This window comes from Panthera leo, chromosome D3 (genome assembly GCF_018350215.1).
Source record: "Panthera leo isolate Ple1 chromosome D3, P.leo_Ple1_pat1.1, whole genome shotgun sequence".
Classification (NCBI taxonomy): domain Eukaryota; kingdom Metazoa; phylum Chordata; class Mammalia; order Carnivora; family Felidae; genus Panthera; species Panthera leo.
Window position 1 is genome coordinate 43,289,933 of NC_056690.1, and position 288,358 is coordinate 43,578,290.

At 39.4% G+C, this 288,358-nt stretch overlaps 6 protein-coding genes, 1 non-coding gene and 1 pseudogene across 12 annotated transcripts; 3 read left to right on the forward strand and 5 right to left on the reverse strand.

The window, feature by feature from the left end:
- Positions 1-58,482: 58,482 nt before the first annotated feature.
- Positions 58,483-144,523, forward strand: YES1 (YES proto-oncogene 1, Src family tyrosine kinase). Of its 2 annotated transcripts, none has more exons than XM_042910575.1 (12): positions 58,483-58,581; positions 122,578-122,850; positions 125,349-125,448; positions 128,482-128,580; positions 129,846-129,949; positions 130,036-130,185; positions 131,508-131,663; positions 131,841-132,020; positions 136,891-136,967; positions 138,252-138,405; positions 140,054-140,185; positions 141,256-144,523. In XM_042910575.1, the coding sequence occupies exons 2-12, from the start codon at positions 122,586-122,588 to the stop codon at positions 141,462-141,464; spliced, it is 1,626 nt and encodes a 541-aa protein (XP_042766509.1). In that variant the 5' UTR covers positions 58,483-58,581; positions 122,578-122,585; the 3' UTR covers positions 141,465-144,523. The 2 variants fall into 2 exon arrangements, with proteins under 2 accessions (XP_042766509.1, XP_042766508.1); XM_042910574.1 differs by lacking the exon at positions 58,483-58,581 and adding an exon at positions 77,290-77,345.
- On the reverse strand, positions 63,024-77,324 carry LOC122203111 (proline-rich protein 2-like). The gene is made up of 2 exons (XM_042909681.1): positions 76,725-77,324; positions 63,024-63,164 (listed from the first exon to the last, which is right to left on the reverse strand). The coding sequence occupies exons 1-2, from the start codon at positions 77,322-77,324 to the stop codon at positions 63,024-63,026; spliced, it is 741 nt and encodes a 246-aa protein (XP_042765615.1).
- Positions 90,146-90,249, reverse strand: LOC122204355. Its single transcript, XR_006195637.1, has one exon. It is a non-coding gene; the product is annotated as a U6 spliceosomal RNA (small nuclear RNA).
- A 9,690-nt stretch (positions 144,524-154,213) lies between the features above and the next one.
- Positions 154,214-184,415, forward strand: ENOSF1 (enolase superfamily member 1). Of its 4 annotated transcripts, XM_042910543.1 has the most exons (16): positions 154,214-154,343; positions 159,787-159,895; positions 164,965-165,080; positions 167,057-167,143; positions 167,507-167,533; positions 169,638-169,710; positions 169,837-169,875; positions 170,238-170,320; positions 171,101-171,135; positions 173,228-173,315; positions 174,994-175,128; positions 178,634-178,675; positions 179,964-180,093; positions 180,338-180,437; positions 182,909-182,990; positions 183,570-184,415. In XM_042910543.1, exons 1-16 carry the CDS (start codon positions 154,260-154,262, stop codon positions 183,669-183,671), a joined length of 1,332 nt encoding a protein of 443 aa, XP_042766477.1. In that variant the 5' UTR covers positions 154,214-154,259; the 3' UTR covers positions 183,672-184,415. The 4 variants fall into 4 exon arrangements, with proteins under 4 accessions (XP_042766477.1, XP_042766478.1, XP_042766480.1 ...); XM_042910544.1 differs by lacking the exon at positions 164,965-165,080 and having other exon boundaries at positions 154,254-154,343; XM_042910546.1 differs by lacking the exons at positions 154,214-154,343; positions 159,787-159,895; positions 164,965-165,080; positions 167,057-167,143; positions 167,507-167,533 and adding an exon at positions 168,011-168,031.
- An 84-nt stretch (positions 184,416-184,499) lies between these two features.
- Positions 184,500-194,677, reverse strand: TYMS (thymidylate synthetase). The gene is made up of 7 exons (XM_042910547.1): positions 194,357-194,677; positions 192,518-192,591; positions 189,816-189,990; positions 187,829-187,930; positions 186,854-187,029; positions 186,391-186,462; positions 184,500-185,099 (listed from the first exon to the last, which is right to left on the reverse strand). Exons 1-7 carry the CDS (start codon positions 194,586-194,588, stop codon positions 184,962-184,964), a joined length of 969 nt encoding a protein of 322 aa, XP_042766481.1. The 5' UTR covers positions 194,589-194,677; the 3' UTR covers positions 184,500-184,961.
- A 6,051-nt stretch (positions 194,678-200,728) lies between these two features.
- On the forward strand, positions 200,729-201,034 carry LOC122203112 (annotated as a pseudogene).
- Positions 201,035-202,392: 1,358 nt separating this feature from the next.
- On the reverse strand, positions 202,393-239,296 carry CLUL1 (clusterin like 1). Of its 2 annotated transcripts, none has more exons than XM_042910530.1 (9): positions 238,912-239,296; positions 231,825-231,943; positions 230,050-230,198; positions 224,070-224,237; positions 221,412-221,844; positions 215,649-215,786; positions 207,909-208,123; positions 203,864-204,048; positions 202,393-202,507 (listed from the first exon to the last, which is right to left on the reverse strand). In XM_042910530.1, the coding sequence occupies exons 1-8, from the start codon at positions 239,025-239,027 to the stop codon at positions 203,869-203,871; spliced, it is 1,518 nt and encodes a 505-aa protein (XP_042766464.1). In that variant the 5' UTR covers positions 239,028-239,296; the 3' UTR covers positions 202,393-202,507; positions 203,864-203,868. The 2 variants fall into 2 exon arrangements, 1 of the variants encoding a protein (XP_042766464.1); XR_006195252.1 differs by lacking the exon at positions 202,393-202,507 and adding an exon at positions 204,993-205,210 and having other exon boundaries at positions 203,963-204,048.
- Positions 239,297-258,794: 19,498 nt separating this feature from the next.
- CETN1 (centrin 1) lies at positions 258,795-259,535 on the reverse strand. Its single transcript, XM_042910614.1, has one exon. It carries the CDS (start codon positions 259,481-259,483, stop codon positions 258,965-258,967), a length of 519 nt encoding a protein of 172 aa, XP_042766548.1. The 5' UTR covers positions 259,484-259,535; the 3' UTR covers positions 258,795-258,964.
- Positions 259,536-288,358: the final 28,823 nt, after the last annotated feature.

Below are 288,358 nucleotides of genomic sequence, written 5' to 3' on the forward strand. Positions count from 1 at the left end.
TGAGCACTGAGTGTTGTATGGAAACCAATTTGACAATATATTTCATATATTAAAAATAAATAAATAAAGATTGTTTTAGCCCTTGAAAAGTTGAGTTTTTATATTTAAACAGGAAGAATATGTCTTGTATATTTCCTGAGAATTTGAATTTGCAGATAGCTTCACAACATTAGCAAATACCTGGCATAGACAAGACTCAGTTCCCTAGGGTAAGGATATTTCTATTACTTTCCTTCTGGCCTAACTACCCATCCTACACATCCCGTGTGTTCACTTTTTCTTCCATGGTTATGTAGACTTCCCCATTGCCCTGTACCTCCACCATCCCCATCCCCTACCCTCACTGACTTTTTTTAACCACATAAAAGGACATGTTTGCATAAAGTATCTTCATAAATTCCTACTATAAATAATAGTAAATCAGATTGAAAAAGTCTTATATTCTCATTGTATTCATTTCTAGCCACTACTTAGCATAAGAACCAGACTACAGTAGGCTTTTTCAGTGAACAAGCTTGATGCAAACATCCTTCCCCCATATTAGTGACAAAAGTAAATTACAAACTATTCAATTTCACTCAAACTTTTTCTCTTCTGACTCTTCCAGAAAATGTGATGACTAATGACTCACTTCATAACGATTACACCTGTAGGGAAACCCAAATGTTCTGTAGCAGGGCATCATGAATACCACTTACTGGACTGCCTGCATCATGCCCTTCTGAACTCACTATGAAGTAAGACGCTGATGAGCTTACCCACAATGTGTCACAACTTCTCTGACCTTCAGAATTTAGTGCTTCACACACTCTGAAAGGAACCATGAAGCCTTTCCAAGCTGTATGAACAAAAGCATCTCTCTCTAATTCAGGAACAGAATTGCATGTTCACAGGGCCAAAAAATTTTGTCAGTTGTTTTAAGACAAAGCAGACCCTCTAGAAACAAAAACTAGGATCTAACCTTTGCTGCAGGTTTGGATGATTTCAACTATCTGACATCTATGGTTCTTCTAAGACCCTTATTCACTGAATGTTTGTTTCTTGGGTGCCAAAAATACATACCCCAGACTTCACTGTGTAGCATCTGCCAGATTCTCCCAAGATTTCCAGAACATGTCCTCTTAAAAGCCAAAAGGAAGAAAGTCTTCTCTCTACTTCAGTCTAAATCCTCAGATCATATAAGGCTTAATTGCAGGAAGAAAAGCATGGAGAGGATCCAGGAAACCCAATATCCTAAATAAGTTTTTGTGACCGCTTTTGCAAATGTTGTAAGGAAGATCTGTGTGCAAAATAAAACAAGGTTTTTATGTGTAAATCAAAAAAGGATATTGCTCTCTGAGTTCATAGCATCCCAAACTTCTGTCCTCTTGGTTTAGACTCAGCCTTATCTATCTGTGAATATATCTGTTTGTAATAATTTTGGAGCCTTTGTTTTTCATTATCCTCATTACTAGCACTTTGTGGTAATGATTATAACACTGAAAAGACTTTTTAACTAATCTTTCTCTCCACCCAAGAATACACAGGCATGATTTTTTTTTAAGTTATCATCTGCTTGGAATACAACTATATTTGCTGCACATTTACTATTTTAAAACTTCAAATATTATTTCTTTATGTTCTTTTCAATTCTTCCTTCCAGTGGAGCTGCATGATTTTTGCTACTCACCAGTTAATAGCAGCAATAATAACTATTTAGTGAACATGTACTGGGCTAAAATGTTGATTACAGTTATTTTGTTTACCTTTAAACAATCTTTTTTTCTAGACATACAATTATTCCAATTTACAGATGAGAAGCTGAGGGTCAAGTGGCTAGGTAACTTACCCAAAGTCACACAGGTTGAATCTCTATAATCAGAAATTCAAATTCACTTCTCAATAATTCCAAACAGTTTTAATGACCTTAGTTATTATACTGGTTTATGTATTTATTTTCTCTAGAGTTGTTATGAATACCAATACTCATTTAATAGGAGCTTTAATCTCTGACTTGACTCAACTAAGGAGAAAATGGATTTCTTATTAATTTTCAAATTAAAAATTATGTTTCATGTAATAGGAACAAAATGCTATTAACACAATAAAACTGGTTAAGTTAGACAACAAACTTTGCTTTATAGAATAGATATGCTTCTAAAAATATGTGCATCAATAGTGCATGTATTCTTATTTATATATATCAAATTGTAGAAAAGATAAAAAATCTTGCCATCCTAAGTCATTATTTAAAATGATTTCATACCTAAGACGGTAGCAAAAGTTTCAGTGATGTGTTTAAGTTAAAAAAAGAACTTATTATTTTGTAAGATCACCATTTAGTAGCCATTATATCATCATATCTTATTAAATCATCGTGTAATTCAATACCACAGAAACCTTATGATTGCCAGTGAGTCAAGTGTTTTGTGAGTCAAATGAGATGATATATATAAAAATGTTTTACAAACAATAGATCCTCCTTCTTTAACAGCAGGACAAGCCTTGTGTTAGCAATGCTCCATTTAATCCTTTTATTGCTCTTGTCAATAGATAAGACACTATTATTCCTATCTTTACTAATGGATAAATTGAGACTCTTAAAAGTGAATTAACTTGCCAACAAAGGACAAAGTCCTGGGTTTCCAGCCCAGGGCTAGCTGTTTGCAAAGTTACTGTGCTGTCTACTACCATTGGCCTGCCTGTTATTACTGTATAATTACCATTATTATTAAAGGGGAAAGAAGTGTCAGCTTTCATAAAAAACATAAGTTTTAAGGCAGTAGTTTGAACAATTTTTCTGGCTTTTTCTTGACATTTTCAAATAAATGAAGAGGTTATGTGTAAGTATCATTTTTAAGAATACTTTAGGGGCACCTGAGCAACTCCGTTGGGTAAGCATATGACTTGGGCTCAGGTTATGATCTCAGGGTTCATGAGTCCGAGCCCACATTGGACTTTCTGCTGTCAGCACAGAGCCGGCCTCAGATCTTCTACTCCTCTATCTCTCTCTGCACCTCCCCTGTTAGTGCTCTCCCTCTCTCGCTCTCTCTCTCTCTCTCAAAAAGTTTAAAAAAACATTTTAAAGAAATAAGTAATGAATAAGGTTGCATCCCAGGTATTAAAAATGTGATAGAGTTGTAGCAATTACAACAGTGTAGTACAGGTGAATTAATAGATCAAAGGAATAAATCAATAAAAACAAATAGGTCAAAGTATAAACGTGTAAAGAAATAAACACTATTGTGTAATTCCCAATGGAAAGAATAGAATACTGGGACAACTGACTACCCACTTGGACAAAAAAGAAAAATTAGATCACTATTTCCTATCCTACAACAATATGAAACATATTGATATGGACTAAATTTTTTAATGTAAATCATAAAAATACTAAGAAAATATATAAATAATTTTAAGATTAGAAAGGAGAGACTGACAATTTGAAAGAAATCCAAAAAGGAAGAGATTGATAAATTGACTTAAATATTGTTTAATTTTCCCTGTTGAAAGAAATACAAATAAAGTTAAATGGCACATGACAACTTGGAGAAAATGTTGCCATTGTTTGTGAAAAATAAGGAATTCAGGAGCGCCTGCATGGCTCAGTCAGTTAAGCATCCGGCTTCAGCTCAGGTCATGATCTTGCCATTTGTGGGTTCAAGCCCCACATAGGGCGCTGTGCTGATGGCTCAGAGCCTGGAGCCTGTTTCGGATTTTGTGTCTCCCTCTCTGCCCCTCCCCAACTCACACTCTATCTTTCTCTCTGTCTCAAAAATAAACATTTAGAAAATTTTTTGAAAAAAAAAAAGAGAAAAAGAAGGAATTCAAATTTTCAAAATATAAGGAACTTACCTTACATCACCAGGTGCTCATCCCAACAAGTGCACTCCTTAATCCCCATCACCTATTTAACCCATCCCCGCAAACCCCCTCTCCTCTGGTGACCATCAGTTTGTTGTCTATAGTTAAGAATCTGTCTCTTGGTTTGTCTCTCTCTCTTTCTCTTTGCTCATTTGTTTTGTTTCTTAAATTCTACATGAGTGAAATCATATGATATTTGTCTTTCTCTGATTTATTTCACTTAGCATTATACTCTCTAGCTCCATCCACGTCATTGCAAATGACAAGATTTCATACTTTTTTATGGCTGAATAATATTTCATTATATATATACATACCACTTCTTCTCTATCCATTCAGCTATTGATGGACATTTGGGCTGCTTCCCTATCTTGGCTATTGTAAATAATGCTGCTGTAAACATTGGGGTACATGTATCCCTTTGAATTAGTGTTTTTGTATTCTTTGAGTAAATACCCAGTAGTATGATTGCTGAATCATAGGGTAGTTCTATTTTTAACTTCTTGAGAGACCTCTATACTGTTTTCCACAGTGACTGCACCAGTTTGCATTCCTGCATGAGGAATGCAGTGCAGGGGGGTTCTTTTTTCTACCCATCCTCCTCAACACCTGTTTCTTGTGTTGTTGATTTTAGCCATTCTGAAAGGTGTGAGGTGATATCTCATTGTGGTTTTGATTTTTGATTTGCATTTCCCTAACGGTAAGTGATGATGAACATCTTTTCATGTTTGTTGGAGACACATCTTTGGAGAAATGTCTGTTCATGTCTTCTGCCCATTTTTTAAATTGCATTATTTGTTTTTTTGGGTGTTGAGTTTATACACCTGAAACTAATATTACACTGCTAAAAAATAATAAATAAAGTTACATTTACACACACAAAAAAATCCCAACTTAAAAAAAAGAAGTAAACCATTAAGTACAGCACAGGCCTTTTGAAAGTAGGAGTATCAAAGTATTTATAGACACATTTTAAAACACCAAAACAATGTCATAATTTTTACTTTAGTTTTGTTTATTTTTTTAATGGTGATTTATTTATTTTGAGAGGGAGAAAGGACAGCATGACCAGGGGAGGGACAGAGAAAGACGTAGAGAGAGAGAATCCCAAACAGGATCCATGCTCAGCGTGGAGCCGGATGCAGGGCTCAATCTCACGACTGTGAGATCATGACCTGAACTGAAATCAAGAGTCAGACAGATGTTTAACTGACTGAACCATCCAGGCACCCCTATAATGTTTACTTTAAAGTTATATATCTTTTTTTTTTAAAGAAATTAAGAGAAGGAAAGGAAATATGTATAGTCATTTATTTCTATACATAGTTATTATCTCTGGCTTCTTTATTCCTTCCAATAATTCATGGATCAGCAAATTAGAATCCCTGTGCCAAATCAAACCCACTCTCTGTTTTTGTATGCCCTATATGCTAAAATGATTTTTACATTTTTAAATGGTTGAGGAAAAAAATAATCAATGGAAGAATACTTTTGTGGCGTGAAAATTATATGAAAATAAATTTCACTGTCTATAATAAAGTTTTGTTTGAACATTAAAAATATATCTAGGGGGTGCCTGAGTGGCATAAAATGTTTTTTTTTATGTCTATTTATTTAAGTTGAGAGAGTATGCACGTGTATGAGAATGGGGGAGGGTCAGGGAGAGAAAGAGTCACCCAGGCACCCCTGCACTAGAAAGTTAAAGGCAAATCTGGACAAAAGGAAGAATAGAACCAAAGCAGCACATTAAGGAAGCAAGTGAAACAAAGGCAGGTAGGAAAAGAAACGTAGCTGAGGAGAGAGTCAAGCAATGCAATCATTAACAGCGGCCATGTCCTGTGTATATATAATGAACTGCCATAAACTTAATCACCAAGAATTGAGGATCCAGTCTTGTCTGCATCTGCAGGCAAAAACTTCTGCCTGTTCTCTGCATATACCCTCACCTTCAACTTCCATTTTGCAATCATTTTTCATCTTTAATAAATTGGGATAAAATTCTGGTCTCCCTCACAGGATTACTGCAACAGAATTCATGTATTAAAGCATATTGGGAAGCACTTTGAAAAGAAAGGGAGTACATCAATATGACAGAAACAGGTAAAGTGACAACCATAATAAATGTGCTGAACAGAAGTGGCTACAGAGCCTAATAGATTAAGGCAATCGTTAACTCCATCTAGTGCTTTTTAAATCTTGCAATTTTATGATACTTCCTAATGTGTTAAAACAGCAAGCTACTGTGCCAGCTTAATGCATTGTGTGCAGATAGGATAATCTGTGTAGAGCTGTCTGTGTGGTTTACATACACTAGGGCAATAGGGTGTGATGGTCATTCCCTAACAGTCCACACAACAGACACTTCATAAATAAGACTGTGCCAAGAAGGCAAATGTTTTGCTACATAAATGCAATCTCTTTAGGAAAACTGCATGACTCAGAGCAATAGGCAGAGGACAAAAGAAGGAGACCCCTGGGGGCTCCTGGGTGGCTCAGACGGTTGAGCTTCCGACTTCGGCTCAGGTCATGATCTCGTGGGTTGTGAGTTCGGGCCCTGCATCGGGGTCTGTGCTGACAGCTCGGAGTCTGCAGCCTGCTTCGAATTCTGTGTCCCCCTCTCTCTCTGCCCCTCCCCTGTTTATACTCTGCCTCTCTCTGTCTCTCAAAAATAAATAAATGTTTAAAAAAAATTTTTTTTTAAAGAAGAAGGATGCCCCAGCACCTTTCAGATGGACCACCAGAGAACTCTGAGATACATAGGTTCTCAATTTAGTGAAAGACACTCCTCTATAAAGTCAACCTCATTCTGAAGGCAAGACCCTTCATCTTTCCTATCCAAATGCCTCTGTTATAGGGATATACACATATTTTAGAGTGGGAATGATTTTGGCCTGTTCTCTTTTACTGTTGCCTAATGTGGTGCTTTTATATGTAGAAGCAAGCCCTCCCAAAATGTGATGCAAATGTCCCAACTCCTGAGCTGAAGGAACTCAGAATTATATAGAACTCTAAACATATAGTACTATAGAGAGCTGCACGTAAAGCAACAGGAGCTTTCAGGTCCATAGTTTAGCACTGTATGTGCAACCACAGTCAGGATACCTCTATAATATCTACTGAAGCCAAATCAAAATAAAAATATCAATAAGTATTTGTCAATTAATGTCATGTATGGAAGGGGCTAGAGAACCATAAGACACGTGAACTCTCTGCCATTGAGAACTTTACAATCAAAATGCTTTTTTGTAAGTTGTCTACGGAGTTCCTGGTATGGACCAAATGCGTCCCCTCAAAATTCTTATGCTGAAGTCCAAATCCCCAATTTGGAGGTGAAGCCTTTAAAGAGGTCACTAGGTCATGAAAATGGAGCCCTCATGAATGGAATTCATGCCATTATAAGAAGAGGCACAAGAGAGATAATCTCTCACTCTGCCATGTGAGGACACAGCAAGAAGGCAGCCATCTGCAAAACCCCAAGAAGAAAGCCCTCACCAGACACTGAATCTGCCAGTGCCTTGATCTTGAACTCCCCAGTCTTCAGAATTGTGAGAAATAAACATCTATTGTTTAAGCCACACAGTTTACAGTGTTCTGTTATAGCAGCCTGAACTACTGCTCCCAGTCAGAAAATATCTGCAGATGCCATGACTGCCACAAATACAATTTGTTTGAAATTTCCAGCAAATACCTCAGTTAAAGAAGATGGTTCATCAGGTAAGACACTGCCACTCACAAGAATAACTGCTGTACTGCTACCTGAGATAGCAGGAATGAATGTGAGGTACAGCAACTTTGCAAATCGTTTTTGAAAATCACTATGTGAGTGTTATGCTAAGTGAAATAAGTCATACAGAGAAAGACAGATACCATATGTTTTCACTCTTATGTGGATCCTGAGAAACTTAACAGAAGACCATGGGGGAGGGGAAAGAGAAAAGAAAAAGTTAGAGAGGGAGGGAGCCAAATCATAAGAGACTCTTAAAAACTGAGAACAAACTGAGGGTTGATGGGGGGTGGGAGGGAGGGGAAGGTGGGTGATGGGTATTGAGGAGGGCACCTGTTGGGATGAGCACTGGGTGTTGTATGGAAACCAATTTGACAATAAATTTCATATATTGAAAAAATAAAATAAAATAAAATAAAATAAAATAAAACTGAGAACAGTCTGAGGGTTGATGGGGGGTGGGAGGGAGGGGAGGATGGGTGATGGGTATTGAGGAGGGCACCTGTTGGGATGAGCACTGGGTGTTGTATGGAAACCAATTTGACAATAAATTTCATATTTAAAAAAAAATCACTGTGCTTACCTGTTCTGAAAAAAAATTTTTTTAATTAAAAATAAAAAAGTGGGAAGAGAATAAGTATAGTGGTCTAGTATTTTGGTTTCATTTTGGTTAGACCTGATAAAGTGTTGAGAAGTGTGTAAGGAGAGTTTAAACTCCATTTATTTTAAGTCATAACATGTGTAACCTCCATTCCAAACTCAGTTGAATGAGTTGTTTTTAGCTGATGGTTTTTAAGTTCTAGAAAATGAGCATGTCTGAATGGATGTGAAGTGGGTATAGGTGTTTAGTCCACAACACCCTGAGCCTGAAGATCTTAGCCTGTGGGACTCTAATTCAGGTCATGTTCACCACAGCCAACCAAAGGGAGTGTCCCCATGTGGTCTGAACTAATGCAGTTTTAGAGTATTCATATGTTCTTTTAAAATTTTAAAGTTATCTGTTACTGTTCAAGAATGATTTTTGCACTTTCAAGCTTCCACTATTCTAATTAAATGGCATTTGTGTTTGAAAAAAAAATCAGTATGTTTACAAAGACTACTTAACCTACAAAATTTGCACTCTCCTAAGACAGATTTTACCTAGACTATTCTCTCTTCCTATCCCACAACAGAGACAACAAAACAAATATATCTGTTACAAATACCATACAACACACATACAGATACATGCATACACACATACTCCTCATTTACTTTGCTCTCAGAGCACATAGCAGATTCTCCCGGTAGATGGACAATTAAATTAGAATACATAGAAGACGGGTGCCTGGGTGGCTCAGTCCATTAAGTGTCCAACTCTTGGTTTCACCTCAGGTCATGATCTCACGGTTCGGTCCGTGAGATCAAGCCCCAAGTTGGGTTCTGCACTGATAGCGTGGAGCCTGCTTGGGATTCTGTCTATCTGTCCCTTCCCACTTGCATTCTCTCTCTCTCAAAATAAATAAATAAATAAAATACGTAGAAGAGGCAGAAATAAATGTCATCATACTTACAACTTGATTTCTTTTAGATTTGCCCCAAGGTCTTGTAGGGCATCAGCACATATATTAAAGAAAAATTTTATGACAGTTACTCCTTTGCTTTCAATGGCTTTTATCAAAGCCACATCACTCTGACATAAAAACATGCAAGTGGCTAGATACAGAGAAATCTATGTACCTTAAAGTCACTAAAATCGTGCCTGCTGGTGACCTATCATTACAGAGATGTAGTAGTTACCTTTAGAAGAAGATATTGACCAGGTGGGAGCACGAAGGAGTCTTCTGGAAATGTCCTGTACCTTAATCTGGGTGATAGTTACCTTGATCTATACTTAGGTAAAAATTATCAAACTGTGAACTTAAGACTTGTGTACTTTACAAGTTACATCACAATAACCTGTTTTATTTCTACCTGGTAGGTAAAGTAATATCCTGTTCAAAATTAGGTAAAGCAATAATGTAATAAATAATAATTTATGGATTAATAAAAACCAATAAAATTATTGCATTTTTAAAGTCATGAAATCCCCCGATACATGTATATAATTATTAAATATACACAACATGGCTATGAATATGAATTATCCATAAAACCAAGGCTAATTATTTGTTGGCAGCAGTTGAATCTGAAAGACCAAGAGGGTGAAAAAAAAAAAAAAAGTCTCCTAAAAGCTAACTTTTTTCAGTTACATAAATACAATGAACACAGGTAGACCAAAGCCACCCCTTGAACACTAGAGTTCTTTCACCTCTAAAGTCACCTGTAACTGGCCTCAGGTCCCTGAGACCCACAGATGTTATGCTGCAGCTGCTGAAAACTGATTGCAGCTTCTCAGTCCTGTTCAAGGTCCTGATGGGGTTCAGGGCAGACTACCCCAAGTTAAGCCACTTTGGCATATTGATTATTTTGAATTAAACTTACTTTAAGGAAAAAAAAAAAAAACAAACAGCTGGTGCCAAAAGGACACACTGACCATCCTTTGTCCCCCTGAAAATAGTGAGAAAATCTCCCATGTGGAAGGTACCCTCCCTATACCAGGAGAAAGAGAGAACTCCTTGTCGCCAGAGATAGGGAATTTAGGGTTGAGAAGGCTGTGAAAACATACCTTGTTACTTCTTCACTAATTTACTACCCCAAGCCCAAACTTCTTTATCTTGTCAATTCTTCAAAATTTTATTGGTTCTTTGTCTAAAAGCTGTAAAAACTGTTTGCTTTGGTCACTTCTCTGAGTCTAATATTTCTATGAGCTCTTATTTGCATGAAATTAAATTTGTTTTTCTGTTAATCTATCTTATGTCAACTGAATTATTAGATGAGCCAAAGAACCTAGAAATTAATAAGGAAAAATTTCTCTACAGCCTGAATAATTAGGCCACCTGCATGATACTCTAAGCTTGGTTTTTGGAAATCTCAGCTCCGAAACTATAGAAGGTAAGGATTCCTTTCAGGGAAGACACAGAAATTTTCAGGGCATTTATTTGGGAACTTGAAACCCTGAACTCATCTTTTTCTTCACTTTCTCCAGTGAAATTAGCCAATCTCATTATATTTGTTAGTTTGACAACAATGTTCTAAGATTTCAAGTTTATGGTCACCTAGAACCTTGCCTCATAACTATTTGATTAAGTGTATCTGGTGGTAATAGTTTGCATATCTTTATTGCTGCATCATACCGTGGAATATCTATCAGTGGCCTCTTTGCCACTGGAAATGGAGTTATTCATGCCTTTAAATCCAATCATATTACAGAACTAATTCCAGAAGACCCAAAACCAATTCAGAAAACTCATCCTTAAGATTCTGTTCCTCTAGAACTACTCTGGGTACTATATCTGTATCAGTCTAGGAAAACAGATATAATTTTATGCACATATAATAGAGATCTAGAGATCAAGAGACAGAGATTTCAAGGAATGGGCTTACAGGATTTTGCAGGATTGTGGGGATTGGCAAATCTGAAATCCGTAGGGCAGTCTGGTAGGCTGAAAACTCTGGCAAGAGCTGATGCTTCAGTCTTAAGGCAGAATTTCTTCTTCCTCAGGGAAACTTTCGTTTTGTTCTTAAAGTCTTTAACTGATTGAATAAGGCCCACTCACATCACCAAAGATAAGCTCCTTTACTTAAAGTGAACTAATTGTAGTCGTTAACCATATTTACAAAATATCTTTATAGCAAAGTCTTAGTGTTGATTGAATAACTGGATACCATAGCCTAGTCAAGTCGACACATAAAACTAACCATCACAATCTGTAAGGGTGACTTCTGTTTCCATTATAAGTAGCAAATTACACAATCTCTTTGGCCATCCAATAACAATTACTACATAGCAAATTTTGTCTAAACTATATTTTTTGCCTCCAGTTCTTCCAAAATCATGAAGAAATTATCACTTAAATTTAATTTACATTAATAGTATTTATTCATGGTTAAACACTACTTACAGAGTCAACAATTTCATATATAACAGCTCTACCACCGGGGAAAACCCTTAGTGGTTTGTGGATAATGTTTTGAAGACATTTATTTATAACCAAGAATTGCCAGAAATAACAGCCAAATTAATAATTAAATACAAAGCTTTTATTGCAAAAGGAACAAACCTAAAAGAAACAGAAACTATCTGAAATTTTTCAACACGCAAATTCATGGAGCTCTTATTTAACTGAATAGTTATTACAATAATAACTAACAACCTGACATCTTCCAAGTTCCCTGGAGCTCCTGGCCTCTAAATCCGAGAAAGCTGACAGGGATAGCCTAGCAACTTAGACTATGTGGGAGGAAATAACAGAGAAATCAATGAGAAACTGTGGAAAAACATAGAGGTAGGTGGGAAATACTCTGATTTGTTTTGCATTATTACATAGAAAGGAATGGAGTTTTAGTCATAAACTCAAATATGCAAAATTGTATTTTATTTTCCTATAATTGAAGTAAATTTCTGCCTGAGCTTCCATACTGCCTAATAGCAGAAAGTTAAATAGAATTATTTCTAGGTAAACTCAATCAAATGAATGATCATGCACTCATTCCATGTTTTTAGCCAATCAATTCAGGAATTTTTTTCCAGTAAAATCCAGTGACCCCCTGTTCCACTTTTACCCAAGGGCATAAGTGCCAGAGAACTTCTGGAAGTACTTGTTCTTTAGAACATGAGGTATTTGGTTCTTAATGGTTCTCCATCTTCCTCAGGTATCCACAGAGATATAACTTATCTTGCTGGGTCTTCAGTGGTGAACATCTATTCCAGCTGTGGTTTCTCATTCAAATGGTCTATGCTACATCTGCTGACTGCTTCCTTTCATCATGACTTTCCCTCATTCATGTCTAGAGACCACTTCTGATCCACCAGCCTTTTCTCAGCCAATCCTAACCCTCTCTTGAGAGCATGGGAAACTTTCTAATGCTCTTCTACACTCCTCTGGTCCACAGGTGACTCTGGGGGCAGCCTCAGGCACTCTCTGCCCAGACCTTCCTCATGGGCATTTGCCACTGCCACACCACACTTTGGGAGGCACTTCTCTATGGAGCTTGGATTTCTCTCCAGGCCTTATTTGGGAAGGGATGGACTCACTCACTCCTAGCCTACCTGGAGTATAATGTCATTACATGCACATGCTCATGCACACACACACACACACACACCACACACACATACATGCAGCCCAGGGAGGGGAGGCAGGACACTGGGACCTTTTTTTTTTTTTTTTTTTTTTTTTTTTTAACCAGTAATTAACTCTATGCTTGGCTATCACTGGAAAATTTATTTTTCCCACTAGCTCATCCACTTGAATGTGGGAATAATATATGCACAGTATTCAGAGACTTTTCTTGCTAATCTACAGTCTCTATAAAGGCAACTCTATATTTTTATATACAGATTATTTTTATTTTGTCGTTATCACTCTTTTCCAAAAGTAACAAAATTTCACCAATATAATGTTGAGAGTTTGGGCAAAAAAGTGAAGGTAGAGGAACCTTGGTTCTGGCATTCATGCCACTATAGTTAGAATATTCTAACAGAGAACGCTTTATTGTTCCATGTTGACCATGGTACATACAGTAGTAAGGCTTGCTTGGGTTTTATGTTATCTGACAGATTTATATTTGAATTCTAGGCCCATTATGTTCTCTGTAATTGGTCTTATACAAGTTACTTAACCTTTTTGAAACTCGTTTGTCTCATTCCCCATACCTATCTCATGGGATTATTGTGAGAGTTAATGAGATAACAAGGGATAATGTAAGTTCCCTAATCAAATTAGGCAAAATTTGAAAGTCTCAGTTGACATAATCTTAACAGATTAAATAATGTAAGATAGTTATGATAAAATAATCACCTATCCAAGATTATTTTGAAGATATTTTAACATCTAAGTATTCAGCAGTGGTTGACCTCTTATATCAGTCACTGACCACTCACTGCTTCTTCCCACACAAACACATATCCATTATATCTGGTCTATAATTCTACTTAAAGTCCAGTGGAACAAAATCTATCCAGAGTGATGAGTTTTTACACAGCAGCAGCCTTTAAACATCATCTTGGCCATGCCATGAAAAGCCAAAACTCTGGGTCCTGTTGCACCTGGGATTATGTTTTCTGTGGTTTAGAGGTACCTTGATCTATGGATATTGTTTTTGCTTCTGCACTTCTGACTCAATGCTTGTTCCTAAATTGTTACTTGCTGTTTACTTTTTTTTTAATGTTTATTTTTTGAGAGAGAGAGAGAGAGAGAGAGACAAAGTGTGAGCAGAGGAGGGGCAGACAGAGAGAGGGAGACACAGAATCCAAAGCAGGCTCCAGGCTCTGAACTATCAGCACAGAGCCCCACAAGGGGCTTGAATCACGAGATCATAACCTTGGCTGAAGCCTGATGCTTAACTGACTGAGCCACCCAGGAGCGCCGGTACTTGCTGCTTACTTCTAAGGCAAGATTATCACATGATCTAGTCTCAAGATCAACGCCAAACTCATCTCTACTATTTAAGTCTTGCTTCCGACCTTATTGCCAGGATCCCCTGCTGCCTACAATCTCCCTACCTACGACCAAAGTCCCACGGAAGCTATACTCCTGAATTTAAAACCAAAAATAACAAGTGGAATTTGAAAGGTTTAAGAAAAAAGTCATCATCCAAGTAGAAGATGATATGCACTAAGTATGGTGGCCCTTGGAGAGGATGGTGACTAACAACAGAAGGCAGAGATAAGGGATTTTTTAAGAAATGAGGGATTACAACCTATTGTTGTATTAGTCTTTCTTCTTACAAAGAAGATGTGAATCACATTCAATATATTCAAGATTATCAGAAAGTGGGTGTCTGGATGAGAATGTGAGCCAGATTATGCCTCAGAAATCAGTCATCCTGTCTGACTCTCATATGTCACCCTGGAAGATACTTACTCAGGAAGGTTAATGACTGAACCAAGTTCATATGGCTGCCCCATTACAAATGTGAGACTAGAACCAGTCTGTACTTTTCCCCTTGTGTTTCATTGCCTCCTGAATCACACACTGACTTGATCCACTTTTCCATTTCTAAGTCTCTGACCAAGATCCCCTTCCTCAAGGTGGATGAAGCAGTCACAAAGTTGTGTGTATATTTTTCTCCAGATCTCCTTTAATAGCTATGTCTAAACTGTAAAATTAAAGTTTTATAAATTAATTCCACCCTACAAGGCAGCCTTCTGCATCTTCTTCCAGAGCTCTTCTAAGACCCTATGGTTAAACTTTCTTATAAGCCCCCCAAAACCCCAACCTCCAGCCTTTACCCCTCACTCTATATCCACCTCTTCTACTAGCTGACTTTGGCTGGTAGCATTTTAAACTATATTTTAAGAGAGTTCTATCAAAGATCAAAAAACTTCAAAACCCTAAGAACTAGGTTAATGGTGGGATTGAGGAAATACATCAGGTAAAGAAAAAGGAAAATTTTCCTGCCACAGTTCAACTCACACTATATGAGACTGAGGGAGGAACAATGTTTTACACTTATCAGTAACTGCTAAGGCAGAGTAAGTTTATCAGAACTTCATAATGTGATAACTGGGAGCTATTCTTGATGGGGAAAGGGAGGAGACTTGTTCTGGAGTTGAGAATAAAGGCTGAGTAGGAGGTTCTGGTCTGCCTGGCATAATAGCATTGGGAAACCAAAGAGGGGGGAAGATACTTTCAGAGACGACAGGATCCTGAAATGGAACATAAGACCAACTTCACTTACTTCATATATTTGTGTAGACCTGGTTTAGCACTCATGGCAATCTCTAGAGATTCTGTGTTTTCCATGGTTCTTGCAGTTCTTTAGTGCTTTGTATTTATCCATTACTTAAGCATACTAAACAAATATTTCATGTTGCAATTTTTGTGAGGATTTGTAGCCCAACATTAGGGTTTTAGGACTTGGAAAATATTTGTGGTAATTTCCTTATTACCCAACAATGAATACAGATTAATACAATTAATACAGATGCTCTTTGGTTCTTTATTTTGGGTCCAAAATAACTGTGTGATTGTTTTCTTATTTGAATGTCCAAATACTCAAATCATGAGATTTCTTTAAATTTTTTGTTAGAAGGTCTATATGTTTGAAGGACATTTTCCATTATAAGAACTACTGGCAAATATCAGGGAAATTTATATGTAAATAGCAGCTCTGAGACAACTTTGTCATGTTTAAGATCACAAACCAGATTTCTACTCTACCACATGGTGTTTTTTAATAAGTGCTTTATCAACCTTTATGATCCTTTCAAAATTATTGGAGAGACCTCTTTCTATTATAGAGATATTCAAATGTTTATTCAACATAATTTCATAAATGTATTACCAATCTTAGATACTGAATCTTTATTAAAATCGTTATTTAACAGCGAAAAAATGGTAAAAATTTTAACTGTGCTAGCCCCCCCCTCCAAAAAAAGCTGGCTGTAAGATATCAGAACCACACAGCTGGGTAAAAATTCATGATAAACTATAATTAGCCCATATCTCTTAGATCTAGCCAAGACAACACTTCAAACAAGACAGATGTTTGCCTATTCAGTGGGTAGCCAATTCCAGTGTCTAATTACCTTACCAAGCAAGGACACTCTTCTTACATCCACCTGAACTGCTTCTGCAATGCAATTTTGATACTAACTATCCAACAGCCTAGAGTTAACACAGACTTCACAGGTAGAGATCACAGTCCTTCTCAAGAGTCTCTTCACCTCAGAGGGGCGCCTGGGTGGTTCAGTGGGTTAAGCGTCCGACTTCAGCTCGGGTCATGATCTTGCAGTTAGTGAGTTTGAGCCCTGCGTTGGGCTCTGTGCTAACAGCTCAGAGCCTGGAGCCTGCTTCAGATTCTGTGTCTCCCTCTCCCTCTGCCCCTCCCCTGCTCACGCTCTGACTCTCCAATAATAGATAAATGTAAAAAAAAAAAAAAAAAAAAAAAGAGTCTCTTCACTTCAGACACCAGCTACAAACTCTGGAGTTCCCAGGCCATTCAAACTCCTGTCCATCTGACTAAAAATTCAGAGGTTCCCACTACTCCCTCACATTTAATAATTTGATAGAAAGACTCACAGGACTCAAGAAAGCACTGTATTTATGATTATTGTTTTATTAAAAGGATGAAAATCAAGACCAGATGAAGGAAGATACCTGTAGGGTGAGGCCTGGGAAGGTTCCAAACATAGAACTTCCATGATTCTCCCTGCAGAATGAGGACACATCACCTTCTATTTTCACACTGATGTGCTCACCAACTGAGAAGTTTATTTAACCTTGGTGTCTAGAGTTTTTATTGGGGTTTCATTATTTAGACATGATTTATAGAGTCATTGGACATGTAATTGAATTCAATCTCCAGCCCTTCTTCCCTCCCCAGTGGTTGAGCTAATATCACCTGATTCAAAGCTCCAACCCTCTTAACAAAAAAAAAAAAAAAAAAAAAAAAGCTGCAACCCTCTAATCCTCTAGTCACATGGTTAGTCTTTCCATTATGACCAGCCCCCACCCAGAAACCATCTATGGGCCTACCATGAGTCATCTCATTGGTATAAACTCAGGCATGGTCTGAGAGTCTGAGGGGGCCACCATGAATAACAGACACTTTTGTCCCTGGGAAAATTCCAAGGATTTAAGATCTCCATCCAGGAAGCTGGGCAGAGACCAGACAAATTATTATACAACACCTTTTCCTACAACTTAAGATAAATAAGCAGATAAATGAAGGCTCCTGAAATGTGTCTTATGAAACCCTTATAGACAGCTTTGTTTTATTCCCTGTAGATATCATTTTACCAGTGAAATTACTTGTAATTCATGGTCCCTGGGCAGATGTTAGCCAGCAATAAGTTATCAAATTACCTCTTGTTAAAATTTTAAGAAAAATGTCAAGCAAGCTTTCATTTTATCATTATGTGATTTTTATTTCTCCTTTGAACTATTCAGAAAACTTCTCAATAACTTCAAGATAAAAATCTTTTTTGGTAATCTTATTTCCTCACTTCCACTCAGAACAGAAAAGAATAAGATTTTCTGATGTCATCCACACTCTTAGAAACAAGAGTAAAAAATGAGTCCTTAACGTTAAAAAAAATTTTTTTTAAAGGTGGGGCACCTGGGTGGTTCAGTTGTTTAGGCGACCAACTTCCGCTCAGGTCATGATCTCGCAGTTTGTGAATTCGAGCCCCGTGTCGGGCTCTGTGCTGACAGGTCAGAGCCTGGAGCCTACTTCAGATTCTGTGTGTCCCCCTCTCTCTACCCCTACCTTGCTCACACTCTGTGTTTCTCTGTCTCTCAATAATAAATAAACGTTAAAAAAAATTTTTTTTAATGAGTCCTTAACTTCATTTGGATGTAAAGAAAAATTGTAAGTTTATGGAACTAGAGTGTATTATACTAAGTGGAATAAGTCAGTCAGAGAAAGACAAATATCATATGATATCACTCATATGTGGAATTTAAGAAACAAAACAGATGAACATAGGGTAAGGGAAGCAAAAATAAGATAAAAACAGAGAGGGAGACAAACCATAAGAGCTTCTTGAATACAGAGAACAAAGTGAGGGCTGCTGGAGGGGTGTTGGGTGGGGGGAATGGGCTAAATGGATGATGGGCATTAAGGAGGGCACTTGTTGGGATGAGCACTGGATGTTGTATGTAAGTGATAAATCACTAAATTCTATTCCTGACATCATTATTACAATATATGTTAACTAACCGGATTTTAAAAATATATATGTGAAAAATATGATATATGAAATATATGAATAGATATACAAATATATATGTGTGATAATATGAAAATATAAAATATACATGAAATATATATATATGAAAAACATAAGTTTTAACAATAAATACTAGAAAACTGCCCTGACATTTATTATAAAAGCACTACTTCTATCATTCTAAGTTGACCTGACTTTACACTACATGATAGATAAGAACGCAACCAGTAGAGTTGGTTAAAGAAAAAGTAGTTCTCTCAGTGAACATGTGGTAGTATTAAAGATGCATAATTGGACCAGATGTGCTGTGGCCAATTTAAGGAGAACACATAGTATTCATTTCTTTTACTATGACTTCTGTCTTTAATATTGGGAGATACTTCACTCAATGTTCCCTGTCTGCCATACCTAGTTCATATTATAAGGTACTCATCTATTGTGACAGCTCCTTTCCTGGAGCAGGACTTCCAGGACTTCTATCTAGATACTTTCATGCAGCTAAGTGGAAGGTCAAAGGTTCTCCCTGGGTCTTTTGTTTCTTAAAAATAACCAGCCTAAAATAATCTATATGCCAATGAAACATATTTTGCAGTAGCATATTTTGCTCCCCTATATAAGGGAGCCCTTTTCTGGAAACAAACCAGCCCTCAAACCATTCCCTAACCTCTAAAACTTAAAATGTCTACTACATAACCCAAGGGCTTGCCATTAGTGTTTTCAACTCCTCCAGCCTCTTTAAAGTATTTATCTTCTAAAAGTTGACTTGAGCCTCCATCCAACATGATGTCTACAGCCCTCCTCAGTGTTTCTGAGAATTCTTGGGGGGATTGCTCATGTTTCTCCTGGTCACCTCTCATTCTGATTTTCTACTCTATTCACCTCCTATAGCAACATCTTCAACATAGAAAATAGCTCTTGTTTCATTGATTCCTCAAAGTACCATTATCATAAGATAGAACTTTACTGAAGGCTTTGAAAAACTGAGAAGGACCATGTATTAACCATGTTTCTAGGTTCTATAAACTTGATGCTTAATTTTTTTAAACATTTATTTATTATTCAGAGACAGAGAGAGACAGTGTGAGCAGGGGAGGGGCAGACAGAGAGGGAGAGACAGAATCCCAAGCAGGCTCCAGGGTCTGAGCTGTCAGCACAGAGCCCAATGCAGGGCTTGAACTCACAAACCGCGAGATCATGACCTGAGCCTAAGTTGGACACTTAATGGACTGAGCCACCCAGGCGCCCCATAAATTTGATGCCTTTAGTATCTGTCCTCCATGCATATGTTGGACATGCCTTGTTCTGAACAACCTACTAATATGTTTGAGTCACCTTGACTTAGCCTCCACTGCTTCACCACCCCTGTCTCCTTGAGAGGAGTCCTTCTCTTGGGGGCTCCTTTTCAAATACTAACCAAACAATCCAGAGTCCACACCCCCAATCACCTCCTTACTCTGGCCACTATCCACCTGCCCTAATCACCCCAGACAACATGAACAGCCCTTATGCCCTGGAGCCTGGTGAAATTACTCCAACTAGCCAATCCAAAACCTGCTTATTCTGCCTTGATAGTTCCTTTCTGAAGAAACCACAATAAACTTTGGCCCACATTTCTTCCCCCTCCCTCTGCCTCATGACAACCCTTGTGCTTCCTCGTGTGGCACACCCCATGGTATGGCATGTCCACTCCTCTTGAGAATTGTGAGTAAAGTATCTTTCAATGGCAATCATTTTGTGATCCTTTGGCTTTCCCATAAATTTTTTATTACTACACTAAATTCTTAACAAATCACAATAAGGCACAGAACAGGAGCCAACCTACAATTCATTACTAGACATCACTGTTCCTCAGCCATCTCTACGGAGAATTTCTTAGCAGCGATATTGTCATGGGACCCCTCTCCCCACTGAGGCTATTATTACTCCCTGTGGTTTCTTCTCTTTTCATCCTTCAGTTCCCCACTCCCTTCTATTCAAATGGCAGAAGAATCCATGAATGTTCCTGTTATTTTATTGGGCAGAACAGTTTTTTTTAATTTTTTTTTAATGTTTATTTATTTTTGAGACAGAGAGAGACAGAGCATGAACAGGGAAGGGGCAGAGAGAGAGAGAGGGAGACACAGAATCTGAAACAGGCTCCAGGCTCTGAGCTGTCAGCACAGAGCCCGACGGACCGACCGTGAGATCATGACCTGAGCCGAAGTCGGACGCTTAACCGACTGAGCCACCCAGGCGCCCCTGGGCAGAACAGTTTTTAATCCTTCACTTATCTAGGATTTCCATGACCAAAAGATCTACTAAGAGTTTTCCTAAAGAAAAGAGCTGTCTGCCTTTAAGATAAAGGCCACTGTTCCCTATAATATGGATACACAGCAACAATTCAATCTTTGAAAACAAATTTTTTTCCTGTTAAATATGTATCTGGTAAACATAAAAACAGTCCATGCAGAGAGGAAGCCAAGCACACTATCAATTTAAACCATTAACTAACAGTTTAACGTTTATAATATACATGTTATTCAAGTATGCACCTGGTAACAAAAGTTAATGTAGAAGAATTTCTGTGTACCAGCAATAAGCAGTAGAAAATAAAATGCAAACTATTCCATAAAAATAACTACAGAAACTGTAAAATACCTAAGAATAGTCTTAACAAAAAATGCAGAAGAGCTATCCTAGTATGTTCAAAACTCTACCGGGGGCATCATTATTTAAGAGAGGCAAGCCATAATATTTGATTGAGAACTCTAAATATCACAATATCGACTTTGTCAAAATTAATGTATAAATTCAATATGATCCAAAATAAAATTCCAAAAGCACTTGAGATTAGAGGTTTAAAAGCAAATCAAATTATCTTCACATTTAGCAGCAAAAGTAAACATGCAGGATATCTAAGGAAAAATTTTAAGGAGAAGAATAATGAATGGAAATACACACTGTAATATATTAAAGGGAATTATAAAACTACATTATAGATACTTTTATAACAGTGTTCATCACAGCATTATTCACAATAGCCTAAGGGAGAAACAACCCAAATATCAGCAGATGAATGGATTAAAAACATGTAGTATATACATATAACAGAATATTATTCAATTGTAAAAGGAACGAAATTTTTTTTTAATTTTTTAAAATGTTTTATTTATTTTTGAGAGAGAAACAGAGTATGAGCAGGGGAGGGGCAGAGAGAGAGGAAGACAGAATCCAAAGCTCCAGGTTCTGAGCTGTCAGCAGAGCCTGACACGGAGCTCAAACCCCCTAAACAGGGGGATCATGATCCCAAGTGGGACACTCAACCGACTGAGCCACCCAGGCACCCCAGGAATGAGATTTTGATACATGCTACATATAGATGAACCTTGAAAACATTCTGCTAAGTGAAAGAAGCCAGACACAGAAGGACTAACGTTGTACGATTCCAGTTTTAGGTACCTAGAACAGGCAAATTCATAGAGACAGAAAGTAGAATAGAGGTTACCAGGGGCTAAAGGGAGGGGAACAAGAAATTATTGTTTAATGAGTACAGACCTTCTATTTGAGATGGTGGAGAAGTTGTGGAAATGGATAATGATATAGTTGCACAACATTGTTAATGTAGCTGACACCATTTAGTTGCACATTTAAAATGGTTAAAATGATAAATTTTATGTTATGCACATTTTGCATAGTGTAACAATTAAAAAATAGTAAAAACATACTAATCTAAACAATGTAATATTGGTGCCTTCCCCTGCAGACAGATCAATGACCAATATTAAAAGCCCAAGAAATGGATCTAAGTATTTATTTTAATTACTTTAGAACAAAGATCATATTTCTAATACACACCATATTCCAAAATAGTTTCCAAGCAGATATAAATCTTTTAAAATAAAGCACTAGAACAAAAATGTGGAATAATTATATGAACTTGGGGCATAACAACAACTACAAAGGAAGAAGTAAATAAAGTTGATTATACCAAAGTGTTATAATTTTGTAATCAAAAGACATCATTATCATAGTTAAAATATAAATGATAAACTGGGAAAATGTCCTTTCTATGCAAAGGGACTTTAAAAAAAAATAAGATAGAGGGGCACCTGGGTGGCTCAGTCAGTTGAGCGTCTGACTTCAGCTCAGGTCATGATCTCACGGTTCATGGGTTCGAGCCCCGCATCGGGCTCTGTGCTGACAGCTCAGAGCCTGGAGCCTGCTTCAGATTCTGTGTCTCCCTTTCTCTCTCTGCTCCTCCCCCACTCATGCTCTGTCTCTCTCTCAATAATAAATAAACATTAAAACAAATTTTTTTTAATTTTAAAAAATTAAAAAAAAAAAAAGACAGACACTTCAGTTGAATATCAGCCAAAGTATACAGACAGGCAATTGACAAAACAAGAAAAGCATCCAGTCAATAATGGAAAAGTTTTCAATGGTAAAAAATGTTCACTGGCATTGCTTAGTGACTTATGACAGAAAATCACTAGAGAGACAGATATCCTCACGCTCTACTGATGGGAGGATAAATTGGTTCAACTTTTGAAAAAGAACTGTTTGGCCAACTATATCAAAAGCCTTTCATATAGCAAATTCCACTTCTAGAAATCTATTGTAAGGAAATTAATGACCAGGTGCACAAAGTAACCATGCAAGAATGTTCATTGCATCAAAGTTTCTAAGAATGGAGAAATTCTAAAGTATACCCAAAAAAAGGAGATTAATTGAATTAATTAAATGGAGTAAATTATGGCACGTTCTTACAATGGGATACTGTGCAGCCATTAAAACTATTATGAAGAGCTTTATTAACTTAAAATGCTTATTTTATATTTCTAAAAGCAAAAAGGGCCACAAAAATGTTTACAGAGTATGATTTCATTTTCATAAAAATGAGTAAGTATATGTATGCACATATTTGCAAGAAAATATATCTGGCAAGATCAAAAGAGAAAAAACAAAAGTGTGTTATACAAACTTTATAATGACAACAGTGGATATCAAAAAGACAACATTCATTTAAGGTTCTATTCTGTCAAAACAAAAGCATTTCCTTTTCCGTATTTCCTTTTGGTTCTGTCTTATAAGAAAGCAAAATTTTACAAAGTCATCATAACCACTGACAAAACCTTCCTTAGAATTCTGCATCAGAAACAAGGAAAAACCACTAAAGAGAAATAGATAGAAGAGGGGATGGATGGATGGATGGATGGATGGATGGACGGATGGATTATTCACTCATAAATAAGCAAGGTGACTTATTTCTTTAAGATCACAGTTCATAGTAAGGAAAAGTCACCACCAATGTCACAGTCAATTTCCATGGCGTTTTACCAAGATTCAAAAAGTGTGGTTGGGAGAAAGCAATGCAAGCTGTACCTTCTAAGCACAACTTCACAAAGCAAATCTTTTTTACAGTTGAAAAAAAATTGACACAGCTATTGCTAAAACTATGACAGAAAAATCACTAGAGGAAGCCACATGAAAGCAAGACCATGAGGTCCCAGAGAAGTTAATCAAAGGGTAGCACCTAGGCCATGTGTTGTCATCCTACAAACTAATCCAGCTTCTTCCCCAACCTGGCTGTCTAAGAGGTTGGCACTTGGTTAGCCAAGCCGCTGCCAGGACCACATTCATGGGAAAAGGCTCTGCTCTGCTTTTGTATCACATTTTTTTCCAATGTTTATTTATTTTTGAGAGAGAGACCACAAGTGGGGAAAGGGCAGAGAGGGAGGGATACAAAGAATCTGAAGCAGGCTCCAGGCTCTGAGCTGTCTGCACAGAGCCCGATGCAGGGCTCAAACTCACAAACAGCGAGATCATGACCTAAGCTGAAGCTGGACTCTTAACCAACTGAGCCACCCAGGCGCCCCTGCTTTTGTATCACAATATGGAGCAAAAGACTTGTCCTATCCTTCAGAGCCTTCATGGGTAATTTTACATCTTTTTGTATGATTATTTAGATGATATCTATCTCTGCAGCTAAACCATAAACAAATTGAGCCTGGAATCCACCTATGTTTGCACACCTCCGTATCCCTAGCACAGTGTGTGACACAGATGGCCTCTCAACAGATATGAGTGAGTAAGCGAGTGAGTGAAAAGCCAGCAAACTCAGACCTAGACTGCTATTCTTTACTTTTCTAGCCCTAATCTCTTCATCTAAAAATAAAGATTTGCCCATGACAAAGGGTTACTTGGGGACTAAAATCAAATAAGGTGTGTTCCATGGCCATCCCAGTAAATTCGTCATAAAAACAAGTTCTCTCATACCTTCTCTTCTCTGAGTTTTAGTTGGAGCTCCATGACCTATCAGATGTGACCAAATTTCTCAAGATTGAATCTTCCATCTGTAAAATAAGGGATTAGGTGGTCTTTAAAGCCATGTCCACCCCTAACATTCTCTGATTCAATATACACACCCCAAAAACTGCCCCTGGGAGAAAGGCTCACAAGACATTCCGGTAGCTAAAATTGGATGTGGCACTTAGAAGTAGCCCAAGGTGTGGGAATAATACAGAAAACATTAATAAAGGATAATAGAAAGCTTCAAACATTCTATTTGGGGGTGGAAAGTTGTCAGAATATATGTATCTCAAACAAAGGACCATCATCAAAATCAGATTACTCATCAACAATGAGTAGGGTTTTTTAAATGTAATATTTCAATTGCATCAAAACTGGCCTTGTAAAAAAAAAAAACTCTTTTTCTTCCTCCATTCAGCTACGAGTATGGCTTATGTCATCCCATGCACTATGACATTTGTTCATTGAACCATTGTACTTCTCAAGAGATGGTTTTTCACCCCAACAAAAATAACTATGAATCACTGGTTCTAGGAATATTTTCTCCCTTGTTTTGTTCACAGTATGAATGACAGATTTCAGTATATTTATTTCTTGCATACAAGCAAAAATTGCCATTAACCTGAAATGGTCTTTATTGCAAATGCAAACTGTTGCTTCTTATTTTCAAATTTTGGGTAACTATTAAGTGCTAATTAGGAGTTCATAATTTTCCTAAAGGAAGGATATAAGTAATGGTGGGGGAGGGGGCACAGAAAGTTTCACAATGAATGGAAAGCCTACTGATAAAGTTTTTGTCCATGGGGTGCCTGAGTGGCTCAGTCAAAGCCTGGAGCCTGCTTTGGATTCGTGTCTCCCCCTCTCTCTGCCCCTCCCCTGCTTACACTCTGTGTGTGTGTGTGTGTGTGTGTGTGTGTGTGTGTGTGTGTGTCTGTCTGTCTGTCTGTCTCTCTCTCACTCAAAAATAAACATTAAAAAAAAATTTTTTTAGGGGCACCTGGGTGGCTCAGTCTGATGAGCGAGCCTGCTTCAGATTCTGTGTCTCCCTCTCTCTCTGCCCCTCCCATGTTCATGCTCTGTCTCTCTCTCTCTCAAAAATAAATAAAAACATTAAAAATAAATTTGAAAAAAAATTTTAAGTTTTTTTCCAGATACAACTGTTGATGTGACTTGAAAACTAAAAGAAAAATATTCCCTTAGTATTTATTTCTGTAGCTTTTCTATAACATCTATAATCAAAAGGTTGATAGAATTTTGCATATGTTTCCAGGTTTCATAAAGGAAAGAGGCATTTAACACAGACACACTATGGTTTTTTTTCCTCTGTTAAAGGATTGTTTTTTGTGTAAACATCCCTGTAAAATCAAATCTAACTTGTAGTTTTTCCATGTGAAGTTGTTGCAGAGAGAAATTTTCATCTCTATTACTATGTTCTCTTAGAAAATCTTGTATTTCTCCACTTAGATCACATACCCACACATTCTTGTAATTGCTTGTCCAATTAATTGTCTCACTAGAAAAATGCAATCTCTTTGAAGGCAGAGCACATTACTGGTTCCCTCAATATATGAATACATCACTTAAAAGAAAATTAATGAATAAGTTAATTCAAAGGGAATATATACACAACTGTGTAAAATATATCATGTCCTTACAAGAAGATTACATAATTCTTTATTGTCAGACTTATGATCCAAAAGTTCTAATGTGAATTTAATTCTTTCAGCTTTATTGAGATTTTATCGATATATAATACATGTAAGTTTAAGGTGAACAATGTGATGATTTGAGACGTGTATACATTCCAAAATGATTACCACAATGAAGTTAGTTAACACCTCCATTCCCTCATTTAATTACCTCTGTGTGTATGTGTGTGTGTGTGTGTGTGTGTGTGCTGATAACTTTTAAGATCTACTCCCTTAACACCTTTCCAGCGTATAATACAATATTTTAAATTGTAATCAGCATGCTGTACATTAGATCCCCAGAACTTACTCATCTTATAAGGGAAATTTGTACCCTTTGACCATCTCCCCATTTTCTCCACCCCCCAACCCTGACAACCACCATTCTACTCTATTTCTTTTAGTTTAACGTTTTTAGATCCCACATATAAGTGAGAACGTATGTACAGTATTTGTCTCTCTGTCTGACTTTCTGACGTGATTTTAAATGTAGCAAAGAGATGGCCAGTGGTTTCTAAAACATTTACAGCAAAGATGAAGCCTAAGATGATATTGTAATAAACAGTTTCATTATCTCTTTAACTAAAACTCCAAAGTTTCATTCCATACCTTGGAATTCCAGGAATGAACACCATTTCTGACATTAAACAAGAGCATTATTCACATATATACTACACTACAAACATCCATATGCCTTCACAGTAAATTGGAGTAAAATTAAATGGCTTTCAGGGGCTTCTGCACTTGGCAACTGCTTAAGATCAGACAACCATAGACTGTTAGAAGGAACCTTATCAGGGTCCAGTCCAAATCTCTCATAATGTAGCTGAGAAAAGGCCCAGCAACCTTCCAGCTCCTTATTCAGGATGTAGGGCAGAGCTCCTGCCACCTGATGCTACCCTGGCCAACAGTTCTTTACTTTTCCATTCAGGTATCAAAGTCCTCAGTCTCTGGGAAATTTTAATCATCCAATGGAAAGCATGAATTACTGTAAAAAAATGTTACATATAATCTCAACAAATTTTGCACTTTGCCCTTTCAGGTCCTTTCCAATTAAAAAAACAAAAAACAAAAAACATCATGACCTTTAGACAGACAAACAATAGTTTGTTGAGTCAACAAATCACAGCCTCAATAAAAGCTTAACAGAATATTCAGTTCCCAGATATATGACATATAAAGACCACCTTTGCTTGGGCCAACCTTCCTGCTCCTGGGCACAGACTTCAGTGATCTGAGTTCTCTCCTCAGGAATACTCCCAGCCCTGAAATGTAGAGGGCGGGCAGCATTTAGCACTGACAGTGCAGCACCACCATCTAGTGGCCCATTTGAAGGACTTTCTCCCTGCCAAAACTGCAGCCCTCTGCCTTTGTAGATTGGCAATCTTTTCAAAAGAACATCTGGACCAAGATATGGTCCTGAATGAAACTACTTCTGCCTTATTACAGGAAATCCTCTGATTCACAGAGTAAAATCTATCCAGAAAATAGGAACCATGGATTATAAAGCCAGTTGAGACCAGAAACAATTTATACCGGTGAGCAAGAACTACAGCCTTGCTATCTTTCACTTTAAATAACTCTATTATTTAAATGCACTGTTTTTCCCCCAGCCTCTCCTTAGCTGGACGGAGGCAAACTGGAACTGACAGAAGCAATTCGAAGTGCACCATTTCACAGAAACCCTCAATATGACAGAAAAAAAAGAGCACAAAAATGAAATAGAAACATATTATATTTATGTATTTACCAATATTGGCATCTTGAGCCAAGGAGGCATGTGATTATCTTTGGATATAGTCAGGAAGGAGAAAAAAATTCGATTTTTTTTTCTAGGTTTATTTGACTATTAATGGCATGCTGACTTTGAACTTGAGAGCATGTGTTCTTGGGCTGCGTGTTTACTTGGGCTCATGTTCTTTTGACGGAAGACAAAATGGTGGATCCCATGTCGACAGCCAAACTTCTGTGCTTTAATGCTTTATCTGCATTGCATGCTGGGTAGTGCATGCATTCTAGTCCACATGAAAGAAGTCTGCCATTCCCTTAAGGGGTGATTTCCCCCCAAAGAAGACCATAAGGTAACTTGTAACAAGCTTTTACTTAATTTATGTAAGAGTGAATGTGATCATTTCAGACCATAAAATAATAGAACTTCTTGAGTGAGTATCTTAAGGGGGACTCATTAATAAGAAAGAAACCCACCAAGTCCTGTCTGGGTTTAAAAAACAGAAACCATGGGTGCAAGCAACCCTACAGCAACAGGAGGCTCTCCCCCTTTCCCTGTGTGTGTGACCCCTTCACACAACTGCCCACAATTATTTGATTATGTCCAGATGACTCATGTCAAAAGTGACCTTGGGTTTTTAGAAACTGGACAACTATAAAACCAGATCTGAATTCTACAAGTGGAGAAAGTCTGAAATGTTCCCTTGCACACCCTGAGCTAATTCTTTATTCCTACATCTCATGAGGGAACATTGTTCCCTCTGAGCTCAAATAGCCTTGTTCAGACTGAGACTCTCCAAGCTGCTCGTCCTTATTTCGCATAGAAACTGGCAGGTCAGAAACACAAAGGATTGCCTGAATTGTAAATGTCACTTAATAGTCCGTCAGCCACACACAAAAAGGTGAAAAAAAATCTGTAAGTTGTCAGTGCAGAGATTTCTAAGTGTGAACAACCAATTCTAGGAAACATTTCTGCAGTTAAACAGAAGTGAAGAGAATCAAGTTAGAAGCAGGAAATGACTACCCAAAACATGAGAGCCAAAAAAGGAAGGGCTTGATTTTTATCGTTGATGTCCCCGTCCCATTTTTCTTATTCACATTAGCAGATAGCTCTGACCACCTGTACTCAGGAAGCCCATTCTTCTTTCATGGTTTTGAATTGAGACATTCACTGCAATTTCCTGCAGAAGAAAAGGAAAAGGGCATTTAGTATCTCCAAAAAAATTTGAAAATGAAAGCTTCTTTCTGAAAATCTCCCCAACCTAGTTTATGAAAAGAAGGACCATTTTAGAAGCAGAGGAACTCCCTTTAATTGAAGAATTCACCAATTTCAGGGTAAAAATGAGAAAACAACCTCATGTTATTATTTCTCAAGTACAGTAAAACTTTGGATTGCAAGTAACTTATTCTGCAAGTATTCCCCAAGACAAGCAAACATTTCTAATAAATTTTAAGTTGATAAATGAGCAATGTCTCAACATATGAGTACTATGTGACACCGAATGTCACATGACCACAACTGAGCCAATGGGTGTTTTTTTGTTTTGTTTTGGGGTGTTTTTTTGTTTGTTTGTTTTTATTTTTGTTTTTTTGAGAGAGCATGAGCAAGGGATGGGCAGTGAGAGACAGAGATACAGAATCCCAAGCGGGCTCCAGGCTCTAAGCTGTCAGCAACAGAGCCCAATATAGGACTCAAACTCATGAACTGCAAACCATGAGATCATTGACCTGAGCCGAAGTTGGATGCTCAATCAACTGAGCCATCCAGGTGCCCAGAGCCGATGGTTCTTGAAATTGCTTTGATATATGAGTACTTTGGATCACAAGCATGTTTCAGCAACATATTATGCTTGCAAACCAAGGTTTTACTGTATGCCCTAATATGACCATCTTAGGGACTAATCATTCTTTTCTTGTTATCATTCTTTTTTCAATAAGGACAATTTGTAAGAATATACATTTCACTTCCAAGTGGAACTTCAGATGACTCTCTTTCATTCTTCATTTTAAAAATGCTCCAGGAGGATTTTTATATTCTCTTAGTTTTCCCAAGTGCCATAATGAAATGCCGGATTTCTTTTTGTAGGGCAGCCTTGCTCAGAGAGACTCGATGAAAGATAAAAAGAGTGCTGAGAAGGGAAATCACCGTGTGTGTGGCCTAGAGCACATCCACTTTTTATTCAAGTGCTCTGGCCCACGTGCTTTGCTGTCACGTCTAGCCATCTGTGTGCTTGTTATTGTGGGGAAATTGAATCTTTAGATGTTAGAAGAATGGTCTGGGGTCTCTTTTATATGAAAAGCCAACCATCTTGGTTGCTAAGGATACCTTTTCACAACAATTATGTAGAGAGACCTTGACAAATGGTTAGGGATGGTGAATAGGATTTTACAATGAGGTTGCCTGTTTCTTATTGTTTTTCTTATACATGAGTGTTGTTTTTAAAAATGGTACAACACTTTGAGATAGCATAACAAGCCCAGATTGTTAAAAAATAATTCCAGGAATCTAGGAAACCAATCTTAATAAAAACCCAATTCTGCAGCCTAGCCTACAAAACTGGAATTACTACATCTAGTCCTAGAATTTTTAGAATTTCTACACTGTTAAAAGTGAAGTAGAAACTGGAACTGGATAAACTAGACTGACTGCCTGAAAAGCTAAGATTCACTAAATACTTCTACCTTTTATTTCATTTTCTGCTTCCTATCATGGCCCCAAAAGTAATGCCACACAAAATGAAAAGAAGAGAGAAAATAATTATGATGCCAATTCCCTTTGTATATAGTAGACGGACTTTATTTCTTGGGCTATAAATTAAGAAGTTAATCTCTAAAAAGCCTATAATGTCAAAACAAAAGAGTAACAAGTTACTGCTGACCTGGAGCATGCTACTTCTCTGAGAATATCTATGGGAACCTAATGAGTATATGAAAAATAAATGAGAAATCAAGTAATGTATGAATTTCATGTTGTAATGGACGATTCTTCAAAGAAACACAGTATGTTGCTGGTATAGAATAGAAAAAGTATGTTAAGAGTTTCAGAGGAGGGATCTTTAGAGAACATATCATCTGATCCCCTACATTCCCCCCAGTTTTATTGAGATATAATTGGCATATAGCACTATATAAGTTTAAGGCTTATAGCATAATGACTTGTATAAACTGTGAAATGATTACCATAAGAAATTTAGTTAACATTCACCATGTCATATAGATACAAAAAAAGAAGAAGAGAAATAGTTTTGATCTTGGGATGAAGTCTTTAGATCTACTCTCTTAACAACTTTCAAATATACCATACAGTAGTGTTAACTACACGCATCATGTTGTACATTACATCCCTAGTACTTATTTATCTTTAAAAAAATTTTTTTAATTAATTTATTTATTTTGAGGGAGAGCAAGACAGTGAGTAGGGGAGGGGCAGAGAGAGAGAGGGAGAGAGAGAATCCCAAGCAGGCTCCACAATGTCAGCACAGAGCCTGATGTGGGGCTCAAACTCACGAACCAGGAGATCATGACCTGAGTGGAAACCAAGAGTCAGATGCTTAACCAACTGAGCCACCCAGGTGCCCCTCTAATACTTATCTAGCTTACACCTGGAAGTCTGTACCTTTTGACCACTTTGACCCTCCCCCACCCCCACTACATGCCTGTCCCAGAACCAGGAATGTGCCAATCCTCTCTTGCATAAATGGAAGCTAAGGTCCAGAAGATGGAGAGGTTTCCCTAAAAGGCCAGGCAAGTGACGAGCACAATGGTCCTGAACCTGTCCTCTTTCTGTTTCACATCAATATCAATGCCCCACACAGATCTCTCTCTCCTATGGGCCACACACAGGTTTCCTCCTTTCGGCCAAAAGGCACCTTCACAAAAATTGAGCCAACATTTAAAAATTAGAAGATCTCATACAAAACAGAGCTCAATTCCTGCTTCTTTTAAAAATGAGATCTGAGGGTGCCTGAGTGGCTCAGTTAAGTGTCCGACTTCAGCTCAAATCATGATCTTCAAATTCATGAGTTTGAGCCCCGCATCAGGCTCTGTGCTGACAGCTCAGAGCCTGGAACCTGCTTTGGATTCTGTGTCTCCCTTTCTCTTTTTTTCTCTCTTTTTAAAAGGCTATTCATTTTTAAGAGAGAGAGAGATCTGAGAAGACATCCAAGTGGCCCACAGGTACATGAAAATGTTAATTTTCTCTAATCATCTGAGAAATGCAAATCAAAACCACAATGAGAAAACACCTCACATCTGTTGAGTGGCTATTATCAAAAACACAAGAAACAAATATTGGCAAAGATGTGGAGAAAAAGGAACACTTGTGCACTATTGGTGGGAATGTAAGTTAGTGCAGCCACTGTGGAAAAAAAAATATGGAGGTTCCCCCAAAAATTAAAAATAGAACTACCATATGATCCAGCAATTACACATCTGGGTATATATCCAAAGGAACAAAATCACTAGCTTGAAAAGATATCTGCACCCCCATGTTCATTGTAGCATTATTTTTAATAGACAAGACATGGAAGAAACCTAAGTGTCCATCAACAGATGAATGAACAAAGAAAATGGAATATTATTTAGGCATAAAAAGAAGGAATTCCTGCTACTTGCAACAATATTGACGGCACTGCGCTAAGTGAAATAGATCAGAAAAAGACAAATACCATATGATCTCACTTATATATGGAATTTAAAAAAAAAAAAACAGAAAGATTCAAAGAACAGATTGATGGTTGCCAAAGGCAGGGTGTGAGGGACGAATGAAATGGGGGAAGGTAGTCAAAAGGTACAACCTTTAAGTTATAAGATAAATAAGTTCTGGGGAAGTAACATACAGCATGGTGAATATAGTTAACAATCCTGTATTGCATATTTGAAAGTTGTTAAGAGAGTAAATATTAAAAGTTTCATCACTGGAAAAAAAATTTTTTACTATGTGAAGTGATTGATATTAACCAAAGTTATCATTTCTCAGCATATACACATATCAAAACATCTTTAAAAATGAGAAGCTCTGGCGGCAGTTGCCCTTATTTTTTAATCTCTATGCCCAACATGGGGCTCAAACACACAGCCCCAAGAGTAAGAGTTGCATGCTCTACCAAATGAGCCAGCCAGGTGCCAAGATCTGGTAGCAGTGAAGAGCAACCTGATAGAGGTAGGACTACCCAGAACTAGAACAAACCAACTTTGTTTTCCAAAATTTCCGAAAAATTCATTCCACCTGGAAATATCCACGTATGATTGATACACTGAAGGGAAATCTACTTAAATTATGTTTAACCCACCCCCCAGAAATGAATTCTGTATGATTTTTACAATGGAACTGTACTAAATAACTGCATTTCCAACATGTATGTAGAGTATCTTATTATATGATAGCATCCAATGTTGATTATGTTTTCTTTCTTTTAAAGCTTATTGATGAATTTTATTTTGCATAAATGCCAGTGATCACAGATTCACTATGAGCTAGGTGTGCTCCATACTCATTGCTGCTCAGTTAGCTTTATACTCATAGATACTGAAATGAAAGATAGAACATAGTTTTATTACCTAATATACACCATATGTATCATCAAAACTGGCTTCTAAGTTCTTGATGACACTAGTTCATATTGTTTTATATTAAGTAATAATCTTTATAACCATTTCTTTTCATTGTCACAGTTAGTTCATTTATAAATTCTTAGAATCATGAAAACAATTCAGTCCGTAAAGTTTCCTGAGATTTTTTTCCAAATGGTTACTTTCAGCCAAACACAAAATGTTTCCTCTTTTTTTTTTAAATTTTTTTTTTTAATGTTTATTTATTTTTGAGACAGAGAGAGACAGAGCATGAATGGGGGAGGGTCAGAGAGAGGGAGACACAGAATCTGAAACAGGCTCCAGGCTCTGAGCTGTCGGCACAGAGCCCGACGCGGGGCTCGAACTCACGGACCGCGAGATCATGACCTGAGCCGAAGTCGGCCGCTTAACCGACTGAGCCACCCAGGCGCCCCCAAAATGTTTCCTCTTAAACAAACCATCCTCATACAGGCAAATGCAGCAGGCATGGCATTTGGTTCAACCTCTCTATATAAGGGATAATGCTGTAAGTTATGAAAATGAAGGTATTCTCACTTAACCCAGGAGGATAGGCCTGTATTACTCACAATATTAAACCTCACTCTGAAAAATTGTATTCATTAAATTAATAAGTGAGAAAATGAATCACCAAAAATGTTAATCTAATGCATAATTTATTGTATTACAAATAAATTGAACACTCCTTGTGCCTTGGGCACATGAATCTCAAACACAAAAGTCAGCAAATTTTTCTTTTCACTCAGGTTCATATTTGAAGTAATAATAATCATGGGGACCGTATGGGTAACTTTCACCCAAAAATGCTCCCCCTAAAGAATACTGAAGTTATTATTTTTCCCACTAAAAATTCTATGAATGACGATTTCTCTTCCTTCTTCCAGTCATCATTAAAAATAACAGAGTTAAATTTTTATAAAATAACTCAGAAATCTCATTTGCTAAAGACCCTAAAGAGAATGAAGGCATATTCAACTTTGAGGAAACCTAACAAAAAGTTATTCATCTGTGCAATTAATAGGGCAACCAAATGTCGGACACAAGCATGTCATTGGCTCTAGCTATTGGTTCTAACCTGAAAAGAAAACACAGAGCTTCTTGGCTTTGTCCTGATCCTCTGTGACTTCAGGCAGGGGGCCTTTCCAAATACTTTTACTCCTGCCCTCCATTCTGTTCAAGACTGCCTTTTCTCAAAGGGCTCAGGGGGTTACAGATAAGAGAGTCTAATAAAAGGGACTACTGGCTGGCACGCAACCCTTGACCTGGGGGTCATGAGTTCAAGTGCCATGTTGGATGTAGAGCTTACTTTTAAAAAACTCCAATATGAAATTCCTCAAGTTCTATAATACAAATATTTATGGAATTGACCAAAAATCTGTTGCAGGTTGAACAGTGAGTAGGAATGTTATGCTAGGTGGAATTCTAAGATGACCCCAAGGTTCCTGCCCCCTGTTGTACACACTCTACAATCTCTTCCCCACTGAGTATGAGTGTGACTTGTAACTGGTGATTATATTACATCACATGGCAGAAGGGATTTTGCAGATGTAATAAAAGCCCCTCATCAGTGTACTTTGAGTTAATCAAAAGGGAAATCATCCTGGGTGGGTCTAGCCTAATCCTATGAGGTCTTAAAAGTCACTGGTTCCTGGGGTGCCTTGGTGGCTCAGTTGGTTGAGTGAGTGTCTGACTTCAGCTCAGGTCATGATCTCATGATTTGTGGGTTCGACCCCATTTCAGGCTGACAGTGAGGAGCCTGCTTTGGATTCTTTCTCTGCCCCTTCCCTGCTCTCTCTCTCTTTCTCTCTCTCTCTCTCTCCCTCCCTCCCTCCCTCAAGAATAAACATTTAGGGGCGCCTGGGTGGCGCAGTCGGTTAAGCGTCCGACTTCAGCCAGGTCACGATCTCGCGGTCCGTGAGTTCGAGCCCCGCGTCGGGCTCTGGGCTGATGGCTCGGAGCCTGGAGCCTGTTTCCGATTCTGTGTCTCCCTCTCTCTCTGCCCCTCCCCCATTCATGCTCTGTCTCTCTCTCTGTCCCAAAAATAAATAAAAAACGTTGAAAAAAAACCCAAAAAAACAAAGAATAAACATTAAAAAAAAAAAATTTTAAGTCACTGGGCCCTTCCTGAAGGAAGAAATTTGGAAGATGAGAGCCTCACAGAGGGGCAAACTGCCATGCTGGGGAGAGGACTATGGCAGGGAAGGCAGGCAGCTTCTAGGATATGAGAAGGCTGCCCAGTGGTCAACAGCAAGAAAGTGTCCTACAACCTTAAGAAACTGAATTCTGCCAACAACCAATGAGCTCAGAAGACCCCAAATCCAGGGGAGATCAAAACGCTGGCAAAAATCCTGATTTCAGCTTTATGAGAGCATAGGACCCAGCAAAAACGTGCTTGGAACCCTGTGAGATAATAGAAAATGTATATATTGATGTCTGTCTCTGGTTCCTCACACAGAGCTCCTAAATCCTTTGTGACTTTCTAAGTGATGACAGCACTAGGAACATCTTGTGTTCTAATATTTGGTCTTTGACCTCAGGAACAGAGTTCCTAAATCCCTTGTAATAGAAGTATCTAGGTAATAGAAGTGTCTTCTGTTCTAATGACGTGACTGTTTTGGGGATCCTGGCTGAGGGCTGGTCATGAGAAGGACCAAACCATGATTAGCAGCTTAGAATTTTCAGCCCCACACCCACTCTAGAGGGGAGTGGGGCTAGAAACGAAGGTAATGATTTATGCCTACATGATGGAACCTCCATAAAAATCCCAAAATACAGGGTTCTGCGAGCTTTTAGGTTGGTGAATATATAAAGAATGGGGGTGGTGCCCTCAGAAAGTACGGAAATTCTGTGCCCTTCCTACATACCCTACTCTATGCATCTTTTCCATCTGATTTTCATCTGTATCCTTTATCATATCCTTTTATAATAAGCTGGTCAACATTAAGTAAACTGTTTTCCTGAGTTCTGTGCACCACTCTATTACATTAATCAGATTCAAAGAGGGAGGGTCATGGGAACCTTAAATTTGTAGCTTATGGGTCAGAAGCACAGGTGACAACATAGACTTTTGCAATTGGCATCTGAAGTGAGGTTGGGGCAGTCTTGTAGGACTGAGCCCTTAACCTGTGGGATCTGATGTTGTCTCCAGGTACATGGTGTCAGATTTGAGTTAAATTGTAGGACACAGAGCTAGTGTCACAGAAAATTGCTTGGTGGGGGAAAAGCCCCATATATCTGGTGTCAGAGGTGCTTTGAGTGTGGTGGTCGTGTGAGAGTAAAACAGACTCAGTTCCTCACCCACAGAAACCATAAGATAATAAGTTTGTGTTGTTTTGAGCTGCTAAATTTATGATAATTTATGCAGAAATAGAAAAAATACACTCGTTCAATCTTTACAACAACCCTATGAGACATGTGCTATTAATATGCCCACTTTACAAATAAGAAAAATGAGACACAGAAAGAGTAATGACTTGCCCAAAGGATTTAAATACATAAGAGTCGAACCACATTCATGTACATCATTCAGCATCCTGCTAAAAATCTCCAGATCTTTACTACCCAGACACCTCTAGTGGATGCCCCAAGGCTCAAACACTACAAAACAAATGCCCAAAAGGATAGCATAAATAAAATCAAATGACACACCATAGACAGGCAGAAGTCTGCAATCCATATAAATTACCAATGGTTAGTATCTAGAATGTATTCAGAAACCTTGTTATCAAAAACAAAAGCAAAGACAAATAACCCAACAGAAAAATGAACAGAAGATGTGAACAGGCAGTTAGCAGACAGGGAAAGTCAAATAGCCAGTAAACATATGAAAGAGTGCTCAGTGTCACTAGTACTCTTACAAATTTCAACAACAATAAAGTCTTAAGTATTGGCAAGAATGTGAAGCAATAAGGACTTTCATGTCCTGCTGGTGGAAGGATAATTTGTACAACCCCTTTGAAAAATGATTTAGAAACATCTCATTAAATTGAAAACAAGAACATCTTTCAAGGGGTGGCTGGGTGGCTCAGTTGGTTAAGTGTCTGACTTCCGCTCAGGTCATGATCTCACAACTTGTGAGTTCAAGCCCCACGTCAGGCTCTGCGCTGACAACTCGGAGCCTAGAGCCTGCTTTGGACTCTGTGTCTCCCTCTCTCTCTCTCTGTCTTTCCCCCGCTTGCACTGTCTCTCTCTGTCTCTCAAAAAGTGAATAAATGTTTAAAAATTTTTTTAATATAAAGACCATCTTTCTAATCAGGAGTTCCACTTTAGAGTACATATAATAGAGAAACTCTAGCCTTTGTGCCTAGGAAGAAGAATACAAGAATATTCATCTTGATCTTATTCGTGATAGGAAAATGAATTCAGTGGCCATCATCAGAAGAGTCAATAAGTAAGTGGGATAAATACACAGGCTTTCCTCTCTCAATGTTATCTATTTCTCCATTAATTTAGGTCTTTCTCAATGTTTCCAATAAAGTTTGCATTTGGTTTTGTAGTCTAAGTTTAAGTGGTTTTAATGTTTATTACCAGTCCTTTATGGCATGATCTCTCAATTCTTTTTTTTAACGTTTATTATTTTTGAGAGAGAGAAAGAAAGAGAGAGAGAGAGCATGCACGTGGGGGAGGGACAGAGAGAGGGAGAGAATCCTAAGCAGGCTCCACACTCAGCACTGACCCTGACATGAGGCTTGATCCCACAAACGGTGAGATCATGACATGAGCCAAAATCAAGGGTTGGATGCTTAACTGACTGAGCCACCCAGGCCCCCCCATGATCTCTCAAATTCTTAAATTTTAAATATTGGTTAACTGTTGATGACCTTGGTTATATGTCCAAACAATTTTCGTTTCCATACAAGTATTTTGTCAGGGCTTTAGCACACATGATAACACCTTCCTTTAATTTTCCCAAAAAACCAAAAATCTGGCCAGCCTAAATTCCCCAACTGTACACTTTTCTCAAGTATTGTTGATATCGATCTATTTTCTTCTGGGATTCAAAAAAGTCTAAGCCCATGCTTTGTTCCTTTTAAAACATCTGTTTTTCTCTGCCTGGGCCTTTGCAGTATTTCCTCTCTATCCACATTGAAAGGATAAAATCACTTTGAACTGGCCAAGATGTGGTATTAGGTCTCTGTTAGGTAAAGCACACAGGTCTTGAAAACAAAAAGTGGAAGCAGTTCCTGTCCCTGCAATTTTAGGCTCTCTTTGACCAAGGTCCACTTCACCAAGAGGTTAAGCAATGGTTCTACTGAAGCAAAAGCTCTGACCGCCATTTTTGGTTTCTCATGCTGTAGATTGGAAAGCAGGGCAGAGCTACTACACTGGTGGAGGTTAGTGACCCAGATATTGTGAGCAAATAAGATTGCTGCTGCATAATTGAGGCAGGGAAGAAAATGTCTGGAACTTAGGAATCCACCAGGCCACCACTTGTCATTTCCATACACAGCAACTGCACTTGGCAAGGACACAAGAATTAAAGGCTCAGACCTCCCCAAGGAAGGATTTGGGTTTCCCACTGGGCAAGCAACCTAGACCAGTAGAAAGATGAGCCAAGGATAGGGGGAGTCTAGACTGATGGCAGATGAGGGAGATAGTGAATATTAGTTGCAGTTTGGGGACCAACTAGAGCAGAGAAAGCATGAATTTCCAACAATCTTGTTACAAGAGTATTTTTTTAAAAATGTGACTGGCCAACGCAGAATTGGTGACAGGTTGCCATGAACCTAATGCAGGGCATAAATGGATCAGAGTGGTGTTAAGTGTGAACAATGGTATTGCCCTCAAGGCAAAACCCACATCTCCCTCTTAATACTCATACTCCAGTGCTCGTGCTCGCCAGTCCCATTTCTAACTGCTGGCACCCATTCTGCTCCCTATAGGCCAGAAGTGCCCCAGAAATAATGCCCCCAGGAACATGTGTCAACCAGTGCCCGACAGGAGATAGTGTACACAACTACACTCCAGTCTCCTTGCCCTTCAAGTGAGCAAGGAGAGTCGGAACAAGTGACCTTTTTCCTAGTTCTCTGGGTAGGAGTGAGCACATTCATTGACTTATTTTTCTTCTCTCTCTCACATTCCCATCCATTACCGGTATTGCCTGGATATTCCCATATCCACCATTAACATTCAAATCCTCATCCCGGTTCTTCTGGGGAAATCCAAAGAACTCTGGGGCAGATTTACATTACAAGCTGATGAAGCATCAGGACCATAACCCCTCACTGGAAAGCTTCCAGAAGTGTAGTCACACAGTCATATCTTTGTAAAATTTCCCACAAAAGATCCTTTCTTTTTTTTATTTTGGTGATGCATGTTCCAAGTGTGTATAACCTCACAAAACCTGGATCCACTCCTGATTAACTGAATATTCCATATATACCATCCAATTGTTTGTTAATTATTATTTGTCTTCCTTCGCTAGAATGTAAGCTCTGATTAGGCAGGAATTTTAGCCAATTTGTTCACTACTGAATGAATCCCCAGTACCCTTATCAGTGCCAAGTACACTGCTAGTAATTTTTGTTGAATAAATGAGTAAGCCCCAACTGAACCATGCCCTGTCCTGTTTCTATCTCTCTGCATCTGCTTTTTCCTCTGATTAGAATCCCTTGTGCTCCCCACTCAGTGGCTACTCACTCGGGACGTATCTCAAATTCCAAGAATTACATGGGTGGAAGTGCAGACATCAACTGAGGGAGACACCTATAACCACCCAAAATGCCTATTTTCTTATTTGGGTGTGCTTTCTCCTATGTGCCAATTTTAACTTTTTGTTTAAAATTTTTCAAACACATAGTAGAAATAGCACAATGAATCATCATATAGCCACCATGTAAATACAATTGTTAATACTTTGCCATATTGCTCGACCCATATATTTTTATTTAATTGTATCTCTATATGTTACTACCATAAAACTATTATGTCTTATGATTCACGGATCAGCTGGGTTTTTCCTCTGCTGGTCCCCCTGACACTCACTCCTATGGCTGCAGTCACCTAGAAGTCGGCTGGGCTGAAAAATTCAAGGTGGCCTCATTCCCAGGTACAGTGGCTGGTGCTGGCTGTTGGCTGGGCACCTCAGTTCTCTTCCGTGACAGTCTCAGGGAAAGTTTCAGTAGGGGAAAGTGAAATCTGCAAGGTCTCTGGGGGTCTAGGACCACACAACATCACTTCAGCCATATCCTTTTTAAAATCAGTTTTATTGAGGTGTAATTTCTATACTTAAATTTTCATTTTAAGTGTACAATACAATGATTTTTAGTAAATGTACGGAGTTGGGCACCCATCACCACAATCCAGTTTTAGAACACTTTTTTTTACGCCAAAAAGATCCCTGATGACCATTATAATGTGTGTTTCTACCCTCGGCTCCTGACAACCACTAACCTACTTACTATCTTTATGTATTTGCTTTTTCTAAACATTTCATATCGATGGAATCGTACAATGTGCAGTCTTTTGCATCTGGCTTCTTTTATTTAGCATAATGTTTTTGATGTTCATCTGTGTTATAACATATAGCAATAGTTTCTTCCTTTTTTATGGCTGAGGAATATTCCATTGTATGTATACATCACATCTTGTTTATCCTTTGCCAGTTGATGGACATCTGGATTGTTTCCAGTTTGGGACATTCACAAATAATGCTGCAACAAACATTCATATACAAGTCCTTGTGTGAATATATATTTTCTCTTGGGTGAATATCTAGGTGAAGAACTGCGGGGGATCACATAGTAAATGTACATTTAGCTTGTAAACTGTTTTCCAAAGTGGCTGTACTATTTTACAAGCCCATCCATAATGACTGTTGATCTAGTTTCTGTGCCTATTCCCATCTCCTTTAATCTAGAACACACTCTACCTCCTATTTTCATGAAACTTAGTTTTTTAAGAGACCTGGCCAATTGTATTGTACAATCTCCCACATCCTACATCTGACTTTGTTTCTTAACCTATTTCTCTATTCCTTCTATTTTCAGGAACTGGAAGACGTAAAGACTTGATTACATTCAAGCTAACGTTTTTGATAAGTGGTGATATGCACATCATATTGCATATATCAGGAAGCACATAATGTCTGATTGTCCTACTATTAGTAATTGTAAAATCGATCACTATATTGGGGTGGTAAAAGCCAGATACCACCAACTTTAAGGTGTTTCTGACCCTGGACAGTTACCAAGTAATCTGTGGAGAAATTTTATGCCCATTGCCAAAAAAATTAAGTGGGAGGAGGTGTTTTAGGGAGTTTACAAAATATTAAAACACAAGGTGATGATTAAAATTAAAAGTGTAATATTTTAAGGACAATATGTATACTTATCATCTGGAAAGAATTAAGTGGTATAGTTGAGTCTGCATTTGGCCTTGAGTTTTCTGGTAACCAAAACAATAAAGCAAAGACATATAGTATGAGGTCTCACTTCCAAATAGAATAAGGCACATAAATTCTTCCATAAAGTGAATTGGACTCTAGCATCTCACAGTGATGCTTATATAGACACATTGAATAATGTAGTGGATAATTATTTTAATAAGTATGAAAGCCTGGACATTTGTATACTTTGACTGAAGTATCAGCCTTCTGCATCTGAAAATAAAGTTTTCCTCCATCAAACATCAATTTTATAGACAGACACTGAACGGTGAGAAAAGGGACACCTGCCAGATCAATTAAAGCAGCCCTAGAAATCAGTAAAACACAGATTAGCCTAACACTAGTTATTCTTACAAAGATATTTCTAAGGGATCTATGATTATACACACACACACACACACACACACACGCAGTCAAGAATGTTTTCTTTTCTTTCTTTTTTTTTTTTTTTAATGTTTGTTTATATTTGGAGGTGGGGAGGCAGAGTGGCAGAGAGAAACAGAATCTGAAGCAGGCTCCAGGCTCTGAGCTGTCAGCACAAAGCCCAATGCGGGGCTCAAACTCACAAACCATGAGATCATGACCGGAGCCAAAGTCGGATGCTTAACCAACTGAGCCACCCAGGTGCCCCAAGAACATTATTTTCTGATTGTCTCCTATAATACAATAAAATAACTTAAAGACCCTGGAAAAACAGGTAAACACAATTTCAACAAATCTTTTTTCACGTTCTTCCTTTCTCTGTCTCTCATTCTCTCTGTCTCATCAGATGTCACAAGCAAACTGCTGGCAAGTGCTAAACTGCAATAAAATTGTGACAAATGACTAGAATGCCAGTCTTCTGTGTTGCAAAGTGGAGGAAAATACATATGTTTTTGATCCTAGACATGCAGATGGCATGGCTAAAAGTGTTGGGGAAATTTAGAAACCTGATTTATATTCTTGCCAGAGACAGAGCAACCTGCTTCCTCAGAGAAGCTACCAGGACCACAATATTTTTTCTCAAAAAACAGCTTCAGATCTACTTACAAACTCAAAAAAAAAAAAAGTGCTTTGTTGGTAAATCTGTATCATAAAACATGGGAGAAATTTCTTTGTCTTTTTAAATACTCCTAGTCTTTAAAGTCCAGAAAATATTTTAATTACAACTCTACTACCTGCTAATTAAGTAGCCCTGGGCAAATTACTAATGTCTCAAAGTTTCTGCTTCCATGTCAGGGATAATACCTATTTCTCAGAGTTGTTTTGAGTGAAGAAAATACTGTAAATCAAATGCTCAGCACTGTGTAAGTGCTTCCTAGATGGCAGCGACTACTGCTGCTGAATATGTTCAAGGTTCAACTCCCCCACTCCAGCCACCCCACTCTCCAGCTCCCCCTCTCCAGCCCCCGTCCCTCCAGACCCCCTCCGGCTCACCCCCTCCCTCCAATTCCCCTCTCTCCAGCTCTCTTCCCTCCAGACACCCCCCATCTCCTCCCTCCAGCCCCCCTGTCCCCAGACCTCCCTAGGCCCCCTTCCCACATGCCCCCTCCAGCTCCTTCCTTCAGGCTTACTGACTGAGCCTGCGCAGTGGGAAGGAACACAGAAGAAAAGACAGTGACTCTTTGTTAATAGCTGAGGAAGCCCTCCACAGGAATTCTGCTAAGGAACTGGAGAAAGGGTCAGGCCTGAGGGTAAAGAGGAGCTTCAGACTACTTCCCTTCCTTATCCACTTGTTTCACCTGCAAATCCAAGGGCAGGTGGAGAATGGCCAGACCAAAGAGCATTCCCAGTACTACAGCAAAGGGCAAAATAGAGAATAAGAGCCCATGACTTTCAGCTGGCATAGGCCCACTCCTTGACCTTTAGCCTGTGGCTTTGCTAGGAACCCCTTCAGCAGGAAGTGACTAAGGAAGGGTGAATTTAACCACAGTAACCCCACACACTAGTAAAACCTGCCTCACAATCTAATTAGCCATGCCTCTTCCCAAGAAACACTGGCCAGGGAGGTCAGGAGACAGAAGTTTCCCCATTTGTGAGCTGCAGGGGAATTCTAGGTATGGAGAGAAGGGCTTTGTCCCTTCGACCTTTAAGGATCTCTCATTGCTTCAAAGCCCCTGGGTTTTCAGTACAGCTATATGCTAGTGGGTTTATCACAATGAGTTAGTAGCTGAATGTGTTAACTCTTTGAGGTGGGAATAATTAGTATGGTTCTCCTCAAAGGTGAAATTTGTTTTATAAATACAAACATTGTGACAAATTTCTCCATTCCTCAAGGAGAGTGCCAGTAGCATGTGGAGACAGACAATGTTTGGTTGGGCTGGGATCCCATGCTTTGCAGAACATTTAGCATCCCTGGTCCCAAGACATTAAATACCAATTGTACCTCCCACTCACTGTGACAACCAAAAGGGTCCCTATGTGGCTCCAAATGTCCCTTGGAAGGTGCCCCACACCTGACTGAGAATCACTGACTATCAGATGGTCTTGCTGACAATAGTTAATAAACGGTTTTCATCCCTTCTTTTAAGCCATTAATTCTTGATAAACAAGCCAAATGCTTTCATATTTGTCTTTCTATTTATTATGGTCAGAGAGAATAAATTCCATTTACATAATAATTTTGCATATTTATTTATTTAACGTTTATTTAAAAAATAAAAAATAAAGGTCATTTGCTTATTTTGAGAGAGAGAGAGAGAGAAAGAGAGAGAGAAAGCATGACCAGGGGAGGGGCAGAGAGAGAAAGGGAGACAGAGAATCCCAAGCAGGCTCTGCACGGTCAGCGCAGAGCCGATACTAGGCTCAAACCACAAACCATAAGATCATGACCTGAGTCGAAATCAAGAGTCAGACGCTTAACTGACTGAGCCACCCAGGCCCCCCCAAAATTTTACATATTTAAAATAATGCACTTCGGGGCGCCTGGGTGGCTCAGTCGGTTAAGCGGCCGACTTCGGCTCAGGTCACGATCTCGCGGTCTGTGAGTTCGAGCCCTGCGTCGGGCTCTGTGCTGACGGCTCAGAGCCTGGAGCCTGTTTCAGATTCTGTGTCTCCCTCTCTCTGCTCCTCCCCTGTTCATGCTCTGTCTCTCTCTGTCTCAAAAATAAATAAAAACGTTAAAAAAATAAATAAATAAAATAATGCACTTAGTATAGTACTCAACAAATAGCTACAATTTTATTAGTACCATTATCATCTTTATTGGATTATTAAATATTTGTTAAAAGGAAAGTCAAAAGCAATAATACTTTATACCATTTTAAACTTAAATTTCACCTGAGAGGAATTATTTTTGTTTTCCAATCCCAACATTAGCACTCTGATCTCTCCAAAACTCAATTTCCTTACCTCTAAAGTGGGGGTGATGGTATTGACAGTGTGAGGTTTGTATGAGGCTTAAATGAGACTGTGTCTGTGAAGTGTTGGTAAACGATAGCAACTAGGCAGCTTTCTCCCCACCCCCCATGTTATATTAACAGGTTGGGGGCAGAAAACAGGCAAGAGGCAGTAAAAGAAACCTCAGCTTCTGAAATCTCTGTGTTATCCAGTTCCAAACATCAAAGTGCATTCTAATCACCTGGGAATCTTGTGAAAATGCAGATTCTGATTTAGCAGGTGAGGGTAGGAAGAGGGGCACTCTGAGAGTCTGCATCTAACAAACTTCCAAGGAGAAGCTTTAGAGCCAGACAGATCTGATTTGCATCTGACTCAACCCATAATTCTGTGATAAGTTATCTTTGAGACTCAGTTTCCATATCTGTAAAATGGATACACATACTGTATAATAATAATATAATGTAATATAATCATATAATAAAATAATAATATACACCTTATATAATCAGCATGCTATTTATATAATACAGCATATATAACGCAATTGCCACATCATAGGCACTTAGTATAAATTCTACTTTCCTACCCAGAAGAAAACTTGTAGAGAGTTTTGAAAAGGGTTTTCTAACTAACAAATTTCATTTCAGTGATACAGCTTTACCTTTCTGTAAAGGAGATTTTGGTACACTGTGAGGTCTGTTCAAAATATTTGCTGCCCTCGCTGGGGAAGGATTGTATACCCTAATTTCAGTGATGTCAGACTCAGAGCCACATGACTTCTATAAGCCAAAGTGACAGAAATAGAAGTAAATTATTCCATCTGCAAGCTGAAGTTTCAAGAGCTAACACAAGGTTCTACTGTCACTGTCACTGTCACTGTCCCAGAAAGGAGCTGCTCTGGGGTGCCTGGGTGGCTCAGCCGGTTAAGCATCTGACTTCAGCTCAGGTCATGATTTCACAGTTTGTGAGTTTGAGTTTCACATTGGGCTCTGTGAGGACAGGTTAGAGCCTGGAGCCTGCTTCAGATTCTGTGTCTCTCCCTCTGCCCTTCCCCTGCTCATGCTCTGTCTCAAAAATAAATAAGCATTAAAAAAAAATTTTTTTTTTGTCTTTAAGAAAGGAGCTGCTCCTTCAGCCTCAATCCTAGAGTAAAGATGTGGCAATAATAAAGAATTTGTGTGGTTTTTTCCCCAGGGTTCCTGGCACAGAGCTTCTTAAAACACTTGGAATTTCCTGAATGACAGGAGTGTCTTTGTTATCTAATGATGTAACTATGGTGGGCACCTAGATAGCTTTCAGGATACCAGAAAGATCAACCATGTTGACTACAGGGTTGGAATTTTGGGTCATCCTGACTCTGGGAAGCAGAGTGGATCTGGAGATTGAGTTGAATCATGTGAAACTCTGGACACCGAAGCCCAGTGGGGCTTCCTGGTTGGTGAACACAGTAAACAGCTCAGAGTATGATGCATACTGACACCACCCTGCCGACCCCTGCCCAGGAGAGGGCACAGCAGCTCTGTATTCCCTCCCAGACTTTGCCCTATGAGGATCCTTTATAATACAACTGCAGTCATAAGTATCGCACTTTCTTGAGTTCTGTGGATCATTCTAGCAAATTATCAAACCCAAGAGAGTTGTAGAAAACCCTGATTTTTATAGCCAGTCAGAATTATAGGTGGCCTGGGGACGTGTCCAGTGTCTGAAATAAGGACAGTCTTGTGGAGAACTGGCCCTTAACTTGTGAGGCGTGACCCTATCTCCAAGTGGTGCATATCAGAAATGTATGGAAGGGCACCCAGTTGGGAGCAAACCAGAAGAGGAGACACCCAGCTGAACTTCACCAACATACACCATGAGGGAGAAACAAACCTCCAATTTGGTGAGCCAACTGAGATCTTGGAGTTGTTTATTTTGGAACTCGGTATAATCTAATCTGACTGGTATAAAGGTAGACAGTACTTAGATTCCATTCTGAAGGAATTATGTCTCATCAACTAAACTGGTTAGTCTGGTGAGGAATGTGGTATACTGCACAGGGCATACAATGCGCTGTGGTGGCTCTCTCTGTTGACTGCCCGGCACATTTTACCCCATTCCCCCTTGTCAGGTAACTGTGGCCCCATCCCTAGATCCAGGGGTGGGCGTGTTCCACAAGCCTTGCCAATCTTACTGATGAGGGAGCATAAGGCAAAATGAGGCTGCAAACCAGCACCCCCGCCCTACAGGTGGGATATGTGTGATATTCCTCAGGCACTCCTGGCTGCCCATGAACAAAGGAAAAGGGAAGACACATGGTTAACTGATAGATCACAGAACCTGAGTCTCCATCAGTTTACAAATATCTTAGTAAATTACAAGAAAAAGACAATCTTATCAATAACCTAATCTCCAGAAACTCCCTATTGTCTTAATGATAATGCTTTTTGAGAGGGAAAAACCACCTTAGCTTGTCAATAGCAAGGCCTCCAGTAATCTGTGAGTCTTCTTTAGCATATGGAAATCCCTTTAAGAAACTTCCTCTTGGAGCCTCTGGGTGGCTCAGTTGGTTAAGCGTCCCACTTTGGCCCAGGTCATGATCTCACAGTTCATGAGTTCAAGCCCCACATCAGGCTCTGTGCTGACAGCTGGGAGCCTGGAGCCTGCTTCGGATTCTGTCTGTCTCTCTCTCTCTCTCTCTCTCTCTCTCTCCCTCCCCGGCTCATGCTCGCACTCTCTGTCAAAAATAAATAAATTTACAAAAAAAAAAAAAAAAAAAGAAACTTCCTCTTGACTTTATCCCTACCCCCAACTCTGCAATGTATAAGCAGTCACTTTTCACAACCCCAGTTCAGCTCTTTCTGCCCACGGGTCCTGTCCCTGTGCTTTAATAAAATCACATTTTTTTTGCACCAAAGATGCCTCTAGAAATCTTGCCTGGCCTTGCTTTGCCCAGCTCCAGACCTTCACTCCAAAGCCCCATCATTACTACCTGCACACAGTGATGGGGAAGCATCCCACAAAGCAGGTCAGCCTCTTTCCCTGGGGTCACTAAGATGAGAGTGTGGCTGAGGCTAGCCCCTTTCTCATCCTGTGGAGACAGCGTGTCTGCAGGGGGAAGTCTAGAAGGGACAGCAGAGATGGAAGACAGACAGCCATTAGGAGAGACGTCATGCCAGAGCTCTAAGCCCTGGTTCCTATAGCTCTACCTTTCTCTCTGGGAGCCAGCCCAGAATCCCTCTCAGCTGCATGAGCCTTGAAATTACTGTTTTTCCTTAAGCTGATTTGAGTTGGGTATCTGTCATGATAAGCCAGATGAATATAAACTAACTGAAACAATTCTGGCTATAAGAGAACTCTGTTGGTGGATTTTGTATTTTATTTTAATTAGTGGTATTTTTAAGTTGATGGGTTCTGAATTCTAGCTGAAAGGAATCCTAAAATCCACCAAAGACAGAGAGATAGCCAAAGAAATAGAAGGACTACAACGTGAACAGAAAGACTTCTATTTCTTTTTTTTTTTTTTTTTAAACGTTTATTTATTTTTGAGACAGAGAGAGACAGAGCATGAACGGGGGAGGGTCAGAGAGAGAGGGAGACACAGAACCCGAAACAGGCCCCAGGCTCTGAGCTGTCAGCACAGAGCCCGACGCGGGGCTCGAACCCATGGACCACGAGATCATGACCTGAGCCGAAGTCGGCCGCTTAACCGACGGAGCCACCCAGGCGCCCCAAGACTTCTATTTCTATAACTCCTCCTGGGTAGGCCTGGCATGAGTAACAGTCATCTAAATATATAAATAGTATTAGCCCTGACAAATAAGCCCTAATCATCTCACTATGAGCCAACTTTTCCAGAATTATAAGTTGTTTTTAAAAGGACTAGAACTTAACAAATTTGTTCCTTTTTTTTTTTTAATGTTTATTCATTTTTGAAAGAGAGAGAGTGCGAGCAGGGGAGGGACAGAGAGAGAGGGAGACGAAGGATCTGAAGTAAGCTCCAGGCTCCAAACTGTCAGCACAGAGCCCAACGCAGGGCTCAAACCCATGAAACATGAGATCACAACTTGAGCCGAAATCAGATGCTCAACCAACTGAGCCACTCAGGTGCCCCTAATAAATGTTTTTAACCTTAAGTTCCATTTGAGGAATGATTTCACAAGTTTAGGATTTATTTTAACACTGTGACAGTTTTAAGTCAAGAAAAAGTGAGCCCAGTCTCTCCACTGTCTATACGTAGCATGCAGAATATGTGTTTGGCATCAGACAGACCCTAGTTCATATCCCACTTGGCTGCCTACCACCTGTCATGCCTGGGGCAAAGTTACTTAGCTCCTCTGAGCTGTATTTTCTTTATCTGTACGTACAGATTGGTAAGTACACTGCATTTACGATGTAGAGATTAAACGAGATATAGCTCGGGGAAACTTGGTGGCTCAGTCCATTGATTTTGGCTCAGTTCATGATCTCAGAGTTAGTGAGTTCGAGCCCCTGAGTCATCAGGCTCTGTGCTGACAGCATGGAGCCTGCTTGGGATTCCCTGTCTCCCTCTCTCCCTCTCCCTCCCCTGCTCCCTATCTCTCTCCCTCAAAATAAATAAATAAACATTAAAAAATGAAATATAGTTCATGTAAAATACTTAGCACATATATTTAGCAGGGCATGTATTCTATGCTGATAGCTATTATTATTATCACATCAAGTAATCTAGGCTGCTTCCAGATTATCTAAACTGTGCTATTATATACAATGGAATCCTCTGTCAAAAACACTCTTGGTGGAAAGTTTCTCATGGGATTGGAAAAATGCCTACTTTTTCTTCACATTTGTATCATTATCTTATCATTTAAGGATTGTACTTTGGAAAAGCAACAATATGGATGGGGAGAATATATTTTAAAATGAAAATAATCGCTTTCAATTTGATCATTAAATTTATTTTTTTGTAAGATTTTATTTTTAAGTAATCTCTATACCTGACGTAGAGCTTGAACTCACAACTTCCAGATCAAGAGTCTCATGGTCCACCGACGGAGCCAGCCAGGTGTCCCTGATCACTAATTAAATTTTAATTTTAATTTTAAAATATATACCCTAGGGGTGCCAGTGGCTCAGTCGGTTAAGCATCCAACTTCAGTTCAGGTCATGATCTCATGGTTCTTAGGTTCGAGCCCCACATCAGGCTTTGCACTGGTGGTGTGGAGGCTGCTTGGGATTCTCTCTCTCTGTCTCTCTCTGCCCCTCCTCTACTCTCTCTCTGTTTCCAAATAAATACATAAACTTAAAAAAAAAAAGTTTAAAAAATTGTACCTCAAACTGAAATAAGAATGGCTGACTACTAAAGTGCCAATTTTTTTCCCCAAAACCTAGCCCTTTAAAAAGATATGAAAAAAAAAAAAAAAGAGGTTAGAGTGGGAGAGAGCCAAAGCATAAGAGACTGTTAAAAACTGAGAACAAACTGAGGGTTGATGGGGGGTGGGAGGGAGGGGAGGGTGGGTGATGGGTATTGAGGAGGGCACCTTTTGGGATGAGCACTGGGTGTTGTACGGAAACCAATTTGACAATAAATTTCATATATTAAAAAAAAAAAAAGATATGAAAATACAGTGTTACTAGCTCATGAAAATAAATTCACTCAGCCAGATGGTTTCCATTTGGTTCAGGCAAGTATTCCCAGAGAAATGGCCCCTGGAAAGCAATCTCTCCACACCAGGCTTCCTGTGGTTGGATCTTGGAGCATTCCAGTGCCTAAATTTCCTAAATCTATTAAGCAGCAAATAAGGGCTTAGAAGCTGTCACATTTGTTCCAAAGATCTGAGAGTTCTAAACGCATAGCAATAAGAGGCATGTATATGTTAAAGTAGGACTCAGCAGAAATAGGTACTAAGAAAAATCACATGTGCTTGATGTAATTAAGGTTATCCTGGCCATCCCCACCACCACCACCACCACTTTGCCCCATGAGTAAATAAGGAAAAATCTAAAACTATGGCCCTGGGACTTTGTCTGGCTTGGTTAGGTGTCCTAAAATTGTTCCTCTGTGGGTCACCTGGGTGGCTCAGTTGGTTGAGCGGCCCACTTCATCTCAGGTCATGATCTCACATTCCATGAGTTCGAGCTGTGCTGACAGCTCAGAGCCCGGAGCCTGCTTTGGATTCTGTGACTCCCTTTTTCTTTGTGGCTCCCCACTCATGCTCTGTCTATCTCTGTCTCTCAAAAATAAATAAATGTTAAAAAAATTTTTTTAATTGTTCCTTTGTAAACACATCTTACAAAAGCCTAAAAGGGAGTTTAGAGGTTGGGGTCTTTGCCTTTCTTCCTTTCCTGTCACATTACGAAAAAAGGAAGTTAGTCATTAGGAAATGAATTTCCAGTCCCTTCAGGACTAGCAACAAAACGAAACAAAACAAAACAAAACACCACAACTCATCATTTGCTGGGGTAACTTGAAGGGAATGATTCCACAACTGCTCTATTACTATCACCATCAGGATAGGAGGTCTCCCCTAATTGGTTGTGCAAAGCTTGCAAAAGGGAGAGGAAAAAGGACACAATAAAAAGCCAGCCTGAAGCAGATGGTTATATGGTGGGTGTAATGGAATTAGATGAAGATGAGAATCTAGTCAAACAGCAGTAATCAAAGGAGGAATTACTTTAAGGAACCAAGTGATTAGAGATAGCTATTAAAGACAGTGTCAAAGAACTTCCAGAATTGATACAGAATTCCCACTTACTTGGGGTTTTAAGTAAAACTTAATAAGGAAACATTCACGGGTAAATTTGTGTGGGCTCTCAAGACCTGAGGGAACTGAAGTTACCAGGCAGTTTTTTGGTGAAGATTCTCATCAAAAATGTTCCTATGATAGGGAGAAAATACAAGCATTCAAGACATCGTCAGCTACGCCCTGGAATACAAACCATCCCTTCATGCAAGTTGAAACTTAGCAAGAGGGGCGCCTGGGTGGCTCAGTCGGTTAAGCGTCCGACTTCGGCTCAGGTCACGATCTTACGGTCTGTGAGTTCGAGCCCCGCATCAGGCTCTGGGCTGATGGCCCAGAGCCTGGAGCCTGCTTCCGATTCTGTGTTTCCCTCTCTCTCTGCCCCTCCCCCGTTCATGCTGTGTCTCTCTCTGTCTCAAAAATAAATAAAAACGTTAAAAAAAAAAAATAAAAAAAAAAAAAAAAAAAAAAAAAAAAAAAAAAAAAGAAACTTAGCAAGAAACAGCATTTCCTATGTTTGGTGGGCTCTGGACTTGTAGTCAGAGTTTGATTTTAGCAAAAGATATGGCGGGGGGGGGGGGGGGTGTCTTTTGTGAAGCAGGTCAGAATGATAGCCATTTATCAAACAACTCATGGGGAGGGCGTATGAAATGAGGCTGCAAACACAGGCTGGAGACAGGGCAAGCCCAACCCCGTGGGCCATGTAAAGGATTCTTATCTTACTCTATGTATAATGGAACCTGTCAGAAGATTTTAAATGTTAAGGAATGGTTCTTTTCTGGTATAAACCTGTCCTGCAGCTACATTACTCCCTTCCGTTCACTCAATAAGTAATTTATGAAAGTCCAATATGTATCTGTCACTGTTCTAGGCTCGAGAAACTGAACAAGACAGACAAAAACCATGTCTACCACCAGCCTGGATGGTATCTTTGAACAATTTTTTTTTTTAAAGACAGCTCTTCCCGCACATAAGTAGAGGCACCTTCATACAGTGTACAACATGTGCAGATGTTCATGGTGGCCCTCGACAAGTCAAAGGACTTCTGTGATAGTGGAAGCAGACAGACGATGACTAAGTAAACACAAGATAACCATAGAGGATGATGTGACCAAGAAAAACTGAAGAAAGATTTCTATAGATAGGATGGTCAGGAGAGTTTCTCTGACAATATAGTAATTAAGCTGAGCCATCAAGTATAAGAAAGACCTAACTATGAAATAAGCTGCAGTAAGAACACAACAGTAAAAGAGAACAACATGGACAATGGCCTCGAGGCGGAACTGAGTAGGACTTCAGCAAGTAGGCGGGTGTGGCTGAAGCACCACGAGAGGGAGGAGCAGAACAGGAAGAAATGAGGTTGCAAGTGGCAAGGTCCCCATCTATAGGACTCGGAGCTTTGATTAGATTTGACGACAGTCAACAATAACATATCGTACATTGAAAATGTTAAGAGGCTAAATCTCATGTTAAGTGTTCTTTTCACAATTAAAAAACAAAGACTTTGAAAAGATTGAGAGGCTTGTGGGACATGGAGTTGCATTTACAGGGAGTGACAGTGCATGCAGTGACTTCTCATGTATCAGCAGGGAAATGGTCATCAAACCTCAGGGTGGGAATGATACTCCCTGAGGGAGGCAAGGGAATTGTGGGCATAGCCTTCAGGCAGGTCAGACTTTAAGAGGCCCAATGAAGAAGAGGCACTATAACATCAGAGGGTAAGAGCTTAGCCTCAGAAGGCAGATGACACTGGGCTTCAGTCTGTTACTCAAGGAATTATTAAACTTTTTCTGAGTCTTCAGGTCCCCATATAAAATGGGGATTTAAAACACCTACCTCAGGGCACCTGGGTGGCTCCGTCGGTTAAGCATCCGACTTCAGCTCAGGTCATGATCTCACAGCTTGTGAGTTGGAGCCCCACATCGGGCTTTGTGCTGACAGCTCGGAGCCTGGGGCCTGCTTCGGATTCTGTGTCTCCCTCTCTCTCTCTGCCCCTCCCTTACTCATGCTCTGTCTCTCTCTCCTTCAAAAATAAATAAACATTAAAAAAAAAATTTAAAAAAAACACCTAACTCAGGGGCGCCTGGGTGGCTCAGTTGCTTGAGCGACCAACTCTTAATTTCGGCTCCGGTCAAGATCACAGCATTATGAGATCAAGCCCTGCCTCAGGTTTCACGTTGAGCATGGAGCCTGCTTGAGATTCTCGCGCGCGCCTGCTCTCGCTCTCACTCTTGCTCTCGTTCTCCCCCTCCCTCCCTCTCTCTCTCCTACTCTCTCCCTTTACCTCCCTCCCTATAAAATTAAAAACAACAACAACGACAACACCACCTCATAAGGTTATTCTGAGAGTTCAATGAAATAATGTATGCGAGCTATTACAGGACCTGGCACTTAGGAGGGGCTCAGTAAATGACAAGCACCTCTCTCTCTCTCTCTCTCTCTCCCTCTCTCTACACACACACACACACACACACACACACACACACACACAGCATAAGCCTAAAAAAGGAAACTGAGAAGGAATTTCTGAAGAGGAAGGAGAGCCTGGGAGAGGGAGAGGGGTTCACCAAAGCCAATTGAGGAGACTGTTAAAAAATGAAGGTGGTCAGAGGTGTTAAATGCCCCCCGAGAGATCAAGAGGGGCCAGAAAAGCACGCACTGAATCTGGCTGTGGTAACTCTGGCAGAGTAGTTTCAATAGCATGGTTGAGTTGGAAGCCTTATTACTATCATTTGAGGAAGGATTATGAACTAGGGGAGGGACTGGAGATAGAGAACATACCCTGCTCTGTCAAGAGGGTTGGTTTAGACCAGAAGAGGAGACCCAAGATAGTAACCAAAGTGGAAAACAAGATCAAGTTTGATTCTTTGTCTAAAGATGTGAATCACTTATGCACAATGATATGTTCAGGAGGAGAAGATGGACATACAGAAGACAATGACAGTTGACGTATAGGTAGGAGGTGAGAGGTCCTAGGATCCAGAACACGAGTGGAGGGTGCTCACCTTTTGCTGTGAAATGGGAAGGAAGTATAAATGTCGTAGACTTTTGGGGATGGGAGTCAAGAGTTTCAATTTTTCACAGTGTACTAGAAGTTAGATCTGAGACTAAGGGGGAAGGAGTTGAAGGGTAGGATTACAGGATTGACGTGCAGAATTATAAAAGTGGGTGATTGCTTTGATCTTGGCCTATAATAAATTTTGGATACTATGATTTTTAATCCACAAAATTCTTCATAGAGGAAATAAAATTACCCTAAATATAAAGGAACAGGAGCTTTTCCAACACATTTTTGAAACCAGCTCTTTGGAGAGTAAAACTTTAGCTTTGCTATTTAAAAAAAAAAAAAAAGTGAGGTTAAACCCAGACTATGTGCAATCCAAAACCAGAGGCGTGGATCTCATTTCTTGAGGGTTCAAGGATGAGCACAATGACAGAAAAATTCCTTCCGACTTCTGCTCTATTATCATTTTTATTGTGTTTGTTTCCTGACAACCTTCATGACAGACACCCTTTCTGCCCGTGGGTAGGAAATTCATAATCCAAGTCTACTCCCAGAAGCTTTTGTCCCAACAATCCTTCTGAATCAATACCTGGCTCTCCAATATTACCCCTCAGTCATTTTAAAAATCCTTTAGAGACAAAAGAGGCTGTTATGGCTCATGGCAGAGTGACCCTGACTTCATCTGAGCTCAACAAATGCAGTGACATAAACAGCAAATACGCACAGCAGTTTCACAATTCAACCAGGAAACCCGTGAGATGGGCCTGAATATGATGATGGAGTTATTTTCAAGGTCACTGTTCCAATAAAGAAACATTTAATCAAAGTAAGCAAATTCCAAGTAAGTTTTGGCTAACGTTATTGGCCTTCTCTTTCCAATGTGATGAGCATGCCATAAATTATTCACATGTGTTGATGAGTTATTCTGGTCGCCGTGATGAGTTTCTGGCCACTGTGCCATGTCCCGCTAATCCTCAATTTATTCTAACAAAAGATCACTCTTACCCTGGATAGGGCATCCTGTCCCTGGAGAGATACTTCTCCCGTGGAGAAAGTGGCATGGGTCCCTGGGTCTTGAGTCTGGTCCCAGCCTGTGGACAGCACTATCCGTTTCTACCACCAGGTGGCGCCCGCAACCTCCACAGGCGCGGTGCGGCTGAGGGGCTGAATCCCAGCTTTCATCAGCCAGAATGAGGGTATGTGAGAGCAGAAAGGGTCACCTAGCGCAGCCCATTCATTGTATAAATAACAAAACTGAGATCCAAGCAAGGTCATTGACCCAATCCAAACCACACGCCTGCTTTTGCGAGGGCACGATCAAGGCCTATGTCTCTACACTGTCGATCCCAAATTCATTCCACCAAAGGACCATGGTTTTCAAACCAAAACAAACAAGCAAACAACAACAAAAACACCTTTTTTTCTAACGAAATTTTATAAAGAATATTATTGCTTCTAGCCCTCCACACCCTTCCCCCTTACTTATCTAGACAGAAGAAAATGGAGTCACTCCGACTGAAAGAGTTGTTCCCTTAGGCATCTGAAGAACTACCAACCCAAGAGTGATGTAGGCTGGCCAGGTGGGAGGACCCAGAGGGGGCCTGCAGGACCAGCCAAGAGGGTTTTGCAGGCTGGAAATCAAATGCAAGCAGAGAGGAAGTGAGAGCAGAGTTTACTGAAGATGGAGAGAGAGCACAAATACAAACAGAATCTAGGAAACTCAGGTAAAAGAGAGTCTCATCTTTGCTGGGGTCTGGGGTTTTTATGGGCGATTGTGGTCTGGCGTGCGGGTCCTCTCAGGCATCTAGAAACTGGTCGGAACAAGGACAAGTGCTCAGGTGTCCTTCATAATTCACTCATGCCAGGGATCCAGGGGTTTTGGCGTCAAGGTGTCTGGAGTCAGTGGTCTTGGAAAACATACATAACAACCCCACCTGGTGGGCTTAGATGTTATCTATCGTGCTGGAAGACTCCAAAGAAATCCTTAACTCCTTTTCTCTTACAAGGAGGACATACATTATTTGTGTATGCGGCCTGTGTAAAGCAGGGGTATAGGTCCTAGCAAGAATAGAACCAGGAAAAGGATCAAAAAAGAAAAAAAAAAAAAGCAATCCTTTACAGGATCCCTTCAGTTTCCCTATCTCCAGAGGAGTTTGAAAAGTACTGATGGTGTGGGATGCTGAATCAGGAGTCCTAAAACATGTTTCCCGTGGGGAATTTCTCTCTCAAACCCTAACTCTCCCCACTTCTGCATCTCCACTTACTTCCCAAGCCAGAAGCTTCCTCTGGGACCTCCGCCGCGTGCAGGCACCGGAAGTCCTCGTGACCCAAGCCGCAGTCCTGCCTGGGCTGGGGGCGAACCCCCCGCGACACTCCGACACTCAGCAGCGGTGGCGCCGACGACTGTTGGCCCTGCCTACTGCCCCCTCCCCTGTTAATGCCCCGCCTTCGCTGCTTCCTGCTGCTGAATTCCGCCAAGGAAATCAAACAAAAAGCTGATCTACTCCGCTACAAGCAATAGTTTGCAGCTTCGGCTGAACCACCAACACTATCCCACAACCCCCTTTGCAACTCAAGTTGGTTCCTTTTCGAGTCCCTTCAGAGGCAGCGGCCATCGAGCCCAACCTTCACCTCCATGTCTGTTAATGAACCTGTGTCCTCACTGTATGCCAGGAGTTCTATTGGGCAGGAAATAATATTTTCCCCATTTTGGGGGCGTCTGGGTGATGGAGCATGGAGTCTGCTTAAGTTCTCTCTCTCTCTCTCTCTCTCTCTGTCTCTCTCTCTCTCTCTCTCCCTCCCCCCCTCTGCGCCCCCCCCATTCTGTCTGTCAAATATATATATATATATATATCCCCATTTTACAGATTATATATATATATCCCCATTTTACAGATTATATATATATATATCTCCCCATTTTACAGATGAGAAATCTGAAGCACAGAGATCACAGATGAGAGAAATGGCAGAGCCAGAATTTGAGTCTGTGTTCTTATCACTTATGGTGTGGCCTCTGCTTAGAAAACAGAAGCTATCATGCATGAGTCCCTCCATGTATGCACCCCTGTCTCATCACTTACCTGAATCTCCACCTGTCCTTGAATCTTTCCCTTTCTACCCATAATTTTGATTCGAATTTCTCTCAGTGTCCCAGAAGACTTGCTCTGACAATTGTTTTTCCCCTTATCCCACTACTGAAACTGCTCCATGCAAGCTGCAGATAAAACCTTGTTTGCCAAACACCCTGGCTGCTCCAGAGTCCTCTCCCTTCTCAACCTCCAGGAGGTACTTTTTCACTGTCACCACTTGCCCTCACCTGCAGCCTTGCCTCCTTTAGTTTACATGAGAATATCCTCCCTTGGTCTTCTACCTCTACAGCAGATGTTCTCACTTTTTTTTTTTTCAATGCAGATGTCGGACTCCTACCTCAGACCACATGACTACGAATCCCTGGCTCTGGGGTTCAGGCATTTGTGGTTTTTCAAAGCTCTTCAGATAGTTTGGCTAAACAGCTGGGGTAAACACCACTGCTCCCAATGGCCAGACACAACAGGTAAATATGCAATGATTCCACTTGTAAAAGGTACCCAGATAATCAAATCCATGGAAATGAAAAGTAGAACAGGAGTTAGCAGGGACCATGCAGGCTCACATCCCTTCCTGGCTTCCTGCCTGGCTAATTCCTACTCATGCCTCAGGCTCAGCTCAGGGCTGGTGCTGGGCTAAGTGGAAACTGCATTCTCTCCCTCCCTTGGAAATGTCTTTTGTTCTGCAGCTGTAGGTCTTACCTACATATTATTCATTCCCAAATCTACCTCCAGCCCTGGCAGTGCTCCTGAGTTCTGATGCACATTCACATTTCCCACTAACTTGTCTGCTTCCCTCAGGCACCTCAAACCCTACCTGTCCAAGATTCAAGTTATCATTTTCCTCCTTTCTACCCTGCTTTTTCTCCTGTGTTTTCTTTTTTGAAAACTAGCAGCAGTATGTACTGTGCTATCAAATACTTGGAACTGAGCTCAGTGGCTATTATTATTATGTGAGGATTGGGTTGGGGCACCTGGGTGGCTCAGTTGGCTAAGCATCCGACTCTTGATTCCGCCTCAGGGCATGATCTCATGGTTTGTGAGTTCGAGCCCCACATTGGGCTCTGTGCTGACAGCTCGGAACCTGCTTAGGTTTCTCTCCCCTTCTCTCTGCCTCTCTCTCCCTCTCCCTCTGTCTATGTCTCTCAAAATAAAAAAGAAAATTTTTAGGGGCGCCTGGGTGGCTCAGTCGGTTGAGCGTCCGACTTCAGCCCGGGTCACGATCTCGCGGTCCATGAGTTCGAGCCCCGCGTCGGGCTCTGGGCTGATGGCTCAGAGCCTGGAGCCTGCTTCCAATTCTGTCTCCCTCTCTCTCTGCCCCTCTCCCGTTCATGCTCTGTCTCTCTCTGTCTCAAAAATAAATAAACGTTAAAAAAAAAAAGAAAAAAATTAAAAAAAAAGAAAATTTTTAAAAATGAGAGTTAACACTATCATTAGCAATAGAATTATGACAAAGACTTTAAAAACATGGTGAAGCTGATGGTGAAGTGCCTACCACTCTATAGAATCTCTCTATATAAGATAACTTTAAAAAATCAGTCTCTGAAATATCAAGGCAGAAAAGGAAAAGTTTAACGATGTAACATGCTTGTACTGGAGGCCAAGTACTACGGTTGATTATCCCCAGAGCACCGTTAGTTACAGTGTAGAAAACCTCCTTCGAAAAGTGGAAATTTGCCAGAAGACCTAATGAAAGGTGGAAATGGCAAGATATATAAGATGTATAGAGTAATAGGGCAACCAAAGATTGAGCAATTTTATGTCTCTCTAAGCAAGATGTGCTATAGATTATCAAAGACTATTAAAATATGTATTGAGGATTTACTAACTAAACAAAATTAATGTGACACTGTCATAGATGAGCCCTTATGATGAATGGATAAACAAAATGTGGTACAAACATGCAATAGAATATTATTCAGCCTAAAAAAATGAAATTCTGACACATGCTACAACATGGATGAAGCTTGAAAACACTATGCTAAATAAGTCAGACACAGAAGGACACATATTGCCTAATTACACTTACATGAAGTACTAAGTAGTGAAATTCATAGAGACAAGAAGTAGAATGGTGGTTTCCAGAGATAGGAGAGCGCAGGAAATGAGGGTTAGTGTTTAAAGGGTGCAGAATCAGGGGCACCTGGGTGGCTCAGTCGGTTAAGCATCCGACTTCAGCTCAGGTCACCATCTCGAGGTCCGTGGGTTGGAGCCCCGCGTCAGGCTCTGGGCTGATGGCTCAGAGCCTGGAGCCTGCTTCTGATTCCGTGTCTCCCTCTCTCTCTGCCCCTCCCCCGTTCATGCTCTGTCTCTGTCTCAAAAATAAATAAACGTTTAAAAAAATTTAAAAAATTAAAAAAAATAAAAGGTGCAGAATCTGGGGCACCTGGGTGGCTCAGTCGGTTAAGCCTCTGACCTTTGGTTTTGGCTCAGTTCATGATCTCAGGCTTCCTGAGTTTGAGCCCTGCATCGGGCTCTGCTCTAACAGCGTGGAGCCTACTTGGGATTCTCTCTCTCCCTATCTCTCTCTGCCCTCCCCTACTCACTTTCTCTCTCAAAAAAAATAAACTTTAAAAAAAATTTTTAAAAATAAATAAAAGGTACAGAGTTTTAGTTCAGGAAGATGAAAACATTCCAGAGATGGATGGTGATAATAGTTGCACAACATTGTGACTGTACTTTATGTCTCCAAACTGTACATTTTTAAATAGTTAAAATGGTAAATTTTATATTATGTATATTTTACAACAATAAAGAAAATTTTAAAAGAGCCATTAAGCTCAATGTTTAATAGATAATTATAGTTTCCTTAAATACATTTTCCCCAATAATAGGCAAAACTTCCAAAATGTCATTAATAAATGTAATTTAAGATGGAATATCAGTAAAAAGAACAGGTTAGAGAACAGCTTTCAAATATACCCAATTAAAGTTGGAAAGAAATAATTAAAAACAAAATTGTAACTTATGTTGAAGGAATAGATGCAGGAGGAAGATGATAGTTCTTTCAAAGAATAAGGAAATAGGGACATTTTATTTTATACAATAGTCAATTAGAACAGAAATTATAATATAAAAATCAGTCCCCTACATTTTGGCCATTATACAAATGAAATATTTAATTTTGAGTGTCATATTGAAAATGAAGAATTATAAATATTAAAATATTGTTTTCTCTTTTTGATTGAATTCTCTCCTACTGGAAAACTTCAAATCAAAAATATGTCCCAAAATAATGAAGCTAGAATGTCTAACGTGTTCATCCGCAGCTGCTCTTATAGAAACTTTAGTAGAGACAGAGGTCCCAGAACATCCGTGTCCTCCAGGCCCCCTTGCCTGTGGGCTGGGGTAGGTTGCTACTTCTGGCCAGTAGAAAGTAGCCGGGTAACATGTGTCGCTTCCAGGCTGGACCAGTTAAAAGCCAGTGTGCCATCTGCATATCTCTATTTTCCTGCTCTGGTGACTTTAGCAGGTAAGATAACAGAATTACAAAATGAAGGAATTTTGCATCTCCACGGTGAGGCATGCAGACAGGCCTGGCCAGCTTGCACTGGACCTTCTGTGAGAAATAAACTTTTGTTTTTTGAGTCACTGAGATTTGGGAGTTTGTTACATAACATGGCTACCTTATACTGGCTAATACAGGGGGTAGCCTACAGCTGATAAAGTGGGAACCATTATCAGCTTCCCTACTCATTGCAAGATTAGTTTTACCTGTGGCCACTTTAAAAATTTCCAAAGTAGGGGCATCTGGGTGGCTCCGTTGGTTAAGCGGCTGATTCTTGGTTTCAGCTCAGGTCATGATCTCACATTTCTGTTGTGTTCATGCCCCGTATGGGGCTCTGTGCTGATAGTGCGGAGACTGCTTGGGTTGGGGTTCTCTCTCCCACCCACCTCCCCCCCCCCCCACCTCTCCCCTTTCCCACTCACTCAGTCTGTCTCTCAAAAAAAAAAAAAAAAAAAAAAATCCAAAGTAGTCTGCATTAAATACTAAGAAACACTAGAGGGCACAATTGAGTTGTGGAAATTTTGGGCCCTGATTGTAAAGGAAGCAAGGTATGGAATCTTAGGAAAATTAAACAACACAACAGAAAAATGGGCAGTGAAAATCATTAGCTTTGGAAACAATTGTTTTCTTTGTAAATCTTTTAACTACATTTCACCATTTGAGATCATTGAATTAAAAGTGAATTTGCAATCCTTTAATATTAATACAAAACCAATAAATTCCCAAAACACATAAAGCATATACATTTACAAATAAGAACACTTACCTTGGAAAACTAGTGGGAGTGTTCTCAGGGTAAGAGAAGAATTTATTTCCCATCTTCAGATACGCCTGTTTACTGGCGATGACCCTTAGGCCATGGAATTCGTACGTTTTCTAACCTAGTCGGCTTAAGAAAGCTAAAGCTTTCTAAGGCCCAGTTTTCATAAGAGGTGACCAGATGTTCCAAACATCAAGCTGTGACAGGAAGCTCCCCACCCACTCTGAATGTCATGCTGAGTTCTGAGCAGACTTCCCTTTCCCGTTTCCTTTTTCCCCTCTCTCTAATTTTTTTTCTTCAAAGTCTATTCAAAAGCTGCTGCCAAAACTGTCTTCCTCTATTGTTGTTCTGATGACATCATCCCCTTCCCAAACACCCCCTTGTCTTTAGTCTCATGGTCAAAGCTTGCCTTCATTCCTTTGGACTGCCTCTGTTGTACCTGCCTTTACTTCATTTCCCTGCTATTTCCTGCTTCTCTTCATCAATTGCTACATCGGATTATCATTTTTGATGTCCCACTGTTGAGGGGTATCTATTCATCTTTACCTCTAACAAAGAAAGCCTTCCCATTCCTCTATCCCAGACTTCCCCAGGTCTCTTCCAAACCAATTTCATTTATATCCGCATTGCTCAAGAATACATCAAGCACCTTCTGCCTGCCGGCCACTGTTCTGGGCACTGTCACTGTAAGAGGGGGTATAAAACATTAAACTCAAAACTATCAGGAAGCTGTTCAAGTTGGGGCTTTGTGAATCCAACTGGAATTCACTCTCCATTAGAGACTGAAGGCATAGAATTGCAGGAGAAAAATGTGCAAGAATGCCAAATAACTACTATCAGAATGGCAGATTTGGGGTAATTCTAATTTTTTTTATCATCTTGTCAAGACTATAACTTCAGGGGCACCTGGCTGGCTCAGTTGGTAGAATATGTGACTCCTGATCTTGGGGTTGTGAGTTCAAGCTCCACGTTGAGCACAGAAATTACTTAAACACACACACACACACACACACAATGACTATAACTTCAATAAAAAATTTTTGAGTCCTTTCTTTTTTTTTAATAAAGATTTGAGAGAGAGAGAGAGCGTGAGCAGAGGAGGGTCAGAGAGAGAGGGAGAGAGAGGATCTGAAGTGGGCTCTGCACTTAAGCAGTGAGCCTGATGGGGGGGCTCAAACTTAGAAACTGTGAGATCATGACCTGAGCCCAAGTCCAGAAGCTCAACTGACTGAGCCATCCCACTACCCCCCAAAATTGAGTCTTAAATTGGTGTTAAAGATATAAATCCTTTACCAAATTACAAAAACTATCCTTATTTCCACTGCATACCAAACTCCTATTTAAAAAAATTGTTTTTAATTGGGGCACCTGGGTGGCTCAGTCTGTTAAAGCATCCGAGTCTAGATTTCCTTTTCTGTTCCAGGCACTCAGTGTGGTCTTAGGTGCTAAAGATATCAGGATAGATAAGATAAAGGCTCCACCCTTAAAAAGTTCAGTACAGTAAGAACTGGAGGCATTTGATAGAAAAATTCATGTCCAAAGACAAGAGCTGTAAACATCAAATCATCAGACATTTTTATTTCCTACTCTACCCCCTGTATAGACCCCCAACTTCTGGCATCGTTTGCACTCTATCTCCACACACATTTTGGACTCTGAAACTCTGCCCAAGTCATCTTCTTTCCTTTGAGGAATGTCTTTATAGAATTGATTTCTTCATTATGTCCCACTGCCTTTTCAAAGCTCTTTTCAACTGCCTGTAAGATCTCCCTCTACTCTAAATTCCCAAAGATTTTATTTTCTATGCTCTTCATTAGCATGTATCAGATATGAGCTATTATTCATCTTTGTGTATAATATTCTAGGTGCTAAGCTTCTAAAAGCAGGATATATTCTTATATTTCTTTGTTTCATTCAGTACAGTGAGCATTTCTTGAGTAACAATGATTTCTACTATTGAATAATGAAGGGAAACTGGGGAATCATCTCCTTTCAATGTCCTGATTTTTCATAATCTACACAATGAGGAAAATTCTTGATAATGGGAATTTTATGTAAGCTATATTTTGTTACCAAGAGGAGAAAAATATAAGTAGGTTACAAATGTAATAATTTGTTTGTAATGTCATTATGAAAATAAGGAAATTAATCAATATCTATTACTGAGATTAGATACTTTCTGTCCATGACAAATATCCAAAAGTATTCCCTTATGTAAGGATTCTAATCTATAATCAATCGTTAAATTCTAGCTTTTGAAAAATGCCTAAGCCATATGCAATTTGTAGTTCACATTTATTGATATGTGGTTGAGGAACTGAGCTCTCTAAGAAAACAGGCAGGGCTGGGAGCACCTGTGAATTGTGGAGGCAGTGGCCAAAAGTGATTATGAATCAGACTTGATTAAAATAGTGATGCCACCTGTTATAACTGCACAAACTTGGACACACTAGCCTTACTAAGTCTCATGAAAATTAAGAAATTAGAATTTTATTCTCTATCTTTTGTTATAAATTAAAAAGGATATTCATCACTAAAGAATATTTCTCTCAGGACATATGAACCTCATTAATGCCCAAATTTAGGATTTATAGGATTGTTGTGAGGGATGAAAAGAGCTGTGATGATGTGAAGTACTAGTAACTTGCCTAGAACCTTGTGATTGTGAAATAAATAGTACCTGCTGTTAAGAAGGGACAATAGAGGGGCACCTGGGTGGCTCAGTCGGTTAAGCGGCCGACTTCGGCTCAGGTCATGATCTCGCGGTCCGTGAGTTCGAGCCCCGCGTCGGGCTCTGTGCTGACAGCTCAGAGCCTGGAGCCTGTTTCGGATTCTGTGTCTCCCTCTCTCTGACCTTCCCCCGTTCATGCTCTGTCTCTCTCTGTCTCAAAAATAAATAAACGTTAAAAAAAAAAAATTTAAAAAGAAGGGACAATAGGTCCAAAATGGAGTGACTTGTGCTAAGCCTACCTCAGCAAGCCTAGACTTAGCACCCAACTTAATTGCAATTTCAACCTCTCCTGGGAATGTAATCTTAAACTAGTCAATCTGGAATTTCCTGGTCAGCAGTACAGTGCAGAGCCTGCTTGGGATTATGTCTCTACCTCTCTCTGTCCCTCCGCCACTTGTGTTCACACTCTCTCTCAAAATAAATAAATAAACATTAAAAAAAATTTACCCAGGGGCCCCTGGGTGGTTCAGTCAGTTAAGCATCCAACTTCAGCTCAGGTCATGATCTCACAGTTCATGGGTTCAAGCCCCACATCGAGCTCTCTGCTGTCAGTGCAGAGCCCACTTCAGATCCTCTGTCTCCCTCTCTCTCTGCCCCTCCACTGCTCTCACATGTGCATTCTCTCTCTCTCAAAAATAAATAAACATTAAAAAAATTTTTTACCCAGTTGAATATTTTTAACACTGCCTTAGAAAATAAATGTCCAGAAAGCTTGTAAGGCTGTATGTGGTTGCTCACACTAAGTTCTTCATGGTAGTTCTGCACTATTCCTATGTGGTTAAAATCTCTGCTAAATGTGTTCTTCCTCTGCCTTGTGGAATTTCATATCTGAATTTTCCAAAACAGGTTTTATAGGCTGGAAGTTTATCTCTCTGTTATGCTTTATAAATTGCTTTTCCTTTACATTATTTAATGTTCCTTGTGGGGAATCATTATTTCAAGCACTGCTCCAAGAGTATGATTATAGAGGTTTTTGTTTTGTTTTGTTTTTTAAAGAAACTCAACCAGGGATCTCCCTCTCTCTTTAAATTCCATGATGAATTTGAAAAATTCTATCTAAACAGCTACATTGTTCCTGGCCCATTAGACATTAATAATTCACAATGAAGCATTAAAAAGGAAATGTGAATGGGGCACCTGGGTGGCTCTGTTGGTAGGGCATCCAACTTCAGCTCAGGTCATGATCTCACGGTTGGTGGGATCGAGCCCCACGTCAGGCTCTGTGCTGACAGCTCAGAGCCTGGAGCCTGCTTCGGATTCTGTGTCTCCCTCTCACTTGGCCCCTACCCCAACTCATGCTCCGTTTCTCTCCATATCAAAAATAAATGAACATAAAAAAATTTTTTTTGAAAGGAAATGTGAAAAATGTACATGTGATTGTAACATAAAGGAAATATTCACGATTTGAGCTGAACCAGAAATAATAATAATAGTCTCTAAATCTTCTAAATGCTCCATAATAGTAAAATACAAATCCCATAGCAGATGGAAGCGAAAGAATGAAAGTATTACATTTGTTTCAAATAACTGCAATAACAGAAAACATACTAAATACATGTATACTGTGTATGGGGGAAACAGCAACATTTCAGAGCTAGGGGAGAAACTATAACATGGCTCAGAGAATCTGCGGTTTAACTCAAGCAGGATCTTTTAATACCAAATTATTTTAACTGAGTTTCAGTTTAAAAGGAGGGGGGAATAACCTCACAGATTGTGGAGAAGATGAATTTAAATGACTTAGCATATAAATCATGGCAAGTGCTAGGTAAAGAACACAAGAGACGATAGTTTCCAATTTTTATTACCAACAAATTGGAATGTACTTGAGCAGCAGAGACCATGTCAAAATAATTTTTGTGGTTGTTGAATTAGTAGAATAGTGAGTATGTATGTGTGCCACAGAATATAGCTATCATCAAAAGGAAAAAAAAATAGGAAGACAGAGAATCTAGCGTTTGTTGCTGTTGTTTTAATTGCATTGACTTCAGCCATTCATTTAAATTCTGTTTTTCATTTCTCATGCATCTTAGTATCATTTGCCTTTTTTAGAAGCTAATTAGAAAAATTCTGAGAGGAGGAAAGACACTAGACATATTTGTGACCAAATTCAACTGAACTAAAGTTGAATAAATCTTTATATTAATAGGATGAAACAAAGGAATTTACAAGCGTTCTGTTTTTTTCTTAAGGGAAGACTATCACAGAGAAATATTTCTCTCTCTCTCTCTCTCTCTCTCTTTTTAAGTCAAAAATTTCTGTTACTCAGCCCCAACCTCGAGATCTACAGAGGGAACTGGGAAGAGAGTTGATGGTCTTAAATGATGTGTTGACTATCCCTCCCCCACCTCTTTTAATGCTTTCTCAAATGTGGTTTGTTTATTCACCACCCAAAATACATAATTTTATAATATTAAGTAGAGAAGGACTACAAGATCTTAATCAGTTTAAAATGTTTTAAAGGTTTTTTGTTTTTGTTTTTTTTTTTTGCTAGAATTCTTAATTGAATGACATCGTGGTTAAAGTGTTGGTTCTAAAATTAACTATTAATTTCCAGTTTCACCACTTCTAGCTAAATATTTTTATCTTAGCTGTGGCCTTCTTTTTCCCTCATTTTCTTTGCCTATAAGATGGGAAGGATTATAATAATTGTACTGCTTCATAGTTTGCAGTGAGGACTGGGTTAATACCCAAAGAGTTCAGAATAGCTTCTGACACACAGTAAGTGTTCAAAGAATGTTACCTGCAAGTTTTACAAGATCAAATAGAGACTTTGCTACTACCAAATAGAATAAACTGACAGAATTTTATAGAAGGAAGGACATTACAAATCAGCTAATACAGTGGATTGCAAACTTTTAATTGTTACCCACAATGAAAACAATATATTTTACATCACGACTCAGTATGTACACATCTATAAGGGAAACAAGAGTTTGGCAAAATAATACTTATTATATGTAGTAACACTCATATTTCTTTATTTCGTTTTCTAAAAAAGGTTGGTTGCCATCTACTAAATTGCTTTGCTACTTACTAAGGAACTGCAACCCATAGTGTGAAAAAAATCTGATCTAATAAAATCCCTTCACTTTACAGTGGAGAAAACCAGAGTCTTAAGAACTTGGGAAACGTACTTAAGATCACATAGCTAGAAAACATGATTCACCACATGGAATAAAGGATAAAAATTATATAATCTTCTCAATAGATGCAGAAAGAGCATTTCACAAAATCCAACATCCTTTCATGATAATAGTTCTGAACAAATCAAGTATAGAAGGAACATACTTCAACATAATAAAGGCTCTATGTGACAAACCCACAGCTAACATCATACTCGATGATGAAAAGCTGAAAGCTTTTCCTCTAAAATCAGGAATAAACAAAAGAGCCCACGCTCACAACTCCTATTCAATATAGTACTGGAAGTCCTAGTCAGAGCAATTAAGCAAGAAAAAGAAATAAATTTAATTTCCAGGAAATACGGGTACAACTGACAATCTTATTGGAAAAAGAGAAAAATTAGATCACTACTTCCTATTCTACAATATAAAACACATTCAAATGCACTAAATTTGTTCAATGCAAAGGGAAATCACAAAAATAGTAGAAAAATATATAAATAATTTTAGGATCAGAAAGGAAAATTTAAGAATGCCAACTTAAAAGAAAACAAAAAGAAAGAGATCGATAAATCAATTAAAATATTTTTCAGTTTCAGGGAACCTGGGTGGCTCAGTCTGTTGAGCATCCATGGTGTCAGCTCAGGTCATGATCTCACAGTTCATGAGTTCAAGCCCCACATTGGGCTCTGTGCTGATGGTGTGGAGCCTGCTTAGGATTCTCTCTCTCTCTCTCTCTCTCTCTCTCTCTCTCTCAAAATAAATAAACTTAAAATTTTTTTAATAAATTTTTTTTTCAATTTCTCTGTACTAAAAGAAAATCCACAAATAAAGATAAATGGCACATGAAAACTTGGGGGAAATGTTGCCATTGTCTATGAAAAATAAAGAATTCAAATATTCAAAATATTCAATAAGAATACTTTAAAATCCATAAAGAAAAGAACAATCACACCTAAATGCAGAGTTGATTCAGGACAATTCACAAAATTAGAAATATGAATGGCCAATAAACGTGCATAAAATTTTCTAGGCAAATTTTTCTTTCTTCAGATGGACAATCAGTTGTCCTTGTACCCTATCCTTTCCATTGGAAGTTAGTTACATAGTGTTTATTTCCTTATATTTATGTACTTTATCCTTTGATCAATTCTTTTTTTTGAAAAAATTTTTTAACGTTTATTCATTTTTGAGTGACAGAGAGAACAGAGCGTGAGCAGGGAGGGGCAGAGAGGGAGGTGACAGAATCCAGAGCAGGCTCCAGACTCTGAGCTGTCAGCACAGAGCCGGATGTGGGGCTCAAACTCACTGACCTAGGCCAAAGTCAGACACCAAAGTGACTGAGCCAACCAGGTGCCCCAATCCTTTGATCAATTCTGTGTAGCATAAGTGGTGATAGATATGCTAACTAACATTATTATGGTAATCATTTCACAATAGATAAACGTGTATCAAATCATGTTGTATACTTTAAACTTATATAATGTTATATATCAATTATATCCCAATAAAGTTGAGGGAAAAAGATTACATAGCTACATAAGGGCATAAAATTCTGGAACCAGAATTTCTTTTAATTGAGAAATAATTTACATACCATAAAATTCATCCTTCAAAATGCACAATTCAGTGGTTTTCAGTATATTCAGAGAGATGTGAAACCATTACCACTATCCAATTCCAGAATATTTTCAGAACCCCAGAAGAAATCTCACACCCACTAGCAGTGAGACCAGAATTAATATTTACTCCCAGACCAAAGATCTTTCCACTGTCAAAGCTTTATATGGATTTCCATATCTTACAGTAAATAAAGTTTAATAAGTGTTTATATGTCTAAACGACCAAATTTATCAAATACTTGCTTAGACTTTGTATGATTCTGTGCCATTAACCATCTCAAAATTTTATATAAATATCTATCTATCTATCTATCTATCTATCTATTTTTTGATGTCTACCAGATTGTTGAGGACACATGACAGACACTTAGGAACAGATCCTATGTATTCTAAACAGACTCAGGAAATGTTTTGTTTTTTGGACGTATAGCTCATCATCTCAAAGGAAATGAGACTAGTGACTTTTAGAGATAGTATGTAAGACTTGGAGCCTTTTACAAAAGGAGGAATTTTTTTTTTTTTTCTATTTCAAGGTTTCAAATAAATTCACAACTAGACAATAGGTCCTTAAGAGGTCTAAGGAGAATCTACATATTTTCTTGAACATATTTTTTGAAATAAATTTTAAAGTACCTCATCATAATATAAACCAAAATTTCCAGTCTGGTTTTTAAAATATCCATTCCTTGGTCTCTGGCTTTGCTTCTATTTTAACTTGTTGGAATTAATTTCACATAAAATGAACATGAGTGCCAATTTTCTATTTTATGTCAAAAATTACCAGGTCTCTAAAAGAAAAATCTCTACTTTAGTCACTTTTGGATTATTTAAATAGTGTTCTCTAAAGTGTGAGTCATTGTATATTTTTTGGTTCTTGAGTGCATGGTTGTTGAGTCTTTAGTAAACACACTTGCAAGTATTCATAAGGACATAGGCCAATGCAAATTAATGACTAGAACTCAGGGCTCAAAAAAGGTGAAATGGTTGTAGATTAGTCTACTACAAAGAAATGAAAATGATGATAATGACAATAAAACCAAGAAATAATTTTAAAAATACAGTAACTAGTTATTTTAAGCAAAATTTACAAAAAATTTAAATCAACTTAGGTATAAACAGTAAAAACTGATTTTTACTCACTAATGAAAATTTCCAAAAGAAAACTATGTATTTTAAATTAAATTTGATAGGATATTAATTCCTCCTTCTCCAAAAAAAAAAATAAATTCTAATAAAAGCTTTGAAAATCTATTAATATTTACATTCCTTGTATTTAGACACAAAGAAAATACCCTACCATTAATTTTTAGTTCTCCAAGTTAATAAAGTCCTGAGATCTTTTTAAATACAATATAAAATAAAATATACAGAATTTATCTGTAGATATTGTACAGATGCTTTATGAATGAATGAATGATTTTAAAAACATGAAATAACCTTTCCTAGCATTGGGTTATTAACTGTTTACTGACTCTAATCACTGAGTTGTGGTTACCATGGAAGGTTTAACTATAATTACCTAGCTTTGGCAGATTTTAATGTAAACCTTAACATTGACTTAACCTAGATATTTTGTATTTGGCAAGGTAATTATGCTGTACATGTAGTCATTTCTCAGACATTTGGTTCTCTGTCTGAAGACCATGGTTTGGGGGAGGTGCCATTGGAAAACTGACAATAAATGCCAAAGGCTAATCTCCAGAAAGGTATACTGAATGTATGTTGTTTTTTTCTAAATTGAATTCATTCTTTTTAGTTTGGTCTCATGAATCTTTTTCAGTTTTCCCCCAACCCTTTCTTTGGGATATAATATAATAAAATAAAGAATTTCCTACAAATCCATATAATCCACATTTCTTTTTTTATAGATTCCTATTGGGGTACCTGGGTGGCTCAGTCAGTTAAGCTCCAGACTTCAGCTCAAGTCATGATCTCACAGTTCATAGGTTTGAGCCTCGCATCAGGTTCTGTGCTGACAGCTCAGGGCCTGGAGCCTGCTTCAGATTCTGTGTCTCCCTCTCTTTGCCCCTCCCCCACTTGTGCTCTGTCTCTATCAAAAATAAACAAATGTAAAAAAAAAACAAATTAAAAAAAAAAAAGAAACAGGCTCCAGCCTCTGAGCTGTCAGCACAGAGCCTGACGCCAGGCTGGAACTCACAAACTGCGAGATCATGACCTGAGCCAAAGTTGGACACTTAACAGACTGAGCCACACAGGCACCCCTGGTCAGATTTTAATTTGCTCAGATATAATTTACTTTTCACAAATGTGAAAAATAATTATCTATAGCACTGAAAATATAAAAAGATTTTGTTTTAAAAAGGATATTAAAGGTTTTTAAAAGCATAGATTTATTCTCAACATATTTTTAAAAAAATGCCAACCACAATGTTAGCTTGTAAAATATTGAACAATAACAAGTCCCCAAATAACCAGCCCTTTATGTTTTATAATCTGATGTCAGTTAACTTACAAGATAAGAGCATGCCTGATTTATAGTTTCTTTTCCAAACCTTTGATGTAGGTAAACATTCTAACTTTAACTTCTTGCCTTCAAGCAAAGTTATGTTCTACTTTTCATAACCCATTTGTAAAGATTTCCAGGATGTAGCAATCTGGTAGCAATTTTAGTAGTGCTTAAACTCAATGTCAGAGACACTGACATATTATGACCACACACCAGCTTAATGTATCAGAAAAGTAAAGGCCAAACACTTGGTAATGGCTAGGAATTGCAAATATAGATCTTGGGAGGAAATTACAAGCCTGTAGGACAGAGATATCAAATGAGTTTCAGCATCTGACACCAATATCAGGTGTTTGCTGCCTGAATTGTTGTGTCGAGGATTTAGAGGATGGGAGTTAGGGCTCTGGGAAGAAGAGTCTACTATGTTGTGATCTGAGAACAATGACTGCCCTGGGCCTGCAGGAGAGAGACTCATTTGCCAGGTCTATTCTAGGTTTGGGGTCTTACATGTGGCTTAAGGCAACTCGAGTCTGCATTGGGGTCCTCTAATATCTTTTGCCTGCTTTTCACCATGCATCTATCTACTTCATTCTCTCTCTGAAAACAGTACCTGCATCCCTTGACCACCCCCATTATGTGCATGAGACAGGAGATGTTTCCCTTACAGTGCTTGAGTTTCCTGCCAGTAGCACAAAGAAGTAGCAGGAACTAAGTAGTGGTTTTCATTTGCAAAGAACAGAAGTCTGTACTTAATTTAAGCAGAAAGAGATTTTAATTTTGGAAGTTCAGAGAAGGGACAGGAAGACTGGTGGAGCACACTCAGGCAGGAGCTAAGGAAGGTGGGGGAGTCCAGGTCCTGACTTAGGGATGGTCTGCTTAGGAAGCATTAGACTCTTGCCTACTGCTACTGGACTCTCCTTCCCCTAGACATCTATCCTCTGCCACTGGAGTCTCAGCACCACAGCCACCATGAATAATTGCTGAGTCACCTTTGTGTCACTCAAAATTTCAAATTAGAAGCTGAAGCCTGTGAATAGTAGTACTTGGATCACAGGGCTACACTCCAGCTATTGGTAGAGGATTGGTTCTCAGAGAAAAAGAACTTGAGTTAAACAATAACATCAAGAGGCGCCTGGATGGCTCAGTCAGTTAAGCATCCTCCTCTTTTTTTTTAAATGTTTATTCATTTTTGAGAGACTGAAAGAGACACAGTGTGAGTGGGGGAGGGGCAGAGAGAGAGACATACAGAATCCAAACCGGCTCCAGGCTCTGAGCCGTCAGCACAGAGTCCAACGCAGGGCTCTAACCCACAAACCTAGAGATCATGACCTGAGCCAAAGTTGGACACAACTGACGGAGCCACCCAAACGCCCCTAAGCATCCTACTCTTGATTTCAGCTCAGGTCATGATCTCATGGTTCCTGGGTTTGAGTCCCATTTAGGGCTCTGTGCTGACAGTGCAGAGCCTGCTTGGGATTCTCTCACTCCCTCTCTCTCTGCTCTTCAAAATAAGTAAACTTAAAAAAACAAAATACCCTTAAAAGGTTTCCACCTCATGCTACATTCTGCTAGGCAGAGGGCATGTGAGAAGATGTCATGCACCATCCAATTTAGAAAGTGTTGTCACAGAACCAAGTTGAGAGTGTGAAAGTTTAAAGTATAGGTAAAGGTACCCAGGAGTAGGTAGAGTGGGTACCAGGAGGAGCTAGAGCAGAAATTAGGGGTTTTTTTGCTAGATGCAACAGGCCTGGGACCAACCTGCAGGAGCACTAGAAAGAATGTAAATTTGAGAAACAAACCCCAAAGTAAATTCCAATCCAAAGACTAAACTTCCAAAAAATAGTCCTGGAGCTGGGGAGGCACACCAGGCACAAGGTGTAATTCTAATATTTTAGACCAGGTAGCCAAAAAGTTTAGAAGCTGGAAAGAACAAAACAGAGCAACAAGATGAGCTAGATTTGCTGAAGCTTATAGAAGATTGGCATTTGTTACATCTATTCATTGTAGGATGTATCTGTACACATCCAATGAATTAGTTCTCTTAGACCTTGCCCAATTAAGGGGAAGTAAAAAGTATAATACACAAGCACCAGTCCTTGAGGCAATGAAGGCATCAGGAGAAATTGATGGGTTACTGCACTTCTCCCCAAGCTTGGCACAACGAGCCTAGCATTCAATGATGAATACTTTCCATCTGCCTGATTTCCAGATCTTTGTTTAGAGGGATCCTCATATTCTTCCTTATTGGGCTTAGCGCCAGTTTTTGCCAGGCTAAACTGGTGTAGATAACTTCAGACATCGAGTGGACATGAGGAGATCCAGGCTTTGAGTGGTTAGCACAAGTCTAGTAGAAGGCATTTTGAGGGGGCGTTGTAGTGGGATGGTTAGAGAACACAGAGGAGTGCATGCACCCTGTGTAGGGCTGCAGGCTTTCTCGTTATCAGGAAAAGAAAATCATCACAGCCTGTGACAGGAGCAGCCGCAGGTAGATTTATCCTAAACACAAACATTTTCTGGCAAAATCACATGTCCCAGGGTGAGATCGAATGTGCCCCAGCTAAACCTTGAATCTTTTAAACTTTCAGTCAGAACATTCAGTAAGCATTAATTAACTTGAATAAATGATACATTTCACTTCTGTAGGGACTCAACATATGTCATTTCTTTTGTTTCAAGCATTCCCCTAACCTCCTCAACCAGCAGACTCTCCCAGGGATTCCAAAACCCTTATCACTCCTTAACACATACATACCAGACCTCTGTGCTGTGTGGGAGCGACAAAGGGTGCATGTCATTTGTGTGTATCTTGAATGAACAGATTTGCACTTAAAAGCAATTTCTATTGTACCAAACTCATCAAGACTTTAGAGATTCTCTTTCTTACTTCTGTTGGTGGTAGTTGTGGTGGTTTTTGGTTGGCATTTTGTTGTTGGTTTTGGTTTGTTGTTTTTTTAAATATTCTTGGAAATAAGTGAGTCATTGAGTCTAAGTAAGATTGAAGTCTCCAGGTTATTTACAGACTAAAACTGGATAATGTAGATTAACATTCCAAAAGAGAAAACAGGGAATGAGGTAACAAAAAGAATCAAAATGAGGGTGAATAGAAGGAGACTCATTGATAAGTTAATATAACACCTAGGGGATTTTGACATCCTTTCCCACCTTTAAAACTCTTTACAGAGCATCTTCAAAGCCACCTCATCCCTTATACTGGGGAAAACTAGGATTTCAGAGTTCAGTTTTTGAGGCTGAACGTTTAGGACAACAAAAATATTATCTGTATTTAATCTAGAAGTTTAGAAAAGTAACAGCTCAAAAATTTATTTTCTAGTTAAAAAAAAGCTGAATATAAATCTACATGAAAACGTTTAAACTCAAATACAGTGAAGAACAAATGAAGTGTTAGTAGCTAAATCAAATAAAGTACCATCCCATATTATGTGTACCTTTTTGTTAATGTGAATGCCTATCCCTACCTTTGGCTCACTTAGCAAGCTGAAGAAAAAAGATTTTCAAACCTTTATGTGCATTTCCTAAGTTACTAGAATACCAGAATACTGACACATATGATTGTACCATTTCGCATTTGTCAAAGATGATTCTGAATTTTGCTGAAAACCACAAAGGAAACCAACAGACCCACATTACTGTTCTGATATCCCCACCAAAGAGGAAACACAGAGAGGAAGTTAATCTACAAGTCTGATAGGGCATATGTGATTTTAGCAGAAGAGCCTCAAGATTCAGCCTATTCCAACACTGACTAACTCTTATCTTTATTCCCAACTCCTTCTGGATCCTTTCCCTTCTTCAGCGACTGACTACAAGGCATACAAGAAAGGTGCTTGTATTTGAAGAATTCTAGTTCCACTATGCTCCACTTTCAGGGTCGCAGCCTCAGTTTCCACAGTTGTCAAACAGGATACTAATACCTATACCTCACTGGGAAGTTGCCGGGATCATATAAAAATACGTTGTCCCTAGATAAGCCAAGGTCACCATTCCTGGGAGAATCGCCAAAAGAACTCGGCTTCGGTTCCCCCTCCCGGCAAGGCTGGTTCGACCAACAGTCAACAGGAAGCTCCAGGGGTTGGGACAGGATCCCTGGCTCGGAAGGAGGCCAGACGCGAGCGTTTTTGGACGGCGATCAAGAGGAGGGTGATGAGAGCGTTAGAAACGCGCCCCCCCCCCCCCTCCGGCTCACGCGGATGGGCTGAGATTTTACTATCAGTGACAAAAGAGTGCGGAAGCACGGTACTAAAAAGCAAACAGTCAACCACAATAACTCAACCCTGCCCTCCCCACAAAAACAAACAAAGCCCCAAAGCCCTCGGCAGGACTAGAACGGGGCGAAGGGAACCGAGAAGGGCTGAGGAGGCGGAAGCTGTGCCCCTCACTCCAGCTCCCGGGGCAGGGGAGTGCGCGGCCGAAGGGTCCGCGGAAGGGGAGGGGGCGCTGTGGGTCCGCTCTTCGCGTGCAAGAAGCGCCTCCTCCTCACGCCCCCTCAGCTGTGCCTCCTCGGGAATCCGCCCCGGACCCCGCCGCCATGTTGGGTCCGGAGGAGTGACTTGGACTAGCAGCCGACGGGGACTGCGGAGGGACGGCCCCGCATCTCGCGGAGCGCGCCGCGGCGCCGGAAGGCGGGGGGGCGCTCCAACTCGGGCGGGCGCGGCGCGAGATCCGGTGAGCAGGACGGCCGCGCGCGCAGGTAGCCGCAGCCCCCCCCGCCCTCGCCCCCGGCTCCGCCCCCGCCGAGGAGGGGCGGAGCCAGGGGCGAGGGCGGGCGCCGAGCTGAGTGGAGGTGGAGAGTGAGGCCGAGGGGTGGGGGAGCCCGGGAATTCCCTCCTCCTGAAGTAACGAGTGCGGGGCGGCTGTGCCGTCGTCGCTGCAGCGGGGCTCCTGGGACGCGGAGGTGGAGGAGGGAGAGGGCCCCGCGGGCCTCGCCTCCGCCCGCCGCCCCCTCCCCGCCACCCCGAGCTGCGGCAGCAGCGACTCATGCGAGCGCGGCTGGACGGCAGGTAAGGACCCGGCGGGGCCCCGCGGGCGGAGGCGGCCGACCCCGGCCCGGGCAGCGCTAGGCCCCGGCGCCCGCCAGCGCCCCAAGGCGCCCGCGCTCCCCGCCCCCGCAGGCTCCGAGTTGGGAAGTTGAGGAGAAACTTCTCCCCTCCCCCGGCTCACCCGGCGGGCGTGTCTCCTTCCCGGCGCTACCTGCCTGCCCCCTGACTCGGTCTCCGCCCCGTCCAGTCCTTCCCGGTCCCGCCCAAGTCCGACTTAAGGTCCTTGGGGCAGTAGGGAACCTCCCACTCCTGCCTGGGGGCTAGGTTAATTTTGGCTCTCCCTGCCGGAGTGAGGGAAGAGGGCAGCGGCCCCTTTCGGTCCCAGAGCTTGAGGGTCTACATGTGGCTGACGCCGGGTGGCAACTGTGCCGGGAGAGCGGACGTGGGGGGGGGGGGGGGGCGAGTGGGTGAGCCTCTCGCTTTACTTGGTTTGATTGAAAACCGCAACATGTTAAAGTTTTCCTTTGTTTTGGGTTGGGGGTTGGGAAGTATGCCATTCAGCATCCACTTTTACAGTATTGTGGCCCTCCGTCTCCCATTTGGTTCGGTTCTCTGTCCACATGTTACAGAAAATTTTGTTTTAAAGTGTGTTTTTCTTGGTAATTGCTTCCAGCTTTTGCTTCATTGGGCATGGGGCAGCGTTGTTTTAAGAAGCTCTTCGAAAACCAACTCCGATGTAGGGACTTCTTTAATTTTGTTTTGCAGTGAGTGGAAAATCAAGTCCGATGTAGGGATTGCTTTAATTTGTGGTTTGTGGGGAGTAGAAAATCGAGTCCTGTGGAGGGACTGCTTTGATTTTTGTGTTGTAGTGAGTGGGACACGACGTAGTTCCGATTTGGTTCATTTATTTTCTGCGTAATTAATACGCATGGCATAACATACGGTCTAACAATTTGTAAATTATTAAAATAAAGATGAGAAGTCTAATGCAATCACAACTTTATGTTCATGCATTGGTGTGTTTCATGGTGTGCTTTCACATACATGGCTTCACATGTACATGCATATGATTGTAGTATATGTGTGTCCTTGTAACTGTAGGATTACAGTGCTAAAAATATCTCGATAATTCTGTATATATCTAAACCATCCTGTAAAAATTCTAAAGTTAAATTACACGTAAGGAAAATATTACTAAATGTGTACATGTGACTGTAGGCACTTACTGGCATAGCACCTGGTAAATCTGTCTTAACTAGGGCAGTGGCACACAGTGGACAAAAAACATTTTGAATGGGCAGTTAATGAAGGAGCATCTTGTAATAGAATGAGGACCTTTTGTGTATCCATATAGGATTTTCATATATTCTGTAAGAAAGTCGTATTTCACTAAGCCATACATATGTTTTGTTTTACTAATATGTGAGACCCCTGTGGTAGTTGACTTAAGGAAGTTTAGTTATTTTAAATTTTGGACATTACCTAAACCTCTGTGGAGATTTTGAATGCTGGTTGACAATTCATAGGGTCCTGAATTTGAAAAACAAAACAATTACCTTTGATCTGGATCTGAATACAAGACAGTTCAGATCCATGTTTTCAGAATAAAAGATAAAAGGACTCTTAAAATGTGTACTCTGCTGTAACTACCATCATGTTAAGCTACTATAATAGCTTTAATTTTGCAGTATGTTTTTGCTGACTTCATAAACCACAAAACTGACTCCTTTCTATTCAACCGAAAGTGAAATTACGGCTTTGACCTGTCTTCCTGGGATAGGTGGAATTTGTCTTACGGCTGAAGTATAATATTAATACATGGCTTCAGGTTTGTTTTTTTTTTTTAAATTCAGGAAATTCGCAAGCTGAAAATCAACATCCACGCAAATAAATCTCCTTCATGATATGTAATGCTAAAAGAACAAATATTCTAAAAGGATAGCGGTGGTCCAGTATAACTGAAATATTACCGACCCATGGTGTACGATTTGTTTATACAAAGTCCACATTTGCATCCTTTTAGGCAGTAAATAATTTGTTAATGTGAGTAATTTTACTTTATAAGCACATTTAACTCTCAATTTAATGTTCACTGTAGGCATCATTTATTAGTTCCTATTAGCATTATATTTAAAAGAGATACAAACTTCCAGTTACAAAATAAGTCATGGGAATGTAAGGTACAGCATAGAGAATATTGTCAGTAATATTGTAATAATTTTGTGTGATGACAAATGGTAACAACTTATGGAGGGGGGATTGTTTCATAATGTATAAAAATATCAAATCACTATTATGTACAATTGAAACTAGTAAGGATACTGTATTATCAGTTATACTTCAATTTAAAAAAAGCCTACTGCCAAAAAATTTGAAAGCAGTTATACTAAGCTTTGCTGCCTGGGAATGCAAACTTGGGAAATAAAACTATATTTAAAAAAAAAAAAAAACCCTGAAAGGAAATGATTTCTATAAACGTAAAGAGAAGAGGGAGAATGTTGTGATTGGGACCCAGCTTCTGAAGTGGTGACAAAGTTTTAACCTTGCGGTGGTTGCAAGGGTGTTGGCCTTAGTCATTCACTTAGTTATTCACTAAGCCATACATTTCTTCTGTGCTTTTCTGTATCTGTTTTAGTTTACATAATTTTTTTTTTTTTTTTTTTTTTTTTTTTTTTAAGAAGCCTGTGTGTTATGTACTATACAAGGTGCTTGGGTAAAGAACTTAACATTTAGTGGCTGACTTTAGAACATCTCCTGGGCTGCCCTTTGCAAACAAGATTAGCTTATTAAATCATAATTGTCATATTCCACCTAGTGTATGTAACTACTTGACATATAAATAACTATTAATTATGTTAATATTTTGAGGGAAGAAACCAGATTTTACTAATTTTAAATCCTCTTTAGCTTATATACGTGGTAAACAGTAGGTACTCAAATGTTTATTAAACTAATGGATACTATTGTTATCAAATATATAATGTAACTTATTTGTCATAAAGTTTTGTAAATGACAAAACTGTCACATCAAAGTAATGTCTTGACTTTTAATCATTTTCTGTTTTCTGTAATAGTAATTCCTTAGATCAGCAATTTATCCCTTAGTTTTGATATTCTTAAGGATGTCATGAAATTCTCAGCATAAACTAAGTTTTCGTTTACTTAAGCTTTATGAAGACGTGCCATATGGCACCTAACAGAAGAGTATGGTTTTTTTCCTTTTTTTTTCAGAATAGTATGTTTTGCAAGAAAGCAAGTGACAGTATGGTGTTTGAGTTTCAGAAATGCTCAGAATGATTATATTATGCTACTTGCTTTATGTAATGGCTTGCTGTTTTAGTTGTTGATTTTGTTGCTTTGTGGTTTGCATTGTTATAATGTAGAATTAAAGAAGAGATCACATCTGCATCAGTTTCATATATCACAGGAACTTTCAATCATGCTGTAAAGGTGATGTTTGTGGCGCTGGCTTTGTTATATGAATATTTACAGGAAGTTTTAGTTAAGATCTTCCATTGTTCAGAGCTCTACATGGCTTAGGTCACCTTCAGTTCACACACATTTAAACAGATCTCTAATACAAATCCAGAGTTCTTCAGGGAAGTACAACAGCTTTTCTTTAAAGGAAATAACCTGCTCCTATTAAAGTATCTTGGTAGCTTATTGGTAGTGTGTACAGCAGTTTGTGTGTGGCTATGGTAGGGTATGTATTACCGCTTTTCTTCCTCTCAGCTGCTCCAGCGCCACAATTAGGCTGAGTATTGCTCAGCTGCAGCTGCTGGGTGATTATGAACCATCCAGCTCCTGTCTAAACTCAGAGGCAGATTTAGCAAAAGGAGCTATAGTAACAGCAGAGGGTGAAAAAGAAGAGCCGGTGCTGCTGCCAGTATCATTTTAACATGTCTCTTTGCCAAGGAATCGTTGGCTGCGGCAGCACTACTGTTGTCTTGGAACTAGCAGACTTGATGGCAACATATCCTGGTCTGGATTGAGTTCACCTGATGTTACTCTTTAAAATCTTGAAGCTCGCTCCAGGAAAGAGAGAATCCTGTAATTTCGAAGTACAGGATAATACTGATGGACTGAATTACAAGCCTTAGTGCCCAGGATAGCAGTGCTCCTCAGTTTCCCTTGTTTGAGTGTATATATGTGACTGCAGGTTCCCTGGAGTTTGTAACATATACTCCATGCTACTTTAAACCGTGTCAGTTAGAAGTGCTGCTGCTATTACTGTTTGGGTGTTGGCAGGAGAGTTTCTATGCACGTTCTTTGGACATCCTGCTTTCTCCCAGGAAGTGGAAGACCTTCAAGAGGGATTATTTCTACAACTAGTTGCACATGGTATATCCCCTGTGTCTGGCTGAATTTTGCAAGACCCTAGCTACTTTATTCTGTTGTTCTTTCCTTATTCCTGGGGTATAAAAAGATGGACCTCAACAAACGCAGGTATGTTATCAGCTATATATGGCAAACCCCAGACTGGAAGATGCCATAGGCAAATTTTGCTTCTTCTGAAATGTTGCTCATTTTATAAACATGCTAAGCAGAGAGCAGCAGCATCTTGTCCTCTCTTTTACCATGACTGTCAGAAAAATTACAGAGACAGTTTCTTTTGCTAATTCTAATTCTGGCTTTGGAACTTGGTGGTTGGGGGTTAGCTAATTTGGGATGGGTAATAGGGAGCATTGGGAGAATCAGCACTCAAAATTGTATCACCAGAAGGAAGGAAGAGTTAACCGAAGACTGTACTCTTGAAAGTGAACAAGTACACATTGTCGTTGTGGCATGTACTTAGCAAAACACTAGTGTATTGGCTCCTGTCTTTGTGCTCCCACAAAACTCCAATATGAAAGCACATTCTCCTTACATTATAATTACTTCTTTCCATGACTATGATATATTTGACCTCATGCTAACAATGGCAAGGAACTGGTTTATATGAATCTTTGAAAACAGTTTCTAGTAGGATAAATGCTTAATAAATTTTGAATTGTATGCAGAGATGTGGTTCTGTGTATATTTATGACTTTACACACGTTTTTAAGATCTACCTCTACTAAAATTTTATAAAACTTAGTGTTTTTTCATATGCTAATATTAAAACAAATGCTTTACATTTTTTCACTCAAAGTTTTGTTTTAGAAAATGATTTTATAACACAGTTTATAAATACTTTGACATGTGAATTTAAAGGTCAATTTGATATTTCTGATAAACTGGAGACTCTCTGTAGTTGAAGTTAAGCGAGTCTTTAATATGGTTTATTCTAAAGAAATGTTTTTTACTGTATTAATGAGTATAAAAAGCCCAAGCTATCCACCAAAAAGAAAAGAAAAACCTAGATTTTTCTAAAATGCATTTGACGTTGTATCATGTTACTAGAGACAGTATTATAATCATTCACGTACATATCTTCCAAGGACAAAAAGAAAAAATCTCCTGATTTTCTTGATGTAATGCATGTAAAAGAATGCAGTTTATAGGATTTGTCTGCTGCTATTGGGGGTGTGGGTGAAGACAGGAAGTACTGAGAGGAAAGGACTGACCACTAACACTGAAAGATTGTTGTGGTTTCAGTCTATGTTCCTACCAGTATTAAACTCTAGATTTTCTTTAATTATAGAGGCTAGTCACTTCTCTGATTTTTTAATATAGTTTACCGTTTCTTAGCATTAAGTAGAAATGGGAGTGGAGAAAGTTGGTGTCTTTTGCTACATAATTTAATACTTACAGTTGTCCTGTGCCAAGTTTATTTATTTCTTGCATTTGTTCTCAGGCAATTAGTATTTTACAGATAAGGGCATTTTAAAAATAAAAACTGTCACGGGGCTCCTGTGTGGTTCAGTTGGATAAGTGTCCAACTCTTGATTTCGGCTCAGGCCATGATCTCACAGTTCGTGAGCTTGAGCCCCACATCGGGCCCTGTGCTGACCATGTATAGCCTGCTTGAGATTCTCTCTCCTTCTCTGCCTCTCCCCTGCTTGCGCATGCATGTTCTCTGTTTCTCTCAATAAATAAATAAACATGAAAATAAATAATAACTGTCAGGTATATGAAAAGGAGCAAAGAAGGCAACATGGTGTAGTAAGGAAAGGACTAAAAGGTAGAAGGCCATTTGGATTTTAATGCCACTTTTGATAATAAAGAGCTATTTGACCTTGGTCAGTTCAGTAAATTCCTTGCACCTCAGCTTCACCATCTGAAATAAGAGACAGTGGCCAGATGGTTTCTAATATTCTTTCAGCCTTATATAAATGTGTGGCTCTGTTACAGTTGAAGTTTTCCTATTGATAACATTTTAAGGAAATGTTTCAGAATCTAGAATTTGAAATAAAATTAGATAGCAGGTAAATAAAGGTTATAGTAAAAAACTGACCCATAGACTTGGCACTGGACTTTTCTCTAGGAAATGTTGTATTGTCTCATCAAGTGGCCATTTATTAAACCTGTGGTATAACAAATACTGTGCTGGTTTTGGTGGTATAGAAATGATTGCAGTGTGACTACTGCCTTTTAGGAATTCACAGTTGGATGGGACTGGCTATGATTATGAGACTGTTGTAAATTTTGTAGATTGGTAGTTCTTTTTAATGTGATAATCCAGTTTAACACTTCTCTGGTTTTTGATAATATTAGTGTGTGATACATCTGAAACTTTAATGGATCCGTATGCAATGGATACTTTTAGCTTCAAGTAAACTGATTTAATTCTCTAGGCCAGAAGACTTGATTTGATTTTGTAGACAGTTTATTACAGATATGTGTGACAGATGCAGGTTCCACAACATTTATATAGAAGTTTTACTGTAAGAAGTCAGGTTTGAAAATAAGTCCTTTAAGCAACACTTCCGACTTATTTTGCAGTAAAATTAGAAAGATAAGAACTTTTATTCATTGAAGCACATAGATGTGATATCAGTTAACAGATAATCATGACTATGATCACTATGATCATGACCACTAACATTAAAACATTTATTTTTTTTTAATTGACAAAAACATAGAGTAATTGTTCTGGATGTTTCCCTTTAACACGTTTAGTTACTAGTTAGAATAAAATAGATAAGCATGGGTGTTAGGAAATGGTTAGCTTTTTAAGGTTTGCAACAAAGATCTTATAAAAAGGGGGAGGGAAGCCACCACAATTATAAGTAGATTGTTCCCAAAGTTTGTCAGTTAGGTCTTTGAAAATCAAAATCTTTTCTCAGGAAACATTCTTTCTTGGAAGGTTAGCCTTTTTGGTTAGATTTCTAGGCAGACCATTAAGAGTGTATAAACATTTAACAGATATAATAGTGTTTCATTGGTAAATGTATTCTGATTGATTTTCAGGTTTTGTTTGTTTTCTTAAATCTGAGCTCTTTGAACATATGAAATACTTGGCTTACTGAATGTTCTGATTATACAGGGAATGAACTCATTGTCTTGTGAGTTACCCTCCCTCCACACCTTCCCAGCCCTTCACCATTTAAAAATCACTGTTACGAGTTTCGAATTGGGATGCCAAGACCCTTTCAGTGAAGCCTTGCTCTTAAGCTGAATTTAAGTACAGGAATGTCTGTGCTTTCTCTCACCTGCTTGCTCTAGGCACTCTAAGCCTGCCTAGTCTATCCCTATAGGACAGTGTGAAGAATGGGAAGGTTTCAAAAGATTGGAAATGAGAAACAAAAATGTGGAAACTAGAAAAGGGCTTGGGAAGACGAGGAGTGGATATAATGTGGAAGTTTATAATTTCCTCTTTTTTGCCCTTTTTTCTGTTTCCCGCCCATTTACTCCTCATAGGCAATGTGTAAGGAAGGAAGAAAGCCTGTATTATGGCAGATGCTATTCTACATATGTAGTTCATATGCATTGTCACAGTTAAATATTTGAAATGCCTTTTCAAAATACACAAACATTGTGGATTAGATGGGTATTTATTACATGTGAAGAAACTGAGGATCAGAAAGTATATGTGATTGGCTGAGGTCACAGGACTAGTGGTTACTAGAACTGAATTTATCTGACAATAAGCCTGTTTCCAATAAGACAGCTTCCTTAGGTATAAAGAGCCATTATGGAAGAAAGGGGAATTTATCTTTTTCCTTCTCCCTTAAACTGTGCATTTGTATTGGGGCTGAGAATTTTCAATCATGTATACTTTTCAATTGAAGTAGCTTTGTGGTACATATTTCATAATAGGAATCAAGGTCAGATATTATATGAGCTGGAAAAAAAGGGCTAATACACTAAACGATAGCAAGTGCTTTCCTTTTGTAGGTTTGGCTTTGTAATGGAAAACTGATACACTAATCCCAAAGCATTCTTTATCTTTTTATAACAAGATGTTCAACCCAGATTAACAAAGAGACAGTGTTTGGATGTTTTTCCAGTGAAGCTTTTTTTTTTTTTTTAATCTAAATTTAATTCGTCAAAAGAACAAAGCCAGCAAAAGATGGGTATTACACTAAAGTGTAGCAAATGCTTTCCTTTTGTAAGTTTGGGTTTATAAGGGGTATATGGAGTACATGTGTATATAGTCAGTTTCTCTTTCCTTGTCTCTCCTCCTCCCCTAAGTTTATGCTCAAATATGAGTTCTGACTCAAAACTGGCTCAAACTTCTATTGTGCGACATTGCTTTTATTTCTACTAATTAAATCATTTATTCTTAGATGAGTTGGTAGAAATAGATGGAAGGTCTGCATTGTCTGAATGGTTCTCCATCACATTTCAGATATTCTGCAGAAAGAGAGTACACTGTCTAATTTTCCCTGTCAATAAGATGGCAGTTTTTACACCTTGGTACAGACTCAACAACCATTCAAAGCTTCACTTCCTTCTGAAGGAAACAGTGGGATTCTTCCATGCTGGCTTGTTCCTAGAAATGTTATTGTTATATGAATTCTTTACCTCTGGATCAAAAGTCTCATCTAACACTCCAAATGGAAATTCTGTTTGCTACTCATTTACCACAGTGTCTGATTCTATTGACAGATTTCCTTAACCACCTTAGAAGCCTTTTTTCTTTGGCTTCCTTTTATTTCTTCAGTTGTATGTAAGAATGTACCCTTTGTCCTCTTTAATAAGCTGGAGCATTGTTTTCTAATAGGAATGCTGGCTTGATTTTGTAGCATTATTATCCCACATAGAATATCTACAGTACAACTCCTTCACACATTACTGCAACAGTTCTATCATTGCCCGTGTTTATTAAGTCTACATAAGTGTGTTGGCAGATAGGTTTTAAACTGTAGTGCCAAGACTAAGTGATGGGAGTGAGTGGCTGCCGCTAGAATATAAGCTCCATGGAGGTAGGGAGGAATCTTTGTTTTGGTACAGAGGTTACCCCAAGCATCTGGAACCTTAGTAGGCACTTATTAAATGTTTTAAAATGTATGACAGTGTAACAGTCTGCCAACAATGTTTGTTTACCATGGGCATGGGAAAAAGAAATGTCAACAAATAGCTTCTCACTGGAAACTCATACAGTAACCGCAGATGCTTCTTACTCCGGACTCCTTGGAGTGGCAGGCCTAAAGCTAGACTAGTGGCATCAGTGCTCTGGACGAATTCAGATAAACATTGTACTGGAGTCCGATGGAGAAGCAAGTATGATTTGGCAGTGAGTGGTAAATGTTAAAGACCAGTAAGAAAAATACATACAATAAAGGGATTCTTTTTTTTAATATTTTATATCTCTAACAACCATTCTTCTTAAAAACTCTGCACACATCAGTTCCTCCTACATTATGTTGATGTAAATGAGTCATATGCATGTATCTGGTTGTAAGTAGAGCTAAGAAAAATAGTCCTTGGCAGGGCTACCTTCTATTGACAACCTTAGAAGGGGAAAAGGAATTTTTGGTGGAAGGTAGTTGTCTCTGCCACAGCAGGGGAGAGAAAGTACCTATTAGTTAAAAAGATTACATATCTGTATGGAAATACACTATTTGGTTATAGAAACATGGTTAGAATATTTGAAAGGTGTGGACAAAGATGATCTTTTTTTGTTTTTAAGTTAGCTCTATGCCTAGCTAATACCCTCATGACCCCAAGATCAAGAGTTGCATGTCTACTGGCTGAGCCAGCCAGCTAGGTGCCCCAAGATGGTATCTTCTTAATTTAAGGCAACAATATTAGTACAGATACAGACTGGTAATGATGGAAAAAGTCAAATATCCCAGCACCTCTGGAAGCTTGTTTTTTGTAAGCAGAGCATCTGGAAAAATGTAATTTCATGTTTTAGGTGGTAAAGGAAGATATAAAGATATTTGAACTTAATTAGGACCAATAGAAAAAAGTGATATGCAAATTACAGAAAAAATTTTTTAGAGGTATAGGGACCATGTTGTCTTGGGTTTATATTAAAAAGTAACAGGGAAAGTAATTCTGGACTTTAAGATGTATGCCCTAGACTTTAGGAAACATATTTGACAACCAGTAAGAGTCTATGATTTCAGATTCTGATGGACAGTATACCACCTAAAGGAATGAAAAGTCTAAAAATGCCCTAAGCTTTTTATATGAAAAGCTTGGGAAGCACTCTGATTTGGGGTGCGGGTGGGGGTCACAGGAGAATTGTGGATTGTGTCTGCATTTATGGAGTCCTTTTAGTGATTGAGAAAAGATAGTAATTAGCCATATCAGAGAATTTGGTGGGGATAGTGGCAGATGGGAATGATGATGGAGCTAAAGCCCCTCCCATCTCACCTTGTTACTCCCCATCCCCATAGCCATGGGTCTTAATTGTTTGTTTGTTTTTAATGACTAGAACTTGAGCACCTGGGTGGCTCAGTCAGTTAACTATCTGACTTTGATTCTGGTCATGAACTGAGTTTGAGTCCTGCATCAGGCTCCTCACTGGAGCTACCTTGCGGAGCTTTCTTGAGACTCTTTCTCCCCCTCTCCGTGCCCCTCCCCCTCAGATCAGAAGGAGGAACTCATAATAGAACTCAAGTAGAAGAGGGGGTCAAGAACCTTTTAGGATATTGTTAGAGGATGAATAGGATTTTTAGAATGATTGATGCCTAGTAGAAAGAAAACTAATGACAACATAGATGATTCTTAGAAATAAATTCAAAGCTGCAAGTTAAAAGGGAAGCCACAGATCCAGAAAAGTTGAAATAATAGATAACAGGAAACATCTAGCATGTCTTCTTTTTATCTCCTGACTTCTGTAACAAGAAGATACTCCTTAAGTTAGCAAAGCTAGAAAAGAGAGTAAGAAAGTAAGTAGATAATAGATGGTAAGAGGGCATCTAGCTTCAGTTGATTTCAAGTTTCTAGGTCCAGGAGAATTCTGTCTGAAGGTTCTGAAAGACATTTCTGATATTATCGGGGCCCCAGTTAATAGAGAAATCACAGAGACAGGGAGACATCTTGAAAAAGAAAAAAAAGAAAATTGACTAAATGATGCCTTAAATAAGGTGAATTTTCATAAATGCAGACACTGAAAGTTGCTTTTGATGCCTGTTTAAAATTCTGTGACAGTTTATTAACGTTACCATTTATAAATAATTGTAAGCTTATAAAGAAGAAGTGCTTTATTGAATTATTGAGCCATCTTTGAGTTTGAGTAAATAAATGTATCTAGGTCATCTGTTAGTGGTACTTTACTGTGGGTGAGTGGGTGGACCTGATGAGCTTACTTTCTAGCAGTAAAGGTCAGTGATTCCTTTTCTACTGCCTTTTTTTGGGTCTGTTTTATGTTCCCTTTTCTGTAATTAAGTCTCTTTTTCTTTTCTCTCTCTCTCTCTCTCTCTCTCTCTCTCTTTCTTTCTTTCTTTTTTTTTTTTTTTTTTAGTAATTAAGTCTTCTAATGGCATAATTGGCATTGCTGTTTATCTTTTTGATGATATTCAGAGCCAGGGATAGTAACGGGTTCAAAGCTCCTGTTATGTATTTCCATATTTGTTGTTGCTGTTGTTAAGGCAGATTGAACTGGAATATATAAGTATGTTTGTTTATCTCACAGTATCTGCAAACCTTGTTTTATTTTTGTTAGTTATGTGTGTGAATGAAGATACCTTAAAATTATTGTAATTTGCTTTTTCAATTGAAAGTGACTGTGCATTTTTCCATGTGGTAAAGTGCTTGTTTATAACCTTTGACAATTTTGCTATTGGGTTCTTTTTCTTATAGATTTTTAGGTATTTTTATATTGTATGGATATTCTTTGTATCTATGTTGCAAACACTTTCTCCATATCTTTGCTTGTCTTTTCATCTAATATTTTTTCATTTTACCTTTAAAAAAGTATTAAAAATAACTTCCTTTTTATAACTTCTGGATTTTGTGTTTTAAGGATGCTTTCCACAGCTGATGATCATTTAAAAAATTCTGTCTGTAGGTTTTTGTCTTGTCCTAGATTGCAAGTAATTTAACTCTTTACTCTGGAACTCTGCAATTTATATATGTTGTGAGATAAGAATCCAATTCTCTCCCTCTTTTTTTTTCCCCCCTCAGGATGTAGCTCACCAGTGTTTTTTATTAAATCTATCCTTTTGCCATGGATTCAGAATGCTACCTTTAGAGCATTCACAAATTCATTTATTCAAAGGCCTGTTTCTGAGCTTTCCTTCTTTTCCAGATATTTGCTTGTTTATTCCTATGCTAGTACCACATAGCTTGATGATGAGGACCATGATAACAACAGCAAGAACAGCAGCTAGTTCAGTATTCGTTCAGTTGAGTATTGTCTGTGTTCCAGTCAAAATGATAAATATTTTATCATATTTTAACTAATTCATTTCTCACAAAACTCTATTTTTCTTTTAAAAATCTGGCTTAAATATTCTGACATGTAGCCATTTTATTTAATGAAATAATTTTCTTTCTTTTTGTTAAATATGGAATACTTCACAAATTTGTATTTCATCCTTATCTGGGGGCTTTGCTAATCTTTGTATCTTTCCAATTTTAGTATATGTGCTGCCAAAGTGAACACTGAGTTAGTATTCTTAATATCCGTATTTTTACAGATGAAGATGTAGGCTGTGAGAAATTACATTTATTCACATACAAGCTAGGACTGTAATCAGCTCTCTAACTCCATAGCCTGTGCTGTTAACAATGAGGTTGGAATTTACTAGTAATTCTAAAAGTTTCTCAGCTAGTTTTATGCATATACTTGTCCTTATGAGCTTCATTGTGATTTTGATTTAGATAATGTTAATGATTTAGGTTTATTTAGGAAGAATGGACATCTTTTAATTATGACTCTTACCATCTAAAAAGTTATATGATTCTGGGGTGTCTGGGTGACTTAAGTGTCTCACTCTTGATTTCATCTTAGGTCTTAATCTCAGGGTGGTGGATTCAAGCCCTGTATTGAGCCCCATACTTAAAAAAAAAAAAAAAAAAAAAAAAAAAAAGTTATAGGTTTCCACTTAATGAGGTTCTTTATAGTCCAGGAGTTTTATTTTTGTAATATAGACTCAAAATGCTTTTCGATAAACTTACTTGTAGATGTTATTTTGTGTGTGGTTTGAAATAAAACCTTGTTGGGGCATCTGGGTGGCTCAGTTGGTTCAGCATCTGACTTCGTCTCAGGTCATGATCTCCCAGTCCATGAGTTCGAGCCCTGCATCAGCCTCTGTGCTGACAGCTCAGAGCCTGGAGCCTGCTTCAGATTCTGTTTCCCTCTCTCTCAGCCCCTTCCCTGCTCATGCTCTGTCTCTCTCTCAAAAATAAGTAAACATTAAAAAACCCAAAACACCTTGTTATTGGGAAATAATTTCAAAGTTACAGAAGAGTTGCTAGAACAGTACAAAGAACATCTAGGTCTCCCTCACCCAGATTTACCAATTGTTAACCTTTTGTTATGTTTGATTTTATTATTCCCACTCTGTGTATATGCCTGTGGGTATTCCCACTCTCCCTACTCCCCTATTTGAAAGTTAGTTGGAAAGATCATGTCTTATTACCCTTAAGTACTTCAGTGTGTATTTTCTAAAAACAGGGACATTTTCTTATGTAACCACAGTACAATTATTAAATTCAGAAACTTTAACATCACTATTAAACAGTTATCTAACACACAGTTGTAGGTTGAGTTGTGTTCTCCCAAAAGATAGTTTTAAGTCCTAACCCCCAGTACCTGTGAATGTGACCTTATCTGGAAATAGGGTAGTTGTAGATATAATCAAGTTAAAATGAATTCATACCAAATTAGGATGGGCCCTAATGCAATATGACCAGTGTCCTTATAAGAAGAGGAAAATGCTATGTGACAACAGAAGCAGAGGTTGGAATGGTCCAGCCACAAGTCAAGGAACCTCAAGAATTGCCAGCAATAATCAGAAGCTAGGAGGAGGCAAGAAAAGATTCTGTCCAGAGTTTCAAAGGGAACATGGCCCTGCTAGTCCCTTGATGTATAGATAGATATAGATATAGATATAGATATAGACATAGACATAGATACAGACATAGATATAGACATAGGTATTTTTTTACAGAAGCCCTAAGAAACTAAACACAGTAGTCCATAATGGATAGTTTCCTAGTTGTCCTCGTAATTTCCTTATAACAAAAATCCAGAATCTAATCCCCGGCATTTAGTTGTCCTATCTTTTAGTCTTCTTTAATTTGCACGGTTCTTCAGCCTTGTCTTTCAGATGTTCGTATTTTTGAAGTCAGGCTACATGTTTTGTACAGTGTACCTTAGGATTTGTCAGATGTTTCTCATGATTAGATCAGATGATGAATTTAGGGCAGGAATGTTATATAAAAGGGATTGTGGCCTTCCTAGTATAGCCCATCAAGAAGCACTCTATGTTAGTCTGCCCCAGTATTGGCAGTATTAACCACTTAGGTAGGTGATATCTGTCAGGCTTCTTCACCATGAAGTTAGCATTTTTCTCTTTTAAATTAATAAGTAATGGGGGCGCCTGAGTGGCTCAGTCAGTTGAGCATCCGACTTCGGCTCAGGTCATGATCTCACAGATCGTGAGTTCAAGCCTTGTGTCGGGCTCTATGCTGACAGCTCAGAGCCTGGAGCCTGCTTCAGATTCTGTGTCTCCCTCTCTCTGCCTCTTCCCTGCTCATGCTGTCTCTGTCTCTCAAAAATGAATAAACATTAAAAAAATAAAAAATAAAAAAAAAGAATTCCCAAGCTCAAATAAAGTACAACAGTACTGTAAACATTAAAAAAATGTTTAAAAAATTAATAAATAATATGTGGGGAAATAGTTTTAGCTCAATCATCAGTGAGTTTTGCCTGAATTGATTACTGCAGCGTTGGTTGCAAAATAATACTTTCCTAATTCTATGATTCCTTCTACATGTGTTAGTTGAGATTCTGAAAGAGAAAACCTTTCCTTCCTCATTTGTTTATTATTAGAATGATTTATATATTTTTTTAGTCAAAAGGTTATTAGTATCCTTATTTATTTTGATGCTCAAATTTATTCTATTTTTGGCCAGCAAGATCTTCAAGATGGCTCCTATGTACTTTTGATATATTCCCATGATTTTTTGAGTACTACTTTATTTTTTTTAGTGTGAGATGTCCTAGGTTCATCTTGAACTTACCTTGCTGTAGCCAGTTATCCAAGGAGCATCGACTCCTTTTTTTTAAAAATTTTTTAAATGTTTTATTTTTTATATTTGAGAGAGAGAGAGAGAGAGAGACAGAGCGCGAGCAGGGGAGGGGCAGAGAGAGATGGAGACAGAATCTAAGCAGGCTCCAGGCTCCGAGCTGTCAGCACAGAGCCTGACACGGGGCTCGAACTCACAGACTGTGAGATCATGACCTGAGCTGAAGTCGGACACTTAACCAACTGAGCCACCCAGGCGTGCCTCTTCACGTTTTTTTTTTTCAATAATTTTTTTTAACGTTTTATTTATTTTTGAGAGAGAGAGAGAGAGCATGAACAGGGGAGGGTCAGAGAAAGAGGGAGACACAGAATCTGAAACAGGCTCCAGGCTCTGAGCTGTCAGCACAGAGCCCGACGCGGGGCTCGAACCCACAGGCCGCGAGATCATGACCTGAGCCGAAGTCGGACGCTTAACCGACTGAACCACCCAGGCGCCCCACACATTTTTTAATACAATTAATTAATGGTATGAATAGACATGCTAGTAAAAAACTATTCTTACATTCTGAGAATAAACTGCATCTTTTTTTTTTAGTAGAGAAGCATAAACGGTGGTTATGAGTACTGTCCAGTATAGTAATGAAAAGAAAAAGAAAAAAAAAAACACGCGCTAAAGGAAAACTGTTTCCTCTGTACAGTACCCTGAGAATACTCTGGTCAACAGATGTGTGGGGATTTTCCCACACCAGTTAAGTTTTCAACACCAGCTGGGCGTTCTTCAGTTCAATTCTCACACTGTTTACCTGGAGTTAGCTTTAGGTCCTAAAGATTAAGGGCTAAGTGTTTTAAGACTGTTCTCCCAGTCCTAACGTCGGGTGCCAGTTGCAAATAGTAGACCCTCACGTTACCCACAGTTTCTGTCCAACTGGGACAGTTTTGGAAGTTCTGGTAACTTCCCCCTCAGTTTGATAATTTGCTAGAATGGCTAATAAAATTTAGGAAAATAGTTCACTTGCTAGATTAATGGTTTATTATAAAAGAGTACAACTCAGGGATCCGCCAGGTGAAGAGGTACATAAGGCAAAGTATGTGGAAAAGGGCATGGACTTCCAGGTAAGCCACCCTCCTGGCACCTCTACCCATGTTCACCAACGTGGAAGGTCTCTGAAGCTTTCTTTCTTTTTTTTTTTTTTTAACTGTTTATTTTTTGAGAGACAGACAAAGTGCAAGCGGGGGAGGGGCAGAGAGAGAGGGAGACACAGAATCTAAAGCAGGCTCCAGGCTCTGAGTTGTCAGCACAGGATCTGACACAGGGCTTGAACTCATGAGCCACGAGTTCATGACCTGAGCTGAAGTCAGACTTAACCAACTGAGCCACCCAGGCACCCCTAAACCCTTTCAGTTAGGATTTTTATGGAGCCTTATTTGCATAGGCATAAATGGTTAAATCACTGACCTTTGGTTATTAGCTCAACGTCCAGCTTCTTTTCCCTTCCCTTAGGTGGGAGTGTGTGGTGGGCTTGAAAGTCCACTCATGGTTGGCCCCTCTACCCTCAGGGGCTTTCCAAAAATTACTACATTACTGTAAACTCAGGTGTGGTTGAAAGGGGCCTCTAATGAATAACAAAAGGTGTTCCTTTCTCCTTTATTGCTCTTACCAGTTAGGAAATTCTGAGGGTCTTCAGGAGTTCTGTGCTAGAGCTCCTTGGCCCTAGCATTCTTCTGGCACCTATTACTCTGTTAGGAGTGGTTGGGAAGGAAGTATTTGATAACTCAGAATGTCTGTTGAAACAATACTAAAACCAAGAAAATTGAAATGTCTAAAAGACAAATGGCCAGAACTTCTCTCTTTGATGAATCTTTATATCAAAAGTTAGAAAAACTGAAAGACAAATTAGATATATTTTAAGATTAGAAAGTAGAAAAATATACATTATTATTTGCACTGCATTTTTGGAGTTGTCCTACACTCTAAATTTGAAAAACAAGAACAAAACTATACTTGGTGATCAAATATAGTGGGAGAGGAGAGGACACTGCTGCTGGTCCTTGGTGGTTATAGAATATTAGGGATTTTCAGTGCAGTTACTTCCCCAGGAAAACTAATTAGCTGGTGACTAAGTAATGCCAGTATTTGCTAGCAGTTCAAAAGAGGATTCTTGGCGGGGGGGTGGGGTGGGGGGAGATTTACCTGACTCAGAACCTCTTCACTAGATCTTGTCCTTGTTCCCCCAACTTTTTGGCTCCATAGAGACACCAGATCAACTCTGTCAGCGTTGGGCTATCAGCAAAAAATAAGCAGGAAGCTTTTTCCTGAATGCTTCTGAAGAGATTAAAGAGCATAGGACTAATTTATTCATGTAAGGGTCAGAAAATTTAAATACATGCTTTTGTAATTGATTTTTGGAAAAGGTTTTAAGTATTTTCTTGCTTATTGATTTGTTTAGGTCTCCTATCTTTTTAAATTTAAAAAAAAAAATTTATTTTTCGAGAGAGAGTTGGAGACAGAGAGACAGAGACTGAGCAGGGAAGGGGCAGAGAGAGAGGGAAACACAGAATCAGAGCCAAAAGTCCAACCCTCAACTGACTGAGCCACGAAGCACCCTGATCTTTGTCTCATTTTAATGCAACAGCTTCATCAGATTCACAGTGTTTGCACATTAATTTTTTTACTTAAAAAAGTAAAAGCAGGCAAATTCATATTTTTTGGAGATTAAATTGTAGATGGAATGAAGTTTGTCAGAACACATGTCATGCAGATACATATGATTTTATGATATAGATATGGTCCATGGAGCTCAACTATATAAAAACTTGATATGTATCAAATACTTTCTTCCTTTAAATTTAATGTATTCAAATATCTGTAGTATTTCTTCATGGAAGTAATGGCTATTGCTAAATGTTAAGTGATGCAGAAAACTAATATTGTCAATTGCTGTTGCCACCCTGAACTGATATGATGATGTCAGAAGTGTCTGGAAATGGTCACCATGCATTTTGCCTTTCTCATATAGCTGCTATTTTCTTGTCACCCACTTTATACTGACATTGTGAGGCTAGAGCAGTTTTTGAAGTCATAAGCATTATCAACTCTTTAGAGCTTAAAGGAGATGTAGGTAACTAGTAAATTAGCCTGATACATGTTAAGTTACTATGGGTTAAATTTATTTTTATTTGTTTTATATACAGTCTTTTTATCTACACTCCCTTCCGTTTAAGAAGTCAGACTTAAACATTACTTTGTTGACTAGTATTTATCTTTTGGGTCAAGTCCCACAAACTTTAAAAGAAAAAATTATGTCTACTCCAGGCAAGGCACCATGTTAATTAATTAAGCTTTTTAGGAGATAAAAAGGAAACTGCTCTCTCTTGTTTATCAATTAAATGTGCTACTACTATAGACCTGAGAGAAATTTTGTATTGGAGGTTTAAAGTTCAATGGCAGATCAAGAGAAGAGAAACACACATTCAGTGAAGGCTTGGTGGAGGTGGGATTTAAGTATGTTTTGAAGAATAAATAAAACATTCCAGAGGGAGCTGATAATATGAACAGAGACACAGAGGAGATGGAGAAGGCACAATATTTCCTGGTTATAGTGTGCTTCTAGCATAGGAATAAGGGGTCAGTAGTATATTTAAAAGTGGTGGCTCTCAAATGTCACTGTTGCTGCTCATCACCTGGTATGTCTTGTTGAAATGTAGACTCCTAAATTCTACCTCTAGAAATTCTAATTCACTAAACCTGGACTGAGATCATGAATCTTCCATTTTTAATAAATACCTGAGGCTACTATGGAGACATGTTTGTACAGCTTGAGGCTTTAAATATGTTCAGTTTGACGCTGGTAAGCCACTGGAGCTCTGGAGTCTTACTCCCTCACTTGCTGTATGACCTTGGTTGGGTTCTACATCCATCAGTAAGGAAAATAACTGCAGTTGTTTTTCAGGGTATTTTGAGACTTAAATGAGATAAGCCATTTTAAATATTAAGCACAGTGGCTATAATGTAGTAACTGTTCATTAAGTGTCATCTGTTGTTTTTGTGGCTGTCATTATCTAATGAAGAGAAATGCATTATTTTTTACTAGATTGTAATTCAGTTCATAAGTTGTTTTATTACCGTACATGCTTAATCAGACTACTTCTTGGTGTGTTGTGTTTAGTTTTTCCTTTATTCACTTATTTATCAAAACCTTTTGAAATATAGTGAATGTGCACATTATTAAATATGTATTTAATATATTCATATGTTCATATAACATGAATGTCATAACCACTTGTTCTCAATTTGCTCACATTGGTTTTTGTTTTATAATTGATAACTAGGTACATGGTTAGTAAATTCAATACTTTAACTGTTGGGGCAAAACAATAAAATGTAACAATTGAAGAATTTTAATTCACTTAAAAATGCGAAAGTGGTTTGGATATTCTTGGGAGCTTAAATTCATTTAAAGACATAATTTAAAAATAGAACAAACAAGCTATACTTTTAAAAGTAGCATTTTAGATTTTTCTTTTAAAAATTTATTATTAGAGGGAAATTTGACAGTATGTATTACAACTTTGAAAAAGTGTAATTTTTGGCTCCTAGAAATCTTGTCTGTTGAAGTATTCATATATAGTCAGTTGTCATTTGCAGTAGTTATGTTTAGAAGTCACTTGAATACTGGATTAGTGCGTACTGATCATTGTTCCTAGAGGAAATACAAGGTTAGGTTCCTGTGGGCCTCTGGTTACAACATTGTTGTCAACCGATCAATTCATAATCTTGTTTCATGTGTACTTCTGTTCCATGTGTGACATCTTTAATGTATTCTGTTGACTCATTAACATTGAATTCACAAATAGCACTGTAACTGATGCCCGAATAGGCACACCACAGCCTTCTTGGTTTAGGAACCCTAGACAGCACTTTAGCACTAACACCTGCGGGCCAATTGAAACTGTGACATCACCAACAAAACACACATACAAAAAGTGACACTAGATAGACTGCAGAAAGGACAGTCATTTACAGTATAAGAGCCTTGTTTGACCTGAGCTTGGGATATGTGGGTCTGGCAACTTAAATTTTTCACAGCCCTGCACATGTCTGCAAATAACCACAAAAGTGCCATGAGCATTGATTTGGGGGTTTACAGATAAATCCTATTAGAGTAAGCTAATTCACAAATAATTCACCCAAATTAAGTACTTGTATCAAGTACCCTTCTCTCTTCTGGGGGGGGGGGGGATCTTCTGGGGGGGGGGGATGCCTCCCTGTTTTGGTGTTGTAACAAAGGAAGTCACCCATCTTTAAATTCCTGATAATCTTGGTAATTGCTCTGCTGAGACCAGCTTCCTGTCGAATTCTCATTACGGGGCCTTGAAGAACAGTTGGATTCAATGTCATCTGAACAGGCTTATGGTAATGCCAGTCACAGCCCTGTTACCAGGATTCAGGCCTTTTACAATGCTTTTGTCTCCTTCCAGGCACTTAGAACAAGGCCAGTTTTACTTGTTCCTTTTTCTCCCCCACCAGGGCTAGTACTTCAGAGGTTTGATAAGGGAAGAGGAAGATAGTATCTCTTAATTGGCTTATTTCCCTCTAAGACCCACTTGTATAAGGGAGTTAACTAGATGGACTCAACCACTTGGTTTTGCTTTGAAGTGCTAAGTAAATTAAACCGGTCTCCTAATTTAGAAAAGTTATGTTCCTTAGTACATAATTAACTAACACATGATACATCTCGAGCCAAAACATGTTCACCGTCTAAACCCTAATAGGTCAATATTATTTTGGCAACGTATTGATTACAGATATAGGCACTGTGGCAAGCAGAATTATGGCTTCCCCTAAAAATCCACATCCTAATTCCTAGGACCTGAAAATGTGTTAGGTTACATAGCTAAGGGGAATTTTTCTTTTCTTTGTAACTGCAAATTTCCTCCATGATCACATATTAAAATTTAAATAGCAGATGTATATAAAGTAAAAAGGTGATGGATGCACTAACTTATTTAGTCTAGACAGTAACCATTGAAGATACGAGCCATTATTTTTTTTGTTTAATTTTTTTTTTAACGTTTATTTATTTTTGAGACAGAGACAGAGCATGAACGGGGGAGGGACAGAGAGAGAGGGAGACACAGAATCGGAAGCAGGCTCCAGGCTCTGAGCCATCAGCCCAGAGCCCGACGCGGGGCTCGAACTCACGGAGATACGAGCCATTATTAATAAGAAAAGTTTTGGCCACATACGTGACAAAATATGTATATCTCAAAATGGACATTTTTTGCCAATAAGAAATTTGGGAAGACTCAGTAATTTTACCATTCTTGTTTCCTTTAAATAGCATCTGTATTTTGTTTATTATTAAACAGCTAAAAAAACTTCATTAGTTGTATATTACAAATATTAGTATCAGGTAAAAAATTAACCAGTAAATGATATGTATAGAAGGTTAGAAAAATCTATGTACAGGTAGGGAAGTAGATATATTAACTCCCTCCTTAATGTTTTATGCTGATTTTTCCAATTCAACTAAGTTGAGCTCTCAGATTTAGTTTCGTTATAACATTGGATCTATACTTACTGCTACGGAGCTATAAAAGGTTATGTGATGATTTTTCCCAAACGTTTATCCCACTTTATATAAGGTTTTCTTTTCTGTTCAGTTTGGAACAAGATACGTGCTAATTCAAAATTTAAAAAGTGTTTTTGAGATCTTTTCCCAGCTCTGTTTGGGTCTCTAGCTAAAAGTGTGCTGTACAATTTGAAACTTTCTTAGAATATCTTTAAATCTTTTTCTTTTATATTAAAAAATAAGTATATTTGTAGTCTGTTTTGCACCATTAACTGTTCAGATCAGAAGTTCAGAAAGTTAAAAATAAAGAGGATAATCCTTTTTACATGTTTCATGTTGATACCACATTTTCCATTCATTAAAATCTTTAATGACACTTCTTTAAGTGTCACTTAAAACTTGACTAATTACTAATATATTCTTATTGGAGCTAATTCACTTAAATAATTCTTGTGAAGCATTAATAGTGTTTACTTAATGGATGGAGTAATAAGCCCCTAGTGTTTTGATTGCTTTAACTCCTTCATTTTCTGAGACCTTCCCCATCTGTCATGTTTCAGTGGTGATCCTACCTCCTAGCTGGAGGGGATTGAGCCACATGCAGACAGCTGACCCAGTGTGGGCTAGAGTTCTTTAGGAATTTGAAGTTGATACTTAAAATCCCTCTGTGTAGCTCTAAAATGAAGATCCATAACTCTGGAACTATTGGCAGCCATCTTCTACCCTGTAAAGAATCAAAAAAGTCATTCTGCCACAGGAGACAAGAATGAAGTAGATGAACAGGGTAGCAGAGGTGAAGGATGGGCAGAGACTGAGACAAACACACAAGAGGGAAGGAGGAAAGAGATGCATAAATAGGGAGGGGAGGAGAAGATGGGGAGGAAAGGGTTGGAAATGGGGCAGACAGAAGGACCAGGAAAAGGAAAGCAAATAAATTTACATTTTATTACTTAAGTTCCTGGTTCTAGTTTTTCTTTATGACTTTGAATTGCATGTGAAACTCCTGAGGCTTTATAAAAATACTCTGTTTTGTTTAAGCTACCTCTAGTCAGATCCTGTCCTTATAGCCGGAAGAGTCTTAACCAAAGCAAACACTTGCCTTTTGTTCAGGTATGTGTTAGCTGCTCTGTATATAATGTCAGTTACTTGTCACAACCTTGCAAGATAGGTATTATTAATCCTTGCAAAAAGAGGAAACTTGGGTTTAGGAGCAATTTAAGTAATTTGATAAAGGATCACAGTAGCTAATAAGTGACAGAAGCAGGATTGAAATGTAGGTCTAACTCCAAAGTTAGTGCTTACTCATTCACTCTAAAAATACTGGATATCAGCTGTGGGGTAGATGGTAGGCCAAGCTACAATAGAGACAAAAAAATTGCTGTCCCAGAATTTACAGTTCAGAGGAGGATAGAGACAAATAGGCAGTGACAGTTCAGCATAGTAAATGGTGGTGGGAGAGAATAAAATGTAATGTAAGACCACTTGAGAGGTCAGAGAAGATTCCTCGAATGTTTAAGCTAAAGCCTGAAGGTTAGGTAGTTATAAATCAAGCATAAGGAAAGGTAGATTGTGCCTAGCATTTATGAAGAGAACATAGTGCATTTGAAGATCTAAAAGAAATTGAGTATGTAGGGAGCATAGAATGTAGGGGATTAATGTAAAGAGATGAGCAAGGAGAGGTAAATAAAACAAACCCTGCGGGGTCTTCTGGTTCATATTAAGGGGTTTGGACTTTATTTTTGGGAGCAGGAGGGGGTTGGGGTCATTGAAGGCTCCTGTTAACCTTTAAAACTGTCAGTTATTTTGTCCAGGAAAATGGGTTTATCTGGGAATAGCATAGCATTGCAATTTGGGGCAAGTTGAGATCAAAGAAGAACTTTACTTTCTAGAGAAAAGGAGGAAGTTGGAAGTTGAACAAAAGTCCTTTGGAGGAAGTGAGAGTTCAGATATGGTGATGGTTTCTCATTGACTGAGTTGTGGTATTTTTCTGTTGGTTGAGCTTGTTACTGGTCAAGGAGAAATTCCCTCCTCTTGGAGAAGTAAAGTGGGCTTCTTCTTGTTGGGAATGCAATGTATGTTTCTTCCTGTTGGGGCCTGTGGTTGAGGACAAGTGGTGGGGCTGGAAGGCTCCTCTTCTGGCCTCCTGACTCCATTTTAAATGAGATTTCCTTTATTTAGTTTCACACTCTTAATCAGATTTTCTTTGTAGAAAACACATCTTCACACTATAGCCAGAAAAGACTGGAGAAATGGTGACACTAGAAGTACAGAGATAGTAAAGGAAGCTTTTGCAATAATACAGACAGTGATTAGTACCCAAGGGAAGTAGTAAATAGTTGAAGGAGATGTAGAAGAATTTTGGAGATTTCAGTGTAGTATGAGCAGCTCCTGGTGACTGATTGGATATATGGAGTATGAGTTAAGAATAACTGTCAGGTGTCTAAGGCAGTATATACTTACATTTGTTGAAACATGGGTGACAGAGAAGGAAGAGTAGATTTTGATGGGAAGGATGATAGGTCCCATTTTGAAAATGGTAAATTTGAGATTTCTGGAAGGTGTTCCAGTGGCTGCCCAGTTAAAGGAGCCTCCTATAGTGAATATTTTGACAAAACTAGATTTCATCTTTCATCTTTACCCTTTATGTTTCTGGAAGAGAGTGCCTACAGGTATGCATGTAATAAGTTTTGATATTTTAGATCTGAGAGACTTTTTCTATTAATTTAAAAAGTAAAATCATGTTCTAGCAAATCTCTTCCAGCAAATTGCTAGAAAGTCATTGCTTGTCTTTGACATTCTACTGTAAAATTACCATTATTCTGTGGACTTTAGAAGTAAAAAATGGCCTATTGAAAGGCAAAATTGGTATTTAACACCTGTTTACCAAGTAAATATCCAGAGAACTATATTGGCATTAATTTTTGAATGAAACAAGCTAAGAAAATGGAGCAATGAGCATTTAAGTACCTAGTGTATACCTAAAATACGCTTTTTTTATTTATTGATGACAGGATAGAATTTGCTTAATGAAAGTTAAAAATTAAAATAAAAAATCTTTTAACATTTGGCAATTAAAATTTTGAAGCAGACATTTAATTTGTATCAGGCTCTAACAATTAAACTACCTGTTGGGGCATCTGGATGGCTCAGTTGTTTAAGTGTCTGACTTCGGCTCAGGTCACGATCTCGTGGTTCACAGGTTCGAGCCCCACATGGGGCTCTGTGCTGACAGCTCAGAGCCTGAAACCTGCTTCAGATTCTGTGTCTCCCTCTCTCTCTCTGCCCTCCTCCACTCACACACACACACACACACACACTCTCTCTCTCTCTCAAAAATAAACATTTAAAAAAATTTAAATAAACTACATGTAGTAACACATCATCTTGCTTGAGAAAGGATATTAGGTAGGAGAATAAGCTAAAAAGGAAGACAGTATTTTAAAAGAATGTGTTTATTGTGCTAGCTTGGGCAGCACATATAATAAAAAAATGTATTTATAACTTCTGTACATCTAAAATTTGAAAACAGTTTTTTATAACTGGAAAAAGTGGTTTTAAACATACATAATATGCACAAATTACAATTAAATTCTTGGATAGCAATGAAAACTTATTTAAAAAAAACTTTCTTACTCCTATTACTTAGAAATATTAGCTTGGGTGGCCTGGGTTGGTTGAGCATCCGACTTCGGCTCAGGTCATGATCTTGCTGTTCATGAGTTCAAGCCCCGTATCGGGCTCTGTGCTGACAGCTCGGAGCCTGGAACCTGCTTCAGATTCTGTGTCTCCCTCTCTCTCTGCTCCTCCCCTGCTCGCACGCTGTCTCTCTCTCAAAAATAAATAAAGATTTTTTTTTTAATTAAAAAAAAAAAGAAATATTACCTTGAGTATGAGAGGCAGATATACAACTTCTGCTAATTCCTGAGAAAAAGCTAGTGGTTGAATAGAATACAAGACCTGCACCAAAAGGTATCAAAGATCAGAAAGGTTTCAAGTTTTTGAGATTTGTAACAGATTAAACTGATTCCTTCTTGCCTAGCTTCGGTAAACTCATCTCCAGCCAAGCTCGCCCTCATGTGACTTATTTTGGTTTTTGAAGCACACCTGACTGTTCCTTGTTGGTTTCTTATGTTGCTGAAAGCTTCCTCTCCCTAATCTTCTGTATTAATTTCATGTTTACAGTTATGTATTCAATTTATATACCAATTAAATTTATAAGTTTTAGATCTGTGGCTAAAACATACATTGAAACTCAAGGTGTTGTCACAGCAAAAGCATGGTGGGAATAAATTAAACATCATGGGAATTTGGGCAAAATTAAAGACTTTCAGGTCAGTTTTGTAAATTTTCGAAAAATGTGTGTGTATCTAATTTCTCCTTCTCTTTAGTCTTAGATAAAAACCAGAAGGGATATATACATTGTTCTAGAAATAATTGCATTGTATGCTTTTAAGTTTTGAAACTCTAAAGAAGAATCCAAACAGTGCCTAAGGAGCATTTCATTGATTTAAGGACTTGAAAGTAATATCTAATTATTTACTGTAATTTGCAAGTATAAAATCTCCATGAAGGACACTAATAAGGTAAGATGTAAAAATCTGAGAGGATAAAAATTTTTTTTTTTAATTTTTTTTAATGTTTATTTATGTTTGAGACAGAGAGAGAGACAGAGCATGAACGGGGGAGGGTCAGAGAGAGGGAGACACAGAATCTGAAACAGGCTCCAGGCTCTGAGCTGTCAGCACAGAGCCCGACGCGGGGCTCAAACTCACGGACCGTGAGATCATGACCTGAGCCGAAGTCGGCCGCTTAACCGACTGAGCCACCCAGGCGCCCCTAAAAATTCTTAAGATAGGCATAAAATCAGCTTTTCTTTTTTTCAAGAGTTGACTGAATTTATAAAGGGAATGATGCCTGATAAATATTTATCAGTGCCTTTCTACCAACAAACTTTTTTTTATTAAAGAAAAACATTTTTAACGTTTATTTTAGAGAGAGACAGAGCATGAGCAGGGGAGGGGCAGAGAGAAGAGGGAGACACAGAATCTGACGCAGGCTCCAGGCTCTGAGCTGTCAGCACAGCCTGACATGGGGCTCAAACCCACAGACTGCGAGATCATGACCTGAGCTGAAGTCAGACGCTTAACCGACCCAGGCGCCCCAGCAACAAACTGGTTTTAATAATTGCCTAAAGTGGCCAGAGGTAATTCCATGTTGAATTGAATACTTTTTTAAAAATCTTGGGGCTTTACATTAATTTGTAAGTGATTTTTATTACTACTAATTTCCTAATGCAATACATTTTAAGTATTCTTTACAATTCTTCACAAATTTTTTATATTAGGCCCTTTTTATGGCTGATTCTATGCCAGATTTCATTAAAGAAACCACAAGGGCGGGGGGCGTGCCTGAGTGGCTCATTCGGTTAAGTGTCTGAGTCTTGATTTTGGCTCAGGTCACGATCTCTTGGTTTGTGGGTTTGAGCCCTGTGTCTGGCTCTGTGCTAACAAAGTGGAGCCTGCTTGGGATTCCCCTCTCTTCCTCTCTCTCCACCCCTCCTGCTTGCTGTCTATCTCTCTCTCTAAATAAATAAAAATAAAGTAAAAAACAAAAAACAACAAGGAATCACCAGGAATTTAGAATGAGTAGGCTTACTCTTTCTTTCAGGTCAATTGCTTGTATATCTAAAAATTAAAAAAAAAAAAAGTAGAAAATTGCTGTCAGTGAGCACTGCAAGCTCAGTTTTCCGTTGCTCATATTTTCTGTTCTCCTTTGACTCTTGGAAAATTAAGTTCTTTGTTTGCTTTTACAAGACAAAGTGCACGCCCTTTGGTAGTCTGCTGTTTCCTCCTTCCCATCTATGTTTTCTGTTCTTTCCGAGTCCTGCCTGATTTACGCTGAAGGGAGGAGATTTGAAAATGAAAGTTAAAGGAAAATCATCCCTTATGTTTATGGCTTATAGACCACTGTTACCTGTGGAGAACTGATCATTTCATATCTTAAGAAATTCTATAAAATATTTCTTTGGGATTTCTTTCAGATTCAAAACTTAGTTGTAAACTGGAGCCATTTGGGCAAAATGCCAAACTAGGGCTTCCCCCTGCCCCCCAAACTGGATACAGCATATAATGTAATAATTGCTGAGTTTGCTAGAATTAGTTTACAGATATAATGTATATTCAAGTGGGTTTTTTTTAGAGTTCAAAAGTATGTTAAGTTATCTGAGAAATATTAATTCTGTTACTAATAATAAGGCAACATGGTCATGGTACAGAGGGGTGCGGTACTGTTTTCAGTTAGATTTATAGGTGGGGCAGTGAAGCTGACTGCCAATAGTGTTATCACGTTTGTAACATTTTCTAAAGGGCTAATATTTAATAACTTATCAACGAACAGAAAATGGCATACACAAGGCTTCCCTAAAGGTTCTGTATGGATAGTGGAAAAAAGGTAGCATAGAACTCTGAAGACTCAACCTCTTCTCCTTGAGCAGGTCAACCTCCCTAGGCTTCAGGTTCTTTATATGATGTAGCGATTATCCTTACTCTTTGGCTGGTAACTGTTAGAATTATTATGGGATCAAATTAAGTAATAAAGTACTATGAAAACAAAGGATAGTGTATAAAGTACTGTTAAAATACCTTAATACGGTGTACAGTGTAAAGTGTTACCTGCTAATGATTGAGCCAGATGCATTAAAAATGTATCAAATTTGTCCCAGCTCCACTAGTCATACTGTTACAAAGCAGGTTCAATATAGGTAATTCTGATATGTGACCACCTACATACATACAAAGTTGAGAAACATTTTTATCTGACTTATGGGATTGGTAAATTAGGAAATGGTTGGAAACCCTGCAAGTATTTCTAGAATACTTGTTATGCTTGGCCCTTTTGGGGGAAACAATCTGCTGGGTTATTGGATAGAATTATTCAGAATCAAGTTACAATTCAGTAAATTATTTTTTCAACAAAAATGAATGTTCATATATCTAAAGCGATTTGTGTTAATTAGAAGGAAATACAGGATCCTTGTGATATAGGCTCTGGTCCCTGTTGCTATGTATTCTTGGCCTCCTCTTTCCTCTTCTTACTCTTTTATGTGTACTTTAGCACTGAACTACTTATGGTTTCAAAAATCCACTTTGTTCTCTCTTGTCTGTGGGCTTTTGAACATTCTACTGTCTCTGCCTAAAACACAATCTCTGATTTGTGTAGTTAACTTCTAAATGGCGCTTTTTTTTGTCTTTCCCACCCCTAAGTCTGTGTTTTAGAAGTTTAATAGTGATGTGAAAGCAGGTTAGGAAAGTAACTTGGAATACCAAATTAAGGAGTTGAGATTTTATCCTGTATGTAGTAGGAAGCCATTGACAGATTTATCTTAAAGAGTGTTATGGACAGAATTCTACTTCATGAAGATTATTAGGTAGCCAACATGTTAGAACCACTTTTGGTTGAATTAGAGATTGAGAATCACCATAAATTGCCAGATTATGAAACAGAGTTGTAGAAATGGAGGTGATCTGAAGACAGACAATGCAAGCATTTATTCACTGAAGAAATATTTATTGATGCATATTATGTTCCTAGCTTTGTTCTGGGAGGATACAGGAGTGAATGGGGATAAAAATTCCACTCCTCTGATATTCAGAAAATATAGTGAATGCCTTAGATCGATACGAAAAAGACAATGCTATTAAAAAAGTATACAAGTGTCTTGAACAAACAGACATTTCACAAAGGAGAATGGCCAATAAACATGTAAAGGTATTCACTTTAGTAGTCATTGTGAATGTTGAATTAAAATCCCAATGAGAGACCACTACAAATCCACCGGACAGATTGAAAATTCCAAGTAGTAGTGAAGATGTGAAGCAGTGGTAACTCTCACACTCTATTGATGGGGAAGTATAAACTGGTACAGCCACCCTAGAAAACTGTTCATTAGTATATACTCTGTGACCCAGCTATCTACTGCAATGTATATTTCCAATAGAATGGTTGTTGGCAGTGTGTTTCTTGATCTGGGTGATGAATTATATGGGTATTTGGTTTGTGTTAATTCATTGAGGTGTACATTTGTTATGTGTATTTTTCTGCACATGTGTTATATACTCTAGGAATTTTTCCCCCCATTTTCCCATTCTTATATTCTGGAGGGGGGAGCCATCATTATCATCAAAATCGCCACCACGATAGCAAACTTAATGAATAATATATGCCAGGTGCTGTTGTAGGTGCATTACAAATAACTCTTTTAGCCCTCAACAACTCTATGAAGCTTACTATTATTATCCCCATTTTATAGTTGAGGAAACTGAGGCACAGAAAGGTTGAGTAACTTGCCAAAGCTCACACAGCTAAATGGTGGACTCAGACTTTGAACCCAGGTGTTCTGTCTCTGAAGTCTGTTCTTTTAACCATTATGCTGTATATCCAATAAACAAGAGACTCTGTGCACTCAACCCTTATGCTTTATACGGTAATAGTTCGTATCGAGAAATAAAGCAGATTAAAGGAGAATAGGCAGTGCTCTAGGGAGTGTTATATTGCTGCTTTATATATATTGGTCAGAGATGGTCTCATTGAAAAGGTGACAGTAGCAAAAAAGACTTATAGAAGCTGAGGGATGATGTGTGCAGGTATTTGGTAGAAGAGCTTTCCAGGCAGACAGAAGGAAGTGTAGTGGCCTGAGATGCAAGTATGCTTGGCCCATCTAAACGACAACAAGAAGGCTGTGTGGCAGAACTGGGGCAAGTAAGAGCACAGTAGTAGGAGATGAGGTTAGAGAAGTAGTTGGGGCTGCGTGGTAGGTCGAAGGACTAGGAGTGTGTGTCCTAGAATCCAGGTGGAAAAGCATTTTAAAGGAAAAGGGAGTGATCCTTGTGTCCAGTGTGGCTGACAGTCTTAATAATAACATAAACAGTCAACACATATTTTGTATGTTTTATGTATTAAACACTATATTCTTACAATGAAGAGAAAAGAAAATGTTAAAATCGTAAAATACATTTATAGTCCTGTAAAAAATCTGTGTATAAGTAGACCTACACAGTCAAACCTGTGTTGTTGAAGAGTCAACTGTATTAACCTGATTCTAACACAAACTTACTTCAATTTGAAAGGTTTTCACTTTAAGTACATTTTGCTAAAATGTGTATTTATACTAGCTAATAAAGCAAGAACTTATGCTAAACAGAGCAGTCATCATGATACCTACTGGACTTAAGAAGAACCATGGAGTGAGCACCTGATGGCCAAACCCCTGATGGTCAGCAGGTTAGGGCTTTTGCTTGCACCCCCTCCCGCCTGCCTTCATATCAATGCAAACTCAGAAACAGGCAAATCAAACAGTGGCTGAAAGAAATTATGGGAACCTGGAGTAGATCACAAATGAATCAGAATTACAAGTAAGTAGAAGTTGTGAGATAGGGAACAGCTATCTTAGTAGAGTGAAGTAGTTGGTTAAAGCATCAGGAATACAGAAATAGAGATGCTGAATCCACATATGGTAAGGAAGCAATAAGCTCCTACCAATAAAGTAGTGATTACCTACTGTCAAGACATGCATTAAAACTCAAACACCAGCCTTTTGAAATTAATCTGTATGATCAGATTGTTTTTTAGTTTCTGACTTTTATGAGATTTGTACCTCCTCCCCATTAGCATTTTTATCTTTAGAATAAAACCCCTTCTTGAGTCCAAAACAACCTGCCGAGCATTAAGCTGAGTATAAATTTTAGACTTACCATGCAGGCACATAAGGAAATAATACTTTAAAAATTATTTTTCCTTCTTGAAATTAGAAGGAAAATGCCACAGAGTACTTTAACTGATGATAGTAAAACACTTAAAATGTCCATTTGTTTGAAAGTGGTCATTATTAAAGAATAAATCTTTTGTCTGTTATATAAGCTGAAGTACAATTTTGGGGCGGGAGAGTTCATACTCCTTGCACTTTAATAACATTAAAACCAGGGAATGAAGTGTTTTTTCTGGGTATTAATTTTTAAGAACGTTTTAAGTGGCCATAATGGATTTACAATCCCCCTGCCCCTTAAAAAAAAAAATGAAAAACAAAACTGGGGCACCTGGGTGACTCAGCCGGTTAAGCATCCAACTTCGGCTCAGGTCATGATCTCATGGTTCGTGGGTTTGAGCCCCACGTGGGGCTCTGTGCTGACAACTCAGAGCCTGGAACCTGCTTCAGATTCTGTGTCTCTGTCTCTCTCTGCTCCTCCCCCACTCACACTCTCTCTCAAAAATAAATAATAAACATTAAAAAAACAAAAAATAAAACCCCTAAAAACTGAAGATGTGTTTTCGGATGTTAGACAACAGCAGTGGAAATACATGACCCCTGAAATATGAGAAACAAAGTGAGCTGTATGGTCATCTAATCATGCCAACTTTCTACCTAGAGGCACAGTCTGAATTACAGAGCAAGGAGAGGGATCTTGGGTAAAGGGACAGTGGTCTCAACAAGTTGAGGAGACAGAGATCAGAATTCATGGAGGCTGAGGCAGCTGAAAGTTGGAGGGCAAAATTCTAGCAGAAGGACGCTATGTAGAACAATAATTCTGAAAGCCTCTCTAGAAGTCTCTCTGACTTTATTTTTCTCTGAATTTAGGAATGTATGTGTGTAGAGTGAAACTATATAAAGCCAGGCAAAGAGTGACCAGGTTGATCTGAGCTAATGGCCCTTTGAGGTTATAGAGGGCTGGGAGGTATTTGAGTTTTTACTAGCTAAAGGAAAAAAGGCCTTGTTGATCATTCAGCACTTTCAATAGAAACCCCTAAGGGCTGCGGTACTAAAGTACATTGGTAAAGAACATCATGAACAACTTTATGCAAATATAACTTTAACAGGTTGGATAATTAGATCTTGAAAGTTATAAGTTACCAAAATGTAACAAGAAAAATTGAGAATGTGAGTATGTTAAAGATATTGAATTGGTAATTTAATCACTTGATTAGCATAATACCTTCTAATCACTTGATCACATAATACTTGATTAGCGTAATACCTTTCTCTCTTCTAGGTCCATCCATGTTGTTGCAGATGTTAAAATCTCATTCTTTTTTGTGGCTGAGTAATATTCCATTGTGTGTGTGTGTGTGTGTGTGTGTGTGTGTGTGTGTGTGTATCACATCTTTATCCATGTATCTATTAATGGACACTTAGTTTGCTTCCATATCGTGGCTATTGTAAATAATGCTTCAGTAAAATAGTTTTGAATTAGTGTTTTTGTTTTCTTTGGGTAAATACCCAATAGTGAAATTACTGGATCGTACAGTAGTTCTATTTTTAATTTCTTGAAGAACCTCCATACTGTTTTCCACAGTGGATGAACCAATTTACATTACCACCAACAGTGCATAAGGGTTCCTTTTCTTTACATCTTCACGAACACTTATTTCTTTTTGATATTAACCATTCTGACTGAAAGGAAGTGGCGTCTCATTGTGGTTTTGATTTGCATTTCCCTGATGACTAATGATGTTGAGCATCTTTTTATGTGTTGGTCTTTTCATGCGTGTATCTTCTTTGGAAAAATGTCTGTTAAGTTGTTCTGCCCATTTGTCAATCAGATTATTTGTTATTTTGGTGTTGAGTTGTATAAGTTCTTTATATATTTTGGATGCTGACCCCTTATCAGATATATCACTTGCAGATATCTTCTCCCATTTACTGACTTGCTTTTTTGTTTTGTTGATGGTTTCCTTTGCTGTGCAGAAGCTTTTTATTTTGGTGTAGTCCCAATAGTTTATTTCTGCTTTTGTTTCCCTTGCCTGAAGAGGCATATCCAAAAATATTTGCTAAGGATGATGTCAAAGAGATTACTGCCTGTGTTTTTCTTCTAGGAGTTTTATGGCTTTGGGTCTCACATTTAGGTTTTTAATCCATTTAGAAGATTAACTCTTCTTTAAATGTTTGGTAGAATTCACCTGTAAATCCATCTGATCCTGAACTTCTGTTTGTTGAGAGTTTTTTGATTACCACTTAAATTTTGTTGCTAGTCATCATTCTGTTCATATTTTTTATTAATTCCTGATTCAGTTTTGGAAGATTGAATGTTTCTAGGAATTTATCCATTTCTTCTTGGTTGTTCAATTTATTGGCATATAATTTTTCATAATAGTGTCTTATAATCCTTTGTACATCTTTGGTGTCAGTTGTTACTTCTCCTTCATTTGATTTTATTCATTTGGGTCCCCTCTGTCTCTATTTTTCTCTCTGTGTCTCTGTCTCTCTGTCTCTGTTTTTTTTTGTTGTTGTTGTTGTTCTGTTTTTCTTTTTTTTTTTTTTAAGATGAGTCTAACTAAATTACCAATTTGATCTTTTCAAGGAACCAACTCTTGGTTTCATTCATCATTTCTCTTGTTTCATTAGTCTCTGTTTCACTTCTCTGATCTTTATGATTTTCTTTGACTAACTTTGGGCTTTGTTCTTTTTACAGTTTCTTTAGGTATTAGGTTAGGTTGTTGTTTTAAGATTTTTCTTGTTTCTTGAGGTAGACCAGGATTGTTGTAAATTTCCCTCTTAAAACTGTTTTTGCTGGGTCCCAAAGATTTTAGAGCCTGCATGCAGGAGTGGGGGAGGGGCAGAAAGGGGAGGCAGAGAATCCCAAGCAGGCACTGCACAGTGGCGAGCTGAAACCAAGAGTCAGACGATTAACTGAGTAGCTACCCAGGCACCCTACGCCGGTTTGTTTTTAATTTCATTTGTCTCTGTGTATATTTTTATTTCCTCTCTTCTTCACTGATCCATTCATTATTTAGTAGTGTGTTGTTTAGCCTCCACATGTTTGGTTTTTTCCTGCTGTTTTCTTGTAATTGATTTTTTATTTCATACCATTGTAATCAGAAAAGATGCCTGATAAGGTTTCACTTTTCTTAAATTTATGGAAACTTATTCTGTGGCTACATGATTGATCTTGGAGAATGTTCCATGTGCACTTGAAAATAATGTATATTCTGTTGTTTTGGGTTGGAATGTTCTGTACATATCTGTCTAATGTGTCACTCAAAGACACTGTTTCCTCATTGATTTTTTTGACTGGATAATCTATCCATTGATGTAAGTGATTGTTAAAATTCCCTGATAATATTGTATTAATGTTAGTCTCCCTTTATGTCTGTTAAAATTTGCTTTATGGATTTAGGTGCTTCAGTGTCAGGTTCGTAGATATTTACAATTGCTATAAGCACTTGTTGGATTGATACCTTCAGCATTAAGTAATGCTCCTTTGTTGCTTGTTACAGCCTTTTTTTAAAAGTTTATTTTTGTGTAGGGGCGCCTGGGTGGCTCAGTTGGTTAAGCGTCCGATATTGGCTTGGGTCATGATCTCACGGTTCATGCCCCATGTCAGGCTCTGTGCTGAGGGCTCAGAGCCTGGAGGCTGCTTCAGATTCTGTCTCCCTTGCTCTTTGCCCCTCACCCACTTGTGCGCATATGCGCGCTCTCTCTCTCTCTCTCTAAAATAAAACATTAAATAAATAAATATATGTATGTATGTACGTATGAATGTCTGTTTTGTCTGATACAAGTATTGCTACCCTGGCCTTCTTTTTTTGTTCTATTTTGCCTGGAGTATATTTTTCCATTCCTTTACTTTCAGTCTGTATGTGTGTCTTCAGGTTTGAAGTATGTCTCTTGTAGGCAGCATGTAGATGGGTCTGGTTTTTTTTAATCTATTCTGTCACCTTATGTCTTGTTTGTTTTTTAAAGTTTATTTTTATTTATTTTGAGAGAGAGAGATAGCAAGTGGAGGAGGGGCAGAGAGAAAGGGAGAATCCCCAGAGGGCTTGCACTCATAAATGGGTCACAGGCCTCACAAACCGTGAGATGATGACCTGAACCAAAATCCAGAGTCAAGCTTAACTGACTGAGCCACCCAGGTGCCCCACCTTATGTCTTTTGATTGAAACATTTAAACCAGTTACATGTAAAGTAATTACTGATAGGTGTATACATATTGCCATTTTGTTAATTGTTTTGAATTATTTTTTCTAAATAATTGTTATTTCAAGATAACTGTTTCTTGCTCTCTTTCCTTGCAATTGATGATTTTCTTTAGTGTTATGCTTGGCTTGGCTTTCTCTTTATTTTTTGTTTACCTATTAAAGGTTTTTGGTTACCATAAATTTCATACATATGTGGGTTTTTGAGAGGGAAAAGAAAGACTTCGGATTGTTGAGAATGTAGAGCAACTGGAATTCATATTCGTTGCTGGTAGGGATACCAAATGGTACAGCTACTATGGAAAACAGTTCAGCTTCTTATGATAAAGGGTATGCTTAACTTTATATGCGCAAGCAGTTTCATTTCTAGGTATTTATGGTAGTGGGGTACAACATATGTGCCCACACAAAGACTTGTACAAGAATATTCATAGTTACTAATAGCCCCAAACTGGAACAGACCAAATACCCATTAACAAGTGAATGGATAAATAATGGTATATTCCTAAAGTGAAATTCTATTTAGTGATAAAAATTATTGAACTGCCTATATATGTAGCATCATGGAAGTATCTGAGATAGACAATGCTTGGGGGGGGGGGGCGGGGGAGGGAGCCAGATACAAGAGACTACACATGGTATGAGTCTATATATATGAAACTCTAAAAAGGATAAATCTTGAGTTAGACAAAACAGATCAGTGATTGCTTAGGGCTAGGATTGGAACTGATAGGAAAAGTGTACGACAGAACCTTCTGGAGGTGATTGAAATGTTGTATATTGTGAGTGTAGTATTGGTTGCACAGTTGTAGATATTTGCCATAACTCATTGAACTGTACACTTTAAGTGGGTGCATTTTATTGTATGTAAATTACACTTCAAAGTTGATTTTAAAAATAGTTTAGGAAAAAATTTGTAATAATACCTAAGAGAAGAAATTTCCATAATTTTAAGTACATATTTCTCAAAAAGTCTTAAAGTAGTAGTAATATTCAAAGTAAGAATTAGTCTTGTGTTTGAGCAAATATTCACACACACTATGCTCTATCAAATACCGATGTGAAATAGCTTGCTAGGAATTTTAATTTTACCTTTATAGGCTGTGAGTTTTACAATAGCTCAGATTTCTGCAAACACTTTAAAGGGAGTTTAGGATCTCTTTTTGGTAAGCTATTGAATCCTGACAGATTGAAAGGCATTAATATACTAACTATTGTCAGGTGATTTGAGTAGTTTATTATTGAGTAGTTATTATTCCACCTTCAAGTTAACAGAGAACAAAATGAAAACTGGCTTATACAGTAGATATTATTTCACATAATAAGATTTCTGGAACTAAAGTGTGTTCTAGGATTATAGTAGGGTTTACATTTCAATACCTGAGCAGTATCATGAAGGACCCAAGTTCCTTTCATCTTTCTGCCTTACTATTCTTACTATGTTAGTGTACTCCTGTCAGAGGAGTGCTTTGCCATCCCTGGATGGTTGTCTCAGATTTAGGCATCACAGATAATAACACCTAGGGAAGGAAAATGGAATATTCCTATTTTGTATTCCTTTTTACAAGTGAGGGAAACATCCGAGAAGCCCATGCTCATGGCTTAACACATTTAATTGCGGGAAGGGATAAGACTACATGAATGGCTTGAATGAAACATTATTTACAATGAAATTGACAAATGGAAGGTTAACAAAATCAGATAATTACTTTTTATTAAAGTAGGGAGAAGAATGGCTGAGTAACCCAAGTATATGCTGTATTAGATTGTGCTAAGGCTCTGAAGGACAGGGACAGTGAACTAGACAAAGAAATAGAAAATGTCTTGATAAAAGTGTATGTCCCCAACTTATGAAGATGCTGCATTCCAAAAATTCTCCATATTTTCATGGCCTACTAAGTACTAGCTTACTGCAGTCTAGCTTTTATCTTCATGATGCTACAGCAGAAATGCTCTTGCTGCAGTCACCAATGAGCTCCTAATTACCAGTCAGCGGGCCTATTAAAATCAGTTGAAATACTACTTGACTTCATTTTGGTCTGTAGCATTATTAGACATTTTCTTCCTTAAAGTCTTTTTATTCTTACTGTCCTATTCTGTTTCTTATTTTTTTTTTCAATGTTTGTTTATTTTTGAGAGACAGAGACGGAGCGTGAACAGGGAAGGGGGAGGGCCAGAGAGAGAGGGAGACACAGAATCTGAAGTAGGCTCCAGGCTCTGAGTTGTCAGCACAGAGCCCGATGCGGGGCTCGAACTCACAAACCGTGAGATCATGACCTGAGCCAAAGTCGGACACTTCACCAACTGAGTCACACACGTGCCCCATCTTATTAAAAATGTATTACATTATTATAAATGTATTGTAAAATATTGTAAGTAACAAAAAGAATTCTTTGTTACCCACATTTAATATATTAACATTTCTCTATTTGCTTTACGTTTCTTTCAAGAAAGAAAAAAATTGCAACAGGTACAATTGAAACCTCCCAATCCATTCCACTCTCTCGATGTTCTTTTCCAACCATGTTTTTATATTTATGGAAGTACTCCCAGCTCTAATTGTTGCTTCCTAATTTTTTTGCCTATTTATTCCCTATATGTAGGTATCCTGTACCGTTATATGAATTCTTCAAACCCCTGCAAATCTTTCCTTGTGAAAATATTTTTGTTTACTCTTTCTCTGGTTTCTGCCTTTTTCCCTAAGTTTTAGACATATTATCAATCCTCTACTAGATGTTTTCAACATGATGCCCCAAAGGCACCTAAAACTAACATCTGAATGAACTCCTGTGTCCAGAAAAACCTCTTTCTCTTCTAATTTAGTTATGGTATTACTCTGCACCCAGTTCAAACTAGAAATCTTGGAGTCATCTATTCCATAACACACATATCATTAACTATTTTAGTGTTTGGTAAATACTGGCAAGTGAATAAATAACTCCTTTTTCTTCATATCTCCTCTACCTATATCCAACTGATCATCTACACTTCATATTCTACTTAATATTTACTTCGTTAGTGTTTTCCTCTCATCTCTGGCCCCATAGTGTTTCTGCTTCTGTCCCTTATCACATGGGGCATTGCAGTAGGTTTATAGCTTGGCTGTCATCATTTCTTTCTTTGCGCTCTTTAATTCATACTTCTACCATAGTTATTTTTAAACACATATTGTCGCCTGCTGTTCACCTTTTTAAAAGTCTTGAATAACTTCCCAGTGCTCCCTGGATAAAGTCTGAAATAATTCCCTTCATGTGTAAATTGTCCTCTACCTTTAGCCTCTGTCCCACCATCTCATAGACACCCCCATATACTCCTGTCACAGAGATGTTTTCTTCCCTAAACACCATGCTTTTCAAACGTCTGAGCCATTCTGCACTTTTCATTATTCCTGGAATAACCTATTTCCTCTTTCCCAAATCTCCAGCTCTCAAGACCCAGGTCACATTCCCCTTTTTCAAAATTTTCTTTCCCAAGCACTCTGGACAGAGCTTATAACTTACTTTGTAGTCTCGTGGTGTTTTATACATACTTCGCCTCCACCATTTTTCACATTTTACAATACTGTACTTGTTTCCTATACTTATTTGTTACCTTTTTTTTTTTAAAGGGACCATTTCTTGACATTTCCAGCTCTTTATAGTGTTTAATAAGTATGTATGTGTATGTTAGCAGTGTGGAACTTGAAGAGGCTTTCCCATATAACTGTTCTAAATGATGCTATGTTTCTAGGACACCCCATAAAAATCTGTTTAACTCATGTTGCACCTGAAGTTTAAAAATGTAAATCATATCCTACATTTTTATAATCCTGTTTCTAAAGGAGATGGGAAGCAGTAATAACTCCTTTGTGTTCATACTGGGGTGCTGGACCAAAAATGAGTCTATCCAGGCATCTATTGGAAAGGGCAAATTGGTAGAAGTGAGAAGTTGGACCAAAGACTCTGGATTAAGAAAAAAGGCCGGAGGACAGTTAAGAGTAGTAATGGAAGACTGGAAGCAGGGGGAGGGGGGGAAAGTCTGACTCTGGAAGGAAGAAGGGTTAAGTCAGTGATGTTTTCCAGAGAGAAAAGGCCTAAGCAACAATTGCAGATAAAGAAAAAGATGAAAATGAGGAATTAAGGGAGCTGGGAATACAAAAGGAGGTGGGTGAATAATTATGGTAATTGCAGTTATGAATCGATATATTTCAGTTGGCCTGTTTTGTGAATATATATTGATTGTTGGTTAAAATCCTCCCTTCATCTTTGAGTATTGAGTCAAAATTTGCCAATCTGATAAGCAAGAAAGGTACCTTTTAAAATTTGCATTTATTAGAGGACTGGAAAGGTCGGACATCTCCTTATACTGCTTATTGGCCTTTCATATTTCATTTGTAAATTATCTCTTGATAGGCTTCCCTGTTTTTTTGAGGGGCTGTCTTTTTTTTTTAACATGTAAAATGTCAACCAGTTTTCATATGTGTACATTTCTGTGTTAGACTGAGTAAGAACATGAGCAAGTACAAAGATACTTTCCCTTTGCTCATATCTTTAACTTTGCTTAAGACTTTTTTGTCCCTACTCCTGTTCCCCACACAGAAGTTAGATAATCATGCATCTAGGCTTTTCTTTTAAGGTTTCTACTTTTACATTATGCTTTAAAACACTTTTCCAACTAGATTATGAAACATGGTGAGTTTCTTCTAATACTTTTAGAGGCAGATACCTTTTATGTAATTAGCTTATAGTTCCCTCAAAGTGTGTTCATTAGAAATTTAAATTTCCACTCCCAGTTATGTTTTGATGCTTATACTTAACTGTCACATCTTAAGAATATACTCATTTAAGATAATCTGAAAATCTTCCAGCTTTGAGGTTCTGAGAGTTTCTGTTTTCGTATTTATAGCTACATTTATTTTATAGTGCTTAATTTTTTTTTTTTTTGCATTTTTATTGTTTTAAGTAATTTACACCCAATGTGGTGGGTCCAAGATCCAAAGTTGCATGCTCTACCAACTGAGCTAGCCAGGTGCCCCTAGAATGTTTTTTAATTGAAGTATAAGTGGGGCGCCTGGGTGGCGCAGTCGGTTAAGCGTCCGACTTCAGCCAGGTCACGATCTCGCAGATCTCGCGGTCTGTGAGTTCGAGCCCCGCGTCAGGCTCTGGGCTGATGGCTCGGAGCCTGGAGCCTGTTTCCGATTCTGTGTCTCCCTCTCTCTCTGCCCCTCCCCCGTTCATGCTATGTCTCTCTCTGTCCCAAAAATAAATAAAAAAACGTTGAAAAAAAAATTTGAAGTATAATTAATATACAGTGTTAGATTTCAAGTATACAACACAGTGACTTGACAATTTCATACAATACTCGGTGTTTACCATGATAAGTGTAGTTGCTATCTGTCATCATACAATGTTATTACAATATTATTGACTGTATCCCTTATGCTGTACTTTTCATCTCTGTGACTTATTGTACCTCTTAATCTTCTTTACTTACCCCATCCCTCCACTCTGACAACTACCAGTTCTCTGTTTTTAAGAGTCTGGTTTTTTGTTTGTTTGTTTGTTTTTTAGATTCCACATATAAGTGAAATCATATGGTACTTGTCTTTCCCTGACTTATTTTACTTAGCATAATATCCTCTTGGTCCATCCATATTGTCACCTATGGCAAGATCTCATTTTTTTTTATAGCTGAATAATATTCCCATTATTTACACACATCCCACACATTTATCCATTCATCTATGTATAGACACTTGGATTGCTTCCATATGTTGGCTATTGTAAATAATCTTGCAGTTAACATGGGGGTGCATAGTGGAATTGCTGGATCATACGATATTTCTATTTTTGATTTTTTTTTAAGAACCTCAGTACTGTTCATTACCGTCAACAGTGCATGAAGTTTCCCTTTTATCCACATTCTTGCCAGTACTTGTTATTTCTTTTTGGTATTAACCATTCTGATAGGAGGTAATATCTCATTGTGGATTTGATTTGCATTTCTCTGGTGACTAATGATGTTGAGCATCTTTTCATGTCCTTTTATGTGTATGTCTTCTTTGGAAAAATGTTCAGTTCTTCTGCCCATTTGTCAATCATTATATGTTTTTTTGGTGTTTAATTGTATAAATTATTTTTTTTTTAATTTTTTTTAAAGTTTATTTATTTTTGACAGATTCAGAGTGCGAGCATGAGCTGGGGAGGGGCAGAGAGAGAGAGGGAGACACAGAATCCGAAGCAGGCTCCAGGCTCCAAGCTGTCAGCACAGAGCCTGATGCGGGGCTCGAACTCATGAACTGCAAGATCATGACCTGGGCTGAAGTCGGACGTTCAACCGACTGAGCCACCCAGGCTCCCCTAATTGTATAAATTCTTTATATATTTTGGATACTAACCTCTTATTGGACATATCAGTCGCAAATATCTTCTCCCATTTACTGAGTTGCTTTTTTGTTTTGTTGATGGTGTCCTTTGCTGTGCAAAAACTTTTTATTTTGGTGTAGTCACAATTGTTTATTTTTGTTTTTGTTTCCCTTGCCTGACAAGATCAAAAAATATGTTGCTAAGGCTGATGTCAGAAAGATTACTACTTAACATTTTGTTTTTCTTCTAGGAGTTTTATGGTTTCAGGTCTCACATTTGTGTTTTAATCCATTTTGAGTTTTTTTTTCTTTTCATTTTGAGTGTATTTTTGTGTATAGTATAGGAAAGTGGTCCAGTTTCATTCTTTTGCATGTAGTCATCCAGTTTCCCCAACACCATTTATTGAAAAGACTGTTTTTCCCCATTGTATATTCTTTCCTTTGTCGTAGATTAATTGACCATGTAAGCATGGGTTTATTTCTGGGCTCTCTATGCTGTTTCACTGACCTTTGGGTCTGGTTTTATGGCAGTACCATACTGTTTTGATTGATTACTATAACTGTAGTATATCTTGAAATGTATGATTATGATACTTCAGTTTTGTTCTTTCTCAAGTCTGCCTATCCTATTCATTTCCTGTGTGGTTCTATACAATTATTAGGATTATTTGTTCTACTTTTGTAGAAAATACTGTTGGTATTTTGATAGGGATTACATTGAATGTGTAGACTGTTTTGGTGTTATAAACATTTTAACGATATTAATTCTTCCAGTCTATGAGTATGGTATACCTTTACATTTGTGTTGTCTTCAACTTCTTTCATCAGTGTTTTATAGTTTTCAGTGTACAGGTCTTTAACCTCTTTAGTTAAATCCATTCCTAGCCTTTTCTTTTTTTTTTAGCGTAATTATAAATGGGATTGTTTTCTTAATTTCTCTTCTACTTTATTATTAGTGGGTAGAACTACAACAAATTTCTGTATATTAATTTTGTAGCTTCTAACTTTAGTGAATTCATTCATCAGTTCTAATAGTTTTTGGTGGAGTCTTTAGGTTCTCTGTATACTGTATTATGTCTCTGCAAATAGTGGCAATTTTACTTCTTCCTTACCAATTTGGTTGCCCTTTATTTCTTGTCTGATTACTGCAATATAGCTACATTTTAGATGTTATATAGCTAAGGTCATAAATATTCAGTCGTTGTGAATTCATGAGGCAATCATCTTAATCACTCACCTACTTCCTTTTGAATGCCATGTAAGAAAGGAAAAACTGTAAAATTAGAATGACCCTTAAAAGGAAGTGAATTAATGAAATCCCCATTAGTGCTCCCATAAGAAGTGAATAAAATAATGCAGATTTGTAATATTAGTAACCTATTATATGAGTCATGTTTGTAAGATGCACAAAGAGATGAGTAACTCTTGATTTTAAGAAATGTATTGCCAGTAATTTGGGGGTAGGGTGGGAATTACACCAGTAAGCAAAAAACAAGATACAAAATGGTAAGGTAAGCATTCCATATAAAAATCTCCCCAAAAGTACACTGGATGTTTTAAGGAAGACAATATTTTGCCATTTATGGGGAAAAGCCTGAATGCAAAAGTAGCATTTTTGGTGACATTCAGTGAATGGATAGAACTATAGCAGGTAGAGAAGTTTTAGATGTAAAAATCCCCACAAAATTGGGAAAGCACAGGGCATATGTATTGGGGAAACAGGAAAGTGTGTGTGTGTAGATAAGCATAAGGAAATAATAGGAGATAAAGTTGGAAAGATAGAGTGGGATTGGATTTGGTAAGCATTGGGAGTGTGACTGTAGATAAGGAAGAAAAAAGTTACAGAACTACCCTGTTCTATACGTGGTAGCTACTAGCCACATATAGACACTGAGCACTTGAAATGTACCTGGTCCAAATAGAAATGTACTATAAGTTTAAAATATATAACAGACTTCTGAGACTTAGTACCAAAAAAAAAAAATGTAAACTCTGTCATTAAAAATTTTTTTATTGATATGTTGAAATAATTGTATTTTATATGCAGTAGATTAAATAAAATATATCATTTAAATAAATTTTATTTTTTATTAAAAAATTTGTTTATTGTTTATTTATTTTGGGAGAGAAAGTATGCACACGTGCTCACGCATGAGCGGGAAGGGGCTGAAAGAGAGGGAAAGAGAGAATCCCAGGCAGTAACCGTGAGATCATGATCTGAGTCGAAATAGAGTCCACCGCTTAACCAACTGAACCACACAGGCGCCCCTTCTTTTTATATTTTTTAACTTGGCTGCTAGAAGATTGAAAATTATATATGTGGCTCAGATTATATTTCTATTACAGAGGGCTTTTATAGATAGAAAGAATATAGCTGGTATTTGCTAGTACTTACTATGTGCCACATATTGTTTGGAACCTGTAATAAACTTAAGTTAATCCTCATAGAAAACTTTATGAAGTGATGTTATTATTATCCCTCTTTTTCATGTAAGGGTAAGGTGCAGACAGGTTGGGCAGCATACTCCGCTAGTATGTAGAAAGCCAGGATTCAAATGTAGGCGCCTCTGGCTTCAAAGCCAGTGGCTTTCCCAGCACACTATGGCATGTTGTCATTGGACCATTAAAGGTGGTTGAGTTGGAGAATGATATGATTGGAATGATGCCTCAGCAGACTTGTAATAAAGATAAGTAAGGAGAAGAAACTCCATTTTTAGTTGTCTAGTTTTTTATTTTGTTAATGTTACTTTTTTGTGGAAGAACAATTCCTTTATTAAAGTGAAGTTTTAAATTGAGTTTTTTTGAAGTATCCTTTATATTAACCGCTTCTCAAAATATTTGCCTTACCGCCTTTGTAGATTTGATAATGGGCTGCATTAAAAGTAAAGAGAACAAAAGTCCAACCATTAAATATAGAACTGAAAGCACTCCAGAGCCTGTCAGTGCAAGTGTCAGCCATTATGGAGCAGAACACACTGCAGTGGCCCCATCGTCTTCAACAAAGGGAGCATCTGTGAATTTTAACAGTCTTTCCATGACACCATTTGGAGGATCCTCAGGGGTGACACCTTTTGGAGGAGCATCTTCTTCATTCGCAGTGGTGCCAAGTTCGTATCCTGCTGGTTTAACAGGTGAGATTTAAATGGACAGTTCTGTTGTCTGTTTGGGAATGTGACCTTAGGCAGTACATTCAAAGAAAGATAACTGCTTGTAAGAAAGGTAAGTTCCTGGGGGACTTAATAAGTTTATGTGAAAATTAAACTTCTAACGTAAAAATTAAAGTGTTATTGTATACATAGATATTGTTCTGGAAAATTTGGTGATTATCGACTGGTTACACCATTATTTCATTTTTCATTTTTCAAGTAATTATGAAGTGCCTGCTATGTGGCAGGTACTGGGGTTATAAAAATTAAAAACATGTACCCCTCCCTCAAGAATGTTATAAGTTTTCAGGTTTATAATGTACTATCCAGTATTAAAATATTATAGTAGTTACTTAATATTAAATGGTAATGTAGTGATGATGGTATTTTTTTTTTTATCAGATACTGATTGATTTTAAAAAGAAAAGTCCTAAGGATCAGAGTTAAATGATTTTTTTTTTCAGAGCCAGAGATAAGCAAGAGAGACAAGGTTTAATGTTCTGTTCCAGAACTCCATTTATTACTTTATGATTTACTTTCAGAGAACAGGAAGAAGTGACAGCTGACAACCTTTCATGGAGCCAGAAATGCTCTAAAAAATTAGTTAGAAACTTTAAAAAGATTTCTTTTGTGGAAGGTTTCCACATCAGGATACTTTTTCCCTTGAGTAACAAAACATAACTGGTTTTAAAAAGGTAGAGTGAGCTCTAGGATTCCTTGATATAACAGTAGTTTTTTAATGTCATCAAGGACTCGAGTCCTTGATCTCTTTCCAGTAGCCCTTAGAGTTTCTGCTTTAACCTTAGGCTTGGCAAAACAGCTGCTAGCATCAAATTGAGCAGCAACATGTGTCCTTACTTAACCATCAGAGGGGGCAAAAGTGGAATCTGTTCTATAAGCTTGGACTATAAATTTGTCCCTTCAGTCTGCTTACCTCTAAACCAATAATAGTGCCAGAGGAATGCCATAAGTGAATTCTATGAGACTGTTCGTTTTGAGGAGTTGTGGACATCAAAGGGTCAGTTATAGTTTAATTCCCAACTCCCTAGCTCTAAATACCTCAGTAACGGATCGCCATGATGGTGTTCTCAGTTATCATCAAAAGTTCAAGTTATTTTCAGAATTATATGTTTGGGAAAGACAGTAGTCCAGAATGGTTCAAGTAAATGTTGATCCTTAAGGACATAGTTTAGTTACCTAAGCACTTTACTTATGTCCATTTAATAAAGGTGAAAGCCCTTTAGCTGATCAAGGAAAGCAGTCTTGAGATATCATTTGATCTGAGTTTTGATTGATGAGAATGACCTAAATATGTGCAGAGCTGGAAAAAGAGCTTTCTGGGGAAGAGAGAACAACAGCAGAGTTTAGGAGGTACAGATGAACCTGGCAGTTTTGAGGACCAATGAGGACAACAGAGAGTAGAATTGATTACTGTAAGATTGAAGGGTTAGGATTACTCAGGACCTCAAAGACTCTGGTAAGAAGTTTGGATTTTATTCAAAAACCAAGAAAAAGCAGTTGAAGAAATTTAAATAGAGGATTTGCATAATTGAATTTACTTTTTTTAAAAACCACTGTGGCAACTAACTGTGTGGAGAATGTATATAAGAAGTGGGTTAGGAGGCTACTTCTCTCAAGAGTCCTAGCAGAGATAACAAGGGTTTGGATGAAGGTGGCAGCAGTGGAAATGGAAAAGAAAGTAGATAAGAGGTATTTTAGAGGTAGAGCTAACAGTGCTAGTATAGGGACTTGGCTGACTACCTGATCAGATAGTGCCATTTGCTTAGGCATTCAAGTAGACATGTCAGATAGGCAGTTAATACATGACTGGAGCTCAGGGCAGAAGAGTAAATCAATCCATTCTATTCTTCTGTTTGCAGGTAATGGTTTAGTTGTGTAGTGTCCTGATCTGTTAAGCATTTGTGTACAGTGCTCTGTATGACAGTTATTTTTGGAATTTATAATTCATATCAGTCATATCACTTAATTTCTAAGAAAAACAAGCCATTTTTAACTTTTAAGTGTTCAGTATACTAACTAATCTTACTAAATCCCTAGCTGTTACTAGGAAGGATCAGTCTTACAGATGGAAATGTTCACCCATTGTTTATCAGAAATTGAGATGATCAGTGCCAGTAATTTGCAGTACTTGTTAATGCTTTTTCTGCCAAAGAATTAATTTGAACTTTGACTGTCTTTCCAAGTCAGAGACCTTGCTACTATGAGCCAGAGTTAAATTTGTTTCTGTAGGTGTATAGAATTTTAGAATTTGTAGCTTACAGTAGTTTCATGGGAAGTCTTAAGAGAGCATCTTTTTAACTAAGCTCTAGCTGCCCAAGTCTCCATTTAAAAATAGATTCTGGAGACTAGGAAGAAAATTATGCTTAGCTTTTTTGCTGACAATTTTTTTTCTCTATTTTACTTTATCCATATAATTACCTTGGTTGTTTTTTTGTTTTTGTCTTTGTTTTTGGCTCCGATAGGTGGTGTTACTATATTTGTGGCCTTATATGATTATGAAGCTAGAACTACAGAAGACCTTTCATTCAAGAAGGGTGAACGGTTTCAAATAATTAACAACACGTAAGTGTTGGGAATGTTTTGTGAGGGAGAAGTACTGACAGAAACCTAGTCTTCATGCCGAAACCACTTAACTGGTTGATTTCTGAATCATGAGAGTGGTGAGGCATGGGTCTCTGCCCACTGGGTTGGATGATGCATTTAGTTTCTTGAGACACATGGCATAATAACTACTGCTGTAGCCAGAAGTTATTACTTCTACAAATTGTGCTGCAGTGTGTGTTTTGCCATGAACAGTAGAGATTAAAGAGTGAAGAATGAGGGAGTAGATGCAAGTAAGTACATTACTTAAAAAAAAAAAGAAGTCTATAGAATTCTATGTTCCTGTTTAAGTATAAGATGATTTAAGGATCTTAATTCTTTCTCTTAAAAAGACAAAGGAAAAAGTTCAGGGAGGGAACCCCAGCATCCCGAACTGATCACATTAAGTTGCTTTTGTTCTTAGGTGATTCTTAGACATTCAGTGTCCCATTAAGAATTCAACGCTTGAATTGAAAATTCAATTCTTTGGGGGTGCCTGGGTTACACAGTTCATCTCCCCCCACCCTCCCCGACTTGCACGCACTCTCTCTCTCTCAAATAAAAAGAAAATAAAATTAAAAAAAAGAAAATTCAGTGCTTGTTATGGAAAATAAATCCCATAATTTCATTAGCAGGCATAACAACCAGCTCATAACTTATCAAAATATATATTATGGTCTCTTTACTTCCAGTCATATTTCCAAACTTTCTTGTTCCCATTTGTTATCTATTATTGTTCCAGAATATAAAATATGATCATGTCTCTCTGCTTTAAAATCCTACAGTAGCTCCCAGTTGCTGTCAAGATAAAAGGAGTAACAATGATAGACGTGAGTCATGGAGCTGCTTCCCCTTCTTCACTTAACTGCGCAGCCATAGTAAATTGCTTATAATTGTATGAATACACTGGGGTTTCTCACCTTTCTTTTTCTTTTTCTTTTTTTTAAGTTTATTTATTTTGAGGGAGGCAGGAGAGAGGTAGAGAGGGAGGGAGAGAGTGAATCCCACGCAGGCACCGTATTGTCAGCTCAGAGCCCATGTGGGGTTCAGTCTCATGAACCGTGAGATCATGACCTGAGTGGGAATCAAGAGTCAGATGCTTAACCAACTGAGCCACCCAGGTGCCCCCTCACCTTTCCATGCCTTCACACGTAGTTTCTTTTTTCTGGAATGGGTCTTTCTGTCTCTCCAATTTTTTTTTTTTCTTTTGTCTGGCCAACCCTGCTCATCCTTCAAAACATATATTCCTGTATCATTTCTCAAGGATGCCTTTCTTGACACTCTTCCTCTGCTATTGGCCCACACCCCATCTCCTGCTGGATTCAGTGTCTGCCTTACTGGTTGAGGTGGCACCATCTACAAACCTCAATCATAGCTGCCATCACTACTTTGGATTATAATGTATCATGTGCTTTTCATTCTTCTAGACCAGTGGTTCTCACCTTGGGGAAAAATTGTCCAGGGACATTTGGCAATATCTGGAGACATTTTTAGTTGTTATAGTCAGGGTCCCTCTACTATCTTCTAGTGGGTAGAGGCCAGGGGTATTGCTGAACATCCTACAATGCACAGAACAGCCCCAACAACAAAGAATTATCCAGCACAAAGAGTCAGTAGTGCCAAGGTTGAGAAATTCTTCTCAGGCTGAGTTTCTGGAGGGTACAGACTGTCTTTTTACTTCTGTTTCCAGCATACCTTCTCATAAAGTCTGTCACTTAAAGGGTATTCAGTAAATGTTTGAATGAATCATGAGTGGTTAGTACAAATGCAAACTTTGCAGTTTGTGTGTCTGAAAGTGCCTAATACATACGAGGAAACTACAAACTAAGCTTATGAGTTCGTCAGTACTTGAAATGCCAAAGGATTTTTCATCTCATTTTTTAGAGAACAAATTCTCCTCAGTCATTTATAAAATTTCAATTTAGATAAAATATTTTCATTACTTCTCTCTGGCAAAGCAAAACATGCATTTAATTTTTAGTGGCAGAACCCACTTATATCTTCCTCATTAGAGACTGATAATATTTGCTTTTATGTTAATTTTGGAAAAGTCAAGTCTCATGTATTGCAAGCTAAATATAATTCTCATGTTCTGAATTGATTTTAGTGTTACTTAGATATTTATGGCTAACATTTTGTAAATATACTTTATTCTCAGAGTTAAATTTTTTATTGTTCTTGCCTGTTGCCTACAGGAGTTCTAAGGCATCCTGATTTTTTTTCCCCTACAATGACTAAAAAGGAACATTCTGATTTTATGTACTGTTGAAAGCATTTGACAGTAAAAAAGAACGAAATACTGATAACATGCTATAACATAGATGAACCTTGAAAAAAATTATGCTAAGTGAAAAAAGCCAGTCCAAAAGACCACGCCACATATTGTATAATTCCATTTATATGAAATGCCCATAAACGCATGTCCATAGGAACAGAAAGTGGATTTAGTGTTTGGCAGTGTGGGGGGAGGCTTGGGGAGGAGTAGGGAATGACTGTTAATGGGTACAGAGTTTCTTTGCTGGAGGGGTGGGGGGGTGACGAAATATTCTAAAATTGATTATGGTAATGGTTGCACAACTCTGAATATATTAAAACCCATGACATCTTAAAGGGGGAATTTTTGGTGTGTAAATTATATGTGAATAAAGCTTTTAAAAAAGAAAACATTGAGTTGAAACTGAGTAATTTGAAAGATTTACCTCCCAAATTGTTTTAGTCAGTATAGTTTATTGTTTTAGGTTGTAAGAATTGTGTAAAAAAAGGGATCTTATAACTAAAATCAAACTAACTTTTGTTTGGAGGAGAAAGACGCAGTTGTGCTTTTGCTTTTAGCCTTATTCGTTTAATTCATGTAACCTATTTTTGAGTATTCTTTTGAGTTTAATTCTTGATCAAATGAATGCATTAAAAAATGGAAGTAATACCTCTTTCCTACATATATACAAGGCAACGCTGTAATAAATTGTGTCCTGAGCAGTTGTCTACCTTGGGTAATTGTTGTTTTATGTATTACAGGGAAGGAGACTGGTGGGAAGCACGATCAATTGCTACAGGAAAGAACGGCTATATCCCTAGCAATTATGTAGCCCCTGCAGATTCCATTCAGGCAGAAGAGTATGGCCCTACTTCATATTTTATTAATTACTTTGATTTTAGAAAATGTTTTAGTGCACATTCTACTTAGCCACAATTTTACACACATACAATTACATACCAGCCTTAATACAGCTAATACATCATATTAATAGGAGATGTTACTTGAAAATTAATAATTAATGCCATAGTATTTGCTTACAGTAGGATCATAAATAATCTGCATTAATCATACTATAATGCCTAGTCTGTATCCTTTATATTTTCTCTTTAAAAACATCATATTAACTCTTTATATTCTGCAAACTCTCTCACTTCAAAATTTACCCTCAGTTGATAGTGTTGTATCAGTGTTAATTTCTTGACTTATGTGCTTGGTCTGTGATTATGTAGGAGAATATCCTTGAGAAGTACACACTGAAGTATTTAGGATAATGATTCAGAATGTTTGCAACTTACTCTAAATTGGTTCAGAAAAAGTACACAGAGTAAGAGAATATGACAAAGTAAAATTTTAACATTTAGGAAATCTGGGTAAGGAGTATATGAGTGTTGTATGTGCTATTCTCACAACTTTTAAAAAATTAAAATTCACCTTCAGTGACATAATATTTTTAGATCAAACCAAGAATGTCTGGGATTTGTAATAATACTATTTTGTTTTCGTAACACAACACGTAACACAGTGCCTTGCACAGAGTAGGTGCTCTATCAGTGTTTGTTTTTATTGCTTTTACAATATGTAATCTGTCTCTGTAACTCTGTTCTGCTTGACACTTGTTACTTCTTGTTTTATTCTGTGAGCTTCTCCACAGCAGAGACTTATTTTTATTCACAAATCTGTATTAAATCAAACCCACGCTAATTTAGAGTTGCTAGTAATTTGGATATAGTTTACTTGCATTTTACTGAATACAGATGATCACACTGTTACCAGGGAGCCACTTCTGTTCTTCCTACTGCACTCTTCGTATTTCCATCTGTCAGGGACCTAGAGGTTCTCTCTGTCATTATTGTCTTTACTTCTCTGATCCTGTGACTTCCGGGTGAAGTTTAAGAGACTGGTTGAATAGTCAGTACCTGGAAATACTAGGACAGTATGTTCTGACAGTAGTATTTGTAATACTTCTATTTAGAAAAGATCTTTTATTGTGTTTGCTGTGTTTTTAAGCTGTCTTCTGAAGCTCTTTGTTGTCACCCCTCCCCTCCACTCGAATCTTACTGATACTTATGTAAATCTTTCCAACCCTTACACATTTCTAACTTAAAACACTGTTTTTTCCCAGGTGGTATTTTGGCAAAATGGGGAGAAAAGATGCTGAAAGATTACTTCTGAATCCTGGGAATCAACGAGGTATTTTCTTAGTACGAGAGAGTGAAACTACTAAAGGTAATTATAATGTAATGTAAGTATAAAAGTTTTCTTGGACCGTATTTTGAGAAAGATACAGAAAAAGTATTTGTTTCCCTCCTTAGGTGCTTATTCTCTCTCTATTCGTGATTGGGATGAGGTAAGAGGTGACAATGTGAAACACTACAAAATTAGGAAACTTGACAACGGTGGATACTATATCACAACCAGAGCACAATTTGATACCCTGCAGAAGTTGGTAAAACACTACACAGGTATGTGACGATTTCACATGTGAAAACTATTTTTAAATGTTGTATATTATGAGGACAGAATCTCTGTTTTCATTTCTTGTAAGGTTTAGCTCAGTACTTTACACAAAGAGTGTGTTCTATAGATGTTGTTGTATTGTAGTTTTAAAATGAAGAACAGGTAATACTTATTACCTGAATTAGGTTCTTAGATATGGTAAAATTCGACTACCATTATTTGAATCCTTGTATCTAACTGGAGTAATATTTACATTGGGGTTTTGTTTCATAACAGCTAAAAACCAAGATAGATTGTGACAATAAATAAAAAAGCATAAAAGCAAAAAATTTTTAAGGAACATTTATTAAGTAGGTAAAACTAAATACTTAAAAAGCCATATCAGATGTCTTTTCAGGTTACATTCCTCTGTATGGGCTGGACCACATAAAACTTCCTAAAATATAAATCCAGTGAAATTTAATTCTGCAGATGCATTTTTCTTTTCCTGGAAAACTAACCTATAGCAACTATAGACATTCTTTTGGTTTTTCAAGGACCTTTGAAAGATATTCGGTATCAGATTCTTCTGTCTCAAAATTTTGCATTGCTGATTTAATACATGAATGCATCTGAAAGTTTTTAAATTCTTAATACTAGAGGTAAGGGAGTTCCCATGGCAATCTCTTCTTCAGTGACAGCTAGCTACAAACAGCCTACCAAGTCAACCACCAATCTTGACATTGAAGAAACATGTTAGTGAGCAGTTGTAATTGCACTGGTTAGTATGTGGATTTTTGTGGTTACTTATTGAAAATGGGAGGCAACGTGTCTTATATTCAACAAAAGATTGGATAAGCAAGATTCACAAGTCAAGCCATTGTGAATTTGGGATTCCCTGTTTAACAGTTAATGGTAGCATTCTCCTTAGGACGAAGTAAAGCACAGTGGTCAAAAACATAACTTTGGAGGTAACCAGAACTAGGGTTTGAATCCCATCTCCATCACTTACTAACTGGGTGACGTTAAGAAAGTCACTTAAGCTTTTCAAGACTTACTTATATGAGATATTTATAAAGTTCTGAATTAGTACAATAGCTGAGACATAAGTATTCAATAAATTATAACCTTAAAAAGGTATTTAACAAAAAATGTTTTGCTTTTTGTATGTTTTGTTTCTTATATATGTACAACTCCCTTTTTTGTGTCTGTGGTTTTAGCATAAAACTGATAAATCATTATGTTTTTGTTTTCTTTAATTTAAACAATTTAAAAACATTGATATACTATATATACCTTAATTTTTGTAATTAATTCATTTTACAGTGTAGTTTATTCATTTATCTAGAACATGCTGATGGTTTATGCCATAAGTTAACAACCGTGTGTCCAACTGTGAAACCCCAGACGCAAGGTCTAGCAAAAGATGCTTGGGAAATCCCTCGAGAATCTTTGCGACTAGAGGTTAAATTAGGACAAGGATGTTTTGGTGAAGTATGGATGGGTAAGAAATCTGAACTTCTGGTTTTTTTGTCATTTGTTTAGCAGTAGATTAAAGCACCACAACTTATGATAAGATATACTAAAATATTTAAGGTAACTGCTCAGTGCTGCTCACTGAGGTTTGACTTAAAATCTCTTAATAAATAGATTAAAATAGTAAAATATGTTGTTTCTCTAGGAACATGGAATGGAACCACAAAAGTAGCAATCAAAACACTAAAACCAGGTACAATGATGCCAGAAGCTTTTCTTCAAGAAGCTCAGATAATGAAAAAGTTAAGACATGATAAACTAGTTCCTCTATATGCTGTTGTTTCTGAAGAGCCCATTTACATTGTCACTGAATTCATGTCAAAAGGTATGTATATATTAGTTTATTTTTAGAGTATTCAGGTTGATAAATTTTTTAAAAAACAAGTCTTCATTTCTATTTTTATGCATACAAATTTTTTTAATGTGTCGTGTTCTCTAAGATTTTTATGTAGACATTTGAAAAGAGAAAATCTAACATTTTGTTTAATGGAGTAGTGATTAGTTCCAGTTATTCCAAAGGAGAGTACAAAGTTTAAGAGGAAAATCAGGCCAGCCCAATTTATGTTGAAAGTAAGTAGTCTTTCATTCCATTTGGCTAAAGGAAATGGGATAGCTAGGAAAGGGAAAAAAAATATTTCTATCAATTAAAATAATGCAGTTAGATATTTATATCTTTAGTCCTAAAGCAAAGAAATCAGGTGAAATTAAGGAAATTAATTTTATCTTATTTTAGTGTAAACACAGTCTCTGTATTCAGGATTCCTAGAAACTTTTCCCCACTATTGTTCACTAACATTTCTCCATTCTCCCAAACTCTAGACCCAAAGGTGGGATCTTTAGTAACAGGGTTGTTTGGGGCCAAGATAAAGAGAAGGGACAGATGATGCTTTAAAAGAGGAACCAGTAAGTACTAAATATGTTGCCGGTCCCACTTTTACCCTCTTGAATTTTATCTTTTTTTTTTTTTTTTTTCTTCCTCTTAATGAGTCACTCATCCATAATTAAAGCTACTGGTTATGTCATCTCTCTTCAGTAGTCCATCTTGGCCAACAATGTAGTTCCATCTAGTGGTGACAGGGCCAACTACAAGCTGCATATTTGCTGTAGGAAATCTACCCCCCACCTCCCAAAGGAATAGCAAGACCAAAAATTAAGAACTGATGTAACCTACTAATTGATAGCCAAAACTTACCTAATACCCTGAAGGCACATGGCACTTTTTGGAAAGAATCTCTACTGCAAACAACTGCCAAATAACCCCTTTCAGAGTGCATTGGATGCATTGTATAAGGAAGAGAGAAAAGGGACAAGGAGGAAGTTTAAATCAAGATATTGATAGCATAAGAATGTAATGGAGGTAAAGCTAATGGTCCATTTAGCTTTGCATATTGATTTCAAGAATTATTTGGGGCGCCTGGGTGGCTCAGTTAGTTGAGCGCCTGACTTTGGTTCAGGTCACAATCTCACGGCTCTGTGGTTCGTGCCCTGCGTTGGGCTCTCTGCTGACAGCTCAGAGCCTGGATCTTGCTTTGGATTCTGTGTCTCCCTCTCTCTCTGCTCCTCCCCCACTCATGCTCTGTCTGTCTCTGTCTCTCAAAAATAAATAAACATTAAAAAAAGAAAATTAAGAAAAAAAGAATTATTTAACTGGGGGGACACGATAGACTTCTATGTTGTCAGATTGCTAGGTTAGGATTATTTCTAGATGGGAGATTTAGAATGCAAGATCACAGATGACCCTTCCGGTTTTAAAACTCTATAATTCCCCATCTTGTTTCAGGTACTTAGCAATTGACCCTCTGTAATCCATTCAAACTCATTGCCTCATGTACTCCCACATAAACCCACTTTCCTGGTTAGAGAGGTCTTCTTACTGCTTTTGTTTTCCATGATTCTGTTCAAATTCCTTCATCTGGAATTTGGTTTCCTTGTCTCTCAACCAGTCCATCAATCATTCTTCCTTCAGATTATCTTAGGTCAAGTGTTAGAAGCCTTCCATTAATACCCATATGTGTCATGATCATTATATCCTATGAAATGTTTGTAATCAGACTACTCTATAAACATTAACAACCAAAATGTATTGAATACTTCAAATATACAGGGCACTCTGCTAGTCATTATAAGGTATCAAAGAAATAAAGCCACCCAAATAACTTATATTGAATTTAGAGAGCAAAGATCCAACCTTCTGAAAAGTTAATTTTCAGTATAAAAGTAAATAATAGCTCACTGTAAACAAACAAGCTCCAGGCCAAAGCATAATGAATTTCCACGTGTTTAACATATTCAGTAAGTGTAGAAATGAAGAAGAGATCACATAGACTGGAATAAACTGAGAATTATTAGTAGAAAAGACAAGTCTTAAATTGCCCTTCAAAATTATGAAGGCTGTGGATGGGTAAAGAGAAAGGTATGGGTATCTTTGCAGAGCTAAGAGGATAGGAGGTAATGGAGACAAAACCATAGGAAGTGGAAAGTACAGAAGGCAGCTAGTTGGAAATAAGGATGGATGGAGAGGTATGTGAGACAAACTTAAGGACTCCTTTGAATTGATTTCACGATTACTTAGTGAGTACCTCCTCTGCTAAAATCTTGAATGAGTTTCAAAGGATCCATCAACTTCCCCTGAAGTTATGTGAAGTTATGTTTATATATGTATGTATGTTTTCGTAGGAAGAGAGTCCATCATTTTTGTCAGTTTCAAAGCAACCCATGAACATAAAAAGGGTTAAGGACCACTGATAAGACCCAAAACGTTCTGTGTTGTCAGAGAAAAGGAATTGACCAAATGATACCAATTGCAGTTCATTTCTATGCACTGCATTTTTGCATGATTTTAACAATTATCTATTATTATGCTGAATAATGTTCTACTTAATGTATTGATCATGGTACCTTATTTAGATTCTTTATTCTGAAACAACTGTGTCTTCTGTTTCTTTCTGTATACGTTGTTATGTGGAGTATTTATATGATGTCAGTTTATCTTTTTATTTTAATGTTTATTTTTGAGAGACAGTGCGAGTGGGGGAGGGGCAGAGAGAGAGAGGGAGACACAGAATCTGAAGCAGGCTCCAGGTTCTGAGCTGTCAGCACAGAGCCCAATGCAGGGCTCGAACTCACGAACCGTGAGATCATGACCTGAGCCAAAGTCAGATGTTTAACCGACTGAGCCACCCAGGCACCCCTGATGTCAGTTTATCCTACAGGTTAAGGAAAGAAGTGTCCCTTCCTCTGTTTAAGGACAATTTCTTTACCTGTGTTTTTGATCCTTCTTACATCTAAAAAGAAAACCCTCTCTTGGTGTCAACATCTGCTTTTCACCTACCGGTCTACTTTTTGCTTCCCTTCACAGCCAAGATTTTTTTAAAGAATACTCTGTCTTCACTTTGTAACCAGCCATGCACTCTTTTTAAAAACTATTTAAGTTTATTTAATGTCAACACTTTTCATAGACTTTTTTAAAAAATTGTGGATATTTCAGACATACAGAGAATACCATAACAACCATGTCCCTACCATCCAAATATAACTAATGTTTACACTTTGCCATATTTGCTTCAGATCTTTCTACTAAGGAAACAAAACATTACAGATCTAATTGCATCTTTGTTTTTACTCCTCCTTGAGCCTGTTCATGTCTGAGCCCTTCCTCCAGGCTCCTTTGGGCCTGTTTCCCTTGCAGAGGTAACCTCAGTTTTGAAGTTGGTGCTTAGCTTTTCCATCTGTGTCTTTCATATTGATATATATTCATTGATATATATTGACCTATTAGCATTTGTATGTTTTTAACTTATGTAAATATTACTAGCTTCATTTTCATTCATTGTTAATGCTCTTGAGATTTACTTATTCATATGGATAAGAGAAGATCTAACTTGTGTACTTGTAACTGTTGAATGAGATTCTGTACAAGTATACCTTTGTTTATTCATTCCTTTCCCAGTGAACATTTAGGTTGGCTTCTAGTTTGTCACTGTGACAAACAGTGCTGCGGTGAATGTCCTTGTCTTTTCTTGCCCATATGTAAGAGTCTGTAGTGTGTTGGATGGCAGCAACATTAGCATCAGGAAACTCAGAGATGCACATTCTGGGGATGGGGCCCAACAACCTCACTTTCCCACCCCCCTGTGTAATAATAATCCATTCGATGCCATTGATCCCATTAACCACATCTCTCTGGAAAATTTCCCCTTCTCTGTATTCCCACTGTCATTGCTAGATTTTAACATAATAGTCTCGCTTTCCTAGACTATCACAGGAACTTTTAAACTTAATCTTTTTGTGCAGTTTTGGCCGAATTTCATTTTTCATATTATAATTGGAGTGATTTACTTTTTTTTGTTTGTTTGTTTTTTGTTTTTTGAGAGTACCAGAGTGTGTGAGCAGCGGAGAGGGGCAGAGGGAGAAAGAGAATTTTAAGCAGGCTCCCACTCTAGCTCCAGGACAGATGAATGTATGTTCAGGACTTTAATCCAGAGCAGTCCCTCTCTTAGTCTTTCTTGTCTTTCATGACATTATTATTTTTGAAGAGAACAGTGTAGTTGTTTTAAAAATGTACCTTAATTTTGGTTCATCTGGTTTTTTGTTTTTTTGTGTTTTTTTTTTTTTTTTTTTTTTTTTTTTTTTTTTTTTTTTATTAAATTCAGGTACATGGTAGGTTTTTAACCAGTAATACAGGAATAACAACCAGACTTTTGTAGCCTTTCTGTCGGCTGTTATTCATAGTACTTTGCTGTTTTGTGGTATTTTCTGCTAAAAGTGAGAGAAGTTCATTAGACAAGCAATTCCATATCAAGTCAGTCACCTAGGTCTGGTTTTAAGTACCCCAGGATATTCCTAGTTGTCTGTGTTCTTGATTCAGATTGACTTAAAAATATACAGGTATCTAATACTGCTTATTGGCTCAAAATTGGGATTTGTTGATCTTGATCAAAACAAGGAAGGAATGCCTACAATCTAGTGAGATGATTAAATTTTCCATGTTTTCCAAGATGTTTTTAAAATTTCAGTTTAGGGACCTCTTCTAGAATATTAAAGATAATTATTCAGAAATTCCAAAGCTGCAAAAAATATTAAAGAATGAAAAGCTTAAGTTTTATATTGTGATGTGGTGATTTGGAGGTAGGGGAATGTTTGTTACAGTCCTAATTTAAAATTTATTTTCCATAACATTTTTCTGTTTCTTACAGGGAGCTTATTGGATTTCCTGAAGGAAGGAGATGGAAAATATTTGAAGCTCCCACAACTGGTTGATATGGCTGCTCAGGTATTTATCTGTACATGTATCAATTTGAATTGAAAGTGTACATAAAAATATAATCTTAGTAGAAGACTGTTGTTTGTATAATGAAATCATGGAATTTTAGAGTTGAAAGGAACATTAGGGATAATCCAATCTGATTTATGTTACAGATGGTGTCTGAAGACCTGTGGTATCTAACATTCATATAACGTACTAATATTAGAAATAAGCATGTAATTCTCAGTACTTAGTGCTGTCCTGTATCTTACAGCCTTTCAGAAACATATGCATTTACAAATATGAAATCTAGATGTATTTGTATTTAGCAGATAAATTTTAAGATAATGAGTGATTGCTATTCCAAAGAAAATATTGGAAATCTAAACGATGTGCTGAACTTTTTATATAATATAATCCAAAACAAGAATGAAGATGGCAGTATATACTTTAAAATGGGATAGTTTTACTCTTCTGAATTTTTGTGTTTGTTTTTAAATTTTATTACCATGTATATTTTAAAAAGTTTTGTTTCTATTTAACTGAAGTTAACCCTATGTTACATTAGTTTTAAGTATATAGCATAGTAATAGAAGTCTGTACCTTATACTGTGTTCACCACAAGGGTAGCTACCATTTGTCACCTTAGGATGCTATTACAACAGCATTGACTATATTCCATATGCTGTGCTTTTTATTCCCATGAATCTTTGTTTTTAAATATGAGTGAAAACTATTAGAAGTTTCTATTCAGGGGTTCCTGGGTGGCTCAGTCAGTTAAGCGTGACTCTTGATTTCAGCTCGGGTCTTGATTCATGGTTCGTGAGTTCGAGCCCTGCATTGGGCTCTGCACTGACAGTACAGAGAGCCTGCTTGGTATTCTCTCACCACCCCGCCCCTCCCCTGCTCTCTTTCTCTCTCCCTCTCAAAAATGAATAGACATTAAAAAAAAATGGTGGGAAAAAAAGTTTTTATTCAGCTATGTGGTGAGGGTTCTAGTTGACATGTTGGTTATAAGACCCCTTTCTCGGTGAGCATCCAGATGTCCACAGTATCTGACAGTTTAGAGAAACTATACAAAGAAATTGTCCGTGTGTGGCGTTAGCATATGCTAAGTCTAGTCCATGGTCCTGTGTTCAAGGTTCTTAGATACGGTAGTAGGGGTCAGCAAACCCTTTTTGTAAAGGGCCAGATGAATGTTTTAGGTTTTGTGGGCCACACACATCTGCAGTTTATTCTCCTGCTCTCCCTTTTCTGACTCCCCCTCTCTGTCCCCTTTATATCATACATCTTTTTCTTTTCCTTTTCAAGATTGCTGATGGTATGGCATATATTGAAAGAATGAATTATATTCATCGAGATCTTCGGGCTGCTAATATTCTTGTGGGAGAAAATCTTGTGTGCAAAATAGCAGATTTTGGTTTAGCAAGGTTAATTGAAGACAATGAATATACAGCAAGACAAGGTAAAATTACTTTTTAATAAACCCTTGTAACCTAAAGTTCATTGGATTTTCTTACCATTCTTTGGAATATTCAGGGTTTTGTAGAATAAGAATAGCTCTAGGTCTGCTCAGAAGAGTCAAAGAAACATTGATTTTATTCATAAAATTCTATACATGATGCCATGACTTTCTGATGTTGTTTCCCTCAAGAAAGAACTTGACTTGGTGTTCTTTACATTATAAATATAGCGAGCAGCACACTCCTTTTTTTACTACTTTTGTCATGTCAACAAATAAGAAACAGTTTAAAATTCCTTTTTTGACAAGCTTCCAGAAGCATCCAGATTTTACTACACTAAGGATCAGAAGAGGTGTTTTTGAAGTTAATAAATTGAGAAATGGCGTACAGTTTTGTAAAGGCCTTGGAAACCATTTCTACACTAAATTTACAGTAATTATTATATATAATGTGATAAATAAAAACGTTTGGAAGGTTAACACTGTACAGAGGGAAGAGAACTTGTAGAAATTAATATAAGGTTGATTCTTCTGTTTTGTGTCTGTCTTTCTAAACTTTCACTAAGTACACACTTAGTGAACATACAGTAGATGCATATGGAAAGAGTGTGTGTTTTTGAATCCCAATTCCGTCTCTTATTACCCAGAGATTTCAACCAAGTTTCTAACCTTTTTGACTATGTCTCAGTCTCCTTACATATAAAGACCAGACGGTAATACCTGCTCTGTAAGATTGTTGTGAAACTTCAGTGAAAGAAAGTATTGTGCCTGACATTACATAACATAGTAGATGCTCAGTAAATGAGAGTTCATATTTTAATAGGCTAAGTAGACATATATAAATAACTATAAAGCAAATTGTTATGTAATTAATGTCAAGAGAATATATGGAAAGTAGTGTGGGAAAAGAAAAAAAGCTTCTATACCTTTGTGCAGTTCCCTCCAGCTAGAATACCTTCCTATTTTTCTATAATCCTTACCTATAAAAATTCTAACCATTCTTTAAAATTTAACTAGCTGCTACTTTTTAAATGAAACTTTTTATGACTGCTAGTGAAAATTAATCTTCTGTTTTTCTGAATATCTAAAGAACTATTTTATATTTTACAACATTGAGTATATACATAGGTATGTAAGATACCTGTAATCTTATTTCCACACTAAGTGTCTAAGATTCACAAAGGCTGTGTTTTTATGTCTCCCATAATGATTAGCAAATGTCTTGTGCATAAAAAGCATATTCTAAATATATGAATAAATTAATACAGGGTTTTAAAATTAGAACCCAACAGAATATGCCTTCATCAACAGTCAGCTACAGCTACTAGGTGCTAGATGTGCTAAAAAGTTATAGATCCTATAATTATGTTTTTAGTTGCTTGTAAGAGTTTCCACCTCTATTTTCTTGAACATTCAATCCCTACCAACATTTCTCTTTTTTATGTTACTGATTTATCAGGAGGAAATGTGATTTATTTTAATATAAATTTTATAAGAATTTTTCCCACATATCTTGTACTTTTGAAGAATTTGACGCTGATGACACATACAATAAAGATATTGACAGAACATCAACCCTGCTTATGCTCTATTTACACAAGAAGATTTTTAGAAACAATTTACTTAAGCAAGATTGTCAATGTTGTTTTAGGTGCAAAGTTTCCGATCAAATGGACAGCTCCTGAGGCTGCACTGTATGGTCGATTTACTATAAAGTCTGATGTATGGTCATTTGGAATTCTGCAGACAGAACTGGTAACAAAAGGCAGAGTGCCATATCCAGGTAAGCTGGCATTTCATTTAGCTCTTGGTTATGCCAACATACTTAACTGGAGTTTATTAGCAAAAAAATTGTTAAGGGGAAGAAAGGCATTTATTTCTTCTCTCTTTTCTCCCTTTCCTCTCTCACCCCCTCTCTCCCTCACTCCTTTTCTACTTTCCCTCCTTCCCTTTCTTTCTCCCTTTCTTCTCTTCCTCTTTATTTTGTCATTGGATGGACAGCATCCTATGTGAATCACAATCCGTGAGATCAGGCAAATGCACAAGTTGTGTCCTGCATTCACCTCATCTTTCTCTGTTAGGACATTTTCCAAAAGGGCCTTTTATCTCTACTATTCTCTCAGATAATAAGCATATTTTAAATATCCTGGGTCATCTCACACTACTCCCACACCTCCAATAATTTAAGGTATGCAAAAAAATAAAAATAAAAAAATAATTTAAGGTATGCTTACTTAGCCTGTCATAACACAAGGTGAGCTACTGATGGGGGCAGGATTCCAAAAGAATACAAGAAGGGAATTGTGTATAATAACTTGAAGAAAGGCAAACAGGTGATACTAGATAAGGAAACTGTTTCAAGGAAGTGCATCGATATAGTTACATGGTTAATATATTTGGCAGAATCAGCACTAGAACATTAGTTCTTCTGAAATTGTTCTGAAAATTTCTTCTGAATTTCTGTTTGGAAGTTCTCTTAGACATTATCTTGCCACTGACCCTCACTAACCCAAATTTGGTCTTTGTTGACTCTTAATATCTGAAAGTATTGGTACTTCGAAGTAGCACTCTAAATTCTTATTAATCAAGTGGGGTTGGCTTTTGAAGGCATTAGTGTTAAAAGTAAGATTTTAGGTGGAATGAAAAAAATGAGACCTGTTGGAACAGGTTAGCATTTTCTGAGCTCTTCTTGATATAGTTGACATTTAAAATTTACTTTACTTCTTTGTTGAAAGAATCGTTTCACTAAATAAACTTCCTATACCTTGGATCAGTTAGTGGCTAGGGGATTTGTTCTGTTTTGCTAGTGGGGTTTGGGATCACTCTTTTTAATGTTTGAATCTTCTGTGCTAGGTATGGTAAACCGTGAAGTGCTAGAACAGGTGGAACGAGGATACAGGATGCCTTGCCCTCAGGGCTGCCCAGAATCCCTACATGAATTGATGAATCTTTGTTGGAAGAAGGACCCTGATGAAAGACCAACGTTTGAATATATTCAGTCCTTCTTGGAAGACTACTTCACTGCTACAGAGCCACAGTACCAGCCAGGAGAAAATTTATAATCCACGTAGCCTTTTATATGCGTAAATCTGCCAAAATGTAAAGAACCTGTGTAGACTTCTTTACTTTACCTACAGGAATCAAAAGAAGAAAGTCTTCATTCTGCATGTTTTTAATGGTAAACTGGAATTCCAGATATGGTTGCACAAACCACTTTTTTTTTTTTTTTTCTCAAGTGTTAAACTCTAAAGTACCAATGACTCTAAACTCTAAAGTTCCAACTTATTTCAGGGTCCAAAGAAGTATAGTTGTGATATTGATGATAGTGTGAGGAGAGCATAACAGTGAAGAGCAACAGGGCTACTTCTTTATAAACCACTTCATTTCTTTTATTCCCCAAACTCAGAATTGCTAAGAGAAAATTATATATCGTAATAGACAAAACTTGGGAGATAAAATCAGTTCTACCATAATAAAATCTAAAGTTAAGCAGCTTCATGGGACCAAACAATTCCATTCCAGTTTTTAAAGATTTCTTGCATTCATTGTTCTCACAAGTTTTTTCTAAGTTGAACTGTTAATATGCAGTCTTAATACCTGCCTTCTTTTGCATGGAAATGGGCCAGGTTTTTAGAAGCAAAAAGGAATATAAACAGCCTCTGAAACTTGATGAAATGTTAGACCACAGTAGTGGCATTTGAAAATGTAATGCACTATGTTAATACTCATGGAACTGGAAAGTAGAAGATTTTTACTTTAGTCATTTTCTGAATAGCTCAGTTTAGAGTAATGGTAACTAGGAAGTGAGTTAATCTTTTACAATGTTGCATTGATCCAAGGGGAAAGCTTTTAAACTTTAGATAGCATCAAAAAATAAGACCTGGCATATAAACAGTCCTTTTTAAAAAGTAGACTGGTACTGTGAGATATTTCTAATATTACTTATGGTGATGGGTGCCACGAATATAAAATATCACTAGATCAGGGACTTAAATGCACTTTTGCTTTTATTGAATATAGATTGACAGAGAGGAAAATATTTAAAGAAATATGAGAAAAGAAAATGTGAAAATTTTACAGATGGGATGTTATGCTTAATATTAAGGAGTGACAAAATTGCTTTGCTGGCACTCACAGCTCCTCACTTCTCTGTTTTCTGAGATTTTAAGAGTTACAAGGTATGACTAAAACTAATCTTTTTTTAACATAAACACTAAATGAGTGTTACAGCCTCAAATAGTTAATTTAAGGCTTCCCACTAATTCCAATGATACAGCCTTTATGCGAAACAATTTTAGAACTCGTTTTCAAATCCATGTTTAAATCTGCACTAACTTTTTAAATGTACTTAATGGTGATCTTTTTTTCCCTTTTAGAATTTAGTTGACTTGGGGAGGAGAACTTATTGAGAATAACAACAGTGGTGAAAAGGGGGGACAGTTTTTGCCCATCCAAAATGTAGAAATAAAACTCAAGAGTTTTATGATCGACTCAAAAAGAAACTCCAAAATATAAATTTGAATAGCAGCATTATTGGTTCAAGTGTCTAGCAAAGGAACTGAATCTGATGAACAAAAGTCTGGTATTTTTGTTTTTGTTTTGGTATTTATGTTTTAAAATATTCTCCTTTATAGTCACACTTCTAATGCAGTGCATCGGGTTTCCATATTTTAGAATTCTTTTTTTCTCCTGATCAACATTCATTTAAGAAAATGGTTGAATCTTAGTAAGAACAGTGAGCTTTGTCGTGTTTTACTTGCCCTGTTCACAACTCCTACCCGCCAGCTCCACGGTAACCCTGAAAACCTAACAGTCCCTAGTTGGTTTTACCTACAGTCACTTAATTGATTTAATCATTAAGTTTAAAATTGTGTGCCATGATAACTGTGTTGAAATTCAGACCATTTTAAAATGTGACAAATGAGCTTCATGCAAGTTGGTAACAGTTTTGGTACTAAAAATTGTGGAGGTTTCTAATGTTTACGTAACCTGTTTAGTATTGAATCCCTCTTCCAAGAGGGTCTTCTAGAAGACTGCTGTCATTTACCCTGAACATCTACATCCTGGGACATCAGATTTTTAAAGGGCTTTATGTGAACTATGATATTATAATTTTTCTAAGCTTTTTAAAAAAGATAACAAAATTATGTTTATGTACTAATTGTGTTCAGAAAAGTCAGGAAAAGTTGGTGGTATTCATTAGGTTTTAACTAAATGGAGCAGTTCCTTATGATATCAACTGTATAGTAAGGAAATAAAACACTAACTTAATGTGTATTCAGTTTAAATGGTTATGTATTTTTAAATTGCCAAGAAAAATAAAACAACTTTGTACATTTGAAGATTTTTTTCCAGCAGCTTTTCGTCTTCAGTGTCTTATTGTGGAATTTAACCCTCACCAGAAAAGGAAGTTGGCAAAAACAACCTCCTAGCACACTTTTTTAAATGAATAATGGTAGCCTAAAACTTAGTATTTTTATAAGGTATTATAATATCGTTTTGTGGATAATTGAAATAAAAATTCTCATTGAATGCACCCACTTATCTTTTTAGCCACTATTCATATTTTCTCAGTTTCTTTTTTAAATTGGTATTTAAAGCATATTCTGAATTTGTTCTTCCTGTTAGAAAAACGGTCAGTTATAACTCTTGAGAGAGTTAGATCTATCCTTCATTAAATTCAGGTAATTTTAGAATTCATTCTATCTGTTTAATTTTCCATGTCAGGTGAGTGACATTTTTACAAGTTGTTTTGTTTTGTTTTAATTATACCAGTTAATGAGTCATACAGCAAAACCTAGGTAATCTGAGTGAAGCTATTCACAGTGAACCTGTGTGAAGGATAGGAAATAAAATGATTTTTACCCTAAGGGACTTAATTTTCTAAAAATGAAAAATATGTGAGTCTTACTTTTGTGTGTGTTTTACTCTTCCTTTATAGGTATAATGAAAATAAAATTACACTAAATTATGAATGGCCAATCTAAAGTGTTTATTTTCAATAAGGTAATATTGTTATCTTTTGCTATTATCCAAAATAATTACCTTTGTTTTTCCCTAATGGTTTCAGAACAGTAACATTTAATCAACGAACACATCATTTAATAAACATTTATTAAATGTTTTTATACAGTATAGTAATATTTCATTTTAAGAATGTTTTTCTAGTTTGCCGTTTGTCCTTTAATTTTGCATGTAATTTTTTCACATTTGAGTTACACATTATGTATGCTGTAAAATCTCTATTATGCTTAAAAAGTCCTTTGCATCCCAAGATTAAATATTCATCTCATCTATCATATTTTATGCTTTTCTTTTTTACATTTCTCTTTAATTGATTTGGAAGTTGTTTGGGCATAAAATGTGATTTAAGGATCTGGCATGATTTTGTCCTACATAGTAAATTTTCCCAGCACCATTTATTGGTTAATCCATTCCCATCCCTTTAGTTTGTGTCCTTTATTATGCACATACCTACACACATCTGTTTTGTTCAGTTAACTTTCCATTCTTCTTTTTTTTTCTTTTTTTAATTTTGTTGTTGTTGTTGTTTATTTAGTTTTGAGAGACAGAGCATGAGCGGGGGAGGGGCAGAGAGAGAGGGAGACACAGAATCCGAAGCAGGCTCCAGGCTCTGAGCTGTCAGCACAGAGCCCGACGCGGGGCTCGAACCCATGAACTGAGGGATCATGACCTGAGTCAAAGTCAGATGCTCAACCGACTGAGCCACCCAGGGGGCCCTTTAACTTGCCATTCTTCTATCAACATAACAGCTTTAATTCTAATCATTTGATACACAATTTAATAATTGAACAAGTTACCTTTGCTATTCCTTTTTTTTTTTTTTTTTTAATCTTGGTATCCTAGCAAATTCTTGATGAAGTTTAGACTTTATTTTTTATATTCCCCAAAAATTTAAGTGACATTTTGGTTAGGATTACATTATGCTAATAATTTGGTAAGAATTAACATCTTTCAAATCAGTCTTCCTAGCCCGTTTGTGCAGATCATCATATCTCTTAGTAAAGTTCTTCTCTAAGACTTTTCTCTGAGATGTTGGAAGCTGAGTCTCATTTCGTCTCATTATACTGCTCTAGAGATACCACCCCAGTGCTGCTGAAGACCGAGTCCCCACTTTGTTACAAAAGAAACCAACATGCAAGGAGGAGGAAGATTATACCTCAGTAGCATTTGTTTCCACAAATTCAGCTCTTCTCTAGCCCTTTCCCTAGTTTTTTTCCTCTTTTTGTCTTTGTTTTTGTTTTTGTTTCAATGACATCAAGTTGAGTTTCTGTCACCAGCAATTAATTAATGTTCATTTTGTCAGTACAGAAAGGAGTACTTCTGATTAAAGTAAGCAACACATGCCTGGCATCATCTGTTTGCCCTTCCATATCCACTCTGCTGGAAGGCCAACCTGTACTCATCATTGGGTCCCCTCACTCTGGATTCTTGTCGGGGTAAACCTTTAAGGAGCTCTAGCAGAAGATGGGAGGAAACCTAAAAGGTCAAGATACTTATTTCCCAATTTCCTCCTCCTGAGTTTGGGCTGGCTATGTCCTATGATCAAAGGTTCCTTTCAAATGGCCTTTTAGAGAGTGACAACCCCATCCCTTGTCTTTTTCTGTCTTAGGGGTAGAGTGCTTCTAATTTTCGTTACTGCATTAATCTTGTGATTCTCTATTCAGCCTGCCCCTTTGTAAACATCCTTGGTTCATCTTAATTTGAGCGTGCTGTTTCCAGTTGAGACCCTGACTGATAATTCCTCATACTAATAACGGTATAGTACAAAATAGGAAGCTTACATTACAACCTTAAAGCAACAGTTTGTACAAAATAGTAACATATTTGGTAACAGTCACGACATACAATATTAAATGCAAAATTGCAATAAGACATTAACTGGAGAGAACATACTAAATTTTAAAGTTGAGGTACAATTGACATACAACATTATGTTAGTTTCAGCTGTGCAATATGATTTGGTACTTGTATATATTGTGAAATGATCACCATTAACATCTGTCACCATAGTTACAGAATTTTTTTTTCTTCTGATGAGAACTTTGAAGATCTCTTAGCAATGCTCAAATATGCAGTATGGTACTAGTAATTATAGTTGCCAAGGCTCCCTTCACCCACTTCCACCCCCACCTCTGGCAACCACCAGTTTGTTCTCTGTATCTGTGAGCCTGGTTTATTTATTCATTTTATATCCACATATAAATAAGATCACAGTATTTAACTTTCTCTGACTTACCTGGAAAAATGTAATTCCTTTTTATGACAATAACATTCCATTCTATATACACATTTATTCATCTATCTATAGACATTTAGGTCGTTTCCACGTCTTAGGTATTCTAAATGTTACAACGAGGGGCACCTGGGTAGCTCAGTCAGTTAAGTGTCCAACTTTGGCTCAGGTCATTATCTTACGGTTCATGAGCATCACATTGGGCTCACTGCTCTCAGGTCAGAGCTGCTTCGGATCTTCTGTCCCCCCTCTCTTTGCCCCTCCCCTGCTCACGCACTCTCAAAAATGAATAAATATTAAAAAAATTTTTCATGTTTGTTTATTTTTGAGAGAGAGAAAGAGCATGAGCAAAGGAGGGGGTGGGGAGAGAGAGAGGGAGACACAATCTGAAGCAGGCTCCAGGCTCTGAGCTGTCAGCACAGAGCCCAACGCGGGCCTCAAACTCTGGGAACGGAGCAGAAGAATCCTGAGCAGAAGTCGGACACCCAACCAACTGAGCCACCCAGGTGCCCCCCCCCCCAAATTTTTTTAATGCTGCAATGAACATGGGGATGCATATACTTTTTTTTTTTTTTTTTTTCTGTTAATGCTTTCATTTTCTTCAGATAAATACCCAGAAGTGTAATTGCTGGATCATATGGTAGTTCTATTTTTAATTTTTTGAGGAACCTCCATACTGTTTTCCAGAGTGGCTGCACCAGTTTGCATTCCCACCAGCAGTGCAAAAGAGATCCTCTTTCTCCACATCCTCGCCAACATCTGTTGTTGCCTGAGTTGTTAATGTTAGCCATTCTGACAGATGTGAGGTGGTATCTCATTGTGGTTTTGATTTGTATTTCCCTGATGGTGAGTGATGTGGAGCATTTTTTCATGTGTCGGTTGGCCATCTGGATGTCTTCTTTGGAGAAGTGTCTTCTATTCATGTCTTTTGCCCATTTCTTCAATGGATTATTTGTTTTTTGGGTGTTGAGTTTGATAAATTCTTTATAGATATTGCATCCTACCCTTTATCTGATATGTCATTTGCAAATACCTTTCCCATTCCGTTGGTTGCCTTTTAGTTTTGCTGATTGTTTCCTTTGCTGTGCAGAAGCTTTTTATTTTGATGAGGTCCCAATAGTTCATTTTTGTTTTTGTTTCTCTTGCCTCTGGAGACATGTTGAGTAAGAAGTTGCTGTGGCCAAGACCAAAGAGGTTTTGCCTGCTTTCTCCTCAAGGATTTTGATGGCTTCCTATCTTACGTTTATGTCTTTCATCCACTTTGAGTTTATTTTTATGTATGGTGTAAGAAAGTGGGCCAGGTTCATTCTTCTGCATGTTGCTGTCCAGTTTTCCCGGCACCGTTTGCTGAAGAGACTGTCTTTATTCCATTGGATATTCTTTCCTTCTTTGTCAAAGATTAGTTGGCCATATGTTTGTGGGTCCATTTCTGGGTTCTCTGTTCTGTTGATCTGAGGTGTGTTTTTGTGCTACAAACATTTTAATGTTTGTAGGATCTGTATGGATATATCCCTGATTTGGTAATTTGTATCTTCCCCCTTTTTCTCATTAGCTAGTGGTTTATCAGGTTTAGTGATTTTTCTCAAAGAACCAGCATTTTGTTTCGTTCATTTGCTCTACATGTGTTTGTGTGTGTGTGTGCACTCATGAGCACACATGAGTGTGTTCTATTTCATTGATTTCTGATCCTTACTAATCCATCCTGGGTTTTATTTGCTTTGTTATTTTTGTGTTACAGTTCTTCTTCTTTTTCTAGGTTTTTTGTTTGTTTGTTTTTTTGTTGTTGTTTTAGATGGAAGCTTAGATTGATTTGCAATTTTTCATCTTTTCTGATCTGAGCATTTAATGCAATAAATTTTCTTTTAAATACTGCTTTACATCCCACATATTTTGATACGTTGTGTTTTTATCATTGTTTAGTTCGAAATCTTTTCTAATTTCCCTTTGATTTCCTTTTTGTCCCATGTGTTTATTTATGTGTGTGCTGTTTAGTTGTTATATATTTGGGAATTTTCCAGATATTTTTCTTTTATTAATTATAGTTTATTTCTGTTTTGGTCAAAGAACATACTTTGTATAATTTCAAACTTCTTAAATGTATTAACTGTATTAAAATTCTGTTTTGTGGCCAAGAATATTCTACCTTAATGAATGTTCTATGACTACTTGAAAATATTACCCATCTTGCTTTTGTTAGCTGGAGTTTTCAGTAAGTGTCAAATTAGTCAAGTTGATTGATAGTGTTGCTTAAGCTTATTCATGTTGCTTTTCTGTACGTTTTTTCCATCAATTACTGAGAGGAATGTTGGAATCCTCAACTATAATTGCAGACTTTTCTATTTTTCCTTTTAGTTCTGTCTTTGTTTATGTATTATGAAGCTCTTATTAGGTACATATACATTTAGGATTGTTGTGCTTCATGATAAATTGACCACTTTATCATTATTAAGTGTCTCGAGACATTTATCCCTGGTAATCTTCCTTGGCTACAGACAGATTTCCATCTGGTATCATCACCCTTCTCCTTGAAGAGCTTTTAATATTTCTTCTTGCGCAGATCTAATAGCGTTGCATTTAAAAGTTTTTGTTTGACTTCCTTTTTGAAATGTGTTTTAGCTCAGTTAAGAATTCTTGATTGACCATTTTCTGCAGTACTTTACCAAGTCTCTTCACTGTCTTCTAACTTGCATTTTTTTCTGACAAAAAGTCTGTTTCCTCAGCTTTACTCTTTTACATATGAAGGATCCCTTTTCCCCCCTCTGAATTTTAAAATATAATCTATTTATTCTTGGTTTTCAGCTATTTATTTATGATGTGCCTTTGCATGACTTTTTTTTATTTTTTTTTTATTTTTTTTATTTTTTTTATTTTTTTTTTTTAAATCTTTTTTTTTAACGTTTATTTATTTTTGAGACAGAGAGAGACAGAGCATGAACGGGGGAGGGGCAGAGAGAGAGGGAGACAGAATCAGAAGCAGGCTCCAGGCTCTGAGCCATCAGCCCAGAGCCAGACGCGGGGCTCGAACTCACGGACCGCGAGATCGTGACCTGAGCTGAAGTTGGACACTTAACCGACTGAGCCACCCAGGCGCCCCGGCATGACTTTTTTTTAAAGTTTATTTATTTTGAGAGAGAGTAAGCATGAGTGGGGGAGGGGCAGATAGAGGGAGAAAGAATCCCAAGCAGGCTCCATCCTGTCAGCACAGAGCCCGATGAAGGGCTTGAACCCACAAACTACGAAATCATGACCTGACCTCAAGTCAGACGCTTAACCAACTGAGCCACCCAGGCACCCCTTGCATGACTTTCTTAAAGGTTATTCTACCTGGGGTTCTTTGAGATTCTTAGTTCATTGGGTTCATAGTTTTATCAAAGTTGGAAAATTTGGGGCTATTATTTTCAACTTACTCATTTCTTCCGGGACTTCAATTACATGTATGTTGCGCTGTTTAATACTGTCTCACGGGTCACTAATGCTTTGTTCTTTTTTCTGTTTAATCTTTGTGCTTTGTTTTTGATCATTTCTTTTGCTTCGTCTTCATTTTCACTAATCTTTTCTTTGCAGGGTCTGTTCTGCTTTCCATCCCACAGTATATGGTTTTCATCTCAGAAATTCTAGCTCTTCTTTTTTATATCTTTCATACCTCTTCATTATGCTTACATTTTCATTTTTCATCCTGAGGGTTTTTATCTGGATATTAGGACTATTGGATCTGTTTCTATTAAACTTTCTCCTGTTTATGAACTATATGTTCCTACTTTTATATATGCCCAGTAATTTTGGTTGGGTGGTAAACACCATAAAGTATAGTTTTGGGTTGCTGGAGTTGTTTTAATCTTCTTTTCAGTAATGTTGAATGTTGATGTCATGGGTAGGAATTATTCTAAGCCCTGTGCAACCTCTAGGGATTGTTTTTGTCTATTCTTTACTTGGAATCAGTTGAATCCTTTCAAGGTTTACATTAAAGCTCTGTTAGATCCAGAGCAATCTTTAGTCTTGAAAGATTTTATCTCTACCCTTCTGAGGATTTTACCTAATGCTCCATGTATTATTGCCGAATCTTTTCTATCAGGAATAAGTACTATTCCCAACCCTGTGCAACCGCCAATAATTTTCATGCCTGTTTCTTTCTAGTGGCTCTTTGTCAAATTTGAGTAGTTTCTCTCATTCATGTGCATATCAGTACCCAGCCAAAGATTAGAATGGGTCCTTCTGTTCTCTGCCTCTGAGACTATAGCTACATTGGCCTCCTCTAACATAAATAAACACTAATATTTGTCTCCTCAACTCAGTAACACTGCAGGGCTCTGTTTGGATCCCCCCTTTGTGCTGTAACCAGTGAGCTGGTACAATTATAGGGTGCTTTATTTCTCTTTTCTCCAATATCCAACTTGTTCCCCCTCTGGTCCAATGTCTGAAGTCCTTTCTTCTAAATACTCGAACTGGTTTTCTAGCTGTATAAGATGATAATATAAATCCTGTCCTTGTTACTTTATTTGTCCTAGAAGTAACGTGGCTATTAATTATAGTGATTTTTTTTAGGGTCATTAATAAGAGGGCAACATTTGGAATGGCTGGGTAGGCCTGGCTAGTATAATAAGCTGATAACAATACTAAAAGTTTTCCAAACAAAGTTCACAGTTTACCTGGGAGAGTCCTAGATGAAATCTAGGGCCTGGTGATGAAAGCAAGCAGATCCTAAAGTAAACCCTGATCACCACAAGGAAAATAAAATGGAGCATTTTATTCTGTTATTTCCCCCTCGCATCCCGCCCTGAATGTGACTCTGTGAAAGCTCAGAAGGGACGCAAGCCATCTCACCTAGAAAAAAAGCTATTTACATATCTGTATAGCCACATGTCTCCCTCCTGTGCAACCACCAGAGACAGGTCTTCAAGTACTAGCTTTACAGAAAGGCAAAATGTGGTTCTCAGCAACACATATTAATGGACATGAAAAAAAAAAAAAAAAGGACACATGAACACTTACGTGAAGAAAACCAGCACCTTAAAGGAAAAGAAACAACAACCAAGAAGTAACACTTGAGGAACCGAACTTAATAGAGGACACTAATGAAAACTTTGTTTTGAGAAGATATGGCCTCCATTTTTTCAAAGAGGGTGAAGGTGCACTAGTCTCCTTATCTCTGGTTTTGTTTTCCCTGATTTCAGTCACCTATGGTCAGCCTGCTGACCGGAAGCAGATCCTCCTGATGAATCCTCAGACAATCAATAGCCTAACAAACTGAAAATGCCTAGTCATTTACCTCACTTCATGTCATCATGTAGACATTTTATCATCTCACAGAATCACAAGGGTGAGTACAGTACCAAAAGATTTTTTGAGAGACCACATTCACATAACAATTCTATTTTATTACTATTGTTAATTTCTTACTGTGCCTAATTTATAAATTAAACTTTATCATAGGTATGTATGTATGTATAGAAAAAATATATAGTATATATAAGGTTCAGCACTAAATGTGGTTTCAGGCATCCACTGGGGTCTTGGAATGTGTCCCTGCTGATAAGAGAGGACAACTGTACTATGAAAAGAAAATTTTTGAAATTTAAAACTGAAGAAAAAAATCTAACACCAAGGGGAAAAAACAGGGTGCAAAAAGAAGGGAACACAGTTGAAGGTCAAATTTGAGTTGGAATATTAAGCCAAAGAATATGCCCAGAATTCACAAAAGAACAAAATTAAAAAAAAAAAAAAGCATGGCTAATAGATTCAGAGGTTTAATATTCCAATTAATTTCCAGATGAAGCAAATGAAAGAAGGAAGAAGAAGAACTAATGAAAGAAATAGAGAAAATTTTTCCAGAGAAATATATTGCTTCTGGTTGAAAGGATCCTTCAATTGTAGAACAGAATTAATTTTTAAATTAATCCTAAACACAAATGGTGATTTTTTTTTTAATTTTTAAAAATGTTCTTTACTTATTTTTGAGAGAGACAGAGCGTGAGCAGGGGAGGGGCAGTGAGAGAGAGAGAGAGAGAGAGAGATAGAGAATCTGAAGCAGGCTCCAGGCTCCAAGCTGTTAGCACAGAGCCTGATGCAGGGCTTGAACCCACGAACCGTGAGATCATGATGCTTAACCGACTGAGCCACTGCAGGCACCCCTCATATTTTAAAGCCATAAAACGAGAAAAACCCAAATGTTTTCTAGAGAGGTGGGGGGGAAACCCCAGCTTATTCTTTAAAGAATGGGACTTAACACTACTTTAAAAAGTATTAATTTGAACTAAGACTTTTATGCAATAAAACCAACATTCAAATTTGAAAGAAAAACAAAGATATCTTCAGAATACAAAGTACTCAATTTATTAACCAGGCCAACAGACCCATTCTGAAAAAGTGAACTGAGCATATATTCTGGCCACCCCTCCCCCCCCCCCAAAAAAAGTGGGTAGAGCAGGACAGGGAAAGAGGAAGTCTAGTTCCATATTAACATTTGAATTTCAGACTTCTCTTGGGAAATGAGCTCTAATTCCCACAGGACCACTGTAAGCTGGAGCTAACTGGCTACTTCTTTAAAAGAGCAAAGGTCGTTAGCTGCAGTCACAGTGGCCTATTGCCTCGCTCCTATTTGCTGTTGGTGCCCACCCCGCCTCCATAGGCATTTGAGTTGATCTAAGCCTTAAGCCAAAGGAATTCTTATCCAATAAGGTTATATGCATCCAGGGGTGACGTGGGCATCCTTGAAAATATCCCTGCCATACCCACAGAAACACAAATTAATAGAATGACATCTACAGCATTGCTTCCCAAACATTTAAATTATTCTCCAAAGCATTTCCCAAAGGTAGGAACTGACGGGCGGTGTGCTGTACTTGAAAGCCAAGGACCAGTGTGCTTTCTAAGCCACAGCTTTCATGTTCCCTTGCGAGTCCCTGCAATCCAGACAACAGAACCCAGGTTTGCAGCGAAGACACTCTCTGCCACTTAACTAGCTGTGTGGCCTCGAGCAAGTCACTTAATCTTTCTGAATCTCATTTCTTCACCAATAAAATGAAAATGACCTACAGAGCTAGACGGGATAAGAGGTAATGCATTTAAAACACTCTGCATCAGAAGGGGTGCAATAAATGGTGATCTGCTTCTTAATTTCTCAGGTGGCGAACGGGGGCTGAGGTCACTTAAAGACTCATCAGATTTTCTAGCGTCTCCCCTGGCTGGCCGGCATCTGCCCTCTGACTCAGGTCAGGCGTGGAGCCCGTGGCCCCAATGTGCTTCTAGGCGATCGCACTCTGGTCAGACCCTGCTCCTTCGTCTTGGGCGCCGCTCCCGAGAAGGTCACTTCGCTAGTTTCCCGACGCGGCGCGGGACGTCCTCCTAAGTCTCGGGTCCGCCGCGGCCCAGAGCGAATCGTCGCGAGCGCCGTGCGTGGCAGCACGGGGTTGCAGACGCGGCGGGAACCGCTCGGGCGTCCCGGGGAGCCCGGAACCGAGCCTGCCACTCGGGGCCGGCCAAGTTCTCTGTCGCGGCCGTGTGGCCAATCAGCGTCCGCCGGCCCGGGCTCTGCCCCTCCCTCCGCGCACGGGGTCTGAGGCGGAGTCGGCGGCGCGGCCAGCTCCGGGTGCTGGGCCGTGACATGGTGCGTGGCAGGATCTCCAGGCTCTCGGTGCGGGACGTGCGCTTCCCCACGTCGCTGGGGGGCCACGGCTCGGACGCCATGGTAAGCGCTGAGCGACCGCGGGTGCCCTCTCGCCGCGAGGACGCCCAGGCCCCGAGTAGGCGCGGGCAGTCCAGTGGGTCGCGGAGGTTCCCCACTTTGGAACTGTTGCTTTTGCAAAGGCGGAGGCCTGGAAGGGGAATAAAAGTAACCAGAAACTCTCCATCCCCCGGGGCTTTTTCTTTTTTCGCATTTTTTTTTCTTTTGACGTTTAATATTTCCTGTTTTTGCATTTACGATCCTCATTTTGCTGTAAATAGTAAAATGCCTAAATGCCTAATATGCCAACGACAGCAAAGTGGTTTTGTTGAATCCCCACCAACGAAACCCTAGAACACATTGCTGGCTTCTCTGTACTGAGAGGGGGAGTTCGTGGTGGGGTACTGGCTGTTTTGGGTGGTGATCCTGCCTCTTCCACAACTTGTGTGACGTGGGAAAGACGCTTAACCTCTCTGGGCATCTTGGCCCCATCTGTGAAATGGAGTCACACTGGCTAGGAAACCAAACAAGCTGGTAGTAACTCTGGGTCATGTGAGGGGGGGCTCTTATAAAATTACCGAAACATTGTTGTAAAGGATTTGCCACTCTAGAGAGTTATGCAAATTCCCGTCTTTGGAGATACAGTAAAGGCACAGGCTTTGACCTAAATACTGAAGGGCGTTTTTGCTTATTGAGAGTGTTTAGAGGGACTCCTCCCACCTACCACCGTCTAGTGCAGTGGTTTCCAAATACAGGAAGGCATTTACTGTAGAATAATTTAAGAAATGGAATTTGTCTCTGGGCCCCAGTGTTTTATGACCTCTGGGTCTCCCTGAGGATCCTCATGTGTGAACACATGCTGGGAATTGAGAAACACCCATGTTAGGATAATGGTTACTTGCTCCCTATGTGGAGGGAGAGGAATGAGTACCAGAAGACTCTAATTCATCCTATAATGTTGTGCTTCCTAAGTGGGCGGAGGGCAGGCTGATATCAGTACATGACCTATGCTCTTTGTGTACTGGAAATATTTTTAAAAAATAACTTTCTCATTAAAAAGTGCCAGCCAAAGTTCTGACATTTAAAAGAATATCTTTTAGGGATGCCTGAGTGACTCAGTTGGTTAAGCATCTGGCTTTTGATTTCGGCTCAAGGCATGATCTCATGGTTTGTGAGTTTGAACCCCACATCAGGCTTTGCACTGACAGCGTGGAGCATGCTTGGGATCCTCTGTCTTCTCTCTCTCTCTCAAAATAAAGAAATAAACTTAAAAAAAAGAATGTCATTTATTCTGAGATTAAGTTATTTCCACTTTTAAAAATCCTTATGTGTTCTTATATTATGGTAAATGACTTAAAAAAACACCCAGTTGGCAATCCTTGGTGGATCTCCAAATGCTTGACATTTCCCTGCCTTGTAAAATTCAAACACCTGAGCTAGTGCAACCACCTTTACCTCTCTGGGGTGTAGCAGCTGTGGGTAAACAACTCATTCTCTCTAAGCCTCGGCTATCTTCTCCATATGTGAGTATAATAGTATCTACTTTGTGCATTAAATGAGATGCCTGTAAAGTGCTTGACACAGAGTAAGCCATCAAAAAGTGTTGGCTGTAATTACTATTTACATATGAGGAAACTAAAGCAGAAAGGGGCTCTGGCCTAGATTTTTCTCTGCTTTGAATTTGTGAAGTGTTAAAGTAGCCTGGTGTACTGTAGAATAATTTAAGAAATGGAATTTGTCCCTGGGCCTGAGTGGTTTATGTCCTCTGGGTCAGGAGAGGTTATCTAATACCTGTATTGCAAACTCATAAATACTTAAGTATTTATCTTCCAGAGATATGGGGTGTGTTGTGTGCTGATTCTTAGGTGCCTTCTTAACAGAATGTGCTATTTTGCACTTCTTGGTGGTACTGCTTCCTGTGCCCTCGCAGCTTGCTGAACTCAGCAATTCAGCTGTGTTCAGCACTTAGCAGAGTGAGTCTTCCTAATCAGAAGTAGGATATATTCATGAAGTCCCCAAGTCTGTTAGAGGTAAGGGATTCCACTGTGATTTCTTTTTTTTTTTAATCTGCCTTTTAGGAAAAGTGGAGTGCTCAAGGCTGGGTGGTACTTACAAGTTGCTTGCTTGTCTAGGCACTCATCAAGTTTCCAGAAGCCCCGGGGCTATGGGCTCACAGCCCAGCTCCGGCTGACCCCACCACTTCCTAAGCATACTTTTCCTCTCCTTTCCCCATTATCTGCTGAGCTCCCTCGAGTGCCTGTGTCAGACCACTCCACTCTTTTGCTGCTCTGGCTCCTTTTCCTGCACCCCCAGCAGTTAGAAGACTGCCCACTGCATCACCCAGAAGACTGAAAACAAATGCACCCTTAACCCCATCTCCCCCCATTAGTCTCCAGACCAACCCTCTCGTCTTTCTTTCCCTTTATCCTGTAAGTCCTATCCTCCCAAACTAATCTATTCTGTGTCCCCATTCCCACCCCTTTTGACTCCCAAGGCCCCCATTCTTCTCCCCTCCCTCTCCATCCAGTATTTTCTTCTTTAGTCTCTTTTTCCAGTGGTTCCTTTTCTGTCCCACATAGACAGGGATTCCCATTTTGGAATCACCTTTCCTTGACCCTAACACCTCTACTTCGTTCTTTGTCTGCTCCTTTCCCACTACACGCTAAGTTACTGGTTCATTCCTGTTGGCCTCTGACCTTTACATTTACTTCCTCCTTCATCTGTAATCAACTTTTGTCTCCTTCCTTCTCTTGGGATTGACGTTATTTCTGCTTCCAGGGTCCTTACCCCTGGTCTGCATGTCATGTTGTCTGCTGAGCCTCCTCTTCCTGCCATCATTCTGCCCCCGGCTGGCTTCTGCTGCTTCCTGTACTGATCCCCTTCTTCCCTCTGCAAAGCTCAGGCTTCAAGGCTGCTCCCTGCTCCCTTCCCTCCACTCCCCCTCCACCCCTGTCTCATTGCACACTCCCAGTAAGACACCCCCCCCCCCCCCCCCGCTGTGTTGACGGGTTCAGTGCCCCCTTGTAGGCCAATGATTCCCGATCTCATTTCTGGATCTCCCCTCTCCAGAACCCAGTGGTCAAACCAGGGTGTCACCAATCCTGAAACACACTTCAGTCTTTCCCTTTTCTTTTCTTTTCTTTTCTTTAAAAAAATATTTTTTATTTGCAAGAGAAGAGAGTGCAAGTGGGAGAAGGGGCAGAGAGGGAGAGAGAGAGAGAGAGAGAGAGAGAGAGAGAGAGAGAATCCTAAGCAGGCTCTGCACCATTAGCTCAGAGCCCAGTACAGGGCTTCAACTCATGAACCGTGAGATCACAAACCTGAGCTGAAACCAAGAGTGGGACACTTACCCAACTGAGCCACCCAGGCACCCCAGTCTTTCCCTTTTTTGTCTCTTCACTGCCACTGTCACGCAAGTATTCTCTCCCGACTTGCAGGTCCTTCGTGCCCTCCCCCACTGCTGCAAAGCTCCCCATCCTCAACCTGCTGACTCAAGGTTCTATTTTCATCATAAAGCCTCCTCCAGCCTTGAGTGCATTCAGCTGATGGTGCTCTCTGCCTGGCTTCCTTAGTCTGCATTTCTCCCAGAGACTTATGTCCTGCCTCATGTTAGTAGAGTTTGCGTAACCCTGGCTTCTAAACTGTAACTTTCTTAAGGGCATACATGTCTGTGCCAGGTCAGCCCTCTGCACAGTCTCTGATACACAGCTCAGCAACCCTTCACACCCAGTGCCCCCCTCCGCACTAGGCTTTGATGCCAGACAAAGACCTCCTGTCCACTGTGTGTGCCTTCTCCCCTTCCCTGAATATGGGGATTTCAATTCTGCCTCTTTAAACTCAAGTTTCCTCATCTGTCAGGGATAATAGCACCTACTTTATAATATTGTTGTGAGGATTAAGTTAAGTGGCTTTTAAAACAGTGTGCCAGAACAACAAATGTTCTGTAATAATAACAATAATAATAATAAAAACAGTAATAAATTGTCATCGTCCAGTCTTCAGTAGTTGCACCGTGCATTCCTTTTTGATGCATTTGGATCTTCTGCCTGGCTTTGGGGGTCTCCATTATCTGCCCCCTCACCCCCTATGCAGGCTTGTCTCCATTCACTTGCCACCCAGTGCCTCAGGGGCCTTGTCCTCCTCTGTCTCCCAGGTTTTGGGGTTTCGTATTGCTCCCCCTTGCCCACATGCCTTCATCTGTCCCTTTGTCCATCCCATTGTCTTCATTCCCTGCTTCCCCTCCTCTTTCCCTCTTGCCCTTCTGTGGTACTTCTGGCTAACCACGTATTAGCACCTTACCTTGTACTGTCCTAGAACTGCCCTCGCCTGGTTCTTGTGTGTTGGCTTCTTCTCCTCACTCTGTGAGAGATTTCTAGAGACAGACTGATTTTTTTCACCTCTGCATCTCCCATATTGACAAGTAGTGTTGAGTTTCATAATAGTCTGTCAGTAAACACTTATCAAAATACCATTGTTAGTAGAAAGTTAAAAAACAAAGAACAGGCTAATTTGTTTTGAAGTTTTATTCTTTGTTTTCCCCCAGTGATTTCCTTGACCTGTGCCATTGTCTTTTCAGCCCTGCTGCAAATTGCAACAAAGATAAGCTCAATTTTCTGTGAGGCTTTCTGAAACCTTGGCTGCTTCCATTTGCAGCTACTTGTGGGGCTCAGTCAGTTGAGTGCCTCTTGATTTCAGCTGCGGTCATGATCTCAGGGTCTTGGATTGAGCCCCACATTGGTATGGAGGCTGCTCAAGATTCTCTTCCTCTTTCTCCCCCTTTGACCCTCTCCCCCACTTATGCTCTCTCAAAAAAAAAAACAAAACTAAACTAAACTAAACGAAAAAAACAACCCCAAGCAAAACAAAACAAAAACCTTGTGAATATAGCTCTGCTCAGACAGTTGAGAGAGGTAGTTTAGGTGAAAACTCTGCATTAAAATCTAAGCTGATCATCAGAAAACTCCGGATTAAAATCTAAGCTGATCATTGCAAGTTTGCAATTTGTCTAATTGCAAACTGACACTAAAAATGGACATGTTGCCCTTGTTAAAATAATATGGATCTTTCAGAAGGACTTTCCCTTTGTCCATTTAGAACTCCTGCAGAAAATGGGGTACACCAAGGGGTCTATCGAATTGGAGCTCGTCTTGCATGTCCCCTGTTGCATTTTTAAAAAGTTTTTTGTTTATTTTTGAGAGAGATAGAGTGAGCAGGGGAGGGGCAGAGAGAGGGAGACACAGAATTTGAACCAGGCTCCACGCTCTGAGTTGTCAGCACAGAGCCCGACATGGAGCTTGAACTCACAAACCGTGAGATCATTCATGACCTGAGCCAAGGTCAGATGCTTAACCGACTGAGCTGCCCAGGCACCCCTCCTGTTGCATTTTCTATTCTTATGTGATGTTCTGAGGTGTACGTTTGGATTCCTCACATTTGCCTTGTGGGACGGGGTGCATTTTTCCTGCAGCACACAGACCCTGATTATTCGGCTGCGTATGTTGTCTTAGAGACCGATGCGGAAGACGGGCTCAAAGGGTATGGAATTACCTTCACTCTGGGAAAAGGCACGGAAGTTGGTGAGTTGACCCTTCTCTTAAGTTTCCAGAATGCTTAATTTGCACTTAGATTCCAGTGGTAACCTTACTTTTCTCTGTATGTACATTGCTCAAGGTGAGTAAAAACAGTGTTTCATAGTTTGTTTCATTGGGAGAAAAGGTGGCAGAACTTGGCCCTTCTCCTTGCAGTCATCGATGGACTGCGGGAATATCTGTGAATCTCAGCCTGTTTCTCTGTCTGAGCTAGGCCCGGGGGCGGGGGGTGATGGTGGCTGAGGGACACCAGAAGGACCAACGGGCATTCATGTGGAGAGGCTTATTGTGATGTGCACAGTGAGCCCCTCGTTCTTCAAAGTACTTCACACCAAGTGGTTTCAAGTTCACTGCTTTTCATGGCAGAAGGGCCTCTGGCTGCCTGGGTTCGGAGCTGTCATCTGGGGAAAGCTGGTTGTGCAGGAGGCACATTGAGCCACGAGTGAAGTCATTCTCTCAGAGCTGGAGAGAGCTCAGTGGTGGTCTTGAGGCCCCTCACATTTTAGAAATAAAGAAACAGAGACCCAGACAGCTGCTCAGCTAGCCCCACAGAACTCCTGACTGCCTAAAGTGCTTTCTTTCCACATTTAAATACCAGTTGTTTGTTTGATTTTTTTTTTTGAAGTACATAATCCACACACAAGGTACAAAATTCAAGAAGTAAAAAAAGATGACCTTTGCCAGTCAATTTCCATGGATCATTAGGATCTGAAACCAAATTATGATAGTTGATGAGTGAGGATCTAGGAAGGAAACAGATTCTCTAACTTTGGTGGTGATACGACAGCTCTTCCATGGGTACTTGCACTGTCGGCTGTCCCTACATGTAAAGTGGAAGACTTGCCCCACTGAAAGATTCTAATATTGTCAAGCAGATGAAAGGAGTGTGTGTGTGTGTGTGTGTGTGTGTGTGTGTGTGTGTGTGTGTGTGTAGGAAGGACAAGGGAACCTTTCTTGAACTTTAACAGAAACGATTGTGCAGTGAGGACAGTTCTTAACTTTTATTTTGTTTTATTTTTATTATTTTTTAAGTAGGCCCCATGTCCAGCATGGAGCCCAACATGAGGCTTGAACTCCTGACCCTGAGATAAAAACCTGAGCAGAGATCAAGAGTCTGACACTTAAACTGACTGAACCACCCAGCTGCCCCTAGGACACTTTTTTAAAACTTGGTGCAAGTTAGGGGTGCCTAGGGGCTCACTCGGTTAAGTGTTCATCTCAGGTCATGATCTCGCATTTCACATTTTGTGAGTTAGATTCTTGCCTTGGGCTCTGTCTTGACAGCTCAGAGCCTGGAGCCTGCAGCCTGCTTTGGATTCTTTGTCTTCCTCTCTCTCTCTGCCCCTCCCCCACTCATGCTTGAGCGCTCAAGCTCTCTCTCTCTCTCTCAAAAAGAAGTAAACATTAAAAAAAAAATAAAAGACTTGGTACAAGTTAAACAGAGAGAGGGTTAGTTCATTTTCCAGGAGGGCTGTGGGCAGCTTCAGAACAGAGGTGAGGCTTTGAGATTCGTCTTGAAGGGTAGCTAGGACTTTGCCAGGTAGCAGGAGACTCAGCAGTGATTTCCTGTCCCCCTCCCCATTAAGTCAACCATTTGCTGTTAATGTTTTTCCAAAGGCAGTGACCGCTGGCCACGATAGGTTTGTGAGCTGTGTGTCAGCTTTGCCCGCAACTTTAATGGTCTCTGGTGTAAGTTGAGTGCTTTATGAAGCTGTCTTCTCCATATTGCAGACCATATAGGGTGGCCCCCAAAGGTTGCGTAAAACTCAGCAAGCTTACAAAATATGTTATGGAATGGACCATTGGAACCACTCTGGTAATAGCCGAGACTTTGAACTTTGCTGACTGGGGCACACAGTATGGGGACCCTGCACGTGTTTTGTGCTCACTGGGACTTGATATAGGAGACAGGAGGCTCCCCCTCTCTGGTTGCTGAGCTCTGTGCTTTGGGCCTTCATGGACCTCTGCCTCCTCCATTCCCATCCCCTCCCAGCTGTCCTGATGGACATCTCAGCCAGGGAGATGCCATCTCTCTGTGTCTATAATAAATGCTTCTTTTGCGGTGATGTAGTTGGCTTCCGGAGCCTTTTTCAGACCACAATATGACAGAACACATTTTAACTTTATGGGCTTTTTAAAGTTTATTTATTTATTTAGAGAGAGGGAGAAAGGGGAGAGTTCACAAGAGAGGGGGAAGGGCAGAGAGAGAGAAAGAGAATTCCAAGGCTTTCTGCCAGCGCAGAGCCCCAACACAGGGCTCCAGCTCCTGAACTGCATGCGAGATGACGACCTGAACCAAAATCAAGAGTCGGACGCTTGATCAACTGAGCCACCCAGGTGCCCCCGTTTTAGCTTTAAACTTGCTCCCTATTTCAGGTGATTCATCGCAGTCTCACTGAATGTGTTACATGGCATTTGCATTCAAGTTGAAAAAACATTCAAACATTCCATTAGCACTTCACGGTTCTCCTGCACTTTTACCAGCTTACTTACCTGTGCATTCTTTTATGATTAGAAAAAGAGAAAAAATAGTGCTTTCCTCATTACTGTGAAGATAGTGCTTGTTTGCGTGTGTGAGAGAGACAGGAAGGGAGGGTTACAGTTATTTTTTTAATGTATAGAAGACACCAATATAGTTCTTAAAAAAATAGAAGAAAAAAAGATGAAGAAAGAAGAATTTCTAAAGAGACAAAAAACAGCCATAAGGGTTCACACCAGCCCTCAGGCTCAGACACCCATGGTCATCCATCGGCCTTACTGACTTGTCCTTTCTGTGCCAGAGGGTGGCAGGGAGTTAGTCAGCAAGACGTTCCTTCAGTGACCAGTTTTTTCCAGATGAATTTCCCACCCATGGCATCAAAGCAAACCTGAGGCAGACTGTCCTGTACACTGGATGACCACCCCTACCGAGATTTCTGTCGAATGCACCCAATTTTAGTTACTTTCTTGCAGTGCCCTCCTTTTGAGCAAGGAAAATCTGTGCTATAGATGAATACATTAGTGCTGCTTATGCATCTCTTAGAGCTGTGAAAGGTGAGCTCATCCTCAACTTTGTTAAGGGCATTTTCCATGTGGGGCAAACCAGAGGTATGCTTCATCAGTGGTTTCTAGCAGCTGTCTCATCAACGAGATGGAGGTTTTAACTAGATGATGGTATATACCTCTTTGTGAGTTGCTGACTGGCTCTTCAGATGTCTTTAATCCTAGAGCACCAACCATCAAGGTGTGAGGATTCTGTCTTCTCACAGTTCTAGGGAATGCATATCTGAACTGGAATGATTCTATAGCCCTTAACAGAAGCCCTAGAGAACATGCAATGGTTGCTCCAGCCCTAATGCTACATTTGAGAGCAGGTGTGCATTCATGTATGAACACTGTTCCACATAGAAGCCGGGCGCATCCTGACAGCTTGTTTCAGATATGTCAGAGGTCTTTCTCCTAGGATCTGGAGGATAGTAAAACTGCACCAGTAGTTAGTAGAACAGCTATCCTATGAAATGACCTGAGTAATAATCACAGAAATGGCAACACCAAACAACAAATTTATCAAAAAAAATTTATAACAAATTAATTGCTTTGGGGCTAGATGATTTGATTATTTTGGTCATTTATGTGTACTAATTGTTTTCTAGCATGACTGAAGGGTAGAAGGGTCTTTCCAATTCAATCTGTTACTTATTCTTCATCTGAAATAATACAATAAAGCCTTTTTAAGTAAAATACGAAAAAAAAAAAGGATGGTAATTCTGAGCCAAATTAAATTTGACCTTCAAATTACTTAAGAAAACATATAGTGGGGTTCCTGGGTAGCTCAGTAGGTTAAACATCCGACTCTTGATTCAGCTCAGGTCATGGTCAAACAGTTCATGAGATCTAGCCCCATGTTGAGCTCTGAGCTGATAGCCCGGAGCCTGCTTGGGATTTCACACTCCCTGTCTCTCTGACCCTCTCCTGCTCATACTCATTCTCAAAATAAATAAACTTTTTCTCTCTCTTTCTCAAAATAAATAAACTTAAAGCATAGTATATCATAAATCAATAGGAAAAATTAAATCTTTAAGAAAAGTGTTTTCATGTACTTTAACATTTTACTGTTAAGTATTGTTTATTTCAAATTCGTTTCATCTTTAGTAGTGTGTTATAGTGTGACTTCAAGATATTTTCTATGCTTGACAATAATTGGAAAGTACCTCTTTTTTTTTACTTTTATTTTTTTTAACTTTAGAGAAAGAGCATGCCAGAGGGGCAGAGAGAGAGAGAGAGAGAGTTTCTCATCCAAGCAGGCCCCAAGCTCAGCACAGAACCTGATGCCAGAGCTCAATCCCAGGACCCTGGGATCATGACCTGAGCCAAAATCAAGAGTTAGATGCTTAACCAACTGAGCCACTCAGGCGCTTCCCCCCACTGCTTTTTTTTTTTTTAATTTGATAAATCAGTCTCTTTATTCCTTAGGAACAATGAAATAGAGAAGTTTGATTTTGAAAATGACTGGACACTTTATAAAGTGAACAAGAAAATATATTGGGAATAGGATTTAAATTTTCATATCAAAAAATAAAATAAACTTTCATACCTATGGTTCAGTTTTTCAAATGGCAACCATTCAAAATGTGTTTGCTCTACTCAGATATTAAGCTCAGTGTATGGATTAACAGCTGTATTATATATGTGGTATTATTTATGACAAACCCAAAAGACATATTTGAGGCAGTATTTAAAAACATGTACCTTTAGGGGCACCTGGGTGGCTCAGTCAGCTCAGGTCATTATTCTTACGGTTTGTGGGATCGAGCCCAGCGTCAAGCTCTGTGCTGGCAGTGGGGAGCCTGCTTGAGATTCTCTCTCTCTCCCTCTCTCTGCCCCTCCACTGCTCTCACTCACTCTGTCTCTCTCTGTCTCACTCTCAAAATAAATGAACTTTAAAAACAAAACAAAACATGTACCTTTTGTATTTAAAGTTTCTTTCATAAAATCCCACAGTAGTTGTGGTGTTTTCACGTCTTAATTTATTGGCATCATACCAAGACATACCCAAGAATTGAATCCTTATTTAATAGTTGCCTGTGCTGTGAATGCCCTCGCCCACCATGTGCTTAACAAGGACCTCGGGGACATCGTTGGTGACTTCAGAGGCTTCTACAGGCAGCTCACCAGTGATGGGCAGCTCAGATGGGTAAAGGACCTAATTTTTAAAATGTTCTTACAAGTAATATTACTAAGGTCTAAGATGTGCTTTGATTGCAACAAATGTGAAAACAGAGACAGGCTTACAATTTTAAGGTAAAACACTATTAAATTAGGGCTTCAGCCATTTAGACAATCAGTGTTTTGAGGTAGTTGATATTCCTTTCTGTAAGACTTGAATCTGGATATATTTGGATCCTGAGAGCTATCTCTGCCCTATGGACCTCATCTCTACTCCTTGAATGGAAGAAGTGTTCTAGACACTCTAGAAGATAAAGTACTGAATAGGCATCCTTTCTGGGTCAGAGGTAATGTGGGTGGCATTAGAGTTGGGGGAGGAAGTTATTAAAGCCAGAAACATAAGAGAAGAGCAAAGTTAAAAAGATGGAGATCGGAGCACTTTTACATGTATAGGTCTATATTTTGAGCCCTAAGTTCAAGGCATGAGAAGAGTGAGGCTCTAGAGAAAGGATTCTGTCACAGTAAGATCAGTCCAATAACTGGGACCTTGCCCTTGTCTCCCAACATCAGCTCTATTTTTTATTAACTCTGCTCAGTTTCTCATCTATGCACATAGAAAGGCACAGGGAAGGCATTCTGTGTTGCCTTGGATTTCATTTTTAACTTTCTGCAAAGCAAGTTGAACTTACTTTTAAAGGCATTCCCTTGAAGAAGTCCCCACTGGCCAAATCTGGGACAATTCAAGGATCAAAATAAATTTGTTAGTAATGGCTTATAGCTCATTGAATAACATAAGAATCCATGAGTGCATTCAGGTAGTAAACAAGCAGCTAGGGAAAGCCTGTCATTATAATAGAACAGAAGAACGTAAAAGGAATGATAACGTTTGACAATCACTGTATTGCAAACATTGTAGCCATAGCTCATTGAGGCAAGAATGATCAATGGATGCCCCAATTTGGGGACAATAGTAATCTTACACTGTGAGGTTACCATTTTCCCTAAGTAAGAGCCCAGTGGACACTGACTTACCTAAGTGCTAAAAGATACTAGCCCTAATAAAAAACCAAAAGGACATTATTGCTTACTTAGAATTTGTGCCAAAAAAGTATGACCTGAATCCCAGTCTGAGGAACACTGTTACAAGTCAACCAGCCCATGTGCTTTAAAAATGTCAACAGCATCTTGACAGCATTCTTAAAGAACAGCATTCTTAAAAAAATAAGAAAAACGTTTCCAGATAAAGGGGGACTGAAGAGACAGAACAACCAAATGCAATGTTAATAAAATAAAGTACGTTATTGAGACAATTGGCAGAATTTGATTATGGACTGTTTTAGGCAATAGTATTCTTATCAATGTTATATTCCCTGAATCTGATCATTGTACTGTGGTTATGTGAGAAAATGTCCTTGTTTTTATGACCTACACACAGAAGTATTTAGGGTTCCAGGAGCATGATATTTGCAACTTAAATGGTTCAGTAAAATCAATTGTGTATATATATTATGTGTGTGTGTGTGCACACACACACACAATATATATATATATATATAATATTTGTCTGTATATGCATACACAGAAAGAGAGTTGGGGGTAATATACAGGAGTTTTTTGTACTGTTCTTGCAACTTTTCTATAGGTTAGAAACTATTAAAAAAAAAAAAAAAAAAAAGCATGGGGCACCTGGGTGTCTCAGTCAGTTGAGCACCTGACTCTTGGTTTTGGCTCTGGTCATGATCCCATGATTGTGAGATCGGGCTTCATGCTCAGCGTGGAGCCTGCTTGGGATTCTCTCTCAATCCCTCTGCTCCTCTCCCCACCCTGCCCCCAACCTCTAAAATTTAAAAAAAAAAAAAAGTTTTTTATAGTATATTAAAAAAGCTTAACCTCTTTGTGAGCTTTTATTGATGGCTTTTAACTCTTGAAATGTGTCCCTGGCTAGGAGACCTAACTATCTCTTTCATGTCTAAGAATTGCTGGTGTATTTTGCTTCCTAACCAGATTGGTCCTGAGAAAGGTGTTGTGCATCTGGCGACCGCGGCTGTTCTCAACGCTGTGTGGGACCTGTGGGCCAAGCAGGAGGGAAAGGTAACTCACTGGAGGAGCACTTGCAGGAGCTCTGTGGAATAATCCAACACGTGGCAGAGGACTAAATAGTTCCTCTACGAGCAGCCTTCTAAAGACCAAAGACGCAGGCCTCCAAAAGCAATGTGGAAATTTGTTTGATGTGTTTTCTCCGTGGCAGTAGTTAGGAAACCATAGGAGTAGGTTAGAAAGGGCTGAGAAAGAAATGCGAGAGCAGCAGAGGTGAGGAGTCAGGAGGCAGCATTAGAGATCCGGGTGTGCCCATGGGCTGGTGGGCAGGTGTTTGAAAGTGAGAGTTTGAGTTTACTTTCAGGGGAAAAAGTGGGCACTTTACACATGATTTAAAATTCTTTTTTTTTCCCCAAGCCTCTGTGGAAGTTACTTGTTGACATGGTAAGTAAATTCTTTAACATTATAACGTTAAACAATTATAATAGTGTTGCAGTATAAATGAGATGGATTTCGTGGATTACTTGCCTTTTGTAAAGCAGCAAATATATTCAGAATTGTCTGTGGATCGCCATAGTGATGGTAAAGTAAAACCCCAGTAAACCCTAATATTTCTTTTCTGGTATTTGAGGTAACAGCTGGGTGTGCCCACACACAGTGGTCCATGGGAAGCACTGAGTTTGGGTCCTGCCTCCCCCACTGTGGAGGTTTCACATGTAATGCAAATTCTCTGAGCCTCTGTTTCCCAATTATGAAAAGGGATAATCATCACTTCTCTGAGAACCTAATAGAATTGGTTGAAAGACCAAATGATAAAAGTGTTTCACAAACTCTGAAGAGCAAGATGTTATTATTAAGATGTCATCTGGTCACTTTGAATTTAGAGTGTTGTGGTCTCCATTATCTGATTCCGGAAGAGAAGGAGCCAAACGCTGAAGATAGGTACCTCTGTGTTTCCTTCTTCCTTGTCCTGTTTGTGGCAGGGAAGAGTGCCTGCCAGGGGAGGAGGAAAAAAAGCTGGGCAATGGGCAAGTTAAGGAGGGTGACCTTCAGACCCAGGCAGACCTGGCTTTGAATGTGGGCTCCTCTACTTTCTGGCAGGTTGACCTGAGGCATGTCACTTAATCTCTTTGAGCATCAGCTGCCTTAGGGTGATGTCTTATGTGGTCACTAAAATCCTGGTAGCCAGCAGATGAAGGCCCTGTTATTATTTGACATCACCATTTGGGAAAAACAAAGAACACCTTGGCTTTGAAGACTGTTGGTCAGCAGACATCGTCTCTTCTCTGGGAGAAAGTAAAGACAGGTGGATATCACACCATCGACATGATTGCAGGTGGCCTGGGGGCCCCATCTGAAGGGGAAGGACATGAGCCACCCTCTAGACTTAAGGTTAGGCTTTCAGGGGGTGTAGGAGGCGACTCCCCAAACTGAATGAGTTGAGAGGCACCAGAGAGGTGTGACTTCATTCTTATGGATTCTATTTCCTGTTTCAGTAGTGGCCGATAGTCTTAAAAGAGGCAGAACCTCAGCGTTGAGTTTTTTTTACAATTTTTTAAAATGTTTATTTTGAGAGAGGGAGAGTGCATGTGCAGGTGACTGAGCGAGGGGCGGGGGGTGGGGAGAGAGAGAGAGAGTGAGAGAATCCCAGGCAAGCTCCATGCCCATTGCAGAACCCATCACAAGGCTCGATCACACAACCGAGAGATCATGACCTGAGCCGAAATCAAGAGTAGGACACTTAACTGACTGAGCCACCCAGGTGCCCTGAGCTTTTACAATTTTTGACTAGTGGAGGACTGTTGGTCAGAGTAAAACCTGAGAGGGAGTGAAGCTACTGGTTGCTTCCCAACTGTTAGACTGAGATGGGGAGGGGTCTCAACCAGAGGCCCAGCTGAGATGTTGGCCTTGCCAGTGTGGCCAGAGCAGTGAGCATGGGGCAGGAAGAGGCGGGGAGAGAACAGCCAGTGATGGTTCAGGGTGGCCTCCCATGTTTAATCCATTCTGTACCTGTTGGTGAAGTGAATTACCCAATTTGACAAGAGAAAAAATTGACCACAGTCATGCTGCTAATAAATAGTGGGCATAGGGTTGACCCGGGGAGCCTGGCTCTGATACCAGCCTTCTTTCCTCTCCTGCTGAGCTGCACCAGTATCCCAGTCAGCCCTGATGTGTAGAGCAATGATGTCTAGAGAGATACCAGGCGCTCATCTATCCACTTACTCATGCTGAGTGCTTGCCTCATGCCGGATCCTCTTTCCAGAAGCCATGTTAGTTGGGATGGTTGGAGCCTAGGTGTCAGGAGAGGGAAGGGACGGGGAGGGAGGAGGGGGTTGCAGCGGGAGCACCTGAGGATGTCTTTGGGAGTCAGCCCTGACCCTCTGAAGGGCTCTACACCAAGGAATGACAGCATCAAACAATTTAACACAAATCCCAAAGGTCCTTTCCTGGAAAGGGTAATCCCACGTATCAGTGTAAGCACATCCTTAGAAACATAAGCCATTTGTGAATTGATTTGGGCCTTTCCCCTCTCCTGTCACACTGCCAGGACTCCAGGATGCTGTTATCCTGCATAGATTTCAGGTACATCACAGACGTCCTGACTGAGGAGGAAGCCTATGGTGAGTCATACTCAAGTGACAGAACTGAAGTTTCCTGGTACCACTGATGTGGCATACCATACCTACCATATAGCATGCATGCTTTGTTGTCTAAAAAAGTGATGATACTTTTTTTTTTTCCCCCAGGAATACTGCAGAAAGGTCAAATTGGCAAAAAAGAGAGAGGTGGGTGGTGAGGAAATTTCCTTCATTGTTTTTGCTGTCACTGTCCTTTTGAATGTCCCTTTCGTCTGGGGGTTCATATCGTCTTCCCAAATGCCTCGTGCCCAGCAGCCAGGCCCTCTGATGGGCGGTTGCGTCTGGATGTGTCCTGGGTGTGACAGGAAGACCTGGGGTAGTTTGACAGCCTTGGTATTTGCATGATTGTGAATGTGACCAAAGGCTGGGTTTGGGGCTGGGTGCATGTGAAAGGCAGGGTCAGAAGGAGAACTGCTGGATTCTCTGGGGGCAGCAGCTTAGCTACAGGCAATTCTAATCCTGAAGGTCCCTGGAAAGCACAAATGTTGACAAGCTCTGTGTTTCCACAGAAAGGCAAATGCTGATGCATGGCTACCCTGCCTACACGACATCATGCGCCTGGCTGGGGTACTCGGATGACACGCTGAAGCAGGTGGGCATCCGAAGCTGGTTTTGTAGACAGGTTTTATATTCCTGGCTTTCTGGAGTTTTCTTGTTAGCCCTTCTAGATCATTGTGGATCCAAGGCCTCATTCTGAAAGCACTTCTACTGGAGCAAAAGTGAAGCCACTCATATTGTGGGCATGGGACTCTGTGACCTTGTATGTCCCACCATGGGTTCTGGAAGGGGACAGTCCGGGATTTGACCCCAGGCAGAGACAGCAGTGTAGTGTCGTGCAGTGTTACACCTAACCATGCTGAGCCTCGGTTTCCTCACTGTGAAATGGGGAAATAATACGGGTCTTGTGGGTGGTTTGGAGGCTCCAGATAAAAGCTGTGAGTTGTGTGACGCTTGTGGCCCCGTGGCTGGTACTTGGCTGCAGTCAGTGCGAGGTTGATCCCACTGCACTGTACCTGCAGCTGAGAGAAAGACTAGCTTCTGTTTGTTACCCTCACATCCATTAGTTCTCTGGATGCTGCAGGATATCCTAGCTTTAACAAGAGGGATATCAATGCTCCATTGCCCTTTGTGGAGTGTGAACAATTAAAGACATTGTTCCCATAGAGATGAGGAAAGAAAGTCATCCTATGGGTACAAAGAGTTATGGTCTGTTGGCTAAACTGTGCTCTTAATGCATCAACACATAGCTGTTCCTCCGGTTCCCGCTGCTGCCGTAAGTGCATATGAAACCAGATCAGGGACAACTGGGGTCCTCATTAGACCAAGGGGAGCTCTGCGGTGTGTGATGCTGGCTGTGCTCCTCTCCCCGCAGCTCTGCACCGAGGCCCTGCAGGACGGCTGGACCAGGTAACTTGTTTGCGTGGTAACAAGCTTCACTGCCCCAGTTAGCAGCATGATGGGCCAGGAACAAAAGGCACCAGGGCGGCCCAGATTCGTCCAGGAGCAGTCTCACATGGAGGATACATAGGAGAAGTCTCACTGTAGACCAGGCTTTCTCCAAAGATGAGATGTGAGTCCTAATTACAACCCTAAGACCTTGGAGAAACAGACCTTGGAGATCATCAATTTCAAACACCAGTCCAGAATAGAAATCAACTCTTGAAAAAAAAATTTTTTTTTAAGTTTACTTATTTATTTTTGAGAGGGGGGAGGGAGAGAGAGAATCCTAAGCACACTCTGTACCATCAACACAGAGCCTGATATGGAGCTTGAATCCACGAAATGTGAGACCATGACCTGGGCTGAAACCAAGACCTGGATGCTCAACCCACTGAACCACCCAGGCGCCCGAGAAGTCCACTCTTTTGCTATCAGTAATAAGCATTGACTCAGCTTCCACTTGAAAACCTGCAGAGGCAGTGAGCCTAACTTGCAAGGAGCTTTTGCATTGTTTGAGGGCTCCGTGTGTTAGAAAGAGTCCCAAAATGTATCGAGTCCTTCACTTTCTTGTAACTTCCAGCTACTGGTTCCAGTTCTCTGCAGAGTCTCCAAGCGTCTCCTCTTCCCCTGGAGTGGTGGCCCTTCTCCTCCCCAGGCTGCTTCTCTCCAGACCAACTGTTGGCGCTTCTCTGCTTGTCTCTGCTGGGCAGATATGGACCCCTGGGCATCCTAGGGTTTTCCTCTGGATACATTGTGGCTGTCAGTGGTCCCAAAACCTAACATAATGCAGGACATAGAGGGACCATCATCTCGTGATGTGGTCACCATGAGTCTACCAGTTTAGCGCACAGTGGCACATTCTGTAATAGGTTCCTGGGCTCCCTGCGTGACTCTCAGTCTGGCCACGGGCCCCCTGCTGCTGCCAGTGTGGTCTGGAGCAGGAGCATCAGCATTTCCTGAGAGCTTGTCAGAAATGGCAGTCCAGCCTCTTCCCAGACGAGCTGCTCAGGAATCTGCATTTTAACAAGATCCCATGTCAAAGGGTGACTTGTGTGCACGCTAAAGTTTGGGAGGCACTGAATTCTTGTTAACTCCTCAGCTAAATGAAGGGTTGGAAAGTGAGAATTTGAACAAGGCAGCATGAAGCATTGGAAGGAGGCTTGGGATATGATGGATTTGGAATCAGCCTCTTGCCTTTTCCCCTCATCCCCTACAGGTACTTGCTGTGTGATAATGGGCAAATGGCCCGACCTGTCTGAACCTTATTTTCTTTCTCTATAAAATGGGAATAATATTAACTCGTGATTCTCCTCAAAGTAGCGGTATCTGAAAAGGATCAGCACAATGGGAGTCATAGCAGGCGCTCAGGAAGTGCCGGCACCTTCCCTCTTTCTGCATACCTAGGGAAGGCTGACCTTTCACTGCATTGATTCAGGATGAAGCCCTTGTATAAACCTCTGCACAGCTGGAGGTATTTTATCAGTCATACTCTTTTTTTTTTTTTTAATTTTTTTTAATGTTTATTTTTGAGAGAGCACGTGCAAGCAGGGTAGGGGCAGAGAGAGAGGGAAACACAGAATCTGAGGCAGGCTCCAGGCTCTGAGCTGTCAGCACAGAGCTGGATGCAGGGCTCGAACCCTCAAACTGTGAGATCATGACCTAAGCCAAAGACGGATGCTTAACCGACTGAGCCACCCAGGCACCCCTATCAATCATACTCTTTACGTTCAGGATGTGACAGGCACTTCTCTTTAATTCCAATTCTGGCTTTTGTTCTTAATTCCTTGTCATGGCACAGTAAAAACTCAGTGTTATTAAAAATCTGACTGCTCTCCTAGTTCTTAGACTTTGGGTCAGCGGGTGGTTTAGCCTTATTGCCCTGATACATTTGCCAGATTATTTTCAAGTGACTTGTCTGGGACTGACCAGGAAAGGGCAAAAGGTTATTAGAAGATATGACCTGTGAATTATTGACAGAGGCGGCTGCTTCTGCAGAAAATCCACGTGTCTTTGTCACGTCAGGACACGTCCAAACTACCAAACCGCATTTATTTTACAGGTTTAAGGTAAAAGTGGGTGCTGATCTCCAGGATGACATCCGTAGGTGCCGACTCATCAGAAACATGATTGGACCCGAGAAGACGTTGGTAAATGTCCTCCCCTACCGTTGAGAAGCCTTGCGTGAAGCCTGTGTCTTGGGCCAAAATGCAACTCATTTCAAGCAAGGATTAAGGACTGTTGGGAATTTTATTTTATTTTTTAGAGTTTATTTATTTTGAAACAGAGAGAGAGCATGCTGAAGGGGCAGAGAAAGAGGGAGAGAGGGAGAATCCCAAGCAGGCTCCACACCATCAGCACAGAGCCAGATGTGGGACTTGAACCATGAGATGATGACCTGACCCAAAGTCAGATGCTTACGCAATTGAGCCACCCAGGTGCCCCAAAGAACACTGGGAATTTTAAAGCTGAGTGAGAGAGGAAGTACAGATTTGTGTGAGCTGATAGTTTAAAATGTCTGTTCTGCAGAACTGCTCGCGTAAGATCAGGCTTAGGGATTATTCCTGCTTGCTGGCACAGAAGCGCCTGAGCAAGCAGGTCTCCCCTTGGAGCCCCAGTGTGCCATTCTTTGACTCCCCCGAAAAAATACGTCCCGCCTGGTCCATCAGGTCGGCCAGTCTCAGGGAGCCAATGTTGAAGAGATGCCAGACTTTGCTGAGATAAATGTAAGGATCAGTCATTCCTGACTATTTTTATAAGAGATTTCTTATTACATGTAAAATATTTTTATAAAGTCACAGGATGTTTTTGTGGAGTTTGGGAGGCATGTTTCCTAAGTTAACTAAAATAGGAATTGGGTCCTTGACCTAGGATAAGAAGTATCACTATTTATACATGAGTTAATGCTACTTTTAAGGGGCCATCCTTCTCCAAGTAATTTGTGGTACAATTGATTCTAGGTGTCCTATCATCTGGTTTTCATAGTGCCCCCTGTGGAAACTCTTACCACTCAGCACTTTCTACTAGAGATACCCACCTCCGTGTCTGTCTTCTCAAAGCGTGATAATGTCAGGGTTGGGGAGGCCCTGTCTTAGTCTCTGCATACCCAGCACCTGACTTCCAGGCAGGATCTCCACATGCAGAGAGCCAGGGCCTGGGAGTTAAAGAGGCCTGGATCTGAACTAGCTATTTACGTGGCTAATTGTTCTTGGCAAGTTCCTTAACTTCTCTGCATGTCAGTTTTCTTTTCTGTAAACTGAGTTAATATGAACTGCGTCATAAAATACCCAGTTGAGTAGGTACTTCATAAATGGTAGAGTTTGGGTTATTTATTATTGTGCCAGACTTATAGTTGGCAATAGTCAATAAATGACTAGTGAACAAATTTAGAATTGACGATGAATGACTCAGAATGTGATAAAGTAGTTTCCAGAACAATGAATACTGCAAGACAGGTGTACTTCCAAGCCCTAAATGCAGATCGGGCCAGAGCTCCAGGGCCAGCAAGCACTTCTCCTGAGCCTAGCCCAGGACACTTCCAGACATCACAGTGGCTCTGTGAGTTGCATTTCCTCTAGAAGACGCATCTAGAACTACAGTGCCTGTCTTGGTGGCTGTTCTTTGGCTCCTTTTGTAACGGCTGCATGCTGATCCTCCACAGAGGAGATGTCAGGCTCCCTCTGGAAGTCTTGCTCAGCAGTTGGTGGCACTGAGTGACAGCATTTCCTCCCTCAGAGCTGCAGTCCTGTCACAAGTCAGTACCAGGCAGACCTCATGGTGAAAGATCTCTCTCTCTCCCTCTCTCTCTCCCTCTCTCTCTCTCTGCAGATGATGGATGCCAACCAGCGCTGGGATGTGCCCGAGGCAATAGAGTGGATGTCAAAGCTGGCTGAGTTCAAGCCACTGTGGATTGAAGAACCCACCTCCCCTGATGACATTCTGGGACATGCCACCATTTCCAAGGTAGAAAAGCCGCTCGTGCCTCTGTCACTACTGCCATGTATTTTTGTTTGTGGATTTGGTCTGACAGATCCCAAAATCCCGTTGCTTCTTCCCTTTTACATTTTTACATATTTTAGAGACAGTACATTGCTAAAAGTTGAAAGGCTGCCAACAAACCAAAGGTTAATAGACATGGCTCCAGACTTTGTAAATATAGAAATCTGACTGATACTAAAATATTTTACTCCCCCAGAACGAAACAAAAGTGCAGATTCCTCTGGTGGACTCAAAATACAAGGTTTACTTAGCTAATGCCTAGGTCAGGCCTGCCCAGGAGAAGGCTACCTGGAGCCCTCGCACCAACACACTTCCTGCACCGATCCACCCGGCTTCCCTTCCTCTTGGGTTTAGGGACACCCTGATATGTCAGAGCATCTGAGAACATCCTTTCTCTCAGGGGGTGTCTCCCTTTAGGCAGGTGTCCAGCACGGATATATATAAAGCCAGAATGCCAGGTAGTTAATTTATAAGGAGAACTCCCAACTTCTGGGAGCACTAGAGTTTTGTATCCTCTGACCAGAGCAAGCTCCACGAGGAGCCACATTAAACCAGAGGCTGTTGGGTGAGTGAAAAATCAGGACAGGAACTGGTGGTGCGATTTAAATATGAGACGGTGTCAGTCCAGTGTGGCCCCGCGCATCTCCCCACAGTGCATGGATGTGCCTGCTTCTGGCACCAGGCATGTTGAGTCTTAAGCCTCACCCCTCCCCTGGCAGTGCCTGCCTGCCCAGCCCTGGTCAGCACTCACCCCTACTCCCCTTTTACGTTTTCCTCTGATAACCCTTCCTCCCCAACATTAGGTTCGTAGGTTCGCTTGCTTTACAGTCCATTCCTGCCTGCCAGGGAGATTTTTTTCCCCTGGTGTGACTTTGCATTGCTATACTCTCCCCTAATCTGAAAATTGTCACTGTGAGGACAGTCAGTTCCAAGTTCTGGGAAAGATACCTCAGTGTGTCCTACATGAAGTCATAGGTCCTACTGGAGCCATTCTGCTCCATTTCTCTCAGTAAATGAACATATGAGCTTCTTATGTGGGACACTCCACAGAAGCCTGTGTTTGAGGGATGCCCTCCCACTCTCCCCACTTTCACAGCCTAGCTGGAGAGAAGAAGGTAAGACATGGGGGCATGCTGGGTGGGGCCCTGAGCACTGAGGACAGTAGAAAGAAGGTCACTGAAGGGAGAGACAGGCGTGGGCTGGGATGGTGGAGTGGCCTTGTGGAGGTAAGACAAGAGCTGACCCTGAGGAAAGCTGTACTGCAGGTGGGGGAGACGTGAGCAGCAGTCGTGGGGTGACTGTGTTGATTTAAACAGAACTGAAAGCTGAGGAGGAGTCCAGTGACAGGCCATGGTTCGAGAAACAAGACGTTTGCCTCAGGGTTCTTATGGGGGTAGCCATGCCCTAGTGCTGCCCGCTTGCCTACACAGGGACTCGCTGCCCACCTGGAGGGTCTCCTCAGAAGCTCTTCTGGGTTTCAGCCATCTGAGGTCTTGTTTACATGGGGAAGGCCATCCACTCAGGAGGCATCCCATGAAGTGGGCGCAGACAGACCAAGGCCGGGGAAGCCACAGAAACAGCAGGCCCTGGAGATCCCCAGCACAGCGGCTGTGGGGAAGATGGGTCCATGGGGCCAGACAGCAGGTCCGTCTGTGCAGAAGATGTGGCCCAACACAGTGAGCCACCATAGTGTCTTGAAGGAGAGAATAGGATTAAGGAAGATTTCACTGGGAAAAAACATGTAGGATGGATTGAGACACGGGGTACAGGGCAGGTGTGGAACAGACAGAAAGAAACTGGAGGCAGAGAGCAGAGCTAGGAGGCTTTCCCAGTAACCTAGGAGGCCAGGTGATGAAGGGAGAGGGCAGCTAGAATAGAGCAGGTTCAGGAAATGATTAAAAGGAAGAAATAAACATTGGTACCTATTTAGTGTCAGAAACATATTCTTTAAAATGGTAGAGTGAGGGGCGCCTGGGTGGCGCAGTCGGTTAAGCGTCCGACTTCAGCCAGGTCACGATCTCACGGTCCGTGAGTTCGAGCCCCGCGTCAGGCTCTGGGCTGATGGCTCAGAGCCTGGAGCCTGTTTCCGATTCTGTGTCTCCCTCTCTCTCTGCCCCTCTCCCATTCATGCTCTGTCTCTCTCTCTCCCAAAAATAAATAAACGTTGAAAAAAAAAAAAATAAATAAAAAAAAAAAAATTAAAATGGTAGAGTGAATGACTTTCCCCCTTCTCTACTACTTTTCCCCACTCTGTTTTTTTTGTTTTGAGATAAAGAACCGAGAACATTTAAATTAGAAGTTCCCGAAAGCATAAACAAGGAAGCTAGAAGGTGCCTCAGCGACCATCTGCTCTAACTTTTGACCTGGAGACGAGGAGGCCGAGGCTTCTGGTTTTCCATGAATCATCCATGTCCACATATTCCATTAGAGGCGGGACAGCTAGCAGGATTGGGGATACCTGGCTCCTAAATGAAAGGTTATCTATTTATTAGAGAGAGAGAGAATGCAAGCAGTGGAGAGAGAATCTCAAGCAGGCCCTATAGTCAGCATGGAGTCGAATGCGGGGTTCAATCCCACAACCCTGGGATCGTGACCTGAGCCGAAACCAAGAGTTGGACACTCAACCGATTGAGCTACCCAGGTGCCCCTAGGGCTTTTCTGTAGAGGAGTGGTTCTGTCTAGTGGTTCAGATGTCTGCCCTGGCTCTGGAGCGGGCCTGGAGTTCAAGCCTGGGCTCTACCCCTTTCTAGCTTTGTCATCTGGGAACAGTTGCTAGCCCTGAACCTGTTTTGCCTCTGTGAAATGGGGATGATGATGATTCCTGTCCCAGTGGGCTGTGATGAGCAGTCATTTCAGTCACGGTTTCACACAGCACCACACAGTTGAGAGCACACCACGCTAGTAAGAGCTCAGTGTTAGCTATTGGTGCCACTGATACCTGAGGAGAGTACCTATGGCCTCGCAATCCCAGTGGGGGCAGGGGAGAGCAGCCTGGAGCCCAAGTGGAGGGAAGTGAGGTAGCTTCAGGCAGTAGGACTGAGAGAGCAGTGCTACGCTAAGAAGACTCCAGCACTTGCCAAGTGAGCATTTCACCAGGTTAGGAATGAGCTCACCCTGACCTGTAAAGTGGATCTAAGACCGCTTGCTGAGCTTGAAGGGAGAGGGCTCTAGAACAACTACTGAAGAGGGGGGTTGGGAGAATCTGCAGAACTGTAGCCGGGAAGGGAACTAACGGCAGCATATGAACTAGTGCTGACTGTATCCTCTGTAGGCACACACAGCCCCTCTTGTGTGCATACATCATCCCCTTGACCACCTTCTGCCATTCCTTAAACTTCACACGGCTCCACAGCAGGGACATTTCCTTCTTCAGCTCTAAGTAGTTAAACAACTGTAAATATTTTTAAACATTGGGAGTTTCAGTTTAAAGGTTTAGGAAAATAACATCAAGTTGCCTTATATTTTACAGGCATTGGTCCCACTAGGAATTGGTGTCGCCACAGGAGAGCAGGTAAATGACATCTCCTTGGGGACAGTACACACTGGCCAGCCACTGAGGACACTGGCATACATTAGGTTACATCACCTGTGTTATTTTGAGTTTGGAAGCTTTCTTTTTCTTTTTTTTTTTTTTAATGCTTGTTTACTTGGAGCGAACATGAGTCGGGGAGGGGCAGAGAGAGAGAGACAGAGAGAGAGAGAGGAACCCAACCAGGCTCCATGCTCAGCACAGGGCCTGATGTGGGGCTGGATCCCACGACCATGAGATCATGACCTGAGCCAAAATCAAGAGTCAGACACTTAATCAACTGAGCCACCCAGGTGCCCCCGAGTTGGGGAGTTTTAATTTCAGAAATGGGGAAATTTCTGAATATTTTACAGCACGTCCAGTAGAGCCTGGAGTCAGATACAGTCAAAAGTTTGTCTCTTTTCCCACAATTTGTATGACTAAGGCCATTTATCTTCTTCAAAGTATCTAATCAAAATTCACAAGGCGGCAATTTAAAGCTGCTCATGCAAGGGCATAAGATGCACTGTATGGTTTTAAGAAAGCCAGCTTCCAAACGGAGTAAACATTATTGCGTTCATTCTTTGTGCTTATAAAACGAAGCACAAATGCCTGCCAAAACCTGCGGCAGTCCACCCACGAGCAGAGCAGTGTGAAGGAACAGATTCTCAGTTTTCCCAGCAAAAGGAGCAATGCTGTTTAGCCGTGTTTTTTGTCATCCAAACCACCTGCTCATCGCCATCACCATATTTCATCCTGATGTTTGCTTCACTTCCCATTTGCCAGTCACTATGACAGCATTTCCTTACTAGATGTCAAGCTGATGTGACTTTAGCATGACCGTGGTGTGACCATTCCACTAACGGATTTATAAAGCAGTGAGCAGCGAGGTCCCTAGCTTGTATTATCAGGGCTTGCTTCACGCAGGTGAAAACAAAGACTAGATACAGTCCAGGCTTCCAGAGGCCGCTGAGGAGTGACTTGGAATTGGCGCATTGCCAGGTGTAGATACCCTAATGGCCAAAGCTGACTCTTCTAATTAGTTTTATTTTAAACAGTTTTTTTTTTTTAATGTTTATTTATTTTGGAGGGAGTGCAAGCGGTGGAAGGGCAGAGAAAGGGGACAGAGGGTCCGAAACAGGCTGTGCGCTGACAGGCTGACCACAGTGAGCCTGATGTGGGGCTCAGACTCACGAACCGCAAGATCATGACCTGAGCTGAAGTCGGACGCTCAACGACTGAGCCACCCAGGTGCCCCATTCCGTTGGTTTTATTTTAATTCTATTTCCAGTGCCACAATAGAGTCATATTTAAGCAGCTTCTCCAAGCGAAAGCCCTGCAGTTTCTCCAGATTGACAGCTGCAGGCTGGGAAGTGTCAATGAAAACCTCTCAGTGTTGCTGATGGCCAAAAAGTTTGAAAGTAAGGGCACCCTGGAGCTGCGCACCAAACCTCCATTTCCTGCCCACCACACACTCATGGGGCCCTCCGTAGGGACTCTTTTCGGCTTAATCAAGGGTTCTTTGACGATTTTTATCCTGGAGTTTCATCCCTGTATACTAATGAATGACATAATCACCTGTGGGCAATGAGAAAACCTGGAGGTTCTCTTTCATCCCCACCCCCACCCTACCTGGCATTAAGTAGAAATCTGTCTTTATTGTAGTTCCCGTTTGCCCCCATGCTGGTGGAGTTGGCCTCTGTGAATTGGTACAGCACCTGATTATATTTGACTTCATATCAGTTTCTGCAAGCCTTAAAAACAGGTCAGTAACGTGGAGTTAGCTTCAGTAGTGTCCCTCGGTCCAGGCCAGACCTTTTAAAATTCTGCTCTGGCGACCAGAGGCGCTAAGAACTCTGTCCATTGCCACATCCTATATAACTCAAAGGCCAAGTTGGTTTTGCTTCCTCTTCTTCACATGCAGCAATTAAACTGGAGCCCCAGCAGTGGACAGAGCTCTTTTTCTTTTATGGGGGTGGGGTTTTGGTAGCTGCCTTTGTTTTCTAAGTATGTGATGGGTGGGTGGGTGGGGGTTGCAACCAGGTGGAAACCAGAACCGCTTCCTTTTTAAAGCCTTGCTTTCATCATGTGTGTATTCTCTGCTTCTGCACAATCTCCTGGTCTCAACACTGTAGTCTTCTGTAATCTGGCTGCATCTGGTTCCATCTTGTTTCTCAACACATCCCAGGTGAACTTTAAGACAGTCTTCCGATCATCTGCACACATACGGCTTTACTATGCATTTCTTTCCTCTTGGAATTAAATGTGGTATCGCCGAAAGATCACTAGAGATGATCTTTATATGGCAGAAGCATAGAAAACGTGCATGGGAACGGTAAACACCAAATGCAGGACCATGAGAGAGAAATGGGATCCGTGAGGGTTTAGACTGGGCTTCAGTGATATAGTACCTGTCTCATGTCAGGTGGTGAGTAGACAGATGCTGCCTTTTATGTCTGAAATATTTTGTTCGATAAGAAGTGAACATTCCTGGGCTATTCTGCTTTTGCCCCTCTCATTTCTGTTCTGAGGGTGGGACCAAGGGGAGGTCAACTTTGAAAGGTCCTGCCAATCTGGAGGGCCGAGAGGAGGAGGGTGAGCCCCGAGAGCAGTGCGCTGCGACCACCCAGGAGTGGGCAGAAGTGCCTGGTGCCACCCTCCTGAAGCACACCTCGCTGCCGGGATGCTGCTGTGCATGCAGAGCAGCCGCAAGGCGCAGGCGCAGCTCAGCACCCCTGCTTTACGACTGCGTGGAACACCCATTCCCTGCTCATCCTTCAAGGCCAGAACATCCTCTCCCATGGGGCTCATTCTTCATCTGTAGCCTGTTCTTTATAGATTACACATAGTGCATATTCTAGTCAGTAACTTAGTCTCTGTGTCCACTGAAACCATGAGGCCCTGTCTCACCAGGTCCTTTGTGAATTCCCAGCACCGGGCACACGGGCTGGCTATCGTGGCTGTTCATTAACCTGTGGCTAAAGCAAGGTGGCAGAGTTAGGTTACTTGCCCCAAGTCACAAAACTAGAAGGTAGCTGACCTCAAATCTGAACACAGACCAGTCTGGTAGTAAAACCTGTGCTCTTCTTCTAAATCGTGTGTAGCTGGATGGGATCTCATTTGGTGACTTTAGTCTATTCATCTAACTTTTGGCTAAAGGCACCCAAATAATCCCAGATACTTACAGAGTCTAAACTGATGGGAGTCATAAAACCTTTACAGATCTGGGGCGCCTGGGTGGCGCAGTCGGTTGAGCGTCCGACTTCAGCCAGGTCACGATCTCGCGGTCCGTGAGTTCGAGCCCCGCGTCAGGCTCTGGGCTGATGGCTCGGAGCCTGGAGCCTGTTTCCGATTCTGTGTCTCCCTCTCTCTCTGCCCCTCCCCCGTTCATGCTCTGTCTCTCTCTGTCCCAAAAATAAATAAATAAAAATAAAAAAAATAAAAAAAACCTTTACAGATCTTTCTTGGCTGAAGATGGCTTAACATTCTGACAAATCCAGCATAACATATTGATTACTAATATATAGTAATAGATTGTTATCAATTATTGATAAATATTAACATTAAAAATACATTTAAAAATGCATTTAATACACCTAACCTACTGAACATCATAGATTAGGCTAGCTTACCTTGAACATGCTCAGAACACCTGTATCAGCCTAAAGTTGGACAAAATCATCTGACACAAAGCCTGTATTATAATGAAGTGTTGAATAGCTCATGCAGTTTATTGAATACTGTGCTGAAAGTGTTAGAGAGGTTGTATGGGTACAAACAGTTGTCAGTATACTGGTTGTTGACCCTCATGATGGCGTGGCTGACTGGGGTCTGCTGTGCCATAGCCCAGCATCATGAGAGAGGATCGTGTCACACATCACGAACCCAGAAAAAGATCCAAACTCAAAATTTGAAATACAGTTCTCCTGAACACGTATGGTTTTTGCACCATCGTGAAGTCAAAAAATCTTAAGTCAGACCATCCTAAGTCAGGGACCATCCGTAGTTACAAGAGACTTTTGGTACCCACATGAGGAGACTTCAACCAAGCCCTCATATTACTTTATTTCGCACATGGGAAGGACCTGAGGCAGAGGTTGAAAGATTTGCATGGAAACCTGTGCCAGATCAAGTCCACCCTCTTTAGTGGTACTCACCCCTTTGCTTGGACAGTTAGTACCACATAAATGATCTAACGCAAGGCATTATTGCCCCAATCTGATTCCTTCCTCCTAGGATGTGCGAATATGTCGACCACCTGCATGAACATTTCAGGTATCCAGTGACGATCAAGAAGGCTTCCTACATGCCTCCTAAGGTGAGCTCGGCCAGAGAGGCCTCCCTGAGGAAGCACTGCCAGCCCCTGGTAGACTTGTTCTTGTGGGTTAGACCCTGGAGCACAAAGCTCTGTCTCCTTAGAGTTTATTTTCAGTATCTAAAAATTACAAATGGCTCCTTAGTTAGCAATATCAAATTCCCAAGGCCCAAAGGTCAGGAGTTGAGGGTGAAACTGCTCCGACAAGGCTTCTCTAATGCAGGCCTTTCTTCCCGACACCAGCTGAGACCTTAAAATGCATTTCTTGTGCAAAAACAAACCAACCAAAAGAACAAAAAACAAACATGGCACCACCTGGAGGTTAGTGAACTGAAACGTTGAGACTGTGGTTGTGTTATCTGGACCATTAATCTTCACCATGTCCAAGACATTGGGGTTCGTTTTCACCAACAAGAGATTGAATTGTCAAAGGAAGTGTGATTAGTTTAATCCTGAGAAGCAGCCAGTAGTGTGTTCCTCATTTCAAACAATCTGAAAACAGCATCTCTACAGGCAGCAGAAATACATGTGAGTTTTGTTCTGGGTGGTAATTAACACTACTCTATTTTTTGTCTTTGATAGGATGCTGGTTATTCAACAGAAATGAAGGAGGAATCTGTAAAGAAACATCAATATCCAGATGGTGAAGTCTGGAAGAAACTTCTTGCTGCTCAAAATAATTAAATGTTCAGCCCCAGTACTCTTTCCTTTTTCAAGTAAAAAGGCTTAAAACTTTTTGGGTATGGTTTTACAAAAACGGGGGAAAAATCACCCTAGCAATCAAAACAAATTCAGCTGAAAGTCCTGTTGACCTCAGGAATCAGCTCAGTCATTATTACTTAATTCTTTTAGCAAATAAACATATATTCTCCTTATTAATCCTTAAACAAATTTAGATTTAACTCAAAATCCAGAAAGATGTTCTTACAAAATTTCTATCAAGTGCTGGTACCTAGACATTAAACTGCACTTTGAAAATAAGCAGCAGGTTATTTAATTGTTGGAACAATGCCTTATTCTATCTAACATCTGTCAGAAATTAGCAGGGTAAAAAAATAGCCCTGCAGTGCCATGTGTGTGTCACGAAGGTAACTGGTGTGTAACAAAGGTAAAAGGATTTCACAGATAAGCCCTGGAGTGGTTTAGCATTTCTATTCTTGCTCAGTCTAAATCTATCAGTAGAGGATTCACACGATACTGAAACTATGGCAGCAGTAATGAGCATGAAAATGGCATTTCATGTATTATTTTTCCATAACCCTTAAGTAAACCTTTATCCTAAATGGTCATTAAATGCTAATGATAAAATGCAGCCAGAATTAGATGAACTGCAGAAAAACAGGGCAAAATACAGTTTAGTCAGCATTTCTAAAATATACTAACCCTCTAAGCAGGATCCAAACGAGAATACAGCATATGTTTATTTAGGAGGGTTCAGTTAAATCTATTTTAGGCAAGCAGTGAGCAGAATGGCAATACAGAATAAAAAAAATTAAAAAACAAAACACCAGATGAATGCACAACACTCCTTTATTATAGCAATATATAAAGCAAGTAACTTTAAATGTTCCTAACTACAACTGTACATTATCATGCATGCTGGTGTTATTCAGCTTGCTCAAATCTGGGGGAATAGTTTTCATGTAATTGAAATGCACTGAGCTTCATAAAAATGTGGGATTGAAATGCAGGTACACATTTTAAGAGCATATAAATTTTTACTCTCCTTACTTTATCCCTAATCTTGGCAGTTTCACACATCCCCAGGGAGTTAACCAAACTCAAGGTCGTTTGTTAGTAAGAGAACTGTTGGCCAGTAGCAACATTCTCAAAAGCTAATCAAGTGTAACTGCCGGTCACCAATAGACTTCTGACCTAGTTCTTTCTTTCTTTAGGGTGAAATACCTTTCATCCGGGCATTCAGTCTAATCCCTCAAGAATCAGTATCTTTCTGATATCTCTCTTAATAGCATTTTAAACAGCCATTTCCATTTTAATAGTGGGGTGAGGATTGTACCCCTCAATCTGAAAGTCTTCGGCCTTGAAGTCATCAATTGTCTCAACTTTTCGAAGGATTCTGAGCTTTGGGAAAGGCCTTGGTTCTCGCTGGAGCTAAAAACAATAGGAAATCATTATTTTGCCATTATCAGTGCAAGCTGCTTTAATTCTGAGACAAGTACACAGTATTTTATCAACAAAATATTATTTCATAGGACTGTAATAGTATGGACACCTGTCCCTGCTTATGCAGCACTACTGGAATATAACTGATCCTCTCCCACAAGTGGGGACTGAAGGATATTATGTGGAATCACATCGGGTGGAGCCTTGTGGCTCATCTCATAATTGGCTGTTCTTGGTAAATTTATTAAGGACAGGATGCAATCTTTTACTTTCAAATCCATAACTACTCAGAAGTTATAGTGCTCAGTATGGGAGTAGGAGTCCCCAAATCCCTATCCCAACTGTCCTTGGCAGTGAGGGCAATGTAAGATGTGACATCTGACAACAGAAAGGGATGCAAGCTGGTGTTCCTGGCATGAACAGATGGTGGCACTGAGGGCAGGCACACGGGTTACAACCTCACGTTATTCTGTCCAGACTGGAGCAGACAGCCAGAGAGGCAACTGGGTAAACCCTGAAGTTACCCTCTAAACAAAAGCAGCTAAACTCCCTCAAAGGAGGAACTTTCAAAACCTGGATCTCACCTGGAAGGGGCTAAAAGGGTTTCGGTTCAAAATTTTTTTTCTTGGGGATCATTAAGCATTAGACTTATTTAATTTTATTTTCTTAGAGCACGTGTGGATGCAGGAGAGGGGCAGAGAGGAAGAATCCCTAGCAGGCTCCATGCCCCGCGCAGAGCCCCACTCAGGGCTCAATCCCATGACCATGAGATTACAACCTGAGCCGAAATCAAGAGTCAGATGCTCAGCCAACCAAGCCACCCAGGTACCCCTAGACACTCATTTTTTAATTGCCATTTAAAATCATTTGTTGGCTGCTATAACTCAGGATTTGAACAGACTTTTGAAAGTTAATACCTAAGTATGGTAGTTCATATGATGGGAAAACATCTGCATTTAAATTTTCCTTCAAGTAAAAATATGAGTTGAAAATGCTACCTCTGGGAAGGTCCCGAACCCACTGGTCCAAATATGGGATCTCCCTCTCTGGTCCCGGTATCTAGTACCTCCCAGCACTGTTAAGTGTCTGTGGGTGCTAAAATGTGTCCGTCTTGTCCCTGCCCACCACCATCCCTAAGCTGAAGCCCTGTAGTTGGAACAGGCCATCTTATCTGCCACAGCACAGAGCAGAAGGGCTGTTATATGAGGGATGTTCTAGAAGGCAGCCTTTTATCAAGAGAGGTTACCAAACTCCAAAGCATGACCGGTATCATTCTTACCTGCATTTTTAGCGGCTCAATGTGATTCAGGTAAATATGTGCATCTCCCAAAGTATGTATGAAGTCACCTGGCTAAATCGCACAGGAGCAAGCAAAATGGTAAATGTTTTTAGTTTCAATTCCTTTAAAACACATCATTTGAAAGCACATTACGTAGACTATGCAGACATTCCAAGGCTTTTTAGAAAAGAATTTCGCCAGTGTAGCTTTTGAGAAAAGGTGGTATTCATAAGAGTTGTCTTATATTATAAACTATATAAACCTGCTTGTTTATACAGACCACAAAGACAGGAAAGCTCCATGGGAGGCTGCAAGGTGAGCAAGGTCATTTCTTAATTACCTAGAGCACATTTTAAAAGTAATCAGACACTGAATACTCTGCAATTAATTTTTCCACGTTGAAGAATCTAAGAGCTCAATGCTTTAGGCTGGTAGCAATCATTCCTTCCAGAGAGCAGCTCACCTTCAGGCCTGTGATGTGTGCGATCATGTAGGTGAGCAGGGAGTAGCTGGCGATGTTGAAGGGCACACCCAGGCCCATGTCTCCTGACCTCTGGTACAACTGGCAGGACAGTTCACCGTTCACCACGTAGAACTGGCAAAGAGCATGGCACGGAGGTAGGGCCATCAGAGGAAGATCTGAGGAGCCAGCACAAAGGAAAATGAGGAGTTGGTGGTTTTAAAGAATGCAGCTATACACAGAGTAAAACAGGAGAGAAACAGAAGACAACTCACATGGGGGAGATCATGAGAAAAAGCCACTGGGCCAGTGACCCCCCACCATGACCCACACCTCCCCCTATGTCAAGAGCAGACCATTCCAATCCTGAGGATGGAACAACACCTACGGTGACCCATCCATCAACAGAAGACTTCTGCAGATGTCCATTTACAACTGAAGCAACACTCTTTGATCCAAGCTGAAATTACTTGTGCTACCTTCATGGCACCAAACTACAAGTACAGGAGGAATTCATTCATTTACAAGGACCACAGGTGTGCATCTCAGGCACACCCTCCTGTATTCAAAGTCTCTATTATAAAAGCAAATATTTGACTCTGGGTAATATTTGTTACATCTTGGTCAGTTTAATTTTATAATACAACTGTTAAAATGTTAACAGCCAGGTGGCAGGGACATGAAACTTCATCTGCCCCAATTTAAACTGTTAAAATCCTTGGTGTATTTTTATAGGTAATTTAAAGCCCTCTTTGGAGTAAGAATAAGTATAAATACACACATTAAAATCATCTGCATCCAACCCCATCATCTGAAAGTGAAAATGGGGCCAAGTGTGACCTGCCCAGGGTCATATCGGCCATGCAGCTGGGGGTGGTGGTTCCCAGGATCCAGCCTCCTCTCGGTAGCCTCTACATGGCTTCCCTTTGTGCTAATGTTACAGTTAGGACACAAGACAATAATTGGGATGCTTCCAACCTTTTGGATTCCAACCACACAGGATGATTCTTCTGTCATTGGGGTTGGTTTTGATTGTGTCAATCACCTTTTGCAGTTGGTCTACTCCTTGACCTGAATAATCTGTAGAATCATCAAAAAAGAGAAGACATGTCCACATATCAATCACAGGATCTTATGAGATGACCTTAGAGGCCATCCACCACTGTCCTACCACAGCCCCCCTGTGGCCACACTACAAGGTATCTAATCCACTCTACAAATTGCTCAGCTCTTGGGGCGCCTGGGTGGCGCAGTCGGTTGAGCGTCCGACTTCAGCCAGGTCACGATCTCGCGGTCCGTGAGTTCGAGCCCCGCGTCGGGCTCTGGGCTGATGGCTCGGAGCCTGGAGCCTGTTTCCGATTCTGTGTCTCCCTCTCTCTCTGCCCCTCCCCCGTTCATGCTCTGTCTCTCCCTGTCTCAAAAATAAATAAAAATAAAAAAAAATAAAACTTAAAAAAAAAAAAAAAAAAAAATTGCTCAGCTCTCGTGGGGTGATGTTGAGTTCAGGGCTCCTAGGTCTATTCTCTGGAGCCATAACAAAGTCTATTTTCTTTTCTATGAAAGAGTCTTTTAAATATTCGGTCTGTCATGGTGCAACCCCTCCCCTTCCTAACCTTCTCCAATCCCAGCAATCAGTTTCTTCCAGTGGTCCCACAGACTGTCTCTATAGCCATCAACCATTCTTGTCACACTTTGCTGCTGTGGAACATACTAACAAAAGACTATGGGTGGATTCCTCTCTGTGATCTAGCATTATTTACATCTAAAATTAAAATTTAGCAGCCAAACCCCTGCTGATCCATAAACATCAGGAAACCTCTTTAACTATTAGACCACCTTGTACTTTTCTCCCATTTCTGGTCTCTGGACTTTAATTCCTTGCCTTCTTCCTGAAATGGAACTGGAAGCTGAGAAGTCTGAGGAATGTGGAGCTTTATATTCACTCTGGTTAAACTTCCACTTATTGGTGTTAGACTACGTTCTGGTCTAGCAGCTCTTAATTTTGGAGAGAAGAAAGTTCTGTCACAATCACAGCTTCAGAAAAAGTAGTAACAAAGATTAAAAAGGGGCGCCTAGGTGGCTCCGTTGGTTGAGCTTCTGACTCTGGCTCAGGTTATGATCTCACGGTTAGTGAGTTCGAGCCCCACATTGGGCTCTGTGCTGACAGCTCAGAGCCTGGAGCCTGCTTTGGATTCTGTGTCTCCCTCTCTCTGTTCCTTCCCCTGCTCACTTACTCTCTCTCAAAAATAAATAAAAGATTAAAAAAAAAAAAGATGCACCATGATGGCACAGTTCTAGATTTTGGTTGTGGTACTTACATAAATCTACAGGTGCTGTCAATGGTTTCTGTCCAGCTAGCACACTATTACTTCCTATGTATGTGTACACACACACGCACGCACCCTGAGGAGGTAGGCATTTGCTTTTTCAACGCCTGGCCTATGGACAAGCAGGACAGGAAGGGTCAAAGGACTGGGGCAGGTGGTGCCACCAAATGACTGAGGAAGGTCACCATCCAGGAGTAAGATGTTTCATCTTCTTGTCCACCCCAGGAGGGCAGGGAGAAGAGGGTAACCCAACAAATGCTATTACATAAGCTCCACCTAAAGGGTGCTGGGTGGCTTAGTATCAAAAAGGGAGATCAAGCCACCACAAGGCGATCCTTGTTCTTTTTGTCCCCCAGATGAACTCCTACCTTCTTCCCCAACACAGCAACCAACTGACCGACCAGCAGACCAATATCTGCTAGCGAAACAAGCTACAGAAAGTACCAAGCACCCAATACAAACTAACAACCAAGAGTGGGATCTACCTGAATCTGAAACAGCCTCTCACAAGGTCAAAGTTCTATATACATCAGCTCCCCAGACTGGCTTCTTACAACCCCAACTTCACTAGAAACAATGGAGCAAACTCATGCTATACCAGATGCTCAGGAAATTAAGGCTTTGCTCTGTTTTCTCACCTGAATCCTTATCTTTGTATTCTGCCCCAAAATGCCTCCACTGAAAGCCATAAACTGGGCCTAAATCCCCTTCTTCTCTGTTGGAGAATCCTAGGCTGTCCAAGAAGTTTCGGGACCCATTGGCATCCCAGATTTTCACTCCCTTGGATGACAGTTCCTTAGCGTTTGTAGATCCCTGGAAGAGACAGGACAACAGAGAAGGCATCCAAGTGAACTGAGCCATAAGGAGTTGATAGCCCAAGAGCTTCCCACCAATTAGGCCTCTGGCCTGTGCTAACACACCAGGGACAGGCACTCACACGTCCTGCACAGCTGGACATCCCATCTTTAAAGGCCAGTCCCAGCTGACTTTTTGAGGGCCTCTAGGGCAGTTTTCTGGAATCACTTCCAGGACAGGTGATTCTTGGAATTATTACCCTTTCAAATCTTTTCTCCTATTCTTCTCAACTAAATGTTCTAGATTAAACACCTCCAAATCCTTTCATTATTCCCACCTCGCCTAACAGTTTTGTGCTTTTTAACAAAATGTGTGTCTAAGTGTGATCCCCCAAAATGCACTTAATGCCTCACCTGCAGTCTGTTCAGTGTATCTTAGACCTGGTTGGTACATAGGCTATTTCACTAATTGGTGTAATCGGTATCAGCTTTTCTTGCAAATCTATCATCCACATTATATGTGCCACTGTCGAGTTATGTTTACTCCAACCTGTATCTGCAGTTAAGGTGGTGTTTTGTTTTTTCCCAAGTACGAGCCCATGTTTATTTCTTATATTTAATCTCATCAGATGTGGCCCATATCATCCTAACCTATGTCCTGATTGTGCCTCCAGGTCACAGACAGATCTCAACGGCCTCTGGGTAGGACATGCTGTAATGGGGACAAGCAAGGCTGTGGTGCCACACACACACACCGGGGCTCTGTGCCTGCCCTCCACGACCCTTCTCTGACAGCTCCCTGACCCCCTGGCCTTGCTATCTCCATCCACAGAAGAGCTCAGTATTCCCCACACACAGTAGTGTGAGGGTAGAGGACACAAAGTGCTCAGTGCACCACAGATCCTAACTTCAGCACAGACCCCGTCTCTCCATCCTGCCCACGGATGCCAGCAGCAGTGCAGGTTCATTCTGACTCCTGTGTTTCATCCGGTCACCCAGGGAGCAACTCTATCAGAGGGGAGCCTGACACGTTCCTGGTAAAGGGTTCTTAGAATCCTGAATTCAAGCTAAATTAAAACAAGTGACTGCATTTTATTTCTGAGCATCTCGTTTCCTCCCTTCTGTTTTTGTTTATACTTTTTCCACCTCCAACATGTCATTTTTCTATCTTTCCCATATTGCTTCAAATGTCTCCCTTTTATATCCATTCAGACTGGGCACTAGATGGTTTATAAATGTCATCTTCTGAGATTTCTGATGATGTGCCTGGAACTAGACACTCACTGTCAGCTGAGAGAAGACAACACGGAAGAAAATACCTCAAGAATATAGAACTAAGCAGGGCCCCTGGGTGGCTCAGTCGGTTAAGCATCTGACCTCGGCTCAGAGGTCATGATCTCACACTTCGTGGGTTCGAGCCCTGCATCAGGCTCTGTGCTGACAGCTCAGAGCCTGGAGCCTGCTTTGGATTCTGTGTGTATGTGTGTGTGTGTGTCTGCCCCTTCCCCGCTTGTGCTCTGTCTCTCAAAAATAAATAAATGTTAAAAAAAAATTAAAAAAATTAAAAAAAAGAACATGGAACTAAGGAAGACTGGATTGGACCGAATTCTAAACCCTTTCTAAAATGCAGTAGGAAGTCTTGAGTTTGGTTTGGCCCAAGATCATACAAGCCACACAGAGTGCTCTGTAGAAGGGATCCCGGTTTCTACACAGCCCAGAACTGAGCCCATCTCCTCCGGCACCCTCTAACCAGCACTGGCCAGAATATTACCAGTCTGGACCAGGAGACAGAGCAAGAGGAAGCTGTCCATCATCACAGCACCTTAGCCCTTATCCAAGGTACCTACCTGGCTCTTTAGAAGAGGTATAGCTTGTTACTCAAGAGATCATTCTAGCTTATACAAATATGAGAACATGGTTGGGATCCATATTCAGTGATCAATCTATGTTGAGTATCTACTATATGGCAGGCTATGTTCTAGGCCCAGGGGATAAAAAGTGAACAGGAAAAAACAAATTCTCTGCCCTCATGGAGCTTCTAATACATTTTACTTGTTCATTTGTTGTCTACTTTCCCCCTTCCAGGGGGGAAAGGGGAGGACACACATCATACATCAGCTGATGACGTTTCTCTGCAGAGAAAACAAAGGAGGGTAGGAGAGGGTGTGTGTATGTCAGGGAGGGAAGGGGGATAATCAGTCTTAGATGGGAAGGCCCACCAAGCAAGAGACTTGAAGGAGGTGAGGGAGTGAGTCATGCTGCATGTAGGGGAAGGCTCCAGGAAACAGGACTGGCAAGTTCCAGAGCCCTAGGTGGCAATGTTCTGATGTGCTCAAAGTTTAGTAAGGAGGCCAGGTGGGTGGAGCAGAGTGAGCAGCAAGCCAGCTGAAGCCAGAGCTGGGACAGGGGCCCCTGGGTCTTACTGTGTGAAATGGGAGCCACTAAGGGCTATAGGTGAAGACTGACATGATCTGACTTTTTAAAGGATCTCGCTGGTGCTGGGTTGAGAACAGACTGTTGATTCCCAATAGCAGCAGCTTCTTTACCTTGATAAACCACAGCAACTCCTCCAAAACACCCTTCCAGAATACACGCTTGGTTGTCAGTAGAGGAAATTCATCTGAAAAACAGTTTGCCAGATAATTTCAAGATGGGAAAACAGAAGACACCATCCAACTTTCTCTGCAGAGGAAAACTGCCCCAGGACACAGGCCTTTGAGTGACCACAGGAGCAAGCAGGAAACTTTGACTCTAGTCACGTGAGCTCCAGACCAGGGTGGAGCTCACAGGATACAGCGAAGTCAGTGACCCAATTCAGAGGAGACTGCCCTCCTGAATCCCTTGACCACCACAGGAATTCCACACTGAGATGGAACACTGACCAGGCAGGATGCCCATGTGGACAGGGAAAGAACTACATCCACTTGCCAGCTAGTGTGAATCCTTCACAGAAGTGTGAAGACAACACACAAAATGTGCCCTAGGACAAAGGCTGAAGGCTCCCAGGGCTATTCCGTGATTATCCTGCCAGGGAAAACTTACTCAGTTCCAGGAGACAGTAGATATCACACTGGCCAAAGCTAAAGAATAGTTATTAATTATCTGCAAAGCAAATTAACCTCTATTATTTAAGTGTACCAAAAATAATAACTGTTTAAACACTTAATATGCATGACAAAACAACCTTGCTTGAGGCATCCTTAAGATCACCATTTTATAGGCACCAGGAGGGAATATACAAGCTTGCATCAAGCAACAGATCAAAATATAAAAGCTTATCTCTAAACGTGGTACCTATTCAGTTCACCTTATCAGTTGTATAGTTGCTATACATGTAAAAAGGACAGATTTTTTTTCAAGTACTTTTTATCAGTACTGCCTACTGAGCATGATTTCCTCCATTTTAAGTACAGGAGGAAGCTGAAGGAACTTGCAGAAGGGCTGGAGTAAAAGCTAGGTCTTTGGCTCACTGGAGGCCACTGTGCGGAGCGGCAGGAGGGTGGATTCCTCTGTAAGGCAGATCAGCCACTGCTGCCTGGGTATTTTCCAGTCTCTAAAATGGGTGTGGGGTTAAGTGTGGGTCCTCCCCTGCCCACCACAGTGCTTCACTAATAGGTCTCCCTACTTAAAACCATCTCCATACCTGTGTCAAGGATACCTGTCTTGTGCCCACCCCCACCCCACCCCTTTGTCCCCTGAAAGCCTGACTCTAACGACCCCCAAGAGGCACTTCCCAGGGGCCATCCTGTTTTGAAGGAAACAGGAATAAGAACTTCTTCTACCCGAACTCTTCGCTTCCCTGTTTCAACGTTTAAGAGGAAAGCTGGTTCGTTACGACTAGACCGGAAAAATGGTCAGGAACCACAAGTTCCCGCCCAGCTTCTGTATTCAGTCTCTCCTCTGGCCGCCTTTGACCCGCCCATATTCCTTCGCTCCAATTTTTTAAAACTGCAAAACCAAAGGGCCAACACAGGGGGTGGGGGCGGGGAGGGTACAAAAGAGGAGTCAAAAAGGGCAACCTCTAAGCCAAGTCCGTGGTCAAGCCCAGGCAAATCCTCTCCCATTTTCTGGTATGAGGTCAGTACTACCAGCCCGTGTCCGCTCTGGGGCAGAGAGCGTGACCGGAATGCGCAGGCCTTGGCGCCAAAGGACGTGGTTTTACCTCCCAATTCTGTCACTCCCGTCCGCGTGACTTTACGCAAATCATTTCTCCAACCCGAACCTCAGTTTTGGCGTCTGCAAAGCACGGGGGTTAACGAGCTCACAGGACCGAGGTTAGGACTAAAGGCTGGTGGCGGGACCCAGCCTCTCCCGGGCGCTCCTCCAGAGGCCGCTCGGAGCCCACCCGTGCGCACGCCCACTCGCCCGGCGCGCGCAGCGGTCACCTCTCAGGCTGTAGCGCGCCTGCATGCCGAACACCGACAGCGTGCCGGTGCCGGTGCGGTCATCCTTCTGGAACCCGCAGCGCAGGATGTGCTCCACCTGCCCCAGGTACTGCAGCTCCCCGTGGGGTGGCGGCTGCGACTGCGGCTGCGGCTGCGGCTGCGGTTCGGCGCCCCGCTTCTGCTCGGCGGGCTGCGCCGGCGGGCGCTGCAGCTCGGAGCCGGGAGCGGGCATGGCGCGGGCGCAGGCTGCGGGGTCTAGGGCGCGGACGGCGGCGAGCAGCGCACGACTGGCTAGTAGGTCCAGACCGTTCTGCGCGCTTTTTTTCCCGCCGCCGCTGCGGTGACTCCGCCCCTTCCTGCCTCGTGACGTTGGCCGACCCCGGGGCTCCCGGCGTCCCAACGGCGTGCAGAGCCACAAGTTGCCCGGAGCGCGCGCTCCGGGAAACGTGCCAGAAATCTGAAGCTGTGGTGTTTAGCGCCTTTAAATGTTAACAACCTAAGTCCTGGATCTTGGTGCATTGGCTGAAAAAGGCCACTCTGGTTAGAAAGTTTCGCGTTCACCGCGCCATTTATTTTTATCAAAAAAAAATTTTTAAATTAACATTTATTTAATTTTTGAGAGTCAGAGAGAGACTGAGCACGAGCAGGGGAGGTGCAGAGAGAAGGAGACACAGAATCGGAAGCAGGCTCCAGGCTCTGATCTGTCAGCACAGAGCCGGATGCGGGACTCGAACCCACGAACCGTGAGATCGTGATCCGAGGTGAAGTCAGTCGCCCAACCGACTGAGCCACCCAGGAGCCCCCACCGCGCCATTTAATACTAAGAGGAGCCTGGAACAGTCCTCACGTATTCATGAAATCAAAAACAAACAAAACCCTGTTATTTGACCAGGCTGTCAGGCGCTGTGCCTTCCCGTTTTTCCCTATCCTCACCGAAGGCCAGTAGCTGGAGGAAGTGGAATAGGCCCATTTTTTTACTTGATTAATGACAGCCAGCCATTCTCAAGTTTTTAACAGCAAAATTTCACTTACTGTGAAATGTTTCTAATGTAAACACTGTTGGGTAAGAGCAATTTGATAATTAGTTTAAAATGTAGGAGGGGTGCCTGGCTGGCTCAGTCAGCAGACCATGGATGGGACTCTTGATCTTAGGGTTGTTGGTTACAGCCCCATGTTGGGTGTGGAAATTACTTAAAAAGAAAATCTTTAAAAAAAATAAAATGTACTAATACATGGACATGCAATAAGCAGTCTTTAAAAAAAATTATTTATTTATTTATTTAATTTACATCCAGGTTAGTCAGCATATAGTGCAACAATGATTTCAGGAGTAGATTCCTTAATGCCCCTTACCCATTTAGCCAATCCCCCCTCCCATAACCCCTCCAGTAACTCTCTGTTTGTTCTCCATATTTAAGTCTCCTATATTTTTGTCCCCCTCCCTGTTTTTATGTTATTTTTGTTCCCATTCCCTTATGTTCATCTGTTTTGTCTCTTAAAGTCCTCATACGAGTGAAGTCATATGATATTTGTCTTTCTCTGACTAATTTCAACAAGCAGTCTTTTGAATCAACAACTGTTTTTTTTTTTAGCACATAGTAGATGCTGAATGTATTTTTTGTTGCTGGATCTGGGGTTATGAAGAGTAAGATGTTGGCACTGAATGAAACATACCAAACACTATTTCTTTCCATTCAATAAAGTCAACTTTTTTTCTTTTTTTTTTCTCCCCAGGTTATCTCAAATGTATTGGCTGTGCAAGATTCTCACATCTTTCTGCTAACATATGCCTCTCAAACTCAAGGTTAAAATTTTTGTAATTGAAACACAAGTTCTAGCAAGAGGTGAATATCTTTCATGTGCAGCTCTGCCTAATCCGCTCAGTGAAAACAATCTTGCATCCCTTTTTGTGGCACAAAGCCTATAAAGAATAAATCAAATCTCAAAGACAATTTAAAAAATACCTGGCCATTTGGGTTAATTGGAAGGAGGATAATACTATGAACAGACTAAGAAGTGCTTCAGGGAACATTTCACAAGACTTCTAGCTGGAAAGTCTCTGTTCTTGCCGTTTGGTTTTATGAGTGCTCACAAAGGCCACAATAAACAGAAATGCATTGGGTTACAGAACAGCAGATATTTTAAATCTATTTCATCCATCACAGTACTAGGCTGGCCTTTCCTAGGTCTGCATAGATTCATTTTCCCCTCCTACAGCACATTCCCCACCCCATCCCATGCGATATTTGAAAAAAAAAAAAATGTTTATTTATTTATTTTGAGAGACAGAGAGCGAGAGAATCCCAAGCAGGCTCTCAGCTGTCAGCATGGAGCCCAATGCAGGGCTCCATCTTTCAAACTGAGATCATGACCTGAGCTGAAATCAAGAGTAGGACACTTAACCGACTGAGCCACCCAGGTGTCCCCAACCCCAGCATAGTAATAGTTTTAAAGAGTCATCGGTCTCCTATTAGGAATGATAGCCCTCCTGTATTGTGTTGTACTATTTGGACAGGGTGGGTAGCACCAGATGCAGTGGGCATTCTTTTTGGTGGTCATTTGGGAGGAGACATGCTGGGTCAGAAAACCTTAACTCCGAAAACAGACTTCAGGCAGGAATGGGGACCCATGTTGTCTGTTCAGCTTGAGCATTGTCCTGGGTATAAGAAGCTAAGATGCCATGTGGAAGCATGTTCTGGGTGGGCCAGAACTGCAGAGTTCTTCACTGGGCAGGATCGTCCAGCATACTGCAGGGCTTTAGCGTGCCTGTGGAAAGCCAACTAAACGTACGTATTCCTCCAACCTCACCCCAACTGAAAAGTGTCTCCACACATTTCCAACCGCGGGGCGGATCCCAGGCAGGAAATAGCCTAGATTTTCCAGTTGTATGTTATCCTCTGTGTTTAGTTTCCTTTTGTCAGTTTGAGCTGAGTTTATTATTCTAGCCGAATATCAGTTATACCACAAAGAGAATCTCAAGGTAAAGAGCATAGGCTCCCCTGCCTGTGTGGAGATTCCTTTTCCACTGTGGTACTTGGAGGATCCTGGTTTGATGATAATAGAGAATGGTTCCTTTCCCAGTGGCTGCTCCATAAATGAACGATCATCATGATATGATGATGGCATAACTCAGTAAAGGGCTACTGCAGGTACAGAGAAATTACTTTATTTAATTAGTTTTAGTTTTAATTTTAATTCCAGTATAGTTAACATACCATGTTATATTAGGTTTAGGTATACAATACAGTGATTCAACAATCCTATTCATTACTCAGCACTCATCATGATAATTGTACAGAGGAACTACTTTAGGTCCTACCACCAGGCAAGACCTCCTTGAGAGAAGGAACATTCCAACCCCCACTGCATTTAGGCCAGTATGTTTCCTAGCACTTTTATCTATAAAAATAAAAAATAGGGATAGTATGGGTGCTGAATCCTATCTTACTCTAGGAAAGAACTGTATCAATGGATACATTAACTTATTGGGGGGAAAGCTCTTCCTTCTCATTAAGAGATCTATTTCTGTTAAATATTGCTAAATATTTATAATATATATAATTATATAGAGGGTAAAGGGAGAGAGAGAAGAGAATCTCAGGCAGGCGCCGCTGTCAGCACAGAGCCCAATGCAGGACTCAACCCCACATCCCATGACCCTGGGTTCATGACCTGAGCCAAAATCAAGAGTCAGACATTCAATTGACTGAGCCACCTACGTACCCCTATTTTATATTTTAATGGTCATAGATATGTATATTTGTTACTTTAATCAATATATACAAATAATAATTACAAATGATAACTGAGAATGAATATTTGATACCTAGATTTTTGTGCCCGGGCAGATTTTTTTTTTTTTTTTTAAGTAGACTCCATGCCCAGCATGGAGCCCAATGCAGGGCTTGAACTCACGACCCTGAGATGAAGACCTGAGCTGATATCTAGGGTTGGACGCTTAACCAAGTGAGCCACCCAGGTGCTCCTCTGGGCAGATTTTTGATTTTTAAAATCTAAATCGCACCTGGGTGGTTCAGTCAGTTAAGTAACTGACTCTTGATTTCGGATCAGGTCATGATCTTTTAGTTTTGTGGGTTAGAGCCCCTCATGGAGCTCTGCGCTGACAGTGCAGTCTGTTTGGGATTCTCCCTCTCTCTCTCTCCCTCCCCCATGCATGCTGTCTCTGTCTCTCTCAAAATAAATAAATAAATTTGGGGCTCCTGGGTTAAGCATCTGACTTCAGCTCAGGTCTGAAGTCATGGTTCATGAACCATGGTTCATCTCATGGTTTGTGTGTTTGAGCCCTGCACAGGGCTCATCTCCCTCTCTCTCTGCCCCGCCCCTGCTTGTGCTCTGTCTCTCTCTGAAAGAAACAAAGAAAGAAAGAAAGAAAGAAAGAAAGAAAGAAAGAAAGAAACTAAAAAACCTAAAAATGCTTACATTTTATTGATCAATAAAAGATGCTTAAACATAAAAATATATTACATTAGGATAAAATTCTTTGAAAAAAGGAGAATGAAAAGCAGAGTTTAAGGAGAAAATGGAAAGAAAATTTCTCATTGTTAAAGAATAACTTGTTTGTGTATTTGTTTAAGTGGATGATTCTGGGTATCAAATTTCCATGATATTTAGATTCCATTGGATATATTTTAAAGAGAGATGAAACCATTTTATGTTTGAAATGCTAATATTTACAATACATGGGAAAATAAAATTTTGCTATTCTTTCAACTTATGTTGAAAAATCACATACAAGAGCAAGTATAACTTTTTCATGTTCCTTTTAGGAAGTTTGAGAGCAAAAACATTTGAATATTACTGGTCTGAAGAAACCTTCTTTTCTTTACACAGCGAACTCAAAAATGTTGATATAATTAGGTAAAGAAGCAGGAAACGAACATTTTTGAAAGCCAACTGTGAGTCAGGCACTTGATAATAATATTACTTTATAATCAATGCTACCATTTATTAATGCTTATCATTATGGATTAATTCCTGTAGTTCTCACAACTATGCTATAAAACAAAAACTATTCCTTCTATTACTTTAAGGTAAAGATACTGAGGTTTAGAGACATTAAGCATCTTGCCTGAAGTCACACACCTAGGAAATACAGCAGTGGGGATTGGAATCTGGGTCAGCCTTGTCACAGAAGGTTTTCGAGACCTCTGCTTTCCACTTACCAACCCCTCTTCCTACTCCTCAGTCTACAAGTTTCCCATAGTTCATTGGCCCTTTAGAAAGGCGCTTAGAAAGTTTCCCTTTTTAACTTAATTTTTGGCACCTTGTCTGACAAATATACCAAATATGTGGTTGAAAAGGCTCTATTTATTTGAGACTTCAGTACATTAAGGAACCCAAGATTCTATCAATAGTGTCCTATCTTTTTTAATAGCCCTCACTTTTGATAGGACAAACTTTATAGTCATCTGAAGTGAATTATTTTCAACTGGCTGCCTCTGACTCGTCTAACTTTCTCTGACAAGACTTCCCATCAAGTAGAATATCAAGACTGTGTGGGAAATGCTTTAAAGGTTTTGAGTCCTCTCTTTCATTGTATTCCTCTTTATAACTTGAAAGACTGACTACAAATATATTTCCAATGTAATCTTTAGTGACATATACTAGCAAATGACTCTCTGATTATTATATTGCGCCAAGGTTCAAATTATGAGGTTAAGTAAGTGACATCTTGGATTTTCCATAAAATATGTATGGCCTTGTTCAAAGAGAGCCCTGTTATGGTAATTTTACAAAGAAACAATGAAGTACACTCATGCCTATAGCAACCTTATTCACAGCGGCTAAAAAGTGGAGGCAACCCAGGTGTCCATGGATGAATGAGTGAATAAACAAAAACGTGACACCCACACAAAGGAATAGTCTTCAGCCTTAAAAAGAAATTCCGACACCCGCTACAAAATGGATAAAACTTAAGGACATCATGCTAAGTAAAATAAGCCAGTCACAAAAGGACAAAGACTGCATTATTCCACTTATGTGAGGTGCCTAGAGGAGGCAAATTCATAGACACAGAAAGTAGAATGGTGCTTGCAAGGCACTGGTAGAAGAGAGAAATGGGGAGTTAGTGTTTAATGGGTATAGAGTTTAATTTGGGGAAGATGAAAAAAGTTCTGGTGATGGATGGGGGTGATGACTGCACAGTAATGTGAATTTAGTTAATGCTACTAAACTGTACACTTAAAAATGGTTAAAATAATACAGTTTGTTATATATATATATATATATATATATATATATATATATATATATTCACAATAAAAAAAGTCTAGATTTCTATAAACCCCAGAGCATGGTTCTGTCTACCAAGGCCAGGGTTGTGTGGAGATCCTGGATGCAGCCATAGCCACCATGTCTGACCAGGAAGCAAAACCTTCAACTAAGGACTTGGGGATATAAAAAGGAAGGAGAATACATTAAACTGAAAGTCATTGGACAGGATAGCAGTGAGATTCACTTCAAAGTGAAAATGACAATGCATCTCAAGAAACTCAAAGAATCATACTGTTAACGACAGGGGGTTTGATGAATTTGCTCAGGTTCCTCTTTGAAGGTGAGAGAATTGTGCATAATCACACTCCAAAAGAACTGGAGATGGAGGAAGAAAATGTGATTGAAGTTTATCAGGAACAAACGGGGTCATTCCAGGATTTAGATATTCTTTTTATTTTTTTCTTTGCCCTCAATCCTTTTTTATTTTTAAAAATAATTCATTAGTAATGTGATGTTCAAAACGGAATTGAAAACTGACACCCTATCTCTTTAAAACATTAATTTTGAATTCTAGTGCCCCTTATTCATTATCCCTTGTTTTCATTGTGCTGATTTTTGGTGATCAAACCTCAGCCCCTTTCATATTGCCCCTTCCTTTTTAAAAATTACATGTGTGCACAGAGATGCCACCTTTTCCAGGACTGTGCATTTTCAGGCTTGTGATAAATAAGATTGACCAATGCAAGTGTTCGTAATGACTTTCCAGAATTCTGAAGTTCTAATGTGTGATTGCTTCACCCCTGGACTATGACCTTCTGTGGGAGATGGAAGTTTTTCAGAGAACTGAGCTGTGGAAAGATGACCTTTCCTTAAGTGGAAGTTCCTTTTAAAATGTGAGGGATGGGGGCACCTGGGTGGCTCAGTCGGTTGAGTGTCTGACTTTTGATTTCGGCTCAGGTCATGATCTCATGGTCATGGGATCAAGCCCTGCTTTACAAAATGGATGAAACTTAAGGACATCATGCTAAGTAAAATAAGCCAGTCACACAAGGACAAAGGCTGTATGATTCCACTTATGTGAGGTGCCTAGAGGAGGCAAATTCATAGACACAGAAAGTAGAATGATGCTTGCAAGGCGCATTTAGCACAGAGCCTGCTTGGGATTCTCTCTCCTCTCTCTGCCCCTCCTTGGCTCACGTGCAAATGGACACACGCACACTCTCTCTCTCTCTCAAAATAAATACATAAACGAAAAAAAATTCAGGATCTTGACCAAAAGAAGAGAAATATCAGCCTGGAGTTGAGATGACAGAGATGGTGGGAGTAATGACTAACTCCAAAGGTGGCTTCACTGAAGAGAAAGCATTTTAAGATAAAAGTCTTGTTAGAAGATCCCAGAAAAGTTATAATTTTCATTAGCAGTTAATAAATTTATTCATGCAGAAGTGTATTCAACAGAAAAAATCTATACATAAGTTACAGGTTTTTACTAAACAAAGAAATGAATTATAGATTTTTTTTCAAAAAGCCAATTATTATATTATAAATTCAAGAGCAAATTGAAAGAAGTATCCTCCGTTAATTAGAAAGTTGTGTATTTGTAGTAGAAATGATAGAACAGAGACATCTTGGCAATTTAATATTTATTTAATATACAAGGAACTACTAATGTACCATAGAATTTAGTAATATGTACATGCGATTTTTTTAAAAAAGGTATTCTACTTTAAATCAGTTTGAATAGCTATTAATCTGTCATTCAACATAAAATTAATAGTACTTCATAATATAAAACTGACATGTTTTCCTGGTATTACGTTTATTACATTGTTTTATACATTTGGGATTTTCAGGTCTCAGAGGTACCTGAAGAGGTAATTCTACTTGCCAGGTGTACGATGAGTTAGGTCTTCTTACCTTTAAAAAAAAGCAGCAAGAATCAAAATATTAGTAAATAATTTTGGACAGTGTATTTTTTTCTTGGAATAAAGTTTCAGAATGTGGAATACAATAAATGCTCTTGGCTTTTGAAAAAAATAATGTATAATAAAATAATGGAAAACCATTTTTTTTTTTTTAAAGAAAAGAAGAGAGAAGAGAGGGTGGGAAGGAATGAGGGGAGGGAAAGAGCACAGGAAAGGGGATAGAAGGCCAGTGAGAAAGGAAGGTGAAAGAGGAAATATATCCAGCCAAGAAGTTTCTCCTTTTCTGGAAAGTAAAGTGTCCTCTCCTCAGTTCCCAAAGGCCCCCATCTTGGGACTGGCTATATGCCACCTTGTGTCATTGTTATATGTATGTTTTGTAAACTCCCACTCCATCCCCTGCTGGATAGAGAGCTCATTTGGGAAAGAATCTTGTCAAATTCATCATTTTCTCCTCCACAGTACCTGGGTTTGTGCCTTCACTTAGTAGATGCTAAAAAGATATTGATTGTTTGACTATTATAACTTGAAAAAAAGTTCTCCAAAACTTAAAGGGACAGGCAGCAAATCCTGTAATATCAAGCTTAATTATACACTGACCTGCTAACAATGTCCCTTATGAATGATAATTTAGAATTAAAATTTAATTATTCTTTAAGATTGATCATATTACCCAAAGAGAATGTTACATGCAGTTTTAATTGTGCCACTAATTTAGAAGATATTAAGCTACAACCTACTTAACCATTCTCTTGTTTTTAACCATTAAGATTGTTTTTAAATTTTTACTATTTTAAATAATTTTGCAAATACAGATTTGAAGGATGGGCAGGGGACTCTTTATTGTTATTTTTTTAAGTATGTATGTATGTATGTATGTATGTATGTATGTATTTAGAGAGAACAAGCAGGAGAGGGGCAGAGAGAAAGGGAGAGAGAGAATCCCAAGCAGTCTCTGTGCTGCTAGCCCAACTCGGGCTTGAACTCACAAAACCAGGAGATGGTGGAGCCGAAATCAAGAGTCAGCTGTTCAACCAACTGAGCCACCCAGGTGCCCCTCAAATAGCTTTTCCAAAAGCTATTTTCAAAAAGGCAACAACAGTTTGTGTTCTTGCTAATAACATATAAGAATTCCCATTTCATCACACTCCTATCACGATTTTGTATTTTTTAAAAAAATTTACATGTTTGATAGGCATATGATGCTATCGTGTCTTAATTTTTATGTCTTTGATTACCGATGAGGTTGAACATATTTTCCAAGTATTTTAAAACTAGTTTTGTTGTTTTTCTCTTTTATGAATCATCTATTCCTATCAACAAAGCATGTTTAACCTGGCACTCTGCTTACCAATTTTAAAAGTGTTTCTTAAAATGCTGCACAGCTTTTGCCAGCACGTAGCTAATGAAGTTAGAACTGTCATCGCTGTCTTCAGGAGGGATCTTGAGTGTGAAATTGGGAGAAGGCAGAATGCTCAAGTCTATCATTGTTTCATCTTGTTTGGGAAAATTCCCTTCGTGAACATCTGGAACCACCTAAGAAGAAGGATTATACAGTAAAAGATTACTAAACCCCAATGCACATTCAGGATTAACTTAATACCACATTCGTCAGGATAGGCTAGGTTATGCTGAGGTAACAGAGTAGCCCCAACATCCCAGTGGCTTCATACAACAAACATTTACTTCTTGCTCATGTTACATGTCCATTTCAGGGGCTCTGTATAGCCTCCAACATTCAGGACCCTGGATGACACTGGCAGGTCATCTCATGGCTGTAGCATGAGGAATGCATGGCTTTCTTTGTGCCCCTGGCAGACACGGAGAGTGTATAAGCCCTGCACTATCTCAGTCTAGAAATAACCCTTGTCAGTTTTCTTCACATTTCACTGGCCGGGACTTGCCACATGGCACCATTTAACAGCAGGAGGAGCTAGAAAATATGAGTGAGCAGACAGAATATTTGGGACAGAATATTTGGTGAGCGCTACCATCAGAGTCACAACTATTTATGTGACGCACCAAGTTTTATACTGTATTTTCCTAGGAAATTTACAATTTATGGTTGTTATGTGATTTTGGTGAGAACCAGTCTTCTGAAAGTCATGGCGGTTACTCTCAATGAATTCTCAAGTGCACATACTTTGATTTTAATAATTTAAATGAAACTGTACTGACATGCAACTTGATGTAACCTTAAGAGAACTATTTTTAAAACATTTTCAAATAACCTCCTTATCAAAAAAAAAAACTAAAGCAAAATCTTAAGAAGCTAAATAAAACTGATAATTTCTTAATTCTAGTATGTAAAGAAATAGCTAACATGATTTCTCCCAGCTCTTTTCCTTTTGGTGAATATAACCCACATAAAAACTGCATAAAGCATTTTTGTCTAGTTTAATAAATAATTATAAAGCTAACACCATGTAACTACAACCTAAAGGGCATAACTTTTTTTACTTGCCAGAAAGTTTACATACTTGTATATGCCTCTTCAGTACTTGCTGTGTTATGGGTTTGCACTTTCTGTTACTTGATGAAATAAGAGTTGTTTTGATAAAAATAACTTTTACGGGTAGTTCGGCAAAGTGGTTAAGTCCAGAAATTCTGGAGAAATGCTGCTTGGGTTTAACTCCCTGTTCTACCACTTGCTAGCAGTGTGACCTCAGACAAGTTGCTTAACTTCTCTGTGCCTCATCTGAAAAATGTGAAAAACAATACCTTATAGGATCACTGAGAGTATTAAACAATTTGGTGTATGGAAAAAGTCCTTAGAACATTGCCTGACACATAGTAAGTGCTCTTTAGTGACAATGACTATTAGAAGAATTATCACTGAAAACCATAATTTTATTTTATATGGAGATTTTTATATAGAACTGCTTTTGTTATCAATATAAAGAATTTTAGGTAAACCTATTAGTGTTACCCAGAGACACTAGAATGGAAACAAACTGCAGCATAGAATGGAAAATACTGACGATTATGAAAGCAATTAACTCTTGGCTGTAACTTTCTAAAGACTGAAAGCACTACTCAACTTTGTCTTCAGATTTTATTCTTCAAGACAAGACCTTTTCCTCATTAGCTGAAAGTGTGTGTTTGTAAGAATGATCAAGTATACTGAATTATTTTACTCCTCTAGAGTATAAACTAGCTGATGAAGGAAATAAGTCAGAGAATCAGCCGGGTTGGGAGAGTGACTTTCAGAACTGTTTGACTGTGGTCAACAGTTACAAATACATTTTTACATCATGACTCAAAAATACACACTATATATATATATATATATATATATATATATATACATATATATATATACATATATATATATATATATATATGCATACACTCATATTTACACACACACATACACACACATGTAATGGAAATGGAAGTTCCATGATATATGCATATGATTTGTTAAGTACACTGCACTCTTTCTCCTTAGTCTGCCCTATTCTGTTTTGTTTTGTTTGTTTAATGTACTGGATGTGACTCTCTAAAGCTATGTCTCAAAACATTCAGTTTGAAAGAGACAGATGTATTAGGACACAGAATGTCACATATGTCAGATTCTCTGGAAACAGAGCCTGAGACTCTGACAACAGCAATTTATTAAGGGTGCCTTCAGGTGAAACTTTTTGGGGGATTAGGCAAGCAACATAGACAAGAAGGAGAAGCTAATCTAGGATGTGGCTTCAGGTGACCTCTGGCCTCAGCCTGATGCAGCAGGGAGCTCTTAAATGGCCCCAAGGGCAACCCTTTGGAGAAGGGTTGAGGAGAGGGTGAACAGTTAGCAGCAGCACCAGCCAAAGTTGGTAAGAGGATCCGTGGCAATCTGAGTAACGCACTGACATTCCACACTGCACAAAATATTGCTTCTTCAGTTACTCTGCCCAGTGATTTTTGTATCCAGGTCTTTTTAGGAATCCACCGATACTAACCTCTTCGGGAGTCACTAGCCTTGTTTGTTAACCTAGTGTGGGTTGTGGGAGTGAGGGTAGGAGGAGTTGGTCAGAAGAGAAATTCAGTCACTGTTCTATGTTATGCAACAGGAGCTGTTGACTGAATGTGGGAAACATGGCATAAAGTGCAACTTCAGATGGCACTACGTTTTGATGTAAACATAACTCTCAAGGTAAGTCAGCAGCTTTTTGTTTCAAAAACTATTGAGAGCTAAATTTACAAAGCCCTTGCTTTGAGTAAGGAACCTATACTAACTGCCTTACAAACATCAGTTTTGAGTTAGCTGTTATTATTTCCATTTTTTCAAGTGGAAAAACAGACCTAGAAAAGGTATGGAACTTTCCCAAACTTACTCAGCTGCTAAGTATCAGGGTCAGCATTTGAACTCTTTGCTTTACCTGTAAGTCTTGTCTCTCCAAAACTGCACTGATCAGGTTTCTTCAAGGTTACTTGCATAAGTTAATTATATTCCTATAGCTTTAAGCAGAATTGGCCATGTCTGGATTAGAAGATATTTTCCATTTTAAATTGGTTTTCTTTATAGAATTTCTTATTTCTTTTTGTTTGTTTGTTTTTTAACTTGTTTTATTTTTTTATTTTTTAAAATTTACATCCAAATTAGTTAGCATATAGTGCAACAATGATTTCAGGAGTAGATGCCTTAGTGCCCCTTACCCATTTAGCCCATCCCCCCTCACATAACCCCTCCAGTAACCCTCAGTTTGTTCTCCATATTTATGAGTCTCTTCCGTTTTGTCTCCCTCCCTGTTTTTATATTTTTGTTTCCCTTCCCTTATGTTAATCTGTTTTGTCTCTTAAAGTCCTCATATGAATGAAGTCATATAATTTTTGTCTTTCTCTAATTTCACTTAGCATAATACCCTCCAGTTCCATCCACGTAGTTGCAAATGGCAAGATTTCATTCTTTTTGATTGCTGAGTAATACTCCACTGTGTGTGTGTGTGTGTGTGTGTAGTGTGTATATATATATATATATATACCACATCTTCTTTATTCATTCATCCATCGATGGACATTCTCTTTCCATACTTTGGCTATTGTTGATAGTGCTGCTATAAACATTAGGATGCATGTGTCCCTTCGAAACAGCACACCTGTATCCTGTGGATAAATGCCTAGTAGTGCAATTGCTGGGTCGTAGGGTAGTTCTATTTTTAGTTTTTTGAGGAACCTCCATACTGTTTTCCAGAGTGGCTGCACCAGCTTGCATTCCCAAGGAATTTCTTATTTCTAAGGACCATGCACTACATTGTAGCAGGTCAGCCTGAATACAATCATGATGGAAATATGAATATCCTCCTACAGCTTGTTTTCAAATGCAGATGTGCTTAATAAGTGAATTAACAGAAAAAATATCAATGTATGCACATGTAATCTCCGTATCTGTTCTTGGGTCTCTCCATTACCTTTATGGAGTTGAAGGTGCTCTCAGTTCCTGGGGTCTGGTTTGCCAGTTCAGTCACCCAGCCAAATTGCTCTCTCATCTTCTCCATCAGATATGTGGTGTCCTCCAGGTGATGCTGGGTCATCTGGAGAATCTGGGCATATTGCTCATGGGACACGTTGACCAATCTGAGGGCCTCATCTACTTTTGTGTGCAGTTCAGGTACATCGGGACAGTCTAGCAAAGAAGAACGTAACATGGTAAAGGAAAATGCCCATGAAATTTGGAGGTGGGTGATGTGGGTTTAAATCCCAGCCCTTAAGCTTTCTATTTCCAGGCTTTTGATCTTGAGTGAGTTTTCAATTAGGTAAAATGGTTATGAATGAAACAACACTGTAAAGTGCTTGATCACAAGACAGTCACATATTGGTGATTTAGCAAATGTTCCTTTTCCTTTTCCTCCTTTTGGTAATGTCTCTGAAGGTCATTTGGACGACTCACTGATATTCCGATTGGGACACATGGGAGACTGGGCCTCCCTGCCACCTTGAAGTTGAGTGTGGCCATCTTCAAAGTGATGTGTCTCACTTCTGGAGGAAGCCTAAAGAACAGTTAAGGATTTATCATGTTCCCCTTCCCCTGATGGCAGAACTAGTTCTCTTCCATATAGTGGAGGTATCAGGCCTTCCACTCAAACTGTAATTGACACAGCACAGAGTGAGAAATAAACCTTTGTGCTTACAAGCCACTGAGATTCTGCAGCTCTGTGCTATATTGCACAACAGCCCATCTGAACTGAAACAGGATTATAGGAATTAACATAGCTGTGCTGATGAGCAACTTGTTTGATATTGTGTAAAGATTATCTGCAGACTATGGATGAGTCTGTGTTAGGGCATTTGGGACCGTAAGAGGTTGTTGTTATGGAGAAAGACCACAGACTTTCTACACTGTGTCTTTTCCTGTTTACTAAAAAGCCATGCCTTCAGGAAAATAGGGATAGGAGAGAATTCACCAACCAGAGCTGGGTGACTACCTCATCTGAGGTCTTATACATCAATTTGTAGGTTTCTTTTTGATACTTAAAATATAACCCGAGATTCCCTCGCGTCTCATACTTTTTCAGAAATCATTTTGAGATCTTTAGGAGAAGGAGACCCTTGTACTTATAAGGAAACCGACTTGTAACAGCATACTTTTGAAAAGTGATTCATGAAAACATTTTGAAAACAAAGGGAGTTACAGTTAAGATATAGTATACATTTGAAAGGAGATTCAGATATTCTTTTAAAATGTCTTCATGTGCAACTTCAGAGTTGTTAACTTTTAGAATAGTAATATAAATATATAGATTTTAATTATGGGGGAAGAAGGTGGTGATTTTCCTCATGATTTAGGCAAGCAGAATTCTACAAGGGACACTCATTTCCTCTTTAAGAGATCACCAGGAAAAAAGATTCTCATGGAACAAAGGTGAAACTTCATGCAAAATACAATCACACAGGAAAGGAAAAAGTAAAACTATATTCACAGATGACATGATCTTGTATGTAGAAAGTCCTAGGAATACATACATACACACAGAAAACTATAAAAACTAATAAACAGTTCAGCAAGGTTGCAGAATACAAGATCAATATATAAAAATCAGTTGTATTTCTATATACTATGAACAAACCAAAACTGAAATTAAGAAAACAACTGCATTCACAATAGCATCAAAAAGAACAAATTGCTTATGAAAAAAATTTTTTTTAATTTTTTAATGTTTATTTTTGAGAGAGAAAGACAGAGAGAGACAGAGCATGAGCAGGGGAGGGCAGAAAGGGAGACACAGAATCTGAAGTAGGCTCCAGGCTGAGCTGTTAGCTCAAAGCCTGATGTGGGGCTCAAACTCATGAACGGTGAGATCATGACCTGAGCCCAAGTCGGACACGTAACCCACTGAGCCACCCAGGCACCCCCCCACCCTTTTTAATGTGTATTTATTTTTCAGAGAGACACACACACAGAGGATGAGCGGGGGAGGCCAGAGAGAGAGGGAATGCTCATGAAAAAAATTTTAAGTGGAGGACTTGTAACTGAAAACTAAAAAACATCTTTGAAAGAAATTAGAGAAGATTTAAATAAATGGAAAGGCACGCTGATGGATTGGAAGACTTAATATTATTAGAACGGCAATACTCCACAAATTGATCTATCGATTGCCGAATTTCCTTTCTGCAGAAATTGGCAAGCTGATCCCAAAATTTATATAGAAAGGCAAAGGGCCCAGGATAACCAAAAGAATCTTGAAAACGAAGAACAAAGTTGGACCATCACACTTCCTAATTTCAAAACTTCCTACACAGTACAACTGTCAAGACAGTGTGGTATTGGCTTTGGACAGACATGTGGATCAATGGAATAGAATTGAGAGTCCAGAAATAAACCCTACATTTGCTGTCAATGGATTTTCAACAAAGATGCCAAGATAATTCTATGGGGAAAAGAACAGTCTTTTCAAGAAGTAGAACTGAGATAACTGGATATCCAACTGTGAAAGAAAGAAGTTAGACTCCTCCCTCACACCATATACAAAAACGAACTCAAAATGTATCAGAGGGGCGCCTGGGTGGCTCAGTTGGTTGAGCGTCCGACTTCAGCTCAGGTCATGATCTCACAGTTTGTGAGTTTGAGTCCCGCATGGGGCTCTGTGCTGACAGCTCAGAGCCTGGAGCCTGCTTCGGATTCTGTGTCTCCCTCTCTCTCTGCCCCTTCCCTGCTCATGCTCTGTCTCTCTCTGACTCTCAAAAATGAATAAACGTTAAAAAAAAAAAAGTATCAGACACCTAAACATATGAACTAAATATATAAGTCTGTTAGGTGAAACTTAAGTATAAATCTATGGGATCTTGGATTAGGCAATGGTTTCTTAGATATGGCATCAAAATACAAAAATAGAAAAAAAGAAATAGACAAATTAGACTTTATCAAAACAATATTATCGTATTTCAAAGGGCACCATTCCAAAAGTAAAAAGGCAGCACATGGGAGAAAATATTTGTGAATAATATATCTGATATGGGTTTAGTATCTAGAATATATTAAGAACTCTTACAACTCAACAATAAAAAAAAATAATAACATGGGGCAACTGGGTGGCTCTGTTGGTTAAGTGGCCAACTCTTGATTTCGGTTCAGCTCGTGATCTCACAGTTTGCATCCAGCTCTGCACTGACAGCATGGAGCCTGCTTGGGATTCTGTCTCTCCCTTTCTCTCTGCCCTTCCCCCAATCATGTTCTCTCTCTCTCTCTCTCTCTCTCTCTCTCTCTCTCTCTCTGTCTCTCTTCCTCTCTTTTCCTCTTTCTCTCTCTCTCAAATAAATAAACATTAAAAAAATAATAAAATTAGGGGCGCCTGGGTGGCGCAGTCGGTTAAGCGTCCGACTTCAGCCAGGTCACGATCTCGCGGTCCGTGAGTTCGAGCCCCACGTCAGGCTCTGGGCTGATGGCTCGGAGCCTGGAGCCTGCTTCCGATTCTGTGTCTCCCTCTCTCTCTGACCCTTCCCCGTTCATGCTCTGTCTCTCTCTGTCCCAAAAATAAATAAAAAAACGTTGAAAAAAAATTGTTAAAAAAAAAAAAATAATAATAATAAAATTAAAATATGGGCAAAGGATTTGAATAGGCATTTCTCCAAAGGAGATACACAAATGTTCATACGGTAGATAGGTTTCCAACTGCAAGAGAGGAAGGACAAGCTTTAATTTACAAGCATGTTTCAAGTCTGCACTTTGGTCACATTTGCCAATGTCTCATTCACTAAGGACAGACCCATGGCCAAGCCCAGATTCATGGACTGGAAAAGCAGACTATCTCTTGATGGCAGAAACCACAAAATACTGTGGCCATTTTGTTTTTAATCTACAATACATACGTTCCCTTCTGCCTTGGAGAGGTCTCAATTTATGCCTATTGTTCTTAAGTAATTATTAATATTGCCTATGTCACATTCAAAGGAGATCTAATTTAATTGATAGTTAAATGTCATTTAACAAAGTGGGCAGGACACAGAAGTTCTTTGGTATAATTCCCATGTGCCTACCAACTATATTAAGAAATAAAATATTACCTAAATACATGAAACTCCCATTGTGCCCCTTCCACATTAAAACCTCTCTGTTCTCTCAAAAGGAAACTACTATTTTGAATTGTTATATCCAGTACCAGTAATAGATATGGAAAAAGAGGAAAATAGTCACTTACAGAAAATCTGTTTAAAATCAAGGCCAGGGGCACCAGGGTGGCTCAGTTGGTTAAGAAGCCAACTCTTGACTTTGGCTGGGGTCAGGATCTCACGGTTTGTGAGTTCAAGCCCCGTGTAGGACTCTGCACTGATAGCACGGAACTCGTTTGGGATTCTCTCTCTCCCTCTCTGTCTGCCCCTAACCTGCTCATGCTCTCTCTCTTTCTCAAAAATAAATAAATATTAAAAAAGGATCATCTATTGTATAAATAAAAAATTAAAATCAGGACAAAAATGTATGGTAAATAGTGGAAAAACAAAAAGATTTATGATCTCTTGGAAAATATTTATCAAATATAAGATTTATTTATTATAAGATTTATAAGATCTTATATCTATAATTATAGCTATGTACATAGTCTTAGAACAAGGAAAGAATCAAATATTGATTAAAGAGGCAAAATTATTGTTTGACAAAATGTAGAAGGGTTGTTTGTAATAGAAAAACATGGAAACAACTTAAATACACTTAAGGAGAATGGGTAAATTGTGATATGCCTACAGAGACCAACACATCAGTGAATTAATGAATCAGAACATGTATTCATATGGCTAACTGTCCCAAACTATACTGTATAACCAAGCTGCAAAAGAATACATAAGCAATATATTTACACTGTTAAGAAAAAGTATCCAAAATTTGGAAACAAGGCAGAAGAATGGCTGCATGTTGGGGCACTGGATGGCTCAGTCGGTTGAGCGTCTGACTCTTGATTTCAGCTCAGGTCATAAAGCCTGCTTAAGATTCTCTCTCTCTCTCTCTCTCTCTCTCATATTCTCTCCCTCTCTCTCCCTCTGTCCCTCTCCCCGGCTCATGTTTGCGTCCTCTCTCAAATTAAAAAGAAAAAAAAAATGGCTGCATACCTTTTTAATGTCATGTCAAACATTGCCTAAGAGGCCTGCCTACCTACAGATTCTTTGATTCTCTAAAGAAATGATCTTTTGTTGGATTTACTACTTAGTGTTGCTCAGGGCCAGAGAACATCCTAGATTGAAAAGTTGCAAATGTTTTTTGTCCAGTAGAGATATAAATTATTTTGGCCCGATAGAAAACATAACTGCAAAACTTACAGTTTTATTGCCCTTTAGGGCATAGTTTTATGCCCTTTAGGGCATAGTTTAGGGCAAAATTATATCTAATTTTGCAATCTGACTTCAACATTCTATCTTTGACTGTAAATACTTCAGTCTGTCTTGTACTCCTTTGTAACAGCTTTAATACTTTGCTGATTCCCTCATTAATGGGATAAATTAATCTTGACATGTGCTCATTTTATATTTGTACAAGTCATAGTTTTAAAGTTAAAAATGATACTTTGACAATATAAATTAAAAACATGTAAGGCATTGCCAAATATGCTGTGTGTATTATATATATATACATGTGATAACAGTATAAAGAAGAGAAAAGAAATAATAAACACTAAATTCAAAATAGTTTCCTTTTGAGGAGATAAGGAGGATGTGATTTGGAAGATCACAAAGGAAGTTTCATCTATTTTGGTGATGTTTTATTTCTTAATCCAGGATGTAGGCACTTGGGTTTTTGTTCTTTTACTCTTTGTACATTTATAACAAAATGCATTTTATAATAAAAGTTTTAAGTTACATGGGAGCACATTAGAACATTCTTTTCTTGATGTTTTACCTATGCAGCAGTTGATTAACATGGCATGTATTCAGAGTACCTGTCTGGCTCAGTTGGTAGAACACACAACTCTTAATCTCAGAGTCTTGAGTTCAAGCTCCACACTGGGTGGGGAGTCTACTTAAAATTAAAAACAAAATTTTTTAAACACATTGCATGTATTCTATATTACCTGATTTGTACCATATCTGATGCATTGTCTGATGTATATTGATATCTGAGACATTTGTATTATATAATCTGATTTCTTCCATATTTTTTCCAGTTTTATTGAGCAGTAACTGACAGATATAAGTATAAGATGTAAAGTATGATGGTCTGATTTACATATGTTGTGAAATACTTATTGTAATAGGTTGAGTTAACATCCATCATATCATATAGATCCAACAAAAAGAAAACAAAATTTCTCCTTGTGATGAGAACTGTTAGGATCTCCTCTCTTACCAACTTTCCTATACATCACACAGCAGTGTTAGCTGTAGTCATCATGTTGAAGGTTACATGCTTAGCACCTATTTATGTCATAACTAGAAGCTTGTATCTATTGACCACCTTCCTCCAATCCCCCCTCCCATCTTTTGTATTATTTTATGATAGAGATTATTCATAAAAGTTCTTAACTGGTTGAAAGGAAGTTAATGATACATAGATGGGATGTTTACGTGAGACTATTTTTGTAGGCAGTCAGTGTATTTGTGTAAATTTTTCTGTTATAAAAAAACTGTTTCTGTATGCAACCTTATAACTGTGACTTAAAAAGCAAAGACTTGAATAATGAAAATCATTAGTATGTCAGCCATTTTATTTAATCTGCAAAACACCCATATAAAATAGATATATTATTGCCATTCTCCAAATGATGAAACAGAGGTGCAGAGTCACTCAATTCACAATTCAGGAGAAATAACAGAAAGGTCCAGTTTCTATTCAACCTTGCTTTTTAGAATTTCCTTCCTTTAGCGAGGTGAAATGCAGAAACACAGGAATTGAAATCTCGTGGCTTTTGTAAGAAAATGTGTTGGGGCCCTAGCAGGTGGGAGGAGTGACTTTAGCTAAGGGAAGGGTGGGAGAAGGGGGGCTGCCAGGCAAGAGAAGGATTTCTCGCCTGGGGAAGGAACCGAAGGTCACTCTTTGCTAGGTCTGGGAGGGGTAAGACTGTATGAGGAGCCACTTTACATATTTAAATTCTAATTAGTGATTTACCCACCAGCTGGAAAGAGTTAATGCCACTTAAAAATAAAACTCAGTTGGGGCACCTGGGTGGCTCAGTCTGTTAAGCACCTGACCCTTGATCTCAGCTCAGGTCATGATCTCTCTCCATGAGATGGAACCCATATGGGGCTCTTCCTGCTGACAGCATGGAGTATGCCTGGGATTCTCTCTCTCTGCTCCTCTTGAGCTCTCTCTAAATAAATAAATAAATAAACTTAAGAAAAAAATGTAAAAACAAAAACTCACGTGGCTAACAATTTGCTTACACAATGGGAAGATTGCTTCCGTGGTGGGGTTTTTTTTCCTTGTGGTAAAAAGGAAAGAGTGCCTTAATTTGCTCCTACTTCTCTTTTGCACACATTAGTGTTTCTCTGTCTTTAACCACAAAAAGTTTCACAGGAACAGGAGGGAATTTTAAATAAGGAAAAAAGCGAGTTGACCTACTTTTGAATAATAAAAGCTTATAAAACTATGCTGAACACCCCTAGATGGAAATAAACATGCATAAAAAGTGCTTGAAGGAAAATAAATGAATCTATGATGCTTGCAAAAGTGTGATTTTGACCTCTGACCAGAATACTATTGAAACCTTGAGAAAATAATGATTATTTACCTTCCCACAGGTAATCCTGACATTTTTGGCATCTTGCATGAAACTGGAAACATTCTGACAAATTCTGGCCAAGTTCTGCACACGGTCCCCTGTTCTGCACAGGCCACATCTCTGAACTCAGGCTTCCATGGTTAGAGTCTGCAGGTAACATAGTGTTTACACATTAATGTCATTAGAGTCTGCATTTTAAAGGCATGGACTAGATGTCATTTCTTTGTCTTACCAGTTCTTTCAAAATCTTTCCATATTCAATCATAGGAAGGTCCATTGTTGCAACCATTTGCTAGGACAATTTGACATCTATTAAAAATTGCACATAGGGCGCCTGGGTGGCGCAGTCGGTTAAGCGACCGACTTCAGCCAGGTCACGATCTCATGGTCCGTGAGTTCGAGCCCCGCGTCAGGCTCTGGGCTGATGGCTCGGAGCCTGGAGCCTGTTTCCGATTCTGTGTCTCCCTCTCTTTCTGACCCTCCCCGTTCATGCTCTGTCTCTCTCTGTCCCCCCCAAAAAAAAAAAAAAAAAAAAAATTGCACATACTGTTTAATCCAACAATCACATTACTATTATTATTATTCATTATTATTTGTACACTCCTCCTTCAGAAAAGTTAATGCATATGGTTTTATTTTCTGGAGGGAATTATGAGGAATCTTTGGGAAGACATACTTGATGGGATGTGAGAGGGCAGCTTTCATTTGTTTTGTTCTTTTATATATTTGAATTATTTTTTAATTTTTTAAAAAAACGTTGATTTATTTTTTAGAGAAAGAGAGAGTGTAAGTGGGGGAAGGGCAGAGAGTGAAAGGGAGAGACAGAATCCTAAGCAGGCTTTGTGCTGTCAGCACAGAGCCTGATGTGGGGCTCCATTTCATGAACCTGTGAGATCATGACCTGAGCCAAAATCAAGACTCACTTAACCAACTGAGCCACCCAGGCACCCCTATATTTGAATTATTTTAAATTTAGTGTGTCTTACTTTTATTATTTTTATTTCTGATGTCGATGGATTAACTAAATAGGGAGTTGTAAGCTGCTTTTCTCTTTGGATTTCTTTCTATTTAAAGTTTTTTCTAGGGGCTCCTAGGTGACTTTGTCAGTTAAGTGTCCAACTTTGACTCAGGTCATGATCTCACGGTTTGTGAATTTGAGCCCTGCGTCAGACTCTGTGTCAACAGCTCAGAGCCTGGAGCCTACTTCGGATTCTGTGTCTCCTTGCTCTCTGCCCCTCCCCAACTCACACTCTGTCTGTCCATCTGTCTGTATGTCTTTCTCTGTCTCAGAAATAAATATTAAACTTTTTAAAAAATTTTTCTAATAATTATTTTAATCTTTTAAAGCCAAAATTGGGAAATACATTGGAGTTTCAAAGGCACTGGGAATATCTATTTCTAAAACTGGGTGGTAGGCATTTACTTTATTACTATTCCTTTTGCATTTCATATATATGATGTTATAAACAATGGATCAAGAATTTAGGAAAACATCTAAAGCAGATCAACTTTTGAGAAACCCTTTTTTTTTTCTGGAAGAACTAATAATCCATATGAAAATGATGATGTGAAAAAGAAGTCAATCCAACAGAAAATTGACAGTTCTCAACTGAATGTTTCACATTAGGAAACATTTATTATTAATTTACAACCCAATGATTTTCTCCTATATTGAACCATCAACATTTTAAAACAAAACATTTCATTTTGAGATAAATTGTGAAATCTGTTGCTTAAAAACCTCTGAGGCATTGGTTACATCATGTGGTGTGTAAGGCAACCATCTCCTTTTGTTGAATAGGAAGCCATTTCTTCTCAGCTGCCTTCCTGAACGGTCCTCTGTAGTCACTGAGGAGTTCTACTGTAGAGCTTGTTTCTGCTTCATGTACTGTTTGCTTTCTTACCTTCTCTGTTAGACCCTGAGCCCGTTGAGGGAAGGGATTTGGTCTTATCATTTGAATCATGTCATTCTTCCATACCTTTTTCTGTCATTTCAGTTACAATGGTCTTGTAGTTGTCCACTGATCTGTTTTCCTTTCTCTGGACTGAGCTCCTAAAAGTCAGGGAGCTGTGTCATAATCATGGTCTTATTCCCAGCATCTAGTTGAACACCTGGTGTGTAGATTGGGGATGGCAAATTCCAGGTCCATGTGATACCAATTCCTCATTCTGTGCCATGGCATGACAGTAACCCATCACTGAGCTCTAGACCCTTCTAGGCAGCTACTTCCAGTGCTGTCACTCATAGCAACCATCTCCTCTCCCCACTTGCCTCTGTCTCCCCACCCCAGTCAGAGGGAAAATTAAAGGCAGCAACACTCTCCAATGTGGGATTAGAGCTCATATCTCCCAGCAACCAGCATTGCATCAGGCTACTGCACCACACAGTTTCATTCAACGCCATCTATCCTTGCCAGGGATTCATGAGGCAAGTGAGGACAACTACAAGAGCTATTTTATTCTCTTTCAGTAGGAACTTAGGTCTAGAAAGATTGAGGTAGGAAAGAAATTCTCCCATATGGAGACAAAAATGAAATCACAATCAAAGAAAAAAATACTAATAACCAAAATATTTCAGAATTTTTATTGCTGCCTCTTTCCTTTTAATGGTGTTCATTATTCAATTTTAGCTACTTTTCTAATTTTAGCACTTAGGACAATCATGACAAATAAAACCCATCCATGAAGGTTGCCAGATACACAGTGCTCACTCAGGCAATGTTGGCCATCATAATTGACAAGAGGCTTGTATTCATTTCCTGTTGCTGTTGTAACAGAATACCACAAATGTAGTGGCTTGAAATAATACAAATGTTCTGGTTCTGTGGGTCAGAAGTTTGAAATGGGTCTCACTGGCCTAAAATCAAGGTGTTGGCAGGGGATTTTTTTTTTTTTTTCTGGAGGCTCTAGGGGAGAATCTATTTCCTTGCCTTTCCAATTTCTAGAGGCCAACTATAGTCCTTACTTCATGGCCCTCTTCCTCTACCTGCAAAGGCAGCAAAGTAGGGGCCTTCTCATATTACCATCTCTATGGGTTTTGTTCTGCCTCCCTCTTCTGCTTTTTAAAAAATGTTTATTATTTATTTTGAGAGAGAAAAAAAACTTGCATGTGAGGGGGGGAGGGGCAGACAGAGGGGGAGAGAGACCATCCCAAACAGGCTCTATGCTCAGCGTGGAGCCTGACATGGGGCTGGCTCTCATGAACCGTGAGTTCATGACCTGAGCTGAAATTAAGAGACGCTTAGCCGACTGAGCCACCCAGGTGCCCCTCTTTCCCACTTTGAAGAACCCTTGTAGCCACATGGATAATTCAGGATAATCTCCCCGTTTTAAGATCAGCTGACCAGCACCTCAATTCCATCTACAACCTTACTTTCCCCTTGCCACGTAACACAACATATTCACAGGTCCTGCAGATTAGGGTGTAGATATCTTTGGGCAGCTATTATTCTGTCTACACAGGGACAAATCTCAAAATGTCTTCTCATTAGGCAGACTGTGCAGGCACATTAGGTTTATTCCTCACCTACCACCTGTCCAGAAAAGTGATGGAAATCGCTTGCAAATACCCTATGGCCCCTCCCTGACTATTTTTGATAAATAGTCTGCATGTGCTTATCCGAGAAGAGAATGTCTCTTCTGTTGAGCTAGCTCTGTGCTGTCAGGTAGGGTAGGGATAGCAGAGAAAGAAGAGTTGAAAGGTGTATCACAGGCCCTTTTGTTTTTGTTTTTCATACTTGCATTTACGTTACGTTTGCATTACAGGAGGCTCTGGATATGCCGGTTATCACCAAGGTGGGGGTTGTGCAGAGGGCCAGCTGAGCAGGGTGTGTGTGAATGGAGAGGAAGCTGGGGCAGAACTGGTGGAAACCTACATTCTTACTCGGTGGGGTGGGAGGGGGTTGTAGTGATTGGAAAGTTATTTAGATTTCAGTGCAGATGAATCACTATATGCTCCTCTGCACATGTATAAGGATGTGCATCCACATATAAGGATGCACACAATGTGAAAGATGGAACACATTCTGAATATTATCCCCAAACAATGATATCTATTTAAAAGTTCAGGCAAAAATTACTCAATATCACTCTAGCATTGATATATTTAGTCTACTGCCTTGATGCTTTTCCTGAATATTGGTGAATTTGGGACCTCAGAATAGAATACCAGAGAAAACACCTGACTTACAAGAAAAGTCCTCCAGACCCTGAAATAGAACCCAGCAATGATTCCAGTAATGATGGCTGTTCTCTACTCATGGAACAATGGGACGGGAAGGATGTCATGTATTGTTTTTTGGCTTTGGTTTCTGGTACTGTGAGGTAGCTCTATACTCTTCTGTATAGAGACCAGTGATGCAATGTCATGGCAATTTTGAGAATATGATTCAGATGTTGCCAGCTACAGCTGATATAACTGGAAAATAGCTAGAAGGAGCCCATTTCTTTCTACATACAAAAAGCTCTGCGTGATTAACATATACAACTTGAAGAGTCTGGAGAGAAGTATAAACCCATGAAACTGGCACCACAATCTATGCCATAAACCTATCCATCACTTCCAAAAATGTCCTCCTGCCCTCTTATTTATTTATTATTATTGTCATTATTATTATTAACGATGCTTAACATAAGATCTACCCTCTTAGCCAATTTTCAAGTATACAGTGCAGTGTGTTTAACAATAGGCACTATTCTGCACAGTTGGACTTGTATGTTTAGGACTCACCCATCTTATGTAATGGAAGTTTTTTGCTCTCTGACCAACATCTCCCCATGTCCCCCTCCACTCAGCTCCCAGGAACATCATTCTACTCTTTGCTTCCATGACTTTGACTATTTTAGATTCCTCATCTAAGCAGTATCATGTACTATTTGTCCTTCTGTGTGTGGCTTGTTTCACTTAGCGTAATGTCCTCCAGGTTCATCCATGTTGTCACAAATGGCAGAAGGAGCCTCTAGAAGGAGCTCGCTTTATTTTTCATGCCAGAGGGGAGCATTCTTTCATGTGGCTCTGTGGTCCATAAGACATAAATCTAAGTGAATGTAAACCCTACCTTGGCCCACCCAGCAGCTCTCATTTCTGAGATGCTGTGTCCCAGCCACTCCACAGAAACCCAAGGAAGGCACCTCCTTCTGTCTGAAGACACACCACAGCATTTTGTTTCCAACATGGTCTATCTTGGGGCATGTTTGGTATTGGTAGAAGGCAATTCTTATCCTTTACAGAAATTCTGATTATGTAGCTTTGGGTTTCTCTATAAGCATCTTCTATGGCTTTGTGCACAAATGTTATGATTTAAGGGATTACGGCAGTGATGCAGAGGAGGCTATGGAGGGCACTATGGAGGGCACTGGTTATATGTGACACTACGCTTCTTCCCAAACTGTGAGTTGAGGAGTCTAGACTGATTTTAAAGAAGCCCCGTGATGTTCAGGCAGAATAGAGCAGAGCATATATACACAAGTTTTGATAAAGGGGGCAACCATTTTGTTCAACTTTCTCACCCGGCTAGCATTTTCCTTATCAGCTTTGAAAACTTGCTTTAAAAAGACAGAACAGCCCCACAGGGCTATTGACAATGACGGAAGAGGGATGGTGTTTGGCAGACTTCGAAGCTTTCTCTAAGAGGCTCTGAAACGTCAATTATCCATAAATTGTCACTCTAAGAAACATTGTAAAATGACTTAGAAGTGTCTACCATTTCCAAAGGTAAACAAAGCTTGACCTTAGTATTGACATCTAAGTAAAAATCATCTTTTAATACTTGCCTTTGTCTTGCTTCGGTAAATCTGCTATTGCATTTAGCGTCTCGGTGACTGCTGTGCTGATACTGTGATAAACAGAGAGACTGAAATTACAAAACAGCTGGAAGAAGCTGGGAATGTCCCAACTTTGCACAGGATCCATTTTTTTCTCTGGTTCTTTGGATAAAACCGGAAGAAAGCTAGGCTGCGTGGAGTTTGTATCTGACATGAAATATGATTGAAAAGCCTGGTCAAATTCTTGCTGCATCTGTTTGAAGACGTTAAGACTCCTGTTAAAGAGAAATCTCACATCCACGGTCAGCTGGCTGAATACATTCTCTATTTGGGCCACTTGTGCATCCTCCTCAATGAATTTTTCACTGACAGGGAGATCTTTTTGATTATCTTCGTGGAAAGGAAACAAGTATTGATACATCTTCCTGAAAAACTGTTCGACCTGTGGGGTGAGGTGGAGGATAGAAATGGAATAAGAGATTAATTTTCTTTCTAGACCGTTTCTTTTTTAAAAATCAACTTTATTTTATTATTTTTTTTAAATGGAAGGACAATTGACATGGACCATTTCTTATTGTAAATTTCAAAGTCAACTTGCAGTGGTCATTCCAAATCAAAAATAATTCTGGGCAAGATAGGAAAAGGTGACTCATTTTTTAAGATAATTTATTAACACTCTTATAACTTTGACTTTGTTTGTGGAAATAGGATCTGAAATTCTTCCTTGTTTATGTTTGCCTACCAAAGGCCAAGTTTTTAATATTGTTGGCAAGCCACAGCCTGATGTAGCGGCAGAGGCTGGCATGTCAAGGTTTAAAGGGTACTGTGTAGGTTGCCCCAAAACTATGAAAAAAGCTCTTGCCTTTCATCTCTGTCTTAGGGTTTTTTGGTTTTGGGGTTTTTTTGTTTTTGGGGGTTTTTTTTGGTTTGTTTCCTTTAGCGTAATGTTGTTAGTGACTTTATGGTCTTCTCTTTCTTGTCTCATAAATTAGTCCATGGAAAGGAAAAGATAAACACATTCATACTGAATTATAGATGCCTGATAGAGTTAAATAGGCTACTCAGGGATGGTTACATATTAGTAGTAATCAAAGCCCTCTTTGGCTAGAGTCAAAGAAATGAATCTCTAATTGTAGAATTTTACACTCAGTGGGAGAATATTTTCCAGCAGTCACACCATGCCCTACATCCATATGACTTCCAGGTTTGTGCTAGAACACAATTGCCCTTATATGGTAGCGCTGTGGCCATGTTGAAAGCTATGGAGCATACCAACTATCCGACATCACAGATGTAGCATCCCAATGCTGTTCAAAGAAATCCCCAGAAATTCTTGTATTATTCTTGCCTTTCTCAAAAAGTAATCTGGGTGGGGGCCGGGGTGGGAGTTGGGACCCCTGGGTGGCTCAATCAGTTAAGTGTCCAATTCTTGATTTTGGCTCAGATCATGATCTCATAGCTTGTGAGATCAAGTCCTGTGTCAGGTTCCATGCTGACCACATGGAACCTCCTTGGGATTCTGTCTCTCTCTCTTTCTTTCTCTTTCTCTCCAAAATGAATAAATAAACTTAAAAAAAAAAAAAGTAATCTGGGTGGATTGTCTGTCCCTCTCTCTGCCAGCTTGTATTTGCCTGAATCCATCCACAAAAACAAACTTTAAAGCCCCAAGAAATTTTCATAAAGTCACACAACTGGCACAGACAGGAATGGTTCCCAAATCTCTGACCTCCAGCCAGTGCTCATTCCACTGTTTTCCGGTATATTGGAGAGTGACAATGGCTATAAAAATAGAGCAGATGCAATTAACAGTGGAGGCAAATTAACTTGGCAAATGAATTGTCCTAGGGGTTGCTCCCTCTATAACTGGGTATGGCATTGCCAAGCCAGGAGCATACTGTAAGTAGTGCATGCTGTAATATAGAGAGGGAAATTTCACTGCATTTCATATTCAGCTCACGTCTCGAACGGGAAGAGAAATTCAGGCCAATAGAATAGGAGACTTTTATGGGGCAGAGCTTATCCTATTCAGGTCACCACCTTCTGTGAGTCCCTCTGCCCAGACAGATAGCCAAAGGGGACAAAACAAACAAACATGCCAGTCCTATAGGGAATGCATAGATATGGTTAAAGAGGACATGAATGTGTGCATATGTGTGTGTTGCTGTAAGAAGGCAAGCCTGTTGAAGGAGAGATTCAGGAGGCAGAGGATGTCTTCAAATGTTTGGCCTCCAGGGAAAAAATTAAAGCAGGTTGAAATCAGAGACTATAATACTATTATTTAGAATGCAATTCAGCAAACATTTATTAGATACCTAATGCTTAAATGAAGACAGCTAACATGTGGTCCCTGCCCTCAAAGAGCTTACAATCTAGTGGGAATGTATTCACAAAGGACAAATACAAGACAGAAAGATTCAGGATATTTCCAAGAGGGATATACACTGTGTCATTAAAGGGAGAGATGAACACTGAATGACTGTTTTATCTTGTAATTTGAATATACACAGGTGATTTGTACATAGCATGAATGTTAGATTCTAGGTCACAAAAGGCCAATATCAGGTCAGGCATTTCTATTCTAAATAGTAAAATAAGTTAATTTTTAAAAATTAAGCTGGAGTATGTACCTTAAGTATTCTGAAACCTTGAGCTCTATTTTTCCCTTACCGTATTTTTCATAGAGGACCAGCTAGATTGGCAGGTTGTGTAAAATCTCATGCAGTTACTCTCCAGGCAAGACTTGCATTCGTCCCAGGAATCTGTCAAAGACACCTGGCATAGACTTTGTTCTTCTTCTAGATGTTCCTGAACTTCATTCATGAGTCTCAAGGCTTCCTAATTAAAAAGTAGAAACAAACATCCTATGAATGGATAAAGAAGATGTAGTATATATATACAATGGAGTATTACTTGGCAATCAAAAAGAATAAAATATTGCCATTTGCAACTACGTGGATGGAACTAGAGGGTATTATGTTAAGTGGAATTAGTCAGAGAAAGACAAATATCATATGACTTCACTCACATGAGGACTTTAAGAGACAAAACAGATGAACATAAGGGAAGGGAAACAAAAATAATATAAAAACAGGGAGGGGGACACAACAGAAGAGACCCATAAATATGGAGAACAAACTGAGGGTTGCTGGAGGGGTTGTGGGAGGGGGGATGGGCTAAATGGGGAAGGGGCACTAAGGCATCTACTCCTGAAATCATTGTTGCACTATATGCTAACTAATTTGGATGTAAATTTTAAAAAATTAAATTAAAAATTAAAAAAAGAAACAAGCGTCCTATTTCCATTTCATAACTCTATGTGTACCTTAGCTGATTTTTAAAATATGCGTATTCTGATGTACTTCTTTACTCTTTCTTTGTGCCCCTAGCTGTTAACAGGTCTACCTGAATGCTTTCTGTTTGTTTAACGAAAAGACACTGGTTGATCCTTACTGAAGACTGAAAGTCTTATCCATCTGTTCACTCATTTATTCCTTCTTTCAACAGCTATTTATTGGGTACTTGTGATGGGACAGACATTGCACTAGATGCGGGTGAATTAGGATGTGGTCTCTACTCTGGGGGATGACTATAATTTACCTGTTTACTTGTCTGTCTTCACATGTAGTTCTTGGAAGATGTGGAAAGTGGGCTTTAAGGTTTATAAAGCTGACAAATTTATTTCCGTCATTTATGTTGCCTTTAATTTTTGTACATTCTTAAACATTGCAAGAAAGGGCAATTCTTGTATATCAAATCAGATCTGCCCAGCCAGTTACACTCTAATTGCAGACATGCCAGTGTTCTGAGGTTGTCTTTCTTCTTGTCTATATTCCGAGTGCTCCCCCTCGTGGTGCCTTGCTGTATGTGGTCAGGTCCCACGCCGGGTGGTAAGGAGCCTGTCCCTGAGAATCTCAGCCCTGCCCCCGGGACCTCCCCCAAGGCCAGCACCCCTGCCTAGACCCCTGGTCTCCTTGCTAGTGTGGACTTCTAAAGACAAGCTCCCTCCAAGCCTGAGACCTAGTTCAGGGGAGTGACTGGATATAATGGACTCCTCCATAAAACAGTCTCAGAGCTAACAGTGACTCCCTTAAGTGAAAACCACACAGTGGAGGCAAAGTTTCCGTACTTAAAACCAATTTAGTATTGATTTTTACCTAATGGAAAAGAAAAAGAAATCACCTTTCCCTGTCATGTTAAGCCCAAAGAACTAGTTGGGCACTGAGAATCTTTTGATGATTTCCTTATCTCCTTGGGCATTGTAGATCAATTTGGGTTCCTACATCTTCTCAAGAAAGTTACCCCACCATGGCTGGAAACAATACTGCCCACATTTCCTCAGTCAGTACCATTTTTATTTTATTTTATTTTATTTTATTTTATTTTATTTTATTTTATTTTATTTTATTTATTTTTTTAAATGTTTATTTTGAGAGAGAGAGAGCACGACAGAGCATGAGCAGGGGAGGAGCAGAGAGAGAGGCAGACACAGAATCCGAAGCAGGCTCCAGGCTGAGAGCTGTCAGCACAGAGCCTGACCCAGGGCTCGAACTCACAGCATGAGATCATGACCTAGACAGAAGTTGGACACTCAACCAACTGAGCCACCCAGGCGTTCCAGTCAGTACCAATTTTAAATGTCTTGTTCATTGTCACCATAAACCGAAATCCCAATATTTCCAATTCCAAGCTACACTCACTGTGTACCTTTGTGCAAATGGCTTAACATCTCTGAGCTTTAGTATCTTCCTTAGCAAATAAGAATAGCAATAGGATTTACCTCTTAAGGTTTTGTATTGAGATAAACAAGCAAGGCACATAGTGTGCCTCGATTTCCTTCCACTTCCTTCTGAGAGCACAACAAAAACCAGTTACCAAATCACATGTCCCAAGTTTTGGTAGTGTAATGTTGCCATGTAGGAAGATCTCTGGGGAGAAATGCCCTGCCCATTCCTTCTGTTTCCCCCTAAAATGTCCTACCTGCTGACTATTCCTGTAGTTTACAGATTTTCAAAGTCCTATATAAACTTGGTGTGGGGGTCAAATCACTTTAAGCCACCCTGGAGTTTCTCACTTTCAGTTAATTTCAGATGCTCTCTGAATATTAATATTATATTAATATATTAATATAATATTAATTATTAATCATTAATACTTGTATCAGTATATTAATATTATATTAAATCATATATTGATAATCTCTTAATATTAATATTATATTAATATAATATATAATTATATATAATATATAATTAATATTATATTGATATAATAATATTCAATATTAATAAGGAGGGGCTGTGAAGGGGTTTGTGATGACCCTAGGTCACCTGAGGATGGGTAGTGCTCCGTACTAGGAGACTGGGGGCACCAACCCCATATTTGCTAAGTCATCATTTGCCTAAAGTATCCTTTATCCTCAGTTTAAATTTAGGGGGGTACCTGCGTGGCTCAGTCAGTTGGGCGTCTGACTTCAGCTCAGGTCATGATCCTACGGTTCATAAGTTCGAGCCCGGCATCAGGCTCTGTGCTGACAGCTCAGAGCCTGGATCCTGCTTCGGATTCTGTGTCTCCCTCTCTCTCTGCCCCTCCCCCACTCACACTCTGTCTCTCTCAAAAATGAATACACGTTACAAAAATTTTTTCTTTAAAAATAAAAAAATCATAAAGTAATTTTAGGGAGGGGGACTCAGAGTTAAACAGGTTTTCCTTTTTTTTGATTAAGTTTTTGAGGCTTCAAACCTTAAGAGTATAATTTAATGAATGTTTATATAGTAAGAAGGTTTTTAAGAAAAAAATCCTACTAGTTCTTGGGATTCCTGAGGGCAAACTGAAACTGACATCTGTTTACTTGACCCACCCCTAACTGAAGCATTCTTTTCTTAGTATTACACCCTTGACTTGTGGGGAGGCCAGAGAAAGGGACAAAAACAGAAAGTCACTGGGTCCCAGAGGCACAGTGCCGACAGCTGATTTTCTCTGGGGTCATTCATAACTGCGCTGGGTTAACACGCTCATGGACATCATGAGCCTCAGTTTCCTTAGCTGTAAAGGGAAAGTAATGGTTTTTGCAGATGTTGGAAGGATTACTACACATGATAATGTGTTTTATAAAGAGCCTGTAAATGATAACTAGTGTCATTATTCCCAGGGCCCAGCTCACAAGCCCATCACAGAAGAATCCAGCTCCAGAGGCTTTCACATTATCCTTATAAGGAGCTATTTTTGACTTCCTCAAATCTTTTGCTTGCTGTCCAAAGGGAGGAGGGTTTGCAGCTGCTAGTCAAGTGATCTCCTTTCCTTGCTAGGGACCCTGTGCCACAAGGGGTATAGGTGTGGCCGTAACATCAACCAATCTGGTGACAGGTTCACATATAACTTTGGCGTCAGCCTGTCACACAGACCTGCTCCGGTGGCTCAATGGACACCCAGAGGCCACTGTACTCAGAAATAAAGAATTCCAGCAGCTATCTGCAGTTGGTGGCCTCCAACTTTACATGTTTATAGGTACAGGTGTAGGGAGGAAATATTAAAACTTTTATTTTTAAGTTTTAATTTAAAAACTGATCCCCTATCTCTATCAAAAGTACATAAACATTTTAAAAAAAGGGGGCGCCTGGGTGGCTCAGTCGGTTGAGCGTCCGACTTTGATCTCATGGTTTGTGGGTTTGAGCCCCATGTTGGGTTCTGTGCTGATAGCTCAGAGCCTGGAGCCTGCCTCGGATTTTGTGTCTCCCTCTCTCTCTGCAACCTCCCCGCCCTGTGCCCAGCTCTCACTGTTTCTATCAATAGTAAGTAAACATTTAAAAAAATAATAATTAAAAAAATTGATGGCGGGGAAGGAGAAGTAGGTGGCGGGGTAGGAGAAGTAGGGAGTTGTTTAATGGGTACAGAGTTTCAATTCTGCAAGACGGAAAGAATTCTGGAGCTTGATTGCACAGAATTGTGAAGGTATTCAGCACTATTTACCATACACATAAAAATAATTAAGATGGTAAATTTTATGTTATGTGTATTTTACCACATTTATAAATTTTTAAAAATAAAATTTTAAAGTAATTTACTCTCAATGTTAAAATTTAGAATACTTTCCAAATTATTTTGTTACAGTTTTGATTTCCTCTTTGATTTAAGGGTAATGTTGAAAATAATTTTAAAAAATAATTGAATTGTTTTGAATGTTTTGTTCATTGTTAATGTTATTAAACTGTGAGCCATGCAGTGTTCATAACTTAGAAACATATTAAGCTTAATTCTGTAACATAGGAACAATTTTTAACATCTTCTCTGGATATTTGGATATATAGTTGACCTTTAAAAACATGGGTTTGAATTGCATGGGTCTACTTACAGGTGGATTTTTTTCAATAAATGCAGGACGGTACTATAAATGTATTGTCTTTTCCTTATGATATTCTTAATATTTTCTTTTCTCTAGCTTTATTGTAGGAGTACAGTACACAATGCATACAACACACAAAATATGAGTTAATCGATTATTTATACAATTGGTAAGGCTTCTGGTCAACAGTAGGCTATTAGAAATTGTTTTGGGGGCGTCAACAGTTACATGCAGATTTTCGATTGGAGGTCGGCACCCCTTACTCCCACATTGTTCAAAGGTCAACTGTAATGTGTATTTCCCATTGGTAAGATACATAGTTTGAACTGTAACTATTAAGCGAAGGCATTTGAATAAAGAAACTTATTAGGCTGATGTACTATTTTATATACATTGGTGCTTTCTTGTGGTGCTTATGTCAGACCACTGCATGTCACCAACTGCTCGAGAGGACCATGGGGAAGTGGGTCCTCCACATTCCAGGAGCATCCACACTGGTTCCCTCTCTCTTTGTTCCCTTGGAGCCGATTGCAATGAATTGCCATTTAGAGGGCTCAGGTGAATGATGGTTTTATTATTTAGTTTTAACTAAGCTAGCCCTCACCAAATGGGGAAGAAGCTTCAAAAGATTCTTGATAAAAACCAAACAATACCCATGAGATTAAAAAATATGAATAATTTAAGCTCAGGTAGACAAGAAGCAAGCCGCAGAGCTGAAACGTCTTCATTATAAGCTCTTTGTTGGTCACATGACAAAGTAAAACTATGATCTAATCAGACCTGGCCATCAACTAAAAAGTTTCAAAATATTTTCCAGATTATTTGAAATATGGATTTAACATCCACCCTAGCTAGTGATGAACCTCATCCTACATCTATTTTTTGCCTTGAGATATTAATGGTAGCAATTCGTGTGTCTAATTTACAAATAAACTAATATGCATAAATTTAGGAGTGAACACTAAGAATAGTATTAGTAATAGGGATGGGGGCTCAAAAACCTTTGGAGACCACAGATCTAGCCAAAAACTCCATGAACACTTTTGACTCCATATCCGGAGTCAGAATGGACTAAAGATAAAGTATTTTTAAGAAAGTAGCACTTCCCCAACAGAGATGAATCCCTCAAATTCCTGGATTTGGAGTCCTGCAAAGGCCCACTCTGCCTTTGAAGTTTTCATCCACTAAGAGCTGCTCTCCAGAAAATCTACTGTTAGGGAAAATAAATAAGTCATCAACTGCACTAACAGATGCAGTATTTATGGTCTAGCTATATTTAAGATCAGGTGTTGTTCCCAATTACTGTACCTGCTTTTCTTCTTTGCATTTCTTCAGGGTTTTCATTAGATTGGTATGTTCCTCCTCTCTTCTTTCCATCATGATTTTCATCTGCTTCATACCAATCAAAGCCTTCTTCACTTCTTCGTCTCCATCTATGTCTCCAGCCTCAGGAAAACCTAAAAGAAGCATTGCAGTTTTTTCCCTTTGAGATCTGATCAAATTGCAGTGTATCAGAATACAATAAGTTCACCAGTTTTCATTATGTCCCTTAAATAGAGACTTAGCTGTTCTTTTGCAGCATCAAATTCTGGAAGCAGATCACAATGGATTGGCTGTTAGCTGCCCCACGGACACAGCTGCCATGTAGATGATACCTTCTATTCCTCGTGTCTGAGCTCCTAGACAAGTCAGAGTTCATTTAACCTCATTCTTGTCCTCTCACTCAGGGCCTGTTTCCAGTTATCCAGTTTTTTTTCTTTCACTTAAAACTCAAGTGTGTTTATATTAGAAAAAAATTCAGATTTTCTTCACAGACAATTTATATTAAATGCCAAATGGGAACCTCAAACACAGCGAACAATTGCCCTTTCTTTCAGCTTCAATTGCCTTCCCAGGAGGCATTAAAACTAGAAAGTATCTCATATAATACAAGATTCTTTAACAACCTGCTGGACATCTCTTATATACCCTTTTAAAAATTGTATTTACTTTTTTATTTTAGAGAGAAGGAGAGAGAGCATGCAAGCACGAGAGAGGAGCAGAGGGAGACAGGGAGAGACAGAATACCTTTTTTTTTTTTTTTTAGTTTATTTATTTAATTTGAGAGAGAAAGAGCACAAGTAGGGAAAGGGCAGAGAGAGGATCTCAAGCAGGCTCTGTGCTGTCAGCATAGAGCCCGATGCAGGCCTCAATCTCACAAACTCATGAGATCATGACCTAAGCCAAAATCAAGACACTTAACTGACTGAACCAGCCAGGTGCCCAGGCACAGAGAGAGAGAGAGAGAGAGAGAGAGAGAGAGAAAGAGAGAGAGAATTCTAAACAGGCTCCGCACTCAGCATGGAGCCCGATGCAAGGTTCAGTCCCACAACCCTGGTGTCATGACCTGAGATGAAATCAAGAGTCTGACACTCAATCGACTGAGCCACCCAGACACCTCTTTTCTACATCTTTAATAAGCTTTTGGTGGGTATAAAATTCATTGTCATTCTCTCTTTGCAGTAGTCAGTGTGGCTTCCAAAGGAACTTATTTTTGTTTCTGAGTTTAATCATAGACCTTCCTAAAGCAGCATTTTAACTAATTTATTTTTCTAAGTATTCAGTACCCAAAGCATATATCGTCAAGCAAAGGTCACAAGTTCATGAACATAGACTAACCAGATTCAATGTCACTATAACCCATTCTTTCACTATTTCAGGAATAACTGCACAGATAACTTTAATTGTTTAAATTTTTCAAATGCTAGAAAAGAATTTCACTGTTCGTTAAAACCGTGCTGAGAGGATACCAAACATCTGGATGATACCAAGAAATGCAGCCCGAAAGTTGGCAAGTTTTATCTGTGTGATAGCAAACATCTGGATATGTGAACGTTCTCAGATACTCGGCTGGAATTCTCTACTTTTATTCCAGATGTTTGGCATCATGTCTACTTGGTTTAAGTGCTGAGAGAACATCCTACCGTGAAATTGGAGGGCCGTAATGAATACGGTTATCTCTCAACCGTAAATCACTTGTATATGCCAGCAACACATGCAAACATGCAAACAGGACACAGAGCAGATAAAGAAACCAAACATACCCTTCAGGTTTCCATGGATACCGGCTTTGTCCTTCCAAGTAGGTGCACAGTGACGTCCTTCCAACCATAGCAGATACACAATAAACACCAAGAGTGATGGCTTCATGTTCCTGCTGTTACTGCAAAGGAAAAATAAACCTGTACCAAATGCCTTCCATTAGGTTAGTTTTTGCCAGCATCAATTGAAAACACATGGCGATCTCAAGCAGTTTTCTGTCAATTTTTCTTTATGATTTTAGACAAGTTATGCTAATATGCCTGAGACATAAGGAGACCTGAAATATAAATTAAAAAAAAAAAAAAAAGACAACCCAAGTCCCTATTTTGTTTACATTCTTTATGACAGTTAAATAAGGTCATCATTTGAAGTATTTGAACTTCAAGACATCGAATAGTATGGATCACAGCCCCATAGAATCCATACTTCATTGTATGTTCTTGTCAACAGAAACAGCCTGAAATACAGAATTAGTTAAAATATGTCAGAAGGATATTTTTTTCCTCCAAAATTCTGAGTGCTCAAGTAAGTTTTTACCCTGGGTAGTTTATGACTTATTCTTTCACGAAAGCAAAAATAACCTCACAGATTTTTCTTATATGTCTTATGAAACCCATCAAGATACATGAATAATGTACAATTATTTTTTTTCTTTTCAGATAATGAATGTTCTTTTAAATTTAATTTGATATATTTTTGTTATAAACATTCCAGATACAAATAAGTTAGATTATCTTAACTCTTCCCAAAGAGATATTTACCTGCTTTATGTATATTTGTTATTTTGGGAAGAAATAATTTCATTATTTAATCAACATCTGGATTGTCTTTTTAATAAAATAACACTGGTACTAGTAGTTACAAAACTATCCCATTTTACATATCTACACCTATCCTATGAACTAACTCTTCTTTCTATTAAGACTTTATTTTACCAAATGAAACTTTTTAATATATATTTACCACTAACTTTGCAGTATTTCTCCAGTGAGGTTACCACCCGCTTCTTAAAGGGCCTTCAATTTTCTCTGATTTAACTTTCATCTCTGTCAGGGATTTAGCCTGGTTCTTTTAATTTGATGACACAGTTCATAATCCTATTAGCCTAATATTTTGAGATTAAGAGTATGGTTTAAAATTTGGTAGGTTTTAGAAAGAAACACTAGAGGGCGGGCTGTGCACATGATCAGGAACAATGACCTTGAGTAACGTTATTATACACAAATATTTTGTAATTGAAGTATAGTTGACATACAATATTTTATTAGTTTCAGATGTACATCATAGTGATTTGACATTCATATACATTATGAAATATCACCATGATAAGTCTAGTTACTATCTGTCATCATACAAAGTAATTGTAATATTATTGACTATGTTACCTATGCTATAATAAATGTAAATGTATATAATGCTGCAATAAACATAGGGGTACATATATCTTTTTGAATTAGTGTTTTAATTTTCTTCAGATAAATACCCACAAGTGTAATTACTGGATCATAGGGTAGTTCTATTTTTAATTTTTTGAAGAACTTTCATACTGTTTTCTACAGTGGCTGAACTGGTTTACATTCCCACCAATAGTGCATGAGGATTCCCTTTTCTCTGCATCCTCACCAACACTTGTTATTTCTTGTTTTTTAGATACTAGCCATTCTGATGGGTGTGAGGTGATACCTCACTGTGGCTTTGATTTGCATTTCCCTGATGATTAGTGATGTTGAACATCTTTTCATGTGTCTGTTGACCATCTGCATGTCTTCTTTGGAAAAATGTTTACTTTCTGCCCATTAAAAAAAAATGTTTATTTATTTATTTTGAGAGAGAGAGAGAGAGTGCACATGAGTAGGGTAGGGACAAAAAGAGAGGGAGAGAGAGAATCTCAAGGAGGCTCTGCATTGTCAGCACAGAGCCCTGACACAGGGCTTAAACCCACGAACCGTGAGATCATGACCTGAGTCAAAATCAAGAGTCAAATGCTTAACTGACTGAGCCACTCAGGCACCCCTCTCTGTCCATTTTTTAATTAGACTGTTTGTGGGTTTTGTTTTGTTTTTGTTTTTTGTCTTGTTTGGTGTTGAGTTGTAGGAGTGCTTTGCATAGTTTGGATATTAACTCCTTATTGAATATATCATTACAAATATCTTCTCCCATTCAGTGGGTTGCCTTTTAGTTTTGTTGATTGTTTCCTTCATTGTGCAAAAGCTTTTTGGTTTGGTATAGTTCTACATGTTTATTTTTGCTTGTTGCCCTTTGCCTGAGGAGACAGATCCAAAACAATATTGCTAAGACCAATGTCCAAGAGTTTACTACCTATATTTTCTTTTAGGAGTTTTATTGTTTCAGGTCTTAGATTTAGGTCTTTAGTCCATTTTGAGTTTATTTTGTATATGGTGGAAGGAAGTGGTCCAGTTTTACTCTTTTGCATATAGCTGTCTAGTTTTTCTAACACCATTTGTTGAAGAGACTGTTTTTTCTCCATTGCCTATTCTTGCCTTTTTAGTTGTAAATTAGTTGATTATATACATGTGAGTTTATTTCTCACATGAAATATGTGTCTGTTTTTGTGCCAGTACCATACTATTTTTATTACTTTAGCTTCATAGTATAGTTTGATATTAAGGAGTGTGATACTTCCAGCTTTGTTCTTCTTTCTCAAGATTGCTTTGGTTCTTTAGGGTCTTTGTGATTCCATTCAGGATCATTTGTGGTATTATTTATTCTAGTTCTGTGAAAGATGCTATTGGTATTTTGGTAGAAAGCACATTGAAACTGTAGATTGCTTTGAGTAGTATGGACATTTTAACAATATTAATTCTTCCAACCCATGAGCATGGTATAGCTTTCCATTTATTTGTGTCAATTGCACTTTCTTTCATCAATGTCTTATAATTTTCAGAGTATAGGTCTTTCATCTCCTTGCTTAAATTTATTCCTTTGTATTTGGTTCTTTTTGAACCAAATTGTAAATTTGATTTACAATCAAATAAGATTGTAAATAAGATTTTTTTAAGTTTCATTTTCTGCTATTTCATTATTAATATATAGAAATGCAACAGATTGTTGTATATTGATTTTGTATCCTGTAACCATACAGAATTCATTTATTAGTTCTGGTAGTTTTTGGTGGAGTCTTTAGGATTTTCTAGTATCATATGTTATCTTCAAATAGTGACAGTTTTATTTCTTCCTTACTTATTTGTATGACTTTTATTTCTTTTTCTTGTCTGATTGCTATGGCCAGGACTTCCAGAGTTATGTTCAATAAAAGTGGTAACAGTGGGCATCCTTGTCTTTTTCTGATCTTAGAGGAAAAACTTTCAGCTTTTCACCATTGAGTATGATGTTAGCTGTGGGTTTGTCATATATGGCCTTTATTATGTTAAGGTATGTTCCCTCTGTACCCACTTTGTTGAGAGTTTTCATCATAAATGGATGTTAAATTTTGCCCAGTGCTTTTCTGCATATATTAAGATGATTATATGATTTTTATCCTTAATTTTGTTAATGTGGTATAATTTGCAGATATTGAACCATCCTTGCGTGCCTGGAATAAATCCTACTTGATTGTGATATGTGATCCTTTTAATGTTTTTTTTTATTTTTAATTTATGATTGAAGTTTAGTTGACATACAGTGCTATATTAGTTTCATGTGCACAACATAGTGATTTAACAGTTCTGAACATTACTCACTGTTCCTCACGATCAGTGTAGTCACCATCTGTCCCCATATAACATTATTACAATAGTATTGACTATAATTCCCTATGCTGTACTTTTCATCACCGTGACTTATTTATTTTATAACTGGAAATTTGTACCTCTTAATCCCATTCACCTATTCCTCCCATCCCCCCAGCCACCTCCCCTCTGGCAACCACCAGTTTGTTCTCTGCATTTAAGAATCTGGTTTTTTGTTTGATCATTTGTTTTGTTTTTCAGATTCCACATGTAAGTGAAATTATATGCATTTGTCTTTCTCTGTCTGACTTATTTCATTTAGCATAATACCTTCTAGATTCATTCATGTTGTCACAATTGGCAAGATTTAATTCTTTTTTATGGCAGAATAATACCTGTTTTTTTAAGTGTTTATTTTTATGTATTTATTTTTGAGAGAGAGGCAGAGAGAGAAATAGAGAATCTTAAGCAGGCTCTGCACTGTCAGCACAGAGCCCAATGTGGGTCTTGAACTGATGAACCATGAGATCATGACCTGAGCCTAAATCAAGAGTTCAATGCTTAACCAGCTGAGCCACCCAAGTGCCCCTGTAGCAGTTTCTTATAATCCTTTGTATTTCTGTGGTGTTGATTATAACCTCTTATCTTTCATTTCTGATTTTATTTATTTGGGTCCTCTCTCTCTCTCTCTCTTTTTTTTTTCTTGATGAGTCTGGCTAAAGGTTTATCAATTTTGTTTATCTTTCCAAAGAACTAACTTTTAGTCTCATTATTATTTTCTATTATTTATTGTTAAGTTTCATTTATTGATGCTGAGGGGGCACTGGTGGGTGGGGCTGGTCCTTGATGTGGTTGGTTGTAAAGCCCAGCCCTGACTATTGCAGGTGCATTGGTAGGCAGGGCTGCCCCCTTCCAGGGGTGGGAGTTGCTTTGGTGGGGAGGATGTTCTCTGGGTGTGGCAGGGTGGAAGTATCTTTGGAGAGGGACTCTGGTCCTGGCTGAGCTATCCATGGTGTGTGGTAGGGTGGGAGTCACTTTGGAGGAGTGCCTGCCAGAGTAGGTGGATTGGGCAGAGCAGGTCCACCTGGGTAGGGTGAATGGTGGTAGCAAAGTAGATGGGAAGTATCAGAAATGTCACTCATCAAGGTAGATGCTAGTTAAAAGGAGATTAAGGAAAATGGGGCCTGTCAGCAGTCCTATCCCTAGAGAAGATTCTTACAACTTCCTGCTCCTTTGGCACATTCCCTAAAACTAGTCAATAAATCTCCTTCATACATGGCCTGGGAGTTTTTCAAACTCCTGCCTCTGTGTTGGGTCTCAGAGTGAGTGAATTTGTGCATGAGACTTTTTTTTTTTCAATATATGAAATTTATTGTCAAATTGGTTTCCATACAACACCCAGTGGCATGAGCCTTTTGAGAGTAGAGTCTCAGCTCTCCTGGAGTTAAGCCCTGTTGATTTTCAAAGCTAGGTGTTATGGAGGCTTGTCTTCCCTTGGAGGGACCCAGGGCTGGGGTGCCTGATGTCAGGCTTGAATTCCTTGCTTTTCAGGAAGGACCTCCACATTCATGACATTTCTCCCATGTGTTTCACTATACCAGGGCTATAGTTCCCGACTAGACCACATCTCTGTCCTTCCTACCTGTCTCAATGTGGCTTTTTGTTTATATCTTCAGGTGTGGAAAGGCTGTTCTACTGGCCTGCAGGTTGTTTTCAGAGAGTTGTTCTATATGTAGTTGTAGTTTTGGTGTGTCTGTGGGAGGTAGTGAGCTTAGGATCTTCCTGCTCTGCCACCTTGATCTTCTCTTCTCTACACAATTTTGTTTTGATAGGACCCATTACAACCTTAAGCATTTTTTTTTTAATTTGAAATTTATGATACATATATTCCTATATAGGCCAAACAAATTTCTTTGGAAATATAAGCCACAATACAAAATAGAGTAAATAAACTCTTAGATAAAACATTTTGAAGATTATTTATATAGCTGGCATTTTTTTGAATATATGCAAACACATTCTAAGTAGATAAAGTATAAAAACCCAGCATATAAATAATGCAATAGATGAGTATTTCAGGCCCACTATAATTTAATAATTGATTAGCTGAACTGAAAATCCAGCTAATGATTTGTTTAAAAACAATTTAGAGAACTCTTAGTCACCATAGCCAGTTGTAGCCTGGGTCTCTCTGGCTACTGACATCTCAGAATCATCATGGTCCCCTTTAAAATTTGGAGGAATTAGCCGGTCAATACTTATTATGTGCTTAGTACTTTCTAAGTGGGTCACACTGACTGCTCTGAACTAGCCCACCTGCCTTTTGAGGGCCCTTAGTCTCCGTATTTGAGCAAACTGCTATTTAGACTTTATCTGTGCTCCACTTGGGCACCGGGATGGGCAATTACAGGACACACTCAAAGTCCAGCCCACACCCCATTTCAGCTGTCTTGATTACCCACTAATTATCTGTTTTAGTTGGAAACCTCTTAGCTCTATTGGCAAACAGATCATCTCAAAGCAAAACTTGAACTATTAGTATTTTAAGTAGCTTAATGTCACTGTTGAGCAATTATAGTCCACACCTGAAAACAGATGTGTCCTATCCTGAGAGGTGACTAGTCGGCCTATGGAAGAAGCAGGGCTTTGGGTATTTTTCTTAGGAAGAGAAGAGCACAGTTCTGGAAAAGTTAGTCATAGTAAATTAATCAGCGCTACTTCAACCCTGAGAACTCTTGCTCATTAGTTTGCTGTTGTCTAAGTTAGGGACCATTTGAAGTCATGGCTGACATCTCCGTACTTTTTCAACAAGCCCACATTTTTTTGAAAAAGGAACCTGTTGTTTAGCAATACCAGTGCTTTATCCTGTAGTGGCAGATTGTTTTCTGTAATCCATGTTCCTCCTTTAAGTGTAATTTCTGAAAACCTAAGTTTATTACTAACTAGTACTAACTACTTTTTAAATATCCTGAAGCTTCCAAAAAGTTTCTTCCTCTAATTATTTCATCTGTTTTTACAGCTGCCATTTTGTTCTTAAGATTAAGCAATATTTCATACAAACCCCATTATTTTCATAATTATGACATCATTATGTTTAAGATTTAAGTGGATTATAAAATATTCCAAATAGCTATTTGGTAACCAAGGAGACCTAGAAGCAAGGTCATCTTAGGTAAGAAAGACAGAAAGAAGGTATGTGGAGTATCAACCGAGAAATAGGCTGAGGAGTCAGACAGATGGACTTCAAAATGTCGGGCTACGTTGCTAAGGTCAGACTTGGACAGCATGTCTTATATATGTGACCATAATGGACTTGTTACTAAGTCACCCCTGATTAGATTCACCCATTCTGCCACTGGCATAGCCAGACAACCTCAGCCCTTCCTATTGGGATACTTACTTGGCAGAGAGCAGATGAGGAAGCCTGTGCCATTTGTGCTGTTTCCTATGTGCAGCCCAACTCCAAGATACAAAGTCAACAGTCCCCTGCAGTTTTGCAAACTGGGAGCCTTGCATGTGTCCTGTACACAGCTGGAGTTGCTGACTTGCACCAGTAAGGTCAGAAAGGGAAGGAAAGTGAGTGAATCTCTAATGCGTTCTCACAACTGATGAGATATGGGCTAGTGGATTCTCCATGATTCAAACAACCTACTCTTCTTTGGAAGGGTGAGAGGCAGGAGTGTTATCCTGGTAGAAGTAATCCTCCACAGTAACAAGAGGACATTCTACACACACACACACACACACACACACACACACACACACCCCAAGGAGGGACTATATAAAAGAAGTAAAATGAAAAAGTTCAAAAATTTAAAATCCAAATTATTTATGTAGATTATAATAGTAATTAATTTCAGTAGATTTATTTCCTTCCTTCCCTTCCTTCCTCCTTTCCCTCCTTCCTTCCTTCTTTCGTTCCTTGTTTCTGTTCTTTCTTCTTTCTTTGTCTTCATTAATTTAACTATTTATTTAACAAATTTAAAGGACATGATTCATATTACAAAGCTAAATTTTAGAAATAGAATAGAAATTCTCTTTTACAAATTGCTCCCTTTGTAGGCAAAGGTTGGCTAACTCACTGATAGAACCAGTGGTATAGTATAAAGATCACTGATTTAAGAGGTCAGTTTTCATCAAAATCTGTGCCACTCTGTGCAATCCAGACCTCTGTGTCCTCATCCAAAAATTAGAAATAATTGGAAGAAATAATCCCAACTATTACTCCTCCCAATTCTAAAGTTCTGTGATTATTATTTTCTTATTCTCACCAAGCTTCATCATTGTTTGAGTATAATGAACGAGTTGAATCAATCTGTAAAATAAAACATTACAGCCACCTTATCTTTCTCATGGAGTTGCTGAACATGTCACTTTAGTTAATACAAATGAAAATATTGTGTTGAGCCATAGAGCACATGTAACTAAAAGGTAGACCAACAATTTCTTAAAAAACAATTCAGACTGAACTAAAATTATTATTTTAGGCTCATAAAATATAGGCAGCAAAAGTAGGCACTGAATCCAGACTTCTAAATCTTTCATGAAAAAGATCAAGCTTGAATACAGCATGAAGAAGTATATCCCACTAAACCTCATTATAAAGTCAGAATTTGACATTTTCCCGGGCGGTCCCTAGGCCCCCGGCCGCCGCGCGCCCGGCAGAGATCCTAGAAGAGCCGGCCCTCCATCCCCGGGAACCTCGTAGCCTTCAGGACCCAGAAACGAGGTTGAGAAGGGTCGGGGCGCTAGGTGGAGCCTGACAGTGGGAGGCAGAGCCGTGTGGTGATTAGGTCCCGGGGTCCGGTCCCCTCTGCTGCTCAGCTAACATGTCTGTGCGCTTGGCGTTGTCGGTAGTGCCTCCCTTGGCGGGTGCGTTGTCCTTAGGTGACATGTTGTGCTCAGCACGTAATAATCAGTACGGGGCCTACTCAAAGGTCACCTCATTTGTTAAATGTCCCCTGACCGTGGCGCAGGTCTAGTTTCTCTAACTATATTTTGTAAACTCTATTAGGAAGAGGCACCTTGGCCCAGTGAGAAATTTAAAACTAGAGCCAGACCTGGATTGAGCCCTCGCTCCAAAATCCACTAGCTTATGTGGGTTTCAGCAGGTCACTTCCCTTATCTGACCTTCAGGTTTCCTGTCTATAGCAGGAAAGAGGAGAAACAGAATTTTACATCCCTGCTCTGATACACTCTAGCTGTTTGGGCACAGGCACCTCCGATCCTCTCCATTACAATTTCTCCCCAGAGAAATCTCCATCTCTCAGGGGTGGAAGAGATTTCATTTATTTATTTATTTTTTCAATATATGAAATTTATTGTCAAATTGGTTTCCATACAACACCCAGTGCTCATCCCAAAAGGTGCCCTCCTCAATACCCATCACCCACCCTCCCCTCCCTCCCACCCCCTATCAACCCTCAGTTTGTCCTCAGTTTTTAAGAGTCTCTTATGCTTTGGCTCTATTCCACTCTAACCTCTTTTTTTTTTTTCCTTCCCCTCCCCCATGGGTTTCTGTTAAGTTTCTCAGGATCCACATAAGAGTGAAACCATATGGTATCTGTCTTTCTCTGTATGGCTTATTTCACTTAGCATCACACTCTCCAGTTCCATCCACGTTGCTACAAAGGGCCATATTTCATTCTTTCTCATTGGGGGTGGAAGAGATTTTAAATTCCTGGTGCATGGCACCTAGGAGGTCACATCACTTGTCTTCCCACATCCTCCTGTCTTACACAGCATACATGCCATTCCAGATGCATAACCAGCAGCCAAAATACTAGAAGACTTGGTGACAGCCAATGGAAGGAGACCAACATCACAGGGAAGAGCAAATAGTAAAAAAAAAAAAAAAAGTTGTGGCCAATATGAAAAATTAACTGGGAGCTAGGTGATCCCAGAGGGAAAAGACAAACTGAGATCATGTAAACGTAGCTTAAAAAGTTTTCAAGGGCTAGGGGCTCCTGGGTGGCTCAGTCGGTTAAGCATCCAAATCTTGGTTTCACTTCAGGTCATGATCTCACTAGTTCGTGAGCTCAAGCCCCACATTGGGCTCTGCGCTGGTAGTGCGGAGCCTGCTTGGGATTCTCTCTTCTCTCTCTGCACCTCCCTGGCTCTCTCTCCCTCAAAATAAATAAACTTTTTAAAAAATGTATTTAAGAGTGCCTGGGTGGTTCGGTCGGTTAAGCATCCAACTTTGGCTCAGGTCATGATCGCACATGGTCAGTGGGTTGGAGCCCCACGTAGGGCTCTGTGCTGACAGCTCAGCTATCCGGAGCCTGCTTCGGATTGTGTGTCTCCCTCTCTCTCTTTCCCTCCCCAGCTTGCACTCTGTCTTTCAAAAATAAAACGTTAAGAAATAATAGTAAATAAATAAATGTATTTAAAATAAAAAAGCCTTCAAGGGGTTTCCATTGCCATCAAGATAACCAGTTTTTAGTTTTTAAAGTAGCTAAAATCTGTTAACCCTTTTCCAGTTTAGCATCTAGCTTCCTGTTGTGCTTAGAAAGACCCTTGCTCACAAGTTGTAAAAGCATAACTTGTAAGAGGCTAAAAAGAAAATCAACTAAGCCAAATGATACATTGAAAATGCGTGTTAGGGTACCTGGGTGGCTCAGTTGGTTAAGCCTCTGACTCTTGATCTTCACTCAGGTCATGATCTCACCAGTTCGTGAGTTTAAGCCCCACATCAGGCTCCCCACTCTCAGTGCAAAGCCTGCTTGGAATTCTCTCTCTCCCTCTCTCTCTCTGCCCCTCCCCTGCTCATGTGTGTGTGCTTTATCTAAATAAATAAATAAATAAATAAATAAATAAATAAATAAATAAAAGAAAATGTGTTTGGGGGGGAGAGAGAGAGGAGGAGAGGCAGAGAGGGAGGGAGACAGAATCCCAGGCAGGCTCTGCTCAGTCAGCGCAGAGCCCAATACAGAGCTCAAGGTCATGAACCATGAGATCATGACCTGAGCGGAAATCAAGTCGGATGCTTTTCCAACTGAGCCACCCAGGCAGTCCCAGCCTGTATCTTTTATTGTCTGGATTTTAGTAGCACAAAAATATTATTTTGTAATTTTTTAAAAGCTACAATAAAATAAAGTTAAACTTTTTTCAATTTTGAAAAAACAAAAAATAAAATAAAGTCGGAATTTATCTGTATAGGCAAGCACCACATAAATTTATTTATTGATGAGGATGCATATAAATACCAAATGCATTCTAAAATTTCCATTACACCTAGCATAGTACTTCCCTTGGATCCAGTGAGCTCAGCCCTTGGAATAGCATATTCAGCAAATATATATTGGGCACCTATCATGTCCCACATGTGGAGGGTAAGACAGGAAGAAAACAGATGCTCTCTGAGGTCTGGGAGCTCATGTTGCATTCCAATGGGAAGAAAGAGGACAATACACAAATAATCATATATGCAAGAATATATCAGAGAATGAAAGCTGCTACAAAGGAAATAAAATGGGGGTAATATAAGTAATTTGGAAGGGGAGGGGCTACTTTAGGTAGACAGTCAAGGAGCCTTTTAAACCAGTGCTTCTTAAACTCTACTGTGCAAATGAGCCACATGAGATCTTATTAAAATGCAGAATCTGATTCATTATGTCTAGGTGGGGCCTGGGATTCTGCATTTTAAACAAGCTCCCAGGTGATGCCTGCTAGTCCTGGACCACTCTTTGAGAAACAAGGATCTTAAGTACATGTTTCCCCCATGGCATTCCCATTTTGAAATCCCTTCAGTTATTTCTCATTGTCCACAGACTAAAGTTCAATCAGAGCATGTAACTCCTTGCTCAAAAGTCTCCAGTGAATCCCCATCTTCCTTAGAGCAAAAATCCAAAGGATTTACAATGGCCTACAAGCCTCCTCAAGACCTTCTCCACTCTGAAACTCTCTGATCTCATTCCCCATTACTGTCTTCATTTCCAGTTCAGCTCTAGCTTCCCTGTTCTTATTGATGTTCCTGGAGTATGTCAAACATGATCTTACTAGGGAGCCTTTTCACAGCTGATCCCTGTGCTGAGAATGCTCTTCCTCCAGATAGCCACTCTTTAACTCCCTCAGTTATTTCAACTCTGTGCACAAATTACCTTCTCAAAGTGGCCTATCCAAAGACGTGAGGTCTATTCTCCTCTTTAAAATCACAGCCTACCCCCTTCACCTCATTCCTCGTCTCCCTTATTCCTTCTTCTTTTTCTTTTGCCATAACACTTAGCACCTTCTAACAGATTATATAATTTATGTGTGTATTATATTTATTGCTTATTTGTATTCTTTTGAGATACCTTTGTTTTATAGTCTAATGAATCTCAAGATCTCAAGTGCCTAGAATAGAGTTTGGTACATTGTGTGTGTGTGTGTGTGTGTGTGTGTGTGTGTGTGTGTGTGTAAAGTGAACAGAACTGCATAGCATACTTGTATGGCCTGACCCTGGCCTATCTCTTCAGACTATCTTTAACTTCTTCCTTCCCTATACTTAGTGGACCAGCTGTCTCAAACTGGTAATAGTTGCATGAATACATCATGGTTTATTTTCTCTCCATGCTACACATTGCTCCTTCCAGGTGTTTCTCCCACTTGTTACTTATCCTTCAATGTTCAGATCAAGATGCATTTATTTATTTCCATTCTCAGAACATTCTTGATCCTGCTTTGTCACACCATTCTACTTGTATATACCTCTATTATTGCGCATTCCCTCCTTTATTTCGAGAGTTTACATATAAGACCAGTCAAGGTCTGCACAGGAAACAGAATGTACACTCAAATGAAATTGTAAAAATAATTTATGAAGAGGCCATTTGCAGAAGTAGGCAGAGGAGAGGAAATCTGTTATGGGGTATGGGAGCTCAGTGAGTACTAGGACCTAGGAGGAAGGAATTGGACTAGTAGACAGGCCAAAACAATGCCTCCCATTTGCTGAATTCAGCCAGAATCCACAAAGTTCCAGGGTGCCTCAAAGATGTAGTTCATAGAGACTGAATTCTGGGGGCACAGAGGAGGGCAGAGAAAGGTAGAGAATGGATCTGGGGGAGAGGATGGCAAACAAAGGCCAATCCCAATGGATGGGCGATTTCAGAGGGTAGGACCATTTCTCATTCATCCTCATATCCCCAGCACCTAGACAGGGCTTGGCTCAGAGTGATCATTTAATAAATCTTCGTGGAAGTAAACTATAATGTTAAGGTGCATACTACATTTATAACTGAATATTTGGGGGAAGGTAAGCAGGAAGGCGGGCAAGCTCTTTACTTTCTATCTTTGACCCATTTTAATTCATTTCCACACAGAATTTTTTTTAAAAAAAATTTAATGTTTATTCATTTTTCACAGAGACAGAGACAGAGCAGGGAAGGGGCAGAGAGAGAGGGAGACACAGAATCTGAAGCAGGCTCCAGGCTCCTAGCTTGTCAGCACAGAGCCTGACGTGGGGCTCAAACCCATGAACCATGAGATCATGACCTGAGCTGGAGTCAGACACTTAACCGACTGAGCTACCCAGGTGCCTCTCCACACAAATTTTTTTTTAAAGTTTCTTGATATCATATCTAACTTAGATAAGAATAGCACAACCAGAACAGAATCTACTGTAAGAATTAATTTTGGTCATCCTGCTCTGCTGAGTTGCATCTAATTTCCCCAAAAGCAACATAAACCTGGAATAAGGGTACCCATGTGGGACTATCAGCCTAAGATACAAAGCATGAGAATTATAAAATATTTCAGCTAGTGATGCTTGTCCATCAAGAATCATCTCTGGATCCTGGCACCAGGAGGCAATGAATAAAATCTTATTGACCATCTAGAGTCAGGCAAGCCAGGTGAATTTTTGAGGCATGGAGTAATCCAAATACTCTGATGATGCACCCGAGGCCAACAGGTAGGGTGACCAACTTTCCTGCTTTGCCTGGGACTATCCTGGTTTTAGCCCTGAAATCTTTCAGCCTGAGAAGCCTTCAGTCCCACGTCAACTAGGACAGTTGGTCACCCTACAATTAGGGTCAATTGAAGATACAGATTTTGATTTCTCATGACAGAACTTCATTAAGAGGTATTATTCAAAGGTGATTCAAACTATTATAGCATTTTGACAGTTATCTTGAGTTTCGTAAAACTTAGAACCTTCTCTAACTGGCATGTAGTAACTTCCCTGACGAACCAGTCCAGAAGTCCTAATAAAAATCCTTCATTGCCAATATTCTCTTAACCCCAAACTTTGTAAAACTGTTTAATCTAATCGGTTCCTTGGGTGTAAAATCATGTACTATATATAGCATATTTGTAGAAATAACAAGCCTTTCCACCAGTTTCCTCAGGTATCTGGGTGTACTTCCAAACACTTTGCCAACCTTCCCCTCTATAAACTGCAAGCCCCTTGTTCTAGCTGTCTACAGGAATCGGCACATATAACTGTTGTACCAATGGCCATCTCTGATCTTTGTATATGCTAAGTGAGGAAATGGTTGAGAACAATTTAAGACTTTTTGCAGCAAGTCTAACTTGCTCAAACTTTTGGCTGAACTATAGAAACACGATATGCCATAAAACTGCCTGGTTGGTTCTTGAACCAGATAATCTCCTTTTATTAGTGAGAAACATCATATAGGTATCCTGATTTATGTATCCTTTAAGTACAGGAAATATTTAGCCAATATATAATATTTATAATTTATGAGAGATTTTAGGGGAAAAAATTGGCAAATGGATTGCTTTGAATTTTGGTGGGAAAGGCAAATGCTTCCGAAGCAAATAAAAAAATAAAGATCCAACTGCTGAGTATAATAACAGCATGCAAGTGATAATAGGCCAAACAAGAGTTTGCTAAGAGGAAACCAGTCACCAAAATTAAGATTTGCCTATGTGATGTGATATTAAGGGAAATAGTTTGATTGATACTTAGGATTTAAATCATTATTAATTTTTAGGATTATGGCAGTCACTGACATTTCCGGTGCCAAAAAGAAATAATTTAAATAATTTTAAAGTCGACTTTTTTGAATGTTTTAAAAAATTTACTTAAGCATTGTATGTCACCATCACCTGAGAAAGCACATAGGAGCTACCTATGCTGGGTCCACTGTTCCAAGCACTCCATTAGACATTTTATATAGAGTCTCATTTAATCCTTTCAACCTTGTGATATGAGTATTACCAACCCCATTTTATAAATAACACTAGAATCGCAGAAGTGATTTGCCCAATGTGACAAAAATCCTCTTTGTTCTTTCTACTGCATCACGTAATTACCTTAGAAACAAAAAGAAAATCACTTAAAGACATGTAAAAATACCATTCTGTTAATGATATTATTTTGCTTCTCTCTATAATTTCATTGTATTTTGTTAATTAAAAGTGAAGTTAAACAAGAAACCTGATATAGCATCATAAGATCTATAATGATGCTTTTTATGTATCGTAGAGGTATTTGTACCTTTAGTGCTTACTGAATGGTACTTGGTAATTCTACTCGTTTTGCTAATTTGCTCATATATTTCAATTTCTGAAATAGTTGCCAAAGCTGTTAAAGGGGAACAATGGGCATATTTTTAAAGTTTAGTAAATCAAAACAACATGGGCACATGCTAAAGATTAATTTGGGATCATTTACATAAATGGCATTCTGGAAAAAAAAAAAAGAGGTTTTTTTTTTTGTTTTTTGTTTTTTTTTTTTTTTTTTTTAAGTACGGAAAAAGGAATGCAACCTATTTCTTGCAAGGGCATATGAGTGGATCTCATATTCTCACACATGGCTTTGTTTTCAAATTCTTGAAAGTGCAGAAATTCTTTCAATTTAAAGGTGAGCCCATGGAAAATCTGGAACAGCTGTAGAAAACCATAGAGGAGCGCAGTGCCACAGCCACTTTCTCAGCTTGTGACACCACCCCAGGGTGATCTGACCCTCCACTCACCACTGTTCTAAATTATCAAAGAGAGGCACCTCTGCCCCCATTGCTACAAACAAGATTCTTCCATGGAATTCGTTGTTTCATTAACTGATCCAGCCCAAAGGCTACCGAGTACAGAAAGTTGACAACCCTTTGGACTCAAGAGGGACTCCAGGCTGTCCAAGGAAGAAGGCTCAGAAAGGGTCTAAGTTCAGCTGACTAGATAGTAAGACTTGGAAAGCAGCCACATCTCAAAACGCTATCTGAGGGACCTGGAAAACATACCGCAATGACTTTCCTCAAGGTCATGCAAAGTTTAAGTGATTTTTACTATCCCACATTCCAATGTGTCCTTCTCTATCGATTCATTTCCCATGGTAGTTCATCATTCTGTATTTATGGCATTTTTATTAGGTAACAGCATCTCATCTCTCTGAGTAGTTGTGCTGCTGCATATTTTTGGAAACTTCTACCAGTCACAGTCTGGGACTGAGGGGTTTCATCAGTGTTGATGGGAGAGTTTGAAAATCTTGTTCTCGAATGAGACAGGTAAAAAATGGTCTCATCAGGATCTCTGTTTTCAATGTCCAAAGAGAAGTCCCTGGGAGAGAAAAGCAGGTAACAGAGCACTGGTAAGATCTGTACATTGGAAGTAGGCTAAGCTAGAGTAATCGGCTTAATCTAGCCGTAAATAGTGTACACAGCTCTTGGTTTCTTTAACATCAGTTAACCAGGGCCCATCGGGAGCATGGATTGAAATCAGTGGGCTCCACCATGGCTTCCACCAATCCTGAATTCTGAAAGCTGCGCCGACAATTCCATGAACTGCCCGAGCATTCATACATGCATCCATGTCACAGTGATTTATTTTCTTTTCCCCCCATGGTTTTGTAGGGATGGGCTGTCTCCCTGCATTTATCTCCTGATTGTTTTGATCAAGACAAGAAATGGGTTGGTATAGCCCAGGAGGTCACCTGAGTTTTGCTGGCAGCCTCTGAAGTACCAGCCGCATTTCCTCATTCCTTGGCAAGCACAGGGAGTGGTTTTGTTCTGCCTGCCGAGAGGCTGGACATCCACTGCCTGACCTGAGAGGGACTTGCTTTCTCTGGTTCTCCAGAGAAGTGGGCGGCAGGAGCAGCAAGGAGAGGACTGTCTCTGTCCTAACAGTATCATCCCTCACTTGTCACTCATATGCGCTCAAGTGCTGCCCTCTGGAGGCACCTGTGCCACAAGCGGGAAGTCAGACCTGTTAGTCCAGAGACAGAATCCACCTGGAGCAGGGAAACCCAGCAGGCTCTCAGGTCTTCAGAGAACCAGGCACTGCAGATCTGAAAGGAGCAGTGGTCCTTTGGGTCCAGTGAAATTGTTGTCAAGAAGGAATGTGGACCTACTATAGAAAGAAGATCCAGTTTTCCAAAAGAAGCTAGAAATACAGATTCTCCCCGGAAATTCCTGACTTTCCAAACTTGGCAGACTCACTTGGCTAAAAAAACAAAAAACAAAACAGAAAAACATTGTAATGGCAGGACCAAAAGTAGTGTATACAATGTCTTGTGCAAAGCAGAAAACACACACACACACACATACACACACACACACACACACACACACACACACCTCTGGGCAGATAAAGCAGGAAAAATAAAACAGTTGGTGCCAGCGTGCCAAGTAAAAGGTCCCTCTGAGCGGTTGCTCCCTGTGCTGCTGGGCTTAATGAGTGAGTCCTGGCTGGATTTCAGCCTCCACTTGCCTGCTGGCTGGGCGCTTCATGGACGTGCACCCTGTACAGCTGCAGGCAGCTCTAACGCACCCGCCAAGTGGGTCCGTACACGCCAGATTCTGCCCCTGGGCCTCAGGTTTACATACTCTGGATGATGGAAGAGGTAGCTAGAGAGCAGGGAAGCCAACAGAAATTGAAAGTCTACCCTTGCTAAGGGGCCATAAAATTTAAAAATATTTTCCCCCTAACTGGGTCCCCCAAACCCGTCTCAGTTGTCCTGGATGGTGAGCGTTGGATCAGGAGACACTGTTATTTTAGATGGCAGTTTTCTAAGGTTAATGCACTTTGTATGTGAGAAGGATTCATTTATTTGTCTACTGTATCTTTTTTGGTACACTTCATCTATCGTTATTTTTAATATCTTCCCTTTGTTGGTCTGCTATGTATCAGAGCACTTTATATAAATTATTTCTGACAATATCCTGACAAAGTAATATAATTCCCCTCCTTTCATAGATAAACATACTGAGGGTTAGAGAGGTGATTTTCCCTGAAACCAGCTAGGAAACAGCTATGTGGTGGGCTTCAAACTTGGGTCTCTCTCACTAGGAAGCTGTTGCTGCCCTAAGATGATACGATGACTATTATTTCTACTTGGGGTGGTATAGGCTTTGTCTTTTCTCCTGAAAGTCATCCAGGGAAAATCTCTGTTATTTAAGGCTATAATGCATGGAGATCTTTTATTTGGTGCTTTCTCCCTCCCTCTTTCTATTTCTTAATACATTCAAGGACAGCTCTTTTACAAAGCAAAGAATGAGTTTGTGTGATGTATAACTCTGGAAGGAAGAGTATCACCAGATGTACACATCCCAATGAATGTTGTTCCTTCAAAATACTGGGTTGCCTTGGTGATTAGAGACTTATTCCAATGATGCGTTCATCAGTCATCACCTTTCCAATGCTTCTCTTTTGGAAGTACCTTCAAAGCCAGTTCACACACCATTCAAAGAAATTAAACTTATCATTTCAGTTGTATTTACTGTTTTAATCCTTAAATGATAATATCCAGCCTTTCCAGCCACTCTGTTATCAGATTTAAGTACAAGTAACTTGAAGCTATTTCTAAAAATGAAGCCCAGTCTCAATGGAGTTAGATTTGACTCTTGAGAATGTTCATAAGAATATGCTGAATATTTTTAGGTTGTCTCAAAAATAGGGATTCCAAAATTATTTTGAGTGCAGCAGAGCATTGGTTAGGTAGGTATATGCCCTTTAAAAGGGACACCATGCATTGGACTGGAAAGGCCTTGACAAGTTGATTAAAGACTTAAGGTGGTAGACTCCATATAAGTTTTGAGTCTGGATTCAGGAACTAGACAGACTGGGTTCAAATCATCTCTTTGCCACTTACTAGGTATGTAAACTTGCACAGATTACTTAATCTCTTCATGTCTCAGTTTCCTCTTCTGTAAAATGAAAGTGATAGTTGAATATGTAGGGGCTCCTAGAATAGTGGTATGGAGTAAGTGCTATTTAAGTGCTGGCTAATCTTGAAATCACACACATCACTTTATATCATCACCCTGAATTATCAACACGTTAGGCAGATCAATAAGAAGGCAGACATGTTTTCTATAAGTAGTCATCATCAACTGTGGTAATAAAATGTTCTTTTTAAAAAATTTTTTTAATGTTTATTTTTGAGAAAGAGAGAGAGAGAGAGAGAGAGAGAGAACATAGGCAGGGGAGAAGCAGAGAGAGAGGGAGACACAGAATCCAAAGCTGGCTCCAGGCTCTGAGCTGTCAGCACAGAGCCCAATGTATGGATTGAACCCATGAACCGTCAGGTCATGACCTGAGCCAAAGTCAGACACTTAACTGACTGAGCCACCCAGGCACCCGGACCATTTATCTTAAGAAATGGTTTTGTATCCCCTCATCCTATTTATCTGCTTTCAACAGGCCAGGATCTCTCCAATTACTTTTAAGATGTAACACCCAGAAGTGAGCATAGTCCTTTAGGTCATAGAAATGGGTCTCTGTCCTTGTTAGTGAACTGCACTTAAAAAAAAAAAATTATTGGCAAATTGATTTCCATACAACACCCAGTGCTAATCCCAACAAGTAATTGCACTTTTATAAATGCAATCTTGGAGTATATTAATTTTTATTTTAATTTAGTTCTTATTTTGACAGCATATTATACATTTACTAAAGTGCCAAAAGTAAAGAACTGTTAACCCAGATTCCTATATCCAGTGAAGATATTCTTTGGGATTGAAGGGAGAAATGAAGTATTCTTAGAGGCAAAAAACTAAGAGAATTTGCACTAGCAGATGTACACTAAAAGAATGGCTAGGGAGATTCTCAAAGAAGGAACCGTGAAACATCAAGAAGAAAGAGTATAAGTAAGCAAATATATGGTAAAAACTTTTTTACTCTTCTTGAGTTTTCTAAGTTATTTGATGGCTAAAGCAAAAATTACAACACTGATCTGATTCTAAATGTATGTAGAAAAAATATTTAAGACAATTATTTTATACATGGGATAAAGTAAAGAGATGTAAAGAGAGAAAAGGTTTTCATACTTTGCTCAAACCAGTAAAATGACGACAGCAGTGTACTGTGATCCTGTATATATATACATATATACGTGTATATATATATATATATGTACATATATATATATATAGCAACCACTATAAAAGTCCAGAAAGAAATATACTTTAAAACACTATAGATAAATCAAAAGGGAATGATAAAAAATGTTTATGTAGCCAATATTACGGCAGGAAAAAGAAAACAGAGAAACAAAATACAGAGAGAACAAAGAGAAAACAAAAAATAAAATAGTAGATTAAGCCTTCACATTTCAATATTTATATTAAATATGAATTGCCTGAATATACCAATTAAAAGACAGATATTGGCAGAGTGGATCAAAAACATGACCAAATATATGCTGTCCACAAGCAATCCAATCCAAATACAATATAGGCAAGTTAAAAAGAAAATGGATGGAAAAGGATGCATCATGCAAACATTAATGAAAGGAAGCAGAAGTGCTATATTTGTATCAGATAACATAGACTACAGAGCAAATAAAATTACCAGACACTGAGAGAAACATTATATTATAATAAAAGGGTCATTCTACCACGGAGTTATAGCAATCCTACATGTCTGTGTACCAAACAACAGAGCTGCAAAATATGTGAAGCAAAAACTAATAAAACTGAAAGGAGAAATACACAATAAAAATTGGATACATCAACATCCCTCTCTCAACAACTGATAGAATAACTAAAAAGAAAACCATCAACGTTATAGAGAAACTCATCATCACCAACAACCAACAGGATCTAATCATTATTTAAATAATAGGTTTACTAAGAATGCTAATGGAAAAAGTAGACAATATAAAGGAATGATGTGTATGTAAAGAGAGAAATTGAAACTCTAGGAAAGAATTGAAAAGAAATGCTAGAAATCAAAAACACTGGAACAGAAGTGAAGAATGCCTTTCATTGGCTTTCATGGGCTCATTAATAGACTGGTAGCCAAGGAAAGAGTGAGCGAGCTTGAAGATATGTCAATAGAAACTTCCAAAACTGAAATATAAAGAGAAAAAATATTGAAAAAATAGAACAGAATGTGTAAGAACTGTGGGACAATTACAAAAGGTATAACATGTATAAGGGGAATACCAGGAGAAAAAAGAGAGAAAGGAAAAGAAGAAATATTGGAAGTAATAATGGGTGAGAATTTTCCAAAATTAATGACAGATACAAACCACAGATTCAGGGACTGCTTGGCTGGCCCAGGCAGTAAAGCATGTGACTCTTGAGCTCAGGGTCATGAGCTCAAGCCCCATGTTGCATGTAAAGCCAAAAAACCCCACACACAAAAAAAATGTATCACAAACCACAGATTTAAGAAATTCAGACAACATCAAAAATCTACATGTAATTATCACATTCAAAATGCAAAAAATCACAGAGAAATTCCTGAAAGGAGCCAGTGGTGTGGAAAACACCTTACATGTAGAGAAAAAAAGGATAAGAGTTATACTGACTTCTCTTCAGATAGCAAGCAAGCAAGAAAGCGGAGTGAAATATTTAAAGTGTTGAAAGAAAAAAACCACTAGGGCATCTGGGTGGCTCAGTCAGTTAAGCATCCAACTTTGGCTCAGGTCATGAACCCATGGTTCATGGGTTTGAGCCCTGCTTCTGGCTCTGGACTGGCAGCTCAGAGCCTGGAGCCTGCTTTGGATTCTGTGTCTCCCACTCTCTCTGCCCCTCCCCCACTTGTGCATGCTCTCTCTCTCTCTTTCTCTCTCTCAAGAATAAACATTTTTTAAAAATCTTAATATTTTGAAAAAATATTAATAAAAATAATGTTTTAATTATTAATAAAAACCCACTAACCTAGATTTCTGGATTCAGTGAAACCATCCTTCAAAAGTAAAGAAGAAATAAAGACTTTCTTAGACAAGCAAAAATTTAAGGAATTAGCAGACCTGCCACCAGTATACCTGTCTTGTAAGAAAGAAGTTTTTTAGGAGAGAAGGAAAATGATTTAGGTCAGAAAGTCAGATCTACATAAAGAAAAGAGCATCAGAGAAAGAATAATGAAGGTAAATAAAATATTTTATTTTTCTTATCTTAATTGATCTAATAGATAATAACTTCTTTAAAATAACAATAGCAACAATATATTCAGTGATTGTATTATACAGATAAGTGAGATGTTAAAGATGACAGAAATATTGTAAGGGAAGAGAAGGACAAATTGGGAATAAAGTATTTACACTATCTGTGAAGCAGATATCTGAAAATGGTCTTGAATCAGTCATAAATGTATATTGCAAAGTCTAGGATAATCACTAAATTTAGAAAAAAACATAAGTATAATTGATACACTAATAAGAGAAGGTAAAATGGAATCATATAAAATTCTCAATTAAAACCAGTGAAGGCAGAAAAAGAAGGGAAAAAAGAAAGAATTAATGAGCAAAAAGGTCAATGAACCGAAGACAGTAATGAATGTTAGGAGATTTTTTTAAAATTTTGATTACTTTTTTAATGTTTATTTTTGAGAGAGAGACAGAATGCGAGCAGGGAGGGACAGAGAGAGAGAGAGACACAGAATCTGAAGCAGGCTTCAGGCTCTGAGCTGTCAGCACAGAGCCTGACATGGGGCTCAAACTCACCAACCATGAATTCATGACCTGAGCCGAAGTCAGATGCTCAACCGAATGAGCCAACCAGGAACCCCATAAACATAGGAGATATTAATCTGACTATACTCACAATCACTTTTAAAATGAGTGGCCTAAATAAACCAATTAAAAGAGAGTGGCAAGAGTGGATAGAAAAACAATACCCAACTATATATTGTCTATAAAAAAAACACTTTAAAAATACACAGATAGATTAAAAGTAAAAGAATGTGGAAATATATACCATGCTAACACTAGTCAAAAGAAAGCAGGAGTAGCTATATTAATTTCAGACAAGACAAGGAAAATTATCGAGGATAAAGAGGGACATTACATAATCATAAAAGGTCAATTCTCTGAGAAGGCATAAAAATTCTTAATATGTATTTGCTTAAAAATAGAGCATCAAAATAATGTGAGGCAAAAACCGATAGAACTGCAAGGAGAAATAGGTGAATCCACAATTATAGCTGGAGACTGATACCCCTCTATTGGAAATGGATAGATCAAGCAGGCAGAAAATCAGTAAGGATATAGTTGAACTCAACAGCACCATCAACCTACTGTGTGTAATTGACATCTATAGAATATTCATCTGACAGTAGGAAATTACACTTTCTTCTCAAACTCAAACAGAACATACAAGATTACATTATGGACCATAAAACACAATTTAGCACATTTAAAATAATAGACCTCATATAAAGTATGCTCTCATACTGCAAGGAATTAAATTAGAAAAGAGAACAGAAGCATAGCTGGAAAATAACAAAATATTTGAGATTAAACAACATACTTCCAAATAGTAGATGGATCAGAGAATTCTCAAGAAAAATTATAACATATTTGGAACGAAATAAAATGCAAATGCACATATCAAAATGAGTAGGATAAGACCAAAGCAATGCTTAGACAGCAACTGATAGCATCAAATGCATATATTAGAAGATTTATTATTTTATTAAAAAATGTTTAATGTTTATTTTTGAGAGAGACACACACACAGAGCATGAGTGGAGGAGGGGCAGAGTGAGAGGGGGACACAGAATCCGAAGCAGGCTCCAGGCTCTGAGCCATTGGCACAGAGCCCAATGCAGGGCTCAAACCCATGAACCATGAGGTCATGACCTGAACTGAAGTTGGACACTTAACCGACTGAGCCACCCAGGTGCCCCAGAAAAGAAGATTTAAAATCGATAAATTTAAAATCAATAAATAAACAGGAACAATCCTGTTGCCTTAGGAAACTAGAAAAAGAAGTGGTATATCTGGGATCAGACACAAGCAGGGCCAAAGGACCCAAGTAAGCTGCCTGAGAAGGAAGCCCTCTGTGTCATCCACCAAGTTGCACCACAGCCTCTCCCTCAGCTCCTACCTATGAGCACACAAGAAACAGGGTCCCTTATGACCAGCTGTTGGAAGAATTAAAAAGCTGAACTTGGTTCAAGGATATGTCAGCTTGGTATGATGAACTATGATGCAATACAACACTGCTCAAATGTGGATCAGAAAGATGGCAGTGACAGGGGAAATCCTCCCCAAGGGCAGAATTTCTTGTAGTGCACTTAGCCTTCCACTTTGTGCAGAAAGAGAGGTGGCCTGGGATTAGACTCTGGGGCACCGGGTGGCTCAGTCAGTTAAGCTCCCAACTTCAGCTCAGTTCATGATCTCATGTCTCATGTGGGGTTCAAGACCCACATCAGGCTCTGTGCTGACAGTTCAGAGCCTACAGCCCACTTCCGATTCTGTGTCTCTGTCTCTTTCTGCCCCTCCCCCACTCACACTCTGTCTCTCTCTCAAAAATAAACAAACATTAAAATAAAAATTTTTTAGAATATATGTGGACTCAAACAGTGGTGACCAACCAGTGGGCTGAATTTTTGGTGCCCTGGAAAAGGAAACATCAGGAATAAACATCACTCACCTGTCTGGGAGTGCCTATCATAAAAGAGACACCTAACAACTAAGAAGACAGGATGACTTGGTCAGTTGACATCAGTCTGCCTCTGTCATTGGCTGCCTGAGTGCTGGTGCAACAGGCACATGAATGGAGCAGTCATTGTGGCAGAGATGGAAACCACTCACAAGCCTAGTAGTATAGCTGCTGATAAATGCAGAATATCACAGTCGTTCAAGATCAATTGGCCTCTTGGTGTCAAGTAGTCTAATTGGATCTCTTCTACTCTGGAAAGATCAGTGACTCATCTTGATTGGACCTGACACATATTTCAGTTATGAGTTTGTCTTTCCTCCTTGTAGAGCTCACGCGTATCTGGGTATTTATAATACTGACATGGGATCCCACATATTACATTGGACCAAGGGACTGACTCTACAGGAAAGGAAGTACAGTGATGACCAGTGAGGATCAGTAGTGCAGGAGTAGCCATATAGCCACAGAATCTAGTGGTCTAGAATCTAGTGGTTGAAAGCTTCTACAAGCTTTCATTGCTGGTGGAGCAATGGAAAAGACTGTTGTAGATGCCTTTGAGGGCCCAGCTTGGGCATAATAACCAGTGAGGATGGGGTACCATCTTCCAAGATGCAGCATATGCTCTAAATAAATGACCCATTATATGGTGTGGTATCTTTTAAGCAGCACCCAAGGATCCAATAAACCAAGGATGGAAGTAGTTCTGACCTTAATTCCGTGTCATCTGCTTTATCTGCAGATCTGGAGCTCCCTTCCTGTGGGATGGATTGTGCTCTCAGGGCAACCCTTTAAGTACTGGGCACAGCCTCCACAGTTGACCCCATGGCATTTGGGCAGCCTGACTGCTGGGCTTCAGCTTAGGTTCCTGGTTTTCACTTCTATCCTCTGCTGGGACAGAAGCCAAGACTGAACCTAGTCCAGTTGGCTGAGGCTCTGACCCTTTCTCTTAGTTTCTGCCAACTTTCTTTGTTTCTGGTATTTCTACCTTGATCCACATGTAGATCCTTGGGCCAAGACTCTGGTTTAACATGATGCCAGGAACTCTTGCTTCCCGGAATACCACACTCCTCCCTTTGCCCTCCTCACATTAGGCCCTTCAGACTGATCCTGGCTCAAATTGCACCTGTATCCCATACCACTGCACCTGAATCTACACTAAGACCCTGAACCTGAACTGTTAGTATTTGCAGCCTGGGTGAGTTCCCCTGTTCTGTGCCAGCCACCTCAGCAAAATTCTTTCTCACAGTGAATGCCCACATACCCATCACTTCAGCTAGAACTACTGCTTTGACAAATTAGTCCCTGTTAATGAGAATTAAGCTCAGAGTAGTAGTTTCCCTGATTAGATCCACCACCCTCTGAAGGGTAAAATCTCTGACAAAGCAAATGAAAAATTTTCCAGAATTTCAGCATTTATCTTAATGGGACTTTGTATGAATATTTAATTTAGGTTTAGTTATAACTAAAATATCTTGCCTGTTTAATAGGTTTGTTGTCTACTATCAAAACATTAGTCTAGGCCTCCATCTTAGCAGATAGATTATATTATCTTCCCACAATTATATTATTTAAATTTTCTCTAGTTTCAGATTTATAGATATTCAAAAGGGTCGCTTATTTCAAAACAAGAAAGGCTTAATTTAGAACAGAGAACAAGTAGTATTAACACATACAAAAGCCACAGTGAAATACTGTCTTAGGATTATAAAATAGAGAACTACTTACATGTCAAATGCTCTGGCATCAACTATATACCGGAGGGGGAAAATCAAGTATCAAGAACTAAGATGTTCTAAGAATTAGCACATAGACACTGGCTTGTAATAAAGCAGTGATAAAATGAAGGTTATAGTATAACTAAAATACTAGTTGATCTTTCCAAGGACAGTTAAGTAGCTCAAAATGTATTATAATTTTTTAATTTCCTAAGCTAAGATCTTACATTTGTAAATATTTACTCAAAATCATTAGTTAGCTTAATCTCTTAAACAAATTATACTTTGCTTGGGCCAATATTAAAATTTATTCTGTAGCCCAGGTATACATCTGGTGCTAGATAATCCACAGTGATTTACATACAAATGAAGAATCATTTGTATGTGAGGAGAATAGTCAAAATTGCATAATTTACCACCACCCAAAGACAAGATTGTACTTTAGAACAGTATCTTTTCTGAGGCCAATTAAGTTGCTGCACTATTTTCCTTTAAACCAATATTCAGTTAAATGAAAAGTAATGGCTAGGAGGACCTACTGGCCAACTCTACCTCATCATGCTAGAAGAATGACTTGAATTTAAGAAATAATATGTGAAGCAAGATAATATAAGACCATCAAGGAAGTGACAAGCAAAATGCATGGCTGTTTGTCCCCAAGAAGCCAGCCGGCCTGCCTTCCGTTCAATGGTTGTTACCAATGCAGGGGAAAAGGTGAGCAAGAGGACTGAAGCATCAGGGCTCTTTAAAGCACTTCAAGTCTGCTTTTGAGAATTGAAAACTAAAACTCACATGAAAAGCATCTTTAAAATTCTATAATTGAGCCAGAGATTTGGAAATAGAAGTATATAGACAAATTGGGGTTGAAGATAGCGCTGTCCTCTAACTCAAGGTTTCGCAAAACGGAAGGACGCAGGGAACTCAATGAGCCACTCAATGTCTCTAACTATGCTCGAGGGAGAAACCCACTTTAATATAGGTTGGTCTTCTTCATGATCCGAAGAAACTCTTCCTCGTTCACTTCGCCATCTCCATCCCGATCGGCTTCGTCTATCATTTCCTGCAGCTCCTCGTCAGTGAGGTTTTCCCCTAACTCGTTGGCCACGCGCTTTAGGTTTTTGAAAGAGATCTTCCCAGTTTCATCGTCATCAAAGAGCCTGAAAGCCTTCAGGATTTCTTCTTTGGTGTCTTTCTCGGCCATCTTCTGAGTCATCACGGCCAAAAAGTCATTGAAACTGATTTTCCCTGTGCCTTCCTTGTCCACTTCGGAGATCATCTTCTTCATCTCCTCCTTCCTGGGCTCAAAGCCCAGTGCTCTCATGGCCACCTTCAGCTCCTTCACATCGATGGTCCCACTTCCGTCAGCATCGAAGAGGTCAAATGCTTCACGAACTTCTTGCTTCTGATCTTCAGTGAGTTCAGGCTTAGGACCCACTTTTCTTTTCTGGCTGGTAGAGGCCACATTTGGCTTCTTAAAGCTGGAAGCCATCCTTCTGTGACGGTTGTTACCTTTAACGGTGCCACCGCAGAGTCACCGCGCTTGCGCAGGGGTGACGCCACCCAGAGCGCAGGCGCAGGGCGTCTCCCTCCTCTTTCCCAAGTTTACCCTTGTGTTCTCCCAGTGAGACCTGGGTGCCTAAGCCTGCCACGTCTGTGAAATCTTACTGACTTTATAAACAGCTCCTTCAGTTATCACCTTGTTTCAATGAGCTGAGTCTTGGGCTGGCAAGAAGTGCCTGTAGGCACATTGTCTTCCATAATGCACACCCTCCAGCCCAGGCCATATGTCAGCATCCAGAGGACCAGGTTTATAGGGTTATTTGGAAGTCCTTCCTCTCTCCTTTTCCATACAACATAAAACAAACAAGCAAGCAAGCAAGCAAAAAAAAAAAAAAAAAAAAAAAAAAAGCCTTCTTGGAATTAAAAAGCCAAACCCAAACAAAAACCCCCTCAGTCTGAGGTTACCTAAGGCTAAATTTAGTATAATCAAGAGAGAGCTTGATTCCTTGGCATTAAATGTGGGGAAGAAGGAGAGAGAATATTAAGTCACACCATGTGTTCAACTTGACATAAATGGAAAACAGATAAAATGGAAAAAGTTATGTATAAAATTTGTAGAAGTTTGTCTCCTGACATTACACTCAACAATAATAAAACTTCACTAGCTTATTCAGCATACACTGAAATATGAAATGTAATATCCAAACGTATGATTTACTTTCAGCATTTCAATTTTACATGTGCAGTGTAATTGCACTTGAATAACAGTCTTAATTTCATTCACTCCACTTTTCATTTGGAGGGGGTTTGAAATACTACTTTTTGGTATTTTTTAAAAACTCCAGCAGCAAATTTGCTCTTACTGTTTATCATCTAGTCCGAGCGATGCTGAAACCCCCACTCTGACTTTCCTGCTTTGGCAGTGAGAACAGGAGTGTATAATGCAGTACACGTTGGAACTAAAAATCGCCTCCTGAGAACAAAGGGGCAAGAGAAAAATGGGAGCATTTTAAGTGAAAACAAAGAAAAGGGTCATCAAGTAAGCCCATAAAAGAATTGCCTTTAGAATTGCTGTATATTTCTTTAAATGTTTTTTTAATCTGACATTTTTTTAGTATTCTTTCCCCCTCGAATCTTAACTTATTACTACTTGATCAGTTACAAAAAGAGAACTTTCAAAAATTTTCATTGAAGGTTTTGTAACCCCAGCATCTAAAACAATGCTTGACACATAGTGGGTAGATTAACAAATAATTTGTTGAATAACAGAATGAGAGTTCATATTGGTTTTAAAATACTTTTAGGGGCGGGGCGCCTGGGTGGCTCAGTCGGTTAAGCAACCGGCTTCGGCTCAGGTCATGATCTCCCAGTTTGTGGGTTCGAGCCCTGTGTTGGGCTCTGTGCTGACAGCTTGGAGCCTGGAGCGTGCTTTCGATTCTGTGTCTCCTTCTCTCTCTGCCCCTTCCCCATTTGTGCTCTGTCTCTCTCTATCAAAAATAAATAAACATAAAAAAAAATTTTTTTTAATACTTCTAAGGGCACCTAGGAGGCTCGGTCATTAAGCGTCTGACTTGGGCCTCAGGTCATGGTCTCACAGTTCATGAGTTCGAGCCCCTGCTTTGGATCCTCTGTCTCCCTGTCTCTCTGCCCCTCACCCCATTTCGAAAATAAATAAACATTAAAAACAAAATAAAATACTTCTGAATCATCCAAATAAAACAAACAAACTCCCCAAAGGATTACGCTGGGAGTGTTTTATAAATTCAGTTTTTTTAAGTTAGTGATCAGATGTTATTTACGTGACATGTGTATTAGCCAAATTGTACTACCTGTGCCAGTTGATATGTGACATGATGGACAGAGGGCCTGACCACAGGGTTTTTAAAGGTCAAGGAAACTTACCTGCAACATCTCCTACCCACTGCCTCCCAGCAGTTGACACAGTGTCAGCCCAAAGTAGACTTTGGCCAGTAGACACTGCCATTGCCCATCTTCCAACACTGTAAATCCTCCTGCTTTTTTAACTAGATCAAAAAGCCCGGGATCTTATCCCAGCCCTGTGCCTTATTATCTCTGTGACTTGAGAAAGTCACTTAACCTCCCAAACTCAGTTGAGACATCTACAAAGTAGAGATACTAATGTAGCTTTCTAATAGGGCTCCTGTGCATGTTCAGTGAGCTACTCCAGGAACGGTTCCCTAGTGAGGCCAAAGAGTGCTGGGTAATTGTTAGTTGAATCTGAAATTTTCCTAGACATTGTGCATTTCTTTTGACACCCACTCCTCTGCCCAAATTCAAGCCAGGCTATGATGTGTTGGGAAAAACTGAAGGATAGAAGCTGCCTTATATAGAGCTACATTTGGGCCAAGCTGAGCTCAAAGCAAAACGGTTGTCATAGTTTCCAGATGTATGCAATCAGCAGTCACAACTAGGGGCCACCAAGAGCACCTTTCATTGAAAACAGTGCCCCCAGCCAGAGTCAGCTGTTGGTGAGGAGTTACTTTATGTTCATAATCTGTAATCTGATTTTAAAAAGGGAAGAGAAACTTACATGGATTGTGTGCCTAGTATTGGGCTTGCTCCTTGCATTGGTCTCATTAAATCCTTGCCATCATTTCCCCATTTTGTGGATGAAGAAAAATGAGACCCAAGAGAGGTCAGTAACATATCCAATGGCACATAGCCAATAAATGGCGGTTCTGGGATTTAAACCTTGGCCCGTCTGAGTCCAAGGCTGAGGCTTTGTTCACCACAGCATCTGCCTTCTCTAAAGATTGAAATTATTACCAAGATGTAGTATCACTGGGAAGATATGGTTCTGACTTTCTTCCTTAAATGTAACAATAATTAAGCATCTTGCCTAGAAAGATTTAACAGGATTTTGTAGGATCTCAGACAGGGTCCCTTTCTAGGGCAAGCCAGTGAGAAAAAGAGCAATATGCTTGGCATTTGCATTTGTTCTTCAATTCTGCCTCATTCCATTCCCTGTTTTCAGCTCCTGGTACAAGTTAGTGAGAAGCAGTCTGGGCCAAGTGCTTTCAGTTGACGTTAGCAAGAGTCTATCTAGTGCTTATGAAAATCAACTTCGTTGCTTTAAAGTCACTTTTTTTTAAAGTTCTAATAAGACTGACATAAAGTAAATGAGATGTCCAGAAAAGCAATGGATATGAGTGGTTTTGTTTTGTTTTTGCACTTAAAACTTTTGTGCCCTAATGTCCTAGGCAATATGCTAAATCAGTTGTTGATTTTCTGAGAGGGGGAAAGGAGATGCTTGTTTAAATTTGGTCATGGAAGCTTAACGGCTGGAAGGGGGAAAAAAAGAGGTGCTGGAATTCCACAACGGGGTCTGGAGTCAGTCAAGACCAAGAGAAAGGACCCATGCAGCTTGCTTATTCTAATTATTCGGTTTTCCATTTGACCTGCATGGCATGAAAAAGGTGAGGCTCAGGAGTCTTTTAAAATTTAAGTTGCACTCAGCAAATTCAGCAAATTCCAGGTGCCACCCAAGGCAGAAAACATGCATAATAAAGTTTCTTTATTGCTGCCTGTTTACTTTCAACAAATGCAGAACAGAGAAAATGCAAATGTTTGACACTTGTGCATAAGCAGGACAACTGTGCCAGCGTGGTGGATGGGTGATTCCCAAACCAACAATAACATAACTACGCTATTTATTCTTGAATGCGTGGAGCCATTTACAAGAAATGGCCTCAGCAGTAAGAGTTTTACAATCCCGGTGGTCTTTGAATGAGACTATGAAGTCCAGTCCAGTGACTCAACCCAAGCCTTTTTGGCAAGCCCAGGAATAGACTTCAGTGTCCAGCCAAAGGCTACATAATTTCTCATTTCATGAACCCCAGAAATAAAGAAATACTCCTCTCAGATACAAAATCAGACTGTGTTTTAGAAAAGAATTTACCAGAATCTCACACCGCTTATCAAAATTGCATCCAAATACTCCTAATAGCAACAGAGATATAAAGCACTCCTTTGGGAACTAGGGAAACATTCCGAAGAAGTCTTCACCAAGCATGAAATGTCTTTATAATCCTGTGTTTTATTTAAAAAAAAAAATTGCTTTCTGCTTCATAGCATATTTCCCAGTTCTATTATAGTTTTAAATGATTGACCATCAAGCAAATTTGATTCCCTTGCAGAAAATGTACTGTGCTTATTTTGTGACTTTAAGTACACCCCAAGGATGTGACCAGCGGCTAGGGAACCTTTTGTGTTTTAGCAAACTCAGATGTAGGATCTAATGTAGAGCTTGAGGTGGAAAAAATAAATGTTTCCCTTTCCCTCCCAACCAAGATCCACTCCACTTATACATCATTTGGATTTGGGAGTTAAAATAGAAGGAGGAGGAAGGAAAAGTGTGAGGAGGAGAGGAAGGAAGATAAATGAATGTCCAGAGCACTTTGAACTTGCAAGGTGGAGTGAAATTAAATGCAACCAACAAAAGAATCGTTGTCTTCTCAGAGTCCAGATTGGTCCAAATTAAGCACTTCTTTGATGGAAACAAACTGAGAAAAGATACAATCTGTGTTGATATGAACTCAAAGCACAACCTCTCGGGATTTATGATCCAGGAGTTGTACTATCCTGTCGTCTGCAGAGGGCCCACAAGTGCAGGCATGCAACCAAAAATGCAGAACCAGGGGGTCTGGAAGTGGCTTGCTTGGATTTTTAAAATACCTCCTAGACTAAGCTATTGATTTACCCTTTGATCCACCTTCTTCTATTCTCAAAGGCCCCTGAGACATCAGCATCTAAACTGGCTCTGAGGCTGAAAATTGAGGAGAGTTTTCTGCTTACCAGGGATGGAAAGGTCAAAAGCCCACAGGGGTGTGAGTAACACCAGATGAGCCAAGTGGGGCTGCCTGTTCGGGGTGTATTTAGGGATTAGAGGTGACCTGGAGAGTTTGTGCCCTTTAAAAAGATATTGAAATTCAAATTTAAAAACAAAACAAACAAAATAACTGCACAGGCCCAAGAAAACAGGTCTTGTGGAAAACAGGTCAGGCGGACGTTGGCCTATGGGCTGCATGTTGTTCATCCAGTCCTTGAATTGGTCACTCCTTCTGCTGGTGTTTACCTACTAAGGATGCTTCTCAGAGAAAACGATGGAGACAGAGGGAAAATTGAATTCTAGCTCAAAGCCCATTCATGCCTAGTTCCTGAAGTGCAGCATAAAGATCTTTCCTGAAGGACAGACCATGCAAGAGCCAGCCCTACAGGGGAAAGTGAACTACTATCGATACAGCACTGATCTGTTTGATTTTGTCCCCTGAATCAGCTTGGGAGAGAAGGAGAAAGGAGCCTGCTCTGCCTGCCATGTCCCTGTGCCCTTATCCGCCAGTACCCCTTTGACCTAGAGGCCTCTGTGATTGCCAGTGAGACGGATCCAGGTATACTCTTAGAGGTCACCCCTGAGGTCCCATGCAAGGCACAGTGAGGGAACAGAAGAGCTGGGACTATGACCCTTTCCCACAGATGCCACAACAGCCCTGTTTTCAGAAGGCTGCTCCCCAACTCCTTGGGAACTGGGGAAACTATAAGTGACAGTAGATGGTAGGGGAAACTTAATGCCTTTTGTGAAGGGACTAGCATTAACAAAAAATTCTGAGAGGTAGATCATAAAAATCAGTTCCATGACTGCAATATACATTTTAAAATAAGCTTGTGAACTAAATTATAGTTCTGCGTTTCAAAATTTCGCAGTGTGTCAGCAAACAAAGCATCAAAGGAAACCAGTAGGTCATGTTAGAAATCCCTTCATCAACAAGTAGTCATATTACAGCTACCTCCTACTAAGCCTCTAAATGGGAAAGGGGCTACAAATTAGAGCGGTAGGAGAGGATGTCTCCTCATCCTTTCCAGTTGGCAGCTGACCATCCCCACATAGGTTTTTCATTGAGATGTTGGTTAAACATCTTTTGAAACTCAGAGGGAATTGCTGTTCCTCTTTTTTCCTTCAGGTTCTGCATTTGCTACTTTGCATCTAAAAAGTCCTTTCCGAATTCCTCTGGTTTCTGGATCATTCTTATCTGAAATCCATGTTCTTTTGTTTTGTTCTTGGTTTTTGTTTTTTTCCCTCGGCACTAGCCAGGGTTCCTTTTGCTCTGAATGCTGTGCATGGGATAAAGCTTAGAATGGAAACTGGGTCATTTACTTGTGGTATTGTTTTCAGTTGCACCTCATACAAAGTGTTTGTCTGTCAGGGTGATTTCAGTCCCCATTGCATTGGTGTGAGCCCACAGTTGGTTACTTTTAAAGCTCCCCGCATCCTCCAAGAACAGTTTCATACAGGCACTTTGAAAAATAACTTAAGGATAACAGAGGGGAATTTCAAGGGGAGAGAGAGGAACTACATGAGCTCTCAGATATAAACTTACACTTCAGACTCATCTACCAGTTGGGTTGGAAAAGGTTGGGGAGGTTATGTATCTTACCACAGATCCATCTATGTGAACTTTACAAAATCGTGAGTATTTAGTGAATCCTAAGGAAGTGGTAATTATTTACCCTTTCTTTCTGCTTAAAAAGTGTGAACATCCTGATTTCCCAGCAGTCAACTTTTAGACACTGAGGCATAACCTATACATTTTATCTTACATATTGTTCAAAACAAAGGAAAGGGCACCTTAGAATTCCTGGTTCATAGGGATTAATTTAGAATACATAAAAACAAATACATTTGAATTTAGCATGGGGGAACTCCAGAAATTTACAAGGCTAGGATTAATGTCTAGATAAATGCAATGTTCAGGAATTGTATTTTTTTAGTTTAGTGAAAAGTAACTCACCAGCAGAGAGAAATCTCTCCTCCTAATGACTGTGGTCATTCGCCTCTGCAGGATCCTATGGCAGCCCCAATGAGGAGAAGCCAGAGATACTGCATCTATATGCTACATTTTAATCTGAGATTAGTTGTCTAAATTGTGTCGGTGGTATGTTAATGCATAGGTGGTAACTACATGGCTTATGTGCACAGGGCAGTAAGGTGGTGGGCTCAGAGTCCTGGGTGCCTGCCCTTGAATACCAGCCCCACCCGCTACTAGGTACATGACCCCGGGCAAGCTAAGCTCCAAGCTCCTATAAAACGGGGTGGGAAAGCAGTTAGCTCATAGGATTGCAGTGGTGATTAAGTGAGCTAATCCATGTGAAGTGTTTAATACTGTACCTGGCCCATGGTAAATGCTCAGTTATTGTAGTGCTTTCGGATTTACAAAGCATTTCCATATACACATACTATCTCATTTAACGTCTCAAAAAGCCTACAATGTACATTTTATTATTGCCATGTTATCAATAAAGAACCTGATGTCTGAAATCCAGCCCCATTTTCGTATTCACAAAGCAAGCAGCAGCATTATGACTCAGCCCCCCTCCCCACCTCAACTCCAGTGCTCCTTCTCTATGGTGCCCCCTTTTAAGTTTTTTATTTTTTATTTATTTAAAAAAATTTTTTTTATATTTATTTATTTTTGAGACAGAGAGAGACAGAACATGAATGGGGGTAAGGTCAGAGAGAGAGGGAGACACAGAATCCAAAGCAGGCTCCACGCTCTGAGCTGTCAGGGCAGAACCCAATGCAGGACTCGAACTCACAAACCATGAGCTCGTGACCTGACTCGAAGTTGGATGCTTAACTAACTGGGCCACCCAGGAGCCCCTACAGTGCCCCCTTTTAAGCACAACACAGATGGACTACTTATTTTAAAGTTTATTTTTTTATTTATTTTGAGAAGGGAAGGAGGGGCAACGAGAGAGGGAGATGCTTAACTGACTGAGCCACCCAAGCACCCCTTTAAAGATTTTTTTTTAATGTTTATTTATTTTGAGAGAGAGAGTAAGCGAGCACGGGGGAGGGGCAGAGAGAGGGACAGAGAGAGAATCCCAAGCAAGCTCCTCACTATCAGCACAGAGCCTGATCAGGGGCTCTATCCCACCAACCCTGAGATCAGGACCTGAGCTGAAATCAAGAGTTGGACGTTTAACAAACTGAGCCACCCAAGCGCTCCATAGACTACTTATTTTAGATCTTCTTAAATCTAAGAGAATATCAAAGCTTGAAGCTTTATTCAATCAGGTTTAGCATAATGGGTAAAGCATGGGCTTTTGAGCCAAACATAGGAGGGTTTGAATACAAAGTTGCCCAACCTCTCAGTACCTAGCTCCTCCTTCACGATGCGACACAATCTTCTCTTTCTGTCACTAGACACAGTTTAAAGGAACATCCTATTCAATTAGATGATATGTATTCAATTAGATACATAGTTTAATTATTTAGTGGGGATGTACTTGGTGTTTTATAGGCTATTTCAATTCTCCTTAAGAATTGGTATGATACCATGATGTAAAATAACCATATTTGTAAAAAATATCACCATATTTGTATTGCTTCACCTTAAAATCTGTGTTGCCAAGGCCAGAATATGTATATTTAATAAAATATTTGGAGGGGCTGAGCTTGGATGGCAACATCACCCAGTTAGTTAAATAATTCAGCAGCAAAATATTGAACTGTTTTTTGGTGTCGTGGACTCAGTCACATGTTGGTGAGATTTTCATGGTGAGATTGTCATGTAACCCCTGGCTCTGTCACCTGTTTACTAACACGCATATGTTTTACTCATTGTCTAAACAAATCTCTCCTGTTTCACGTTTACAACTTATGATTGTCAGACTTACCTTTTACTAGTTTCTAAAATAATAGTCACTTAAATCAAAGAGATTTATTTCTGACTTTTGTATGGTACCAGCTCACCTGGCTGCTCAGATATTCCCAGGGCGCCAAGCCCCTTCAGTGTTATTGCTCCAGCCCTCCCAGGCAGTTTGCCCTTGTTACACAGTCCAAGATGGCTTCCCATCACCAGCGCCTTAGCCAGCAGGAAGGGAGCTGGGTTAGGCTCCTCTTGAGAAACAAATCCTCTCCACCCTACTAACCTACTCCTCTGATGCCCATAGCTATACAGACTTTGCACAGTTGAAACCTGGTGGTGCCTCACCTCAACTCGAGCCTCTCACTTTCTATTCTGGAGTTTCTCGGACATCACAGCAAGTACAACCCAGTGGTGTGGGAGAGTTAACACCTTGACCAGTGGTGGACAAGTATCAGTGGATATCTCCCTCCTTGTGTCTCACCGTCAGAAGGTACTATGGGATCAAGTGCTGGTCACCTGGGCTAGTGACGACCAACTCTGTAACACATTCTTGCATTGGCTCTCCCTCCTTCATTGTCATACTCTCCCTTGTCATCTTCACTTCTGCTCCCTGGGATCACTTCCCAAATAAACCTGTAGTCAAGCTTTAGCTTCAGGTTTTACCCTCAGGGGAGCCCAGGCCAAGAGAGGGGGAGCCTGCAAGACTTTCATGAACCAAAAGTTGCCCACATCCCTTCTGCTCACACTCCATTGGCCACATGTAGCTGCTGCCAGGGAGACTAAGAAGTGAGTTTATTGTGGGCTGCCATGCTCCCAGTTAAATTTTTTTTAATGTTTATTCATTTTTGAGAGACAGAGACAGAGCACAAGCAGGGGAGGGGCACAGAGAGAGAAAGGGAGATACAGGATCCAAAGTAGGCTCCAGGCTCTGAGCTGTCAGCATAGAGCCTGATGCAGGGCTGGAACTCAGAAACCACAAGATCATAACCTGAGCTGAAGCCAGCTGCCCAACCGACTGAGCCACCCAGGTGCCCCACCATGATCCCAGTTAAAAAGTCCATTACTGTGGGGGAAGTCTGCACATAATTTGTGTGCATATTTCTTTCAGTGAGACAAATGTGACTTTGCATGGTTAAAAATACAGCCTGGATAGACCAGGGGTTATGACCACCGAACTAAGAGATCTAAGATTTTGTTGTCCACATTCTTTGACTCATTTTTTTTCACTTAAAAAAATGTTTATTTATTTATTTTGAGAGAGAGACAATACAAGTGAGGGAGGGACAGAGAGAGAGAGAGAGGGAGAGAGAGAATCCCAAGCAAGATCCACACTGTCAGTGCAGATCCCAATGCAGGGCTCAATCTCATGAACTATGAGATCATGACCTGAGCCAAAACCAAGAGTCAGATACTTAACCAACTGAGCCACCCAGGTGCCTTTCTTCAACTCATTTTCTATGTGAACTTAAGTAGGTTGCTTGAGTCTTCTGTGCCTAAATTTCTTCATTTGTAAAATGGTGATAGTAATAACTCCTCTCATTCTGTGACGACATTACCAAACAGGTAATGTTTGCATTGCACAGAGTGCGATCCAGTTCATGCCATAGGTGGGTGAGCTCACCCAGCCCACTACCCTGGGAAACAGTGATCAGCACTGGGTAAACATTTGCTGCTTAAAACGTTGCCCTGAAGTGGGCTCTTGCAGATAATCTCTCCTCATTTCATCATTATTTCCTTATCTTCCAAAAGATTATCCACCTTTGGAATTTATCCTTTTAAAAATAATCACAAGGAGAAAAGAGGGAGGTTAAAATGACCCATGACACTTGTTATGTGAGCCTGCGGGACAAAACTACATTCTCTCTCTCCATCAATAACCTAAACTTTCAAACATGTAGGAATAGTTAAGGATTCCTTCTGGACTATTTTAAGGAGCAAATTTATTAGTTCTATAGCATCTCGTAATCCTGAGGTATTTAGGAAAACTACATTCTTTGGATTCTGAAACCCTGGCTGTTTCCCTGAGCTACTTCAAACAATGCAGCTTTTGCTGACGAAGCACTCCCTGGGCCAGCAGTGTTGTTGAATTGTAAGTAAATAATCTTGAAACAAATCCGTGGTTGACACACTGTCATATTATGTTTACTGCTCCAGAGGAGGGATTTATTCTGAGGATATTGAAAAATTCCATTGCTGTTTGGGGGAAGTGACAATTGGGATCACCCATAAATTAAAGCAACTGCCCTCTGTACCTAGATATGGCCCAAAATATTGTGCATGCACTAAAATGTCACATGAGAGATAGAACAGTGCTGGATAAAAATATATAACGTTACTAAATAAAAACAGATACCATGGATATGACGTTTAAATTGCCAAGTTTGGCTACAGCTAACGCCATACTTTTCCCAGGATTAATAACATGAGAGCTCTGAAGGTAGAGCAGAAAAACTAACTTCAGTTCAACAGCATTCTGCTTTGGTTTAGCATAGATTTCATGATGTAATTTAGGTTGCCTTCTTAAAAAGTAGTTTAGTATTTAATGATCCAGGTATGTCTTTCCTTGTAAGAAGGGTATTAGTATTGTAACTTTCCAAAAACCAGTACCTTCTCTGTCATCTCTATCTCCCCACGGCTGGCTCATTTGGGAGCTGGTCCAGCTTTGGGTGTTGGCAAGAGCAGTCATTTAATGTGGAGTGGGAACAAATGCTCAGGTGAGGAAGGCATCAACTACAGTCCTTGATTTCAGCAGGAACTTCTCTCTGCTAACTCCATCTAAATCACAGCAACATATAATTACAGAAAATCAAGAACAAAGCTAGGATTAAACTACAACATCCCTCTATGCACATAATAACCTTCCTTTGATACCTTCTACAATCTTTTAAATAGCAAACGTGTGCTTTTTTTTGACATGATTTCCATATGTAGAATGATGGTCATAGAGACAGGATAAGAGAGTTCTTCCACAATTGTGTAAAATTCAGCAGAGGGCAGTTCAACAAGGTGGAAAGAGCCAGAAGTGTTGCAAATAGTCGTAGCAGGATTGAAAATGGGAACAGGAGGTTGGGGGGGACTCCCTCCCTGTGGGTCAGGGAGAGCCTCCTTAGAGGAGGTCCCACTCCAGCATTCTGGCAGGGTGCTTATGAATTCTCCAGGAGGGCAGAAGAGCAGAAGCTTTCTTAGGTCAAGGGAATAATACCTACAGTACTAAGGAGTAGAAGCAAGAAAGTGAATAGCCAGTTCACTATCAGTTGAGTATCGGATGTGTGTGCATGAATGTGAGGAGGAGGTATACTTGGGGACAGCCTAGGCCCTGTGGAGGTCTACTGGGTAGTGGTACATGGAAGGCAGTGGCGGGGGGGGGGGGGGGGGGGGGGGGGGGGGGGGGGGGGGGGGGGAGGGGGATGGGCAGGGAAAGGCATGAGCCATGGAAGTCCTGAGAATGGGAGTCAGAGTCCTGGAATGTGATCGTTGTAGACCATCCAGGCCGGGTGGCCTATGGCCAGTATAGCACATCAGGATGACCGCAGTATTTCATCAGTTGTATGTCTCCTCTGGCCAGCCCTTAAAGACTCAGGTCCAGGGGCGCCTGGGTGGCGCAGTCGGTTAAGCGTCCGACTTCAGCCAGGTCACGATCTCGCGGTCCGTGAGTTCGAGCCCCGCGTCAGGCTCTGGGCTGATGGCTCGGAGCCTGGAGCCTGTTTCCGATTCTGTGTCTCCCTCTCTCTCTGACCCTCCCCTGTTCATGCTCTGTCTCTCTCTGTCCCAAAAATAAATTAAAAACGTTGAAAAAAAAATTTAAAAAAAAAAAAGACTCAGGTCTGCTGTAAGATCATGAAGGTCCTCAGCAGCAGCAGGAGAAGGGGTGGCCTCTTGCACAGCGGGTAGGATTGTCCATGGCTGCCTTTCAGGATCTCACCTCCGCCCACACCTGCCCTGACAGCCTGGTGGACCTTTTATGCCTTCATGCCTACACATTTTATGTGTTCTAGCCAACTAGACTCTTCATGTGTAAAGGAATTGGCAGGTCCCCCTTTATTTTGTTCCTCTTCCTTTTAAATCTATTCTGTTTTGGGGCGCCTGGGTGGCTCAGTCGGTTAAGCGTCCGACTTCAGCTCAGGTCACGATCTCGCGGTCTGTGAGTTCGAGCCCCGCATTGGGCTCTGGGCTAATGGCTCAGAGCCTGGAGCCTGCTTCCGATTCTGTGTTTCCCTCTCTCTCTGCCCCTCCCCCGTTCATGCTCTGTCTCTCTCTGTCTCAAAAATAAATAAACGTTAAAAAAATTTTTTTTTTAAAAATAAATCTATTCTGTTTTATTCTTTATAGTAGGGAATGTTGAACATTGAGATAATCAGTAAATATCCTCACTTGTGTCAGTTCCCTTCTGTGAAATTTCTCCACTTCTTTCTCCCTCCCTTTCCTCCTCCTCCTCTTCATGTACACACAACTGAGGGGGAATAGTATAAATGAACCCTCATGCACTCATCACCCAGCTTCAACGATTACCAACTCATGGTTAATATTTTCATCATTACCCTATCCCTAGGTTATTTTGAAGCAATTCCCAGACAGGTCACCTATAAATAGTTCAGTGTGAGCTAAGAAAAATTTGATTCCCTTGCCAATCTGATGTTCCCCACTTTAGCCATATATAAAAGTATTATTTTTCTGTTCATTGTCATCAGGGTGTTTGTTCTCAATTAGCAGTTATTGAAAAGCCATTCGTCACTTGAAAATACATTATATATGCAAAAAGTTTCTAGAATGTGTAATGTTAGAACTAAAATAATAGAATAATATTAGAGCAAACACCAGTATAACAATGATTGAGCTAGAGACAGAGGCGCATTTCCAGTATTTTTGAAGTCCTTTGTTTGCTTCCTCATTCTCTTCCCTCCAGTTACCCTGTGTCCTAAAATTTAAGCTAATCATTTCCCCCACATGTAGCTGTGTGTGAATTCGCTGTATGTAAGTTGGGACCTCTGAACAATATATTGTTTAGCTTTGCCTATTTGTGAACTTTTCATGGAAATGGAATCACTGAATCATATAAATACAGTCATATAAAAATAAAATCATATGGAAGTAAAAATCATTTAGATAGAATCACTGAAATACTGTTCTGTGACTTTTTTTACTTTAACATTTTTTTTAATGTTCATCCATGGATATATACTTTAAAACAGATTAAAAATATTCTTTTCTATTGCTAGTAGTTCAGGTGTTTGTTTTATGATTCTGAATGTTAGTGGGCTTTTTTCTCCCTTAAACAAGCTATTTATTTATTTATATATTTATTTAAAGTTTCAGGTATAGAATTTAATGATTCATCACTTATATACAACACCAAGTGCTTATCACAACGAGTGCCCTCCTTAATACCCATCACCCATTTAACCCATCCCCTCGCCCACCTCCCCTCTGGTAACCATTAGTTTGTTCTCTATAATTAAGAGTCTTGTTTTCTGTCTCTTTTTTCTTTGTTCATTTGTTTTGTTTCTTAAATTCCACGTATGAGTGGTATGATTATATGGTATTGTCTTTCTCTGATTAACTTATGTTGCTCAGCATTATACTTTCTAGCTCCATCCATGTCATTGCCAATGGCAAGATTTCATTCTTTTTATGGCTGAGTAATAGTCCATTGAATGTATAAACCACATCTTCTTTATCCATTCATCAATAGATGGACATTTGGGCTCTTTCCATAATTTGACATTATGGTAACTGGATTTTACAGAATTCTTTTTCTGCATATTCTAAGAAAACATGGTTTCCTATTTTAAGTTCTCATATATTACTTGACTTTTTAACATTGAGGCAATGTTATATTCTTATAATAAATCTAACTTAGTCATAATATATTATATTTTTCATACATTACTGGCTACAAGTTTGCTAATATTTTGTTTGGGGTTTTTGCATCTATGTCCAATTTTCTTCCTTTCTCCTATTGTCCTGGTAAAGTTTGGGCATTAAGATTAAGCTGGCATTGTGATATGAATTTGGAATTAGTCTCTCTTTTTCTATAATATGAAAATATTTCTATAATCTGAAAATAATTGTTTAATCCTTGAATGTTAGAACTCAACAGTAAAATAATGGGCCTGCTGTTTTCTCTGAGGAAAGATTTTGAATTACCTCACTTCCTTTGTGAATTCAATTTCTTTAATGTATGTAAAACCATTATGATTTTCTATTTCTTCTTGAGTCAACTTTGATCTTGAAAATTTTTCTAGTAATTTGTGTATTTCACTTATGACTCTGAAATTTGGTGGCATGAAGTTGTACATGGTAATATTATATAGTATTTTAAATCTCTTCTGCAACTATAGTTATGTCTCCTTTTCTGTTCCTAACATTATTTATGAATGCCTAATCTTTTTTTCTTGCCCAGGCTTGCCAGATGTTTGGCAATTTTATTAGTCTTTTCAAATAACCAATTTTTGGCTTTGTTTTTCGTTTTGTATCCCCCATTAATTTTGCCATCTTTTTTTAAAATCTACTTTTCTAAATTCATTGTTTTGTGTATTTATGTATTTATTTTATTTATTTTTATTGGAGTGTAGTTGACACTATGTTACATGAGTTTCAGGCATGCATTCAACATAGTAATTCAACACCTCTCTCTGTTATGCTATGCTCAGCACAAGTGTATCTTTGCTATCGTTATTATTTTCTTCCTATACTTTCTTTTGTTTTTCCTCCCCTGCTCCTCTTTTTAGCTCCTTAAGCAGCATGCTTAGCTCACTAATTTTCAGCTGTTATTTTTTAATATTATAGGCATTTAAGGCTAAAAATTTCTCTATATCCCTTTAGAATATCTTAATGTTTAATAATTATTAATAATTATTAACATGAGATTTTTTTAAAAAAATTTTTTTAACGTTTATTTATTTTTGAGACAGAGAGAGACAGAGCATGAACGGGGGAGGGGCAGAGAGAGAGGGAGACACAGAATCAGAAGCAGGCTCCAGGCTCTAAGCCATCAGCCCAGTGTCCGACGCGGGGCTCGAACTCACGAACCGTGAGGTCGTGACCTGAGCTGATGTCGGACGCTTAACTGACTGAGCCACCCAGGCGCCCCAACATGAGATTCTTAAAAATTGTTAATGTTAAGCAGTCTTTGCTATGACTTTACTGAGATGAAATACATTTCATCATGTTTTAAAATTTTGGTTTAATGGTTTATGATGCAACTACTTGAAAGTCTGGTTCTAAGATCAGTTTATCTCTATACTTGACTTTAATTATGATCATAGCTGAAAAAGATAATAAGTAAATACAAAATAAGTAAATAATAATAAGTAAATACAAAAATGAAAGGTGTGCATTGTTAGTGAACTTTTTTTTAATAGTTTCTGTTTTTAAATATCTTTTTTCCCTTTTTTAAAAATAGTATCCTTTTTTTTAATAGTTCCCAGCACCAGTTGTGCAAGATATTTCTTACTATTTGGTTCAGAAATTTCCATCTTCACTGTCTGAGGATGTTGCTTTTCCCTATATTTGGCAGATGGCTCAAAAACCACTGATATTCTTCATTTGGAAGAGTTAAAAAAAATAATTTTTTTCCAAGTCTAAGTAGCCAGACAAAAGAGTTTTAAGAAGTGAAACATCTTTTCGGCAAGAAAGTTACAAAATAATCGAAAGATTTCTAAACATATTATGCAGAGACTATCTTTTCTCTTGCTTTTTTTTTTTAATGTTTGACATAAAACATTTTACTAAGTTTCATTTCAGTTAAGCCCCCTACTGCCTTATGGGTATTTCATTACATCTTATCTTATTCATAACTTTTGATGTCAAAGACAGTGGGTTATTTAAAAACACTTATTTTTATGTGTTATTATTATATATTTCAAACAGGCAGGTAGAAAAATTGAGAACATAAATGTCCACAGTCTCTTTATATTTTTGACCCAGGTGCCCTTAGCATTCAGTTACATCCCTGGATAACTGAGATTTTCATTGTAATGCAGGGTACGCAGAGTAGGCACTCAATAGGTAGTGGCTGGGTGAACGCATAGATGAATGAATGAACAAATGACCTAATTAGCTTTCTCCATAGACTGTGATCTGAAAGGAGGGGCTACATTTTTTTTAAGTTGATTTATTTATTTCAGAGAGAGAGAAAGAGTATGAGCAGGGGAGGGGCAGAGAGAGAGGCAGAGAGAGCATCCACCCTGTCAGCACAGAGCCCGACACTCAGAGCTCACAATGATATCGTGACCTAAGCCAAAATCAAAAGTCAGACGCTTAACTGACTAAGCCACCCAGGCACCCCAGACTACTTCTTATTTACCTTTGTATCCCAAGTATCTAACACAATGCTTATATATAGCAGGTGCTGAATATTTTTATTTTTTATTTTTTTACTTTTTTAATGTTTATTTTATTTTACTTTTGAGAGAGAGAGAGAGAGAGAGAGAGGCAGAGAGAGAGGAAGACTGAGGATCCAAAGTTGGCTCTGCGCTGAGAGCAGCGAGCCTGATGAGGGGCTCAAACTCACCAACCGCGAGGTCATGACCAGAGCCAAAGTCAGATGCCCAGTTGGCTGAGCCACCCAGGCACCCCAGTGCTAAATATTTTTAGAAAGAAAGGAAGACACAAACAGGAAGGAAGAAAAGGAGAAAAGGAGAAGAGAAAAATTGTGTATATTCTTATCTGGATGTCTCAGTTAAAAGGAGTGCTTAGTAGTAGGTTTGACCAATTCAATTTTAACTTTATTTACAGCTGTTTCAGTGCTTATTTTTAAAGAGAACAGTTGAAAAAAAGATTCCTACGATAGCAACTACCTCTCTATAAGTGAAAATGTTTTCCCAGGGAATAGAGGAACTAGTGAATCCTATTTTTATAGTCTCAAGGCCACTCCTAATTGCCTATGGATTGGAAAATACTCCTTTGTCTTTGATGTTATTCTTTCACTGTCTTTTGAAAGATAAAAAGCTAGCAGAGGTTTGTAATTGGATTATGCTCCTCCCATCTCAGCCCTGGAAGTCTTGGCAGGATAGGATATAGAAATACTTGGAGTTACTCAGAAGCAAAAGTCAATAAAGCATAGTGAATAAATGCCTGCTAATATTCAGCACTGCATGTTTACATGTGGGATGCACCTTCTCACAGGGATACTTTGCCTCATGCCAGGATGTTTAATCAATGCTCTGACAAAGTTACATGGTTACCTGCAGTGAGATTCTAGTAATACTTTTGGAAACCAACCCACCGTGAGCTCTTGCTGTGAAAGTATTTAAATAATTAAAAACATTCCTCTATCAAAGGAGTCTCCTTCTGACAGTGGAATCCATAACTTCTGTAGCCTTTCTTTTCAAAACACTTAGATGAAAGAGATGGTTGTGTTTTGTGTAGCATGACTTTTTTTTTTTTTTTAAATGAGGCCAAACTTTGTTCAAAATGTCTAGAAATGAAAATCTTAATAACCATAGGTTGGGGCACTCAGCTTCTTACTGTCTTCCTCTAAGAGGCATGAATGGTATAACTGCCCTACATAAGGAGATGTTTCTATTTCCTTGTATGGATCTTGAAGAGCTGTTTTTGTTTACACAGGAAGTCACTGGGCAGGAAATCTCAGCAGTAGGTTTCAGGCTGAAATCTCTGAAGATCAGCGAGAAGAGAAACAGAAGTGCCTGAATGCGTGCGCGCGCACACACACACACACACACACAGTCATCATGTCTTACTCATTGTGGAGGAAATACAAACAGCCTTGAGAAAGGCCCTGAGATTTAAGACGGGATGCATCTGGAGGAGGAGGTCAAGAGGAGGATATGACGACACCCAAGTGAGGGAAATACCACCCTCTGAGCATTTTTTTTTTTTAATGACAACCATTATAACAGAAACAGCTTCCAAAACTGAAGCTATTGAAATTCACCCAGATAGGTCCAGATGGTCTGAAGACCTCTCAGAATGAAAGGGCCCTGCTGTGGTGTTTTGAGACACAGCTGATAGGGATTCACAAGCCCCTGTAGATATCAGATGGAGCAGGCAACATCTCTGTAACATTTTGTCCCTGGATTGTCACCCATAGTGAAAACTGGATAATATGGAGAAGGGCATTGTCATGGCAACATAAAGATGGTCATCAAAGAACCTGGCAAAAGGAAGCTTCTGTCCATACACCTAGGAGTCCTGATTTGTGTGGCAGGTTGTTCCTGTGACAGAGCAGAACAGCCAGCTAGATGAAGATCTCATTCTTTGCATTATAATTCTCTATTCTCCAAGCAAACTTACAAGAAAAGTCAGGCCCACCTGTGGGCCAAGAATGACACTTTCCATTGGCAAACACATTTAGCTATCGTAATTGAGAGATGCGTTAATGGTTCATTAATCAATTTTCTCAATTGTGGTTAGGGTGAACAATCATTCCCCAGGCTCCAATACCTCTCAATGAACTGATTAGAGGAAGATTTTGAGTCAAAAGATAAAATCTGAAGTCCAGCCTCCTGGTCTCTGTGACCTCATGACTTCATATGACTCCAGCCACCTCAAGTGCCCAGGAAAGAACTAGGGGGCCACGTTTTAAAGTTGTGTAGATTACTTCAGTTAGCAATTAATTCTCCACTTTGTGCCTTTTCTGACCTTGGATTTCAGCTTTTGGCATTAGTACTGATGAAGTTTTGAGGTGATGGGGAGTTCATGGGGTCCAGAGCTGACAACCAAGAGAGAATTCTTGAAGACATCTTTGGTGCAAAAAGGTGATTTTAGTAAAGCAGGGGGACAGGACCCGTGGGCAGGAAGACTGCACTGAAGTAGTGGAGTATACTGGTTGTATATTGTGGACTTGGGGGAGATAAAATCAAAAGGGAGGTTTCCAAAGAGACTTTCATATGCTAAAGACTCACAGATTACTGGAGGCCTAGCTACTCTCAAGCTAAGGTTGTTTTTCCCTCTAGCAAAGCATTAATTTAAGAGTAGGGAGTTGCTGGAGAAATGTTACACTCTGTATTTGCCACAAGTATTTGTCAATGGGCTGCAGGTTTTTTTGTTTTGTTTTGTTTTGTTTTTTAATATATGAAATTTACTGTCAAATTGGTTTCCATACAACACCCAGTGCTCGGGCTGCAGGTTATAAGGAAATTTAGTTTTACCTGTCATTTCCTTCTTGCTTTTGTTCCCTTTATCGCTATGGAGGAGTGATGTTGGGGCTCCAGGAAACAGTCTACAGGTTACTAGAGATTAGGCTATTGATGAAATTGCCTTTTTCTGGTAAACTGGTGGAGACTCTTATCAGTTTAACCATTTGTTTTCGGTCATTTCCCGTGTCCTTGGGCAGCCAGGAGTGCCTAAGGAATATGACACATATTCCACTTGGGGGGAGGGGGTGTGTGCTAGCTTGTATTTTGCCCTCAGCCTGCCTCACGCTCTCTCATCAGTACCACGGACACCCCAACTTCTTTTAGTCTGATTTCCAGGTCACCTTTATGGGGAACTTCACTGTTTGTAAAGCCTTGTACATTCATTTTCTTATCTGGCCAACATAATGACCATGAAAAGTAGGCGGTAGCGCTATCCTCACTTCATGGAGAGGAGGTGACTTGCACATAGTCACTCGGTTGATAGGGCAGCACAGCTGGCATCTGAACCCAGATGTTCTCTTTGATTTCTGTTATGACACATTGATTGTGTCCTGAAACCGCGGGCAGGCAAACTTTTTTTAGCCTCATAGACCTGTGAAAATATTTATATGTTTGCTTATCTATATATTATAAAATGTATGACAATGCCAATATGTTGAGTACATTATAGAACGTTCAAAAAATGAGACGTTTCGAAAGGATAAAGAAATGAAATAAAATGATGTTTTAAAAAATAATTCATTTTGTTTATTAATTAAGTAAAACCAAACTTTTTTCTGACCTCAATTATTAACAATGTTAATTTTTCTGGAGATGTGACAGTCAGAGCTTCAGTATTTATGACAACCTTGGTTTAACATTTTGTGATGTAGTGATTTTCAAGTTTGGTCCTCAATTCAGTATATTTTGACACTTAAAATTTTTTTCATATGTTTGACACTTTTTATTTTGGAATAATTTTAGATTTACAAAAAGTTGAAAAGATAGTACAGAGTTGTGTATACCCCTCACCAGTTCCCACACTATAAACATCTTAAGTTGTGACATCTTATTTTGGTACACTGGACTCAGGAACAGGCATTGATACAGTTTTGTTAACTAAACTCCAGACATATTTGGATTTCACTAGGTTTTCCATTCATGTCCTCTTTCTGCTCCAGGATCCAATGTAGGGTCCCACCTTGCTTATGATAATCATATCTCCTAGTCTTCTCTGGCCTGTGACAGCTTCTCAGGCTTTCCTTGTTTTTTGGGGTTTTTTTTGTTTTTTTGTTTTTGTTTTTTTTTTTATGACCTTGGTGGTCTCTAGAAGTATCAACCAACTAGCCTGTAGAATGGCTTCTCAATCTGTATTTCTGATGTTTTTCTCATGATTGGGTTGGGGTAATGGTTTTTGGGAATGAATACTAGAGAGGGAAAGTGCCCTTTTCATTGCATCATATTGGGGGTACATGATAGCCATATGACATCACGGGGATGTTAGCCCTCCCTTGGTTAAAGCAGTGTTTGCCAAGGTTCTCCACTGTAGGGATACTACTTAGTCATGTCCCTACTCTGTTCTTTGGAAGCAAGTCACTATGTCTAGCCCAATTTCATAACAGGGAGAAATGGAGTTGGGAAGTAAGCTGTACATCCTGGAGGGGTAGTATCTGCATACACTGTTTACGATCTTTCTGTGAAGAAGATTTGTCTCTTCTCCTCTCATTTATTTGTACATTCAATCATTTATATTGGCATTGACTCATGGATATTTATTTTATAGTTTGGGTTATAATCCAATACGATGTTATCTATTTTGTTGCTCAAGTTTTTCCAGCTTTGGTCATTGGAGTTTTTTTAGGTTGGCTCTTATGTCCCAGTTCATGCTCCAGGTTCATCCTGTATTTTCCCTGCCTCAGCCCTGAAAATAGTCATTTCTCCTAGGTGTCCTGTTTGTTTGTTTTGTTTTTTGTTTTTTAAATTGTAGAATGGTATTTAGAAACCATTGGGTGCTCGTTGCTGTTAGTGTATCATTAATTATAGGCCAATTCAGTAGACAGAACTAGGGCATACACACAAACACAGGTGTGTACTAAATTTACAAACTCATATTTACATACCTGATACTTGGGTTTTAAGAGACAGCATGGAAAAAGATTTCTTACAAAAATAAATAGACCCACACAGAAGAATTGCATCACTGACTAAACTTTCTAAAACATGTTACCTAATTTTTACTTGTATCCATCAGTTATAAAAATATTTTTTGTTCAAATTCATCTACTAAGGCTAAATATTCCTTGTTGTTAATCAGTTGGTTCATACAAACCAAAAAGTGTTGCTTTTCTGTATTGTGCATTCACAAGTAGATTCATAATTTGCAAATTCTCTTTCCAAGTTTTTAAAAAGTGCAGATATCAGAGTTTTTATAGATGACACATACTATTTTGGGCAACAGAATTCCATAATCATGGAAACATTTCCAGACACCAGTTTCTCAATATTTTTTCCGTAACACAAATTTTATTCAGACAGTGTTTACTTTCTCATTCATTGTGAACATATCAGCTTTATTGTGAAATGACAGAGTGAGAGTGTTAATTATTTATTTATATGTATATATATATATATATATATATATATATATATATATTTTTATTGTGGTTTAACATAAAAGTTATTATTTTAGCCATTTTAAGGGTACCATTCAGTGGTAATATATTGTTGTACAATCATCACCATCATCTATCTCCAAAACATTTCATCATGTAAACCTAAAAATCTGTACTCACTAAATAATAACTCCCCCCCCCCAAAAAAAATAATAACTCCATCTCCTCTTCCTTCCAGCCCCTGGCAACTACCATTCTACTTTCTTTCTCTCTGAATTTGACCAGAGTCCACTTCCTAGAAGTGGAATCATACAATATTTTTCCTTTTGTACCTGGTTTGTTTCACTTAGCATAGTGTCCTCAAGGTTTATCCATGTGCCAGAACTTCCCTCTTTTAAGGCTGAATAGTGGTCCATTGTATGTATGTATCACATCTTGTTTATCCATTCAAATGTTGATGGACACTTGCTTGTTTCCACTGGTTTGGCTATTATAAATAATGCTGCTGTGAACATGAGGGTACAAATATCTGTTCAAGGTCATGGTTTCACTTCTTTTGGGTATATACCCAGAAGTGGAATTGCGGGATGAAATGGTAGTTTTATGTTTAATTTTTTGAGATTTTCTTAGTCATGTTGCATCTCCCTACAATCTCACTTTTATAAACTCCATCTTGACAAAGATATTTCAAAAACCTTGAAATATACCAAAAATGAATATGAAGATGAGGGCACTATTCTGAGTAAACAGTGTGTGTAAATCTAGTAACTGTTGGAATATGTGTTCTAATTATATTATATGTTAAATATTAGGAAATCTTAATTTTTCTTATTTTTAAAACAAAATTTTAACATAGTCCAAAATCTTAATTTTTTTCTTCTCATATACCAATGGACCACAGTTCCAGATGGGAGGAGGAGGGGGAGCGGTTGGGGATCTGGGTGATGGCCTGAGTATGATTTTTGATTTGTCTGTCCTGCCTTCTCTACCTTGGAAAGTTGTCACTAACTGGAGTGGAAAACGAGGGTTTCAGTCGCAAGCCTCTCTCCTCCGTGTGCGCTACTGTCCTCCCAGCTGGCATCACCACGTGTTCCCATTAATCACCAAGGTCCCATTAACCCCTGGGCATCCCAGATCCTCAGCCCAAACAGCTTGCCAAGCGTTCATCCCTTTTCTTAATTTTCTCATAAGCAAAAATAGCAGAAGACTGAGTTTCTGGAGTACCTGTGTCAGGACTTAGAGTAGGAAATTGCTCAGTGAAATAGCCCCTGGGTTTGGCACCTTTGGTCAGTGTTGATAAACATTCAACAATTGTTAGAAGATTTTGGGGTTAATTGATGCAGGTAGAAAAGCTCCTGCTGGGACCTACATATAGGACTTTGGCTGTCCGTACATATGACAGAAGAGTTACAAGCCATTGTCACTACTTTCTTAATGGAGCTCATTAGAAGTAGGCCATGCAGAAAAGAGGACAGTCGGAAGGATGACTACTGTGTATATTACTATGGATATGTGTTCAAATAGAATTTAGAATTGGAACAAGCTTGAAATTATTTTGTTGTTGTGCGTCTAGCCTGACATGTAAAAAGACAGCCATTTTTAGATAGTTTAGTACAAATCCACTTATTGAAACTGTCAGTCCATTTTTTCATGCTGGATTTTCCTCAAACACTCTTGGTGCTTGTCTTGCGATAGGGTCTGCCAGGATACGTATCAGCACCTTTTACCTCCCAGATCAATGCTGACACTCTTCTGGCTTAAAAAAGTGAATTTTCTCATTTCAGCTTACTCATTTGGCAGAACCACCATATCTACCTGCCAATTCAAATAGAGAAGAGAGAAGGGGGGGGGTATATGAAAAGGGGAGGGGAAGAACTATTTTCTAATTAATCAAGATGTACATATCAACACTTCATTTTTTACCTCTAAAGAGCACTGTGCCTCACAAACTGACACTTTGGGCTGCAACTGACAACATAAGCCTTTCTATATCAGGAAAGAAAAATAAGTTGATGTAAAAGAAAGTGCAAAATAAATGGAGAGCCTAATCATTGCTCTCTACTATAAATGTGTTCTTATGGATTAAATACTATCCTGAGTCACAAACATATTTTTTTTTGTTTTGCATTTTTTTACTGAAGTATAGTTGACACACAATGTTACATTAGTTTCAGGTGCACAGCATAGTAGTTTGACCACTCTATACCTTATGCTATGCTCACCACAAATGTAGCTACCATCTATCACTATACAGTGCTATCAAAATACCATTGACTATATTCCCTATGCTGTATCATTCGTCCCCATGACTTATTCATTCCATAACTAGAATCCTGTACCTCCCACTCCCCTTCACCCATTTTGCCCATCCCCCTTCCCAGCTGGCAACCACCAGTTACAAACATCTTTCTTATCAGGAACTTTTCTGGGGCATCTGGGTGGCTCAGGTGATCAAGCATCTGACTCTTGATTTCAACTCAGGTCATGATCTCATGTTTTGTGAGATCAAGCCCCGCATCAAGCTCTGTACTGACATGTGGAGCCTGCTTGGGATTCTCTCCCTCTCTCTCTGCCCCACCCCCCAAAATAAATAGATAAACTTTAAAACAAAAAGATTCTAAAAAAGAACTTTTATTAATAATAAGGAAGAATTTTCAAAACTGTTATTACCTATGTACAGATAACTTCCCCATTTTTTTTTCTGATAAAACTAACCTTTACCAATGCAAGGAAGATATCACAAGCACAGACCTACATCCTTCCACTCATACATTCAGAACTGGACACAAAATAAGTATAAGTAAAGAGCTAGAGGACAGATCATTTCAGGCTGGGGGAGAAGGTATGGTTTGGGGGAAGAGAGAACATATGAAGTGGGATTTGAAAGAAAGAATGGTGGAAGGAGGGCATTCAATGCTGAAGAAATGGTTTGGGCAGTCATGGGGAACGTGAGACATGTAAAAAAGTCATGGGGAATGTTAGGCATATAAAAAACCCTGATAAGGACTGATAAGGACTGTTGGAACCAGAATGCAGCTGCCCTGGAGTGTGAGGCGAGGGAATTGTGGGGGGTCTATTGTAGGTTTTTTTCAGTAGTGGAGTGAAAACATATTTCTACTACTAGGATGAGAGTCCTAGTATTATGGCTGCTTGGAGGTTGAAGAGGGAAAGACAGACTGACACAAAAACCTCAGGAAACTTTGTATTGCTTTCATGGAGTCAGGCAGAGGCAAGGGAACATTCCAGGTTTAACTGTAAGTAAAGTGCGTTTTGACAGAGCATCATATATAATATCATCATGTTTTCCTAAATGTACATTTGAAAATCTGTTCTTAGTTCATCTGCCCATCACTATGAAAAGTCACAGGAACACTGTCAAGAGAGATAAGAGGAGCAAGCCTGTCAGCATGATCTTTTCCCCAGTGAGGAGACACTCATCTTTGTAAGTAGTATTCAGTAATGTTTAATTGCTGGGGTGCTTGGCTTCACATTTTCACCATGCGAGCACTGCCCAATCTAGTTTGGAATCAAGTGCCTCCAACATCTCAGGACCAACGCCATTACTTAGGTTCATACATGTTTTCCCCCAATTTCAGCTTCAGTAGGTCAGAATCCAACTAAAATAACTTAAATAATCCATATCAAATAGGGAAATATGAAAGCAACAACGTTTTAAGACAAAATTGAATATGCACTGACACCAGTTAGCTCTATCCATTGGTATGTTGGATATCATGATGTCTTGTAAACATCCATTCTCCCTTTTCTTGGTACTATTCCAATGTTAATTTAAATATCCACCCAGCCACTCAGTTGGTTGAGCATATGACTCTTGATTTCGGCTCAGGTCATGATTCCAGGGTCATGGGATCCAGCCCTGTGTCAGTGTGGACCTCAGTGTGGAGCCTGCTGAAGATTCTCTCTCTCTCTCTCTCTCTCTCTCTGTCTCTCTCTCTCTCTCTCTCTCCCTCCCTATCTCCTTCTGCCCCTCCCCCTATAAAATAAAGAATGAATGAATGAATGAATACATACCTAAATAAATATCCACCCACCCAAAATAGGTATGTGCCTTAGAGCCATAAGCATGCTCAGAATAGCTACATTAGCCTACAGTTGGGCAAAATCATCTAACACGAAGCCTGTTTTATAATAAAGTGTTGAATAGCTCATGTAATTTATTGACTACTATATTGCAAGTGTAAAACAGAATGACCATATGGGTACAGAATGGTTGCCAGTGTATCAGTTGTTTATTCTGGTGATCGCATGGCTGACTGGAAGCTGTAGCTGGCACTGTATAGCATCATAAAAGAGTATCATATTCCATATCACTAGCCCAGGAAAAGGTCAGAATTCAAAATTTGAAGTGTTGTTTCTACTGAGTGCACATTGCTTTTGCGTGATTGCAGAGTCAAAAAATTATAAGTGGAATCATTAGTCAGGGGCCATCTATATTGTGAGAGGACTCAAATTGAAGAGATCACGGAAGGTTTCTGCATGAGTACCTACTGGGATGAGCCTGAGAAAGCAGGGCTGCGTGGGAAGGAAGAATGAGCACTGGGCATGAGGTACTCACATCAGTCAAGTAAGAAGCCAAGATTATTTTAGAAACAGATACCCCTACCTAGGCCTTCCTCTGCAGGCACGAAGTGGAGCAGGGTCAGTGGTCATCCTTGGTAATGTGACAAATGTAAGCAACTGGAAGAATAACTCAGATCTCCAAAATCACATGCTTCTCCTCTTGGGGAGAGAGAGTTGTAGGTGGGGAATGAGTAATAGTTCATGTTTACTGTGTTCCTACCGTGTGTCAAGAACAATGTCAGATGTTTCACATACCTTGTCTACTACATTTAATAATCATAACACTCCTCATTATAAAAAAGATGTATTTGAAATTCTGATAGGCTAAATCATTTTCCTAAGGTCACAAAGCTAACAAGTGGTGGGGCAGGGATCTGAATTTAGGTCATGCTGGCTCTGACTCTACATTTAGTTTTGCTTGTGTAGACTCAGCCTGAAACTTCGGTTTGAATGAAACCACTTGGTATTAATTAGAAGAAGGAGAAATTGGCAAATGCTATTTTAAATGCTTTGAACAATTCTCTGGAGAGCACATTAAATGCCCAAAAGCAAAGCAAAAATGTATATTAATAAGAACACAGCCATTCAAAAGGCAATTGTTCACCATCAGTTCCAAAAAGAATAAAAAGAGGAGAGTTCAATTTCCCCAATTTTTCATGCCAAGTGCTCAGGCTCCAAGTTTCCCTCACTGCTCTTTCTTCACCTCTTCTCCTTACACATTACATGTTACAGCTTCATTCCATACGATGTAAGTGGTATTTATAGGAAATGCTGATCACTGCCAACAAGTGAATACTCACATTAAACACGATTTAAAACAACCTTCTCTGCAGTTGTTTATAATAACCTCTTGGAAGTTTGAAATTAAAATCTGTATCCCATCCAGGCCTTTTCCCGCCTCTTATATTACACAAAGCCAAGAACTTGCCCTTGAACATACTTCAACTCCCTGGCCCACCACTCTGACATGCTCTGTAGCTAATTATCTCAATCCCTAAATATTAGTCCTTTCTGTTGTCTTCTCTGGTTTCCTGCACATGATTCACCCTCCCTGGGTATTTCATTGTTTATGTCAATGAACAAACTCTTTGTCCCTTAAACAGACTCTTTCTTCTTTCTTTGCCCTATCTTCCCTCAACACCTTTTCAAAAAAAAAAAAAAAAAATGTGCATAGAACTTCTCTTCTTTCTGGGGCGCCTGGGTGGCTCAGTCGGTTAAGCGCCCGACTTTGGCTCAGGTCACGATCTCGCGGTATGTGAGTTCGAGCCCCGCGTCGGGCTCTGTGCTGACTGCTCAGAGCCTGGAGCCTGTTTCAGATTCTGTGTCTCCCTCTCTCTCTGACCCTCCCCCGTTCGTGCTCTGTCTCTCTCTGTCTCAAAAATAAATAAACGTTTAAAAAAAAAAAATTAAAAAAAAAAAAAAAAAGAACTCTTCTTTCAAGAAGAGGCCCAAAACTTAAGATAGTTCTTAAGTAGACAAAGTCATTGAGACCGGAGAGATAATGTGATTAACCCAAACTCACATAGCTAGAAAGAGGCTGAGTCAAATCAAGAGGGTAGGACTCTTCCTCAGGTTCTAGGTCAATGTCGTTTTCACCATCCTGTACCACCGGCCACTGATTCACACCCATCCCAACTCCTTGTCGATTTGCTGTCAGATTGTGTCTTCCCAAAGCAGAGGGTATGTTCTGTTTTCATTTTTCAAGTGACACACACCATAGGGGAGGTCCAGGTGCAGTTGTCTTGGGTGGTTTGTTTCATGGCCCAAATGCTGCATGTATGTTCCTTATTCTGCAGCGAGTACTTCTAAACTAAGGCATTTTCCCAAAGCTTTCGCTTCAAAGCTGTTCACTGGTGTGTGGCATCCCTTTTCCAAGGGTGTTTTAAGGGACAACATTGTAGCCTAAACATATCAAAGAGAGAATTGT

Coding starts and splice junctions, on each gene's coding strand:
- LOC122203111 (XM_042909681.1), bottom strand. CDS start 77,324: ATGAGTCGCTGCTGCCGCAGCTCGGGGTGGCGGGGAGGGGGCGGCGGG. Junction 63,165..76,724: donor CCCCTGCCCCGGGAGCTGGA/GTGAGGGGCACA, acceptor CTATGCCTTCAG/TCTCTAATGGAGAGTGAATT.
- TYMS (XM_042910547.1), bottom strand. CDS start 194,588: ATGCCCGCTCCCGGCTCCGAGCTGCAGCGCCCGCCGGCGCAGCCCGCC. Junction 192,592..194,356: donor GGCGCGCTACAGCCTGAGAG/GTGACCGCTGCG, acceptor ACTGTTTTTCAG/ATGAATTTCCTCTACTGACA. Junction 186,463..186,853: donor CACACATCACAGGCCTGAAG/GTGAGCTGCTCT, acceptor TGTGCGATTTAG/CCAGGTGACTTCATACATAC.
- YES1 (XM_042910575.1), top strand. CDS start 122,586: ATGGGCTGCATTAAAAGTAAAGAGAACAAAAGTCCAACCATTAAATAT. Junction 130,186..131,507: donor GTTGGTAAAACACTACACAG/GTATGTGACGAT, acceptor TCATTTATCTAG/AACATGCTGATGGTTTATGC. Junction 140,186..141,255: donor AGGCAGAGTGCCATATCCAG/GTAAGCTGGCAT, acceptor CTTCTGTGCTAG/GTATGGTAAACCGTGAAGTG.
- ENOSF1 (XM_042910543.1), top strand. CDS start 154,260: ATGGTGCGTGGCAGGATCTCCAGGCTCTCGGTGCGGGACGTGCGCTTC. Junction 175,129..178,633: donor GACATGCCACCATTTCCAAG/GTAGAAAAGCCG, acceptor TATATTTTACAG/GCATTGGTCCCACTAGGAAT. Junction 182,991..183,569: donor CTTCCTACATGCCTCCTAAG/GTGAGCTCGGCC, acceptor TGTCTTTGATAG/GATGCTGGTTATTCAACAGA.
- CLUL1 (XM_042910530.1), bottom strand. CDS start 239,027: ATGCAAGGCTCCCAGTTTGCAAAACTGCAGGGGACTGTTGACTTTGTA. Junction 230,199..231,824: donor TATCCATGGAAACCTGAAGG/GTATGTTTGGTT, acceptor TGCTTCTTTTAG/GTTTTCCTGAGGCTGGAGAC. Junction 204,049..207,908: donor GCACCTTCAACTCCATAAAG/GTAATGGAGAGA, acceptor CCTTCTTCTTAG/GTGGTTCCAGATGTTCACGA.
- CETN1 (XM_042910614.1), bottom strand. CDS start 259,483: ATGGCTTCCAGCTTTAAGAAGCCAAATGTGGCCTCTACCAGCCAGAAA.